Source organism: Cervus canadensis, chromosome 5 (assembly GCF_019320065.1).
Source record: "Cervus canadensis isolate Bull #8, Minnesota chromosome 5, ASM1932006v1, whole genome shotgun sequence".
NCBI lineage: Eukaryota > Metazoa > Chordata > Mammalia > Artiodactyla > Cervidae > Cervus > Cervus canadensis.
In genome coordinates this window covers 66,245,515-66,533,872 of record NC_057390.1, presented here as the reverse complement: position 1 = coordinate 66,533,872, position 288,358 = coordinate 66,245,515, and the positions used below count along the sequence as shown (strand labels likewise).

Here is a 288,358-nt window from a genome sequence, read left to right as displayed (position 1 = left end):
ATTTTTCAGTTTCTCTTTGCATTTTTAATATTTTTCCTTTTAATAGTTTGGTTCATAGACCAATAGTTTCTTTTTTAAAAAAATATGTATTTGATCCTATTCATAGTTGCAAAAAAATTTTTGATAAACTTAAGGCATTCATAATAAAAATTAGAACAAAATAGAAGTTATTTAAATGTAGTACTGTGTTGCGAAAACTCAACAGTATCTCATATGCTAAAGCATTTAAACCCACATTTTAGTTAAAGTCAGAACTGTGCTTATTATTAAGCAAACACTATTGAAAGCACTGGAGAAGTCAGCGGCACCCCACTCCAGCACTCTTGTCTGGAAAATCCCGTGGACAGAGGAGCCTGGTAGGCTGCAGTCCATGGGGTCGCGAAGAGTCGGACACGACTGAGCGACTTCACTTTCACTTTCATGTATTGGAGAAGGAAATGGCAACCCACTCCATTGTTCTTGCCTGGAGAATCCCAAGGACAGCTGAGCCTGGTGGGCTGCCATCTATGGGGTCACATAGAGTCGGACATGACTGAAGTGACTTAGCAGCAGCAGCAGCAGCAGTAAAAACACTGAGAAAAGACCATAAAGATGAGAAAATTGAACATGGGAATACCAGACCATCTCACCTGCCTCCTGAGGAACCTGTATGCAGGTCAAGAAGCAACAGTTAGAACCAGACATGGAAACAAAAAACTGGTTCAAAATTGGAAAAGGAGTATGACAAGGCTGTTTGTTGTCACCCTGCTTATTTAACTTCTATGGAGAGTACATCATGTGACATGTCCGGCTGGATGTATCACAGGCTGGAGTCAAGATTGCCAGGAGAAATACTCAGATATGCAGATGATACCACTCTGATAGCAGAAAGTGAAGAGGAACTTAAGAGCCTCTTGATGAGGGTTAAAGAGGAGAGTGAAAAAGCTGGCTTAAAACTCAGCATTCAGAAAACTTAAGATCATGGCATCCGGTCCCACCACATAGAAGGAGAAAAAGTGGAAACAGTGACAGATTTTATTTTCTTGAGCTCTAAAACCATTGCAGACTGTGACTACAGCCATGAAATTAAAAGATGCTTGTTCCTTGGAAAGTAAGGTATAACAAACCTAGACAACATATTAAAAAGCAGAGACATCACTTTGCTGACAAGGTCCATATAGTCAGAGCTATGATTTTTCCAGTAGTCATGTATGGATGTGAGAGTTGGACTGTAAAGAAAGCTGAGCACCGAAGAATTGATGCTTTTGAACTGTGGTGCTGGAAAAGACTCTTGAGAGTCCCCTGGACTGCAAGGAGATCCAACCAGTCAATCCTACAGGAAGTCAACCCTGAATATTCTTTGGAAGGACTGATGCTGAAGCTGAAGCTCCAATACTTTGGCCACCTGATGTGAAGAGCCAACTCATTGGAAAAGACCCTGATTCTGGGAAAGACTGAAGGCAGGAGAGGGGGGCGGTAGAGGATGAGATGGTTAGAGAGAGTCACCAACTCAATGGTCATGAGTTTGAGCAAACTCTGGGAGATGGTGAAGGACACAGAAGCTCAGGGTGCTACAGTCCTTGGCGTCACAAAGAGTCGGACAGGACTTGACGACTGAACAGCAAGCAGTGATTGCCTAAAAGCATTAAGTAGGAACATGTATCCCATCCACAATAGTCCAAAGAGTTATGAAATTATTTAGGAATAAATTTTAAAGAAAATCACAAAAGTTTTGTGAAGAAACGTGAAGTCTTTTTGGAGGATAAACTAAGATTTGAGAAACACATTTTTCTTGAAAAAACAATATAAAAGTGTCAGTTCTTTCAAAGTTCAGTTCAGTTGCTCAGTCATGTCCGACTCTTTGCAACCCCATGGACTGCAGCACGCCAGGCTTCCCTGTCCTTCACCATCTCCCAGAGCCTGTTCAAACTCATGTCCATTGAGTTGGTGATACTATCCAATCATCCCATCCTCTGTCATCCCCTTCTCCTCCTGCCTTCAATCTTTCTCAGCATCAGGGTCTTTTTCAGTGAGTCAGTTCTCCACATCAGGTGGCCAAAGTACTGGGGTTTCAGTTTCAGCATCGGTCCTTCCCATGAATATTCAGGACTGATTTCCTTTAGGATTCACTGGTTGGATCTCCTTGCAGTCCAAGGGACTCTCAAGAGTCTTCTCCAACACCACAGCTCAAAAGCATCAGTTCTTCAGCACTCAGCTTTCTTTATAGTCCAACTCTCACTTTTGAAAGAAAGACCAGTTCTTTCAAAAGTATAATGTAAATATAATGCAAATGCAATTTCAGGATAAGTTGAGATGGGGGTGGTTTTTTGTGTTAGAATTGTGCATGTTAATTCGATTCAGTTGTGTCCAACCCTTTGACACCCTATGGACTGTAGCCCGCCAGGCTCCTCTGTCCATGGGGATTCTCCAGGCAAGGATACTGGAGTTGGTTGTCATGCCCTCCTCCAGGGGATCTCCCCAACCCAGGGATTGCACTCCTGTCTCTTCAGTCCCCTTAATTGGCAGGGTTATTTACCTGGTTGATCTTAAATTTATATTGCAGAATAGGTGCCAGCAGGAGCCCAGTACAGTGTGAAAAAGAAAACAGATTTGCTTTATTAGATATTAAGTAACTAAGGAAAGAATAAACACAGCTCAGTGGAGAAGAGAGAAAGGAGACTGGATAGCTGTATATCTGAGAATCTAATATATGACCAAGTGGTATTTCAAAATAGTAGAAAAAAAGAGTTATTTAATAAAGGATGCTAGAAAAACAAATGTCTTGAAAGAAAGTAAAGGTGGGTTATAAAATTAAATGAAAAAATTTTTTCATCTTGTAGAAAAATACAAAGTATACAAACAGTCTAGGGGCCAGAAAGACAAGATAGGAATCTAAAAGCTATAACAGAAAAAATAATGGACTTGTATAGACACAGACACCCACACATATTGGAAGTATGCCATAAATAATGGCAACAGATAACGGAGTTATGAAACTATTTGCAACAAAGAATACAGAGTATTAATAATCCATGGTAAAGAACAAGTTTTGCAAATTGACTAGAAAGAAACAAACAGTCCATAGAAACTGGATAAAAGACTATTGGATAAAGCTACATTTCATAGAGCAGCAACAAAATAAACCCATCCGTGACCAGGGAAACACTAGTGTCAGATGACCAAAATTGGTATAAAAGATTTAAAGCATGTATAAAGAGGTCTTACAAATCCATAAGATGACAAATCACTGAATCCCAAAACCTAAGGGATAACCCTAGTGTATATACCCAGTGATAATGTTGTTTTATCTAACCAAAGATACACAAATTAAAACAAAAATGACATATTTTGGCAGCTTTCTAAAAGTAGCAATTGCACGCATTAGTGAAAGTGTGAAAAAGAAAGCACCATCATGCATTTCTTGTGTGTTTTCATTAAACTGACCTTATTGGGGGTCAGTTTCCCATGTGCAGCAAAAGCCTATTCATATTCTTTGATCCAGCAATTTAACTTACTGGAATTTACCCTATAAAACCCTTATTATTAGTTACAAAGATACCTATTTAGAAATTGATAGATATTTAATATTATGTGAAGACAAATATCTGATAAAGTAATTTTCAATGTTGTATACACATCTATAAAATGATATTTTTGAAAATTATAATGGCATGAATGGGAAGTACATGTAACCGTTATAACAGTGTATACAGTACGAATCTCATTTTTGAAAGTTTATGTATCTTTTTCTGAGGCACATGTTTTATACTCATGTGTGCATATGAGTGTCTTTATGTCTGTCTGTCCTTAGCAAGTGCTATATTGTTATTCACATCTCGCCTTGATGATCTTCTAATGCACCAGTATTGTTGAATTATGGAAGATGTCAAAAGGTTTCCATTGTACCTAGAATATAAAACTTGTTTTGAAGATCCATCAGAAGAGAGAGATTTGTAATTGAAAAGATTCATGCATTTACACAGAAAACAAAAAGTTCAACAGATTTAGGATAGGAAAGTGAAAATATGTCTCCCTAAAACTGTAGGTAAGAGCTGAATTCCTGGATAAGCATAATTGTTCACAGGGATACCATTTTTAGTGTCACTTTTCAGCTGAAGGTTGCTTTTTAAGTGCAGAATGGTTCTTTCTTAGAAAAAGAGTAGAAACTCACTTCAACTTATTAAAAACAATAACAGCAACATGGGACAAGAGACCAGTGATCCTAGAGCATAAGTCATCAGCTTCTAATTCTAAATGCCATCAGAGGATTCAGTATCTATGCTGAGCTTAAAATGTCCAAGAGATGAGTTATTAGGGTTGAAAAAGAAAATGCATCAGGAGATAAATTGAGACCTTGATGCACTGGCTTGATATGCTTGGACTTACCTGGAGAGCCAAGGTCAGCCCCTAAATGACTTGACTTCTCTACTGGGGAGAGGAGTAGACAGAATATTAGACAGTAGACGTCAGTGTCACTACAAGAGACTTGTCTGTGTCCCAAAGAAAGAGGAAATCTAGAGGAAAATGGAAGGTAAAAGATAGCAGCCTAAACCAAACAGGGTAGGTGATCGTCCCTCGTGGAGGAATAACAGAGTTTGGGCACGCACCTCCTGCCAAGCCCTTCTGTAGCCATCCTGCAGTCTTGTTCCCAACTGATCTTCACAAAACTTTATGAGGGTCGCTACTGTTTTCATCTGCATTTACAGATGAGGCTTCTTGTGAACTTGCCAAGTCATAGAGCTGATAAGAAGCGAGGCTGGAAGCCTCCTGACACGACCTTTTGTTCCATATGCATCCAATTTTTACAGAAGGAAAAATGAATAATGTTCCTAGGAGGGAACAGTAATGTTTTCTCTAACAAAGAAAATGGTACTGTTTGAGTCGCAATACTAGTTTTGTGGTTTTAAGTGATTCATGCATGCCCCATTATTTTGAAGATGAAAGATTTCTTCTTTATTGGTATTTTTTGTGTAAATATATCCAAATCTGTCCATTCAAAGCTGTTCTTTAAAGTGTACTGACCAGTGTCAGTCTGTCATGCTTATTTTTAGCCATGTAGTATTCAGTATCAAAGTGGAACAGTGAATGACTGCTTAGTTACTAACTCCCACTTTTATCCTGTTTTTTTTTATCTGATAAAGTAGTGCACAAAACCAGTGACCTCAGCATTTTAACACAAACACATCTTAGATGATAAGCTGCTTTGTTGAAAACTCTCCAATATATATAGGTAGATTTATGGATCTAGATCTAATAGAAAGTATAATTTTTTAAAAGCAGGCATTAAAATGAAATCCTAAATTTTTGTGTATGTTTTGCCTATATTTGATTATGGTATAGGGAAAGAAAAAACACTTCAGTTGTTATCAACTTCATTAAAGTTGTCCGACTCTTTGCGACCCCATGACTATACAGTCCATGGAATTCTCCAGGCCAGAATACTGGAATAGGTAGCCTTTCCCTTCTCCAGGGGATCTTCACAACCCACGGATCAAACCCAGGTCTCCCACATTGCTGGCAGATTCTTTCCCATCTGAGCCACCAGGGAAGCCCAAGAATACTGGAGTGGGTAGCCTATCCCTTATCCAGCGGATCTTCCTGACCCAGGAATTGAACCTGGGTCATCTGCATTGCAGGCAGATTCTTTACCAGCTGAGCTAAGGAGAAGCCCCATCAAAGATCACTTTGGATTAAAAAACAAAGAAAAATAACATTTCTGTTATTCTGCCACTGAACTATATAATTGAATCTGGGCAAACTGGGATTTCTTCTCTTGGTTCTTTCATTTTAAACATACAGATGTGTCAAGACTTGGCCTTCCCCCATTCCTGGTGAGTAGAGCTCTGCTGATAATCATTGGCCCCCTTGCTATTCAGGGAGAAGCGCTCTTCTGCATAGGACGACATTCATGAAGTCCAGTCATGCCTTTTAAACTTCTATTGGTTAAACACAACTGAAGTATTAAGAATTCCCCCAGTCTTGGTCTGAGACTAAAAATTAAGACTTGAAATATTAAGTAAGTGCTTTTTCTCTCCTAGAGAACAAACATCTCTGGACCCAGCTGAGTGTTGTTCTTCTAACAGAATGATTGCTTTTCAAAATAACACTCAAGTATGAAACTGTCCAGTAGACACAGTATCAGAAACAGAGCAGATCCATTTTCTAAGCCCCATGTAGGCAGACAGCATCTAGACCAGATGGAGCTTTGAGATTTTTAATTTAAACTATCTAAAAAGCAATACAGTCTTCTAAAAATGGCTTTTACTGATGGCAACCATCATGATTCACATACTAAAAAGTCTCTTGTTCTCATACCAGAAAATTTAAAGGTAGTGTAACTTCTTTGTCATTGCAGGAACTTACCTTAATCTATTATGCATTGTTTTAGCTATTATAAATTGGTAAATGAAATAAAGGCACATCTCAACTTTTGACTATCCATTTCATTATTGTCACTTACATATGAACCAAGCTCTGCCAGCCTGCCCACCCCTGCGAAGAAGATACCTTGTCTGGTAGTAAGGACTCCCCTGGGCTAGAGGCCCTAGGGCAGGAGGTCTTGAAGAGATGGTGTGAAAAGTAATCTCTTTTCTTAGCAGTTTTATGTTGATAGAACTCAACATAATTAAAATATCTTATATACTATTAAATATAAATAGCACTTAAATACTATTATGATACTATTTTAATTATGTTGAGTTCTATCATTCCACAGCTCTAAATTTCCAAACAAGCAACTTATAGAAACTTTTGGAATATTGCCTTTTTGTGAGATGATCTCCCAACACCCTCACCCAAGATTGTTGTAATTCTTTCAGAACCAAGAATACACAGAACCAAGTTGCTTAAAGATCCAGTGGAGCAAGCCAGTCTCATTAACTGAATATAGAAGTTGTAGTGGATGCTAACATTTAAGAACTTCCCTTGTGCCCGTCCTATGCAAAGAGCCTTGTGTATAAAAGTTTAGTGAATTGTCATAACAGCCTCATGCAGAAGGCATTATCATTCCCTCCTGTATCTTTAGATGAGAAGATAGACTATAGATATTGGTAAAATATGTGTTTTAGGTGCAGGGCAGTATGTTAGTTACTAAGGTTCTAAGGAGTCAAAGACATGGTCCTGCCCTTAAGATTCTTATGTTTTCCTGGGACACTGGGTTCTCGTGAGCTTCTCCTACTGTCCTGCAGGATGGTGGGTGAATGCCCAAATGAGCACATCGAAACATATGCCTCAGGCACTCACTGCAGGCAAGACCACTCGGCCTGAATACGTAAGGAAGCTCTTCTTAGAACCCTTAGAATGTGAGCTGGTCATTGAATAAAGCTGAGATAAAATATTTCAGGGAGGGAGTCTGAAATATTTGAGGCAGAGCAGTGTCCTTGGCCACTTTGTGAAATAATAGTTTGAACATTTGTCTTATGTGGAAGACATGTGGTCTGTAATTGGTGTCTTCAGGGCCCAGAAGAGCAGTGCCCTGGACAGTGGTTTAAAGATGTTTGAATGCAGTATTTTCCCCACTATCCATGCTGGCATCTGTGGACTCAGTTCAGTTCAGTCGCTCAGTCGTGTCCGACTCTTTGCAACCCCATGAACCGCAGCATGCCAGGCCTCCCTGTCCATCACCAACTCCCAGAGCTTGCTCAAACTCATGTCCATTGAGTCGGTGATGCCATCCAACCATCTCATCCTCTGTCTTCCCCTTCTCCTCCTGCCTTCAATCTTTCCCAGCATCAGGGTCTTTTCAAATGAGTCAGCTCTTTGCATCAGGCGGCCAAAGTATTGGAGTTTCAGCTTCAACATCAGTCCTTCCAGTGAACACCCAGGACTGATCTCCTCACAGTCCAAGGGACTCTCAAGAGTCTTCTCCAACACTACAGTTCAAAAGCATCAATTCTTCAGTGCTCAACTTTCTTTACAGTCCAACTCTCACATCCATACATGACTACTGGAAAAACCATAGCCTTGACTAGACAGACCTTTGTTGACAAAGTAATGTCTCTGCTTTTTACTCAAAGCTAAATTCATGTTAGAGCCCAACATGCTAACATTATGATTCAGTAACAGCCACAGCAGCTAACATTTGTTGAGCACTTACTACATATCAGATCCTGTTTTGTGTTTTTACTTATCTCATTTATTCCTCACAACAACTCTATGAGGTAATTTATAGATATAGGAACTAATAAATAAGCCACAGAGATTAATTCATTCACTTACTAAGAAGCAGAGCTAGGATTTGAACCTAGGCAGTCTGCCTCCACAGCTCTCATGCTCTGCACTACAATAAATCTAGAAATTTTTTTCACAGAACATTTCTGTAAGTGGTACCATCTCTGTCCCCAGACTCGCTGAATGTATTTTGAGCAGACACTTGTCTGCGTGTACACACACACCTCCTACCCTACAGGTTGTTAAGAGGAATGCAGAAAGGGGCATCTTCAGTTTTTTACTACTATATAGTATGTATTCTATATACTTTGCTACCAATTTGTGATAATACAAGGATTATGGTTCTGGTTGGTGGGCATCGATGAACAGGCTCTGAGGTCTACAGGTAGAGGGGGCACTAAAACATCAAATTCACTTGTCAAGGAAAAGTTTGATCAATACAGAGCAGGGTAGTCATGATTAATGTTGAATTGACACAAGGTTGATCAGTTTTTAGTGCAGGTGAGGTTAACAGGTAGGACATATTATTATATTACCATCTTAGTGGATGTATCGTGCTCAGTGTTCCAGTGACAATTGGTCTTGGGTGCTTGACCAGACAGCCTTCCTTCCTGTGGGTAGGTTCCTGCTACAGTCCCCCAGGTGGGAGTCAGCCAGCCTTTTCTCACACAGTGGGCACATCACCTCTCGACAGCTGTTAAAAAGTATTTTCCTGTGGCTTCTCACCACAGGACCCATTTCCCTCCTCTGAAGCCGAACAGGTCGGGCCTCGTCTTTCCCTCAGACCATCAGGTACAAGTGCACTGGAGTTGCCTGGACCAACCTTTCATTGCTTCCTCTGCTCCGAGGTACACAGTGCCCAGCGTCCCAAAAGGACTTCCCTCCAGTTCTGAGTCTAAACCTTGTCGATATGGGCATTCTTATTTCTTATGACATAGCTCTTAAGGGCTGGAGTATTTTATAAGACAGTTCTGAAACCAGATTGAAACCTAGTCCTTTCCCTAAAGTAAATCACAGAGGAGAGGAGACTGCCTGCCAACATTTACAGAGAAGTTGAGCACAACCTAATGGTTCAGGAGGAAGGGGAAACATGGTGATAGCAGGTGGGGAAGTTGCTTCGTATCTTTGTTGTTCTTAAGATTGAGGTAAAATTGGGATAGAGTGAAACTGCACAGGTCTTAAATAAATGTACCATTTAATGGAATCCAAACTCTTAATCAAGATACAGAATGTCTCTGCCCCCCCCCCCCCCGAAAATTTCCTCATGCTCCCTTCCCACCAGTCCCCACCCCCACAGGCAACTACTGTTCTGATTTCCACCACAAGTTAATTTTGCCTACATCATAGAGTTCTGTGATGAATCAAACGTTCACATCAAAAGTCTCTTACTGAAGATTACTTGGTATGGAAGAAAGCAACATTGAGAGATTATGCATCAACACACTGTGTGTCCTTGGGCCAAAAACTTAACCTTCCTGGGCCTCTTACAGGATTCCATGGGTGATCCTTTTGATTCCTTAAAGATGGCACTCTAGTCACATTTCTAATCTCAGAGATCCCTTCCCCCAGTCCGTTCAAGAACCCCAAACAGAAATAAACCTGGGCTCATTTCACCCCCTCCAGTTGAGCACTCTGTCAGGTCAGTCCTCCCTTGTGATTTTTTTTGAACACGTCACTTCCTTTAGTCCCTACCTCCTCTTCATTTCTTGCCTTGTATGACCAAACTACTCTTCCAACCTCTTTGCCCCTGGTCCTCTCCAAACTATTCTTGTTACTGCTCTCAAGCTAACCCCCGCTCAGATGAAACAAATTCTGGTTCCTTGTCTATTTAAAATCCTTAAGAGGTTCTCTACCACTTAAGGTGCTTCTCTATCACCTACAGACTTGCGTTCCCGTTCTCAAATGTGACAGTGAGGGTCTTCAGTGAACGCCTCCAGCCTAGTTTAGTGCCTTCAGCCCTCCATGCTCTCTGCTGGGAGGTTCACCCACCACGGCTCCCCATTAGGAGACTTGCTGTCTCCCTGGTTCTGCTGTGAGCTCTGGAGTGAAGTTAGGGATTGGTGTTTTTTGGTTCACTTCTCCATCTCCAGCACCTGGCATATGACTTTGCTGAAAACACTTAACCCCACAGTAACCAACAATGAAATTTCTTATGATGACAGCAGTACTAAGTTAGGGTCTCATTCAGTCTCTGAATTCAACTTCACACTGACATTTCTAGAAATTAAAAAGTCATATGGAAGTTTTCAGGCAATTCTGAGCACTGTATCAACTCTGACACAGAGTTTTTCTTTCCAGTAGCCTTTGTAGTGCTATTGGGTCAAAAGTAAGAACGTTTTTTATTTGGAGAGAGGGTATCTTGTTGATAGGAGATCTCTATAAACAGTGAATCCTGTTGGTGGAGAAGAGCTGTGTTCTTTAATTCCTATCTCAAATCTAATTTAAGGTGCTTATTTATTTAATTCTTGAATGGCAGATTCCTATTTCTAGAAACAAAGATGATTTCTTTCTAAAGGTCTTTGTGGTAATTAGCAAGCAGATAAAAAACTAAAAGTGACTGGTAAATATTGACGCAAGAGCCCGGGAACACAGGTATTTATAGCCCTTGTTTGTTCATCTTGGTTCACTCTGTCCTGATTTTTCTTCCCCTGCCTTCAGTGTGAATCAGCATTGCTGTCCAGATGGATCTTTACTCCGTCTGTATTTTTATCTTTTCCAAAATCTAGGTAAGAACCTTGATGCTGTCCATGACATCACGGTGGCGTACCCTCACAACATTCCCCAGACGGAGAAGCACCTCCTCCTCGGGGACTTCCCCAAGGAGATCCACTTCCACGTCCACCGGTACCCCGTGAACACCCTCCCCGAGTCCAAGGAGGACCTCCAGCTCTGGTGCCACAAGCGGTGGGAGGAGAAAGAAGAGAGGCTGCGCTCCTTCTATCAAGGGGAGAAGAATTTTTCCTTCACGGGGCAGACAGTCGTTCCTCCTTGCAAGTCAGAGCTCAGGGTGCTGGTGGTCAAATTCCTCTCCATCCTCTACTGGACCCTGTTCAGTCCCACAATGTGCCTGTTCATCTACCTGTACAGTCTTGTCCGGTGGTATTTCATCATCGTCATCGTCATCTTCGTGCTGCAGGAGAGAATATTTGGTGGACTGGAGATCCTCGAACTTGCATGTTACCGCCTCTTACACAAACAGCCACATTTAAACGCAAAGAAAAATGAGTAAGATCATTAAGGTTCACGGTGGAAAAGCCTAGGGCGTGTTTCGGAAATGTTCTAAGCCTTTGTAAATGGAGATGCATTTTTGCATGACTATGTCAAATATTTCTTACGACCGTCATTATTTGTTAAAAGATATTTTGCACTTAGTTTTGTGGAACAATATTGCTACACACACAATTTTTTTTTCTTTTTAAATCTCTGAATGTAATTTCAACACTGTGTAGCAGGGAGCGATGGCGGCAACATTAACGCGGGCCGGAGTCTTAGTAAACAATCATCAGGCTGTTAGCAGTCAAGGTACACACAGACCTTACAGGTTCAGCCCTGCTTCCTGACAAATTCCCCAGACGGGAGGCAGAGCTGAAGCTCCTGAGCACCAGCCCAGATCAAGTGCTGGCACTTGACTGTGAAGGTGAGGGACCTTCCTCCCAGCTCCCTCCCGGCACTGTCCCTGCACCCCTTTCTATGCCAATCAAACCCTTGCATCCTTCCTTAAGACCAGAAGACAGAAACCCTTTCTCCTTAAGCCGAACAAACATTTTGATAGGAAGCCCTTCATTATTCATGAAACCTTGGCATTTAGCCTTGCACTGACCGCGACATCAGAAAACCACCGGTGCCCTTTTCTCACGCAGAAAATAAGACCTAGACGAGTCTCAGGGAGCAACCACAGGCTCTCCACTCAGAAACCTTAGTGTAAATTTTTAAAGCTCGGACTTCAAACAGTAGTTCTTCACTTCTGTGTACCTTTGCATATTTAGCACTTGTTTCTTTACAGCTTGTTGGCAGGTGTCGCTTTTCTGCATTAACAATGGTATACATCAAAGTCACTTACCTTTTTGAGAACATTCTGGTATTGCCGTCAGAAACTCACTTTTGAAGTTCTGTCTTGGTTGAAATATTTCTTTAAAACTTTCCACAAAAAGGAAGGTTATTGTATTTTCTACATGTGCATGTGTGTCTAACTTCTGTCGCTAAATCAACAACAAAAACACTTGCAGACAGGGCCGTAATGGTTTAACCTAAATTATTCAACCCTTGTAGCCTTGACAAATTTTATTAAAATCAAAATGGTCACAAAAATGAATCCTTTCTTAATGATAGGGATCTCTCTCTTTTTTAGTCTCAGGCTTCCTCTTTCACTAGTAAAATTTAAACCCACTTTTGACCAATTGTTCTCCTAAGTATTCTTGTCGTTTGGAGTCAATGGAAAATCCAGCAAGCCAACAGTACCAATCTCCTTCTGAGGCATAAAAAAAAAGAAATATGTGGTCGAGGTTTCCACTCCACTGGAGCCTTGCAATTACTTTTTAAATTTTATTTATTTATTTTATCCTAATGGGAATGCTGGTCAGAATAGCAGAAAAGATGGGGCAATTAAAAGTCTTGTGCTGTAAAGCAAACCTGCCTGCTTATTCTTGCCTTGAACCAGCCCCAAACACTTTTTCTAGCTTGGTATACTCTTGGCGCAAGTGCTTTCTCCTTAATGACGTCTTATTTTTGCTGGACGGTGATTTCCATCCAGTGAACAGTGGACACAAGCATCGCCAGGGAAGGCAAGCACGCTGTGAGCTGGACTTACCGGGCAGACTCTTCCGGAAGGTCCTGGTCACAGCAGCCCTCTGTCAGCACACCACCTTCACTGGGAGAGTTCTAACTAGGGCCTCTACTGAAGGCCCAGCCTGTTTAACTCCTCCCCCAAGGCTGTTTTCAGTACTGCTGGGGCTTCTGATTCGTTACTACCCACATCTGCTCCAGACCCAGGTCTTCAGTGGTTTTTAAGGTGGTTATTTTGTTTTTAAACCTTCTCCCCACCCCCAACCTCCAATAAAAGATGTTTTTAATTTAGGTCTTTCTCAGACTCCTGGTTATATTTGGAAACAAGAAAATAGTTTAGCAAGCAGGATTGCCTTTGTCCTGGGTAAGAGATAGGCCGCACTTTCTACCCTTCAGGTGTTTGTAATGTAGGCTGTTCCCCCTTCCTCCAAGCTTCTCTTGGCTCCTCTGGCTTTAATGGCAGGTCCTCTTTAACCTTCTGAAACCTGTAAAGGGGGAACTCTTACTTTTTAAAACACAATTTCTTTTGGTCTTAAAAAAAACAAACAAACATGTTTTATGATAAAACGCAAGCTCTTTTTTTATGCCCAGAACTCATAAGCCCAGAAACTGAGACATTGTACTTGCTCTAAGACTTAGAAATGGTAACTTTAAAAAGAAAAAAGTTACCTCTTTGGGGTTTTTTTTTTGGGGGGGGGGGAGGGGTGTTTTGTTTGTGGGTTTTTTTGGGGGGGGACGGGGAGGGGTTGCAATAAGGCTTCTTTTAAAATTGTAATTATTTGCGTTTTCCTACCCAACTTTTTCTTCTCTTCTTTAAAGAAATATATGGTCCATGATTTAGACTCTAAAACTGATAGCAAGTAGAGATTAGTAGTAATGTCAAGTAGAGGTTAATGCAGCTTCAGTCCTGCTTGGCCCCAGGAAGGAGCCCCTCCCCACCTCCAACCCTCACTCTGGACTCAGCAGCCCCTTGTCTGGCTGCATATGGGCCCTCGCCTCCATCTAAAGCCCTTTCAATCCATCAAAAGTAAACTCAGTGGAGTTTGAAATGTTTACAGCGCTATGTGTCCACTTACTTGTCACATCTTTCCCATTTGGAAACGTTTTAAATAAAGCGAGTGTGGTTTATAGGGGACGTGAAAGATTACACTTAAAATAGGAACCTACAACTGAAGGGCACTGATGAGGCCATAAGGCTTCCCACCAGGCCTCTTTGATGAAACAAGCCAAAGTACTTGTGAAATCCAGTAGAAGAACATGGTGGAAGACTGAAAGAAAAATAAATGTCAGAGCCCATAATTTAAAGCTGTTAGTAAAATCCTCTCCTTGTTTGTCATGCTACTAAAACACAGCTTCCTCTTGAGTCACTTTGAAATGAGTTACGTCCACAGCCCTAAGTCAGACGCTGTCGACTGTCGGCAGCTGAGACTCCAGGGAGACGTTCCCATCTCACCCGGACTTCAAGCGCCTGACCATGCTGCCCTTGTGCACTTTTATAATAGAGACTAATGGAGGGAGCCTGTTGGTATTAAATTGTTTACATTTCTTTATATAAATAATGTGCTTTCAGTGCCTTAGTTACAGGTCCCTTTCTTTTTCTTGCTCCAAGAATCCTGCAGTGTGTCTCTTAGGTAAAAGTCTCTTTGCTATTCACTGGGAGAAATACGGTTTATAGAACACTGGTCACTGTGGTCAATACTACTTTATGATGCCATCTGGAAAAGAGAACTTGATGCTGAGGGTAGCGGTTGCCTCAGGGCTATGATTTATGTTGTAGAAAACAAAGATGCTCTTGTCACATGATGAACTTCAAATTAGATATGGCCCTAAAGTTGTCTTGTGCCGACCTTATATTCTTACTTCAGAAGAGAAATCTTGGTTTTGGTAATTCATTTTTTTAAAAAGATCATTATGTGCAAAACACTAGGTTTTAAAAATAACTCACAGAATGGCCTTAGTTTTCAATGTCCACTGGTATGTTTGTGAGTTGTGGTCTCTAGTATCCATCCCAAAATAAAGTGGAATGAATTCAATAGAGTTGACATGTGTGTTGGGCTTCTGTTTGTGCAAGGATGACTGACTGGGTGCTGTGTTGTTACAGTCTCACCGTGTGTCCTGTTGGGGAAGAGCTGATCAGTTAGGACTCTCTTTCACAGATATTTGAAACAAAATGCCAGAGCAAAAAGGGGATATAATGCCTTCATCCTTGAAAAAGTCCAGGGGCCACAGCCAAATTCAGGGCTCAGTGAATGTCCTCAGAACATTCTCTTCCTCCGTCTCTCAATTCAGCCTGAAGGGAATGTGGTCATTCCACAAGAATGGGGGTCAATGGGAAATACCCACATCACCAGCTGTAAGAGGCAAGTGGGACTCTCATCACTGCTCCTCTGCTGTCTGGGAAGCTGGAACTAGGAAGGCAAACCTTTTACCAAAGCCTGACAAGTGCATACAAACATACTTAGCCAACAGACGAAAAAGTCATGGGACTTAAGGGTAGCAGAATATGCCACCCCAATATATGCATATAGGAGCTCAGGGCATGTCACCCCAATTAGACCATGTTGGTATGCTGATTATTTTCAGTTGTAGGAACTTGAAAAATAGCAAATACAGGGAAGGGCTGTCTCTGAACTCCCTTTTTCTACCTAAAGAGATTCTCCAAAAGGAGCTCAGTCACCATAAATCCCCTCCGTGGGGGTTTCATCAAACTGACTGACTCTTGTCACAGGAAGGGACAGTACACACCCACACATTTTATCACAAAAGGCCATACTTCCCTCTCCCCCATCTATTCCAAGGGCCCATTCATCTTTCCTGATCACCATTCACTCTCCCCTAAGAAGGCTACTTTCTCTCTCCCCTTTCCATTAAGTAGTATTTCAGCCTGGATTCTAAGCCACCTTGGGGAGTTCCTCAGTTTTCCCTGGGTATCTCCATGAATACAGGAGGGATAATACATGCTAATCAATTTTTGATTGTTCTTCTCTTGTTAATCTGTCTGATATTTCAAGAACCCAGAAGGGTAGAAGGAAAATGATTTTATTTCTCTGCAGAACCTGAGCTCTGCAGCACCCCACACTGTCTTCGGATCCTCCAATGAGCATCTGCTTGAAAGATTCACTCTAAGGGGAGCTCCCATCACCACTCTCTGGGAAAAGGGTGTGCAGGACCAGAAGAGCCAGGTTGCCAGGACGGGGGTCATCAGGCTGGTGGGATATCTATAATCTGATTGGACAGAGGGGAGAGGAGAGCAGGGTCTTTCTGGTCCCCCATGTGCTTCCACATACTCATTTCACTGATAAATTATATAAAGGGCTTCAGCAACCCCCTGTGAAGGGTGGGTTTCTGATGAGGTACTTCAAATGCCAGCTAGTAGGCCATAGGATGTCACAGAATCTAACCTGCACTCAGGCAGTGCACTCTTCATGCCAAAACATTTTTAAAGTAAATACTTAAAAGACAACCTGTGCTCTCTTGGTGTTGACTTGATTCCCAGGAGCCACATGGTGACTTGATGCCTGCAGTCACCTCAGCCTTACATCCCCTCAGGTTCAAATCTAGTGGGAAACAGCCAGAGAGACCCCTTCCCCAGTGACTCAACACAAATTCTAAATTGGGTGGCAATGGTCATTCCTGAACCATGCACTTGCCTGAAAATATTAGGTGGGTTGTATCCCTGGATTACTCACCACCCCCCTAGAACCAGGTCTGGAGGGTGTCCCCTTGGACCACAGGGACAAGGTTTTGGGGAGGGATGAACTTTAACAGGATTGCTATTGAGAACAGGATAAAAATGATGCTGGACGGCCAGATGTCCACCTTGACTCTGCAACTTCGAAAACCTCCCAGTGGAGTCAGGAGGAAATTGACACGGCTTCCAGAGAAAGTCCCAAACCCTGCACCACGAGAGACACAGAAGAGCTCGGCCATCTTCTCCCTCAACCCCAGGGGACATCTAGGTCCCCGGGAGCCCACGGGTTCTCCAGAGTTGCACACAGACAACCTCATCAACAACTAGCCCCTCTGAGGACCTCACGTCATGACCTCCACCCAGATTGCCCAGACTTAAGACAGGATGGACAGCATTTCCATGGGAAGTCGGTGGAAGTATAGATCTCTCCCTACTGGCCAATACAGTCCTCGTTCCCCAAGCACTGCAGGCACAGAACCTCACCATGTCACTCATCCCTTGCTCACCTACCCTGACAGTCAAGTCATCACCCCCACGTGTGCCTTCCTCCTCGGGGGCAGCTCTTCATTCCTGTTGCATTAGATCTGGCAAGTCTGCACCATCTGGCAGCTCTCCCTGCTCCAGGAGATGATGCCTTTGTCTGTCCACAGGACCCAGCTGATCTCCCCACAGTGCTAGTTTAATCATGGAACCCCACTTCTCATTGCCCTCAGTGGCTTCCTAATGATGTCAGGCAGCCCAGACTCAACCTCTCTCTCCCTGTTCTTCCCAACCCAGCCTAACCTTGGGCCCAGGATTTTCCCCAGATGTGGACCATCGCCTAAAACTCACGTGCCCCCTGCCTTTTCCTACCTTCACTCATAAAGGTGCTTCCTTCACAGCCCAAATTCAGTCAAATCCCACTTTTTCTCTGAACCGTTTCCTGATCAAGCTAGCTTGAAATGTCCTCCTCTCGTGGTGATATTTCTCTGCAAATCTTGCTTAGCTGTATTACATACTATCTTATGTTATAGTTATTTTTCAGTCCTATTACCTCAGCTGGATTATAAGATTCTGGAAAGCCAAGATAAGAATGTCTCATATTTCTCTTATCATGAACAGCATTTAGCCCAGCATCTCACCAATTCCTTTTGCACAGTAAATTCTAAACAATGATTCCTTGGAAGTCATTCAGAAAAGATCCTGAACTAAACTCAAGCTGGGTGCAAAATTTTATAAATTTAACATAACAAAAACAAAAGTTTGAAATGCAAACCCATCTACTTCTGGGAAATTATTAGCTTTTCTTTTTTACATGAATCAAATAATTTTTGATTGATGGTATGATTTACCAAAATATATTAGCATCCAAATTCTTGAAAGCAGAAACTTGACTCAAAATGTGCATCCTGCAGACATCCCTGCTGGCTCAGTGGATAGGAACCTCCTGCCAATACAGGAGACTTGAGTTCAATCCCTGGTCCAAGAAGATCCCACATGCCACGGAGCAGCTAAGCCCATGCACCACAACTGTTGAGCCAGTGCTTTAGAGCCTGGGAGCCCCGACTACTGAGCCCATGTGCTACAACTACGGAAGCCCAAGTGCCCTAGGGCGCATGAGAAGCCACCGCAATAAGAAGCCCAAGCATTGCAACAAAGAGTAGCACCTGCTTGCCTCAACTAGTGAAAAGTCCACACAGCAACAAAGATACAGTACAGCCAAAAATAAATAAATTATTTTTTTTAAATGGGCATCCTTAAGAATCTTATCCAACTAATCTCACCTCCCCCCAGCTACACCTGTAGAGGAGAATTTTCCAATCAGTTCAGTTCAGTCGCTCAGTCATCTCTGACTCTTAACAACACCATGGACTGCAGCACACCAGGCTTCCCTGTCCATCACCAATTCCCAGAGCTTGCTCAAGCTCATGTCCATCGAATTGGTGATGCCATCCAACCATCTAATATTCTGTTGTACCCTTCTCCTCCTGCCTTCAATCTTTTCCAGCATCAGGGTCTTTTCCAGTGAGTCAGTTCCTCACATCAGGTGGCCAAAGTATTGGAGCTTCAGCTTCAGCATCAGTCCTTACATTGAATATTCAGGACTCATTTCCTTTAGGATAGACTGGTTTGATCTCCTTGCAGTCCAGGGGACTCTTGAGTCTTCTCCAACACCAAAGTTCAAAAGCATCAATTCTTTGGCACTCAGCCTTCTTTAAGGTCCGACTCTTACATCCATACATGACTACTGGAAAAACCATAGCTTTGACTAGACAGACCTTTGTCAGCAAAGTAATGTCTCTGCTTTTTAATATGCTGTCTAGGTTTGTCATAGCTTTTTTTCCAAGGAGCAAGCGTCTTTTAATTTCATGGCTGCAGTCACCATCCTCAGTGATTTTGGAGCCCAAGAAAATAAAGAATTTTCCAATACCTAACATAATTCTTATGCATTGATCTATCCCCAAAAATGCACTGACTAAAAAAATAAGTAAGATGCATGCACAAATCTCTCCACTGTAGCTCTATTAGTAAGAATAAAATACTACCAACAATCTAAATGTCCATGGCAGGGAATGATTGAATACACCATGGTAAAACTATATGATTGAGTTCTGTACAGAGGCGTGATGCACAGCTCCATACACTGACATGAAACATTTCTCCAAAATACTGTTAAGTGAAAAAAGAAAGATGGAGAACAAGGTATATAGTTATGCTTTTATCAGAAAAGGTGAGGCCATATAGATACACACACATACATGCTTAATCTCAAAGCTAATTCATTCAAAATAATTTTAACATAGAAATTATAAAAGTAAAATGGTAACATTGGGGGAGGGAAGGAGTTTGATGGATGGGACTAGGATAGGAAATAGATTTCTTTTATGTACCTTATTTTATGCTATATGCTTGACTTTGGAACCAAGTTAATGTTTTACATAGTTATAAAACTAAATGAGAGTTTTATAAAACTAACCCCTGGCTGTCCAGTGGTTAGGACTCAGCACTTTCACTGTGGTGGCCCAGGTTTAATCTTTGTCTGGAGAACTATGATCCTGCACACCGTGTATTGTGGCCAAAATAATTTTTTTAATGTTTTTAAATAAAATTAAATGAAAAATGTAAAAAGCAAATTCTAAAAATAAAAAGGAAAATGAAACAAATGACCCTAACATATGAAATTTGTGGAATAACTACACACAGAAGAATGGTTTCATTAATTATAATATATATCCTTAACAGTATATATTTTAAGGCAAAAAGAATTTTTTAAAAAGTTGTTTTTATCGTCATTTTGATAGTAATGATACCAGCTTATTTTCTGAAATTATTACATTTATTGTTAAATTTAGGCATGTAAGTGATTATGATAATGTTGCTAGAACCAAGATCTTCAGTGTGAAAGATATATAAGTATAGAATTTTAAAAGTTCAATAAAATCCCCATAATCCTAAATTTGAACTGAAAATAATCAGTATACATTTATGACGTATTTGGTCTACTTGGTTGTCCTGTCCATTGAAAATGCCATAAATACTGGCCAACTATCAAGTAGCCTAGTTTCCAGATAGTGGAAAACCATTTTCCATTCAAACAAACCAGATATTCTTGGACAAATGGTCCAGGACTGTAGAAGGTAAACCTGGACATCTTGAGATACTATTTCAAAAGCGAGGAAGTTTTCAAAGACTTTTGAGGTCAGTGATTAGGGCTTAATCTCCAAAATACACAAACAATTCATATAACTCAAAAACAAACAACCCAATAGCAAAATGAGTAGAAGACCTAAATAGACATTTCTCCAAAGAGGATATGCAGATGACCAACAGGCACATAAGAAAGTACTCATCATCACTAATTATTAGAGAAATTCAAATCAAAACTAAAATGAGGTACCATCTCACACCAGTCAAAATGGCCATTATCAAAAAGTCTAGGACTTTCCTGGTGGCCCAGTGGTTAGAAGCCTTCCTGCTAATGCAGGGGACACAGGTTTGACCCCTGATCTAGGAAGATTTCATATACCATGGGCAGCTAAGCCCATGCACCACAACAGCTGAATCTGTATGGTCTCCAGAGCCCCTGAGCTGCAATTACTAAAGCCCGTGCACCCTAGAGCTTGTGTTCTGCAACAACCAAGGCCCCCGCAACAAGAAACCCACACATCACTAGAGAGTAGTCCGCATGTAGCAACAAAGACCCAGTGCAGCCAAAAATAAACAACAAAATAAAATTTTAAGAGTCTATAAGTAACATGCTGGAGAGGTTGTGGAGAAAAGGGAACCCTCCTACATTGTTGATGGTACTATAAATTGCTTACAGCCACTGCAGAAAACAGTATGGAGATTCCTCATAAAAACTAAAAGTAGAGCTACCATATGATCCAGCAATTCTACTCCTGGGCATATATCCTGAGAAAATCATAATTCTAAAAGATACATACACCCAGTGTTTACGGCAGCATTATTTAAAATAGCCAAGACAAGGAAGCAACCGAAATGTCCATTGACAGATGAATGGATAAAAAAGAATGAAATAATGCCATTTGAAGCAATGCGGATTGACCTAGAGATTATCATACTAAGCAAAGTAAGTCAGAAAGAGAAAGACAAATATCATATGATATCAAATAATATATGTGGAATCTAAAATATGGCACAAATGACCATATCTATGAGACAGAAACACTCACAGATACTATATAGAGAACAGATTTGTGGTTGCCAAAGGGGTGAGGGGAGAGGAAAGGATTGGGAGGTTGGAATTAGCAGATGCAAACTACTCTGTATACGATGGATGAACAGCAAGTTCCTGCTGTGTAATACAGGGAACTATATTCAATATTCTATGATAAACCATAATAGAAAAGAATATGAAAAGGAATATATATACGTATAACTGAATCACTTTGTTGTACAGCAGAAATTAACACAACATTGTAAATCAACTGTATTTCTTTTTTTTTTTTTTTTGCGGTTGATTTTTATTTATTTTTTCCATTTATTTTTATTAGTTGGAGGCTAATTACTTTACAATATTGTAGTGGTTTTTGTCATACATTGACATGAATCAGCCATGGATTTACATGTATTCCCCATCCCGATCCCCCCTCCCACCTCCCTCTCCACCCGATTCCTCTGGGTCTTCCCAGTGCACCAGGCCCGAGCACTTGTCTCATACATCCAGCCTGGGCTGGTGATCTGTTTCACCCTAGATAATATACATGTTTCGATGCTGTTCTCTCGAAACATCCCACCCTCGCCTTCTCCCACAGAGTCCAAAAGTCTGTTCTGTACATCAGTGTCTCTTTTTCTGTTTTGCATATAGGGTTATCATTACCATCTTTCTAAATTCCATATATATGCGTTAGTATACTGTATTGGTCTTTATCTTTCTGGCTTACTTCACTCTGTATAATGGGCTCCAGTTTCATCCATCTCATTAGAACTGATTCAAATGAATTCTTTTTAAAGGCTGAGTAATATTCCATGGTGTATATGTACCACAGCTTCCTCATCCATTCGTCTGCTGATGGGCATCTAGGTTGCTTCCATGTCCTGGCTATTATAAACAGTGCTGCGATGAACATTGGGGTGCACGTGTCTCTTTCAGATCTGGTTTCCTCAGTGTGTATGCCCAGAAGTGGTATTGCTGGGTCATATGGCAGTTCTATTTCAAGTTTTTTAAGAAATCTCCACACTGTTCTCCATAGCGGCTGTACTAGTTTGCATTCCCACCAACAGTGTAAGAGGTTTCCCTTTTCTCCACACCCTCTCCAGCATTTATTGCTTGTAGACCTTTGGATAGCAGCCATCCTGACTGGTGTGTAATGGTACCTCACCGTGGTTTTGATTTGCATTTCTCTGATAATGAGTGATGTTGAGCATCTTTTCATGTGTTTGTTAGCCATCTGTATGTCTTCTTTGGAGAAATGTCTGTTTAGTTCTTTGGCCCATTTTTTGATTGGGTCATTTATTTTTCTGGAATTGGGCTGCAGGAGTTGCTTGTATATTTTTGAGATTAATCCTTTGTCTGTTGCTTCGTTTGCTATTATTTTCTCCCAGTCTGAGGGCTGTCTTTTCACCTTGCTTATAGTTTCCTTTGTCATGCAAAAGCTTTTAAGTTTCATTAGGTCCCATTTGTTTATTTTTGCTTTTATTTCCAATATTCTGGGAGGTGGGTCATAGAGGATCCTGCTGTGATTTATGTCGGAGAGTGTTTTGCCTATGTTCTCCTCTAGGAGTTTTATAGTTTCTGGTCTTACATTTAGATCTTTAATCCATTTTGAGTTTATTTTTGTGTATGGTGTTAGAAAGTGTTCTAGTTTCGGACTATACTACAAAGCCACAGTCATCAAGACAGTATGGTACTGGGACAAAGACAGAAATATAGATCAATGGAACAGAATAGAAAGCCCAGAGATAAATCCACGAACCTATGGACACCTTATCTTCGACAAAGGAGGCAACAATATACAATGGAAAAAAGACAACCTCTTCAACAAGTGGTGCTGGGAAAATTGGTCAACCACTTGTAAAAGAATGAAACTAGAACACTTTCTAACACCATACATGTAAATCAACTATATTTCAATAAAATTAAAACAACAACAAAACCCAAAAAATCTTTGACATCAGGATTGAAAGATTTAGGAGCCAACTTAACAAGTTCCCACCACTCAAACAGGGACAGTTTGAATATCAGTAAGAAAAATAATTGAAATACTAAGATGTCAAGTGTGGTAAAAGCCCAGAGTTAATGATGCTCAAAATAAATAAATAAAAACACACATTGATGCATTTGGAGGATGCTGGATAACTAATTCTTTACTCTGATAACTGGTATCTAGAGGAAAAGAATTTAGCATTTAACCTTCCTTTCCTACAAAATGATATCTCAAGCTAAGTATTTAATGAAGGAAAGTTTCTCTTAATGGGAGTAATTCAGCTTATAATTGATAAAACCTATAGACTAAAAATGATTTCAGAGTCACATTAATCAAATGCAGTGGGTAAATCTTATTGGGTCCTCTTTTGAGGAAATAAAGCATAAAAATAAACTATGAGATAGTCAGTTACACTAACTGGATATTTAATGATATGAAGGAATTATTTTTTAGGTGTGAAATGGTGTGTGATTATGATTTTTAAGAAGTCTTATCCTTTGCAGAACTCGATGCAGTGCTGTGCTGTCTGGGGCAGAGAAGAACTGAGCAGACCCTGAGCAGGTGGCCCTGTGTCTCCTGATGGTAGGCGAGCCTGCATCGTTCTGGTCTCTAAAGTGTGCCCTTGGAGTAAGAAAATGTTAAATGAGATTGCTGCCTCGAGAGATTTTAGGACCCATACTTGTTTCAGCTCTTTCACTAATGACAAGAAGGCACAGGCGTCTGGAGAAAGCTGGGCGTGGAGGGCTGGGGTCCTGTCTCTTCCCTCAGGACAGTGGGACTCTGATCTTGGCCCTTTCTCTCTAGTCTGGGCTCGGGACTACCTTGGGACGCCTTGCTGGCCCTTAGCCTATCCTAGGTCATCCAACCACAGTGCAGGTTTCTCGGCACGGCCAGGAGACACAAGATGCACACGTGTTGAAATGCCCAGTGCTCTCTCCATCCACTCAGCTCACCAAAGATACCCCTCCTTGATGGGGGTCGGCAGGGGCACGGACAGCACCCTCTCTGGTCTGGTCTCCACATATAGGCTCTGCCTTCACCTCCCCGAGGCCAGGGCCCGCCAACCAGATCACCTGTTCACCTGCAGAGCTTTCACACCTCCACCTCGTCCCACCCCCGGATTCTGACTTAATCGGTCAGGATGCCGGCTGAGCATTAGGTGCCATCAAGGTTCCCAGACAATACTAACAAGCGTCCAGTCTGTCCACCCTTCTCAGGCCCCACACAGAGGGCGTCCACTCCCCGGGTCCCCACACCCTCATTTGTAAAATGAGCCCTTGGTCTGAGATGCTCTGGATGAAGTTTGAGCTGATTTAATTCAGTAAATATTTATTATCTACTCACTGCCTGTGGGGCCCTGCACAAAGGAGGGAGCCAAGATGAGGGGGCTTTACTCTTTGTCCCTCCTGCCCACACACAAGCTTTCCTTCTCTGCAAAACAAAAACCACTGTTTACGAGGTGTAAAGCCAACCAGACAGAAATGAAGAGGGTCAACTAGAGAGGGCATCTTGCCCAAAGCACAAACTGTTCCTGGTGCCAAAGTCCGGGTGCAGGCGGGCCTGGAGGGGCCCCACACATGGTATGTGAGCAGGGGCACCCACCCTCTGTCCACTGCCCGGGGAAAGAGGTGATGCAGATGGTAGCTAGCACTGCTATGTCAGAAACTGTCATAAGATGACAAAGGGCCATAGCCCACAAGGGGTATTTTCCATCCCACAGGCAGGCTGAAAGGAGGGTCCGTCTTTCTTCACCTCTTTATTCTGCAAGATCTCTGTTGGAACCGGGAGATTACCATGAGTGACCCACACTTGCAGGGGACCGAGTGGCAGATGCACTTTCCCCTTTGGGCCCTGTCAGAGCAGCAAGTGGATGAGGAAGGAGACGGGCTGCCTGGAGGGTGCGCGCACAGTGATAGGTGAGTGTGGGCCTGCAGTCAGATGCCAGCCACACCGGGCTTTGAGGAGCCAGGAGGTCATTCCGAGGAGAGAGGCCTGCAGAGGCCAGCTCCACTCTGCCTGCCCCTGCTGTGGAGATGCCCTCACTGGTCCCGAGGAGCCATGGGACTGGCTGCCTTGAGGCCACCCATGACTCTACTCATGGCGCTAAATACAGACAGAGGCCCCAGACTGGATCCTGGCAGATCTGCCTGTGCTTTGTAAGTTAGTCAGTATTCCTGTAGGAATGTTCAGTTCCTGGGTTGGATGACCATCCTCTGGCTAGGTAAGGGTGTCAGCTCTGGGGAGCTGGAGGAACTATGCTCATCAAAATTATTTCCCTGTGGTCCCTGCTGCCAAGATGCTGTTTCCCAGATAACACGTGGTTTGTTCCTTCAGTCCCTTCCTGGCTTTATTCAGACACCTTGAGGCCTGAGGAGTCATCAACTTTTCCACTGCAGGCATCTGTCATTCAACCAAGCCACGTGCTCCCCATTCACTTTTTGGGAAACATCCCCATAGTCTTCCTATTGAGATGAGAAGACAAATATCAAATGTGGGAGCAGCCGGGCCAGTTCATCACCTTTTCTGGCTGGATGAAAAGAAGGTCAGGGGGTAGGAGTGGGAGGGGGGTTGCGAACATCCAAATGAGGGTGCTGTCAGGCAGAACAAAGGGCAGCTTCTGCTCACCACTTCTCTCTCGCAGGCCGGGGGCCAGAAGCAGGCTGGTCAGCGATGAGGCCCGTGGCACCCTTTCCCCAATCAGCGGTGGGGCAGAGGTTCCCGGACACCACGTGCTCTGAGGCCAGGGCGTGCAGGCCTACTGTGTGCCCCTCATCATCTGGTGCAGGGCGCATGCCCACTTTGGGCATGGGAAGAGGCCAGACCCTGTCACAGATTACTGCAGAAAACTGCCAAAAACCCATCCCCCTGTTCCACACACACTTTGCTTTGAATCTCACAGCATTCCCTGCTGGAAGCCAGGCCCCAGGCACTGCGTCCACTTCTGAGATGGGGATCCTAAGACTTGCTCTAAGTGTCCTGCTTCTAATCACACTGAGGATGGGATCCTAAGACAGCTTTTTGTAGGGAAGTGTTACGTCTGTTGCATTTCTTCCCAAGACCAGTTAGCGCTGTATGTGAACAAGTGTTTGGGGTTATGTGGCATGATGCTTGGGCTATGGATATTGTGAGTCTGGGTCCAGCCCAGCCATGTAGGCCCTGAGTCATCGTGGGCATGGCCCTTAATCCTTTTGGGGTTTCTATTGCCTTAATGTAAGCACAGGAAAGCCCTTTGCAAACTTCTTGTTCCTTGTTAGTGTCTGTGTGTGGATAGTGATAGGGCTAATATTCTATGGCTGTGTGAGTGTGTGTGAGAGTGTGTGTGTGTGTAAGTTGCTCAGTCATGTTCAACTGTTTTCAACTCCATGAACTGTAGCCCACCAGGTTCATTTGTCCATGGAATTCTCCAGATAAGAATACTGGAGTGGGTTGCTATTCCTTTCTCCAAGGGATCTTCCTGACCCAGAGGTCGAACCCAGGTCTCCTGCATTGCAGGCGGATTCTTTACCGTATGAGCCACCATGGCTGGTGGATGATAAATGGCCACAGTACAGTCACTACATTTACGGAGTGCTTGCTTCTCACCAGGCACTGTGCTGCACATCTGATGTGGATTATCCTTTCAAATCTTCCCTGGAATTTCAGGGGACCATGCTTGGGTTTTCTATTGCTGGGTAACAAACCTCCGAAGCCCTAGAGACTTACTGTAACAACCATGTACTCTCTCTCATGATTCTGTGCATTGCCCAGGCATTTCTTCTGCTTCACATGGTGCTGACCGGGACTCTGGACCCACTGGACGGTCCACAATGGCCTCAGTCACATGGCTGGCAGGTGGTGCTGCTGCTGGCTGGTGGGAGCTCAGTGGGGCTCTTGGCCAGGCCTCGTTCTCCTCTACGTGCCTGCCTGGGCTTCCTCAGTGTGGTAGTTGGGTTCTAAGAAGAGATGTCCTAAAAGGACCAGCTCCAGTGTGCAAGTGCTCACCAGACCCCCGCTAGCTTCACCCGTGCACATGTCCCTTTGGCCACAGCCCGTCACAGAGCCACGCCCAGAGTCAGGATGGAAGGGGACTTCAGCAGGGCAGTAGCACGCTGCACTGAGGGCCTCTGAGTAGGAGTCTACTGCAGAGCAGTACCTACTGCTCTCCCCGCTTTACAGACGAGGAAACTGAGGTTTAGAGAGTTAAGTGACTTAGCCGAGGTCCTAGAGTCAGAGCTGAGATCGGAAAACTCAGCAGGTTTGGCTCTGGGGCCCCTGCATTCATCCCTCCTGTGTGGACTGTAAAAAGCGATGCTACCTGCACGCTTTTGCTACATTTCTGCACCTCCTTTCCTCACCCCGGGTCCCTCCTTCCATTAACTGTGAAATCTTCCTTCTGGGAGCATTTTCCTCTCCCACCTCACAGTGAACTTGGACGCCTCCTCTCTCTTCCTCCTTGGCTTCCCTCTTGCTCTTAGAACAGTGAGGCCATCCTCCTTGGGGCTGACTCAAGATGTTCTCAGAGGTCCTGGAGGCAGCAGGAGCTCAGGTTCAGCCAAGAGGCTGTTGTGGAGTGACCAGGGCACGCAGATGCTGGACTGCATCCCATCCTGGGTCACAGCCTATTGGGGTCCAAAGGAATCCTGAGGCCACTGGCTCCATCTGAGGGTCCTCCATGACGGCTGCGAGTCCCGGAGTTTCCTTCCTGACTTTGGAGCCCAGGCCCTGCCCCGCCTCTCCCTAACCTCGGCCCAGTCACTTCCCCTCTGCAGGGCTCCCACGATCACTGCATCAGGATGTATGTTTGGCTGAACAAATCCCTTTAAGAACTTCTTCTATTAATAGATGCTGGGAGGAGTGAGTGGGAATTTGGTCAAATCTAGTCAGAGGAAAGTAGAAAACTGACTTTCTCCAAAGTGAGGTCCTTACGCTCAGAAGAAGGGGATTGGAAAAGATAAAGGGGCTTCTGCACAGCAAAAGAAACAATCAGCAAAATAAAAGGACAACCTACAGAATGGGAGGAAATAGATGAAAATCATCTGCCTGGTGAGTTAATATATAAAATACATAAGGAACTCATATAATAGCAAAAAAAAATCCAATTAAAAAATGAGCAAAGGATTTAAATGGACATATTTCTAGAGAAGACATACAAATAGCCAACAGGTACATGAAAAGATGCTCAACATCATTGATCACTAGGAGAAAGGCAAATTAAAACCATGAGATATCACCTCATATCTGTTAGAATGGTCACCATGGAGAAAATAAGTGTGGGCGAGGATGTAGAGAAGGGGAAACCATGTATATTGTTGGTGGGAATATAAATTGGTACAGCCATTATGGAAAACAGTATGGAAGTTCTTCTAAAAAAATATGACTACCATATGATCCAGCAATTTCATTCCTGGGTATTTATCTAAAGGAAATGAAAACACTATCTTAAATATCTGCATTCCATATTCATTGAAAAATTATTTACAACAGCCAAGACATGGAAACAACCTAAGTGTTCCTCAATGACCTGAATGAATAAAGAAAATGTGATGTACATACAACAGAATATTATTCAACAGTAACAAAGAAGGAAGTCTTGCCATTTGCAACAATATGGATTGACTCGGTGGGCATTCCCTGGTGGCTCAGACAGTAAATAATCTACCTTCAGTGCAGGAGACCAGGGTTTGATCCCTGGGTTGGGAAGATCCCCTGGAGAAGAGAATGGCTACCCACGCCACTATTCTTGCCTGGAGAATTCCATGAACAGAGGAGCCTGGTGGGCTACAGTCCATGATGTCATAGAGAGTCAGACACGGCTGAGTGACTAACACTAACACTTTGAGGGCATTATGCTAAGTAAAATAAGTTGAACAGAGAAAGACAAATACTGTATGTTCTTACATGCAGAACCTAAAAGAGCTGAACTCATGGAAAGTAGAATGATGGTTGCCAGGGGCTGGGTAGAAATAGGGAGATGTTGGTTCAAAGGGCACAAACTTCCAGCTGTATGCAAATAAGATCTGGGGTCTACTGCAAAGCATGCTGACTGTAATTAACAACTGTATTCTATATTAGAAAGTTTTTAAGAGAGTAGATTTTAAATGCTATCACCACACACATAAAATCATAATTATGTGAATAGATAGAGGTATTAAGTAAACTTACTGTGGTAGTAATTTTGTAGCATGATATACACCTAAAACTTAAGTATGTTGCAAGTCAAAAATATCTCAGTAAAGCTGGAAAAAAAAGATCAAGGGGCAGACACAATTTGATCAGTAGCTCAGGTCTGCTTGCCCATTTACTACTAAGTCATTCAGCACTTATTGAGTCTACATGGGCTGAGGTATGCATGGGGAGAATTTGCTCAGTTTCTATAGCAAATAAACTGAGGTGCAGAGTGGTAGGAGGTGGGTGGAACCTGGGCCTTGTGGGCCACAGCGTAAGATGTACATTGCATATTGCTTGTCTACTGGAGAACTGTCACATTGTCTGAGTTACATGGTGAATAGAGATCACAGTAGGATTGTGTGAAGGATGGACCTTGGGGTTAAGAGCAGAACCAGAGTGATGAGCTTGTCAGGTCAGGGCAGGCCACTGGATGAAGGCATCTGTTTGCCCTACAAAAGGGAGCACCAGTATCTCACATTCCCCTGTCTTCTGCCAAACCTGCTCTGGAATCTTTCCTAGATTTTCCTGCAGCCTAGTGACTTTGCCCACCCTCCTAGCCACTCGTCCTGCTGTCAAATATCTACTTAGTGCAGATCCAGGCAAAAACATGTACTCTCGGGCCCCAGATCCTGTCCTAGCTCCTACATCTGGTTTAGGCCCACCCACTGTTGGCAGATACCTTGGAGACACACACTATGGCTAGTATCTCTGAAATTCTGGGCAGCCTTAGAGAATTAAAGGGGGGAAAATGCCCGCATTTGCAAAACTTCCCATGATAAAGCAAAGCCTTCATGGGGTACCACAGGTTCAGTTTCAATGCTGGCTTTTTTCCCCCCCTCTCCTTCCTCGAACTAAAGATAGAAGGCTAAGAACCCTCTGCTTCGCTCAGAGCCCTAATACTGCTGTTCACAAATTAGCTAACACCATATGATGAGTGAAGCCTGGCTCGGCATCCCTGCCCTCATTTATACCCTTGACATTCACCATGACTTGACCTCTGGTGCCAACAGCTCTTTTTCCTGCCTGCCTGGTCAGTAAAGCTCAGCTTGAGTTGCCTGTCTTCAGCAGAGACTGAAAGTCATTCCATTCTGAGGGTGGAACTTTGAACTTTCCCAAAGGGAAGTTTGTGCTGTGAAATGAGCACAGGCTCTGAGAATAAGCCAGTTTGGGTTCAACCTCAAAGTCATCACGGAGCCTGGGCAGAGCTCAGGGCTGCTCAACCTTTCTGAGCTTGTTTCTTCAACTGGAAATTAGGGATGATAACACCTGGGTCAGGGTCACCATAAGGATGATAAAATGATGAGTCTCAAACACATGATACACTGTAAGTGATGAAAACACATCACTTCCTGCCCCCCACACTGGTAGCTAATATGGGCTGGCTCTGCATCTACCACCATGCATTTCAGATTTATCCCCATAATTATAATTTGGAATGCATGCATTATAGAGGTTAGTGTGAGTTGCACATATGAGGTGGTCTCATTTTCACTGTGAGGTGGAATAGTTGACCCTTTTAGAGTGGCCTGCAGTTTTCTGAACTGAATGTCACCTCCATTCAGCGGTCCCTGTGGAAGGAAAGCACAGAAAGACCCTCTGATCATCTGGTCCAGCTGTTTCATGCGCAGATGGGAAGACAGAGCCCAACAGCAGATGAAGGGTTTACCTAAGTATATAGAGAAAACAGTGGCAGAGTTGGACTAGGACTCGGGATTTCTGATACATGGACATCCTGGTCTCCAGGGCAGCCTTTATCTGGGCTTGGAAGAGCTGAATTGATGGGTTGATATGAAATGGGACTGAACTCACAGTACTGGTTTCTTGATTCTTAATGCCAGTTGGCGCAGATGATGTCTAACAGACGTTTTCCAGATTTATTCTGGCCTCAAGCATCCCACAAGAGGTCCACAGTCTTCCAGCTTGGCCCTGAACTTCTAAGGCATGACTTATTTCCTGCCCCCTTTATGCCTTGCCAAAGAGTTTCAATTCATTCATCCAACAAACATGAATGGGCTTCTTCTAATACAAAGAACACAGCTAGCACGCGTTGAGAATTTAGAATATGACAACTATGCATGTATTTCTCATTGAATATTTCCAGTAATCTGAGTTTGGTAACTATTACTATCTTTATTTTACTGATGAGGAACCAAGGCTCAGAGAAAACTAATTTGCTACAGGCCAAAAGTGCTGCATGGTGCTGTCAATCCAGCTTAGATGGGAGCTACACTTCCCAGATTCCCTTCCCCATCTGGCTATGGGTTATTGGAGATTTGGAAGGTGAAAGTAGAGCAGTGGCCATTATTCTCTGAAGGTTACCATGATTGCATATGGTGTTGGGCGGATGCAAAGGCATCTAGCAGGTCACAGCTTGTCCTCATTCTCCTCTGTTTCATATCTAGCTTGTCACTCTGATTGCTGATCCTCTAAAACAATAGAAGCCCCCCACTCCCAACCAGAAGGTTGACAGTGAGCCCACAGAGGCAGTAGGTAGACAGAGGGGGCAGTTTTCACTGGACCTTGCTATGCATCCCCCGTCCATCTACTCTAGGGGCTGGGCATGTTTGGTATCATCATTACCCAGAAAGCTCTGACTTGTCCACTTCAGACAGACAGAGTAGACACTCTGAACCTCTGACTCCCCTTCTAGACCTCCATCCTCCCAGCTCTTGCCATATTTTCTTAAGGTCCAATTCCTGGAATAAGTCTCTTAGGCTTGTAATACTCTTAGTAGCTCTACTGCCCTAACTGAACCTTGACTGATATGGCCACACAACTGGTGTGGAGCAGAGATCAACTGCAGGCCCCTTGAAAACAGATTCTGAGTTCTTAGTCACTGAGCCAGACCACTGCACTAGGTGATGGGCACATAAATATGACCAAGACCCTGGCACCTGTCCTCCAGGACTTTACAGTCTGGCAGGACATACAAACAAATTGTTTCAGTTTTCCATCACTTATAACAAATCACCCAACACTTAGTGACTGCAAGTAACCCTTTTTATTATCTCTCATGATTGTGTTGGTTGCCTGGGTTCAGCATAGTGGTTCTTCTGTTCCACATGATGTCGGCCAGGGATGCATTCCTCTGGAGGCCCAGATATCCAAGGTGACTTCCTCACATGGCGGCAGCAGAGAGTGGAACAGAGGCTGTCAACTAGAGGGACTGCATGTGGCCTAGCTCTGCAGCATGGGCTTCTCAATGCATTATGGCTGGATTCCAAGGAGCACCCCAAGAAAAGTGTCCCAAGAGGAAAGGAGCAGAAGGTGCCAGTTCTGGCACAGGTCATTTCCTCAAAGCAGCCACAGGCCCAGCCAAAATTCAAGCAGAGAAGACACAGTCTCTGATTCTGGATGGAGCAGAAGAAAGCACACACAGGAAGAGGCAGAACTGTTTGGGGGTCATCTTTTGAGCTCAGCTCCCCCAAGTCCATTGATGTGGACTCAGAGAAGGTAGGCACTAGCTGGATGGGATCACAGAAAGACAGACATGGCTTGTGCCCACAGTGGTTCTAGAGGTGAAAGGAGACATGGCGACAGGTTCTAGCTGTGTCCTAATTGAGGAAGCGTTCTCCAGGTAAAGATGTAGCTTGCCAGAGGTAAAGTAGAAGAGGGTGGAGACAAGATTCAGGCAGAAGGAAGAGCAAGTCTTTAGAAAGAAACTTTGGCTTCATAAAGACCTTAATTTTGTGTGTGGGGAGAGGGAGGCTTAAGAGTCTTGGCACTTGGGAGCCACAGCTCCAGGGTCTTCAAGTCACATAGCCGCTGGCATCTCCATACTAGATGAGGAAGCCCCTCTGCTGAAGCCCAGACCTCTGGGCACCCAATTTAAAAGCCCCTGGGCCAACAGGGAAATGGATTTCCCTAGGCCGGAGTAGGGCAGAGGCTGGATGGAAGTCAGGCACACTAAGTGCTAACTGAGCTCACATGGATTCCCAAAATTCACAGCCTTGGACACGTCCTGCTGCCCCAAGGTCAGACTAGTGTGAACATGGAGCTCTGGGTTCCTCCACAACCCTCCAGGCAGGAATAAGGCCCAGATCCAGAAGAAAGCAGCCAATGTCTCCTCAGAGCTGGAGGATTTCTAGGAACCTAGGAAGAATCAGTTAGGCCTTGAAGACAGGAAGGCATCGATTTCACCATGCCATAGAAACAAGACCTAATTTAGCCACTTGGAGCTCAGCAGGCCCTGGAGGCTGCCAAGTTGGTCACGGAGAAGTGGTAAGCTATGTGCTAAGGAGGCAAGACGGGAAGACCTGTGCAGGCAGAATTTAAGACTTGAGCAAACCACTCAGTCCCACTGAGTTCTGATGTTCTTGCCTGCAAAATGGGGTGAATCTCATTTTTTCCACTTCCCAGGGTGGATCAGTGAAAATGGTAAATGTGGGCACAGCTTGGAAGCCCTCTCCAAATGGAACAGATGATCACATCATGTCCTTCAGGGACAGAACGGATGTAGAGACCAGTTCCTGAGTGTATCTCCACATACCTTTCATTTGAGGTCCTCAAGTTTGACAATCATCCTTTGGTATCATTCCAGAAAAAGGTCCTTTCCAGGTTTGCAGTTTTAATTTTTAGCCTAGGTTGCATGGAATTATAGTGCAGCTCCAGACCTGAAAAGAGGCACCTGGCAAAGAATGTGGCTGGCAGGAATGTGGGGAGGGCTGGCTGATGATATCCACAGCTCCTTTGGCTCATGCAATGATCACAGCGGCATGCTAATTCTCCCCAAATCTCCATCACACACAACTCTACTGGGGAACAGACCCCAGCATCACTCACTTCTCTGAGGGTACTGGGGGCTTGTTCTGAAAAGCATACGGTCTCCCTCTGATGTGAATGTTCCACGAGGTTAATCATTCCAACTGAGGGGTTGTGCAAAAGTATGTGGTTGATCACTGAAGCAGCTAATAAGATCTAGATCATTCTTAGCTAAAAATAAGAAATCTGTGTAGAACATAGGCCTCCTGTGGCCTGACAGCTGTTGTGCTGGGTGAGTGAGCTCAGGACACACGCGGCTTCTCTTTGAGCAGAGCTTTTATTAGCAGAGCTGGGAGGCTTATTAAGTAGAAGAACATGGATGCTGTTTGAATTATGAAGATGTTCCTCATTAGCTGTGTGACCCTGGGTCAAAGTCCTGCCTGCAGGTTTTGCCAACCTGCCCAAGTACTCTGGTACAGGTGAGGGGTGGGGAAGTGGAGGAGAGCTAAATCTGCATAAACCTCCTAGGCCTTGTGGGAACTCTTGGGAAGGAGTCTTTGAAGCAAAAATTAAGCCCTCCAATACCAAGATGAAGGGTCCCTTCCCACCTCCAACAAAAGTCAGCCCTTTAACTTGTGGAGAAAGAGTACTCTGGAGGAGACAGGAATTCATCACAAGATGAGAGGGGAAGGGAAGACTTGTGCCTCACTTTGTTCAAGGTAGTAATTCCAAATACGAAGGAGGAATTGTAGAAGTTCTTGTTGTGTAGCAAGAGTGTTGACCTTGAGTAGAGGGATATTGTGTGTGGCTGTGCATAGTTGATCAGTTGTGTCTGATTTGTTGAGATCCCATGGACTATAGCCCGCCAGACCCCTCTGTCCATGGGATTTTCCAGCCAAGAATACTGGAGTGGGTTGCCATTTCCTTCTCCAGGGGATCTTCCCGACCCAGGGATCGAACCCATGATTTCTGCATCTACTGCACTGGCAAGCAGGTTCTTTACCATTGCACCAGCTGGGAAGCCCCAGAGGGATATTATACTAAAACATTCCAGGCAGATGCTTGGCTCCATACAGAAATGGTGTGATTTTTGGCAAGGCTGTGGAGGCTCTGAGGAGACCAGATGGTTATTTACTTGGAGGGAAAGAGAGCAGAGGAACTGGCAATGTCAAGGCAAGAGTCATGGAGGAGGAGCCTGGCAGCTAACCATCCCCTGAAAGAGGAAGCTGCAGGGCCTTGCCTTGACCTTGGGGTCAGTACCCTATCCCAAGGGGCTGGCAGTGCTGGATTTCCCAAAGCAGGTGCTGCAGATGAGATCTGAGTCCTTCATTAGTCCATGTCTGGTAGTGAGTCCATATCTGGTAGTGAGTCCATGTCAGCACTGAAACAGCCTCTTGACTCAAACGGAGGAGACCCCATTTGCATCAGCCAACTCCTCTGTTCACCACCAGCTCCTGTCTGTGACTATTGAGGGAATCCCTAAAGCAAAAGGCCTTCACCAAAGCAAGACTTCCTTCCACCAACTCCCAAAGACTGAAAAGCCATCAGCGAGTGTGCTTGATGAGGTGACCTCCTCTCACCTTTCTCATGTGCCCAAATTCTGCTATTTTCCTCACTGCCACCACCCCCCACCCCACCGCACACCCCCACTCCCCCCACACCCCTGCCATTTGCACCCAGCTTGTGTATGCCCTTCCCCATATCTGCACAAACGTAGGTGCTGCCCTCCTGGGGGTTCCCCCCCTCCCCTCCCCTCCCCCCTTTCTTATGGTCAGTAGCACTTAAAGCTATGTGTATGTTTTACTTCCCCTAATGGATTGTGAAGCCTTCTGAAAAGGACTTCTGGCTTCTGCCTTGTCTCCTGCAGTGCTTAGTAACACGCTCTGCAAACAGGAGGAGCTTAAAAGGAGCTTGTTGAACGAGAGATCTGAACACAGACTAAGGAGCCCTTGCCAGTGGGGTTTGTCTCTTAGCAGCTTGCAAGTCTCCCTCGGCCTACAGATACGATCACCAAGCATAAACAGCGCCCTCCAGTGACAACAACTCTCATCTAAATGTGAACCCAACGCCGGGGTACCAGGGGCGCCTGCAGGGGAGCTGACCCCGTCGGGGAACTGGAACGTGTTGGGCCGAGGGGCTGCACACGTGGGAGAGACCACGCGGCCAGGCCTGTGAGCAGGGAGGCAGACCAAGTCGCCTCTTGTCCAGGGCGCTCTGCTTCCCCACAGCGCTGCTTCAAACTTTTGGGGCCTCTGGGCCCCACATCTGGAGGCCACTTGACCTCCCCCCGCCCCACTCACCCCTCCCGGCCAAGCAGCCGGCAGTTTACGGCGCTCTCGGTCCTCCCGGGAGGTTCTCCGGCCCAGGTTCCCCGCTCGCTCCTCGGGGTCAGAATGGGAACCAGGCCCGGGGGCTCCATCGTGAACTGTGCTCTTCCCACTAGCTCCCTCGGGGCTGCTCCGCAAGCCGTTTCCACAGCAAACAGTCGTAAATGGGCGGAAGGGGACAGGATTTCAGGTGTCGGAGGAAGGGTGGGCTGCGGCTGCGCACGCTCTGGCGGGGCCCATTTTCCTCCAGATGTTTTTAGCCATAAACTGAGGGGAACGGGAAACAAGAAGCGGGCCAGATTACTAAGGACGAGGCCTGCGGAGCCCATTAGGCTGCAGCTCAGATGGTGACTCAGAGCATCCTCAGGTGCGGCTCTCCACGCATGACCACCTGGGCTGGGTGCAAAGGGGTTGGGACACAGAACTCCCCCAACTCCCCAGTACACAATGAAGGGGGGGTGGTCCACTTTCTTCAGTTCTAATCAGCATGATTTCTGAAACATCTCTGAGGTGTCTACTATATGCAGGTTCTGTGAAGAAGACAATATCTGCATCTAAGGGTCTCCAGTCCCGCAAGGATGATGGGAGTGCACACAGCTGGTGACACAGGTTGGACTGTGTCTGGTACCAGGACAGAGGGACAGCGTGCAGGGGAAGCACGGAAGTGGAGGGAGACAGAGTAGTCAGACTTGGGGCCAAGGGCTGGCAGCAAGGTGACCCTTTGTAGGTGGGTGGGGTTTGGAGAGATGTGGGAAGGAAAGCACAGGGCAATAGGGGACCAGCGTCCATGCGATGGGCAAAAACATGTCCTGGGAATGGTGAATAGCCAAGTGTCAAAGCATGGGCTTCCCTTGGCTCAGTTGGTGCAATGTGGGAGACCTGGGTTGGATCCCTGGGTTGGGAAGATCCCCTGGAGAAAGAAACGGCTACCTACTCTGGGATTCTTGCCTGGAGAATCCCATGGACTGAGGAGCCTAGCAGGCTACAGTCCATGGGGTCGAAAAGAGCTGGACACGACTGAGTGACTAAGCACACAGCACTGGTACAGCTCTGGCCATGGGCAGGGCGGTCAGCTGTCAGGAGAGATGGCGCTGGAATCACATGTGAGATCCAGACCAAGAATGGACCACAATGCAGGAACAAGGACTTTAGTCAGTGTTTCATTTGTGGATTAGTTACCAACGTCTATAAATTAAGAGATTTTTGTAAGCAAAGCTGGGTTCTCATGAAAGCCTGGAAAATCTGGCATGTTGGGACCTTGGCTCCCTTAAGCCGCACCTGGCTCTTGCTGAGTGATAGCGGCCCCTAACAGGACAAGCATTGCCCATCCAGCCCTAGTTCTTACCCCTCTGTACTGTGGCCCTTCATCAGGTCCCCTCAGCCTTATTGTTGTACAGTCGCTAAGCCGTGTCCAACTCTTTGCAACCCCATGAACTGCAGCACACCAAGCTTCCCTGACCTTCACTATCTCCCTCAGCCTGCTTCCTTCCTGTTTGTCATCTGTTTGTCCTCCTTGGGCCTGTGAGTTCATGGCTTTGCTGTAGACCCCAAGGAGATGACAGTGGGGGGCAGGGAGCTGCCACCAAGACGGTTTAGGAAAATACACCACCTGGAGGGTGGGGAGAAGTCTGCAGCCTGGAGTCAGCAAGACCAGGGAGGGGTGTCCTGAAAGAGCTCTTATGGAAGAAAGGGCACAAAAGGAGGCAGAAGCAGGAGGATGGGAGGAAGGGGCAGACCTGCTGGGTCAGATGATGGGGGTGATGGAAAGGGAGGAGCTGATGTGAACTCTGGGATTTCAGGACCAACCAGGATTCAGGGCGAAAGTGGAGTCAATCAAGGAGGCAGATGTGAGAGGCAGAGCTGGGCTTCAGCAAAGGATGGTGAGCTTTGCCAGGGTGTTTGGGGCAGGGCAGCCCTGTGCAAACACGTGGGTATGCCAGCCTGGACTTGGCATGCCAGAGGACCTGAGACCCCAATTTGGGAGTCTCTGCAGATAGGTATGCGCAGGGAGGGCCCTGCAGAGGCAGGAGGTAGAATTGAGCCACGCCTCCTCACTCTCTTCTGATGAGCTCAGCTCCTGCTCTGAGAACTTAATCACAACCTGTGCTCTGAGGACCCCTGCCCCGAGGGGACCATCGCTCCATTAGCACATCCCTGAAAAGATGTGTCACTCAGAGGCCAGGGTAGCGCCTACCCCTGTCTCTCAGGCAGGAGGGGAGCAGTGGGCATGAACGGGCCAGGCTGTGTTTCTCTCTGCCTGAGTCACATGAAATAATTTTGTCTGTAGTTCCTCAGAAGCACTCCTGGGGGCCGGCGAGGGGCAGGGGCCCTGAGTCATGTGAGTCCTGTGCGGCAGATGGTGAGTCATAGTCTTAATCGGAAGCATACTGATGACTCAGAATGTATCCATGCCAGGGTGCCCAGCTTGCTAGTGACTGTCCCTCAAACGTTGACAGACGGGACTGTCACCTGAGAGACTTAGTTCAGGTGTTCACACCTATTTTCTCCCTGAATCTGTTTCTAAACATGCTTCATTTGTGTGGGTTTTTTGGTGACTATCTGTACCCCACGCTGGACTCTGAGAACAAGGACCAGGTCCTTAACATTGAGCCCATTTAAAATGAACAATTGAATGAACAAATGAATGAATGGTTCCAACTGGTAATAAAATTTAATGTAATATACAAGTGTGTCTGTGTAACCTACTACATACGTATATACGCTATTTTATGTATAGAAAATTTTTGGAAGAGTTCGATCTCACAGACAGTAATAACAGAGCTTGCTTCCTGGACACAGAGGCTGGGGATAGGAGTGTGGAATTTTATTTTCACTTGACATTTTTACTTTTCTTTTCTCGCTTTCTCCACTCTGCTGTTACAACAAGCAAAAAGACTTTACAAAGGGCAGTAGCCTCACATTGTTCCACACTGCTCTCTTCTGCTGTGTGAACATAGCAGACATCTTTTGTGAGTGTCTGCATGGGTTTTGCACCCCTGGGAGCTGCCTGCCACATCCCAGCCCTCTTGGAGCCTGCTGTCTACTGGGTGGACTCCACACTTGGGCTCAGGAGTGCTGGTGTGACCCCTTGTCTCTAGGGTGCTGCGTCAGATTCTTGAGAAAACAAAGGGCCTGCCTAGTGACGGGCTGAGATCTCGCTCTTGGATGTGGAAGCACAGGGAAGGAGCACAGAGAAGGAGCAGAAGCCAGCATTATGCCTCACTGAGGACCCCGGGCAGAGGAGGATGCAGTCAGGGCTGAGAGAGGGTTCAGGTTTCATGCCAACTGCCACATGTGTAAGGCCTTCTGCCTTCTCTCAGTCTTTCTTGAAAGCATGTGGTGGAGGATCATGGTAAAGAGGGTTTGAGTGCTTCAAGATTCAGCAAGAGAAGCTGTCTGACATTAAATAGGTGAGAGAAAGGACTCTACTTTTCAAATGTGCTGGAATCATTGAATATCCATATGCAGAAAACAAACACACAAAATTCAGTGTATATCTTGCGCATATCCACAAATGAACTCAAAACATATGATAGACCTAAATGTAAAACCTAACACTGTAATGTTTCTAAAAGAAAACTTAGAAAATCTTTGTAAATTTGGATTAGGTAAAGACTGCTAAAAATGCAACAATAAAAAAACAACCCATGAAAAAATGAATTGATGAACTTGACTTTATCAAAATCAAAAATCTCTGTTCTTGGGCTTCCCTGGTGCCACAGTGGTAAAGAATCTGCCAGCCAATGATGCAGGAGGCAGGGGTTTGATCCCTGGTGTGGGAGAATCCCACATGCCTTGGAGCAACTAAGCCCATGGGCCACAACTACGGAGCCTGTGCTCTAGAGCCCAGAAGCCACAACACTGGGCCCACCTGTTGCAACTACTGAAGCCCAAAAGCTTGAGAGCCTGTGCTCCGCAACAAGGGAGTAGCCCCTACTGGCCACAACTAGAGAAAAGCCCGTGCAGCGGTGAAGACCCAGCACAGTCAAATAAACAAATAAATAAATAAACCTGGACTCCTTAAAAAAAATCTGCTCTTCAAAAGATTTTGTTAAGAGACTAAAGATAAACCACAGGCTGGAAGAAAATTTGCAAAGCATAGATCCAATAAGGGATTGGATGCAGAATATATAAAGAACACTAAAAGCCAATAATAAGAAATCAAAAGACCTAATTTAAAAAAATGGGCCAAAGTCTTGAAGAAATGTGTTACCAAAGAAGATACATGGATAGTAAATAAGCATGTGAAAAAGTGATTAGCAACATAAATCACTAAGTAAATGCAAATTAAAACAACTACACTGAGATACCACAATGCATTTAATAGAATGGCTAAAATTAAAAAGACTGACCATATCAACTTTTGGTGAAGTATGGGAAACATATACTACTGATGGGAATATAAAATAGTACAACCATTTTGGAAAACAGTTTGACAATTTCTTAAAATGTTAAACATGTATCCTCTACATGATTCAACCATTTCACTCTTGGGTGTTTTCCAAGAGAAGTGAAAACATATGTTCATAACGAAGACTTCCACAGCAGCTTTTTGTAACAAATATCCATCAATAGGTAAAAGAATAAACAAATTAAAGTATATCCAAACAATGGAATACTATTGTGCAGCAGAAAATAATGAACATGGATGAATCTCAAAATAATTATGTTGAATGAAGGAAACTAAACAATATGGAATATATAACTTGCGATATAAGTGGAGAGGAAAAAAACATGCTCATAAATGCGAAAAGCCAATATCCTAACAAGGTTAATTATCTCCAAGTTAATTTATGTTTTCAATACAATCTTAATAAAAATCCACTTGTCTTTTTTTAATGGAACCTGATAACCAACTGTAGAATCTAAATGAATGAATCAAACATTGCAAAAGTACTTGGAAGCAGAAGGGGTGAATTCTTCTGGCCAGGGATCAAGACATAAAATTATAGTAATTACAACAGCATGGTATTACCAGTCAGATAGACCCATAGTCAGGTGGGAACCTGAGATATTTCAGAAGAATCATTACAAATACATGGCAAAAGGATGAAAACATTTGGTTTTCTGAATGGAAAAAAAAAATAGTATTTTTGCTACACCAAATATTTCTGCTACACCAAAAAATATTTTCCAGATGGATTAAAAATCCAAATGTGAAAAGCAGAACTAAAAAAGTGTTATAAATTTATATCAAATTAAACAAGATAGCACAAACTTTAGAGAAAAGTTGAGAATTTTGATTACATTAAAATCAGACATTTCTCTTGTTCAAAAAACACCAAAACCAAAGCAAACATGTTACATATTGGTAGAGGATAACTGCCACCCATAAAACTAAGAAATAATTAATATCCAGAATATATAAAGAACATCCACAAATCAATAAGAAAAATATTCCCACCAAGTGAGCAGAAGAGGAAACCCAAATTGCCATAAACATATAAAAATCACACAGCCTCTGTGTATCTAGACAAAGGCAAATTAGAACCAGGTGATACTCTTTCTCATCATCAGATTAGCAAAAATTAAAAATTCCACCAACACCAAGCATGGGAAAGGATGTGAAGGAAGATAACTCAAAAACACAACTGTGGAGGCATAAAATGACACATGTTTAGAGAGTGATTTGTCACTATTTTATAAAAATTGAAGCCACAAACATGTCCTGATGGACTTCCCATGCAGACCCCTGGGTCAGGAAGATCTCCTGGAGGAGGAAATGGCAACCTACTCCTATATTCTTGCCTGGGAAATTCCATGGACAGAGGAGCCTGGTGGGCTACAGTCCCTGGGGTCGCAAAGAGTCAGACACAACTGAGTGACTATGCACGCATGGACGCCAATGCAGGAGACATGGGTTCAATTCCTGGGTCAGGAAGATCCCCTGGAGAAGGAAATGGCAACCCACTCCTGTATTCTTGCCTGAGAAATCCCAAGGACAGAGGAGCCTGGTGGGCTACAGTCCATGGGGTTGTGAAAGAGTCAGACGTGACTTAGCAAATCAACAACAACGTGTCCTGACCCAGCAAGTCTGAGCATAGATCCCAAAGAAACTTTGCACATGGACACAAGGAGACATGAACATCTCCAGAAGCAGAATAGCAAAAACCTGGAAGCAACCTACATGCTCATCACTAAGAGAACAGATGAACTAACTGCAATGATGAGTTTACTGCACCAAAAATGAATCACTACTCCACTCTTTAACATGGATGAGGCTTAAAACCACAATGTTGAATGAAAGAAGCAAATGACAGAAAGATTCATATAGAATTTAAAATATGAAAGTTTTACTTTTTTAAATAGCTGCACTCCCCTCCCCAGTTAAGTTGCAAATAGGGTCAGCAAACCTTTTCTTTAAAAGGCAGATGTAAATATTAGTGGTGCAGACCACATACAGTCTATATCTCCCCTTCTGCCTGCAATCCTTTAAAATGTCAAAACCATCCGTAAGCCAAGGGCTCTAGTTTGCCAACCCCTGGGCCACATCAACCGCGCCCCCCCTTTCATGGTTGGGTAGCTGGTGTCTTTTGGTGATAACTTGGTCAGATGTCATTTTTTTTTCTGGCTGATGGACCAGAGCAATTTTATTTCAGTATTTTAGACTCAACTGGATTTATTTTACAGCTTCAAATCAGGTTTAACTCAGACTCAGCCCTGCACTGCTGTGTTGGGCGACGGTGTCTGCAGCTTCACTGGTTGGAGAGTAGGAAAGGGTCTGCTCCTTACACACTCTGCCTTCTGTTCTCCCTTTGAACATCCCTCTCTGTATCCCCCTTCAGACTCTAAACCCCCCATTTCTTACTCTCTAGCCCCAGCTTGTTCATCTGGGCTCTCCCAGGGGCAGAAGACCTGGATGGGGTGGACTGCCCCATCTTCCCTGCACACACAGCCTCTGTTGCCCAGAGCCCTCCTGGCAAGGCTTCTGCCTTTGGAGATCTCTAGAGCAAAGCTAGACACTGATCTTGGGGTCAGAGGAACCTGCCAGACACCCTCTTCTTCCCACCATTGGGGGCGGGGGGACTTGCATCAGACACTTGTTGCCAGGGTGCCCCAGGGCTTCTCTTGTTGTACCTCCAGCAGCAGCAGCAGCCCCAGGGCTGGCTTTGGGTCTGTGGCTCTGAATATCCGCCCAGCCTGGGCCAGGCCACCAGCCTCCCGGAGCTGTAGACAGTCCCCTGCCCAGGCTGCAGGAGAGGAGACCCCCCCCCCCCCACTGCCCTGGCCTCTGGCACCTTCCGGCACCACCAGTGGGTAGGGGGACAGGGCACCCGGCATTTGGTGGGAGGCAGTCCCTTCCTGAGTCTGTGAGTAGGGGCTGGACCCTCAGGTAGATTTCTGAGCTCAGACCAGAGGCCCTCGGTACTTGGTATCCTCAGCTTTGGTCCCTGGCTGCGATTCTGGGACAGCAGGAAAAATCGCTGCCAGCCCCTCTTTCAACAGTCCATCCTTCGGCCCTCACTCCTGTGTGCCTGCCCCCCACCTTCCTGAGGGGTTCTCCCCAGCGTGAAAGCAGAGTCAGGTGTGAAGTAGGAAGGGCACTCCAGGCCTCAGTGCTGGCTCCGCCACGTATTAACTGATGGATAATGATACCCTCTCAGAGATGCAGTTTGAGGATGAAATGAATTAGTACTCGTGAAGAGCTTAAAACGACGCCTGGCATAAAGTAAGGAATTCTGGAAGTTTGTTGTTCATCTCATCACATGGAATAAGCTACCTCACCTCTCTGAACCACAGTTCCCGGCCTGTACAGTGAGGCTGTAAGACGGGATTCAAAGGTTAGCTGAGACAGTGTGATGTCGGGCACAGAGCCAGGACCCAATAACTGCTAATTCCCTTCCACCCCACTCCGCTTCTGCTCTTGTCATTTCAGAAAGCCAGGCCTCAGAGCAACAAGGTTTGTTCGGGTGAGCGGGAGCCGCTGGCCCTGGAATGCACTGTGCTAGGTGGGCCAAAGCAAGGCAGGGAGCACAAGGACCAAGATCCATCTCTGCTTGACTGGAAGCAACAGGAGGAGACCATTGAAAAAGTGGAAGTGTGAGTCGCTCAGTCGCTTCTATCCATGGAATTCTTCAGGAAGAATACTGGAGTGGGTTGCCATTCGCTTCTCCAGGGGATCTTCCTGACCCAGGGATCAAACCCAGGTCTCCCACATTGCAAGCAGATTCATTACTGTCTGAGCCACTAGGGCTCAGAAAAGCATTATTGTGCCTTAGTGCCTTCCTTCCCCTGGGATGAGTCCTGGGAAAGGGGCACTAGGCTTGGGTTCCGTGGGCTGCTGGACAATAGTTGGTAGGAGTCTGAGGCCTTTCTGGGCTGCCCTGTGTATCAAGAGAGGCAGATGATGTGCACTTCCATCTGATTCTGTCCAGTCACTCCCTCAGGCCCCACCCAGTGGCCATTCTCCCTTTGTCTCATTCTAATGCCCTCTCTCATCAATCTTTCACCTTGATTATAGTTTTATTTTGCTCACAGCACCAGATTTTGTTATTCTCTGGCACAGGCCAGCATATTCATTCCTCCCAGATGCACTTCTCTGCTCTGCCTGGAGAATGGTGATGAAGTGACGTCTCCATGGAAACAGATGTTGATCTCACAGTTGCTTAGCGGGTGTGCTGCAGGATGATGTAAGCCATGCTCTGGCTTCTTGAGGGGCTTGGTATCCTTTGATGTATCTGTACTACTGGGGCTGGGGTGAGTAGGAGGTTTCTTCCCTTGATTCTACCTTTTTATGTAAAAGTAAAAAAGCAAAAGGAATGGGAAATGTACCTTCTTTGGGAGGAATGCTTTTGTAAGAAGAGGAAAGTGTTGGGAGTCAGAACTGGATCTGAATCAGAGGTAAGATGGTGAAGGTGACATGTTCCTCTGGAGAAATAAGCTGGGGGAACCTTGGAAACTGTCCAGAGGGGGCTGCTGCTGGCCAGGGAATACTCAACAACCCCACTCACTACAAGGCTGCAGATCCTTCACCTGGGACAATCACTGCTCCCACCAGCGCAGCCCTGATATTTGCAGGCTGGGGCAAGAGCACAGAGGCCACACACCATGCTTCAAATACATAAAATTATAAACCAAATCAAGTGTTAAATAAAATATATTCTATCCTCTGACTTTGGCAACTGTAGTAGGCAGAATAAAAACCCCCCTCCCTCAATGACTATATCCTAGTCCCTGAAACCTATATTTATGTAATGTGGCATTAAGGTTATAAATGGGATTAAAGTTGCCAGTCAACTGGCTTTATGATTATACATTATACTCTAGATTATCTGTAGGGGCCCAATGCAATCCCCAGAGTCCTTAAAAGTGAAAAAAGGAGGGACTTCCCTGGTGGTCCAGTGGTTAAAGCTCCATGTTCCCAATGCAGGGGGGTGCAGACTCGATTCCTGGTCAGGGAACTAGATCCTGCATTCTGCAATTGCAGAGTCTACATGCGGAAACAAAAAGCCCACGTTTCACGACTAAGACCCAGTGCAGTCAAACATACATATATAGTTTAAAAAGTGAAAGAGAAGCAGGAGAGAAGGTCAGAATGGTGAGGTGCGAGAAATACTGGATCAGTCATTATTGGCTTTGGAAATGGAAGAGGCCACAAGTCCAGGAATGCTGGAGGCCTCTAGAAGCTGGAAAAGTCAAGAAGAGAGATCCTTCCCTTAGAGCCTCCAGAAAGGAATACAGCCCTGTTGATACTCAGTGAGACTTCTGACCGACAAACTCTAAGATAATAAACCTATGTGGATTCAAACCTCGAAGATTGTGGTAACTTGCTACATCAGAAGTAGGAAACTAACAGTCATGGCGTGATGGCCATGAAGGGTGCAGACAGAGGAGGGTCAAAAGGGTCCTGCTAACTGCTGTGGCCCAGAGAGGGGCCTTCTTGCCTGCCTGCATCTAAGGGCAGAACTGGTACTATCACAAGAGAAAAAAGATCATTTCCTCCCCTTTCCCTTCTTCAATAGCCGTTTCGAAACAAGACAAAACAAAGAAAAAGCCACGCAACCAAGCCAAACCAGCCAAAACCTCCACCATAAAGCCAAAGCCTGCTTTGCAACTGGCAGAAGGGAGGAGGGCAAACTGTCTGGTGTCAGAAAAGACGATGGAGCCTTGGCCCTATCGGATGTCCTCACTCATCTGACTTTGCCATGAACTAGCTCCAGCCTGGTCGTGCCTCGGGGTTCCCCCCACTGTGAGCTGGACTTCCAAGACTACACCAGGCAAGGATGACTTCTCCATTCCTTCCCTCACCTGTCCTGCAGTTTAGCAAACCGTCTTGCTTAGCTCTGAGGGGTATGTTCTGAGCAGTCAGGAATCACAAAGCAATCGGCGGTAAATGTTCTCCCCTCTCTCTTCTGATGTCCTATATCCTGCAGGTCCAGGGTGCCTCCCCCTCCTCCAGGAAGCCCTCCCTGACCTCTGCCACCCGGGCAGCACTTTCTGGCTGTAGCTCTTTCACATCTGTGTTTTCTTCTCTGTGAATAGTGACAAGTTATGCATGTGTAGTATAAACACATCTGTTTAATGACTGTTTCATGCCTCTAACTCCTAACAGGTGATGCACAATGCTAGGCACATTGCAGGCCTCACAGAATCATTGTCAGCCAGTTGATTATCATGAACACCTGGTTGCAAAATTCCAACCAAAGCCTGAAATAATGTGTAACACATAGGCTTACCTCCTCTGCTGACAGCCATGGCCTGTGTGACTTCATGCTTTTATAGCCACTTAGACACCTTCCCTGAGTCTCCTTGAATATCTTCATGTAGGCTCCTCTCTTCTGCAGTCTCTGGGTAGACCCTTTCCTAAGATGGGGAAAATTTAAGTTCGGAGGCTTGGGGGATTTGTCCCTGAGCCAAGCTGGCTAGTCCTTCTCTGACCTTGATCTCAGTTCTACTAACAGGCTCTATTTGGTGGCCACGTCCTGCCTTCAGCTCCTGTTCTAGTGGCCTCTGGACTCCCTGGGCCTTGACACCTGCTAGGTCCAAGTTCCATTTCCTCTACAACTCAACCTGGATGGAATCTGGGCTCCTGCTCCTGAGGCCTGTGCCCCCTGCATGAGCTTCATGCGTCTCCTGCTCTCGGGACACCTATTGATCTGTCTGCCAGGATAGCCACTCTACACCTTTAGCCAGGCTGCCCTCGCACAGCTCCATGTCTGTGCAATCTTCTCTGTATACACTGTGGATTCCCACCAGGATGGGTCCTTCTCTGACCTTGATCTCAGGCCTACGAACAGGCTTTATTCGGTGGCCACGTCCTGCCTTCAGCTTCTGTTCTAGTGGCTTCTGGACTCCCTGGGCCTTGACACCTGCCCGCTCCAGGTCCATCCCCTCAAACCTCATCTTACCTAGTACTGGTAGAGCCTTGAGGTGCCATCTCTTTCTAGCTTGACTCTGACTTAAATCTTTGTTCATTGATTCATCCACTTAGCCACTCACTCATCCAGCAGATACTTGTTAAAACCCTGCTCCGTGGCAGGCAGTGTGCTGGAGTGGTTCTTGGAGCTCTGTGCCCCAAGAACTCACCGAACTTTGAGCCCAAGGCTTCACCCAAGGCCCCGCCCTGAGGCTTCACGTGGAGGAGGTACCTTGAATGCTGGCTCTGATTGTGGCCACCTGTAGTGCTGTTTGTAACAATTACATGGACACCACAAGGCAGAACAAGACAGACTAGATTACAGTTCTAATCCTGATAGAATTCTTTGGTATAATAAGCACTCATAAAAATAAACAAATTAAACCATATGAGCTACATTTAATTTTTAGTTATTTAACACATGACATGAGTCTTTGAAGAAGTCCTGGTTGAGACTTCTTACAGCCAGGAGTCCAAGAGGAGTTGTCTGTAGTCAGTTATAGTTCAAGATAGCTCGGCGACATCACCATTATGAGCAGCTTGTACTGGCAGAAGAATGTGTGACCAGTGAGTACTTACTGTCCGTGTGAGGGACGGTGAGGTGGCTGGAGCCATTCCACAGTGGACAGTGCTAAGACATTGTTGTCCCTCCTCTATATGGTCAAACTAGAAATCTGAACATTAAACATTTTACTAACAAAAGTGTAGCACAAATTCCATTCTTAAAGTCTTATATTTCTGATTGTATCCTGCTCTATAATAGCAATATTTGGCTTCAGATCAATGTTTAACATTTGGCCATTTTTCCACTTTGGATGAGTGTTCACTAAAGCTCTAAAAGGACCCCACTGAGCCTTCTGTGTTTCTTTCCTGCACAGATACCTCAGTTAAAAGCAGCACCTCCACCAGAGCTGAAAACAGGTTTCTTCTCTCATCTCTTCCTCCTGCTGATTCTCAACCTTCTCCTGGATCATGGTTGTGGAGCCAGTTCAGAGATCTCGTGGAGATGCAAGCTGAGAACCCCCACACTTCCTCTGGGGAAACTGTGTCAGCTGGCGCCCATCCCACTGGTGTTGAGCCAGCCCAAGTCGGGTGCCATTAACCCAGATGGTGCTGCCTCTTTCAGAATACCCACTCCTGGTCTTCCTCCAGCAAAGAGGAAGGACCCCGGTTTTTGTCCAGGTTGCAGCTGCTCTCTGGTCTCTAGCCATGCCTGTTAACACCTATTAACACAGAACAGATCAGAGCCTCCACCTACTCCATGCTCTGGGTGGAGTTCTGAAAGTGAAAGTCGCTCAGTCATGTCCGACTCTTTGCGACCCCATGGACTATACAGTCCATGGAATTCTCCAGGCCAGAATACTGGAGTGGGTAGCCTTTCCCTTCTCCAGGGCATCTCCCAATCCAGGGATTGAACCCAGGTCTCTCTCATTGCAGGTGGATTCTTTACCAGCTGAGTCACAAGGGAAGTGGGAGTTCTGAATTGTCACAGAGTGGTCCACCTGGTGTGCAAAAGGAGGAAAAGAAGCGGGCAGCAATAACACCCCACACTGATGGCAAATGCCTGCAGCTGGAAGAGTCCAGCATCCCCACAGAATCACAGTGGACGGTGGTTCACATTTTCAAGTCAGCCTGCATTTCAAACATCATGTCACTTGCCTGATAAATTCATGGCATTCACGTGAGCCAGACCCCTTCTCCACCTGGGGATCAGAAAAAGTCACAACAGCCAGCAGAGTCACCTCGGTGAGTAAGGACACAGGTTGCCGAGCTAGATGGAACTGCAGTGCCACTGATGCATTCTTGTCACTCTGGGAACCTCCTACAGGAACTTGTAAGTGTGCACACGCACACACACACACACACACACACCAGCCACACACACACTCCCTGCCTTCACTATAACTTCCATCTTGTCATATTTTAGGGAGCAGTTTGCTGTGTTACTCTGCTCAATGGGCTGCGTAGGTTATAGCTTATAAATTCTTTCCAGAATTTCAAACCTTCCTTTTTTCCTTTAGGGTTACATTTTGTATTTTCCATGCAGTTTGCCTTTCTGGAAGAATGTTCTTGGGGATGAGTAACTTTGGTTTGCCCAGATGGCCTTCCTTTCAACCAATTTCCATATTTTTAAGGATTCTTTATTCTTCTATCTTTTCAAAGTGGTATGTTTGATTTGAGATTTTAGGCTGAGACACTGCTTTTTACTGCAAATTCCTGCCCATATGCCATTGTTCAATCTTTTGAGGAAGACTGGGTGAACTCTGTTAGCTGAGATCATCAGGGCACTGTTTCTCAAAGGAAGATCTCTGTCCACAATCAGCATGCTCCCTAAAAATGCAGACTGCTGGGTCTGGTTGCAAACACATTGACTTAAAATGTGGGTGGGGCAGGAGAAGGCCCTGGAATCTGCATTGCTTACAATTGCAGCAGGTGGTACTTGCATACTGTGGAGTGTGAGAACAACCATTCCACATGAAGGAGCAGGAGGAGTGAGCTTCCCGGGTGCCCTTGGGGGCTGCTCTCCTTTGCATATCTCCTCAATCCATGGCACCCAAGCTGGAAGAAGGACCCCTGTACTGGCTCTCCTTGCCTGTCCTTGTAGGTTTCAGCAACTTTCCCATCTTGCAGAATCCTGATGGCCATTCTGAAGGCAAGCTGCGCTGAGTTGGACTCCTTGGAGATGAACCTGGCCACAGTGCCTGGGTATGGGGCCGTGTGGACAGAAGAGTACAGCTGAGAGATGGGTGCTTCCCCACACTTCCCACATGGAAGCAACGTAAAAAATGAAGATATTTGAATTCACACTGAGATCAGATGCGACTTCTTGAGGCTGGCCTAGAGGCTCCAGCCTCCACAAGCCTGGTCTGACCGCACAGAGGGCTAAACGCGCAGCACACCTGTTGCCTGTTTGTCTGCAGGGCTGCATAGATGTCTGCTGCTCTTGTCCAGATGAGAAATGGATGCTGGCCTGCAGGAATAGAGAGGCGAGGCTGAAGCAGCAGATGCTGAGGGTGGGAATGTTAGCCGTAACAACCGAGTAGATGAGGGGAAGACGGAAGGGAAGGTATCAGAGGGCCGTGGGATCTGAGTCCAGCTGGGATGTGGGACCACGAACAGAGCAATGACAGAGACTGGTCTTCTTGCTGCGGGAGATGTTTCTTTACTTCTTACCTCTCTCCTCCGTGTCCTGGCTAAAACCACATGCTTTTCCCTGGTCATCTGTTCCAGGGGCTTCTAAGAGAAACTGGAAGACAGCGATGCTCCAGGTGTTGGAGCAGATGATTGCTTTCTCCTCCCCAGCCCCTTTGCTCCCACTAATGATGGGTGGGGAGTGTTTTCATTTCCCATTTTATTTCTTAGTCAAGGCTCATACAGCTATGTACCTTGTTCCATGACTTGGCAGGGGCTAAGACAGGGATTTTATCTCTGGCCTTTTCCATCCCTAAATCAATGTTTTCTGTGCTTTTTCAATCACCACTGACACCTCCATCTCTGTCACCACATTGACAGATGACCCTTTGGCTCTTTGTATCAGTCTCAAAAACGAAAGTGAAGTTGTTCAGTCGTGTCCGACTCTTTGCGACCCCATGGAACTGTAGCCTACCAGGCTCCTCCATCCATGGAATTTTCCAGGCAAGAGTACTGGAGTGGGTTGTCATTTCCTTCTCCAATCTCAAGCTGTGGGCAGTTTGGGCTCCGAGGCTCCTAGGCTGCACCCAAGGTGCCCGGCCTGTAGGTGGCAAGCAGAGCTCTCTGACTCCCCGAAGACCAAAGTCCCAGGGTCCTTTGTGCTCCAGCGAGTCACTCAGTGTAACCCCTTCTTAACCTGTACTTCCTAATCTGCTTGCTGGCCCTTCATGACAATGAGATGCAGGGTCAGTTTCCAGACAGGGCAGACCCAAGAGACAACTTTGCTTTAAACCCAGGGGTGGATTACATTTTGTTGAGTCTGAAGTTTATACAATTTTGGAGAGTGTCTTCAGGAAAAAAGAAGAAACGTATATACTACTTATGCAAAATTCACAGAAAATACAGAACTGTGCAGTTGAGGGGCCCTGAAGATTATACTCTGTTACCTCCCCAGCTATCTATCTGCCTCTGCTCAGGGCTGTTGAGGGCAGGCAAAACCTTGATCACTTTTCCCTTCTGCTCCCCTCTTGCCCTGCACAAGTGCAAAATCACAGTATCCTTGCATCTGAAAAAGGCAGTGTCATCCCAAGGCCCTGGAGGCCCCTTTATAAATGTCAAGCTAATTATTAGATGATTAGATAATAGCTACAGTGTGTGCCGTCTGGGTCAGCTGCTGCTAACACAGTACCCCGAGGATACCAAGGGATGTGTTTGCAAAGATGAGAAGGACTAAGTGCTTTAGGGCTTGATGGTGAAACAAGCTCCCAGGGACCCTCTGTCAGGGAGACACCTCCAAGGCAGAGGATGTGGGGGTGCGGGGGGAAGAGGCTGGGCCAGGTGCAGGTCTCTTCCCTACGGAAAGAGTTCTCATGCTCAGTCGTGTCCGACTCTGTGCGACCCCACGGACTGTAGCCCGCCAGGCTCCTCTGTCCATGGGATTCTCCAGGCAAGAATACTGGAGTGGGTTGCCACACCCTCCTCCAGGGGCTTTTCCTGACCCAGGGATCTTACTCTTCTGTCTCCTGCATTGGCGGGCCAATTCTTTACCGCTGAGCCTGCAGGGAAGCCATCTGGGAAGCCAAGGGTAGCAGCAGAGTTTCCTGGGCCAGCTAAGCTCTTTACAGGCATTATTTCTTTTAACCCCTTAATCAGCCGTTTAAGGTGGAAGCTGTTATTACTACTAATTAACAGATGAACTGAGGCCACACCAGTAAGTGGTGGAACCAGTATTTCAACCCAGAACAGGTGAAGAGCACCCTGGGCTAAGCTCCCTCTCTCTCCATTTTTTTCCTAGATACACAGGACACTTGGATTGCAAATGACACCTCCCTTCCCAGTCCCCTCAGACCTGCCCACATTCAGGACTTCCCACAAGCAGGACAGTTGAAGAACTTAGGCAACGAACAATGTGAGGCCGTAGCATGGCTTCTCTGGTTCCCAGAGAGGGGTTAACTGGGTTGATGATTTGTAGGTGTGCTCGGTGGAAACGTGGGCACTCCCCAGAGATTGCTGGAAGTGGGGAGGGGAGGAGGGCATCTGATGGGAAGGGGTGGGTGGAGGGGTCAGGCAGCTGCAAGAAACCCCCACTTCTGAATCCAACCAGAGCAGCACCACCTTCACCTCATAAGCTGGGCCGGGCTTCCTGATAAATTTCATGTTTAAGCAAAGGGATCTGCATCCCCAACATGTTACAGAACCACACGAGTCCCCCAGCCCCACACCCCCCACACTGGCTGGCTGCGTGGGAGAATTACACCAGGATCTGCAGGGAAAACAGATCCTGACCTTCCCTGTTAAGGTGATTTGGTGAAGCATATGAAACTCTCTGAGCAGTATTTTCAAATGCATTAGACAGAATACATAAGATTATAAAGGAAACCAATTACATTGAACTACAGTTATCAAAATATTTTCTAAAACCTCAAATTTGCAATCTAGTACCACATGCGCTTCTTTGTTCACTCATTCAACAAGATCTAGTGACAGGCCTAACAACCCCCATAATTCTCAAGCTGTGAGGAGCTTAAGCAGTAATTTAAGATATCTGCAACCAGTCCAGTCTGGTAGGAAGAGTCTGTGTGATTTCTGTTGGTGGCAAATCACAGACACAGCTAAAACACCTGAGTTCCTTTTGCCTACACTCCTAACAGCAAGAAATGCTAAATTTTGGCCAAAATATAAAGGTATAAAAGATTTTTCCCATCCAAGTGTCCGAACCCTTTGAATTCTGTCCGTGGGCCCCACAGCCCCTAATGGAAATCTATCAGCACAGTGTATTGTCAGCCATCTAAGTTCTTATCCCTAATCATCAGTGTTGGTACGTTTTGCTGGAGCAGTTGGCACAATGCCCTGGCTTGGTGCTCATTCTCTGCTCTAAGTCCTGGTGACTGTGGGGGCAGTGGTGGTGGGGTGTCTACACATCTTTTCTCCTGGATTGTGATCAGGTGCCTCTGGCCCCAAGATGAGCTTTAACTGTTCCCTCCACCAAGGAAAACTGCAAATGGAGGCCTGCAGCATCCCACCCTGGGTCTGAGGGCATTATCCATCACCCCAAAACCAGAACACTCACTCCTGCCCCAGCCTGTCCTCATGTGTGTGCTGCAAACCCACTCCAAAGAGGGAGAGTCCAGAAGGACCCATCAGGTAACTCACTCAGCCTGGTCAAAATAACAGACCAGCTCTGCTGCAAAGGCATGGGATTAGGCAGCCTTCAGAGAGCTATTTTGGGATGGGTGGTTTCTTTTTTCTCCCTCTGATGGTTTGTTTTCAGACTCATTCACAGAATGCCACAGAGGTCACGGGAGCCGAGGAGAGGGTGGCACTTTCTCCCCAATGCCTCTGGTGGGGTGGGGAGGGGGGTACAGGGTTCAGCATGCCTCCACCACTTCTCAGGAAAGAACTGCTGTTGTTTGCAACTTCTCAGAAACCCCATAATGTGCCCAGTCACCTCTCTGGTGGCCCAGTGCTTGGGAGACTCAGGCTGGAAGATGGAAAAGGCCAGGGTGGGGCCTGGATGAGCCTGGACAGAGTCAAGAAGCTGGAAGGGAACTCCAGAGGGTGTGCAGCCACCCTATTGCCCAGATAAGGAACCCAGTGCTGGGTCCCAGGGGTCAGTTAGTTCAGTTCAGTTGCTCAGTCGTGTCCGACTCTTTGCGACCCCATGGACTTCAGCACGCCAGGCCTCCCTGTCCATCACCAACTCCCGAAGCTTACTCAAACTCATGTCCATCGTGTCAGTCATGCCATCCAACCATCTCATCCTCTGTCGTCCCCTTCTCCTCCCACCTTCAATCTTTCCCAGCATCAGGGTCTTTTCCAATGAGTCAGCTCTTCCCATCAAGTGGCCAAAGTATTGGAGTTTCAGCTTCAGCATCAGTCCTTCCAATGAATATTCGGGACTGATTTCCTTTAGGATTGACAGATTGGATCTCCTTGCAGTCCAAGGGACTCTCAAGAGTCTTCTCCAACACCACAGTTCAAAAGCATCAATTCTTCGGTGCTCAGCTTTCTTTACAGTCCAACTCTCACATCCATACATGACTACTGGAAAAACCATAGCTTTGACTAGATGAACCTTTGTTGGCAAAGTAATGTCTCTACCTTTTAATATGCTGTCTAGGTTTGTCATAGCTTTTCTTCCAAGGAGCAAGTATCTTTTGATTTCATGGCTGCAGTCACTATGTGCAGTAATTTTGGAGCCCAGGAGTCAGGGGCTGAGACAACAAGAGCAGCTCTCATCCTCTTTCCTTGGGCCCGACCTGGTCTGAGCCTCATGTGGATCTTGCCCTTGAGGTCTCAGCGACCCCAGCTGTGCAGTAGCTCCTGCCACAGAGTCTCTAAACATTGGGGCCAGAGACCTCCCACCTGCAGGCTCCCCTGCCGAGTTAGAGTGATGCTGCTTCCTGCCTTGGTGCTGGAGGTGCGCCCCATCCCTGCCCCAGCACCACCCAGAGCTGGTGGCACTTCCAGTGGTGACTTTGCCCTGGGGCTCCATGGGTTGGCATGTGCTGAATGGACCAGCACAGGCCCCTCCAGCTTTGTTTTCCATACCTGAACAGATCATACAGATCCTTGCTTCAATCTCTCGTATGAGATGACCCCTTCAACCCTCTGCTGTGGGCCACCTGCAGATGTCTGCATATCTGCTCTCTGCTTCTTCCTTGAGTGAGTGAGTGAGTGAGTGAGTGAGTGAAAGTCACTCAGTTGTGTCTTGACACTTTGCGACCCCATGGACTATATAGTCCATGGAATTCTCCAGGCCAGAATACTGGAGTGGGTAGCCTTTCCCTTCTCCAGAGGATCCTCCCAACCCAGGGATCGAACCCAGGTTTCCCACATTGCAGGTGGATTCTTTACCAGCTGAGCCACAGGAGAAGCCCACTTTTTCCTTGAAGACACAAACTGCTCATCCTGACCCAGCCTGGTAGGTACCTCCTTCTCCCCAGCCCTTTCCAGGCTTCTTCAGATTCTGCATGTTCTTGTTGACCTGGGATAAACAGTAAGGAAAATTTCTCTCAATTTCCCCCAGCCTCTAGGACAAGGCCAACTTTGATGACCAATGCCAGCGCACACCCTCCCACAGTGAGGCCTAAAACCTCCAGCCTGGACCACGCACACAAGTTCTGCAGGCCCACGGCCACGTGGTGCACAAGGGGGGATGGTGTGGGGGTTCTTGACTCCCTGTCTGTGGCAGCCCCAAACCCCACCTCCAGGGCTTTGGAGGCTTCACACCTTTCCTCCCCTGGCCTGTGAGATTCTTTCCCATGAAAGGATCGAAGCTCCTTCATCCTTCACCCAAGGCAGACTTGACCAGCTCAGCTGGAGCCCTCACTGCTCTGGAAGATGCCCAGGGATCTGAACCTGAAGCTGGAAGAGCCCAGCCCCCACCTCAAGGAGTGGGGAGGAAGTTCAGAGCCACAGACTCACTGGATGGTGCGGGAGGGGTGCTGGCCCCCAAAGTAAGGCCTCCCACGCTGAGCCATGAGGGCAGCTGGTTGGTGCCCCATACTCAAGCCTTGTGTAGCCCCTTGTTCAAACCAGGAAGCCCAGTGGCTTCACAGGGCAGTTAGTGAAGGCTTTGTGGGGTGGTGGGACAACGGGTGAATGAATCCTGGATGATCAGACCCTCTGACTGTGGCATGTGCCTACTGCTTCCTTCCCCCTGGAGAGGTGGAGGCCCAAGAGAGCCCCTCTGTTTTTATGCAGTTTGGGGTGCCTCCTTCCCAGCCCTCTGGTCCCTTTTGTCCCCTTGTGCTGAAGATGCAGGGAGCAAAGAGCACTCCAAGTGGGCCTGAGATGGGAGAGCCACACAGGCACGGCTGTCCACACACTCTCCCCACCTGGAATCTTCATCACCCACCTCTTGCCCAGCGCCCACCTTCTCTCTCACCATTCCCTCTCATCCCCTCCTGAGTTCCAGCCAGAACCGCCCAGTGACCACATCTGAACATGCCAGGCTCCTGCAGGCCTCACGGATGTGGCCTAGCCACCCCAGGCCCAGGTGAGACACCTGGTCTACAGAGCTCCCTCTGTGAGGGCGGGACCACATCTTGCTCTTTGAACCCCCTCAGTGCCGGCCACAAAGTTCTGGGTTCAGAGTACATGTTCACAAAATACTGAACAACTTTATTAGCACCAGCTGTGTAACCCGCAGTCTGCACCGTCCAAGGCACAATGCTCTTAGTCTTTGGCAACTTAACAAGCCAGGAGGAGAAACTCAGAGACCAACCCCACCGGACAAGAGAGGAGCTCACTGAATTGGACACACAAATAAACAAGATTTAAGAAAACAGAAGAGTAACAAAATGCAACTAGAGTTTCTACTACCTCCAGAGTGAGGCATGCCCACCGATTTATTTGTCTGAATGCAGGATAAAAATGTTCTGTTTATATATATTTTTAGCTTTTAACTATGCTATGCTTATATTTCTGAAAGTTCTAATGAGCATGATATATTTGGGTAGCAATTCATGCCACATAATTTAAAATATGTATTTATTGGAGGGCGTGCTGAAAGACATTTTACTAATCAGAATATTGGATTAAAATGGGCTTAAACTGTGTTGGGTGAGAGCCTGCTGGTGGAGGGAGGATCAGGAGGGCTTTCTAGGGGTCTGGACCCCCCATCCCCTGCCCTCCATAAAGTACACAACCCCCTAGGGTTCTCATTCCTTCCCAGAAGGTGTGGCCTGCCTGCTGCTGCTCCAGCTCCTGTGATCCAGAGCCGTGAGCCCCCAGGCCTAGGCAGTGAGCATGGACCTGGCTCTCAGAGTGTCCTGCCCCCTTTGCTGAGGGCTTCACCCCTAACTCTAGGAAGATGTGCTCCATTACTGGAAGGGGCCTCAGCCCCGCCCGCCTGGGAGAGTAGTTCCAATGTGGGGAATGCAGATGGAATGGTTTTCTGTTCTGCTTTCCTAACAAAAACCCCTTGGAATTTATGTCCCTGCACATACCGTTCCACGTTTCTGCTCACATTCTTCCTCCTGCTGCCTAGAAACCTTTAAATTTGCAAACAGCCCTGCCTCGGCATTTGGGAGGTCAGAGCCATTCATCACCCCCATGTTTTATTTCCACAGGGATTCTTAAAGTCCCCACAGAGAGTCAGCCTGGGGACAGGCACCTTAGATTCCAGAGAAAGATGATGGGGTGGGGGCAAAGAGTGCTTTTTCAGGACCTCATTTTAAACTTTGTGCCAGGTACAAGGCAGAGTATTTTGTAATGTAACTGGTGCTCCCAGCAGACTTGGGAGGTGCAGATTAGCATCCTCAGTTTACAGATGAGGAAAGTGAGGTGTGGTAGGCTGAGTAATGTTCCCCATCCCTGCCTGAGATGGCCATGCCCCAATCCACAAAACCTGTGGCTAGGTTCCCATAAATGGCAAAGGGGCTTGGCATGTGATTAAGGATTCGGGGATGGGGAGACTGCCCTGGATTATCTAGAGGGACACTACGTTATCACAAGGATCCTTATAAGAGTGAAGGAGGAGGGTTAGAGTCAGAGAACGATGTAGTGATGGACACAGTGGTCCAAGTGATGCAGGGCCACGAGCCAAGGAATGCAGGAAATTTCTAGAAGCTGGAAAAGGCAAGGAATTGGATTCTCCCTCAGAGCCAGAAGGAGAACAGCCCGGCAGACACCTTGATTTTAACCCAATAAGACTGATTTTGGCACCTTTCCTCAGAACTGTAAGATTGTTTAAGGCACTAAGTTTGTGGACTTTTGTTTCGGCAGCAATAAGAAACTAATAAATAAGGCATTACTTTTCCCAAGGCCACAGAGCTGGGGAGAGGCAGAGGGGGGATTTCAATCCAGGTTGGTCTGACTCCACAGGTCCAAAAGATGTTAAGAAACTTTTTTACTGGAGCTCAGAGCTGGCCTAAGGTGCTGTTGGTTGGCCAGGTAAGAGAGGTGTCCCAGGCCTACGGCAGAGGTGGACCGACAGATACTTGAGGCACTGGACAGTGAGGGGTCCAGGCTGAGGAGGAGGTGAGGGGAGTGTTAGGTAGTGAGAAGCTCACAACTGCAAAACGGCTCTATCCTTCCTCCTCGAAGACCCACGACAACCCTCTGTTCCCACAGGGCTTAGGATGCTGGTGCAGCCCCTTCAGTGACCCAACTGCTGAGGCTTCTGCTGATGGGCCAGACTGGACTGGGGGCCAGTAGAGCTTCTACCCTTCAGTACATGGTGGCAGGGTGGCCTCCCTGACACTCTCAGAAGAGATGGTGCCCAGCTGTGCCATGACCTGGCACAGGACCCTGGATCAATCACTGAATCACTCCTGTCCTCAGTCTCCCCATCTGAAAAATGGGATGATGATGCCTCCTTCATAGGGCTGCTGGAAGGACTGATTCCCTGTGCCCCTAAGAGGGGCTGAGTCTCAGCTGGCATGCAGTGCTAGGATGACTGTACCTCCCCTCTGGCGATGTCCATTCTGGCCGGTAGGTGTCTCTGCTTTGCTGGTGGCCAAATGGTTTTAATGGTGCCCTTGAGTCCAAGTCACAGGTCCTTAGTTTCAGCCACCATGCTTGGTAAATACGTCTTTGTGGGGCTGCCCTCCTATTCGGTCACGGGGAGAAGTGGTCTCTCAAACTCTTCCCCATGGTGGTAAGGAGACATCTGGTGACCGAACCCCTCTGACCAGCAACCCCTGAAGGAGCATCATTGCTCCTGCTACCCCTCCCCGTGGCCAGAATGCTGGGGGAAACCAGGCACAGACCTCCCTCCTCGCTCTCCCTCCTGATTGCTGTGGGGAGTGTGGGGTCGGGAGATGGGGGACAGAGGAACCGCAGGACAGAGCCAGCAGTGGCAGCCTCTTCAAGTGATTCTTCCCGGATTTGTTTTGAGAGTTTTATTCGGTGACACATCTACCCATGTCGCTATATTTATCTGTGAGAGAGGCAGGATATTTTTGAACGGACGTAATTTCTGGTTCTTTCCCTCCAGGGGAAAAAAAAAGAGTTTCTCATTCCTATTCATTTCTTCCTGCCTCTTCCACACTTCTGTATAAACACACCCATGCACACACACACACGCACACACACAGAAACATCCACACATATGCACGCACACACAGAAAGGCAGACTCTTGGTTCAACAACTACAATTCTGAGACTGTGGTTAACTCAGGCCTAGTTAACATGATGGATAAATAGGCAGACAGACAGAGGGAATAAACAGAAACTGAATAAATGACCAAACCCACAGTGAAGAAATTGTGGGTATGGGCGTTTATTTTTTTTTCTCTTCCAACTTCACTGAGCACATACTGAGTAGGAAGAAAATTGACTGAGGGCAGGAGAAAAGGCCCAAGGGACACCTGCTAGGGTGGGGGGCTGGAATGAGCAGTTTGCTCTCTGGCTTCAGTGGAGTTGGCGAACCAGGCTCACAGCTGACCCAAGCTGAGTGGGTGGTGAGAAAGCTGAAGCCAGGTTCAGGATGGCAGGGCAAGTTAGAGAATGGTGAGATGAACTGTTCCAAGGATGAACACCCACCTTTAGTTCTGCATTTACTTGGAAATAACCAACAACCTGCAAACGTCTCTAGGAAGTGAATGTCGCCAGGAAAATCAGGAAGGTAGGAGATGGGGAACCACAACTTAGGCCTCTGCAGCTGTGTCATGCACAGGTTCCAGGTGTAAGGTCCAGGTGGCTGAAGTCACAGAGTTTTCCTTCTACGTTCCTTCCAGAAGTTTTACAATCTTAGGTACTACGTTTACGTACATTTAGATCCACTTTGAGGACTTCCCAGGTGGTGCAGTGGTAAAGAATCCACCTGCCAATATAGGAGACAAGAGATGTGGATTCGATCCCTGGGTCAGGAAGATCCCCTGGAGGAGGAAATGGCAACCCATCCCAGTATTCTCGCCTGGGAAATTCCATGGACACAGGAGCCTGGTGGGCTGCAGTCCTTGGGGTCGCCAAGAGTCCAGCATGACTGAGCACATGCACAGATTCACCTTGAGGTAATTTTCATATAGGGTGGGACATGCGGCTTAAAGTTTGTTTCTTAATTTTTTGTATGTTTTGGACATTTAATTCTTTTCTAATCATTCATTAAAAAGAGCATCCTTTCTCCAGTGAATTGCCTTTGTACTTTTGCAAAAAATCAGTTGACTAAATATGTGAATCTATTTTTGGGTTATTTCTTCTGTACCATTGATGGATATATATATAAAACATATAAAATATATTTTCATATTACATAAATATACATTACATAAAATACATTTCTACAGAAGTAAACATATATATAAAATATATACCATATATTTATTTGCATATATTATATATACACTTATATACATTAATATAAATATATTGTTATTATATAGTAGTATTATTAATACGTATTTGTTTATATTTCCCTCTAAAACCATACCACCCTCATGACTGTAGCTTTATAGAAAGTCTAGTAAGTCTTGAAGTCAGATAATGTGGTTCCTCCAATTTCGCTCTTCTTTGAAATTGGTTTGGCTCTTCAAGGTCCTTTGCCTTTGCATATAAATGTTGGCTTTAGTGTATCAATTTCTATTAACAACTTTTGCCTAGAGTTTTGTTGGAATGGTACTATGGAATGATACAGATCAACATGGGGTGAATTGTTAAGCCCTCCCTTTAAGGCTTCCCTTTGCATCTATCTCTTAGGGAAAATTTCCCTTCACCCTCTTGATCCTCCCCCAGCAATGTATTGCTGTTGTTACTCAATATTTGTTAGGATAGGGTGGGGGTCGGGGGGCAGCCTCTGCTGTTCTCCTTTGGTTTCAGCTTGGGCAGGTGCTGTGTCTGGGAGGGGGGACAGTTCAGTGATTCTGTCCCTCCCCCATCGGTAGGGGACTTCTGGTCTGCATGTAGTTTTACCCCTCTCCCCCAGGATTGAGCGCTTTACTCTTCTTCCAACTGCCATGGATCCTGTGCCTTAAGGACCATGTGGTTTGCTCTCCTTTCCCCAATGGTTATATATGTATTTTTCCATAAAGGATATACGGAGAAGGATCTGCATGGAACTTTGTGCTTCTCTGAAAGCACTGTTCCCTTTCCCCAGACCTGAAGCAAGAGATAGGTCTGCCCAGGTCACTCATCCTCTCCCCATCTTTCTTGCAAGCATCCAGTGTTTCCCATGGAGAAGGGCCTGTAAGCGGGTGTGGATTTCCCTGAAGCCTGCAGCTCTCAAGGGGGCTATACATCCACACAGGCCCCACATGTAGCTTTTAACATCTCACTAAAAAGTTTGGTTGGATTCTTCCTTCCAGCTTATATGGTGTACAATTCCATAACAGGTAATTGAGGACCTGTGTCCCATCTCTCCTTGGTGGTGCCTGCTTTTCCTTAGATTTCAGCTTAGTTTATTGCCTTCCATCACAGTTCTCTAATGAGTTCATGAAAATGTGTCATTTTGTAAATTATTTGGCACTTTTTTGGGGTAAGGGTTAGAGCAATGCACTTTGCAGAGCTCTGCACTCTAAGTGGGAACCAGAAATCTGACCGATCTTTTACATTTAAAAGTCCAGATGCTTACTTTATTGAGCAATGTTAGAAAAATCTTTATAAATAGAATTTGTATTTTCACTTTGGAATCTTTGAGAGTATGAATCACTCGATGCAAAGCTAAAGGAAGAGACTAATATGTCTTTGTTTCTGCCTCCTGCAACTGGTTTCTTTTTGTTCTTTTTCTTATGTGTATTTTTAAATTTAAGTTTTGCTACAGAGAGGTACCACCACACACCAGTCAGAATGGCCATCATTAAAAACTCTACAAGTAACAAATGCCGGAGAGGGTGTGGAGAAAAGGGAACCCTCCTACACTGTTGGTGGGAGTGTAAATTGGTACAACCACTACAGAGAACAGTAGGGAGTTTCCTTAGAAAACTAAAATTAGAATCACCATATGATCCAGCAATCCCACTCCTGGGAATATATCCAGACAAAACTAATCCAAAAAGATACTTGCACCCCTATGTTCATAGCAGCAATAGTCACAATAGCCAAGACATGGAAACCCATAAATGTCCCTTGACAGATGAACGGATAAAGAAGATATGGTATTTATACACAATGGATTACTACTCAGCAATAAAAAGAATGAAATAATGCCATTTGCAGCAAGATGGATGCAACTAGAGGTTATCATACTAAGTGAAGTAAGTCAGAAAGAGAAAGACAAATACCATATGATATCACTTATATGTGGAATTTAAAATATGACAGAAAGGATCCTATCTATGAACCAGAAACAGACTCACGGATGTAGAGAACAGACTTAATGGTTGCCAAGGGGGAAGGAGATAGGGGAGGGATGGAGTGGGAGGTTGAGGTTTGCAGATGTAAGCTATTATATATAGAATGGATAAGCACCAAGATCCTACTGTATAGCACAGGAAACTATATTCAGTATCCTATGATAAACCACAATTGAAAGGAATATAGGAAGAGAGGATGTATATACGTGTATAACTGAGTCACTTTGCAGTACAGCAGAAGTTAGCACAAAGTAGTAACTCAACTATACTTCAATTAAAACCATTTTAAGTTTTGGCTAGGATATATTTCACATGGTTCAAAATTCAAAAGACTCTACAATAAAAAAATCTGCCTCTCCTTTTTATTTCCCTACCACCTTGTTCTGTCTACAGAAAGCCAGTGAGACAAGTTTCTTGTTATCTTATTAGAAATATTTTATGCAATTATAAGGAAATACTTCTATTCTTTTTCCACTTCTTTTTACACAAATGGTAATATACTTTATGGGGCTTTCCCGGTGGCTCAGTGGTAGAGGGTCCACCTGCAATGCAGGAGACAAGGCAGGAGTTGCCAGTTTGACCCCTGGGTTGGGAAGATCCCCTGGAGCAGGAAAAGGCAACTCACTCCAGTATTCTTGCCTGGGAAATCCCGTGGACAGAGGAGCCTGGCAGGCTATGGTCCATGGGGTTGCAAAGAGTCAGGCACGACTGAGCACACACACAGTCACAGTCATTGTATTCCTTGCCTTCTTATGTGCCAGGCTCCTTGGAGGAACTCAAGTGAACAGAGGTGAGGACTTCTAGGCTGAGACACTGTCAGTAAGACACATTCCCTGGGAACACGTATCTAACACATGGAAGCTAACATTGCAAGTAGCTGGACTAGAGTGGGCAGGAGTCTCTCTGGCAGGAGGTAGCTCCTGGCTGGGCCAAGGGCAAGCTTCTGTGCTTTGGGTTAAGCAGGCAGGACCCCAGGAAAGGTCTGGAACTCTCTATCCTGAGGAGTGTGAGAGAGCTTAGTTTTTATTTTTCAGTAGAGTATGGACAGAGGGAAGGGAAACAAGATTACATGATGAGGCCCATACCTGGGAGAGACAAGGACATAACTGTGAGCCCAGAGTGGTGGTGGAACGTGCAGAGATGGGGGTCAGGACAGAGCTAACATCTCTGGGATGGAGCTAAACCCCCACAGAGAGTCTGAGCCAATCTTATCTCCTTCTTAGGGGCAGATCCACCTGCTGACTTGCTGGTTACGAAGTATTGCAACTGCATCTCAAAGATTCAGTCATTTAGGGACTTCCCTGGAAGTCCAGTGATGAAGACTTTGCCTTCCAATGAGGAGGGAGTGCAGGTTCCACCTCTAGTTGGAGAGTTAAGTTCTCACATGCTATGTGACCAAAAATAAAACCCAGAAACAATGTCATAACAAATTGAATAAAGACTTTTAAAAAATGAATCACATTTTTTTTAAAAAATCTAAAAAAAAAAAGATGAATTTATTCAGTTCATGGAACTGTCCCTGAAGCATCCCTCTGTAACTCCCCCTGCCTGGGCAGTGTCTGGAACCATCCTGTCTGTCCAGTGGGCTAGACCACCCCTGTCAGGGATGCAGGGATGCCCCACTGCAGCCTGCCGGCCTCCCCGGCCCTGGGCTCCTTCACCCCGCAAGAGCTGGAGTCCCCGAGCCTGGCCGTGGCTGCACCGGGCAACTCTCCTGCGCTGGGTGCACCTTCTCAGAGCTGCAGGTCCTTGGTCTCCCCCAGGACCGAAACTGTGGCCATTTCTGGAGCCCCCAGGCCCCACATAGCCCACAGTGGCTCTCCCACCACTGCCCTGCTAAACCTGTGTGAGAGCTGATGTTCTGGGGTCCACGTCTCTAGAGGTGGGAGACAGGAGAGCCGTGGCTGTCGCTGAGGGGTGGGGGTGGCAGGGAGACTCTGTAGGTTAACTACAGCTAGCCAGATCTGATGGCGTATTCGTTTCCAGGCTCTGCCTTAAGGTTGTTAAACATGTTACCTTCATAAATCCTCATCCCTATGAGGCAAGACTAATTTTACCCCCATTTAGGAGAGGAAGAAACTGAGGCCCTGACTTCAGACAAGAACATCCCTCTGAGAATCACTCAGTGTGGAGACCGAGGACCCAGCTCCTCGGCTGCCAGCCAGCTGCCCTGTCCAGGTACCGCTGCACGCAGACCCGGACTTTCCCCTGACCTGCTGCCCAGTGAGACTCGAAGGAGGGAGAAACAGAGGCTGACTCAGGGACAAGCTGGTGGTCCCAGGTGTGCCCAGCTCAGATCCGCTGGGCCCCAGCAGGACACAGGGCTGCCCATGTGCCTTCCCAGGAATATTTGGTGCCCAAGGGATTAGAGGCCACCGGCCGCAAATGCAATCACTAAAGGGTTCAGTCAAGGGAGGATTAGCCAAGGGAGATTTGGAGGAAGTTATCCACAAATCACTGTGGCTCCTGGAGGCAAAGATTACTTGGGGATCAGAAGAGGTCCTGTTGGATGAGCAGAAGCCGACAGCAGGACGTCGGGTGCTTGCTTTCCCAGCACCCCCTCAGAGAGCCCAGGCTGAGTCTCAGGGTGGTGGGGGCCCTGGCCAATGGGACGCTCCCTGGAGACTGAGCCCTGCAGGAATGGGTGCCTGCCTGGGGTCAGGCCTCTGGCTTTGGGTCACTCCCTCCCTCCTGGGGCCCCACTGTTCTCATCCACCACGTGAGCCTCCTGCAACCCACCAGGAGGCCACCAACCACAGTGGGCAAGTGCCCCAGCTGCCAGCAGGGGATTATTTGATTCTAGGCTCTGCACCCTTATGGATCCTGCCTGCCAGAGTCCATCATCCCTCCCCCGTACAAGGCAGTAACTGAACCTCCCCCCCATATGAACCTACACGGGTTAAAGGAAGGGTTTGTGACATGCGCCCGGCATGGTAAGAGCGCCGTAAACAATCTGTGGTTATTGTCAACCAAGGGGCCTTGCCAGCACTCCCATTCTGCGAGTGAGAAAGAGGGCTCCATATACGGCCCCATGCTGCCACCTGGCAGTCACAGGGAGGGAAATGAAACTGAAGAGTGTGAGGAAAAGAAGGGCCTGAGTTCTCACCAAGCAAAAAACGCTTTACATGAATTATCTCATGCAAGGACAAGATACCTAATAACTCATATTATATAGAGTGGCATTGCTATTTCTGTGGCCAGAAACATTACTTGTGTCATTTGACTTAATCTTACAACACCCATTCAGGTGGAGATTTATTTTCTCCATTAAATAGATAGAGGGCAGCAAGGTTCAGAGAAGTTAAGTAACTTCCCAAGGTCACACAGCAAGCAAACTCAGAGCGAGAATTGGAACCTGATCCGTTTGGAAGCTGAGCTCCTAATCATCTGAGCATCATGTGCCTCCCCCAGAGAAGCTCTGGATCCTCTCACAGGGCACGGGGTTTGGCAGGGAGGACAGGTGTGAACATGGAGGGGGGACTCAAAGAGAATCAAGCACTTTGGTCAGGAAGCATCCACTTTCATTTTGGATCAGATACTGAGGGCAAGGTCACAGCCCAGCAGTCTTCAAAGTTATCAAAGCACTTTGCAAACATGTGTTCCATTCCCTCAAATGTGGGCACAGAAATGGAGATTCAGAAGGCAGAGCCTGGGAAGAAATACCGTAAGTAAGGGAACCTCTTCATTTTCACCTTTATCCTTTGCGTGTTTTATATTTCTCCCGGTGCATTTGAACCACTTTGAGTAAAACATAACATCACAACAGGGAGGACCTTAGAGATTGTCACGCTCATAGTGGGCACTCAATAGTGTATTCAGTGAAAGAAAGAAGAAAGGAATCCAGTCTGGGGAAACTGAAGCACAGAGCCAGGGAGAGATGTCCAAAGGGCACACAGCTACCATAGATTTGGGCCTAACTTTGGGTCTCTAGTCACCACCTGTTTTCTCTCTACTCCACTAACAGTTCCCAGAGTGGCTGCACCGCAGAGGCAGCGGACGGAAGGCCCACCTGCCAGGTGAAGGTTCTGGGGAGCAAGTGAGAGCTTCAGAGCAGGGGAGTGGCCTGCCAGATCCATGATGTTTTCCAAATAACTAGTCTCTTCTGGTTCCTTCCACTGGCTATGAGAAGGTTCTTCTGGAGAGAGGGAGGGACCGATCTTGCAAATCCTAGACCTGGGCCCGTTATCATATCCAGTCCTGGGCCAAAACAGCTGTTCTGTCTTCTGACTGATTAACACTTGGCCCAGACTGGTCCTTAATTCTTACATCTCCAGTCCCCCCACCCCCACCCCCGAGGGCTCCTTGAGGGAGATGAGCATCACCTTTCCTCTACCGTCAGGCTCCTCCTGGACCTGCACTGAGCTTACGGGGTGATATCTCCCCTCATTCAGCTACCAGGGACCCTGAAGCACGCCAAAGCCTGGATTAGGCCCTTTCACAACATTATTTTACTTAATAATTCTCACAACCACATTAAGAGGCAGTAATTTTTTCTCTTTTCACTAGACCTGTTTTTAGGTTCAGAGAAAAACTGAGCAGAAAGTATAGAGAGTTCCCGCATACCCACTGCCCCACCACCTTCCCCACCATCAACATCCCCCGCCAGAGCGCTACACGCTACAGTCAATGAACCTATGCTGACATGACATGTCCTTATCAGAGCCCACAGTTTATCCTAGGGGTCACTCTTGGTGCTATAGTTCTATGGGTTTGTGGAACAGAGCAGAGCCCTATGAGGCCTTCCCAGGGCAGACTCCTCCCCCATACCCTCTGCTTTAGCTCCTCTATGAAGGACCAAGATAAGAGCAAGTGATGCCCGTTTCCTGAGTTGTATTATAGATGCTAAAAGCCCCCACCAAATGAAAGACATTAACTTCTTGATGACCATGAGCACATAACCCCCAGCCTACTAGGGTTTGGCTGCCCCCCAAGCAGGGGCTCTGAGGCAGGAGCCAGTTCCTCTCCCAAGCCATGCACACAGCTTTGGAGTAAGTTTCATGTGTGCCTGAATTTCAGCTCTGTCCCATGAGGCTTTGGGCAGACCCCTAGTTTCCTTGTTGTGGACTTAATCCTTGCCAGCAGGTTCCAGGGTTGGAGACAAAGGGGCACACCTCCTAGCACCTGGTGGCTGGCTCTTATTCTTGACCCAGGTGGGATTGCCTGGCTAGCTCTAGCTTGGAAATACCTCCTGTCCAAAAAATGTGTCTAAAGGGGGCCAGGGGTCCTGGAGCCCACCTTCCAATTTTCTGGCTGGCAAATAGAAATTAATTAGGCCTCCATTAGAGCCATTACAACTTTATCACCCATGAAGCAGATCCATGTGCCCCATCTGATTTTCATTTCCGAAGTCAGGTAGCAGCACTGACCTTTCTGCGGGGTGCTGGGGCTGAGAGGAGCTTGTTAGTGTGAAGTCCCTTCCCTCCCAGCAAAGGCCAGGCAGCTTCTCACTTGCTCTTCTAGCCCAGTGGAGCAGTTGGCGCTCCTTTATGGGCACATCAGGATTTCTGGGGAGTTTGTTAAATGCAGACTCCAGCCCTACTCCTGTTCCCAGCTATTAAATTGGGGTCTGCAGAGAAGGCCAGGAGCCTCTGTTTGCACCAAGCTGTTCCCGGTGATTTTGGTTTAGAAACCACTGCCTTAGGGCACCCCAAGGCATCTGCCTCACCACTGGCCCCTCCAAGGAGGAGAGCCCAAGAAGCAATGCTGGGAAGGTTCCTGTGAGTTCATAGAGGAGGAAGGATCTCACTGTCCTTCATCCTTCACAGAGAGAGGCACTGTTAGCTTGGGGTAGGAACCCAGGCTCTAGAATCACAAACACAGCACTTTAAACACCAGCTCAGCCACGAATATTAGCTGTGTATCCTTCTCGGATTACTTCTAACTTTCAGAATCTACTCAACATTAAAATGAGGATTCTAGTAACTATTTCAAAGAATTGTGCTTCTTGAGATTATATGAGATTCATTAGGGAAATGCATAACACCAGGCCTGGTAGGTGGACCTATTATCAATTTGTTGCCTTTCAACTCCAAATTCACCTTTCTTTGCTCTGCTTTGTAATACTCAATTGGACCCTTGTTTCTTCTCTACCAGCTGGTGTTCAGTTCAGTTCAGTTGCTCAGTCGTGTTGAACTCTTTGTGACCCCATGGACTGCAGTACGCCAAGCTTCCTGTCCATCACCAACTCCTGGGCTTACTCAAACTCATGTCCATCGAGTCAATAATGCCATCCAACAATTTTTTCCTCTTTCGTCCCCTTCTCCTCTTGCTTTCAATTTTTCCCAGCATCAGGGTCTTTTCAAATGAGTCAGTTCTTCCCATCAGGTGACCAAAGTATTGGAGTTTCAGCTTCAGCATCAGTCTTTCCAATGAATATTCAGGATTGATTTCCTTTAGGATGAACTGGTTGGATCTCCTTGCTGTCCAAGGGACTCGCAAGAGTCTTCTCCAACACTACAGTTCAAAAGCATCAATTCTTTGGCATTCAGCTTTCTTTATAATCCAACTCTCACATCCACACATGACTACTGGAAAAACCACAGCTTTGACTAGATGGACCTTTGTCGGCAAAGTAATGTCTCTGAGTTTTAATATGCTGTCTTGGTTTGTCATAGCTTTTCTTCCAAGGAGCAAGTGTCTTTTGATTTCATGGCTGCAGTCACCATCTACAGTGATTTTGGAGCCCAAGAAAGTGAAGCCAGCTGGTGTAATGTTAGGCTTTGTCAGTGGAGGGTGCTAGAGGGACACTGTAAGGCACACAGAGGCAGAGTGCCCCTGCTGGCTGCAGGGTGCCTTTTTTCTTCCTACAAGGTGACTGCCAGCAGCATCTGGGCCCTCTCACCCAGCAAGGCCCCCCTGCAGGTGTCCTCCAGTCAGCAGGAGCCCTGTGAACATCTTCACCATCCAGCGGGCGGCAGGCACACTCTTTCCAAAGTGGCCTGGATCTCACCCAAGTTATTTCTTTCATTGTTGGGTAATCTCCTTCATCCTTAGAGGCATCAGCTGCTTCCTGCATTTTCTATTCCTCTATTCCCTAGAGTCTTCTATTGCCCTTTTTAATGGTTAATTACATTTCACTAGTTAATAATTCTTTGTATTAAAATTTCCCTATTCAAACAGCTGGTATGATTTTTTCTCCTGAATGGACCCTGGCAAATATAGAATAGGTATTTTAATGATGTGTGCTCTCTATGTATGTGAAAGTATTTTTACATACACTATTTAACAGGCAGGGGAAAATGACCACATACCACCAGAAGCTGTGATGATTCTGGAAATCGTATCCCTAAGCTGAACGACTCAATTCCTTCTTCAAGGAGTTCTTGGGTGTTACTACTATATGCTTCTCAGGGACAGTCTAGGGGAAGCTGTAGGGAGTGATGGTGACATGAACACAGCCATGAAGAAAAGTACCACAGTCCTCTGCAGAAATCATGTAGCACTCAAAGATTACACTAGGAGAGACTGATAAAAAAGGACCAGAAACTAGTGATGAGGGACATGCTCAAGAAGAAGGGAGCACAGCTCTTTGAGGGTAAGAAGAATGTGTGACGCAGGAAAGACTCAAAGCTCAGCCTGTGTGTCCTCGGCCATGCCGAAATACTGTGAGTGACTGCAGGGAGGTTGGGAAGCTTCAGTACACAGCCCTCTTTCTCCTCTTTGCAGCGTATGCAGGTGTCAGTAAAGGGAGGAATGTGTTAAAAAAGAATCCATTTACATTGTTCTTTAGGTATACGTGAACCCCACAGATCCCATCAATAGGGCAAGATTCTGGTACCCAAGTTGGGGAAGAGCAGGTGAAGTTCCCCTCCCCACCCAACCCATAGGAAGCTGGCTCAATGAGGCTTCCTTCTGACTGGTTCTGTTACTTTTTCCCACCTCAGCAGCTGGTAGCCAGGATGGAGGCAAGCCTTGGATGGAATATCTGTGGTCAATGGTCCGGCCATGTGCTCTTGTCTCAAGGCTATGTTGGAGGCGGGTGTGGCAGGACCATGCATGATCATGTTGGTGGGACCCCAGGGTCCCAGTGGTGAGCTCTGGGCAGTGTCTTCCCAGTAGGGACATTCTGCCCCCTGCATGGACCTAAGATCCCCAACTACATGCCCTAAGCCGTGGCGGTCCAGACAGCAAGGCAGTTGGAAGGGAAGCATGTAAGGACCAAAATCCCATTTGAAGAAACTGAAGGTGGCCAGACAGAGAGGTATTTGCAAGACTGAGATTACAACCCAGGGCCCTACATTACGTGCATTCACTGAGAGTTAATGCAGCCCTTTCAGCCATGGAAAGGATGGGACTTTCTCAAGTACAGAGAAGCTGAGCTGGGCTGTAATTAGTGGAAGTGGCCACTAGGTGTCACTGCACCACCACCAGCCCTGGCTGCACTGTGGCCAGGATTCCACCTTTCCAGAGCAAGGTCAAAGCTAAAGACCAACTCTGGCTGAATGGAGAAGCACTGTTTTTTTCATCCCATGCATACAGTTTAAAAAACTTTTTAAAAATTGAAATATAGTTGATGTTCAATATTTTATTATTTTCAGGCGAGTTACAAATGATTTGACATTTGCATACATTATGAAATGATCACAGTAAGTCTAGTAACCATCTGTCCCCATACAAAATTATTACAATATTATTGACCATATTCCTTATGCTATAATATACAGTGAAGGGGATTGAACTTCTTTCATTGAAAACATCGTAAAAGGAACAGCAACTCCCAGGTCAAAGGAAAAGAGTCCTGTTTATTTCCCTAGAGAGTGGGTCTCTCTCTACAGACAGGACAGCTTAGATGGCAGCAACGGCCAGGCTGGCTGGAGACTCCCACTGAACCCACACTGGAGAGCTGTTGCTGCCACATTGCTAGGGGCTTGTTTTTCCTGACTAATTGCTTCCCCTTAATGATGACTGTGACTTAGAATCCTTAGGCTTTGGCTCCCCAAGTGTGTGCCATGGAAAGGACCTTAGACAGCTCCAAGTTCAGCCCCTTCGTTCTAAAGAATGAAGTCCAGAGAGGGAAGTCCAGCACCAAGACTTGAACCTGAGACTCCAGAGGACTTGCCCAGTGCTCTGTCCACTCAACCAGGCTTCCTGTATTCATACTATACAAGCTCAGCCATTCATTCTTTTAACACTACTGGCACTCACTCTATGCTATTTTCTCTTCTTTGTGCCTGAACAGAATTGGAAACATCTAAAGACAAAGGATGACACGGCATGTCAGTGATCCCATCAGAGCTGCACAGCAGGGGGGTGGGGGGATCAGTTCCCTTCCCCTTGGTCAAGAGTATTTACCAATGTCATCCAATCTTTATGCAAAAAGGGGAGGGGGAAGAAATGAGATGGAGTCGGGTAGGTGATAGGGCAATTGTGCACACAGGGCAGCCTAGATGGCAGCAATGGCCAGGCTGGCTGGGGACTGCCACTGAGCCCACACTGGAGACTTGAGTTCGAAGGAACCTTTGGGAGGCGGATGCTTTGAAGCTGGAACAACTGTGAGCTCCAGGGGGCAGTGTTCTGCCACATCCTGCTCGGTCCAAGGCACTTCCAACGCACAGAAGAAAGCAAATCTTTTAAGGGAACAGAGGGGGTGTTTAAAACAAGAGTCTAACTGTGGGGAAAAAAAGAAAGACATAACAGTCTGGACTTGAAATTGATCTCAGGAAGGCAGTCATTTTATCATTTTGCCTGTCTCTTCTCTTACTCAGGCAATTAGATAGTTGCAGATCTGTAAGTTTGGGGAATTATGTCTCTGTGTCCAGCCCCTTTCAAGTGGTTCTTCTCCTGTCCGTTGTCCAGAGTTGTTCATATCTTTATATACCCTCTGGGGGCATGCAGTGGTCTCGGAAAGAATGGCCTAGAATCTGGCTAGAAGGGTCTAGAACCTGCTGCAGCCTGGGCACCCTGGAGACTGTCCACCTTCCTCTCCACTGACCTCCACCAGGCTGCAAAGTTGGCCCAACTGCCCATCTCGCATCCATCTGCTCAGAACCAGGCCAGCGCTGCTGCTCGACTCATTACTGACCACTCCGCTGGGATATTAAGCACTTTAGACTCGGCTGGGGGATGGTTAATCAACAACCTTGTCAGAGTGATGGATTCTTCTAGGATTATTGCTTAATGAGCTTGTTTAGAGGTAAAAATCAACGAGGACATCAGTTCTAGGGGAGCAGGAAGGAGAGCAGTGAGCTGGGAGGTGGAGGGGAGGGATCTCAGATATTCTAGGCAGTAGTGAGGAGCTGGGGGTGGGGAAACATGACGAGAGGCCGCTGACCAGAACAGAACTTAAGCTTGGATTCATCAGGCATTTCATAGCTGCCCTGGTTGCTGCAGCCCAGAGCACCTCACCACTCAGTGGAGCTGCAAAAGCGGTGATTCCTAGGTGATTCCTTAGTGATTCCTAAGTCATCCAAGGACCACGGGCATCATTTGCTGCGCTTAGTCACTCAGTTGTCTCCAACTCTTTGTGACCCCGTGGACTGTAGCCCACCAGGCTCCTGTGTCCATGGGGATTCTCCAGGCAAGAATACTAGAGTGGGTTGCCTTGCCCTCCTCCAGGGAATCTTTCCAATCCAGGGACTGAACCCAGGTCTCCCATGTTGCAGGTGGATTCTTTACCATCTGAGCCACAAGGGAAGCTCTTGAGCTTTAAAAAAAAAAGAAAAGAAAAAAGAAAGCAGATTCCCAGCTCTAGCATCAGACTTTCTGGATCAGAATTTCTAAAGCTTGTTATAAAAGTTATTCCAGGTGACTTTAATGCCCAGTGAAGTCTGAGAGCCACAACCTGATTGGCATCGTAAGTCAGCATTTCCACTGGCAACAGATTTTGAATGATTAGGCTCTATGGCCTCCACTCCCATCAACACCCATAGACCTCAGCCTTCCTCCTTCTGTTTTAATCTCTTGTCACTGTCTCTCCCATCTTATTTGTCTGTATTGCTCCCTGCCATGCCTCATCTGTCCTCCCTGTCTGTCTGAATCATCCTCCCCACCACCGCCCCAGTTCTCCATCCCCATCTGCTGTCGTTCCCTCTCCCCACATTTTTCTCTTTCCTCTGCACTTATGATTTGGAAGGCAGAAAAGAGGCAGAAGCCTTATTCTACCTCTGGGCAGGGTGGGCAGACACATGGGCTTCAAAAGTTGTGAAATTTTGTCCAGAAATTCACCCGCTTAGGGCTACAGGCAGCCATGACCATTTCTGGCCACTCCCTATAATGTCTGGTGAGGGTGGCAGCAACAGCTTCATCGTTCTTTCTTGGTGGTGACCTGGGACTGGGTGGCGATCTTCTCTGGCCTAGGGCTTCCCTGGTGGCTCAGATGGTAAAGCATCTGCCTGCAATGTGGGATACCCAGGTTTGATCCCTGGGTCAGGAAGATCCCCTGGAGAAGGAAATGGCAACACACTCCGGTACTCTTGCCTGGAAAATTCCCTGGATAGAGGAGTCTGGGGGACTGTAGTCCGTGGGGTCGCAAAGAGTCGGCGACTTCACTTTCTTTCTCTGGCCTGTGCTCCTCCAGCTAATCCAACAGCTTTGGAGCAACTCGCTTCCTGTGTTAAATTCCTCCTTCTTAAAATACCTTGAGCGGTTCCTGTTTTACACTTGCTTGGTGCTGCCTGCTACACTCTGTTCCTCCCTCCCACCTAACCTTTATTTCTATTCCACAGTCTCTCCCCTTTCCCTGTTCCCAGCCCCTCCTCCTAATTGGCTATTATATGAAACTTAAGGCTTTAAATGTTTAGATTGGATAAGTTATAGTATCTCTGTTCTTAATTTAAAACACAAGTGAATTGAATGTGAGGTTCATGTTTTTGAGATTGGAAAACCCATCACTGGACTGAGTTGGTTATCATCTAAGGTCCTTGTGGACTCTGTCCTGGGGGTCAGGGCCCTGATGGAGCACAGGGGTTAGGGCGGGAAGGGGCATACACATGCTGTGCTGCTCCACTGCAATCCTGCCTCTGCCTGGAGGTGGTGAGAAGCAAGTTGTTCAAAGGGAACTATTTCTGTTCTAGAGAGAAGCAAGACTGATGTCATCCCTGATCAGTGGGCTTGCATGTGGAACTGTTCTCTGGGGCTGGGCTTCCCTGGTATGTGTGTGTACATGCACTTTCAGATGTCCACCCTCACTAGGGTCACCCCCAGCTCTGGGGAAGCAAGACTGTTCTTTCTGCTCCTCCACTTGAGGGCTCCCCAGGCCAAGTTGGGTTTCAGTCCAGGTGTTTGGATCAGCAAAGTGTGCAGGTGTGTTGGACTTTCTACTTGAAAGTACAGGTAGGTGAAGGTCATCTGAGTCCTGCCAAAGCAGCTATTCATTTTTTTGAACTTTCTCCTTTTATTTTAAAACAGTCTATCTTGATCGGTCAGGACTCACTGTTTTGCGTAACAGCCTAGGACTTGGGGTCTTCAGGCATTTGCTCTGTCTACCTCTGAAGCCCACGCTGATAACCATGGCCAGCTATCCTGGCTAGCCAAGCACAGGGCAAGGACGCATAATGATGTGGCCCAGGCTATGCCGTGTCTCACCCTGCTGTGCTACTGAAATGATTGCAAACCCTTAGCAGCAGCCCCTGTGAGAGGCAGTTAGTTGGCTGTGTGTTTGTTCCTTGTACCAGGACACATCCGCCTCCAAATGCTAACCTAGTTCCTGAGTGTGGGTATTTGCATGATGGCATACCCTTGCCCATACCACCGACATTTTGATTTTTTCTTCTTAGAAAAGTCACACTCTGGAAGGTTCCTGCCCTCCTATTCTTGACACATACATTTGCAAGTATTCCCTCACTGGAGAAATGAATCCAGGAATGAGTTCTCAAATGCCAGTTCTCCTGAGTGAGGTCTGGCCTGGTCACTCTGGAATCTCTTCTGTACTGTAGTGGGTCATGATCTTTTGGAACTATGTTATGACTTTACAGATTAGGAGGGAGGGAGGTGCTTGCCTTGCTGGTTGGATTTCCCCTTCCCCAAAGGTATTTTTCATCCAGAACTAAGATCTTACTTGTCATGAAATTGAAGACCTTTGTGGAAACCATGTTTTATTTTGCCATCTGGTTGTGAAACAGTCAGGATTCAGATATCGGAGAGTATGATTAATTCTACAAACACCCAGTGAACCACTCCCATGTCACGCACAGCATCCTGTGGGTGGTCAGACTGAGAAATGACTGGGTTGGTGGGAGGGGACTGAGATGCGCCTTCTCCCCTGCTTTCCCACAAGGGAATATCTTCTGCTTCTTTCTCCTGGGATTCCAGGCTGGTGTCCCGAGATACTCAGATAACCTGTTTTATGACCTTGGGTGAACCAGAACTTGACCCAGCTGAGGACCTGGCCCACGCTCCTTGAAGGCAGCTTTGACTACATCCGGGCAGGGCAGGCTTTGATGTATATCACCCGTGGGGGCAGCACAGCCCAATGGAACAAGAGCCAGATTCTTGAGTGATCACTGAGAACTCATCCTAGGAAAAGACACAGACACTCAAACACAGAAGGCCCAGGGAGAGTAAAGAAGCTTTTCCTTTCTTTGAGTGACTGCAGAGGCAGGCCCCTTCCCACAGATGCTACTCTCAGGACCACAGGCAACAGAGTGTACCACGTGCTGGCGAGGCTGGCCGAGCTCCATCACACCCGTGGCTCCAGTGGATGGCAGTGACTCTACTTCATTCTTCAAAATTCTCCAGACCCACCCTACCACCCCTACTCTGCCCTGTCTGAGTGCAAACCACTGCCCCTTTAGCTCCAGAGTACCTGCAGCAGAGTGGAAGGAAAGTTGGGGAACAGATGTTCCTGTGACTCCACGGACAGGACCAAAAGGCTGAGAACACGGGCAGCTCTGTCCTCTGTCCAGAGGACTCCCAGGGAAGAGTGGCTTTTCTCAAGGGCTTATCTCCTGGATTCAAGTGATGTTCTTGCATGGACATTTTTTCTACAACTCTAACAACCTACTTTCCTGTCCATGTGGTAAAGAAATAGTCTCAACTCTGCTCTCCATCTCCCTCCTCTTCTCTTGAGTCTTAAACTCCATTTCTCAGATTATTTGCTAGTTTTCTTATTTACTTTCATAAAAGTCCAGCCCAAGATACATTTAAAAATTCAAAAAAATAAAAAAATAAAAAAAAATTAAAATTCAAGACATTCATACAAAGCATGAAGAAAGAACTGCAGTCCCCTGCCCCACTCCTATATGGAATTCCTCTCTCCTACCTCTTTCTTCTGAACTCCTTACTTCTAAATAATATTTTATATGGTTATCCCCTTGACTTACCAATTTTAAATGCCTACTGATATCTTGTGAGGGAAGATGAAGCTGGGGTGTTCTTAACCCACTTTTGTGCCTGTATCTTCTCTCCTTCCTTTCTCTAATATATTTGTGTCACATATTTTATTAAATCAATACTCCACTTTTATTTTATTACAATTATGTATGTACAGTTCTCTGCTGAGTGAAGAAAAACTCCATTTGCTTTCTTCTAGAAGTCTTTGTTCTTCTAGGAATTAATAATTACCTCATTTTTAAAATCTGCTTGGTCTATGTCATTATCCTAATAATTCTTCCAAAACCCTCCAGCAGAAATTCAAAATCCTTCTGAACACTATTTTACCCATGATTAAGTGATTAGACTGGGGCTTCCCTGGTGTCTCAGATGGTAAAGAATCCGCCTGCAATGTGGGAGACCTAGGTTTGATCCCTGGGTTGGGAAGATCCCCTGAAGAGGGGCATGGCAACCCACTCCAGTATTCTTGCCTGGAGAATCCTCATGGACAGAAGAGCCTGGCAGGCTACACTCCATGAGGTTGCAAAGAGTCGGACTAGATAAAACTTTCCTTCTCTAGGCTGAAAACTTCCTTTTTCAATCCTGACTCAGGGATTGATCCTGGGTCTCCTGCATTGCAGGTGGATCCTTTTTCCCCAAAGATCGCTCTTCCTGATTTCCACTGGGCTTCTGGCTCTCCCATTTAGCTGTACAGCCCTGGACTCTGCAGTTCCCTAGCCAGTGATGGATCTAGTGTTGAGCCTCCTGTTTCCTGAATTCCAGCTTTCTCCTGCTTGGTTTATGCCCTTGGAGTGTTCATGTTATCATCCCAGTTTGATACATTTCTCTTTAAAGGTCAGCTCTGGAAAGGTGGACACCCTAGGTGTGAAAGGTGCCTGGTAATCACCGGGTGCATGTTTGCTAAAGGAGGTGGGGAGATTTCTTATCAGTGGAGGCAAATGCAGATTCCTGCCTCTCAAAAAGAATTTCTCTGGTCTGAAGGCTGGAGAGATGGGATTTATTAGGATGGAAGTAGACCCACTCTTGTGAAAACGGCTGTTGGTAAATCAGCAGGACCTGGGCCTCTGCTGCTCATATTTCACCCTCATGCAGAGTAAGAGGAGGTGGCCCATCCCTCGAGACACATTATTTATGTGTAGTGGGAAGTTATTCTAAATACTAACTTTGTTAGAGTAAGGCACTTTACTGCCATATTGACTGTAGATCAACATGAATGTAGATGACATCAGTTAGACAAACTGTTAGCGGGTGTGACTAGCATGTACGAAACCTCTAGACTCTGCAATCAGTTAAGATCAACATAGCCTCAGATATCCAAGGACCATATACCAAAGCATGAATATTTAAAACATTATTTAAAGTAAGAATCCAATATTTTGGGGGCCTTCTCTGGTGGTCCAGTGGCAGACTTCATGCTTCCAAAGTAGGGGGCCCAGGTACTATCCCTGGTCAGGGAACTAGATTCTACATGCTACAACTAAGACCCAGCAGAGCCAAATATTTAACATTAAAAAAAGAATTCAATATTTCAGACAACTTTAAACCTTGCCCCCAGTGTGACAATGGAAGTGTGTGCTTTGTTCAAAAGAAACAGATGTGACAGGAGGGAGGAAAGAGGAGTTGTCTGGTTTTAATATTGCAGTTTACTAAGTCAGAGGAGGGCAGATGGGTTGAAGACAAGTGAGAGGAACAGAAGTATTGTCACAATGGGAGCACATCCAGGCTTGCTTGGTGAAGCTTCTGGCAGGAAAGGAATGAAGATGGACCCACTACATCACACCGTACACAAAAATTACCTCAAAATGGGTCAAAGACCAAAATGTAAGAGCTAAACTATAAAACTCTTAGGGGAAAAACACAGGAGTAAATATTCATGATCTTAAGTTAGGCAATGATTTCTTAGACACAATACCAAAAGTATAAATGGCAAAAGAAAAACAGGTAAGTCAGACTTGATCAAATTCTGAAAATGATACCTTCAGGAAACTTAAAAGACAACCTACAGCATGGCAGAAAATTTTGCAAATCACATATATGATAAGGGACTGGTAACGAGAATATATGTATGTATATATGTGTGTGTGTGTGTGTGTATCTTACAACTCAGCACCAAAATGATAAATAACCAAATATTAAACAAAGGATTTGAATAGACATTTCTCAAAAGAAGATATACAAATGGCCAGTAGACAACAAAAAAATACTGAATACCACAAGCTATCAGGAAACTGTAAGTCAAAACCTTAATGAGATATCACTTCATACCCTCCAGGATGGCTAAAGCAAAAAAGATAGACAATGAAAAATGTTGGTGAGATGAAGGAAATTGAAAATGATTCAAAGAAATAGAAAGATAGTCCATGCTCTTGTATTAAAATAATTTACATTATTAAAATAACCATACCACCCAAAACAATCTACAGATTTAATGCAATTCCTATCAAACTACCAAGAACATTTTTCACAGAAGCATAACAAATAATCCTAAAACTTATATGGAACCATGAAAGACTCTAAATTGCTAAAGCAATGCTGAGGAAAAAGAACAAAGCTAGAAGTATAACCTTTCCAGATTTTAGACAATAATACAAAGCTACAATAATCAAAACAGCATAGTACTGGCATGAGAACAGACACATAGATAACGGAATAGAACAGAGGGTCCAGAAATAAATACACATAACTATAGTTAATTAACCGATAACAAAGGAGGCTAGAATATACAATGGAAAGAAGACAGACTCTTCAACAGGTAGCACTGGGAAAACTGGATAGTCACATGTAAAACAATGAGATTTGAACATTCCCTCATGTTAAACTCCAAGAAGAGAACATAGGCAGAATGCTCTTTGAATATAAGTCATAGAAGTATTTTCTTGGATCAGTCTCCTAAGGCAAAGGAAATAAAAACAATAATAAGTGCTTTTGCACAGCAAAGGAAACCATCAACAAAATGAAAAGACAACCTGTGAATTGGGGAAAATGTTTGTAAATGCTGTGATTGACAAGCAGTTAATATCCAAAGTGAATAAACAGTTCATACAACTCTATATAAAGAACTCAGTCCCATCAAAAAAATAGGCAGAAGACTTGAACAGACATTTTTCCAAATAAGGCATACAGATGGCTAATAGGCACATGAACAGATGCTCAACATTTCTAATTATTAGAGAAATGCAAATCAAAACCATAATGAGATATCACTTCACATCTGGTAGAATGACCACCTCACAACTACTATCAAAAAGACAAGTGTTGATGAGGACGTGGAGAAAAGGAACCCTTGTGCACTGTTGGTGGGATGTAAATTGGTACAGCCACTCTGGAAAACAGTATGGAGATTCCTTAAAAAGTGAGTAATAGGCTCTGGGTGTCTGCTCTCCACAGGACACTGAACTGACTCCTAGGACCATCAAAAAAACACCCATCACTTGAGTGGGGACCACATGCCACCTTTTACTTGTGTCAAGGTAGACTGTAAACTGTGTGTTTTGCCCTCAGAAGAGAACCTCCCATGACCAGCTGCCTGCATATCATCTACTGGCTCCCCATCTGGTAATGTCTTTGTGCCTTGAAGCTTTGCTCAGTCTATCCAAAGAATTCCATGTGAACGCTGACCTCAACAACTATCCACAACACTGGATAACAACTCTGAATCATTCAAGACTCAGCTCCTGGGCTGTCTCCTAGAAAGACATCACAACTTGCAGGCCAAGTTAGTTGTATTGTCATCTTTGCGTGAACCTCTGTGTTAGCCTTCTCTACAGAGTATTGTAATTGATCTATTATATTTACATTTCTGTCTCTTTCATTTCACAGCAAGACCCTCCAAGGCAAGGATCAAGTTTGATTTCCCTAGAGACCTGTGTGTTCAGCTGTCCATGGGAGATCTCCATATGGGCATCCCACAAACATATCACCTTGTCCAAAGCAGAAATCATCTGAAGCATCTGCTCTTAGTATCCACATAGCACCCAAGCCTCATTCACTGAATCTTGTATATTATAGCATAGTTTCCTATTTACAAGACTATCTCTCCCACTAGATAGTGAGCAACTGAGGGTGGAAACCATGTGAATTTTCTTAATCTTTATCCCTGGAGTCCAGCACATAGCCATATAGGAGCTGTTCTATAAACAGTCACTAAACTGAAAAAAATTAATAATAGAACTACCAGAACTAGCACAGAATCCAGTGATTCCACTTCTAGGCATTTATCCAAAGAAAACAAAAACACTAACTTGAAAAGATATAGGCACCCTCATATTCACTGCAGCATTATTTACAATAGCCAAGACACAGAAACAATCTAAGTGTCCATCAGTGAATGAATGGATAAAGAAAATATGGTATACATATTTATGTATATATACAACACAATATTATTCAGCCCGTTGTGGTGTCTCTGCCATTTGTGACAACATGGATGAACCTTGAGGGTTATTGTGCTAAGTGAAGTAAGTCAGAGAGAGACACACATTGTATAACTTCATTTGCATGTGGAAACTAATAAAAAACCCAAACTGAATAGATACAGGCAACAGAGTGGTGGTTACCACAGGCGGAAGGTGAGGGCATGGTCAAAATGGGTGAAGGTGTCACAAGGTGCAGACTTCCAGTTATAAGTTTTGGGGATGTAACATACAGCATGGTGACTATCATTAGTAATACTATGTTGTATATTTGAAAGTTGTTAAGACAGTAAATTGTAAAAGTTTTTATCATAAGAAAAAATGTAACTATGTGAGGTGATAGATATTAACTGAACTTTTCGTGGTAATCATTTCACCATACATACATATATCAAATGATTATGTTGTATGCCTAAAATGAACACAGTGTTAAACATCAACTATATCTCAATAAAAATAAATGAAAAAAAATCTAAATTCCTCACTCATAACTTCCAGGCCACACCCTTTATGAATGTACATAAGACTTGGATGAAATCTGCAGTATTGGCTTGGAAACTCACAGGCCAAGCAGCTTGTAAGCCTTGACTCACAAAGATGAGGGCTCTGTAATCTCTGGGGAGGCTGCCCCCAGGGAGAGAGTCTTGTGTGTAGATCCTGGAGGGGAAAACACATTGTGCCCTTGGGAGGAAATGATTCCAAAGCTGCCATGTCTTACCTGGGCTCTGGTGCCTGTTCTCCTCCTGGCTTCAGTTGTACATCACCAGGTTCATCCACTGAAAAATAAACATCCCTATTACAACCAAACTTTAAACTTGTTAGCTTAACACAGAGTGGGGCAAATGGTTCCCTCTTCCTTTGAAAGATCTCAGTCTAGTTTCATCAGCTCTTTCCAGTTAATTCCCACCCAAGCAGCAGGTCTCAGCCCCTTGTTGCAACATTGTCGTCTGCTACTCCCTGAAGAGCCCGGCAATGAGAGGGACAGCTGAGGTCGACCAGCTGGCTGGGCCAGGAGGCTCTCTCTAAAACTCACTGGGAGTCAGTCTAATGTACAGGGAGCCCAGCAGGTGTTCTTTAGTTCCCTCTTGGATTTATGACTCCCACATAATCCTCTGCTTTATTAAGCTATTGGAAAAAAATAAAATCTGTCTGCCAAGATCCTAAAGCAGCCTTGGCAGCTAGCGATATATAAAGGCAGTAATTGGAGGCACGGGGGCCGGCAGCTTGGCTGGCCTTTGACAGACTGTTCAATAGCTTCAGGGAGGGAGATGCCCCCGAATCAGGTGAGGAGAGGTGGCCGGGGTTGTGTCCTGTCTCTGGGAGGGGAAGGCACCTCACCTCCATTTCTGTCAGGTAGAGTCCTTTTCCATCCTTGGAGAGGTTCTGGAAAGCTTCTAGGGTAGAGAGGAGGGGAGGGATCAGGACGGGCCTGGGCCCACATGAGAGGAAGCCCAGCGTTTTGATCCCGTGAGAAGCCACAGGCTGTGCTTGGCCTCTCCGCTTCTCTTCCCAGTTAAACTCCGCACCCATGAGACAGCTCAGGGCTCAGCTCTCAAAACAGCTCCCTGACTGCTCTGCCCACCTCGCCCCTCCCTTCTCTAGCTTCCCTGCACTTTAGACCCTCTATTCTTGGCCGTGGAGATGCAGAGGTCTTGTCTTAGGCGGTATTTCAAGGGCAGCGCTCTTGTCCAACTGCGAATTCTCTGGAGCAAGATTAGACCTTTGGCTTCTCGTTTACCCTCCCAGGGCCCTGTTCTCTCTGTCCTGTTAACTGCCTAGTTCAGAGGTGTGGGGCTAGAGCTGTGGGGTTTAAGGACCACACGGTGGGGTGAGGAGGTTAGGGGGGAGGGGGTGGAATGATGTGAGTGGAGGCCAGACCCCACTTCAACTCAGCCACCATAGCTCCGTTTGCAGCTCTATTGTGGTTTGGGGTTTCATGTGAAATTTCATTTCAAACAAAGGGGTATGCTGCTAAAAAGTGTCAAAAACTCTGGCCTACATAGCTGGATTTCTGAGGCCTTGGGGGGACCTCCTGCCCCCACCAAGACACCATTTGTGAAATCCTTCAGCAGAGATCAAACCATTCACTGCATGACTAAAGAGTAGGTTTGAACCGTAAACAATCTGGAGCGGGGCCATGGTGACTTAACCTTGTTCTTGAGTGAGAGGTGCTGAGAAGGGTGAAGAGGAAATAAACCATCTGGGATGTGGAATGTCCTGGGGAGAAAAGGATGCAGAAGGGAGCCTGGGGTCTCAGGCCAGCACCACGGTCACCTAGGCTGATGTTGGCTCTGCCCCTCAGGATAAGGGCTCCTCTGCAGGACTCCAGCCCATCCCACTACTGAGCCCTTGCCCAGGCCTGGAGCCAGAGTGCATTCCTGGTACTCTGCTGTATTCTCTAGTCAGCGTGATGGTCTCCGGGTGACACTTACTTGCCATGGCTTCCAGCCGCATCAGTAAGCAGACCAGGCTGGGGAAGCTGACTCTCCCAGTGCTGTCGCTGTACCGGAGTTTCATGAGGTCCAGCAGCTCACTGGTGATGGAGATCCCTGCGAGGAAGTCTGGGACACAGTGGGGGAGCTGGTGAACAGGGAGGAACGGGTATGGTCCTCCACATCGGGAGATCAGAAACACCTGTGTGGAGACCTCGTGGCCTTTCACCACCATCCCCTCCTCCACCTGGCTCAGCAGCCAGTCCACTCCTCTTCTGTGTACTTGTGAGTCTTTAGTATGTTAGCTTCCAGGCCCCAACAATACTGTTTTAGAGTTTGGCCAACTCAAAACACTGCTGACTCTTCACAATCATCTGATAATTCCTGTGGGGATGGGAGCTGTCAGGACACCTGAAAAGTTTACTCCCAGCCCCACCTTGTCAGGCCTCCCTCTGCAGGTGACCCTCTCCAACAGCCCTCCTTGCCTAGTCCTGGACCATGTGTGGTCTCATGTGCAGTTCCTGGAGAAGGGGCTCAGTCCTAGGCTGGTCATCCAGGGATGAGGCTGGTCCTCAGAGCAGAGACCTCAGGTGGGCAGGACAGAGCTGCCTTGCCCTCTTTGTGATCTTATGTGTCTAGCTATAAGCTCCAGGGAGGCACTGACCACAGAACCGACAAGGGCAGGCTGAAAATCAGGGGGGTCTATGCACCCCAGTGAGCTAGCAGAACCCTGTAAACTGGACCATCCATCATGGGGACAAGGCTGGTGGCCTTCGGGCCCCACATAGTCTGAGACATGTTGGTTTCTACTGCAGAATTAGTAAAACATGAATTCGAACGCTTTTAAATAGGACATGCCTGCAGCTTGTACATTCTCAAACTGCCCCTCAAATCACATCAGTTCCATTGCCCTCTTCAGTTACCTGCTGGCCCCTGCCAGCTTTTCAGTTGAATTCCAGCTATTTTCTTTCTCCCTTTTATTAGTCTGGAGTCATGGGTTGAGGGCTCCTTTAAAGGTTTCAACTTCCACTGGCCATTCAGTGGTTCTCAAAGTGTGATCCCCAGACCAGGAGCTTTGGCCTCACTTGGGAACTTGTCAGAGACACCGGTTCTCAAGTCCCACCCCTGTCCTCCAGAGTCAGTACCTTGGGGTGGGCGGTGAGGCTCAACAATCCTTGCTTCCATGAGCCCCCAGGGGCTTCTTCCTCAACCTCAAGTGTGAGAACCACAACCCTCTTCTGTGAAGACTTAAGGGAGGGGAGGGACTTCCCTGGTGGGCCAGTGGTTAAGAATCCCCCTTCCAATGCAGGGGATGTGGGTTTGATCCCTGGTCGAGGAACTAGGATCCCACATGCTGTGGGGCAACTAAGCCCATTTCCTGCAACTAAGGCTCGATGCAGCTAAATAAACAAATATTTTTATAAGCGGGAGAGGGAGGATAGAGGCGGAAGTGGGGGTAGGGGCGGGGAGCAAGAGCTCAGGTTTCTACCTGCTCTCCAGGCCAGGAGCCCCAGGAGGGAGACCCATTGAGGCTGCCCTTTCAGCAGTGACCTGCGGGAGTCTGATTTTACATTTCATTAGGGAAGGTGGCAATTTCCTGACTTCACCTTTCTGTGGGCCATTTCCCTGCAGGGACAGTGGGGACAATGATTCCTGCCCTGCCCAGTTCAAGAGCTGTTTAGACAATCAAAGGAGGTGATGTGCATGCAAGTTGTGGCTGAACTCTGACGCATCCTCGCCCTCCGGTATTAGGTATTATTATCATTCTCCCAGGACTGAAAGCTCTTGCCTCCTTGAAGCAAACAGATACCATGTGATTTCACTTAACCCCAGAACCTCTGCGAAGAGAGGGCACCAGCTGGCCTGTGAGTATTTAACCCTGATGGACTGGATGCTGGAGGTGGATATGTCTTCAAGCAAGCTAGGTTTCTGGTAGGGTATCAACCATTCAGGGTCATTTTTCATGGTTAGCGCTGTGCTGGGGAGAGAAGGCAATTAGGAGAGCTGACTGGCAGGTGAGAACTCAGGTGGGTGAGGGTGGAGTCAGAGTCTGCAGTCAGGAGGTCCACAGAGGGCGGGGGCGCACACACACACACACACACACACACACGCCATTGCCACTCCCAGTCATCAAAGCTCAAAGGGTTGTCTGCTTTACCTGTGTCCTTTATGGCCTTCCACAAATCCGAGCTGAGAAAACCATCAGCATTCTTTGGGGAGTTCTGGAAAACACTCTGATATGGAGGAAGAAGCAAGAAACCCATATGAGCCCCAGTGCCCATGTGGAAGAGGGTGTCCTGGAAGATCTTGTACCCGTCCCTGGAGGCTGCTTCACTAAAACATGATGGGCTCAGCTCAGAGGTCAAAGGGTCACAGCTGAGGATGGTGATGGGGGCAGGAGGGAGAGGGGGAAGGGGAGGCAGTACGGGTTCCATTTGTTAAAGCCCACCGACCTTCTGGCTGCCAACTACAGGGCTGCGGGCCCCTCTCTCAGGCCTGCACCTCCCCACTACCAACCTGCTCTCCTTGAGCCTCTACACCCCATAGACCGGGCTCCATCCACCCAGGGCTTGTCACTTTCCAGGGACATGAAGAGTTTGCTAAAGAGCTTGCCCAGGATGAGCATTAAGAGCACAGACTTCACAACCAAACTGCTAGGTATAAATCCCAGCCTAACTATTTACAGCAGTGTCACCTTGGGCAAGTGACCTAATCTTTCTGGGCCTCAGTCTACCCCATCTGTAGCACAAGGCCAATGTACTACCCACCTCGTAGGTTTGCTACGAGGAAGAAATGAGCACATCTTATAAAGAGCTTAGAAGCGCACCTTGCACGCTAGTGAGAACTGCCTCTGGGACTGGGCGATGACTCAGGGTGGAGTACCCCGAACACCTCAATTTTTTACAGGGTAGTTCTCCATTTGCTGGGGACTTTTCTACCTCCCTCTAATTCTCACTCTAACCCTCAGCCTCCTCCTGTTTCCCACGTGAGAACACGGGCTGGTGAGTCATGTGCCTTGATGAAACAGACAAGCACCAGAGGACTGAACCAGGGATGTTTCAAAGCAAAATACCCCCAGCAGGTGCTCAGTCCTGGCTTTTTGTAAGAGCCAATTACGGTGAAAGAGCAGCTTGAGAACTGTTTCCTGGCCTTATTTGGCTGGTGTGAGTTCAGAGTCCTAGATGTTCTCAGGTAGGTAGGGACTCGGTGTCATGCACTCGTTCAGTCATTTGTTCAGCACTTTTTAGCATCTGCTGTGTGCTGGACACTGTGAAAGACACTGGGGGAAAGGATGAACATGAGGGCTCCCTGCCCAGGAGGACGGGCCATCAGTCATTGCTGTGTCCAATGGGAAACCCAATCACTCCAATCAAAGGTAGGTGATATAAATAAATAGTATTAAACAGGAAGCATTTGCATCTTATTGTTGTGAGTTCAAGTGTTGGGAGCTGAGTGGGAACGAACCCGATCTGGAGAGGGGAGGCAAGGCCCCCACGGAGCTTTGGGGTCTGGACTCTCAGGCTGGGTGGGCACCAGGCAGGCTCCCATTGCAGGGAGGGGAAAGTGAGGAGTCTCACATTAGGGTCCAAAGGAGCAGGTGGGATGAATGAAAGGGCTTCTCCTAGACCCCAAAGTGGAGTCTTAACCCAGAGGGTCTTGGGTACAGCTGGTGGGTTTCGACTCTGTCCTGGGAATAATGGTGAGGCCACACTGAGGCCACAGACCACAACTGTGACTCTGATCTGTTTTCTGGCAGAGGTAGGGGAAGGGAACGAGGTGAACTAGCAGCTTGGGGGACGCTGCAGTGGGCCCACAGAGAAATGGGGAGGGCGGTGGCCGCTGGCAGTTTCAGCTAGAGTCCACTGTGACCCTTTCTCCTCTGGCCTCCTAGAGAGGTCCTCAGCCTGCCACCTGACTGAGCATTGCCTTGAGCCGTCCAGTGGTGCAAACACATCTCCCCAACCAAAATGGGGGGCTCTCCTTGAGGGTGAGGTGAGGTTCCCCTTCTTTTACAGCCCTCAATCCTGAGGTAGAATCAGGCACCCAGTAAATCTGTGCTAACCCAGCTGGAATGAACACTAGTCAAAAGAGAACATGCTGGTACCTGGCAGTGGACAAGACGGCTCCACAGCCTTGAAAACTCCTCTTGGTCAAGTCGCCCGTTCACCTTCAGCTGGTGGGGAGTTAAGAGTCAAGCAGTCTTGTGTGCAGTGAGCAGAGGGGCCTCAGGCCTGGAGAGGCTCCATCCATCAACCAGTAACACAGGTGGTCCAGAGTCACCTGGATGTGGCCCCACGCCAGCTGGCTCTGATGAGTCTAAAAGGGACCTGGGCACTCATTTCACAGGAGAAAACAGGCAATTGGAAGAAGGCAGCCCTGAGAAAGGGGTGCCAATGTCATTTGCACCCATGCAAAGAGGGTGAACCCCAAACACAGCCTTCACCAGTTGGGGTGGGGCCCCCTTGTAGAGGGGAGTGGGGAGCAGCAGTGGGAGGAGGTCACTGCAACTCCTGAGGCGGGTTGAGAAATGAGCACATGTGCTAAGTGTGCGGCCATGGATGGACCACATTCTGGGTACTAAGGCCAGCCCTGGTCCCTCCATGCTGTGTGCTGTGCTTAGTCGCTCAGTCATGTCTGACTTTTTGCAACCCGATGAACTGTAGCCCACCAGACTCCTCTGTCCATGGGGATTCTCCAGGCAAGAATACTGGAGTGTGTTGCCATACCCTTCTCCAGGGGATCTTCCCAACCCGGGGATCAAACCAAGGCCTCCCACATTACAGGTGGATTCTTTACCGTCTGAGCCACCAGGGAAACCTGGTCCTTCCATACAAAGAGTTTAATGAGAACTAATGGAAAAAATGGATCTCTGTGGCACTGGAAGGAACTGACAGGTGAGCAGGAGGAAGGGTAGAAAAGATTGGTCTTCTGTCCAGCAGACATGACCTCCCCTGGGGTTACCTGCCCTAGGCTGTGGGGCTCTTGAGTGTCATTCTGATTTATCTGCAGGGATGAGCAGTGTCTCCGAGTGATTCTAAACAACAGTCAAGAGACAGGGCCTGACTGATGAGTTCATCAAGATGGCTCTTATTCGACAATGCCCAGCTTCATGTCCCCAGTAGAGCCTTGTTAAGAGTGAAAGAGCTGGGAGATCTGTGTCCCCTCAGGGAGACAGTTCACACCAAGGGGAGAGTTGCAAGGTGACCCCTGGGGATATGTCCACCAGTGGGGAGATGGGGTGGCAGGGAAGAAATGGCTCCCAAGAGAGTGGAAGTCAGGACAGAGGGCAGGAGATACTGGGTTTAGGTCCCAGTCCAGCCACTTGTGGCCACGGAACTAGGGCAAGTCACTGCACGGCCCAGCCCAGCCTCATCTGTCAATGCAACAGAATAGTAATAACAGGGTGTAACTGCCGTGCAGACCTAGGATTTCCTACATTAGTTGGATGGACTGCATAGTCCACGGGGTCACAAAGAGCTGGACATGACTGAGCGACTTTCAGTTTGGTGATTGTTACCTTTGTTGAACTGGGGGTTTGTTGAGCAAGGGATTTAAATAGTGGTAAGGAGAGGGGTAGAAGGAAAGAAGTTAGGATACTATCCTTCACCAAGCAGTGAAGAATACTATTAGAACATGGGCTTCCAAGGCTGAAAACTTCAAGTTCAAATCCAGGCACAAATCCTGACTAGCTGTGCGATCTGGGTGAATGACTAAACCTCTCTGAACCCGTTTCTTCCATTGTACCATGGGAAAATACTTCTTTTTTTTTTTTTTCAAATTATATAGTAGTATTTTATGGTAGTGCTATTCTTTTTTTTTTTTTTTTTGTGGGTTTTGTCATACATTGATATGAATCAGCCATAGATTTACGGGAAAATACTTCTTATATCACAGAGATTCTTGCAAGAACTACAAGGGAAAAAATATCTATCAGTACCATTCTGGGTAAGCAGTAGACACTTGATAGATAGTGAGTGTTGTTGTTGCATTGGTGGTTCTAGGGAGTTAGTGAGTTAGTGCAGAGTCCCCAGAAGCCCAGGCTCTTTGGCGAGCCCTTAGAACCAAGGAAGAAGAAAACGGTGACAGTGAAAAAAGATTCCCTACTGTCCCAGTTAGACCCCTGGGGAAGCTGATGGAGCAGACAGGCTCTCAGTGCTGGGGAGGCAGTGGGGGGGCGGGTGACTGCAAAGGATACATCCATCAGAGCCACGATGCTGCGGCACTCATCCAAGGAGAACGCGTCCCCTGGAGGTCCTGAGCGGGAGAGCAGAAAGGACTGAGAGATCAGAGAGGGTGGCGTCGGCCTGGCGTGGCCGTGGGGATGGGGCCAGGCCAGCAGGTCCTTACCACTTAGGAATTCCCGGTTGAGAAGGCTCTGAAGCTGCGTAGCATCAATGTCCAGCCCCTGCTCCAAACGAGGAAGGGATGTAGGAATCACATCAGTGCCCAGGAACTGAGGGGCAATGCCTGCCTGACTGTGAAAACACTGGGATTTCTGAGCACTGAAGTTCCCATCTCACCTTTGTCATGAAGCCTCTCCTTTTTCTTTTTGGCCACGCAGTGCAACTTGTGAGATCTCAGTTACCTCACCAGGGATTGAACCTGTGCCCTCAGCAACGAAAGCGTGGAATCCTAACCACCAGGGCTCCAGGGAATTCCCATGAAGCCTTTCCTGATTGCTCCAGACCATAACTCCCTCCCTGAACATCTGCAGGGCTGATTACTCCTGACACTTGATACCCGGTGAGGGTCACCTTGCATTTCCCTCTGTATTCATTATTGGGCTGAAAGCAGTGTTGGCTTCCTCCCCATCATACCAGGCACTTGGGAGCCCCTCAGGAGAAGTATTATTGAATGAATCAATTCAGCCCTGCAGGTGTGTGTCCCCATCTGCTTCCAGAAAGATGGGAGTGAGGGAAAACATGGCTACTGTGTGTTGTGTGTGTGTGTGTGTGTGTGTGCGCGCGTGTGTGTGTGGTGAGGAGAGATACACATGCCAGGAATCCAGGCTAAGAGAAGCTGCTCTAATTGAGCACATGACTTAGCATCATCTTCCCAGCCACAGAAGCCAGAAAGGGAGACATCATGGTTTCCCTTGGATAAAAACCAGGAAGCAACAGAGGTTGAGGGGAGAGAAGCTCCTCCTGGCTTAAACTTCTGAAGGTGTTAACTGCCTTCCCTTTTCTGTTGGGGACCCTGACCAGCTTTAAGGGCAGCAGCTTCCATGATGATTTTATGGAGAAGCAGAGCTGTTCCCCAGGCAGCCGTTTCTCACACCCAACCTGGTAAAAGCGAGGGCATAATGAGATATCACCACCCTGGGAAAGCTTGTCCATGGGAGAAGGAGCTGGCGTGAGGGCTCTAGCAGTGGCTCTGCAGAGCACCACGAGGTCAGGGGGAAGGAAATGCCTCCTCGGGGGTCTTCTGGGAACCCACATTTCTGGGAAAGGAGGCCACCTGTCTGATACAGCGAGGGCCCAAGAACTGCCCACCTGTCTTCCCGAGGCCAGCTCAGTACGTATGGTCATCTGCATGGCTTTCTGTTTCCCACACCGACATGATGACTAATGGTAAGAGGCCCATCGTGTGGAGCCCTTGGCAGCTGTTTTTCTCCGACAAGTCAAGGATCTTTATAACGGCTTATTAAACCATTAAGAAAATCCCTTGTGCACATAGGTGGCTTGGCAGGAAGAAGGCTGGTGGTGCTTTCTGAAAGCTGGCCAGCTCCCAGGAGGAAGGGTGCCAACGCCAGTGGGAGGCGGCAGAGCGGGAGAAGGGAAGATTTCCAGGGGCATTGCTGACGGCTTGTTTAAAGATTTATCCATCTCACCCTCCTATAAGGAGCCCCTCCCTTTCAAAACTCTACACTTCACTCCAGATGTCACCCAGTGGGGGTGTCCTGTCTCCCCGGATCAGTTCTAGAGGCCTCCAGGGAGAGAAGCCAGTCATCTTCCTGTCTAGCCTGGTAAGGACCTGGGAGAGGCTTTCTTTCCTCTCACCTCTCCATCCCTGTCCTAGGCAGGGCCCCTCACCACCACGTTGCTAAGTACAGTACCTGCTGAGCGTACTTGTAGAAAATACTCTTCTGGGAGCCATTTCCTGGAAGACTTGCCTGGATGTAAGGAAGAAGAGCCAACATCAAATTTCTGGGGAAGGGAGTGTCCTGTCTGATACAGGGAGGGTCCCAGAACCTCCCACTTGAAAATCAGAGGCTTTATCCAGCAATTGGATCAAACCTTAGCGGGGAATAGGAAAATGGAAGTTTGTGGAAGGAAGATGGTTGGGTCCAGCCTGGCCTCTGAGGCCTGGGCTTCTCCCCTCTTCTCTGCCCCCTTGGAGCAGTCACCAGCCCCTTGTGGTGTCTCTGCATTCACTGGTCAGTGGTGAGGCAGAAGGAAGGAGATAGAAGCTCTTGGGGATGGGCCGTGACCCGTTGAAGGCTGCCAACCCAGCCTTGCGGCACACCTACCTGCAGGGCTCTCAGGTTGAGGCTGCCGTCCAGGTGCCTAGAAAACCAGGGGACAGTGTGACAAGGATGACCAGCTCACTATTCAAAGGAGGCTCATGCTTACATATGGTGGGCACCTCTGGAGGCATTGGGCACCTATGCCAAGGACACGTGTGGAGAGCCCTCAGCATAGCGGGCTGTGAAGTGGGCAGTCAGGAGAGAGATGAACATCGTGACCTCATGTCCAGTCTTCAGGGCGGGCCTCCCCTGGCCTTCAAATCATTTAGTAAACTGTTCCTTTCACACCCAAATATAGGTGTGTGGTGACCCTCATTGCCAGGATGGCAAATAAGATTTGTCTTAGGTTCCAACTCTGAGTGGTGGCACAGTGACTGCATGGTGTGCTGGACTGAGAAAGCCTCGTCTGCACTCAACTGTGAAGACTGCCATGGCAGCAGTGATACCTGCCTCGGTGCCCCAGCAGAGGGTGTGCTGTTGGTCCCAGTCTTGACTGCCGACTTGGCAGTGACCCCACATTCTGGCCACATATCAGACAACTACCATGTATGCCATGTACCACCTTCCTGCGCATTACAGACAACATTGCTTATTCTTCAAAGAGCCCCATCCTCACCCACTTCCCTGTTTCTGCGCAAGCTTTTTTCCTCCACCAGAGTCCCTAGGACTACAAGATCAAACCAGTCAGTCCTAAAGGAAATTAACCCTGAATATTCATTGGAAGGACTGATGCTGAACCTGAAGCTCCAATACTTTGGCCACCTGATGCAAAGAGCCAACTCATCAGAAAAGACTCTGATGCTGGGAAAGATTGAAGGCAGGAGAAGGAGATAAGAGAGGATGAGATGGTTGGATGGCATCACCAACTCAATGGACATGAGTCTGGACAAGCTTTGGAAGATGGGGAAGGACAGGGAAGCCTGGTGTGCTGCAGCCCGTGGGGTCACAAAGAGTCAGACATGATTGGGTAACTGAACAACAGCAGCACTGCCTTCCCCTTTGAAACACTGAGTTATGTTTTTTCTCAAGGACTAGCTTACATGCCATGCTCCCAAGAAGCCTTCCTCCAGCTCTCTTGCCAGAGATGGGTCCCTCCCTTCGGTCTCCCATGTGACCCTGCCTTCCATCAAGCAACATCCCCACCCTCTTTTTTGTCTTGGCATTGGGCTTGGCATTGAGTTTCTCCAGAGTGAGGGCCAAGCTGTGTCCCCCACTGACACAGTGTATTGCTGCACAGAATGATGTGATGTGTTTTTATAAAATTAAGTAGGATAAAAACATTTAGAATCCCAGAAGTTCTGTACCTGTCACTGTCTGGCATCTTCAGGAAGATTCGGAGCAAGAACTCAATAGCTTCTCTGCCCTCGGAGACGACCACCACGTAGGTCCCAGGGCTCAGACTGAAGCACTCTGTGAGGTTGCATGTGGTTTCAGACACAATGCCCTTCTCAGCAATTCTGAATTTGGAGAAGAAGGTGGATGGCAATCTCTCTTGGAAGTGCTGGAACTGGAGAAGATGGGATGTTGGTGAGAAACCCCCCATGTTTATGGGCCCCAGCCACTGGGAGAGACCCCCAACCTCTCAGACCCCCACCATCCCTCAGAACAGCCCTACAGGCCCTGAAAAGGGAGAGACAGTTGCTTACCTGAAGTCTCAAGATGCAATAGAGTTCAGACTGTTATTTAATATAGATGCTAACACTGCAGTGAATGCGAGGAAATATGACACGTGGTTTTACCTCATTAAATCTCACAGCACCCTGGGCTTCTGGGTTCATTGCTCTACTTATATATAAAGATGAATCCCATGAAAACCAGTGAGATTCTTCCAGTACTAGATTACCTTTGGAGCCCCTAAAGTCCCTTCTCCCTGGGCTCTTTTGCAAAGTGCTCTTGGACCCCTATAGCACTGTGCAGCTGGGGCCTTTCACTTCCTCTGTCTGGTCCTTCCAGTGAAGTCCTGAAATGCCTTCTCACTGGAGAATAATAGGCCCTGATCATTTTCCTTTTATTTCAATATTTGCTTAGCGACAAAACAATAAATATAATGCAGTTCCTATTACCGGATGTCACATACATATTACATAATAAAAACCCCTTACTAAATAAATTTTCTCCAATACGGTTGAGATTGAGATTCCATTTAGAATGATCACGCAGCGTGAAATGACTGCTTGTGAGCTCTGCCTTGGGGGGAAACAGGGAGACGGGAGAGGTTCTCTGCAGGGGCTGGGGACCAGGCTGGGCTGCACAAGGAGACCGTGGTGGCTGTTGAGCCGCAGGGAGCTGGGCTGAGTCTCCATAGTGGTTCTGCTGACAGCAGCAGCAGCCCCAGTAGGTTTAGAGCCTACCTCGCTTGGGCCTTTCTGGCAAAAGCAATGATGAGATCAGTTCTCCAGAGTCAGCACTGTTCTGCATGTATGTGTGTGTGTGTGTGTGTGTATGTGTGTGTATGTGCGCAAGTGCACATGGGGAGGCAGTGTGTAAAGAGATGTATGGGCTTTGAGCCTCATACAATCACAAGACCTGACCCTGTAATTCCAGGGAAGGGTCTCATGCCTTTTCTTCAATCAAGTCCTCATCTCATTCTCCAGCTCTGAGAACTAGAACCCTGACCCATTTCTTGCACTTGAGTGCTACCCTTGAAGTCCTTCCAGAAGTTCGAATTTCATGACTGGTATGCTGAGAACCAGAGTCAGACCCTAAATGCAGCTCTGTGGCTGTGCCGCCACTGTGACAGACAGGCCTCCTTGCTGTCTGCAGTCTGCCTGGGCTTCTGTGTGTCCTCTGCTCAGAGACCCTTGTCCCAGCCACTGTCTCCCGGTTGGGGTATCTCTGGGAGGTCTGGAGGAGGGTCCCTGGACCTGCCAGCAGGCTGCAGTCACTACTCATTGACTGTGGCTCCATCCTGCTCCATCCCTTCTCCCTTCCATCCTCGGTCCGGTCACATGCACCTCCCTTTGGCAATAACAGCACCACAGAGCTCACATCTATTTAAGTGGTCTGAGTGCCTGTGAGGTTAGGTTTCCCAAACCCTGTCTTTCCTTCTCCATTCTTACCCATATTTTGGTCACCTTTCACCAATGCCAAGCCAGAATATTTACTGGGGTGGTGGGTGGCGGGTAGGGGTAGTAGTGGCGGCAGCAGCTAGCAGGAGGGTGGTGGCAGTGATGTGGTTGTAAGAAGGGTTGGAGGACATGCCTTGAGCTTGCATTTGCATTGCATGCATCCTAGTTTGTGGTGGGTTTGGGGGTTGAAAAAGAATACAGGAGGCTAAAGATACCCATTAGTCCTGTCTCTCGTCTTAGAAAGAATCAGCAACATCAACCTTATCTAGCAGGGGCCAAATGTTGAGGATGGTTTCATGGTTGCAGCCTCTCTGGGACATCAAGCCAGAGAACAACCCAAGGAATCCAGCTTTAGACGAGCACAGCTGAAATATTTGCTGTGTTGTTGACCTGTTTGGAAGTTCTAAGCTTGTGTCTGTTGCAGGACATAGCAAGACTGAACTGGCAGCCACCGAACAGTGAGAGACACATGGAGGTCAAGGGTGTTGGAAGAGGCATAGCAATGACGACAGATGGCAGTAGGGCGGTGGCCATACCTGATAGTCGACCTGTGGGAAGAGAAGAAAGGCAGGTTCAGGAACCCAAACAAAAACCCAAATGAGAGTAGATCCGAGCAGCCTACCCCAGGGCCCTGTGTTCCTTTTTCTTGCAATTTCAGCCTGTTCCCTGGAACACCCGGGGGGTGAACGGGGACCATCACTCATTCCCCAAGTGAAGCTGCAAGAAAGGAAAGCCAGCTGCTGTAGAGACCTGAAGGGGAAGGAAATCAAGGGTGGGGAAGGTGTTTGAGGAGAGGAGAGTCTACCTTTATCATCTCAGCTTGGTTACTCTTCATAGCAATGATGATAAAATTGAGAGGAAAAGGTAAATGGTGATGGGGACTGGAGGGAAGACAGAACCTGGATCAAGTGTAAATTCTCCAGCTCTGGAGCTCCAATGAGAAGGAAACTTGTTCTGTCAGATTGCTGGACAGCATGATGGGAGTTTGTTCTCATGTCCCCCACCCCACTGTACCCCAGTGTTTGAAGGGATGTATGCGTGTGTCTGAATGGGGAAATGTCTATGTTCCAGTCTGCCCATGTTGTAGAAGGAAGCACTGAAGATGGAGTCCCATTTAGCCACTTCAGGGTTTACAAAGTACTTCCAGGTAATGTATTGGATTGTCACAGTAACCCCAAGCAGATGGTAGGCTCCTTATTCTATGAGTGTGGAAACTGAGGCTTTGCAGTCTCAGTAGCAGAGGTAAAAATAGAGAAAGCTGTGTTGCTTACTTTTCAGTTAATACCCACCACCTACAGGCACTGTATTTCATGTTGGCATGGGTTTTAGTTCTATTCTACTGCTGATCCTCAGCTCCACTTAGGTGTACAGACCATTTGACTTGCCTTCTTCAGATGTCTCTGGAGCTCAGGGGTAAGCTGGAAGGGAGGTGGAAACTCCCAGCCTCGGGGAGGATGAAGCTTGTCCACCCTTCCCTTTTTCCTTTCGCTCTTCTCCCTGCCTATTTGCATATCACCCATGTTTGGTTTGATACAAGGCAGAGCCATATTCCCATAGCACTTGGAGGGTCACAAGCCCATGCCAAGGTGGCAGCCCTGTACCTACAATACCACTGGAGCCCTGGAGACTTCAAGGCCTCGTTGCTGCCATTAACATAGCCTATTTCTCAGCAGAACCATGGAAGGACCCCACAAGTGTCTCTTGAGTTGTCAAGGTCTGAACAGCTCTTTGGTGTTTAGAACCCTCTCAGTCAGGATCCTACAAGATCCAATGGGATCTCCAGGGAGCCTGAGGAGCTCATGGGTCTGCACATTGTTGTTGTTTAGTCGCCAAGTCGTGTCTCTTTTTCGACCCCATGGACTGTAGCCCACCAGGCTCCTCTGTCCATGGGATTTCCCAGCCAAGAATACTGGAGTCGGTTGCCATTTCCTTCTCCAGGGGATCTTCCCAACCCAGGTATCAAACACATGTCTCCTGCAATGGCAGGCAGATTCTTTACCACTGAGCCAGCTGGGAAGCTGAGGTCTGCATGACCCTTCAGCAAGGTGGGCAGATGAAAAATAAGGCAGTTCTAGTTGAAAAGTAGACAAACGGGCTTGGCAACATTTAGAAAACAGATATGATTACAATCTTGCTCCTGAACCATAAAGACTTTGGGCAAATCAGCAAACACAAGGCTGCTCCATTGTCTGGCACTGGGGCAACCTAGAATCAGAGATGACAATACAAAGAGCACACACAACTTCTGTGCACTGGGGGCAGCCCCCATATCCTCTCTGGACTTCTCGCATCAGGAAATGGGAGAGTAGGCTGAAATACTTGTAGTAGCTCTGTCTGGTCCTGAACCGTAAAATTCTGACTGGGTATACCAGATGCCTCATTCCTTCCCAGCCTTTCCCAACTCCTTTTGTTTTGTTTTTCTCAGAGGTGGGGAACTGGGGGACTTTGAGGTTGAGGGTCCTCTTAGGAGGCACCTGAATCAGCTGGGATCCTTTGCCAAACACAATGGAAACCAATCTAGGGTGAGCAAAAACTCATTTATAGAAAGGAAAGTCACAGAGTCAATGGGAAATCTAAAGAATGCAGCTTGGACGGTGGGCAGGAATGAAAAGAGGCGGCTACACAGCTGGACATCACCACCAAATCTGACTGCATTGCTGCTCGTGGGCCCAAAGATTTGCTGCAAAGAATCCTTAAGCTGACCCCACATCCTTTAGTTACTTTCTCAATACTCGAGACCTAGAGTGACCAAGAACATCTGATTGGACAAGCCTGGCCCAACAATCTACTCCTTTGTATCCAAGGGCTGGGAGAGGCAATATTTGACCTCTTTGCTGCAGTGGGAGACCAGGCCCTGCCTAGTCCCCACCCACATGGAAAGGGTTCACATGTACCCAGCAGTGATGAAAAGGACAACTGTCCATGACAGCATCCTTAGATATTCTTTTGATAGTCTCTGCTGGTTTGAGGCACCTCAAAAGTATGGTCTTTTTCATTGATTTCATGCAACTAGAAGTGGAAATGTGCTCAGAGAGAGCATGATCCAAAGGGTTCTCCTCTTTCTAGAACCAGAAGCATTGTTTCTCTTTGAGCCATGAGCATCACCAGAAAGGCACATGCCTATGTCCTGCTGAGGGCTTTGGTCCTGGGGCCACAAGTTCTGGTCTCAGGCACACCCCTGTCAGCATCTTGCTGCACCTTGGGCAGGACATTCATTCTCCCTGACCTGTGACTTCCACATCTATAAAAGCAGGTGTACTAGGGTTTTTGAGACAATGAATGTGAACACGCTTAGAACTCTGAAGTTCTCTATCAGTAAGGCCTTCCTATTAGAGTGAACCACAGCCAGTGCACAAGACTGTTTCAGGACCCAGGAGTTCTGCCTGTCCATGAGGGGGCGGAGGCCCAAGATATGAATATTACCTTAGTCTCAGGTAACATTCCGGGCTCCTTCCCAAAGATGCCATAATCAGAGCTCCAGCCACACAGATGATGGGTATACTGAAGGCCTGAGAAACATCTGGTACCCAGTTCCCAGCTCTGCCATTAACTGTGACCATGTCACTTCACCTCTAACATGGGGACAGAGGATCCCAGCATTGGATGTTTGCGCACTTAGTTATCCATGTTTGTGCAGAGAGGCTGCAGGGTGTATGCTTTGAGGACCCTTCACTTGATCTTTGGGATACATTAAATTATTTGGGAAAGGAGAAGGGATCAAGGGTGTCAGATTTTCTTTTGTAACTCCTTTATTTTACATAGTAGTTAAAAAAAAAAAGAATCCCCTGATCATCTACTCACAGTTAGGGTGTGTGCAGGTGAGTATGAGTAGGCGATGGGAGGAGATGGCCCCTTCAGAACTGAAGGGCTGGCTGGGAGAGCCATGAGAGGGGAGGGGAGGGAAGGTGGGTAGAGACGAAGACCTGACCTTGGATGAGTGGCCAAGCAGATGCTTGTAAGTCAATCATGGAACTTTCACCAGACTTTAGTTTCAGCATGAGAGAAAACTATACCTACCGGATGTATACCCAGGACTGTTTTTTTTCCTTAAACTCCTCCCAGAGTGTAACCAATGATCCTCAAACATTCCTGGGTATATGCAGTCTCCAAAGAGCTCATTATAATTGAAACTTTCAGGCTCTGTCCAGGGGGATTAACTGGGACTCAGCAGGTTGGAGGGTGGTCCTGGGAATATGTACTGTTGCAACAGCTGGCCTTGGACCAGATTACTTTTTGAGGAACAAGCGTTAGAGCCACCAGCATACCAGGAAACTGTGACAAGTGACAAGGACAGGAGGTGTGTCCCATTGTACTCTTCTCTCTGTCTCAGGTTTTCCTGCAGATTTATAGACTTGAACTAGGTGAACTCAATTGCCTTTTTGGTTTTATCTCTGAGTCTGTTTCCAAGTGAAATTTCCCAGGCTAGTCAGTTGCTTTCTCCACCCAAGGGGTATGGAAATTTCCCCAAAGGGCAAGCCCTGAAACATACTGCCTTACCTTGAACACCTTGTACTTCAGTGGAAATGTCTTGTCTTTTTCTTTTAAATTTTGTGGCCCAATGTTGAAGGACATGATGACATTGTTGTTTTCCACGCTGTCTGGCACAGAGAAGATGTATTGCATGTCCCTCTGGTATCCTGCATGAAAAACAGCAGTGATTGGACCTCAGCTTGTTCCTGGGTTTCTGGGATGGGACCATGACCACTTCAGAGAGCCAAGCCCAGTTCAGTGGGTTGTGGAAGAAACTCTGGATTTGAAGACCTAAGACCAGGGTTCCAGTCCCCAAAGTTACTAGTTGTGGCACAAGCTGCTTTATTTTGTGAGCCTTAGTCTCTTCTTATAAACAAGGAGGGAAAGTATAGTTCCTATGTGGTGAAAATGTTTCTTACACTGTAAAATGGAGGGCTATTTTTATAAAGGGCTTCCCTGGTGGCTCCATGGTAAAGAATTCGCCTGCCAATGCAGGAAATGTGGGTTTGATCCTTGGGTTTGAGAAGATCCCCTGGAGAAGAAAATGGCAATCTACTCCAGTATTCTTGGCTGGGAAATTTCATGGACAGAGAAGCCAGGTGGGCTATAGTCCATGGGGTCGCAAAGAGTCAGACATGACTTAGTGACTAAACATAAACAATTTTTGTAATAAGTAGAATTCCAGAGGCCTCAGGTATACATGAGCTTATGCACTGGTGACAACCATGGAGCCATGAAATGATGTCAAACCCCCAAGCACACATGGAGAAAGAGGAAGAGAGGCTGAGAGATGTCAGTTCATAGAACTCTGCCACCCTAGTGTCCTCACCAAAGCCAGAGAGAGACCACTAATGTGAAAACTGTTAGATCCAAATGCATGGGAGATAACATATGAAAAATAAATGAAGATAAATCAAGATAGAGATGAACTAGTAAACATCAGAAGGTTAAGGCACAATTGGGAAGCTCTGAAAGGGAAGCAGGGAGACATACATGACCATCACAGTTGTCAGGTTTTTTGTGAGGATCAAAGAAGATGATACACTCAAGTGCACTTAGCAGTGCATAGCAGGTGCTGTTGGCTGCCTCCCTGCCCTCTCTCCCTTGTAAGGAATTACTAAAGATGGCACCAATGTATAATTCTGGCTAGTTCCTCGACCCGCATTATATCTAGGGAAGAGGGCTTTAGCCCCAGTCGGGTAGGCGGAGCTCAGGAAGATTAAATCAGTCAACCTGCTGCCCAAGAGTGACTCAGCGACTTCTCAGAATCTGCCCATGCCCTCCTGATGACTAGCTTCTGTGACCAGCATAGTGAAAAGTCTGGGGGAGGGTGGGTGGTGAGATCATTCAAACACACCATTCTGGGCAGGCTGGTGCCAAGGAGAGGGAATGCGCATGTCGAGGTGCAAACACACACACACACACACACACAAATACATTGTTTGCATAGCCTTTCCTATCCAGGGTGTGTAAGCACACTCAGGTTCATCTTCAGAGGGTGATATTTCACTCATCCATGTCACAAACGGGGAGCCGAGGAGCAGTGAGAATATGTCACTCACTCCCTTAAAATCTCATCAATAAAATTAATCTTCTAGGAGCCCAAAGACAGGCTCTGAGGCGCCCACCTCTGGGCCCTCAGTATGGTGCTACGGGCTGCAGGTACCAATCAACATCAACCAGCAGGAGCAGGAGTATGCTCCCTGGGGCCTGGATGGGGCTTTGTGGCTTCCAAGGGCAGACAGAGATGACTAATTCCACTGGGAACAGTTAGGGAGACCGAGGACAGACAGACCAGAGCCACAAAGCCAAAATGTGGCAAAGACAGTGGTTGAACCCAGACCCTGACACATGTCCAGTGCTCTTCTCACAGCCCTCCCAAAGTCCCGGGCAATCACTGAAGTGCAGTTGGCCCTTGCTAGTCCTGGGAGGGTAGAGGTTAGCAGAAGGGCTGTGGGAAAGCAAGAAGCCAGGGGAGGCACGTCTGAGAGCCTCCCACCCACCCCCTCCAGCAATCATTCTCCTGGAGAAACAGTTGTCCCTTTGGGCTGACGAAGTCCTCCCTTTCTCTAGGCTGATGGTCTAGAATCAAGGGCCACTGAGAGCTTAAGCCAGGATAGGGCAAGAGCTGGCAGCTTCTCACCTGGTAGAATAATTACTGTCATAGCTACCTTCAGTGTTTCCTGGAATTAAGTGGTCCTTGAACATCATTTGGGACCATCTTTCATGGAGCGTGCTTCCATGGTCCAAGCTGATTGGAACTTGGTTACATATAAACAGGCCGAAGAAGTTATCTCGGAAATCTTGACATGACATCCTGTTTATAAACAGAGACACATTGCTTTAGTGACCACTGGTTTGTCCTTTGGGTGGAGGTTCCCATCACTTTACTGTCCCTTTGCCTGTCAACTACAGTACCCATTGACTTACCACTGTCCTACCCAAAGACCAGAGCCCCATTCTGGTTCATTTGTGGGCAAATACCCTTCTGATTTCTCCAGTGGCTGGGACAACAAGTGAAAGTGAAAGTTGCTCAGTCATGTCCGACTCTTTGTGACCCCATGGAATAGCCCATGGAATTCTCCAGGTCAGAATACTGGAGTAGGTAGCTGTTCCCTTCTCCAGGGGATCTTCCCAACCTAGGGATCCAATCCAGGTCTCCAGCAGATTCTTTATCAGCTGAGCCACCAGGGAAACCCAAGGACACAGTCAAATTATGGGGATGACAAGGGCACAGTCAAATTATGGGTTCTGCAGGTCCCTTTCCTGGCCAGCAAGATGACTGTCAGTCTCTTTCTGTCCTGGGTCCTACACACTGCTAATAAAATCACCTTTCCATAGGCCGTTTGCCAAATATACTATTGAAGTCTTGTGTATGTGTGTGCTCAATCTCTCCACTGTGTCCAACTCTTTGTGACCCCATGGACTGTAGCTTGCCAGGCTCCTCTGCCCATGGGATTTTCCAGGCAAGAATACCAGAATGGTTGTCATATCCTTCAGGGGATCTTCCTGACGCAGGGATGGAACCCACATCTCCTGTCTCCTGCATCACAGGTGGATTCTTTACCACTGAGCCATTTGGGAAGCCCTTATCAGAATACAATGGATTCAACACCTAAAATCATGCCTGTGACTAAAGTTGCAAGACTGGAAAAATTTTTCCTCCTAATTTATATTTGTCCCTCTGATTCTCAACTACCTAGACCTAGTCTCTTTTTCACACATGCTAAATTTTATTTAAATATGTCACTGAATAAACAAGACAACTCATCAGGGCAATGTCTGTCTTATCCTTTAAAATGTGAGTGTAGGGCTGAGGATGTTTTTTAAATTTTTTAAAATAAAAAAAATTTTAAATGTTGTATTAAGGTATAACTTATTAACGATTTTTCAATAGTTTCAGGTGGACAGCAAAGGGACTCAACCATATATATATACATGTATGTATCCATTCTCCCCCAACTCCCTTCCAACACCCAGCCTGCCACATAACTCTGAGCAGAGTTCCATGTGCTATACAGTAGGTCTTTGTTAGTTGTCCATTTTGAATACAGCAGTGTGTACATGACCTTCTCAAACTTCCTAACTATCCCTTGCCCCTGGCAACTGTAAAGTTCATTCTCTAAGTCTGTTTCTGTTTTGTAAGTTCACTGTATCAATTCTTTTTAGATTCCACATATAAGGGATGTCATATATTTCTCCTTCTCTGTCTGACTTAACTTCACTCAGTATGACACTCTCCAGGTCCATCCATGTTTCTGCAAATGGCATTATTTCATTCTTTTTAATGGCTGAGTCATATTCCATTGTATATATGTACCACATCTTCTTTATCTGACAATATGTTTTAAAGCATCTAGTCTTACATAGCTGCTGAGTGATGACACTGACATCTTACTCAGAACGCTAGAGAGAGGGCTGGGAGGTTAACCTCAAGTTGCTCTTTTACAATTCATGCCAGGAAAGACTGGCACTCCAGGGTTCCAAAAAGACAGCAAAGAATTTACATGCCTGATAACCATGCATCCTGGTTGCCAGGAAACTGCTGATTTCAAAGCTTTAGTGTCAATATTCCTTTTCACCATTAACACCTGCTGCAAGTTCTAATATTTCAGAGCTGAAAGGCCTTTCATGCAAAGAGAGAACACACAATATCTTTTTCAAAGCTTTGGTGTCTTGGTGGAGAAAATAAACTCCTTCTGCAAAGCTAATCCTCATTCTCACAAAAGTTTAGGGAAAGGGTGGGGACTGAGGGTTTGGGCAACAGTTAAAGATTTAAAATATAATAATAATTTTAAAAGTACCAAATAATAAAATAAAGTACCAAAACTCGCCATTGTCCTTATCCTCATAGAGCTGGTTTTTCCGCAGGTCGTGGGTTTCCTGCCACTCCGGGGACCTGGGCATGGAGAGACAGACCACGGGATGAGATCTCCTAGGATGTTTCATTTCAACTACACGTGCCCTGATAGGGGCCCTTTGCACAGGCCTCCAGAAGTTTCCAGGTGCGAGTGGACAGTGTCACTCTACCTGACGATTCTTTCTATGCTGATAGCTTCTACACTGTCCCCAGCCTTATCCTCTTTTCTGAGCTTTAGAAGGATACATACTATGCTTCATCCCTTGTCTCCACCAGAGCCCCACCATGACCTTGAAATCAACCTATTCCAAACTGTACTCACCCGCTGCCTTCTCCTATTGCTCAAATGAGAACATGAAGAGTTATTCTCTCTTGTACCCTCCACATCCAAGCCATCACCAAATATTAATGATGCATTGATTCTACCTTCTAAACCCCTCTCAAAACCATCCAACTATTTCCATCCTTATTGCTGTGTTCAAGTTCAAGAACCCTCATCTCCCTCGTGGACTGGCCTTCCAGAACTCAGCCCTGCCCACTTTCCTATTCATTCTCCACACCTCCAATCAAAATGATCTTTCTAAAGCAGAAGTCTAATTATGGCAGTTCCATAAACACTGAAGCACTGCCCCACTACTCTCAGGACGAAGATCAAACTCTGAAACAGAACTTGACCTCTGTGCACCTCTCCAGCTTTACCTGAGCAGTGACCTGTTCTCCCTGCCCTTGAACTATACACTCCAACAATAAAGAATATCTTTGTTTCTTAAAAATGCTGGTCTGTTTGGTGGCCGTGGCAGCACCCAACCTCCACCCCACCTTGGCCTTCACCATGATGCTCCCTCTGCCTGGAATACTCCTCCTCTTTTCAGTCCTGAAGCCCAGTAACTTCTATTCATTTTTCCTCCTAAAAGGTACTTCTGCTGGGAAACCTTCCTTGTCCCCACTGTGGAGTCCCTCCTTTGAGCCCGCTGGACAGGAGTACCACTCCTGTCCCAGTACTTAGCACCCTCTGATACCAGTGCCTGTATATTTCTTGTTGTCCCTCATTAGCCTCCAAGGTCCATGAGATCAGTGACATTGCTCAGCATTGCATAATATCATCTGACATGCCTTGGCATATAGTAGAATGCCATAGTTTTTTGCTGGCTTAATAAACAATTAAAGCTGTCTGCTTCATTGGGATGATGTGTTCCAGAAGCTAGTCCTAGGGTCTACAGTGAAGGATACTCTTATAGGCAGAAGGGAGTAGCTGTCCCTTCCTTTCCAGCCTGCTCCTCAAAGCAAAGGCATGCTCATAGGCGCTGGGCCCCATAGGCACAAAAGTGTAATGAGACCTTTCTCTGGGAGTAACTTGCAGGGTGGGGCTGGGTCACCTCTGAGCCAGGAGAGCAAGGTAGGGACCACTCAGGCTTCTGGCTGCAGGCTGAGCCAGTTAGATGTGTTATTGTAAAATGGTAATTTTATAATTAAGTGATAATTACATTTTCTGCAGTGTGTAAGGGAAAATAAATGTAGTGTAAATCAATACACTATTGATTCATGCAAGTTTGCCTTTAAGTGTGTGTGACTGAAATTTCCATTATGTGTGAGATTAGACTATCAGCTCTCCCAATCTGTCTCCAGTTCTTAAAAACTAGGGAGGGAATTAACCAGCGCACAGGGAAAGTGAGGATGCAGCTATGCCACTTCCTTCCAGCCTGGTCATTGTTGGGGGATTGTGAACCTCAGCCCTCAGTCCTGTGATCCACCAGAGAAGGTGTGGTGGGGGTCCACCCCCCATCCCTGCTCTGCACACTTCTCTGCCCTGTTCAAAGGCCTTCATGAACCCCAGGACTCTAGGGCACAAATCTAAACTTCTCAGCTGGCACAGGCTCCCTGGCTCCAGGTTGTGACACGTCTTTCTCTCTTGTTCCACTGCCCCAGGCCAGCTTCCTGGCCCTTAACACACTACAAATAAATGTGGCTAGGCACAGCAGCCGGCACTTCCCTCCTACCTAGGGATTGCTTCCAAAGTGAGTTATATACCTTTTTATTTTTCGGTTGAACTCCATTCAACCCCATCCACACACCCCTGAACAGACCTGCTGGTGGGAAGCTTCTCTTTCCTCACCTCTGGGGTCCCTAGTTGCCTTCACTGGCCATTTGCTCTCTAGCACAGGGACAGTGGCCAGAACATCAGCTCATGTGAATTTCTTGCCTCTTTTACTCCAGGAGGATGTACTGCAGACACCTTCCCTTCCTCTACTCCTGCTGTTGTGGCCAGCCCCGATCAGGGATTCTGGTTAATCTGATCACTCTGGCCACAGTGGGCAGCTTGGAGTGATGATTGGGAAGGTAGGGGGAGGGACTTGGTAGCACCATGGATACCCCTGGGGAAGAAGAAAAGAACAGAGGTACAGTAAAAGGAGGGAGGGTGTCAGGGAGCAAAAATACTGTCCAGTGGTTTGTGGTTTTGCAAGTTCATTTCCCTTCTGTCGGGGGAGAAGGGATTAGCTGCCCTTTTTTTAGAGGGTATCTGAGATCACAACAGGTTTACTCTAAATCAGGCTACCTATTTCCTCTCTCAACCTTTCTCATGTTACTACCCTCCAGCCCCACTTATGTAGGCACCTACGCTGTTGGGGCTCACACAGCATCCCGGGACCCACACAGGATCACACACCACTCAGCCTGGGGCACAGGGGTCAGGACAGGGAGAGGAGCAACGCTGGCCTTTGCCTCCAGAACACACTTCTCCCTGCACTGATGCTCACTGCTTGTTGGGGGCCTGTTCTCTTGTGTGCCTGAATGCTTTGCATTTCCTTTTGGATCATCTCTTCCTTGCGCTAAGCTGCCTTGGCCTCTGGACTCTTTCCATGGACTAACACAGGTCCTCAGCGGCCTGTGGATGCGCTGGGCCTCACTGGAGGAGAGGAGCCGAGAGGAGCCAGTCTGCTGTGGCTGGCCCTCCATCCCCGCTCAGGACTGCCATGTCATTCTTAGTCAGCAAAGGGGTGGGGACCAGGAATCAGTCCTCCTGGCAGCTGGGAAAGGCCAGCCCAGCTCCCCAGGAACCACAGACCACACAGCGGGGGCCACATAGGTCATCTGGGCCAGTGAGCAGCTGCCTGGAACAAGGCCACAACTAAGACCCACTTCCCCTCATCACTCCCACCACCAGCAAGGTGAGTCTGGACCGATAGGGCAGGAGAGACAACACAGGTGGACTGAGTCAAAAACTCAGCCAGATCTTTGCCTCAGTTTGCCAACTCCCCCTCTAGAAGAAGGCTTTTCCATCCTGATGACATAGCAGCATCAGGACCCGAATCCCATGGGATGCTTTTATGGGCTGAGGCTCCTGCTTTCCATCTCTGTCTGCCAAGTAGAACCCAGCATCTGCCTTGCTCCACCCCCTTTTAATTTTTTTACTTAATCTAGGTAGTATATGAGTTCACTACTCTGGTGTACCCACTGGAGGACAGACACTGTCTCTTGTCCCACAGCTCCCATCCCGCACAGTGTACTTAGTACAGAGTACACAGTAGGTGTCTAAACGATGCCTGGTGAATGGCATCATGGGAGTGTGTGATGGACAGACAGTCCCACACAGGTGTGAGCTGGATAGGCCTGCAGTGAGGTCCACCTGCTGCCCTCGTGGGCCAGGGTGCTCTTGGAACACCAAGTCTCCATGAAGGAGACAGAGAGAGGTTTTCAAGCCATACCGGTCGCTCCAGCGCCCACTCCATTCGATCTTGCCCCAGGGGTTCCACAGGCGGATAAGATATTCCCATCTCCTCCTGTACTCAATCTGCAAAGAACAGAAAAGGAAAACTGTCAGCGTTCTCCAGCAAAATTTGGCAGAAGGGATATGAATGCAGCTGCTTTTCACCTCCAAGGACTAATTTAACTTCTGACCTCATTTGGCTGCAGCCAGAAGAAAAAAATGAAAAGGGAAAAAATCAATGCTTCTGCCCGTGTGGAGTTGGAATGAGATCGAGAAGAAAATGGTCCTTTTTTTTTCTGCGCAGCACCTTGAAGGCAGGTGCAGCTTCCTCATTCCGTTAGACTGCATCCTAAAACCTGTGCCAGCTGAGACTGCATGGCAGATAAACACTGAGGCTGGTGCTGCCACGGCTACAGAGGGGAGATCTTTATGGGTCCCCAGCCTTCTCCACGTCCTGTTGCAGCCGGCATCTCTAGTCCACCGAAATAGCCGCTTCCTGGCTGGCGGCCCTTTGGGAGCTGTGCTGGGGTCTCCACAGCACTGTCCTGAGCAAGGCCAGGAGAGGAGGCTGATCTGAGCAGGAAGAGAACTGCCTAGGGGTTGAGCCCTCCCCCAGTCTGCAGTCGGGGGACGGGGGGCAGGGTGGTGGCCGCACCTGGCTCTGGCAGCCTGTCTCTGTAGGGGCATCTCCTGAGTGCCCTGAAATCTCCTTCCTTCCTGGGGGCGGGGGAGGTGGGGTGGGGAAGGAGGGGTCACATCATCACCCCTCCCAGATACGGAGGCCAGCACACCTATTCCTTCAGACCACTGAGGCCAGAGGGCAGGACTGTTTGTTGCAAAGTTAAAACAATCACAACCCTTTGAACTTATGTTCCTGGATCCAGGAGGCCTCTGCCTGGGGAGAGGAATTAAAAGCATGATTGAATTGCAGCTACGATATTGATCAGTGTTAATGTTGTCGGAAGAGACAGAGGGGTGAGGAAGGGGCAGATTTGTTCACTGATTCCAGGTCAGAGGAGAAAGTTCTGAGTGTAATATTCCCACGTGGAAAAGAAACCTGTGTGTGGAGGCAGGCCCAGAGCCATGCCTGACCGAGCGTATGATGCGCGCTATAGCCTTCAATCCTCCCAGGTAGATGTTCATGTAACCCCTGTCTTGCAGAGGTGGAGAATGAGCATCGGAGAAGTTAAGCAGCTTTCCCAAGGCCAGAGAGTGAGTGGCAGAGGAGGAATTCTGATTCTCACCATGGTCAGTTTCCAAAGCCCAGGCTCTTAATTTTGGAATTGGGAGTGGATAAAGGATACAGCTGCTCCAGGGCCCAGCTCATTCTTGAATGTTGCTGAGACTTTGATCTTGCATGGAAACCCTGGGCTAGCATGTGATTACCAAAAGGGTGGTGTCATGAAGGAGCAAAGGGGCTTCCCTGGTGGCTCAGATGGTAAAGAATCTGACTGCAAGGCAGGAGGCCCAAGTTCGATCCCTGAGTAGGGAAGAGCCCCTGGAGAAGGGTATGGCAACCCGCTCCAGTATTTTTGCCTGGAGAATTCCATGGACAGAGGAGCCTGGTGGGCTACAGTCTGCAGGACTGCAAAGAGTTGGACACGACTGAGCAGCTAACACATATACATGAGAGGGCAATGGGGTCAGACAAGGGCACACGAACCTAGCTTGGGTACAGTTCTTTTCTGTCTACTTCTGTGGCTGACACTGCAGTGGAAGGTACTCTGACTTTTAATGCCACATGAGATGGGGGTTCCCCTTCTATGCCCCATCCCCTGGGACCCCAGGCTTTGTATTAATAACCACCAGCATATGATGGAGCCCATGGAACAGGGATGTGAGAAACAGTCTTCCAGTGGTCCAAAAAGTTTAATAAGCCACCCTCGGTGCCCAAGGGACAGTCAGGGGCTCGGGCAGGCATGGGAGAAGAGCAGCCAGTGACTGGAAGGGGCTAAGGAAGCGCTAAATGATGCGTGCAGAGAAACACACATCCCTTTCCCCAGGGAGTCACCGACCCAGCTAGGTGCATAGTAAAAAATGCCAATTTCATTTATCTTCCTGTCTGTGTCCCGCCCAGAGGGAGGATGAACAGATTAAAAAGCATGCTGCATTTATGGGCTGGTTTAATCTTAGCACTTGTGGTCAGAGTTATAAGCCCCTCTTTCTGGAGGAAGAATCTTTAATCAAGTCCTTGGGTCCTTGTCTGACTGTGTTACTTCTTTCTGACTGGGTTCTGTCATCACATGGGCCTTAGCCAAGTGGCTCAGGGGTCACCTTCAAGGCCAAGGTCACAGCTGCATTTGAGAATGGGTGAGCTTTCTTGCATCACTCTCCTGGCTACTGACTGTACCCTGACCCTGGTCAGATCTCTCAGAAAGGGGGCCAGTGGGAAGAGGTGATCCAGGTCATCTCTCCTAGGATAATAATTCCTTGAAAGTATCCTCTTGAATGTGAGTTCCATAGGTGGTTAATAGCGACTCCTAGAGAAAATTGTTTCATGGCTAATGGTAGATTAAAACCAAGCTGCACTTATGTTGTTAATACAGGCCTTCTCAGAGCCTTTAAAATGCTAACATCCAAATACTGCTTTCACAGAGCATCTCACCAGGTTGGCACTACTGAGAGCACACGTTGGGAAGTGTCAGTAGCCACTGAATGGCAGGAATGGCGGGAATGGACCGTGCAGAACACACGGTCTTCATCACCTACTGTCACAGGAGAATGTCCTGTTCAGACTGCTCAATGCATTGTAGGAACAACTCAAAGCATGTGCTGTGGGGGAAAAACATCGGGGCTATGAGCAGCATCATCAGGAGCCCAAACCCCAGCTAAATCCACACTTGGACTCCCCCAGTTCTCCTCCCTGACCTTGCCCTGGAAGTTTACTTGGCTACTCTGTCACTGCCATCCCCAGGCCCACCCTTGGCAGGACTCACATTCCACAGCCGTCTGGACCTCTGGACACACAAAGTGCCTTCTCCCCTGGGTTCAGAGGAGAAACAGAGGCCATCTCAATGTGTGAAAAGGGCCTTGCCGGGAATGGCCGGCACATCACACTGGTACCATGGCTCTTTCCTTTCAGGTCCAGCACAGATGTCACTCATTGATCACAGCTCTCTTTTCCAAGTTTGGAAGCAGAGCCAAAGTCTTGTCAACACAGTTATCTAGGCAGCAGTGCCAGGATCAAGGCTGGCACATGAGAAAGCCAATTTGTTCTCCCTAGCCTAGACTTGTCGACATCTGGGATAGGGAGTTTTGGGGGAACAGAGCATCCATCAGTGGTCAGATGTGATGATGGTACTGACTGTCTCCATTGAGAATTCAGAGAAGGGCATGGCCAGTTCCAGATGAAGTGCATTGAAGCCACTGGGACTGGGATCTCCTGTGGCCTGGGTTTGTCAGGGCCTCTTCCTTGCTTCTGAGAAATATTTGAGCTCCTCACATACGTTCTATGATGGAGGATCCGTGAGGTCATTTTCACAGCCCAAGGACAAATGTGTTGATTCACTCAGGCAAGTGCCCACATCCATTGATCCAAGAGCATCTATTAGGTGCCTACTCTCCTCCAGGTGCTGTGCAGAGGAAGCATTTTGGTACTGATTTCCTTAGGGAGGCAGACAGCGGGACAGGAGACAGAAGATATTGCCTCTGTTTTGCAGATTGGAACATTCACCCAAACACAAAACAGTGGAGCAACTGGCCTTTGGTCAATGAACAAGAGAGACAGATTGGCACAGGGAAGGGAGATACGAGAAACAAGCCAGAAATAGAAGCTGATGCTTTGCATTCCTTGCTCCATAAATACATGTGAAAAATGGACCCTGGGGTTTGTAACTCTGTCTCTTAGGGCCTAGAAAACATTATCAGACCTCAAGAGCTGTGAGAAATACAGGGATCATGGTGGGGGAGGCATTTGTGGGAAATTATCACAAGGCCAGGAAGGATGGTCCCTGCATGTCTGCATGATGAGCATAGATGGGAAATGAGGAGACGTGGTGTCTGAGCCCGGCCACTGCAAGCAGCTATGCAACCCTGACCTTCCCCTCTCAGGCCTCGGCTTCTCATTTGTGAATGGAGGAGGCTGGACTTAAGTCATGTTTTCCAGAATAAACGCTACTGCACACACTGGTGACATGCATTTTTGTCCACCCCAAGTTGGTTGCTGCACTGGGGAGAAAGACTGTCCCCCAAGAGGCACCCTCCACTCTTTTGTGGGAATAAAGTTCTAGCTGGGCATATGGCAGCCCTACCAGGTATGTTTTCCAGATACCCTTGGGCCTTGGGGTGGCCTGATTAGGTCCAGACTCATGGGATCTGAGAGGACACGGTGTGTGCCTGATTGACATGTGGCTTCCAAATGGGTGTGTAAGTGTCCGTGGCCTCTTTCTCCTCCCCAGGCTGGGAAATGAGACCAGAGGCAGCTGCCCTGGGCTTACAGTTAGAAGCCCCATGTTACAGATGGCAGGGCCACCTACTAGCTCTGGAATCGCCTGCTCACCTGAGACATGAACTTGATCTTGTTTGAGCCCCTATATTTTGGAGAGTCTTTGTCATAGTTAAGTTGGTATGTAGCAAATAAAACCCTTTTGGGGCAAACTCTCCTCCAAAGTCAATTGGGTAGCTATTCTGCTTTCTTTTGGGGCTAATCCCCCAACCTGGCTAAACACTCAGCCTCTCTGAGGTCATTTAAGGAGAGTAAGATCTCTGGTTGGGGTTGGGGGGGGGTGTCCCTGAGGGATGGGGATACCAGACACCAGAACTTTCGGATGAATAGAGGGAATGAGGTTGTCCATGATGGGCCTGGACAAAGTGGAGGCAAGAGTGATCAGTACCTGTTCAGCTTTGCTGGGCTCAACTCAACATGTGATTTTGATTCCTGCTTAGGGGAGCAAGAACCCTGGGGCACTGTGTCCACAGGGAGCCTTACCTGCTCAGCGCCAGTCACCGTGTAGGCATGCAGGCTCACCAGTCCATTTGCCATCCTCATGGACTCGCTTGTGGGCTTCAAAGGAGGGAAGCAGACCAGGCATTAAACACTCATACGTTCTTCAAAAAAACCCCAGAAAAGCACAATTCACTCAGCAGCTGAGCTGGGGCTAGATGACAAGCCTCCCACTGACTCATGCTGGAACGCCATGTGTTCCTGGATCTCTTTCCTAGAGAGGCAGAGTTTGAAGGCTGTAGGGTGTCTGAGGCCCCAGCATTTCATACCTCAGGAGACCACCCTATGACAGACAGAAGCCCACTGGGTCCCGAGGACCTGGGCTGCTTGCTTGTCTCTAACGGCTTGTTATCAACGAGACATACCCCAACACGTATCTTCTGGGCATTTTGTGGGAGTCGGGAAGACCTGCCACTTCCAGGCTGTGAGGAATTGGGATTGAAAGTGCATTTTGGTTTCAGGTGGTGCTTCAGACCAGGGGTGTGTGACTCAAAAGCCCACGTGGTTAAAGAATGAAGGAAGGATCCACAGGGATAGGGCACTGGCTGCCTTGGAACAGAAACAGATAATTTGGAGGGTAGCCAAGCTTTTCAGAATGGGGCATGCTGCCTTTGGGGTGCTGCCTTTAGAGCCAGTGAGAATCAAAGGGCCTCCCCTGATCACTCTGAACCCCACTGCTCCTGATCACAGGAAGCAGTAGGCAAAGGCTTCAGCATCAGACAACAGCACTTGAAGCTCTGCTCAGCCACTTACTGGCTGCGTGATGGTGGGCATTTCACCTAGCCTCTCTGAGCCCATTTTTTCTTCTGTAAGTGAATTCTGTGATCCCTGTTTCAGATGGAGGGCCCTTGCGAGGATTAAGTGAGGCAGTGTCAATAAAGCACAGCATCAGTGCTCCATGGTAGTCACTTAGCCATTCCCCTTACTAACTCAATGGGCCAGTGGCTGAACACTCTGGGGTGAGGAAAGGCTTGAACCAGTACAACAAGATCCCCGATCCACTCACCCCGGCCAGGGTGCCGCAGGTCATCAGAGAGCCTGCCTCTGCTGCCATCTTCACCATCGTCATCAGGTCAGACGAGGACAAGTGCAGGCTGATGTTGGTGACCACCCCTCCCGTGAGGTCCACCAGGGCATCGGGGAGGTAGCCATAGTGCAAGTTGGCATAGGACCCATGAAACCTGGGAAAGAGGAAGGCAGATCAACCCCAGTGGTGCCTCCAGGAAGGGAGATAGCACACTAGACCTCTGTGTAGGGGAAGGATTTACCAACCACCCCCTGGCTGTGGCCATCTGCCCAGCTTCTGTTCTCCTGGATAAAGATTCTAGCAATGTGCCACCCTTATCGCTTCCTTCTCCTGGTCCCCTGGGCAGTCTCACAGGTGGCAGCATTATATAGAGGTTAGGAATGCAGGTGCTGGGGCCACAGGCCAAGGGTCAAACCCCAATCTCCCCAGATATTTAACTGCTTGACCTTAGATAAGTTACTTAATCTCCTAAAGCTGGGCTTCACATAGTGCCTGGCACATGGAAACCCTTTAACAAAGACCGGCTATTAATACAATGAGGATCCACTGTTTCCTGTTTAACAACAGTGGTAAGTACTGGCTGTGTGCAGGGTACCTTGTATTCAAAGATGGGTGAGACCTCTGCTCTCCAAGAGACCACAGTCAACAACTCTGATGACCTCTGTGACCATAAGCAGCCTTAGTACTTACTCTTATGTGAAGCTTGATGCAGAATTCCCCTTTCCATCCTCAGAACTAGCCCTCCTCCCACTCCAAGAATCATCAGGGAGGTGATGTCACTGGAAGTAACACAGGTGAGGACGAGGCTTCCATACACATCCCCAAAGCAAACCACCTAAACTCTCAGACCTGTGCTCCAAAATGCCTCTTCTCACCTTCCCATGGGGTTTCCGCTTCAGGACCCACACCCCAAGAAAAGCCCAGGTTTATTGCCCCTATCTTGCCTTCCTCCCAATTTTCTCCCAACTGTGGCAACCCCAGTCACCTACTGGTGAGGCAGACATTCTCCAGACTCAAGAGCCAATCTGCTTGGGCCAACTCCTGGCCTCCCCTGTCATGATGTCTCAGGCTCGGGCAGGAGGCTGAGCTTCTCAAGGCCCCCTCTGCTCATCCAGGGCATGGGTTCTTGCAGCGGTGCTGCCAGTGAAGCACACACAGCACGTGGAGAGGGTCTGGCTCACGGAGGTGTGCTTCCTGTGGGCACAATCGGGACAGCAAATCCCTGCTTCCCTGCTTCTACTGTCCCCCCTGAATAGCAGCACTCACCACCGAGGTGCTCTCTGCTTCAAAGGACACGTTAGGTTGCTTGACCTTCCTCGGGTGTCTGTTAACTATGAGAGTGCATGGATCAACTTGAAACAGAGAGGAAGTGACTGGGGGTTCTGGGATAGTTTCTGAGAAGGGGCACAACTCTGAACTAAGTTTTATCCAAGTAAGGCTCTGGTGTTTCCAGTAGTCATGTCTGGATGTGAGAGTTGGACCATAAAGAAGGCTGAGCACTGAAGAATTGACGCCTTCAAATTGTGGTGTTGGAGAAGATTCTTGAGAGTCCCTTGGGCTACAGGAGATCAAACCAGTCAATTCTAGAGGAAATCAACCTTGAATATTCATTGGAAGACCTGATATCAAAGCTCCAATACTCTGACCACCTGAAGCAAAGAGCTGACTCATTGAGAAAGACCCTGACGCTGGGAAAGATTGAGAGTAAGAGAAGGGGGCAGCAGAGGATGAGATGGTTGGATGGCATCACTGACTCAATGGACATGAGTTTGAGCAAGCTACAGGAGTTGGTGATGGACAGGGAAGCCTGGCGTGCTGCAGTCCATGGGGTCACAAAGAGTTGGACACGACTGAGTGACTGAACAACAAGGACAGTGGGACAGATACTCTGGGGAGGAAGACCAAATCAGGAGGCTCTGGAGCCGGAAGAGCATGGTGGGCCAATGATGGACTGACTGGTGCTCCTGGGAGAGGCAAGACTGACAGATTACAGGGAAAGCCTACAGCAGGGGCCGGGCAGATGAGGTCACATTTGATTTGAGAACTCAAGTTTCTGTCAATGGGGTGGCCTGGAAAAGTTACTGTGGGGTCCTAAAACACAGGCAGGGCAAACACACAACAACATGGAGGTGAGCCGGGCCGGGTGGGAGACCCTGCCTCCCGTCGTCAAAGCTGTCTGGTGGGCATGTTTCCCACCACTGCCTGGTCACTTGGGCTCTGGCCAGGGACTTCAGCTCTCCTGTCCCTGATGGGCAAGCAGTGGCTAAGCCCCTCCCAGGGAAAGCCCTGGCCTTGGCTTGCTTTCTGGTGATGACCACGTGGAGGTCAGGCATGGGTCCATTCTGCTGCCGCCTCTACTGGGGCCCATGGCCTCAGATAAGACCCCTTCCAGTCCTCAGCCTTTCACCCGGATCTGCTCTGGGGCCCCTCATACATCCTTCTCTCATCATACTTCCAACTCTGCCATTCTCTTCCCCTGAGACCCCCAAAATTCACATAAATCCACTCCAGCAAACACAGATCAAGCAGCTGCTCTCAGCAGGCCAGTGTCCCAGGTACAAACACCATGCATGCTGAGAAAGCCTTGTATTAATGAAAGTGAAGGACCCACAGAACCCAAGGGCCATTCTACAGGAACCAGATGACAGACAGATCTCGACCTGTTATTAAACTGGTTCTAAATCTTATCTCCCTCTCTCTGACCGGGGTTATGTTTGGTATTAGACTCTTATCTCTGTGATGTTTGCTGAGTCAACTGCAAAGCTTCCCTTTGGTCATGATTGTGCCCAGGTGGGTCTCAGCATATCTGACTCACTTGATTTTCCACATGTTTTCAGGCTCTGGGTCATAGATTAAGAGGGTGCTGAGAGTGCCAGATGGTCACCAAGATCAGTGAACCAGTGAAGTTGCTCAGTTGTGTCCGACTCCTAGCAATCCCATGGACTGTAGCCTACCAGTCTTCTCCATCCATGGAATTTTCCAGACAAGAGTACTGGAGTGGGTTGCCCTTTCCTTCTCCAGGGAATCTTCCCGATCCAGGGATCGAACCCAGGTATCCCACATTGCAGGCAGATGGTTTACCGTCTGAGCTACCGGGGAAGCCCAAGACCAGGGTTCTAGAATCTATTCCAGAGCCCACCAGCATGACCCATCTCCCTTGCTGCCACACTCCCTTCTGGCTTCAAATAGAACTGCACCAGAGCCACACCAGGAAGGCCCTGCTGGCTCTGTCCCGCCACTCCAGGGCCACAGCCTCAGTGTCTACAGGCCTCGTCTTGTTTTCTGGGCTTCATTCTCAAATGCTAACGTCCAGCTCTTCCTGACAGAGCAACAGCGTCAGTTAGGTACAAGGTGACTCAAAAGAAACAATGTACAAAAACAGTACTTGTGATGCACCCTCCAGAAGGACAGGGACTGGTGGTGGTCTGTAGGGCTGTAACCATTTCTCAGAACCCAAGACTGGATGGTCCGGGGTCTTCAGCCTTGCCAAATAATGTCACCAGATCACATGATCAAAGACCTCAGTAGACTCAGGTTAATCACTTGTACCTGCCATCACATCACTATTTGGAGTCTTGGCTTCCCCATTCATCATGTGAAGCGTTGGTTAGGAAGATCTTTGGGGAACTTGATTCCAGACCACTCTCCACTACTCATTTTCTCCTGAAATGTGTGGTCCCCTGGCCTTCTGTCTCCTAGTATTGATTTCTAGCTGTGATGAGTCCCTCACCTGTGTGGGTCTTGATGCTAGCAACCTCTTACACACACATGACTCTTGTATCTGTTGTCAGCACCCTACCCTCTGCAGCCACCACAGAGACACCAGATGAAAGGGGAAGGACCCGCGGCCAGCAGCCCCCTCTCTTGGGGTCGTCCACAGCCTCCTCTCGTTGTGTCTACCTGATGCCGATGGAGCCTGTCCCAGCAGTGGCTGGGTGTTTAGACAAAGCGCTGTCTCTCTGCTTTACAGACACGAGCTCATGGATCCTGCTTGTGTTTCAGGGACATGGCAGCTCTTCTCAGCCTCCTTGGCTGACAGGAAATAGAAAGGGAGGGAAAGACAGAGAGCGCTGCATTTGCCACACCTGTCACTACGCCTGTCACCTGGACCCAGGAATTCTGAGAGAGTCTTGTTCTCACCCCCTCAGCTTCAGCCTCATTTTGGGAAAACGTCTCTCTGCCTGACAATGATAGGAGACAGGGAAGAATTCAGATGTCAAATCGGATCCAGGAAATATGCTGAAAGGCTATAATTCTGAGTCGCAGAGATCCCAGAAAGGATGCTAGGCAGCCTACCAGATTTTGTCTCCCACTCTCCTGTTTTGTGACCTCTGAGGAAAAAAGCCAGGCAAATATATATTTTTCCCTCTCCACATCTGACTCACTTGACCAGTTAATTTCCAGACTCCCCAGCTGCAACAGTGTTTCAAAGTCTGGAATTCAAGTGTTCATTCAGTATTGTCTACACCCTGGGAGGGAAAGAAGACCATCTCCACTCAGACATGTGGGTTCTCCGTGCTTATTCTGCGATTCCTGTGGGCCAGACACTGAAGCAAAAGACAAATCCTTTTCCTCTAGGACTGGCAGTGTCAAGGGATGATGGACAGGCATGTGACTGGGGAGGACATATCTGATCCCAGCTTGGCCTCAAGCACTGTGTGACCCTGGGCAAGTCATTTCATCCCCACACCAGCCTTGGTTTCCTCATCTTTCAGAGAAGGTAGGGTTTGATGCTGACAAAGGCTCTGTCTAGCTCTGATGTACTCTATTTGATTTCCTCTACATTCTACAACCCCCTTCTTTGGATGGAGGGAAAAGCTTTTAAATAGCTTTGGAATTTGCAACATTTTCTCCTGCTCTAGATTTCTTCAGGCAGTGCAGTGTGGATTCCGAGTCCAGTTTCCCATTTCTTTTCAAGCTGAACAACTGCTTTAGGTCAGTTGTTGACAAAATGGGGTCAAAGTCACCACATCATTTGCGAGCTCTCTAATTCTCCAAGTGAACCGCCTTGCTCCCCACTTTCAATAAAGAAATTAAAAAAAAAAAAAAAAGAAGCCCTGGAGTGGTGAGCGCTGAATCCACCCAAGAAAGATAATGGCAGCATTTGCATAAGAAGCTTAGAAGTGAATTAACCTCCCAAAACATATGTATTGTTTCAACCACCTGGGTTGTTTTCTGGGTATCATTCTCAAATGTTAATGTCCAGCTCTTCCTGACACTGGAAATGAGCAACAGCTTTAGTTTTGAACAAGTTGACTCAAAAGAAATGATGTATAAAAAGAGTGCTAGCTATGTGCCCTTCAGAAGGACAGGGACTGGTGGTGGTCTGTAGGGTTGTAACCATTCCTCAGAACCCAAGACTGGACAAGGTGGGGTCTTCAGTCTTGCCAAATAATGTCACCTGATCAAATGACCAAAGACCTCAGTAGACTCAGGTTAATCACTTGCACCTGCCGTCACATCACTATTCGGAGTCTTGGCTTCCCCATTCATCATATGAAGGACTGGTTAGGAAGATCTTTGGGGAACTAGATTCCAGAACACTCTCCACTACTCATTTTCTCCCGAGATGTGTGGTCCCCTGGCCTTCTGTCTCCTAGTATTGATTCCTAGTTGTAATGTGTCCCTCATCTGGGTGGGTCTTGATGCTAGCAACCTCTTACACACACGTGACACTTGCATACCCCACCTGGGCCAGCCTGAGCATCTCTATTACAGCATGCAGTGCAGTGCCTAGACTATGACTAAAGGCACAATAAACATCTGTTCAATAAAATCAACCCAAACTGTGCAAGTGAAGCACACGACTTGTGGAGTTTATAGGTCCTTCAGCTTGTGAACCCCAGAAAATAGTCCTTGACACAGGGTGTTCAGACCATATAATAATAAGCAGCTCCTGCCCTGTTCCCCACACATAAATCCAATTTCACGGTATCCACACCAGGCCCCAGACTGTCCTGCCGGGGTTGCTGCTCATATCATTCACATTGTTGGGGATGTCCATGCCCCCATATCCCCTCTCCCCCTTCTGAAATCTCACCTATCCTTTAAGACCTCGCTCACCGCCACCTCCACTGTGCAGCCTCAGCTGACTCTCTGTGAGTCAGAAAGTCAGAACTACTGTCTCTCTTCTTTGCCCTCTCAGCAGACTTTGACCATAATATTGTATTTTATTTGGGCCTGAACACCAGCCCCTAAAATAATACCACTGTCCGTCCCTATCTCTGTCCAGCTTTGCCCTGCCCATCCCTCGCTATGTGCCTCTGGGTCCCTCCCAATGGTTTGTGTCTAACACAGCCTTGCACATGTGGTTATTTATATAGGATGTCCCATGAGGTGGCAAAGGCTCTGAGGCTCCCAGGGGCATTGCTTGAATTGAGCAAAGCTGCCAAAAGTCTCAGGACCGACTGGTGGGGAGCAGCTGTCAGGGCTAGTGGCTAGGCGGGCAGGGCCAGTATCCAGGCCCCAGGCATAGGGACAGGCCCATCCTTACTTGGCGTAGGCCTTCTCCAGCAGGCACGGCCAAAACTCTCGCTTGTTGCGAGGTTTGACGAAGAGGTACTCGTTGTTCAGGACAGGTAGGCGATCGTCAATGACCACTTCCACCCACTGGCCACACCGCCAGAACTGGAGGAGAGAAAGCAAAATATATGCCTTAGTAGAGCTGGGGCAGGAGGGAGGTGCTGACCCCCCAGCCCAGGCCAAAAGATTACCACCATTGCCACATTGCACCACAGTGCAATAAGAAGTCTATACAGATCAAAATTGCAGCCCAGGCTGGCAAATAGGGGACGTGCCTGTCATTTCCACTGACAGGTGAGTCACAGGTCAAGTTAATCAAGGAAAACACAGGCAGGGAGGAAGGCGTCTCGGGTCTAGCTGGACTTTGCTACTAATTCCTGCCTCACTTTGGCACGTCCTTTGTGAGCTTCAGACACGCTAGATGCTCCGGGTACATCTTGTGTACAAAATGGGAGCAGATGCTGATAGCAGAGGAGAATGGGTGACGGGGAGTGTCCTGACGGGGAAGGAGAGCCTTCGGGGAGCTGGAGGCTCGAGGGAAGACGGGCAGGGTTCCTGCAGGTGGCGAGGAGATGGGAAAGCATCCCAGATGGTAGCCACGGAGTGGGCAGGGCCCGGAGGCCGCCACGCACGAGGCTGCTGGGGAGGACTGAGCAGTTTCAGCCTCGCCCTGGCCCTCCTCTCCTCATGTCCAGCTGGCCCTGCCATCAGAGCAGCAGCAATGAAGCGGGCTGGCACTGCTGCCGCCAAGAGCGCAAACGAACCAGATGTTCCTCTCCAAAACAGACTGGTTTAATCTTCAGCATTCATCTCTTAATGGTTCACCCAGGGACACTGCCAAATGACAAAAATGCATAACAAAAGCCAGCTTTTTGGAGTTTGTTTGCTGGTCTCTGGATCAGCAACAGGGTGAAGGTCTTAGGCCTGAGTCTTAAGGCAGGCAGGCCTCCGACAGCGGGGCTCAGGGTAAGGCCGGGTGGATGTGATTCATCACCTGCTCATGGTAAGGGGGAGCCATCCACATGGCCTTGTCCACAGCTGAATGTCCCCAGTGTTGGACTGTTGTACCCACGTGAGGATGCATTATCGAAGCCGAGATGGAGACCAAGACAGGAATGTCAGGGGAGACAAAACAAAGAAAGTGTTCTTGCAGTCTTTAATGAACCAGTCCACTGGAGCTGGTGTTCTCACAGCTGTGGGTCTGCGTCCCCACTGCAGTCAGACGCACAGGCGGGTGAAGTGGGGAGCCAACAGAGATGCTATTATAGTGAGATCATTGAACATGTCTGAAGCTCCAAGGAAGCTAACCCTAGCTCCTGGATGGAGGGTATCAGAAGGACAGACCCATTTGAGTTTAACTGCACAGCAAAGTGTAGGAGCCAGTGTCCAGTCAGTGGAACCATGCTCCAGGCCTAGTTGTGTCCTGAGCAATAGCTATTGGATAAGATACTTGATTCTCTGTGACTCAGTTTCCTCATCTGTCAAATGGTGGTAAGAGTAACAACTACCTCATACCATGACTGGGATCAGATGAGACTGTGAGAGTGGGATCACAGTTTTGACAGAAGGAACTGTTCTTTCAAGAGCTTTTTTGTTCAGCACCTAGGATAGTGCCCAGCACACAGTAGGCCATCAAGAATGAGTGAGTCCTGGCTTGAATGAGTCCCTCTGGTTGATTCCACCCTCACTCGCACCTTCCCTTGCCAGTAGAGCTGACCAGACTTGCTCTCCCTATACAAAGGGAACCTCAGATAAGATCATTGTTCCCAGAAAGGATGCAAATGGCCTGATGAAAATGTGGTGGTCAAGAATGAGGTCAGTGATCTGTGTTTCCTAGTTCCCTTCTCTGGATGAGGAGGGCTGGCCCCTAGATAATGTCTGCACCCTTTAACAAGCAGCCTGGGCCATCTGACCAGCACCCAAGTATCTGCAGGAAACCAGAAGGGTTTTGGGCAAAGAATCCGAGTTGCCCAGATACAGGGCTCTTTCCTGAGAACTGTGCCCAGACTCAGAAAGAACAGATGTACAGAGGTCAGCACTGCAGCTATTTCTGGAGAACCGCGGGGCTTTCTTCACCTTCCAGAAGGGCAGAGCATACCCTGCCTAGACCTCAATTTGTCCTAAGCACCTGTCTCTCCACCACTTGTAGCTTTGAGGTGAGCCTGGACACAGCTAAACCCCGCCCCCTCTGGCTAACTTCTCAGTGTGATCCTTGGACCAGTAATATCAGCATCATCTGTTAGAAGACCTAGCATGCAAATAATTGGACATCAGGAAGAGAAAACAGGATAAAGGAGGATGCCAAGAAAAAAACTGGAAGGAAACAGCTGAGCAGAAAAAGGAGGCAGGTCTTCAGAAGGAAAGTGCTCACTGAATTCCAGGCAAGATTATTCTTCACAAGGACACAGACATAGAGAACAGACTTATGGCCACAGGGGGTGGGGGAGGAAGGAGAAGGTGGGATGTATGGAAAGAGTAACACAGAAACATATACATTATTACATGTAAAATAGATAGCCAATGGGAATTTGCTGTAGACTCAGGGAACTTAAACCAGGGTTCTGTAACAACCTAGAGGAGTGAGATGGGGAGGGAGGTGGGAGGGAGGTTCAAGAGGGAGGAGACATAAGTATACCTATGGCTGATTCATGTTGATGTTCAGCAGAAACCAACAGAATACTGTAATTATCCTTCAATTAAAAATAAATACATTTAATTATAAAAAAGGCATACATATGGTCATATTCTAAAGAAACTTCTGAACCAAGGAGAGAGCGTGCCTCATAGAAATTTGCAATTTGAAAGAATGTATTGCATACAAGGTCAAGAAAATAGATTGGATATTTCTTCTGCAACATTGGAGGAGCTATAAGACAATGGAAAAATGTTTACAGATTTTTGTGAAAAAGGAATGTAATCCAAAAATCCTAAACCCAACTGAAATGCTGTTTTTAAGAAAGAGCAAGTGAAAAAATACTCAATCTGAGGAAACTATTCAAGGAATTACTCCTACCAAATGATAATGAAGTTAGAACAAAAATCTTAAGGGGAAATGAAGGCTGAAGGAAACAATGGTGAATAATGAGTTTTGAATATGCTTTGGACAAGAAACATACTTGTAACAGTGAAAGTAAAATTGATAGCGAAAGGATGAGCAAAAATATAACAAGGAAATGTAAGTAACAGGAATCTAGAATAGCAATGTGAAAATCAGGTGAGGAGGAAGTCAAGGTTAGAAGCTTCATACATAACAAAGAGGGATATTGTGTAAGTTTTATTCTAACAACTGAAGAGCAAAAACATAATTATTTGGGTACAAAGGAATAGAGCAAGAAAACTATAAAGTCAAAACATAAAAGGAACCCTCCAAACTATAACTTTGGGAAAGAACTTTAATTCACTTCTTTTAGAATATGACAAATCAAACAGACAAAAAATAAGCCAAGACAAAAGAGATAATTGCAGATTATATAATCTATAAATCAGAGAACTTGATTGCATATATCAAACTTATGACCATTGGATAATAAAATATATATATAGAAAAGAGATTGATAAAGTAGTCTTAACCACAAATTAGAGGAAATTAAATAAATTTCCAGAGACTTAAATAAGCAATTTTGGGGCAATGCACTTAGAACTATAGAAAAAATAGTTGATTCTCTCAGCAAAATATAAATTTCAAGAATTAACTCCAGAAGAAATAAGAGGCCCACACAGATCCATAGCTATTGAACACATTGGAAGAGTTAAAGAAATCATATTTTAAAAGGAGATAGGTCCAGACAATTTAACAATTGTCTATTTCACTTGCAAAGAACAGATAATTAATGATTAACAACCATTATACAAATTATTTCAGATCAAAGTAAATCTCAATGTGCTCATATTAAAAAGCTAGTATAACTCCAAAGAAAAACAACAAAAATCTGGAATCCAATTGTACATGTGATATAGATGCAAAAATTCTAATAAATTTTTAGCACATTGAATCCAACAGTGGATTAAAAAAATGGCATACCAAGAAAGTATGCCACTAAAATCAAAAGAAGGCAGAATTTTGCTCTTGTCACCTCATTCAAAATTACAGTCTTCTAATTAATACAGCAAAACAAAATAACTCTATAAATATTAAGAGACAAAATTATCTTTATTTGTGGATAATATTAGATAACTAAAAAATATCCAGACATTAATAAAGAAGAAATTAGAATTTGATAAGGTGGCTAGATACAAATTAATATAAAAAAAGGACTAGCATTCTCTTTTCATCAACATATAGTTAGAAAAATCATTCATGTTAATTACAAAATTGTAAAATATCTGAGAATACATTTATCAAGAAGGGTATAGAAGGAATATCAAAACATAACTATAACATTTTATTGAAGGACATAAAACTGGTTCTAGATAAATGGAAAGATATACTGTGCTTTTGGAAAGGAATAATTACAATAATAAAAATGTGATTTTTCCAAATTAATACATAAATTTAATGCTGCTCTATTCTGCTTCATGGTGGCTTTTCTTTTTAATTAGATGCAATGATTTAAAAATTCTCACAGAAGAATAAATGTGCAAGAATCAACAAGATAAAATATTTTTGAGGGAAAGATACTGAATAATGAAGGAGAACTTATGTCACCAGCTGTTACAACTCACTCTGATGCTACTGTAATCAAAACAACAGCGTGTGGCACAGGGACAGACAGACAAAATCTTAATGATGTACAGGGTCTTTGATCAATAATTCTTTTCTTTGGCTGATTGTTTCTGCCATACTTTTTATTGGGTTGCCCAAAATGTTCATTCAGATCTTCCCATAAGATGCTATGGAAAAACCCAAATGAACTTTTTGGCCAACCCAATATTTACACGAAAACATTTTAATTCTTATCTTCCCTATGTGTTGTCAGATCCTGAGTTCAAATCCTTTTGAGGAGCTAACACACATTAACTAACACTTAAGTGTCTCTCCCACATCTCAGGCTGCTAAACCAAGAGAACATTAAAGACAGTTGCCTCCCTAGGCTCACAGAGAATCCCATTTAAGGAGCATCCCAGCAGCATACTTACCCGAAAACGGAAAATCCCTGCATACTGGTATGAAAAACTTTGGTCTATTAGGATCTTCTGCAGATACTGTGGACTCTGTGTCAAGGACCCCAGTGCTGCCAGGAACCAGCAGTCTCCTGGAGGGGAGGGGGACATAAGTCGTGAGATGCTGTTTGGACCCACCTGGAAGCCCCACCCCTTGCACTGCTCAGAGTTGGCGTGCCTCCTTCTGAATAATGCTTTTTTTTTTTTTCCTGTCTGAGAGAGGAGAACTGGGGGAAAGATTCACCGGGGTCAGTTCCAAGCAAGATAGAGGTGATGGTGGCAGTTATGGAGATAGTGGTGGGGACAGGGGTGGAGTAGTGATAGGGATGGTGATGTTGGTGCTGCTATGATGCTGATGGTAGTGCAGTCAGGAGAGCCCCAGCCAAGCTGATGGGCCAACTTGCCTTCTGATTCTCGTTTGGCCCAAGGTGCCCAGAACCAAAGTTACAGCAGATTTTGTTGCCAGCATCGGTGGCAATGGTGCGCTCTAAAATTGGGGAGAACAGATTTCGGTTTTTCTTTACTAATATTTACTCAGTCCCTCTTGGTGTTGGGGCCTTTCCAGCCCAAATTGTTTCTCCCCTCTTCCCTCTTGAGGGAACATGGCTTTAAGTTTCTCCTTTAAGGTCGCTGTGAGCCCTTTTGAGCAAGCTCACCCCCTTCTCCTGAGTCTTCTCTCCACCTTCACACAATGGCCTGAATGCCCTTTCAAGTCAGGCATGCTGCTGGCTGCAGAAGCCACAGGGATGCCCTGGGAGAGATCCCTTCTCCCGTCAGGAGGCTACTGGCTGGAGGGGACTTTCTCCAACACAGACAGCAAGCCAGGCAGGCTTCTATCAAATTCACCAGGTGAAGTCCAAGTGCCAGGGCACTAACTTGAAAGTGACATTCTAAGGACATAGAGCCTGCTCTCAGAAAGGTTGTGTCTTATTTATTTATTTGGCTGCACTGGGTCTTAAATCTGGCTTGTGGGATGTAGTTCGCTGTCCAGGAATTGAACCTGGGCCCCCTGCATGGAAACAAAGAGCCCTAGCCACTGAACCACCAGGGGAGTCCCAAGGGTTGTATCTTATTTTGCGATGTCTCTGGGCTCCATGCCTACTTGCCCACCCCAAGGAGTCTCGCCCCCCACTCCTAGGGTTCTTGCTCAGGGGTGTTGCGTGGCCACACCTGCTATTGCCCATGGGCCTCCCTTCTCCTGCCACACTCCTCAGGTCTCAGCAACAACTCCAGTTGGGTCCAGTGGGTTGGAGGGAGTCACACAGCCCTAGATTCAAACTCGACTCTGTCATGTATTGCTTTTATGACATGAAAGACATTATTGTGTCCCTTGGGCCCCTAGCTTCCGCATATATAAAATGAGGATGTTGCAGGGTTAATGAACTATTTCATGCAAAGTATCTAGCAAAGCCTTGCAGAAGTTCAGTAAACATTTACTTCCCTCTACTCAGGGCTCAGACTGAACTCTGTGTATATTTTCTCCTTTTCTTTGACAATTCCTCTCCCTAAAGGGCTCTGCACACCCACTGCTAAGCTGATTTGCAGGCTGAAGGTCTGAGCATGAGTAGTCCAACCACAGCAACACTGAGGGTGCCGGCCTCTGTGGGACTGGGTGGGGGCACTTCTCTCCACCCACTGCTGCTCAGAGGTGGACTTTGGGCAGCCTGCCTCCATCCAGGGCCAAGAAGAAAGAGGTTGAATTCTTACCTGCCTCTCCTTGTTGGATATCGAATCTGCTCGCACCTTCCAGGATGAAGAGAGGCTCTGATTTACCCTTCAATAAATCCTTAGAAAAGAGCAGGGGAAAGTCATAAGCATCTTTTATCCCTCTGCCCAGTGCGGTACCCAAGACATCACTCTCCTCATCTTTGAGGAGTAGAGGTTACTTTGTAAAGAGGTCTTTAGGATCTGAGTTAGGAAAGTTCTCCTCATCCTTCAGGTTTTATCGCTGACAGGGAGGCAGATGTCAGAGGGGCGTATGTGTAACTGCCCAGATAGGCAATAAATGCATGGGCAGATTGCACGAGGAGATAAGGACTAGGATCCTTACATCGACTGATCAGCCATCCTGGTCCCAAAAGCAGTGTTTCATTAAGAGTCTATAAACAACCAAGAAAGAAAAGGATGCATTTGCTAGAGAAAACTTTCACAAGTATAATCACACTTTCCTTGTGAAATGTCATCTCTCAGAAGTCAGTATAGGCATTCAAAGCTCCACGTCCAAGTCCAGCTACGTGCTGTACAGAATGCAGGCTGTGTATTACTCAGGTCTTTGCCCACTCCCTGGCTAACACCCAGACTGATTCTGGAAGACCCCAGGCAGCTTCTAGGTTTTCCTGCAACCAGGAGCCCGCAGGATTTCCTCAGCATCCTCTCTGTGTCCTGGATCTCCATTGCATGGATTTGCATGATTTGGTATAATTGTTCCTGTGTCATTTCTTTTCACATTGACAAAACAGTTCCCAGAGAGCGGGGCTGCAAAGTGGAAATGGATTCATCTGCTCAACAGCCATGAACATGTAGAGTCCTGTATCTTGTGAGACCTGTTAGCCCTTTGTACACTGCCCTCCAGTTTCCTGGTGGAGTCTCCGAGGGGCAAACAAAGGTGTGCATGCCTGCAAATAAGTCAGCCAGCCCACCACACCAGGCCTCCTCCCACCATCTTCTCTGCATACAACTGGCCCTCTCTAATGACCACGAGGGGGCCCTCAGGCCCAGGTCCTTGCAGTAGAGGCCCGGAGCTGACCCTCTGCCCTACCGTTGGCTGCATAGAACTCAGGGTCTCTCTTAACACCAACAGGAAGGGCAGAGCTGTCACAGGGCCCTGGAGGGAGCAACTCTCCCAGTGTCAAAGCAACTTGGGGTGCTTCCGTGGCTCTAGTTGTCCACTCCCTTTCTACTGGAAGAGGAAACTAGAGGTCTTAGAGGCTGGCTGGAGATCCTCCACTCAAGGGAGTTAAAGAAGAGGGTGAAAGCGTTTGGGTTTTGGCTCAGCTTCTTTGTCATTTACTCCTGGTTTACCACCCAGCTGGGCAGAGCAGGGGTGGGTGTGCTGAGGGTCAGAAGAGCAGAACCTGGTGTGGAATCCTGTCTGCATTGTTCCTGCGGTGACCTTGAGCAACTTCTTTTACTTTGCCGAGTCTCGGTTTCTTCATGTGAAAGAAAATGGGCATCAAATGAGAAAGTCATGATGTCCCAGCTGCTGTGACCAAACTCTCGTGGAGGACGAGATGCTTCATTCACAGTGATCTCCTGATGGACTTGCCAAACAGGAGTCTTCATTATTTTACAAATGAGGAAGGATGTGCAATATTAGCGTAGCATCAGACAAGGGGCCTGTTCAATAAATATTGATTCCCTGCTTCTGTAATATTTGCAAAATTAAAAAGACCACACTCATGGATAAACCTAGTGTCTCCAATGCATTCATTATTAAACAAGAGAGAATAAAAACAGGAATTACACAGTTGAATTATAGATTAAAAAAAAGAAGAAAAATAGAGCCTCACAAATATAGGTGGAAGGAAATGATAAAGAGAACAATTGCTGAATTATAAAATAGAAACACAGCAAGATCAGCAAATACATTGTATTTGGGGAGAAGGTTTACTTAGACCCAACCTTTGGCTAATATGGTAGAGAATCTTATTTCAAATAAAATTAGAAATCTTGTTTTAACAATATGAAAACATGATGTAAAATTCTATACTAATTGGTTTAAAACATACTGAAGATTGTTGAACAAAAACTAGCATGGCCAAAAGTGATCCAAGTTGGTAAATCACCTGAAAATCAATAACCTTGATATAGTATTTTTTAATGATTAAAGAATATCTCCCTAATATCTCTGTCAAGGCTTCTACACACAAATTTGCTGCTGAGTTCTCTCAAATTTTCAGGGAATAAACAATTCCTGTGTCGCTTGTAGTTTCAGCATTAGGGGAAAAAAAAAAAAAAGAATCCTGTCACTGTTTTATTTTAAGAAGCCAGCACAGCCTGGATGCCCAACCTGAGACACACACGCACACACAGCCCCCCCACAGATTGATTTCACTTATGGAAAAACACTGAAATAAATACCTGGCAAGGGAATCAACAATAAATTATACAACTAACCCACCAGCATCAAGTAGGGTTTGCCACAGAAACGTAGGATGCCAGGATGAATTCCTATCAGGATATCTGATATCAAATGACATTTACATAGGCCAAAAGAGAAATAATTGCTCTCTTTTCAGTAAATGCCATGAAGGCATTTCATGAATGCACAACTTTTTCTGATTTACCAGAATAGTAAAATTAAAAAACTGAAATTTTTGCCAAGTAGGAACAGAAGGATACTTTAATGTTCTGAAGATTAAATGGCAATTATTTCAAACCAAAAATCAGTCATCAACATCAAGTTCATGGACAAACACTAGAAGTGTGTGCATCAAAGTTGGGCACAAAACTAGCATTTTTTGTCTCTTTTCCTGAGCTACCCATTTCTTCCTCACCCTGGCTTAAGAAGGGTCCTGGGCAATCCCAAAAGAGCAAAAGTAGGAGGAGACAGAATATCCAGAAGCATTTCAGTCTGCCGGGCGGCCTTCTGAGACCAGGCCCTCAGAGAAAACAGGTCAGTATGCTTGGAAGATAAAAACCCCCTGGCTCTGGGCAGGTGCCCTGTCACCAGGCAGGCCGGGAGCACCATGATGGCGAGGGAGTGTGACAGGACTGGTGATGGGCAGCCTCCAGCCTGGGAGTGACTCAGAATCACCCAGAAGTTTTGCAGACATGCAGGCTGCTGGATGCTGCCTTCCCACAACCTGTATTCTGTAGGTCAGTGGAGGCAGAGTTCAGGATCTACATAGCTCCTTCAGTGATTCGGAGGCTCAGCAGGGCAAGAAGCAGGTTCAGAGAGGTTGAGTGATTTATTCTAGGTCACACAGGAGGCAGGTTGTGCATTAGACACTCCACCCACATAGTGCCTTTGCCATGGACCACACCAGCAGGCAGGGTCTTCAGTGTTTTCTGATTCTGTGACATGGACTGGCCCTTTGAGGCCTCTGCAACATCATCCGTACAGAAGGAAGTTGTGATGGTTCATTTTACGTATCAATTTGACTGGCTCATGGGGTACCTAGATATTTGGATATACATTATTTCAAAGGAGTGCTTCCAGATGAAATTAGCATCTGAATCAGGCGACGCAGTAAAGAAGATGGCCCTCCCCAACGTGGATGGGCGCCATCCAATCTATGGAGGGCCTGAACAGAACAAAAGATAGAGGAAGGGAGAATTACCCCTTCTCTGCCTGACTGCTGCCCGGGGACTGGGGATGACATCATCAGCCCCCTTGGTTCTCAGGCCTTCCCTCGTGGGCTACACTATACCATCAGATCTCCCAGGTCTGCAGTTTGCAGATAGCAGACTGTGGGACGTCCTGCCTCCATAACTACGTGTGCCAATTCCTCATAATAGATGAAGCAACATGCTATATCTCTACAGTTACTATTGGCTATGTCCTATTGGAGATCTCAACCTCTCCCCTCTCCATCTCCCTCTTCCCCTCTGCTTCCACACCCACACCCATATCTGAAGTGGTATGACATCAGGCACTCCCCTGCAGTCATCCTTGGAGGTGTCTTTCTAATGTGGCATCACTTTCTGTGTTCTGGACAGTGATTCCTGTGTTCTTTTCAAGAGCTCCTCATGCCCTACCCCAGACGATGTGCTGCTCTGGGATGGGGAAACACCAGGTTTAGCGTGCTGGCCTTCAGACACAGCCCCTTTCAGCCAGTGGCCAGAGTTCAGGCAGGACCAGGTGGCAGCGTCACTCCCTTTTCTATGTTTGGCTAGAGAACTTTGCTTTATTGGAATCAAAGTTCTTTGGCGCTGTGCTAATTGTCTGTTGCCCGTGTTCTCTCTCTGTTGCCTTCTGTTACTTTGTTAACCCCTTCCTTTCTGGGACAACTTATGTTGGAACCAAGGTGAGTCATTTCTAGCAAATGGTCCTTTTGGAAACTCTGCTCTGGTTACTTGGAAGATGAATGTTGTCATCTGGGTAAGTGACATTCTGGGCTTACCACAGGCCAGAATCCACAGTGGGGCTGGGTGCTGAACCCTGAACCTGTTTTGGGCCCACAGCCCATTCTTCAGTTGTGTGATGAACATGTTTTTCACTAAAGAATGAAGACAAAGATGAAATTTCAATCTCTTACTCCGACATATTGGTGACTCTGCTGTAAAGATCTATATCTACAATTCTTTGCTTTCTAATATGGTAGCAACAAGCCATATTGGCTACTTACATTCAAATTAAATTAAATCCAGTTCAGCTGGTAAAGAACTCGCTTGCCGGTGCAAAAGACATGAGACATGAGTTCAATCCCTGGATCAGGGAGATCCTCTGGAGAAGGAAATGGCAACCCACTCCAGTATTCTTGCCTGGAAAATTCCATGGACAGAGGAGCCTGGGGGCTACAGTCCATGGAGTCACAAAGAGTCAGACATGACTGAACATGCATACACAGCCTGATGTATTGGCAACTCTGCTGTGAAGATCTACATCTACAATTCTGTGCTTTCCAATATGGTAGCCACAAGCTATATTAGCTACTTACATTTAAATGAAATTTAATCTTCAACATCTCAGTCACACTGGCCACATTTCAATTGTCTGATATCAACATGTGACTAGTGGCTCCTGTATTGGCAGAAAGGACATTTCTATCCTTGCAGAAAGTTCTTTTGGATGGTGCTGATCTATTGAATGAGGATAATATCATCTGGGCTTCCCAGCAACTCAGATGGTAAAGAATCTACCTGCAATGCATGAGACCGGGGTTCGATCCATGGGTTGGAAAGATCCCCTGGAAAAGGAAATGGCTACCCACTCCAGTATTCTTTCCTAGAGAATCCCATGGACAGAGCCTGGTGGGCTACAGTCCATGGCATTGTAAAGAGTCAGACATGACTAGCAACTAACATACACACACACAATATCATCTACCTCAGCGGCCTGTTATGGCAGCTAAATGAAATGTTGTATGTAAGGTGCTTAGATTAATACTCAGCTTAGAGACATGCTTGATAAATGGAATTTGATATTATTCATGAGATAAAATTTTTAGAAGAAAGTGACTCTACCAAATTTAGTTTGAGGAAATCTCATGTAGAGTCTCTGAGTACAGGTGTAATTCCCAGCATCATCTCTTCCTGAGGCTGGGGTTGCAGGAAGCATTGAGGAGGATGAGGAGTTGGGTCCTTTCAGGGCCTTTTGCTCTGGGCACAGTCACAGGCATTTATGGAACCTGACTACCTGCTGGTTGGGGGAAGGGAGGGTCTGGGGAGCAGGTTACTGATTCCTTAAACCCAGAATAGCTGAAGGAAGCAATGGGAGGAGCTTCTACCATAGCAAAATGGATCAGGTTTAATTGTTAGAGGAGATAAGAAGAAGGAAGAGGAAGACAAAAGGAGAGAGAGAGAACATGAACTACGTGAGAAACAACTTTGCTTCTTGGTGTAGAAAGCCAAGCCTAGTTTCATGTCCCTGACTCTTGCCCTGTTGCTGAACCTACCAAGCCTGGATGAGTACTTGAGGTAGAAGGATATCCATGCTGGTTTAGCGGCTGCCTAGAGTATGATGCTTTTCCATTGTCTAGAAAACACAGAATGCAGAAATGGCCTAAGGAGCTTTGGTGCCACCTCAGCTGCTATATAACTGAAGTTTAGGGGATGCCAGTCAGGTCTCTGGTCAGGCACTGAGCAAGCTTTAGATTGGGAGCCACCCTTCTAATAGAGATAGACAGCAGAATGTGAGAGAAAAAGCACCCTGCACACTCCCTGCCAGCCTCCTCTGGGCTCCCCAGATGGTTTCCTCTGACCCACATTTCTCCTTAAAAGTGTCTGCTGAAATTGCCTGAAGACTGAAGCTGAGATGACTGGACAGTGAAAGCCCAAGGAATCCTAGGGGATGGCCTCTGTGGCTGCTACTCTATGCCATCCCTCTCAAATTAATCAGAGTAACAATAACTAGTGCTTAGTAAGTTCTTACAATGTGCTAGACAATGTTCTACGTATTGTCTTCATTTATTCCTTAAAATAATCTTGTTAGGCACTGGTTCCATTTTTATCCTCACTGTTTTCACCTAAAAAAATGAAAAGAAGGGCAGAACATAGACAGAGATTGATTCCTGGTTACTCAGACAAAGCAGGAGATTCTATTGATGTACCAGATATTAGTAGCAAACAGGAGCCTAAAATACAATATGAGGAAAAGTGCAGTGTGTGGGGGGGCTTCCCGGTTGGCTCAGTGGTAAAAAATCCACTTGCCAATGCAGGAGATGCAGGAGATGCAGTTTCGATCCCTGGGAAGATCTCCTGGAGAAGGAAACAGCAATCCACTTCAGTATTCTTGCCTGGAGAATCCCATGGACAGAGGAGCCTGGTGGGCTACATACAGTACATGGGGTCACAAGGAGTAGGACATGACAGCAACTGAAGATGCATGCACATAGTATGTGAAGTCAGAAATTCTAGTTTAAATCCTGCTCTTTCCCTAACTATGTCACATTGTGCAAGTCACATCACCTGTCTGAACCTGTTCCCTCATAAAACTGGGAAACAACAAAAGACAGAGAAAGAGAAGACATATGGAAACCTCTGAAAAATACAACTGTTAAGAGCTGCCAGTTGCGACAAGGGATACAAAGAAATATCCACATGTACATTTTAAAAGAAATGTGGGAATGAAAAATGATCCCCTGGTAGAGTTTTTGGATGGATAAACTTTTGGGTGAGAAGAATGGGAGTAAAATGTACTTGGCCCCTGGGTGCCTCTACTTTGGGTTCCTGGAATGATGCTGTGCGAGTCATTTCATTTCTGTTTGCCTCAGTTTCTCCTTGACCCCAAAAGACATCAGAAGTTGAGATGTTGCTGGAATTAGATAATAACAAACTCAATCCTTTCTAAATAAAAATGTTATAAATTCTTCAACACTATAAATATAGCCTCACATCTATTGCTCAGTACCTTGTGAAAAAAAAAAAACATTCTAAATGAATCTCATCTGAAAATAACAAAGGGAGGAAAAATATAATCCTTCCAAGCTTTAAATAGAGTTCTCTGCTAAGTTCTCCTTAGGAGTGAAGTCCAGAAGGGAGTCATTGTTGGGGACTTACTGCTTCTGGCTGGTAAGATGGATCCTAGAAGTTTGAAGCACCCTCATCTTAACTAAGCAGCATCCTAAACCCCATCAGATCCCCACTCACCCTCGCCTTCCCCAAAGCTACAAATTGGTCCTGAATTAGGACAAGGGGTGGTTACTCCAGGGTTTACGTCTTGTTCTGTCATCAGAAAACACCTATTCTGTATAACCTAACCTGGCTTCATTGAGTGTGTTCCACAGAGTGCGTGGTGTTTCATTCACGTTCAGTAACCCTGGTGATATTATAATCATTAGCTTACTAGACATTATACTCTGTCTTCTTGTTCTAGGTTCTGCTGTCTACTATTGGAAGCATGAACAGGATGTTTGAGCATCAGTGCCCTCAGAGTGGCCCTTAGCTAGGTCCTTTGTATCATTGAAAATGACAGCATGCGAATGTTTAGTGGACTGAGAAATCTCCCTTGGCGCTTCATGTCCTGAAACTGAAATAGTTCTAGAAAAACCAAGAGGGCTCACTTGGCTGCAAGGTGGAGTTAGTGGTCATCTATTGGGGTGGGGGAGTCAGGGGGTTTCAACATTGCCACAAAATATCTCTTTAATTTTACAACTGATGTCTAAAACTCTTTTATAGGTGATCAGCCTTTACAAGACTAAAAATACAAATACATGTGAGAGAGGCAAGGCAATTATTGAAATTCATCCTATTGTACAAGTGATTGACATGTTATCTTCCCTTTGAGTAAATTCTAACAAGGGAAGAAAAAAGAAAAAGACAGTGATACCTGAACAGAATAAAGAGTGATGAACACCGACAGAGGGGTTCGTTTATGGAGATGGAAGAGACCCTACAGCTGCTACTACAATCCTCATACCCTTGCTTCCCCATTTTTTATGCGGGAATCCTGAGGCATGTAACCTTGTGACATGCTGTGTTAGAACTGTGTTAAAACCCAGGGGTCCTGTTTCCTGGTATAGAGTCTTTCCATCCCACTCTGGATGCAACACTGTAGCTGAGGGGATCAGATGAATTTCAGTCTCCTTCCAGTTTGGTTTGGGCAAGCCCTGAAAACCACGTTTCAAGCCCATCCTTTCAATGGGAAGTACCATGGGAGATAGTCAGAGGGCCCAGGAGCTGGGCATGTCCCTGGTGGGGAGTTTCACTCACCTTTGGCCGCATCCAGCTTAGGTTGGAGAGGTCTTTTCCCTTGAGGAGCTGCAGACCTATGGAATAAGTCTCGGCAGGAAACGTCTCATCCTCAAACAGCAGCCCTCTGTTTAGGCAATGATCCCGCAAAGAGTAAAAGTCCTGCTCCTTGAATTTGATGATGGGGGTCTTGGCTGGAAACTGCTGGTTGTGTGCCATGATTCTTCCTAGAAGAGGTATCAGATCTTTCCTTTTGGGTGAGAAAAAGAGGTATTTTTAGGGATAAGCTGTCAAGTACTTTGCATCACTGGATGTGAGCCCTGGAAGGCATTCAGATGTCTGCAACCTTCACAGGTGAGACTGGAACCACGTAAGTTCTGTTCCTGTGAACCCAGCCAGTTGGTGGGAGGCAAGCCCAGACTAGAATCCAAGAAAATTTCCTTCCAGGTCAGTTTTCAATCTGTTTACCGAACAGCTTCTCAGGATGCTCTTACATGCATGAGAGACTATGTGTACCTTAATGAACATTTATTGAGTACTGACCTTGTGCCAGGCACTTTTCTGAATGTTGGTAATTCAAAGATAAATATGACATGATCTTTATCCCCTAGAGGCTCATTATCAAGTGGGAAAATATATTAGACATTTCAACAACTAGCTATTGTTCAACAGAAATGGTCTACTTAAAAATGTGTAAAAAGTCCTGTGGACATAAAGAAGAGGAGCTAGGAACTGCCAAGGGATGTTTCTCCCACGAGTTCTCACCTTGCAATTGGCCTTGAGGGAAAAGAATTTTCCAGGTGGAGAACTGGTAGGTAGATTTTTTTAAAAAGTCCTAGGACTTCCCTGGTGGTCCAATGGCTGAGACTTTGTGTTCCCAATGCAGGGGACACGGGTTTGATCCCTGAGGAGAACTAGATCCCCATGCCACAACTAAGACCCAGGACAACAAAATAAATAAACATTTTTTTAAAAGTCTCTCCAGAAGATGGCGGAGGAATAGGACGGGGAGACCACTTTCTCCCCTACAAATTCATCGAAAGAACATTTGAATGCTGAGCAAACTTCACAAAACAACTTCTGACTGCTAGCAGAAGACATCAGGCACCCAGAAAAGCAGCCCATCATCTTCGAAAGGAGGTAGGACAAAATATAAAAGATAAAAAGAGACAAAAGAGCTAGGAATGGAGACCTGTCCCGGGAAGGGAGTCGTAATAGAGGAAGTTTCCAAACACCAGGAAACCCTCTCACAGGCGGGTCTGGGGGAACTTTTTGAATATCGGAGGGCAACCTAACTGGGAGGAAAAATAAATAAAACTCACAGATTACATGCCTAAAAGCAACTCCCAGCAGAAAAGTACCCCAGACGCCCACATCCGCCACCAGCAAGTTGGGGTGGAACGGAGAGGAGCAGGCGGGCGGCATTGCTTAGGGGAAGGACCGGGCCCAAGTGCCCTGAGGGCAATCGGAGGGAACTAAAGTGAGATAGCAACTTAAACTGTGGGATAGCAAGAGAGAGAGAAAATTAACCGGCCCGAACACACTGCCGGCCGTTTGTAGAACAAAGGGACTGAGCAATTCCAGAGAAGAGCTAGCCGGTGGCGGACTGGCCCATCCCCGGAGGCAGGAGGCAGGGGAGAGGGGAAAGGGGCAAACTCGGCCCCAGAGAAGGCATCCCCTACCAAACTGCAAACAGGCCTCCAGTTTCTAACCAAAGACTTCCTGAGATTCTGGATGGTCCACATCCGCTGGGAGGGTCACGGCTAGAGGCCAACTCCCAAGAATAGACACAAGCCGCATGCATCTGACTGGCGCGCGCGGAAACTGAGGTTGGGACCGCGGAGGGGAGAAGGCGCACCACACCCGGGGAGAGTGCGCCCGTCAAGCTTCTGGTGGCCTGAGCTGCTCGGGCGGGGAAGGCACAAAACGCAGGCCCAACCGAGTCCGCACTTTTGTGGAACACCCGAAAACTGGAACCGCACGCAACGCAGGGCCCGCTCCATATAGAGTAGCTGGGAGCCTAAGCAGTGTAGACAGGGAAAGCACACACCCGTGAGTGGGGGCAAACCCAGTGTGGCCGGAACACTGCGAGTGCTCCCCACACACAGCGATCTCTGTCTGCAGCGCCCCTCCCTCCCTGCAGCGCGACTGAACAAGTGAACCTAAACAAGCGACCACCTCCGCCCGCCTGTGTCAGGGCAGAAATTAGACACTGAAGAGACGGGCAAACAGAAGCCAAATAAACAAAGGGAACCGCTTCAGAAGGGACCAGTGCAACAGATTAAAATCCCTGTAGATAACACCGACTATACCGGAAGGGGCCTATAGATATCAAGAAGTGTAAGCTGGAACAAGGAGCTTCTGAAACTGAACCGAACCCACACTGACCGCAACAGCTCCAGAGAAATTCCTAGATATATTTTTACTTTTTTTTTTTTAATTAAAAAAAATTTTTTTTCTTTTCTTTTTTTTAAATTTTTTCTCTTTTATTTTCTTTTAAAATTCCCTATTACTCCCCCATTACTCAGAGGGAGGTGGGAGAGGGGATCAGGATGGGGAATACATGTAAATCCATGGCTGATTCATGTCAATGTATGACAAAAACCACTACAATATTGTAAAGTAATTAGCCTCCAACTAATAAAAATAAATGAAAAAATAAAAAATAAAAAAATTAAAGTCCCTCCAGTGTCCCAAGTAGCAAGTACATGGAGGACCAGGAGTTGGATTGGAAAGGTCATGGGTATTAGAGGGAATGGGAGGGGCTGGAGGGTCAGTGGAGTGGGGGGTTGGGGATAAAGAGTATTGCCAGACAAGGCCAGGAAGGCAGGTTGGAAAGCTGGATTGTTTTGCTTTATACCCTTCAAGCTGCAGGGCCATTGAAGACCCATGTGTGGGATTACAGAGCAAGTTGGAGGCCACGTGGTGGAATGGAGAGGGTCTGAGACAGGATGGAGGTTGGGAGGCTGCTGCTTTTGTCCTTGGGAGGGTCAGTGTTATGGCAGTGGTCGTGAAGATGGTGGAGAGATGTATTCCAGAGTCATTTTATAAGTAGAATATATAGGGCTTGATGATGAATATGGGGATGTGGGGTAGGAAAAAGAAAAGGCGGTGTGATGAACAATCAAATAAGTTTTGAAGTTTGCTTTCTGCTCTCACCACCTACATATCCAGTTCTGCAATTGTGAGTTAGTATTCAACCCTGTGAACCTATTTCTCCACCTGTACAGATTAATGATACCAATCTTGGAATGTTTATTGCTGTATTAAATGAGTTTGGACCTAACAGACTGAATAATGCTCAGTCACTTCAGTCGTGCCCAACTCTTTGCAACCCTATGGACTGTAACCTCTGTCCATGGGATTCTCCAGGCAAGAATACTGGAGTGGGTTGCCATGCCCTCCTCCAGAGGATCTTCCCTACCAGGGAATCAAACTCACGTCCGCCTGCATCTCTTGCATTGCAGATGGATTCTTTACCCACTGAGCCACCTGGCAACAGTAGGCAGACAATAAATGTCAGTGTCCTAATTTCTCTAAAGAGAAGTCAAGGAAGTCTGGGTTTTCTTGTTCAGGAAGCTACAGGGGTGTAACTGATGCCATTTAACAAAATATGTATCACATCCTCCATCTGCTAGACAAGCTGGCTTGGATCTGAATCCACACTCACTAGCTGCGGGACTTGAAAAGTCTATTTAGCACTTTAACTAGTACTTTTCAAGCTTCTTTGACCAGAGTCTGTTAAGATGACACAAAAGACCCCAAGGTTCATATGTCCTATTCATACCTACTTCACAGTGAAAAAGCAATCAAATGGTGACAGAACTAGAGAGGAACATGAATGAACAACTCATAAAGAAAGAATATGAGCTTACAATCAAGATTTTGGATCACATAAAAATAATTTATAATTTTCTTACAGTTAATATATAATAGTATATTGCAAATTATTTAGATAACATAAATAAATCCACAGAATAGCACCACTGAAGTATCACTGCACACACACACATTTAGAGAGAATTATATATACAATTGCCTAATAAATGAAGTAAGAATAATTTATATGTGAACTACTAGGTTGGACCATATAAAAGTAAATATGGGCAATTTTATTTGGTTTAGTCCTCTATGATATACACATTTCTTCATTCTAGTTCTTGGAAAATAACAGGTGAAAATATGTCAGTGTACCTCACCACTCACTATAGGGTTAAGAGGAAAACCTACAACAAATTATGTAAGAGAGATAAAGCTGAAATAACAGTCAGGTACAATTCAAGAACAAGAAAACAATAATAGAATTTGGTTGCCAAGTAAAGACAAGGCAATGACACCTGATAAGGGGGAGTTGTGTAAATTGTGGGTCTGCCAACTCTGCACATGCTTAGGGATAGTGCAACCAATACAGCACCGCCAAGCCACTGACCTATGATTATGGGACTGTTCTTAAGCAGCTCCTAATTACAGCTAAAAAATGAGTCAGAAGAGTTTGGCTTGACTTCTCCACAAGAATCTTAAAAAAAGGCCTTATGTTTGGGGATCAGATCCAGGCTCATCTCCAGGGCCCTTACTGCCCACTACTAGGCAGTGGACTGGGTAGCTTTAGGAATCCCCCTTCTAAGACTCTCTTTCCTCTTCTGTGAAATGGAGATGATACTAATACACAAGCTATAGAGTTGTGGTGAGACTCAGATGAAACCATGCTTGCTGAATGTTTAGCACGGACTGATCAACAGAAACTGGTCACTGAACAGTGGTTATTAGCATAATTAACATTATTATCATTTTGGCCATGAAAGGACATGCAGAAGTCCTACACCCTCTAAAAGGAGGACTTGCTCTTATGAATGATGGGCCGGGCCCAGAAGGGTCAGCATGGGAAAGGGTCAGGAGTGGTACATCAGACCCATGTCCTGGGCTTTGCCCCTGCTCTGTATCCACTAACCAAGAATGCAATGATGAAGGAGAAGGCTCTGGGGGCCAGGCGGCAGGCCTGGTTCTGTTGCTGGAGGAGGTGGTCTGCTGCTCTGGGAGGGAGGAGAATACTGATGGGAAAAGAGAGTAGGCTGGAAGGGAGCCTCCACAGGCACAGATATCACACCTACTGGGTTCACCTTCTTGCTCTCTGAACTGGTAATGGCTTTGCCAGGGAACAGCCTGTAGACTCGCTTTCTTGGGCATAAAGGGTTTACAGAACTTGACAACATCTCCCTTTTGCATGCAGCAGAAAAGGCCAAACAATATTCCCACTTTGGCAAGGACTCTTTGGCTTATTCCTTTTCTTCTATATCATGCTTGCCTCACTTTGCAAAATAAACAAAGGAAGGAGAAGACTCAGCTATCTTAGAAAGAGAAAGAAAAAAAGAAAGATGGAAGGCCTATCCGATAGTCAGAATCATACCTAGTCTTGCTGCTGCGGTTGGATCTAAAAATGAAAATGGCACAGGAGAAGCTAGGAAAATGGCAAAAAGAGTTGAAATCGAGTTCTTTTTTAAAACTGAAGTATAGTTGATTTACAATATTGTGTTAGATTCAGGTATACGGCAAAGTTTTTTTTCAGATATATATGTGTATGTATATATATATACACATATATGTATCAGGTTATTTTCCAATATAGGTTATTATAAGATATTCAATATAGTTCCCTGTGCTCTACAGTAAATCCTTGGCATTTATCTATTTTACATATAGTAGTTTGTATCTGTTAATCCCATAATCTTAATTTATCCTTCCCCCTCTGGTAATCATAGGTTTGTTTTCCATGTCTGTGAATCTTTTATGTTTTGTAAGTATTCACTTGTATTAATTTTTAGATTCCACATATAAGTGTTACCATATTTTTCTTTGTTGGACTTACTTTATTTAGTATGATATTCTCTAGGTCCATCCATATTGCTGCAAATGGCAATATTTTGCTGGCTGAGCAATATTCTATTGTATATTTATATATCTTCTTACACCATCTGTTGATGGGCACTTGGGTTGTTTCCGTTTCTTGGTTATTATAAACAGCACTGCTATGAACAGTAGAGTACATGTATATTTTTGAATTAGAACTTTCATCTTTTCCAGATATAAGCTCAAGAGTGGGATTGCTGGATCATATGGTAGCTTTATTTTTAGTTTTTTACTGGTTTTCATAGTGACTGTACCAATTTACATTGCTACCAACAGTTTACAAGGATTTCCTTTTCTCTGCACCCTATCTAGCATTTATTATTTGTAGACTTTTTAATGATAGCCATTCTAACATAAAGAGAAGATAGACAAAAATTAAAAGACTTCAGAAGAAAAAAAAAGTCCCAAAGTTAAATGACTACAGAAGATTCCAACTCAGGTTTTTATTCTGCCCCTTATTAGTCATATGAGCCTGAAGACGTTTTCTAAGCACTTAGAACTTCAGTTTTCTTTTCTGTCATAGGGGTACAATGATACTTTGTTGAATAATATAATGAAAAAATAGGTGGGATGAGATATAAATCATGAAGCATTACACAAAGATATTAATTTCTTATTTCTCTGACTCCAATAATCTTGTCCTAAACTTTCATGCATTTCTACCACTCAGAGATGGATAGCTGTAAGAATACATGGGCTTCTCTAGTGGTTCAGACAGTGAAGCATCTGCCTGCAATGCAGGAGACATGGGTTCGATCCCTGGGTTGGGAAGATCCCCTGGAGGAAGGCACAGCAACCCACTCCAGTATTCCTTCCTGGAGAATCCCATGGATGGAGGAGCCTACAATCCATGTAGCCCATGGACAGTGGGCTTCAGTTCATGGAGTAGCAGAGTCAGACCCGACTGAACAAAAAAGCACAACACAGCACAGCCAAAGTCTTTAAACTTTACAAACAATTGCATTTGTTAGTTTTAAAATTAGGCCACTTTGACATATATAAGAGAATGTATAAGCTATGTCAGTTCAGTTCAGTCACTCAGTCATGTCCGACTCTTTGCAATCCCATGGACTGCAGCACACCAGTCTTCCCTGTCCATCACCAATTCCCGCAGCTTACTCAAACTCATGTCCATTGAGTCGGTGATGCCATCCAACCATCTCATCCTCTGCCATCCCCTTCTCCCACTTTCAATCTTTCCCAGCAACAGGGTCTTTTCAAGTGAGTCAGTTCTTCGCATCAGGTGGCCAAAGTATTGGAGTTTCAGCTTCAGCATCAATCCTTCCAATGAATATTTCAGGACTGATTTCCTTTAGGATTGACTGACTGGATCTCCTTGCTGTCCAAGGGACTCTCAAGAGTCTTCTCCAACACCACAGTTCAAAAGCATCAATTTTTCTCTGCTCAGCTTCCTTCATAGTCCAACTCTCACATACATGACTACTGGAAAAACCATAGCTTTGACTAGATGGACCTTTGTTGACAAAGTAATGTCTCTGCTTTTTTTAATATGCTGTCTAGGTCATAGCTTTTATTCCAAGGAGCAAGCGTCTTTTGCTTTCATGGCTGAAGTCACCATCTGCAGTGATTTTGGAGCCCCCAAAGATAAAGTCTCTGACTGTTTCCATTGTTTCCCCATCTATTTGTCATGAAGTGATGGGACCAGATGCCATGATCTGAATATTTTCTGAATGTTGAGTTTTAAGACAACTTTTTCACTCTTACTTTCATCAAGAGGCTCTTTAGTTCTTCACTTTCTGCCATAAGGATGGTGTCATTTGCATATCTGAGGTTATTGATATTTCTCCCAGCAATTTTGACTCCAGCTTGTGCTTCATCCACCCTGGCATTTCTCATGATGTACTCTGCATATAAGTTAAATTAGCAGGGTAATGATATACAGCCTTGATGTACTCCTTTCCCGATTTGGAACCAGTCTGTTGTTCCGTGTCCAGTTTTAACTGTTGCTTCTTGACCTGCATACAGATTTCTCAAGAGGCAGGTCAGATGGTCTGGTATTCCCATCTCTTGAAGAATTTTCGAAAGTTTCTTGTGATCCACACAGTCAAAGGCTTTGGCGTAGCCAATACAGCATAAGTAGATGTTCTTCTGGAACTCTCTTGCTTTTTTGATGATCCAGTGGATGTTGGCAATTTGACCTCTGGTTCCTCTGCCTTTTCTAAATCCAACTTGAATATCTGGAAGTTCTCGGTTCACATGTTATTGATGCCTGGCTGGGAGAATTTTGAGCATTATTTTGCTAGCATGTGAGATGAGTATAATTGTGCAGTAGTTTGAGCATTCTTTGTCATTGTCTTTCTTTGGGATTGGAATGAAAACTGACCTTTTCCAGTCTTGTGGTACTGCTGAGTTTTCAAATTTGCTGTTATATTGAATACTGCACTTTCACAGCATCATCTTTTAGGATTTGAAATAGCTCAACTGGAATTCCATCACCTCCACTAGCTTTGTTTATAGTGATGCTTCCTAAGGCCCACTTGACTTCACATTCCAGGATGTCTGGCTCTAGGTGAGTGATCACACCATCATGGTTATCTGGGTCAGGAAGATCTTATTTTTATAGTTCTTCTGTGTATTCTTGCCACCTCGTCTTACTATCTTCTTCTTCTGTTAGGTCCATACCATTTTTGTTTTTTATTGTGCCCATCTTTGCGTGAAATGTTCCCTTGGTTTCTCTAATTTTCTTGACGAGATCTCTATTCTTTCCCATTCTATTGTTTTCTTCTATTTCTTTGCATTGATCACTGAGGAAGGCTTTCTTATCTCTCCTTGCTATTCTTTGAAACTCTGCATTCAAATGGGTATATATTTCCTTTTCTCCTTTGCCTTTAGCATCTCTTCTTTCTTCAGCTATTTGTAAGGCCTCCTCAGACAACCATTTTGCCTTTTTGCATTTCTTTTTCTCGGTCATGGTTTTGATCACAGCCTCCTGTACAATGTTATGAAGCTCCATCCATAGTTCTTTAGGCTCTAGTCTATCAGATCTAATTCCTTGAATCTAGGTCACTTCTACTGTATAACAGTAAGGGATTTGATTTAGGTCATACCTAAACGGTTTTCCCTACTTCCTTCAATTTAAGTCTGAATTTGGCTATAAGGAGTTCATGATCTGAGCCACAGTCAGCTCCTGGTCTTATTTTTTCTGACTGTGTAGAGCTTCTCCATCTTTGGCTGCAAAGAATATAATCAATCGGATTTCGGTATGGACATCTGGTGATGTCCATGTGTAGAATGTTCTCTTGTGCTATTGGAAGAGAGTGTTTGCTATGACCAGCACATTCTCTTGGCAAAACTGTTAGCCTTTGACCTATATAAGCTATGTAGACTATGAAATATCATAATTTCACAAACACTCATGAACCTACCACTAAGGTTATGAACACACCAATACTTGTGCTTTCCTCCCCCAGAGGAAGCCAAAACCAGAATGTTGTATTTATCATTCTCTTGCTTTTATTGAAAAACAGGTTTATCACATACTTATGCATTTCTATATTGAATTATTTTACTTTTCCTTGTTGTTCAGTTTTTAAAAATTATAGAGAGAAGTTCCAGTTCCTTTATGGCAATGTAAGAAGCCCCCTATGGTATCCACCTGTCCTCCTGATTATAACTATAACCTCTGGAAACAATAAAAATTGGGAATCTGAAAACAAAAGCTGGCAAATTGTACAGGGGAGTCAAAACTTGGAGAAGAAACAAGCAGGAGGGTGAATTTCCAGGTCTTTAATTTTTCCCTCTCATACTTTTGCCATGAAGATGGGGCTCAGTCATCAAGTGTCCCAGTGCAGATAACTGAAGCTTTGATGGACACCCTGCTGTTTTTCTGAGAAAGAAATTCCTACAGACCTGGGGGAAGACACTAGGGGAAAGAAGCCGAGAAGAGAGGGCGCCAGAGAATGAGAGTGTCTAATTATGTTAGCAAGCTTGCACTTGTTTTAGCTTAACCTATTTGCATTATAAATGTGTGGTCCAGAGCCGAATCAGTACAGCAGAGGTTTAAAGAAATAAATTGAGGGGGGAGGAGCCAAGATGGCGGAGGAGTAGGACAGGGAGACCACTTTCTCTCCTACAAATTCATCAAAAGAATAACTGAACGCAGAGCAAACTTCACAAAACAACTTCTGATCACTAGCTGAGGTCATCAGGCGCCCAGAAAAGCCGCCCATTGTCTTCGAAAGGAGGTAGGACAAAATATAAAAGATAAAAAGTGAGACAAAAGAGCTAAGGACGGAGATCCGTCCTGGGAAGGGAGTCTTAATAGAGGACGTTTCCAGACACCGGGAAACCCTCGCACTGGCGGGCCTGGGGGAAGTGTTTGAATCTCGGAGGGCAACCTGACTGGGAGGGAAACAATAAATAAAACCCACAGATCACGAGCCTAAAAGCAACTCCCAGCAGAAAAGTACCCAAGACACCTGCATCCGCCACCAGCAAGTGGGGGCAGAACGGAGAGGAGCGAGCGGCATTGCTTGGGGTAGGGTCCGGGCCTGAGTGCCCTGAGGACAATCGGAGGGAGCTTTTGTGAGTTGCCAACTTGAACTGTGGGAGAGCAAAAGAGAGAGAGAAAATTAACCGGCCCGAGCACACTGCCTGCCGTTCACAGAACAAAGGGACCGAGAAAGGCTGCGGACCGGCCCAGCCCCACCAGAGGCAGGAGGCAGGGGGGAGGAGAAGGGGGCAGGCTCAGCCCCAAGGACCTCATCCCCTGCCACACTGCCAACAGGCCCCCAGTTTCTAATCAAAGACCTCCTGAGATTCTGGATGGTCGACATCCGCAGGGAGGGTCGCGGCGAGACAAAGGGCGCGGGCAGAAACTGAGACTGGGACCACGGAAGGGAGTGGGCGTGCCACACCCGGGGAGAGTGAGCCCGTCAAGCCCCTGGCTGCCTGGACCGCTCTGACGGGGAAGGCACAAAGAGCACGCGCAGCTTTTTCTTCCGTGCTTTTGTGGAACACCCGAGGGCTGGAACCGCGCATAGCGCGGGGCGCACTCCATATAGAGCAGCTGGGAGCCTGAGCAGCGCAGACGGAGAAAGCAGCGCCAGCCCCTCCCGGCAGCATCAGCCCCTCCCCGCAGCGCAACGGAACTAGCTACCTGAATAAGAGTCCACCTCCGCCCGCCTGTGTCAGGGCGGAAATCAGACACTGAAGAGACCAGCAAACAGAAGCCAAATAAACAAAGGGAACCGTTTCAGAAGGGACCAGTGCAACAGATTAAAATCCCTGTAGAAAACACTGACTACACCGGAAGAGGCCTGTAGATATCGAGAAGTGTAAGCTGGAACGAGGAGCTATCTGAAACTGAGCCGAACCCACACTGACCGCAACAGCTCCAGAGAAACTCCTAGATATAATTTTACTTTTTTCTCTTTTTTTTTTTAATTTTTTTAATTTTTTTATCTTTTTCTTCTTTTTTCTTTCTTCTCTTTTATTTTCCTTTAAAATCCCCTATTACTCCCCATTACTCCTTAACTTTCATTTCCACAGACTTTTACGATTTTTTAATTAGGGGGAAAAAAATTTTTTTTTTTCTTTTTCTTTCTTTTTTTTTCTTTTTTTTCTTTCCTTTTTCTCTTCTATTTTCTATTTTTCTTTTTCTCTTATTTCTTTTAAAGTCCTCTAGTACTCCTCTACTACTCCTTAATTTTCATTTTCAATACACTATAACCTTACAAAAAAAAAAGAAGAGAAGCCCTATTTTTAAACCAAACTTCATATATATTTCTAAAATTTTTTTTGTGTGTTTTGGTTTTTGTTTTTAATATAGTATTTTTAAGAGTCTAACCTCTACTCTAGATTTTTAATTTTTGTTTTTCAGTATATGATATAAATTGTGAACATTTAAGAACCCAATATTCAGTTCCCATTTTTATTCAGTAGTGTGTTGATTATTCTCTCCCAATCTTGACTCTCTGTTTTCTACCTCAGAACACCTCTATTTCCTCCTTTCCCCTTCTCTTCCCAATCCAATTCTGTGAATCTTTGTGGGTGACTGGGCTACGGAGAACACTCTGGGAACAGACAACTGCATAGATCTGTCTCTCTCCTCTTGAGTCCCCCTTTTTCTCCTCCTGCTCATCTCTATCTCCCTCCTCCCTCTCCTCTTCTTCATGTAACTCTGTGAACCTCTCTGGGTGTCCCTAATGGGGGAGAATCTTTTTGCCATTAACCTAGAAGTTTTATTATCAGTGCTGTATAGTTGGAGAAGTCCTGAGACTACAGGAAGAATAAAACTGAAATCCAGAGGCAGGAGACTTAAGCCCAAAACCTGAGAACACCAGAAAACTCCTGACTACATGGAACTTTAAGTAATAAGTGACCGTCCAAAAGCCTCCATACCTACGCTGAAACCAACCACCACCCAAGAGCCAATAAGTTTTAGAGCAAGACATACCACGCAAATTCTCAAGCAACGCAGAAACATAGCCCTGAACGTCAACATACAGGCTGCCCAAGGTCACACCTAACACACCTAACATAGACCCATCTCAAAACTCATTACTGGGCACTCCATTGCTCTCCAAAGAGAAGAAATCAAGTTCCACGCACCCGAACACCGACACAAGCTTCCCTAACCAGGAAACCTTGACAAGCCAATCGTCTAACCCCACCCACTGGGTAAAACCTCCACAATAAAAAGGAACCACAGACCTCCAGAATACAGAAAGCCCACTCCAGACACAGCAATCTAAACAAGATGAAAAGGCAAAGAAATACCCAACAGGTAAAGGAACATGAAAAATGCTCACCAAGTCAAACAAAAGAGGAGGAGATAGGGAATCTACCTGAAAAAGAATTTAGAATAATGATAATAAAATTGATCCAAAATTTTGAAAACAAAATGGAGTTACAGATAAATAGCCTGGAGACAAAGATTGAAAAGATGCAAGAAATGTTTAATAAAGACCTAGAAGAAATAAAAAAGTCAATTAAAAATGAATAATGCAATGAATGAGATCAAAAACACTTTGGAGGGAACCAAGAGTAGAATAACGGAGACAGAAGATAGGATAAGTGAGGTAGAAGATCAAATGGTGGAAATAAATGAAGCAGAGAGGAAAAAAGAAAAAAGGATCAAAAGAAATGAGGACAACCTCAGGGACCTCTGGGACAATGTGAAATGCCCCAACATTCGAATCATAGGAGTCCCAGAAGACGAAGACAAAAAGAAAGGCCATGAGAAAATACTTGAGGAGATAATAGCTGAAAACTTCCCTAAAATGGGGAAGGAAATAGCCACCCAAGTCCAAGAAACCCAGAGAGTCCCAAACAGGATAAACCCAAGGTGAAACACCCCAAGACACATATTAATCAAATTAACAAAGATCAAACACAAAGAACAAATACTAAAAGCAGCAAGGGAGAAACAACAAATAACACACAAAGGGATTCCAATAAGGATAACAGCTGATCTATCAATAGAGACCCTCCAGAAGGCCAGAAGGGAATGGCAGGACATACTGAAAGTAATGAAAGAGAATAAACTACAACCTAGATTACTGTACCCAGCAAGGATCTCATTCAGATATGAAGGAGAATTCAAAAGCTTTACAGACAAGCAAAAGCTGAGAGAATTCAGCACCACCAAACCAGCTCTTCAACAAATGCTAAAGGATCTTCTCTAGACAGGAAATGCAGAAAGGTTGTATAAACGTGAACCCAAAACAACAAAGTAAATGGCAACAGGACCACACCTATGAATAATTACCTTAAATGTAAATGGGTTGAATGCCCCAACCAAAAGACAAAGATTGGCTGAATGGATACAAAAACAAGACCCCTATATATGCTGTCTACAAGAGACCCACCTCAAAACAAGAGACACATACAGACTAAAAGTGAAGGGCTGGAAAAAAATATTTCATGCAAATGGAGACCAAAAGAAAGCAGGAGTCGCAATACTCATATCAGATAAAATAGACTTTCAAATAAAGGATGTGAAAAGAGACAAAGAAGGAAGATCAATCAATCAATTATATATATATGCACCTAACATAGGAGCACCGCAATAAGTATGGCAAACGCTAACGAGTATGAAAGAGGAAATTAATAGTAACACAATAATAGTGGGAGACTTTAATACCCCACTCACAACTATGGATAGATCAACTAAACAGAAAATTAACAAGGAAACACAAACCTTAAATGACACAATGGACCAGCTAGACCTAATTGATATCTATAGGACATTTCACCCCAAAACAATCAACTTCACCTTTTTCTCAAGTGCACACGGAACCTTCTCCAGAATAGACCACATCCTGGGCCATAAATCTGGTCTTGGAAAATTCAAAAAAATTGAAATCATTCCAGTCATCTTTTCTGACCACAGTGCAGTAAGATTAGATCTCAATTACAGGAAAAAAATTGTTAAAAATTCAAACATATGGAGGCTAAATAACACGCTTCTGAATAACCAACAAATCATAGAAGAAATCAAAAAAAGAAATCAAAACATGCATAGAAGTGAATGAAAATGAAAACACAACAACCCAAAACCTATGGGACACTGTAAAAGCAGTGCTAAGGGGAAGGTTCATAGCATTACAGGCTTACATCAAGAAACAAGAAAAAAGCCAAATAAATAACCTAACTCTACACCTAAAGCAATTAGAGAAGGAAGAAATGAAGAACCCCAGGGTTAGCAGAAGGAAAGAAATCTTAAAAATAGGGCAGAAATAAATGAAAAAGAAACTAAAGAGACCATAGCAAAAATCAACAAAGCTAAAAGCTGGTTTTTTGAAAAAATAAACAAAATTGACAAACCATTAGCAAGACTCATTAAGAAACAAAGAGAGAAGAACCAAATTAACAAAATTAGAAATGAAAATGGAGAGATCACAACAGACAACACTGAAATACAAAGGATCATAAGAGACTACTACCAGCAGCTCTATGCCAATAAAATGGACAACTTGGATGAAATGGACAAATTCTTAGAAAAGTATAACTTTCCAAAACTGAACCAGGAAGAAATAGAAGATCTTAACAGACCCATCACAAGCAAGGAAATCGAAACTGTCAATCAAAAATCTTCCAGCAAACAAAAGCCAGGACCAGATGGCTTCACAGCTGAATTCTACCAAAAATTTAGAGAAGAGCTAACACCTACCTTACTCAAACTCTTCCAGAAAATTGCAGAGAAGGTAAACTTCCAAACTCATTCTATGAGGCCACCATCACCCTAATTCCAAAACCAGACAAAGATGCCACAAAAAAAGAAAACTACAGGCCAATATCACTGATGAACATAGATGCAAAAATCCTTAACAAAATTCTAGCAAACAGAATCCAACAACATATTAAAAAAAATCATACACCATGACCAAGTGGGCTTTATCCCAGGAATGCAAGGATTCTTTAATATCCACAAATCAATCAATGTAATACACCACATTAACAAATTGAAAGATAAAAACCATATGATTATCTCAATAGATGCAGAGAAAGCCTTTGACAAAATTCAACACTCATTTATGATTAAAACTCTCCAGAAAGCAGGAATAGAAGGAACATACCTCAACATAATAAAAGCTATATATGACAAACCCACAGCAAGCATCACCCTCAATGGTGAAAAATTGAAGCATTTCCCCTGAAATCAGGAACAAGACAAGGGTGCCCACTCTCACCACTACTATTCAACATAGTGTTGGAGGAAGTTTTTGGCCACAGCAATCAGAGCAGAAAAAGAAGTAAAAGGAATCCAGATAGGAAAAGAAGAAGTGAAACTCTCACTGTTTGCAGATGACATGATCCTCTACATAGAAAACCCTAAAGACTCTACCAGAAAATTACTAGAGCTAATCAATGAATATAGTAAAGTTGCAGGATATAAAATTAACACACAGAAATCCCTTGCATTCCTATATACTAACAATGAAAAAACAGAAAGAGAAATTAAGGAAACAATACCATTCACCATTGCAACAAAAAGAATAAAATACTTAGGAGTATATCTACCTAAAGAAACAAAAGACCTATACATAGAAAACTATAAAACACTGATGAAAGAAATCAAAGAGGACACAGATGGAGAAACATACCGTGTTCATGGATTGGAAGAATCAATATTGTCAAAATGGCTATTCTACCCAAAGCAATCTATAGATTCAATGCAATCCCTATCAAGCTACCAACGGTATTTTTCACAGAACGAGAACAAATAATTTCACAATTTGTATGGAAATACAAAAACCTTGAATAGCCAAAGCAATCTTGAGAAAGAAGACTGGAACTGGAGGAATCAACCTGCCTGACTTCAGACTCTACTACAAAGCCACAGTCATCAAGACAGTATGGTACTGGCACAAAGACAGAAATATAGATCAATGGAACAGAATAGAAAGCCCAGAGATAAATCCACGAACCGATGGACACCTTATCTTTGACAAAGAGGCAAGGATATACAATGGAAAAAAGATAACCTCTTTAACAAGTGGTGCTGGGAAAACTGGTCAACCACTTGTAAAAGAATGAAACTAGAACACTTTCTAACACCATACACAAAAATAAACTCAAAATGGATTAAAGATCTAAATGTAAGACCAGAAACTATAAAACTCCTAGAGGAGAACATAGGCAAAACACTCTCCGACATAAATCACAGCAAGATCCTCTATGACCCACCTCCCAGAATATTGGAAATAAAAGCAAAACTAAACAAATGGGACCTAATGAAACTTAAAAGCTTTTGCACTACAAAGGAAACTATAAGTAAGGTGAAAAGACAGCCCTCAGATTGGGAGAAAATAATAGCAAATGAAGAAACAGACAAAGGATTAATCTCAAAAATATACAAGCAACTCCTGAAGCTCAATTCCAGAAAAATAAATGACCCAATCAAAAAATGGGCCAAAGAACTAAACAGACATTTCTCCAAAGAAGACATACAGATGGCTAACAAAACACATGAAAAGATGCTCAACATCACTCATTATCAGAGAAATGCAAATCAAAACCACAATGAGGTACCATTACACGCCAGTCAGGATGGCTGCTATCCAAAAGTCTACAAGCAATAAATGCTGGAGAGGGTGTGGAGAAAAGGGAACCCTCTTACACTGTTGGTGGGAATGCAAACTAGTACAGCCACTATGGAGAACAGTGTGGAGATTTCTTAAAAAACTGGAAATAGAACTGCCATATGACCCAGCAATCCCACTTCTGGGCATACACACCGAGGAAACCAGATCTGAAAGAGACACGTGCACCCCAATGTTCATCGCAGCACTGTTTAAATAGCCAGAACATGGAAGCAACCTAGATGCCCACAGCAGATGAATGGATAAGGAAGCTGTGGTACATATACACCATGGAATATTACTCAGCCATTAAAAAGAATTCATTGGAATCAGTTCCAATGAGATGGATGAAACTGGAGCCCACTATACAGAGTGAACTAAGCCAGAAAGATAAAGAACATTACAGCATACTAACACATATATATGGAATTTAGAAAGATGGTAGCGATAACCCTATATGCAAAACAGAAAAAGAGACACAGAAATACAGAACAGACTTTTGAACTCTGTGGGAGAAGGTGAGGGTTGGATGTTTCAAAAGAATAGCATGTATATTATCTGTGGTGAAACAGATCACCAGCCCAGGTGGGATGCATGAGACAAGTGCTCGGGCCTGGTGCACTGGGAAGACCCAGAGGAATCGGGTGGAGAGGGAGGTGGGAGGGGGGATTGGGATGGGGAATATGTGTAAATCTATGGCTGATTCATATCAATGTATGACAAACCCCCCCCCCAAAAAAAAGCATAATAAAAAAAAAAGTAAAAAAAAAGTAAAGAAATAAATTGAGATTTGAATCACTTTCCACAGAAGGTGAGCTAGAATGTATACTCTGAACTTAATCAAGTTGAATCCTGCTTCTAAAAATAATCAACATTCCCCAGAAGATTATAACAGAACACAAAATCTACCCAACATAACTTCTACTTTGTCTAGAATATAATCTCAAACTTCTCAAAATAAAAGAACTAAGAAAATGTGACTCATTTTCAAGAGAAAACACAACTGACAAATGAGAATGCTGCAATGATCTAGATGTGGAAATTACAAAGAAAAGGTTTTAAAGCAGCTACTAAACTATGCTCCATGAAATAAAGGAAAACACACTAGAAATGAATGATAAGGTAGGCAATCTCAATAGAGAAACAGAAGTTATATTTTAAAAAAAAGGGAAACAAATAGAAGCTAAATTTTGAGTTGAAAAATATAAAATTTGAAATAAAAAATTAACTGGATGGGCTGAAGAACAGAATGAAGGTTACCAAGGAAAGAATAAGTGGAATGAGGGAAAAGATCAATAAAAAGTATTCATCTCAAGAACAGACTGAATAAAACATTGAAAATAAAGTAGAATATAACCACAGGGAGACACACGATGTAATATCAAAATGTCTGATTTATATGTAGTTGAAAATCCAGAGGGAGAGGATCAAGATAGGGCAGAAAAAGTACCTGAAGAAACAATGACCTCAAACTCCCCAAATTTGATGATAAATTTATGAACTAGAGGAGCATGCAAAGTCAAGAAAACCATAACTAGACACATCATAATCAAGCTGTTGAAAACCAAAGATAAAGAAAGAAGTTAGAGAAAAGAAAGAAAACTTCTTGAAAGAAGTTAGAGAAAAATAACACATTAAGCAGAAAGGAAAAATGGAGACAATACTGACAAATTTCCTATCCAAAGCCATGGAAGACAGAAACCAGTGGAATAACTTTAAAAGGCTGAAAGAAAGAAATGTCAACCTAGAATTTCATATCCAGTGAAAATTTCAAGATTAAAAATAAAGACATTTCAGATAAACAAAAATTAAGAGACATCATGCAGAGATATGTCTCAGAAGAAATAATAAAGAAAGTAATGAATAAATAATAAAGAACAGTAACAAATCATAAAAGGGAGTAAAAATAGGGAAAACTGAATTTTCAGAAGTGGTATATAGTAAATATCTTAATAAATACATAAGACTATTTTTCTCTTAAATTCTTTAAAGTACATATGTGTTTAAAGCAAAAAGTATAACATTATCAGGAGAGATTTCAAATATATGCAGGTATAATTCATATGATAACTATAACATAAGGAATAGTGGAAGGGAATTAAAGGGATGCATATGATTGCAAATATTCTGCATTTTAGAATGTGGTGGTACAATAGAATGAGAAAGGTTAAGTATGTACACTCTAATTCCCAGACAACCACTAACAAAAAGAGATATACCCAAAATCCAATAGGTAGGTTAAAATGGAATACAAACACATATTCAAGTAATCAACAGAAATCAATTAAAATGGAACAAATAAAACAGACCTAAATCCAACCATATTAATAATTAAATGTTAATTTAATTCCAGTAAAAGTCAGAGATTGACAGTAAGACTAAACTATTTTCTGCCTATTAAAGACATACTTTAAATGCAAAGCCACAAATAATTTGAAAAAAACAGTGGACAAAAAGAAATAAACCATGCAAACAGTAATCATAAGAAGGCTGGTGTGAATGTTTTTAGTAGATTGATTAGTCAGACTTCATAACAAAGAATGTTACCAGGGATAAAATTACCAGGGACATTTAATATTGGTAAAAATACATCAGGAAGAAATAAAATCATAAATGTGACCTAATAATAGAAACCAAAAATATGTAAATCAAAACTTAACAGAAGTAAAGGAAGACAGGAACAATACCACAATTATAGTGAAATTTCGGCATGCATTTTTCATCATCTAGTAGACAAACTAGACAAAAATGTTAGTGAAACAGAAATCTGAATAACACAATCCATCACCTCAGTCTAACTGACATATATACTACTTTATACATATAAACTGTAGTATATACTTTCTTTGCAAACATGTGATACATAATCACCAAAATAGACAACATGCTGAGCCATAAAACAGTATTATTTCCAAGGATCGAATCTCATAGAGTATTCTCTAACCACAACAGAATTAAAATTAGAAATTAATAACAATGTTCAAGAAGACCCCAAATATCCAGAATTAAACACATTTCTAAATAATCATGAGTCAAAGGTGATATCATAAGGGAATTAAGAAAACCCAAAAGAAGTAGAAGGTAGTAAATAAAGACAAGAGCAGAAATGAATGAAGGAGAAAAACAGTAGAGAAAAATGAACAAAGCAAAAGCTGCTTCTTTGAAAATATCAACAGAATTGACAAACCCAAAGTCAAATGAGGAAGGAACAAAAGAGTGAGAACACAAATCACCAATATCATCACTGATAAGAGTTCTTCCTCATCACAGATCTTATAAACATTAGAGATCTAATATGAGACACTATGAGCAAGTTAATGCCAACAAATTTATAAGTTATATGACATGGATAAATTTCTTGAAAAATATAAATATAAAATAAAAATATAAATTTACCAAAGTTGACAGGAGAAGAACCTAAATAACCTTATATCTAATCAAGAAACCGAATATGTTATCAAAAGCTTTTCCCCAAAGAAACTCCCAGACTTAGGTGGGTTCACCAGTGAATTCTATTATACCATCAATGGAAAAATAGCACTAAGATTATAGACTTCTTCAGAAATGAGAAGGGAAACAGTGCTGAATGTATTTTATCAGGACAGCATAACACTGACAACTAAGCCTTATAAGGAATCCACCCCTACCCTGCCCCTCATCAAATTATGAATCAGCATCCCTCATGACCAGAGATGGCAAAGATCCTTAAAAAATTTTAGCAAACCAAATCCAACAATGTAAAAAAGAAAAAAGCGTAACACATCAAGACTAAATTGAATTTATTTCAGGAATGTAAGGCTGGATTAGCACTTTAAAAAATCAGTGTAATTAACCATATTAAAAGGCTAAAAAGAAAACCAATAATTGCATTAGAATTATTTCACAAAATTCAACATATACCTACGATAGAAACTTTCAAAGGAAAGTTACCTAGAAAAAGTAGGTAACATCCTCAAACTGATGAAGGACATCTATGAAAAACCTACAGCTAAAATAATACTTAATGATGGAAGAGTGTATTTTTCCCTTTTGATCACAATTAAGGCAAAGATGCCTGCTGTCACCACTTTTAGTTAACATTGTACCAGAGGTCCTTACCAGTTCAATAAGAAAATAAAAAGCAAAAAGATTGGAAAGAAAAAAAAAAAAGATCAGAAAGAAGAAAAAAATGATCCCTATTTGATATTTGGATTTCAAAAACAAAATCTATAAAATAACTAGTAGAATTAATAATTGAATTTGAGGTCACAAGATACAAGCTGAAAACAATAAGAAGATAGTAGCATTTTATTATATATGCTTGGGGAAAAATTTAACTAAAAACATCCAAGCTCTCCATATCAAAACTACAAAACATCGTGACAAGAAATTAAATAAGACCTAAATAAACAGAAAGGAGGATCAGGTTCACTGATTACATGGCTAAGTATTACAGTTCTTCCAAAAGACTGAATAAAATCTCAACCAAATTCTAGCATTCTCTTTTTTTAGATGTTAATAAGCCTATTCTAAACTTTGTATCTAAACACAAAAGGCCTAGAATAACCAAAGAATTTTTTAAAAGGAAAACATTGGAGGATTTAGCCAACCTAACTTCAAAACTTGTTATAAAGATACAGTATTGGCAGAAAGACAGATGAATAGATCAGTGTGGCAGAGTAGAGAATCCAGAAATAGACCAAAACATATGTGGTCAATTAATTTTTGTCCAGGTTCCAAAGCAATTCAACAGGGACAGAAATGTATTTCAAAAACTGATGCTGGAGCAACAAGATATTCACTTGGAAAAAAAAGTAAACACAAACCCTTCCTTCATACAATACACACAAAATCCAATCAAAAGGATCACAAACCTAAAGATAAAACTTAAAATTACAGCATTTTGGAAGAAAATATAGAAAATATTTGCAACCTTGGGGTCTTTTATACACAAAAATATGAGCCTTACAAGAAAAAAAATAGATAAATAAAACTTCATCAGAAGTGTAAAAGACACCATTAGCAAAAATGCAAACCATGACCAGGAGAAAAATATTCATATGAAGCACATATGTTAGGCAAAGGACTTGTATTAGTTCAGTTCAGTCGCTCAGTCGTGTCCGACTCTTTGCGACCCCGTGAACCACAGCGCGCCAGGCCTCCCTGTCCATCACCAACTCCTAGAGTTTGCCCAAACTCATGTCCAGAGTCGGTGATCCCATCTAATCATCTCATCCTCTGTCATTCCCTTCTCCTCCTGCCTTCAATCTTTCCCAGCATCAGGGTCTTCTCAAATGAGTCAGCTCTTCGCATCAGGTGGCCAAAGTATTGGAATTTCAGCTTCAGCATCAGTCTTTCCAATGAACACCCAAGACTGATTTCCTTTAGGATGGACTGGTTGGATCTCCTTGCAGTCCAAGAGACTCTCAAGAGTCTTCTCCAACACCACAGTTCAAAAGCATCAATTCTTCAGAATTCAGCTTTCTTTATAGTCCAACTCTCACATCCATACATGACTACTGGAAAAACCATAGCCTTGACTAGACGGACCTTTGTTGACAAAGTAATGTCTCTGCTTTTTAATATGCTGTCTAGGTTGGTCATAACTTTCCTTCCAAGGAGTAAGCGTCTTTTAATTTCATGGCTGCAATCACCATCTGCAGTGATTTTGGAGCCCCCCAAAATAAAGTCAGCCACTGTTTCCACTGTTTCCCCATCTGTTTGCCATGAAATGATGGAACCAGATTCCATGATCTTAGTTTTCTGAATGTTGAGCTTTAAGCCAACTTTTTCACTCTCCTCTTTCACTTTCATCAAGAGGCTCTTTAGTTCTTCTTCACTTTCTGCCATAAGGGTGGTGTCATCTGCATATCTGAGGTTATTGATATTTCTCCCAGCAATCTTGATTCCAGCTTGTGTTTCATCCAACCCAGCGTTTCTCATGATGTACTCTGCATATAAGTTAACTAAGTAGGGTGACAAGATACAGCCTTGATGTACTCCTTTTCCTATTTGGAACCAGTCTGTTGTTCCATGTCCACTTCTAACTGTTTCTTCCTGACCTGCATACAAGAGGCAGGTCAGGTAGTCTGGTATTCTCATCTCTTTCAGAATTTTCCACAGTTTATTGTGATCCACACAGTCAAAGGCTTTGGCATAGTCAAAAAAGCAGAAATAGATGTTTTTCTGGAACTCTCTTGCTTTTTCGATGATCCAGCGGATGTTGGCGATTTGATCTCTGGTTCCTCTGCCTTTTTAAAAACCAGCTTAAACATCTGGAAGTTCACGGTTCATGTACTGTTGAAGCCTGGGTTGGAGAATTTTAAGCATTACTTTACTAGCGTGTGAGATGAGTGCACTTGTGCGATAGTTTGAGCATTCTTTGGCATTGCCTTTCTTTGGGATTGGAATGAAAACGGACCTTTTCCAGTCCTGTGGCCACTGCTGAGTTTTCCAAATTTGCTGGCATATAGAGTGCAGCACTTTCACAGCATCATCTTTTAGAATTTGAAATAGCTCAACTGGAATTCCATCACCTCCACTAGCTTTGTTCGTAGTGATACTTCCTAAGGCCCACTTGACTTCACATTCCAGGATGTCTGGCTCTAGGTGAGTGATCACACCGTGACTATCTGGGTCGTGAAGATCTTTTTTGTATAGTTCTTCTGTGTATTCTTGCCACCTCTTCTTAATATTTTCTGCTTCTGTTAGGTCCATACCATTTCTGTCCTTTATTGAGCCCATCTATGCATGAAATGTTCCCTTGGTATCTCAAATTTTCTTGAAGAGATTTCTAGTCTTTCCCATTCTATTGTTTTCCTCTATTTCTTTGCATTGATCACTGAGGAAGGCTTTCTTATCTCTCCTTGCTATTCTTTGGAACTCTGCATTCAAATGGGTATATCTTTTCTTTTCTCCTTTGCTTTTTGCTTCTCTTATTTTCACAATTATTTGTAAGACCTCCTCAGACAGCCATTTTGCTTTTTTGCATTTCTTTTTCTTGGGGATGGTCTTGACCCCTGTCTCCTATACCATGTCATGAACCTCTGTCCATAGTTCATCAGGCACTCTGAATATATAAAGAACTGATAAATCAAACAATAAGAGGAAGATAATCCATTCAAAATGATCCAAAGATTTGATCAGACATTTTACCAAGAAGTATACAAAAACAGTCAATAACCAATATGAAAAATGTCCCACATCTTAAGTTGTCAGTTAAATGAACATTAACACCACAATGAGGTACCACCATACATGCAGTAGAAAGACTAAAATTAAAAATATTGACTATACTAAGTATTGGTGAGGCAAAATGGAATGGCTGGAACTTTAACACACTATTGGTGCATATGTGAAATGATATATCTACTGAGTGGGATTTCTGGGTTTCACTTGTGCATATATTCAACTTCACTACATATGCCTCAGTATTTTCCAAGGTTGTTAACAATTTATAATCTCACCAGTGATGTAAAAGAGTTCCTGTTGCTCTATCTCCTCATTAATGCTGCATATTGGCAGGATTCTTATTTGTATCCATCTGGTGGAAGTAAAATGGCAACACTCTGCAGTCTTAATTTATGTCTCCTTGAAATTACTGGTAAGACTGAGCATCTTTCAATATTTTTATTCTTGTATTCTCTCTTGTATGAGATGAATATTCACATCTATGCCTATTTGTCTGTAAGTTATATTTTTCTTATGGACTTGGAGGAATTCTTTATTTACTCTGGATATTTCTATTTTGTTGACCACATGTGTTGTAAACCTCTTCTCCCAGTTGGCAGTTTATTTTTTTACCTCCTTTAAAATGTCTTTGGATGAACAGAGATATTCATTGTATACAAATATAAACATGTTATGAATCTTTGCTTAGAAGTTTAATTTTTATAAATTGAGCCATATGTTAATTCTTATGGGAACTTAATTTAAGAAATTTTGTGAGAGTTTCTCTCTTTAAAAACAGGAAGTTCATTTGTAATTTACACATTCATTCCCAAAAGTATTGATTAAAATTTTTTATGGCCCTATAATAATGTTTTTAAGAAGTATGATATTCACAGCAAAATTCTGAAATGAACTTGTAAAGAAACACTTTTGAGTACTTAGGAAATGGTGCATGTTTTTCTAGAGGCAAATAGCACCTTACCAAAATCAATCATTTAACTTTCTCGCTCTTTTTCTTCTTTTTCTTTTTTTCTATTCTAACAATAGACTTCCAACTTTAGGATAATAGGAGAATGCCATACATATGGTCATATGTATATGACTGATTTATATACATATAGATAGATAAAATATATGATTTTTTAAAATTGTTCAATAAAAATCACCCTTTATTCCTTATATATAAAATGGTAAAATCAAGCTAGACTGAGTAGGTTGTATGTATCCTGTAGTATTATATAGAAGTACAGTGTAGTATAGCACAGTAAAGTAAAATATAATAAATATAATCCACAGTTTGAACCAGAAATCACAGACGAATGATTTCAGATTATCTTGAACTCATCATACTGTAATAGTCACAAAATTCTGTCCCTTGCACTAACATTTTTATCTTGGTCCTGGATGAAGATGTTGAAGTGAAAAGGAAAATACTTTCCAACACTTTCATCATTTGTAATGATAGAAAGAAAACATTACAATTAACTAAGCAGATGGCAGAAACAAAATTCTAAAGGACCTCAAAATCGAGAAGATGGAATTTAACCAATGAAACTACAAAGCTGTCTTCACATTTTAAAGTTCAGTTCAGTCGCTCAGTCGTGTCCGACTCTTTGCGACCCCATGAACCACAACATGCCAGGCCTCCCTGTCCATCACAAACTCCTAGAGTTTACTCAAACTCATGTCCCCCCCTCGCCTCCGCGCTTCCAAGATGACCGAGAAAAGAAGGAACAACAGTCGTGCCAAAAAGGGCTGCAGCCACGTGCAGCCTATTCACTGCACCAACTGTGCCCAATGTGTGCCCAAGGATAAGGCCATTAAGAAGTTCGTCATTCGGAACATCATAGAGGCTGCAGCCATCAGGGACATTTCTGAAGCGAGTGTTTTCGACACCTATGTGCTTCCCAAGCTGTGTGTGAAACTACATTACTGCGTGAGTTGTGCCATTCACAGCAAGGTAGTCAGGAATCGCTCTTGGGAAGCCTGGAAGGACTGAACACCTCTACCCCCATTTAGACCTGCGGGTGCTGCCCCATGTCCTCCACCAAAGCCCATGTAAGGATCCAAGTCCTTAAAGACTGAAGAAATATTGGTTTCTCTGAAAAGACAATAAAATGGAAATTATATTTAAAAAAAAAAAAAACAACTCATGTCCATTGAGTTGGTGATGCCATCCAGCCATCTCATCCTCTTCCGTCCCCTCCTCCTCTTGCCCTCAATCCCTCCCAGCATCAGGGTCTTTTCAAATGAGTCAACTCTTCGCATGACATGGCCAAAGTACTGGAGTTTCAGCTTCAGCATCAGTCCTTCCAATGAACACCCAGGACTGATCTCCTCTAGGATGGATTGGTTGGATCTCCCTGCAGTCCAAGGGACTCTCAAGAGTCTTCTCCAATACCACAGTTCAAAAGCATCAATCCTTTGGTGCTCAGCTTTCTTTATAGTCCAACTCTCATATCCATACATGAGCACTGGAAGTAAATAGTGAGTGGGCTCTGCCTTGGTTAAATTTCATTGCGGAATTATTTTGTGTGCCTTGCTTGACTTCCTGTTTTAAATGAGGCAATGTGGTGAAAGACTGGACACAGTCTGAACTGCTGTCACCGTAGTAAGGGGTTGCTTTGGAAGGGACACCTCCAGCCCCCTAATCAAAGCTGCTCTTGACCCCACGTGGCCATCTAACCCACTGTGTTCAGTTCTGGGGGCCACACATTAAGAGAACCATCAACATATTCAATGGTATCCAAAGAGAGCAGCAGAGGGTACCTGGCCAGGGAGGAAGCAGTCTGCTTGCAAGGATGGTTTCCTAGTATGCAGTTATATCCACTTAGAAATGGTGATGACTTTTTCTAGTTGGCACAAACTTGCCATCAGCTAAGTACACAAGGAATCTAGAGATTAATTCCTGGGAAGTTAGAAATCTAGGAATATCTATTGGGAGAAAGACTGAAGGAGTTACAGTGACTGTCAGATCCAGCCCTGTACTCCTAATACCCAGCCCTCTAGAATAATCCTGGTCTTAGAGAGCTCAGATTTAACAGTCTCTGGTCCCACAGGTAGGATCCCCTTTGCTGCTTCTCTAACTCCCAAGATAATACTCCCTTTCAGAAAACTGGGCTTTGCCCTATCTCTTTAAAAAAAAAAAAAAAGACATCGTGGAATAGTGGTCAAGAGCATGTGAAATCAGATCGAAACTTTGGTTTGAATCCAGATATTGCTTAGTGACTAAGCAGTGCCCTTAATATCGCTGAGCCTCCTTTTCTTACATATAAAATGGACTGGAGGTGGTGGCAATAAAACCAGCCTTTTAACAGTAGGCGGGTATTAAATGAGAAGTTTCTTGTAAAGGGCTTGGCATAGAACATAACAACTAGGTAAGTAGATCTTGTGACCATCACTGCCAGGATCTCCTCGTACCCACTGCCCTGCCCTGTGACAGGAAGGGGCACCCCAGACATTGGCCAGTTACTCCTGGACTTCCAACAGTAGGCCCTCCCAACTCCACAGAGTTGAGTCCAACAGAGTAGCCACTAGATACGTGTGGCTTTTGAACACTTAACATATGGCAAATGCAACTAAGGAACTGAATTTTGTTTAATTTAATTTAATTAATTAAAGGAAATCAGTCCTAAATATTCATTGGAAGGACTGATGCTAAAGCTGAAGCTCCAATACTTTGGCCACCTGATGCAAAGAACTGACTCATTACAGAAGACCCTGATGCTGGGAAAGACTGAAGGCAGGAGGAAAAGGGGATGACATGGTTGGATGGCATCACTGACTTGATGGACATGAGTTTGAGCAAGTTCCGGGAGTTGGTGATGGACAGGGAAGCCTGGTGTGCCACGGTCCATGGGGTTGCAAAGAATCCGACACGACTGAGCGACTGAACTGAACTGATTTTATATTTAAATACCCACACACGTGGCTAGCAGCCGTCTTATTGGACAGAGTCAAGGCTAAGAGGCTAATGGCAGCGATGACCACAGAACCAGGAGGGCCTGAGCACCCCTAAGTGGAGACAGTCAAGATGAGGTTGGGTGATTATAAAAGAGGGGTGCAGAAGTAGCCCTGAATTGGGCAGATCCTTTCACTTTGACCTGCAGAGGTTCTCTGCACTCAACTGCTTGTCTTCAACATTGTATTTTTGCCACTAAACCACCCAGTTCCCTTCTGTCAGTGATAGGACAGGACAGACCTCATAGTGACAGGTGCAGGGCTGGCCCTGGTGCCCCGGCCTCTGGGCGGAGCTTAGCACATCCCAGCTACCAAGAGGGATGCTGTTTGCTTTTTGTTCTCAATCTGCTAAGAAACCGGAAGCAGCATTCAGCTGTTCCCTGCCGGGAGGGCTACACATAGCTCTCTCCTAGCTCATGTTTTTTTCCAGAACAGTGGAAATATATCTGATGTAATGTAGCAGAACACGACAAGGGACGGTTTTTCCCTTAACAAATACTCATTTGAAATAGTGCCCACACCCCGCACGAGAGGCGATCTATTTCCCACAACAGTGTTCCGGCAAAACCCATTACTAATTCCACAACTCAAATTAAAACTAACAGAGCTTGAAGGCTGGGGCTGACTGTGCTCTCTGCTGACAAGGAGCAAGGAAGGGTGGGGGGAGGGGCCCAGCGCACTCGCGTGTGTATGTGTTTAATTACACTGTTTAACACATCGAGAATAATTTAGCCACCCGAGTGGGGAAAATAAGGCACTTAACTGCTCTCCGGTGGAAAAGAGCTCCGTGCAAACCACTCTCAGCTACGTGCCCCGTCGTACACCTCAGGGCTTTGCAGGGAGAGAGGGTGGGGAGAAGGGGTGGAGACAAAGAACAAAGACGGGGGAGAGAGAAGGAGCGAGAGTGGCTTTGGGGCAGACGCAAATCCACTGTGAGTGAGTGGGGAGGGCACGTGACTATTTCTCAAGGAGAGTGGATATGAGACGGTGTGAAGGTGGGAACGAACATAAATTTCGAGCTTTAAAATGGAACTTAACACCTAGACCAGGGCTTTCCCTGGGTGTTTCCCCGGCTTCAGAATCGTCTCAGCAGCGTTCCCTGCCTTGGAGGCCTGGAAGCTATGAATGGAGGCTTGTAGACCGTGGGAAGGCAAGCCTCAGAGGAAGACTACCCAGGGCTCTCTCTGCAGAAGGGAAAACTGAGGCTTAAGATCAGACAAGAGGTGTCTGGGCAGCACGGGGAGTAGATGGCTGTCCGTCTCCCAGCTTCAAGACTGGTGCTCTGGCCTGGAAGCAAAGCTTGTCATGGGCCCTGCTGAGGGGTATCTTACTTTGTTTTGTTGGGGCTGAGAGGGGTCTGAGATAATCTCTAATCCAAGGACCTCGGGAGAGGAAGTGATGAGAGAAGTCTTTTACATGGCTTCAGATTTACAGAGCACTGCAGCGCCCCAGATGGGAACCGGGTGCCAGAGAAGTGAGTACTCAGAATAGAACTATCCATTGTCTGCCAGTGACTCTGGGTTCAATGCCAGGCCGACTGCCAAGGAGATGAACAGCCTGGCACAAGAGTGGCAGAAAGCAGAAGCCATTTGGGGTGGCCCATGGATGAGGCAACCCCACTGTGCTCTCCAGTAGGTGGCCTCTCCATGTGGACCCAGCCTCTTTGGGGACTCGTGGCTGATGGGTCCCTCTCAGGGCACCCTGTGGGGTAACAAGGAGAGCCCTTGCCAGGCAGCGAGGAGTCTGAGCCACTCCATTAAGTCCATGAGCCGCGCCTCTTCTCTGGCCTCTGTTTCACCGTTTGGAGCACTGAGCAAGTTGGACTTACTCTCTGAAGCGCTTTTCAGCTGTAACGTTCTGTGTTTCTGGAACTGAGAATATTCTATGCACACTCCATGATACTGTTGGGCAGGCAGTGAAACTGGAATACAGTATTCCTTTCAGTTAAGCTCATCACGTGCAAACACAGAAAATCCAAACATCTTTGCATGAAACGCTTCTCCTTCCCATCTCCCAAATGCTTTGGCATGTTACTCCATACAGAAAAGGGTTAGAGAGTTCCCAAGTAGCTTGTCGATGTATTCTGAGGACATGGCAGAGCATTCTTCCTGGGTTCTATAATTACATGTGTCCCAGAAACACTGTGTAATATTCAGTATGATCACGGATTTCTGGGCACGGCTCTTCCCCCATCTATAAAGAGAGGATAAACTTCCCGCTTACTAATTTAAACTTCTTCTAAAGCACATTAGGGGGATTTAGGAAGTTGGGCCCCATCGTGTATCAAATGATAATCTGATTTTAAGAGTTACTGTCTCCAACCCATCCTCCCCAGGTCACTCCAGATAGCTCGCTTCCCAGTGGGCAGGAACCTTATGTGTAGTTTCAGGTCCTCTTGGTCTTACCTATCTCTGGGACTCTTATCTTTCTTTTGAGGGTTTTCTTTGACTCTGGGTAAAGAAGAGGCTCTTCTCACTTCTTCCGGACTGAGGAGAGGTGCCAAACCTCAAGGAGTAGGATCTGGATTTCCCAGTGACTGCCAAGGGGCCAGATGCACAAGCCAGAGGTTCAGAAGCATTAATTCCCCATGGGGCAAACTTTGAGCAATGAAAAATGGAAGACAGAAGGGAGCCCACATGTAAATTTCCTCTCCAACATCTCTCTTGCAGATTATTCCAAGACCCAGCATTTCTGCAAAGCTAGTTGTAGGTGTTCTGCGTTAGCCAAGTAGCTGACTATTTCTCTTTGTGAAGAGACGTGGGTGACACATCCCCTTGTATTGCTTCCCAACCTGCTCTCCTCATTTCTTATTTCCCTCACTTTTGCTGCCCTGGGATTGCACCTCCCAGTGAGGCATTAGCATTCAAGCTTTGCCTCAAGCTTTGTTTTGTAGAGCATCCAGGATAGAATAATATCAACTGTAATAACTAGAATACTTTGAGCACTTATCATGTGCCAGGCACTTTACATATTTTATCTGCTAAGTACTTTACATATATTATCTCATTTAATCTTTTCAATAATTATGTGAAGCATACACTACTGTTACATGTTAGTGATGAGGAAACTGGGACCCAGAGAGGTTATATAACATGCCCAAATGATGGCATTAGAGATCACACATGGGAGGATCAAGTGCAGAGCTAGACACAGAGTACACCCTTAGGGTCAGTAGGTGGATCATTAATCTATATATTTCTCACTAGCACCTTTTCTTCTAAAGCATTCTTTCCAGTGAATCACTCACTGAATACTACCAATGAAGACATCAAAGAGGAAATCAGAAAATACCTCCAGACAAAATGAAAATGAAAGTACAACTCTTCAAAAAATCTACAGGATGTAGCAAAAGCACTTCTAAGAGGAAAGTTCATAGTGATACAGGCCTCCTCACGAAACAAGAACATCTGAAACAACCTAACTTACCACCTAAAAGAATTAGGCAAAGCACAAACAAAACCAAAGTCAGCAGAGGGAAGGAAATGATTGGAGAGGAAATTAAATAAAACAGATCAAAAAGATAATAGAAGGCATCAATGAAACCAATAGCTATTTTTTTTTTTAAAAGATAAAGTAATTTTGCTTATCCTGTATGTCAGAAAGGATGCAATGGTAAACAAAGACATGGTTCCTGCCATCAGGGTATCCCTGACGATAATGTGGCCCTCCTCCAGGTTGTCACTGAATGAGCAGAAAGCAAAGGTGACTCGCTGATTAAGAGAACCTCTCACTGTATGAAACGGGCAAAGTTGAGGTTATCTTCGTTTAGGGAGTCAACTCACCCTTTGCCCTAGTTTTTCTTAAAACTTGTACTTGGACCCTTTGCATCACTGACACCTGCTTTTTTGAGCTACTAAATCCATATCTCTGGGGGTGGAGATTTCGAAGCTACAGAATTAAGACAGTCTCTGAGACATTTATACGCTTACTAAAGTTTGGAGCGCTTTCTTGGTCCAAAGCCCTGAGAGGTCACCCCTCACACCCTACCTGTTTCGAAGACAGGTGTATTGATGCAGCCTGGTCAGCAGGACCCCCCGACAGGGAGCCGAGCTGGGACTAGGCGGTCCCACAGGCTCGGCTGCAGCTGCTCTGCGGGATGGAGGGTAATGGAGGGTACTGGTGGTGGAGCACAGTGAAAGTTCCTTTGCAGAAATGGCTGGCTGACAGCCGGCTGCCCTGCTGTCTGCTTGCTTCTGCCCCTTGGGCTCGTCCTTATATGGGCACGGCAGATACCGCCCCACCTTAGTTAAACAATGACTCCATCCTGGGGCCTGGAGAGAGGATATTGGATTTAACTGCAGATCTTCTCTCAAGCCGGTCTCCACCTGATGCCAATTCACTTCCTGGAGTCATGAGCTTTCGATTTCTTGCCTGCCCGATTTGTGGTCATCGGTGGTTTCCAGATAATTCAGTTGCTTTGTTTTAACTTCAGGGACTTTTCCTTCAGAGGAAGGGGTGAGAGAAGAGGGAAGTGCCTTTCCTTAGTGTCTCCTTCTCACATCCCAAGTGCCTTCGCCAGGTGTCGCACATCAAGAGCAGATATTCAAAGTAAGTCACACCACATGGGCTTTGTGCCGGAAGAGCATTTCCTTTTGGCAAATATAAATGGCAGACCCGATGAACCCCTGGGCGTGGAGAGACCCGGGGAAGGTCTCTGCATCATTCATGCTTAATGGATGGTGGAGAAAGGGATGAAGTGTGTAAGGCAGGCACTTCCTGACTCCAGACCCTGATAGCATGGTCCACTCGTGTTGTAGGTCTTGACTGAAAAAAAATGCACAGCCTAGAAGTTGAGAATTCTTAGGGCTTCAGGCCTGAGAGGCAGCCTCTCAGATAGCTCTGAGGGACTACTCCAAAGAGGTAAGGGAGGAACCAGGATTTATAGGAGTTTTTGTAACAAAGACCAGGTCATTGGAACATCAAAAGGTTACCATTAATGAAAGAAAATCAGTTATCTCAAGTTAAGGAATTTAGCACTTTTTGTTTATGGAAAGAGGCAAGAGTCCAGGCTCATTGGAATCACTCCTTTGATATGCACCTCGGCTATCTATGGCCAGTATCCTGTTCTTTCTCAGCCTGAGTCCCCTCAGGGTGCACTGTTGGGGGTGGCCGCAGTGTCTGAGGTACTTGGCAGTGAGCAGTCCTGTTCCTGTCCATCCATCCAGGGCTTTTGTAATGGCTGATGACTGCAACACCCTTTGTCTACTGACATGGCTGGCAGTATTTTTCACTCACAACATAAAAGAGGGAAAACTCGTCTCTACTGATGAGACATGGGAGGCCCTGCTAAGGAGTGAGTGATGGGTAGTGGAGCATTTGCCTAGAGAAGAAGGTGGTGAAGTGGTCCAGGCAGCGGTGAGCATGTTGAGAAAGTACAAATCCCAAGTGGACAGCTTGAGGAACTTGCATGAAGTGAAACCCAAATCACCCAAAGACATGTTAAAGGCAAACATTACCAGCACCCCAAAGCTCCCTTGGGGATCCCTTTCCCATCATTATCCTCCAGGACAGCCTCAAGGTAAACTATTCCCAGTCCTGTGCATTTTGACAAGCTTTATCCTCTTCCTCTTTTAAGAAAACAAATTCAATGTTGATTTAGGGGACTAAATCAAAAGCCCCTACAAAATATGACAAAGGAGACTATTGTGGTAGGGCAAACAGGTATACAGAGTATTTGCCATGTAATCAAATGGCTCATCTAACAGATTTCATGGATTTTTACATTCCTCTGTGGGTGGAAAAAGTCAACAAAGTGAGGTGATTTTTCTTAGTTCTGAGAAGTGTAAAGTGCAAGCTCACCCAGCTTTAGTGCTGTGCTGTGGGCTGCCCTCTGTATCAATCAGGCAAGTCATGTTCTTAGACTCAGAGCAATAGGTGACAAATCTAACAATATCTTCAAGAGAAGCATTATAAATGAAACTGGTTGGTTGGTATCTCCTGGGGAGGGGGGGTTCTGAAGAGCTCTGGTACCATAGTTCTTTATGTTTCAGTGCAGAAAAGAATTCAGCAAGAGGAAAAGTGATGGGTAAGAAGTGATTTATTAGAATAGGATGCTTGTGAGTTTTACAAATGGGCAGGTGAGAGATGCCACATCCTGGGAACTTACTGGGCTATAGTTTTGTAATCAAAGGAAAAGTGGAGAGGGCAGGAAGAACTTCCTTGTCTTTCTTGAGTAGACGTCATGCTTCCATCATCAGCTCCTCCTCCAAGTTGAGCAGGGGAGTTTTCTTGTCCCTTCATGGTCAAGTGTGTGTGTGTACTCAGTCATGTCTGACTCTTGGCAACCTCATGGACTGTAGCCCACCAGGCTCATGTGTTTATGGAATTTTCCAGGCAAGAATACTGGAGTGGGTTGTCATTTCCTCCTCCAGGGGATCTTCCTGACCCAGGGATAGAACCCATGTCTCTTGTGTCTCCTGCACTGGCAGTGGGTCCTTTACCACTGTACCACCTGGGACATGGTCAAGCTAGGTCCATAAATTATTGTTTTTTATGTGTGCAGAGAGTATGTCCTAGGGATCATTAACTTATTTATCTCACTGGGCAGGATATCGGTCTCCTGCCACCATTGTTTTATTGTTTGGGGGCATGTCTCATGCTTCTGTCACATGGTTTTGTTGCTAAGCAAGCGTGCTTGGCTTTGTGGTTAAGCCATCCTACTTTCTTAAGTAATCATTAACTTAAAGGGGCTTCCCATATTTTTTGTACTTACAATCCCCTAGTGGGATAAACTATTTAATCACCTATTTCGTCCCTTTACTCTGTCCCTATAATAAACACTCAAGTTTTCAAACCAAAATGTCCTGGCGCAATCACTTACTTATCGTGGAATTTTGGACAAGCTACTTAATGCTAGGAGAGGGAAATGGCAGCCTACTCCAGTATTCTTGCCTGGAGAATCCCATGGACAGAAGACCCTGGCAGGCTACAGTCCATGGGGTTGCAGAGAATCAGACATGAATGACCTGCATACACACACACACACTTAATGCTAACCTTGTTTCTTTAACTCCAAAATGGAGATGATAATAGAATTTAACTCATCAGCCATCATGAGAATAAAAAAAAAAAAAAAGCAAAGGCAGGTGAATTGCTTACTACCATGCCTGACACACAGTAACTGTGCAACGATGATAGGCTATTATAGTGGCTATCTGGTGAGGCCAGACATAGTACCTGGCTGGTGGGAGTTCAGAGAACTACTGTTAGGAGAGAGGCTGGGACCTCCAAGGGGGAAACCATGGACTTCTTGGGGAAGGATAAAGATGATGCCTCAGGCTAGGGAAGGAGAGCTTGACACTGATGAAGAGAAAGTCCAGAAAGGGAAAGGAAACTTGTCTTCATTCATTTCATAAAATTCTGTTTCCATAACAAGTAAGTCTACATAAGTATTGCCTGAAGAAACCAGCTGAGACCAGCATAGTGTGCTTCTATCTGGTGTTGCCACATGTTGCTGACCTGAGACAGACAGAGGCATCTGGCTAAGCAGAAAGGAGCTGAGCTACCAGTGTGGAAACCTTCATAATGAGGGGGCCGAAAGGAGATGGACCCCTTTCCTGCCTTCTGATGTGGTGGCCATGGTGGAGAGGGAGGGTTAACCCATGTCCTGCTTGTGCTAACGAAGCAGGAAGCCAGCACCCTGAGAGACGTGTGTATGTGTAAGGGCAGGGTTCCTGGGCACTGCTCTGGCCCTCAACACTCCAACAGCCTTCAGGGTAAGCTCCATCATTGAACACCCAAGTCCATGAAAGCACAGTCCAAGAGTGGTCACTGTCATTGCAGACCGAGAAGGATGTGGGGACCAGCACTGTCCTGAGGCTACAATGTGGGTGAGATGACAGGATATAGGACTGTGATTGCTGTTTCCTTCTTGGGTTGCATCCTCAGGATAGAAGTTCTCAGAAACTGGAGGCAAGAAGGCTTAAGTCAGCCCACACACACGAGGGTGGCTTGGGGAGGATTAGAGTCAGGTTACTTCCCAAACTTTCATTTTTGAGGTCCCTCAGGGGATTATGGAAAATTCTCCCTTCTTTCTGAAAGGTGACAAACAGGGTGGGGTAGGGACGAATACAGATTAGAAGGATTCAAAGATGGTTCAGAGTGGCCTGCAGAGAGAGGAAGGGCATTTGGTAATCAGGTGGGGAAAGCCTGTGCTTGCCCAGAAAAGTCAGTGATTGTCCTTGGAGGTGAGCAGACCTTGGGGAGGAAGAGGCAGTGTGCCCAGGACAAAGGATGACAAGCAAGTTCTTGCAGGGACCTGGAATCCACCAAGCCTCATGGGAGTGTGATGACCCAAAGATGAAAGAGCAGATAAAACCAAGAGGGGTCTTGGAATTCAGGAACAGAAAAACCAGACCCTTGTCGTCCTTCCCTCCCCCATGTTGTAACAATTAATGGACTTCAGATCCTCCTGAGTAGTATAACCTGTCTCCCCTCCTACCCCATAGGGAGAAGATATTTGCCTTACTCTCCCCCACCCTGCCACCCCGTATATGTGCCTCATCCAATCAACAAATGACCTGCAAGACCCCTATCCCACTCCTTGAACCCTGGGTATAAAAGTGGACTAAGGACCCTTGTTCAATGTCAGTTTTCCCTTGAGCTGGCCCACTGTTCTAACAGTGTCTCCCCCTCTAATAAACTTTCCCTCTCTCTCATTCTGTCTCACGTCTGGAAAATCTTTTCCAAACTGCGCCCGGACCATGACAGGCAGCACCAACCCAAATTCATGTGGGGCTATGGCAGGATTGCCTAATTTTGAGTGATTCACCTGGAAAGAGGCTGGTCCAGGGACCCAGGGACCCTCTCAGAACACAATTTCGGACAGCCCCGTTAGGCCAGTGCAGCTTCTGCCTGGGGATCTGTGTGCTCCCCCATCTGTCCCCTAAGGTAATGAGCAAGAAAACTAATTAAAAATGACACCTATGCTCATTTGGCTTCCCTGGTGGCTCAGAGGTTAAAGCGTCTGCCTGCAATGCAGGAGACCTGGGTTCGATCCCTGGGTCGGGAAGATCCCCTGGCGAAGGAAATGGCAACCCACTCCAGTATTCCTGCCTGGAGAATCCCATGGACGGGGGAGCCTGGTGGGCTATAGTCCACGGGGTTGCAAAGAGTCGGACACAACTGAGCGACTTCACTTTCACTTTCACTTCATGCTCATTTGGGGTAGAGAAAGAAAGGGATGTTCTGAAGAGGTTAACAGAGCAGGTAAATTAATCCCCAGGAAAACAAAAGGGAGAGAAGGTGGAGAGATTTGGAGATAAAAGGGGAAAACCTAAGTATAAACTGGTAGAAAATCTGCACTGTGTTCCTTACAGCGCTGCTAACTGCCCACGGACACACTACGGAAGATATTCAAAATAATTTCATTGTTATGGATGCTGGCACCCTCACAAAGTAACTAAATGAGGATGTTAAGACTGCCCAATAGGCACTTCCCCGGTGGTCCAGTGGTAAAGAATCTGCCTAGCAGGGATGGACATGAGTTTGATCCCTGGTCCGGGAAGATTCCACAAGCGGTGAGGCAGCTAAGCCCATGAGCCACAGTTACTGAGCCTGTGAACCCTAGAGCCTGTGCTCTGCAACAAGAGACGCCACTGCAGTAAGAAGCCCGCACACTGCAATGAGAGAGTAGCCCCTGCTTGCCGGGACTAGAGAAAGCCTGCCCCCTGGCAGCAATGAAGACCCAGCACAGTCAAACAAACTGCCATTTGTTTACCGTGTCCAAGGAATACACAGAGGTGCCTCATAAAGATTAGATTTCAGTCCAGCTCAGATATGCCAGTTATGATTCTCAAAAGCCAATATGGGAGGTCAAAGAAATAGTCGTGCCTCCTTGATGAGATGATGCTGCTGGGAGGGGTACGCATCCAAACCTGTGAATATTTTTGTCCACCTCAGAGCCACACTTAATCTGGAGAGGGCAATCATTAGACAATGGGCAGAGTCTGGAGAGAAGTACAGAGTGCTCAGTGGCCAATCTTAATCTGAACAATCAAGCTTTATTCATTCATGATGAGCACTCATCATGTTAACCTTTTATTATGCAAAACTGTTGATTCAATTGCACAATGTAAAAAAAAAAAAGAGTATTTGGGACAATTCACAAGCCATATTTACGAGAGCAGCTAAAAAGAAAAAAAAAAAAGAACCGGAAAGAATTTGCTGAAGACGATTCTCAGGCTGTGCTCAGATCCTCGTGGAAAGCTGAGCTGGTCATCCAGGAAACTGACTGCCTACTCCAGTATGCGTTAGAAAACTAGGAGCAGGCCAGGACTCCCCTGCTGCAGAGAAAGCAAAGCTTTCCTATCAGCAAACTGGGGCATAAAAGGGTTTCCTGGAAGTGAACTCTCCCTTGCTGTTGTTCAGTCGCTAAGATGTGTCCGACTCTTTGCGACCCCATGGACTGCAGCATGCCAGGCTTCCCTGTTCTTCACTATCTCCTGGAGTTTGCTCAGACTCACGTCCACTGAGTCGGTGATGCCATCAGAGATTCTGTCAGTAGCAGTTCTCAAACTTAGGTGCACAAGATTCATTGGAGCGGGTAGGGGTGTGTTGAAAATGAGGATTTTCAGGCCTCACCCCAGAAATTCGTATTCAGTAGGTCTGGGGTGGGGCCAGAGAATCCACAGGTTTGATAAGCATCTCAGGAAATCGGGCATTGAGATTGAATATCTGGAGTAGCCTGGTTGGGGCTGGTCCACTACTTAGAAAAGCCACCCCCCTCATCACACGCACGCATGGTCCCTGCTGAGACACTGGTGCTTAAGAGGGGTCCTCTAGCCTTCACAGGGTCAAGAGGTGGGGTTGCCCTCCCTGAGTTCAGCCTGGGGCCCAATGAGTAGTAAAGTCAGGATCGGTCCAGCAGGGGGCAGAGTAAACTTGTAGAGGGCATTTCAGGGAAAGTCATCAGCCTTTCCTGTCTGCGCACCTCTGTTAGCCAAATGATTCTCCACTCTTCCTAAGCACTAGAATTACCTGGGAACATTTTTCAAATGTTTGTTCCTGGGCCCCACCCCTGATCAGTCAAGTCAGAATCTTGATCGAGTAAGGGTGCTCCTGGCAGTAATGTATTTGAAATGATTCTCAGGCGATTCTAGTGTGACTGAGAACCGCAGGTGTCTTTCTCACCTCCTGGGTCCCTTCTCTCCTATCTTCCTCCTGGGTGGGGACACTTCCAGTGTAGTGCTCAGACCACACGCTCTGGCTGCCTGGAGGCCCCCCTCTGCCGCCCCATCCAGGCCTGCTCTTTCTTGGAGCCCCCATGCCTCTCCTACACATACTCCTCTCTTTGATCTGGGTGGTGCCAGGGGCAGATGCCAGCCTTCAGGAGTCCTAGAGGGAAGTTGTGCAGTTCTGTATCCCCTTTGTTCGCAGTGTGTGGATGACTAATGGTCTAATGGTCTTAGGGCAAGTTCCAGAGAGACAGACTCTGAGATTTACGTGCACAAGTTTTATTGAGGAGTGTTGTTGGGATCAGTGCTTTCAAGGTGAGGGGATGAAGGAAAAAGGACAGGATAGAGGGAGGTTATGGACAGAAGTAAGTGGATAGAGGCCATCACAGAAAAGGTCTCAGCAGACCTCATAGAAGGCAGGTCTAGACTCTGGGTGGCCTAGGAGGGCAAGCCTTTTATATATACCCTATATGGACCAGTGATGCTGCCCTTGAGGAGGGAGCATGACCTTGGATAAGGTGTTTCTTTTCAGCCAAGGGCAATTCAGGGAAATGCCTGGAGAGGGACTCAACTGAGAGTCATTAATTGTTAACACGTCCAGCAGAAGGGGAAAGCCATTCAGGACCAAATGTCTCAGGCCTGAACCAGGATCTACCTGCTATACCACATCATCCACCACACCAACTGTGTTTGTGTATATGTGCACTCAGTCATGTCTCACTCTTTGTGACCCCATGGACTGTAGTCCCCCAGGCTCCTGTGCCCATAGGATTTCCCAGGGAAGAATACTGGAGTGAGTTACCACAATTTAAAACATAAGAGCTTCTCTGACTGATTTGTTAAATCTGTTTTTATGCATCTGGGCTTCCAAATAACATTCCCCTGCCTTGTCTCCCACCCTTGATTCAAGGTCCCTGAAGTGCCTCATGGGAATTGGACAGGACTCAGGAGCACAGCCTAGAAACCCTTGGATCCAGGATCCAGAAGTTCATTCCAACACTCACCTCACGGGAGTTGAAAATGCTCAGTAGAGCTTTCTCCTCCTGGGGTATTTTGCCCTCTAGGAGTGTCATCAAAACTGGAACCAAAACCTTCCCTTCTCCACCTTGTTCTCCTCTTCCTTCTTTTTCCAGCTAATAAACACAAAGTATTATCTTTCAATCTGTAAATCAATATAAAGGACTACAGAGAGATAATAGCCTCACTCTTGAGAAATTTACTAAAGGGAAAAGTTCACCACTAGACAACCCTTACTATGCCAAGGCTATTTGGTTCAGATGGTAAAGAGACTATTTTCAATGCAGGAGACCTGGTCCAATCCCTGAGTTGGGAAGATCCACTGAGAAGGAAATGGCAACCCACTCTGTATTCCTGCCTGGAGAATTCCATGGACAGAGGAGACTGGCGGGCTACAGTCCGTGGGGTCGCAAAGAGTCAGACATGACTGAGCAACTAACACTTTCATTTTCATGCAAAGGCTTAAGATTTTAAAGCAGAGACACCCTATTCCTAAGAAATACTTATGTATTAGCAGATATAGAAAATAATGAGTCTGGTTCACTGTTTAGATAAATGTTCCCTCCTCAGATAACCATACTGATCACAGTAGCGCCTGCCAGCAGTTTAATCTTGACCCTGCAGGGACTTGTATAATTTGAAGGTGTGCTTTTTCCTGGCTGAACCTGAGATACAATTGGCTATGACATGGGCCCAAGAGAATTTCTCTTAGTTTCAAATTTTTATGTGAGACTATACCTTCTAGGGGCTTCTCTGGTAGCTCAGTGATAAAGAATCTGCCTGCAATGCAGGAGCCCCAGGAGACATAGTTTTGATTCCTGGATCAGGAAGATCCTCCGGGAACCCACTCCAGTATTCTTGCCTGGAGAACACCATGGACAGAGGAGCCAGATGGGCTATAATTCAAGAGTTGCAAAGAGTTGGACATGACTGAAGTGACTTATCATGCACACACATACCTTTTAGAAAATTTCATATCAAGGATTTTTTAAAGAGTTGTTGTCTAAACCCTTCTGAAGGACCGAAGGAAACATTTTATTTTACTTTGTTATTTTATTTTATTTGAAAGAATTAAGTAAGATTTTGCTAGACTGAATTTGGATGTGGTTTGGAATCCTGCCTGTTATGATAGGGATACAGTAGGTAGATTTCCCAACAGGCAACATTTCATTTCTGAAACTTGTTTTGAAATGTGTTTTTAATCCAGTTGTTTCCTCGGGAGAATAATATGCAGATAGTAAGAATAGCCCTGGTTAACTTGCAGACAATCTCCTTCTAAATGTCAGACTATCTGTTTTCATGATCATCCCATGTTTTTGGAATTGTCCGCTTGTCTAACCCCTTACACAGACAGTCAAAGCACACTTTGTTTTGGAGAACACTAATTTGAAGGGAGTTTGTAATTCAGAAGAGTAGACTCAGTATTATTTGTAAAATATATCCAGAAATTTCTTTCTCTCAGTTTGTCATTGGCTCTCAGTGTTTGTATGTATATTGAAGTGCTAAGTGGATCAGAAAGTCTTTAGGCAAGTCGTGTCAAATGGGGTCAGTCAGGGAAAGCTCACAGAACATATGGGCTGTAATTTTAGGAGCAGAGTCACATGTTTCAGCAGGGAAGAAAAAGGAAAACTTTCTAGAGAAGACAGAAAGTTCATGGGTGGTGAATAGAAAGTTGGTTTGTCTGAATCGAACAGAGTCCAAATGCAGCAGGAATGAAGGGCCTTGTCTAAAATCATGAACACCGGGAGTTGAACCAAGATGGTAATATAGCACTTCTTAGACTCACCTCCTCCTATTGCCACACTGAATGTACTGCCACACACAGAGCCATTACCTCTGAAAGAAATCTAGAAACTAGCTGAGCAACTTCTACACATAAGGAAAAAGAGAGAATACCTATACTGAGATGAATAGGAAAGGCTGAGACACATGCTTGTCATAAACCCTACACCTGGAATAACATCATACAATTGAGAGGGAACTCCTCACCCCCAGCTTTTCCGTGACGTGTGCAGGTTTGGGACCCCACAGTTACTGTTCCAATTCTTAAACCTTCCACCTGAGCAATAGGCTCTCAAAACATCTGGCTCTGAAAGTTAAGGAGGCAGTAGCCAGGAGACCCATAAGACTATCACAGAGGAGCAGATGTTAATGGGTATGCAAGCACTCACCAGGACCAGTTTCCCAGGGTCAGTTCAGAGGGAGCTGAGAAAATCACCCACATCCCAGTCTTTCCTTGAAAGTTTTCCATCTGAAAACTTTCAAAGCTGCTGCCTGAGGGTCAGGTTGCTAATTTAGAACACATCTAGGGGCTGTTATGATCTTCCCCAGGGGCTGGGTAGCTGGCAGACACCTCCTCTACTGTCTCTCATAACTTGCTCCAAATCACCCGTTTCTCTCAGAAAGGAGCTTGTGTACACATCTGCACCCACGCTTTTGTAGCTGTTGCTCAAGATACATATCCCCAGATTTCCTGGGTCTGATAGCCAATGGGGCTTCCATTCATGAATACCTCAAGACTATACCAATCAAAGGAATTTTTAACTGACTGTCCCCTCAGCGCTCGGCCTGGAGGAGACAGACAAAACGTTCATTTCCCAGTCTTCTCCTGAAAAGACCTCATCTCACGAGTTGCTGCCAAAGTGTCAGCCTTCTGATTTATCACATATCTAGGGGCTGGCTTTGATCCTCTCAAAGGATCAGGGAAGCTGGTGGACATCTCTGCTGTCTTCCTGTGGTCTGACCCATATTGCCAGTATCTCCCTGAAAAGAGTGTGTACATATCTCCAGGCTCTACTTTTTGCAGCTGCTACCCAATGGATGGGTTCCTGCATTGCATGACTCTAATAGCCAAAGAGGCTTTCATTCAGGAGCCCCATAGAGCTGTAGCAATCCAGAAGCAGTGGTGAATGGAGCACCTGCACCACAGCTACACACATGGGCCCAGTACAGAGGGAGCAGACAAAACTGCCTGTCTTCCAGTTTCTCCCTGGAAGGGACTTAAGTTCATACTCTCCCAGCTGCCGCCTGAGAATCTAACTTCTCACCAGCCTGCATCGAGGCATTAAATGCAGTCCTCTCCTTTGGGACACAGACAGGTCTTGGCACAGCCAGTCTACTACTGGGAGAACAAAGATGGTGGCCTGGACAATCACAGAGGTCTGAGAGACAAGCATGAACTCAGCCCAGGCTGACTGATGGAATTATCTCCTATAGGAGACCACTCTTTCAAGACTGGGAGAGGTGGCTGTTTTATCCTATGTGCAGAAACCAATACAGAGAGGCAAAGAAAATGAAGAATACAGGATATGTTCCAAACAAAATAAGACAAATCAGAAATAGATCTTAATGAAATGGAGATAAGAGCTTTTATCCTATGTGCAGAAACCAATACAGAGAGGCAAAGAAGATGAAGAATACAGGATATGTTCCAAACAAAATAAGACAAATCTCCAGAAATAGATCTTAATGAAATGGAGATAAGAGATAAGAACCTGATAGTTCAAAATAGTGGTCATAAAGATGTTCACTGTGGTCAGAAAAGCAAAGTGGGAATTAAAAAAAAGTGTGAAAATGAAAGTCATTCAGTTGTGTTCAACACTTTGTGACCCCATGGACTATACAGTCCATGGAATTCTCTGGGCCAGAATGCTGGAGTGGGTAGCCGTTCCCTTCTCCAGGGGAATCTTCCTAACCCAGGGATTGAATTCAGGTCTCCCTCATTGCAGGCAGATTCTTACCAGCTGAACCACCACGGAAGCCCAAGAGAGTATAAAAAAGTATAGAGCATACATCACACAGCTGAAGAAAATAATATCCAAATGAAAAATTCAATAGAGGTGGTTCAACAGCAGACTAGATCAAGTGGAAAAAAAGATCAATGGAATTTATCCCATCAGAGGAGCAAAGAGGAAGAATGAAAAGAGTGATAATAGCTTAAAGAACTTGTAAGACACATCATCAAGTGGACCAATTTATATATTATAGAGGTCCCAGAAGAAGAGAGAGAGAAAGGGGCAGAAAGCTTACTAAAAGAAATAATGACTGCAAGCTTCTCTCATCTGGGGAAAGAGACATTAAGACTCAGGAATACCATAAAGTATGAAAAAAGATGAATCCAAGGAGACTCACACCACATTTAATTATCACTATATAATCAAAAGTTAAAGACAAGAAGAGAATCTTATAAGCAACAAGAGAAAAGCAACTTGTTATGTACTAGGGAATCCTCATCAGCGGATTTTTAGAGAAACTTTGTAGGACAGAAGATAATGGGAAAATATAATCAAGGTGCTGATAGGAAAAAAAAAAAAAAAAAACACCCTGGTAACCAAGAATATTCTATCTGGCAAAACTGTCCTTCAAAATTGAAGGCAAGATAGAGTTTTCCACACAGTCAAAAGCTATTATTCACAACCAGACCAATTTTGCAAGAAATGCTAAGCTGAAATAAAAGGGCACTAGCTACTAACATGAAAGCATATGAAAGTATAAAACTCACTAATAAGAGAAAACATATAGTTAAATTTAGAATATTCTAATGTTGCTGTTCAGTTGCTAAGTCATGTCCAACTCTTTGCGACCCCATGGACTGCAGCACGCCAAGCTTCCCTGTCCTTCACTACCTTCCAGAGTTTGCTCAAACTCATGTCCATTGAGTAAATGATGCTAGTGTTGTAATGGGGTGGGTAAATCATACTAACTCTAATGTGAAGACTAAAATGCAAAAGTGTTAAATAACTATTACTACAATAATTTGTTATAATATACAATAAAAAGATGCAATTGTGACATCAAAAACACAGAATGGGAGAGGGTTAAAAATGTAGAGCTTTTATACGTTAAGTTGTTATCAGCTTAAAATAGACTTTATAAATACAAGATGTTTTATGTAAACCTCTGTGTAATTACAAAGCAAAAACTCGTATTGGATACACAAAAATATAAAGAAAAAGGAATCAAAGCATACTACAGCAGCAAATCATCAATTCACAAAAGAAGAGAAAGAAAAGAGAAAAAAAGGAACAAAGGAATTACAAAACACCAGAAAGCAATGAACAATTTGGCAATAGTAAGTCAATGTATATCAATAAACAATTTAAATGTATATAGTCTAAATTCTCCTATCAAAAGACACAGAGTGGCCAAGCAGAGAAAATAATAAGACCAAATCACACGCTGCTTACAAGACACTCATTTTAGCTTACGAGACACAGTGGACTGAACATGACAACAATATTCCACGCAAATGGAGACCAAAAGAAAGCAGAATTAGCTATACTTATATTGGACAAAACAGACTTTAAACCAAAGACAGTAAAAAGAAATAAAGAAGTCCATTATATAATAATAAAGGGGTTAATTCACCAAGAAGATATAACATTAGTAAATATTTATGCACTCAACAGAGAAGCACTTACATATATAAATATTAAACGATCCAAAAAAAGAAATAGAAATAGAATAATAATAGGAAACTTCAATACCTCACTTTCATCAATAAGTAGATCATCTGACAGAAAATTAATAAGGAAATATTGGACTTAAACAACATGTTAGATCAGATGAACTTAAGAAACATTTACGGGACATCCCATCCAAATGCAACAGAATGCACATTTGTCTCATGCACACACAGAACATTCTCCAGGATAAATCACATATTAGAGCACAAAAAGGCTTAATAAATTTAAGAAGATTGAAATCATATCAAGCATCTTTTCTGACCACAATGGTATGAAACTAGAAACCAATTATAAGAACAAAACTGAAAAATTCACAAGTATGTGGAGATTAAACAACATGCTCCTTAATACCCAATGCATTAAAGATGAAAGCAAAAGAGAAGTGAAAAATCTTGGTGTTAGCTGAAACTATTGTGATAATCATTTCATGATACATATAAAGCAAATCACCAAGCTGTATGCCTTAAACAAATAGAGCGGTATATGTTAATTACTCTTTAAGAAAACTGGAAAAAAAGAAAAGCTACTGTAAAACAAATTAAAATGGAAACACAACATACCAAAAGTAGTGAGATACAGCAAGAGCAGTTCTAAGAGGGAAGTATATAGTGACAAATATCTACATTAAGAAGGAAGAAAGATCTCAAATAAGCAAACTAAGTTTGTACCTCAAGGAACTAGAAACGGAAGAACAAACTAAGCCTAAAGTTAGGAGAAGGAAGAAAAGAAAAAAAGACCAGAGTGGAAATAAACGAAAAAGAGAGTAAAAAGACAATAGAAAAGATCATTGAAACTAAAATCTATTGTTTTGAAAAGATAAACAAAATTGACAAAACTTCAAGTGGACTTACCAAGAAATAAAAGACAACTAGAATAAAATTTTAAATGAAAGAGGAGATATTACAACTGATACCACAGAAATACAAAGGAGTATAAGAGACAACTATGAATAATTATATGCCAACAAATTGAAAAACCTAGGAGAAATTGATAAATTCCAGAAGCATAAACCTTTCTAAGGCTTAATCATGAATAAATAGGATATATGAAAAGAAAAATTACAAGTAAGGAGATTGAATCGGTAATCAAAACCTCCCAACAAACAAAAGTCCAGGGCCAAATGGCTTCACCAGTGAATTCTACCATTTAAAGAATACCAATCCTTCCCATAATCTTTCAAAAAACAGAAGAGAAGGGAATATTTTCCAAACTCATTTTACAAGACCAGCATTAAAATGTAAACATAGGTTATCTAGGAATGGTGATGTTATGAATAACTTTCATTTTCTTTTACAGTCATTTCCAAATCATTCATAAAGCATGTATATTAGTCTTAAAATTAAGGAAGATATTTTAAAACCTTTTTTGCCACTATAAAAAACAATATGGTAGACCCTCGAAAATTTAAATATAAAATTACCATACGATCCAGTAATTTCATTCTAGGTACCTGCCCAAAAGAATTGAAAGCAAGGCCTCAAGTAGAAGTTAGCACACCCATATTCACAGCATTATTTGACAACAGTCAAAAGTGGAAGAAACCTAAGTATCTATTGATGGAAGAATGGATAAACAGAATGTAGTATAAACATGCAACTGAATAGTATTCATCCTTCTTTTTAAGAAGGAAATCTGTCACTTGTTACAACATGAATGAACCTTGAGGACATTGTGCTAAGTGAAATAAGCCAGTCACAGAAGGACAAATACTGTACATTTCCACTGAAATGAGGAAACTCAACTAGTGAAATTCATAGAAACAGAAAACAAAATGCTGGTTACCTGAAACTAGGGCAGAGGGCTATGGGGAATTGCTCTTTAATGGGTGCAGAGTTGCAGTTTTGCAAGATGAAAAGAGTTCTGGAGTTAGATGGTGGTGATGATTGCACAGTCGTGTGAATGTATGTAACATCAGTGAATCGCATACTTAAAGTTAAAATGGTAAATTTCATGTTATATTTTGTTGGTTAGTCGCTAAGTCGTGTCTGACTCTTTTGCAACCCCATGGGTTGCAACCCCATGGGTTGCTCTTCTGTCCGTGGGATTTCCCCGGTAAGAATACTGGAGAGGATTGCCATTTCCATCTCCAGGGCATCTTCTCAACCCAGGGATCTAACCTGTGTCTTTTACATTGGCAGGCAGATTCTTTACTACTGAGCCACCAGGGAAGCCCCCATATTTTATATATATATATATATTTTAACCACAATTTTTAAAAGTTTATTTTCATCTGACTTGAATTAAAATCCAGATAATGCCAGGTCCTAGATAAAGTGATAAAGTTGGTGATAAAGTTGGAAGGCAGTGGGCCACATGGGCCTCGATATCCCAGCTGAGCTGTGATGTCAGAGGAGTCATGGAAAAGAGACATGGAGAGGATGGGACTGCAGGAGAGCCAGTCTGGCAGTCACGCTCAGGATGAGCTAAGCGGGAGGAGGAGGAGGAGAGAAGTAAGCCAAAAGTCATCCAAAGCTTCATGTTCTGGATGCTCTGCATATGCCTCCGCATTGATCTAAGGAGAGAAAGGCTAAGAGAGACTCACCCAGGATCCCAAAGGCAGCAGGTGGCAGATCTTTGCCTTGAGCTCTGATGTCATGGATTCTACATCTCAACTTTTTTCTTTACACCATGCTACTTCTTACATATATTATAAGTGAAAGAAACAATAAGGAATGGTGGGAGAGGAGAAGAGGACATGGGGAATAAGAAGAAAGTAGGAAAAAAGAGAGAAAAGAAATGCCAGGAGAAAGGAAGAGGAACGTCAAAGCTGCAAACAAGAACAAACTTTTAAATAAGGCCCTGAGTCTGCATTGAACTTTTGACAATTATGGTTTGTCAGCGTGGTGACTGATTCGTAATTATTTTATGGGATTTTAGCAACTCTCTGTGTAACTGTCTCAGAGCAGTTGCAGAGCTGTTAATCCCGAATGTTTATTACCCACCATTCAATAAATAGCTTAATAAATCTAAAGAAGTCCAATTTATGGGGATGGTTATAGCAAGCTATTCAAATTCCAAGCAGTTACAATAAAACCATATCTATTGATGGTAATGCACTTTTTAAAATTTGATATTGGAGGATGCTGGAGCTTGACATCCCTTTAAGCTATTCCTTGCTCTGTGTTTGAGCCATGAGGGTCAGAGCAGCACGGAGGTCAGAGGCTGTCTCTGGGTTGCTGTCTGCCAAGGTGATGGAGTGAGATGGGTCATAGGCTTATCAATGTCCATAATGTCTAGGGATCTGGGTTCTGAGTTACAGTGATATGTCCAGGCTGTGTGGCTATGTGAGTCATTCAGGGCTCACCTCTGATCCTGCTGTGATAGAGAGTACCAGAGCCCAGGTTGGGTGGGCTTTGGGTATCTTCTAGAAGGTGAGTGATTTGGGAAGAGCCAGGAGTGATGATTTCTCTCCTCACAGATCCTGTCAAGATCAGAGCCTTCTCCGCTCATTTCCAGGAGCCCAGTGCAGCCACACAGAGGGCTGTACATAGAGAAGAAAGGAGGGAAACACTTGCGTGCACACACACGCACTCACACACACACACACGATGGGCCCCTTGGCCTGTGGGTTTCCTTTCACTCCCTGACACTTTCCCTTAAACGCTCCCATTAGGGAGGCATCTGAAAGAAGGTGGTATAAAGAGGGAGCAGACAGAGAGAGTCAAGTGGGAAAGATACTGTCCTTAAGAAAGTGGATCTAGCCCTGACCTTGGCTCTTTGCCATATGGCCTTAGACAAGTCACTTCAACTGTGGGGCCTCAGTTTCCCCTTCCAGTTTGGACATTCTGTGGCTCTGTACTTCAATAAAAGGGAATGGCAGGTGAACTAAAGAGACAGAAGACGTGCTCCACAGAGGAGGAGCCCTGTGTGAATGGGGACAAGATTTTATATCATTTATAACCTCAAGCCTGTTAGAATAGCTATCATCAAGGAAGACAAGGGATAACAGATGTTGGCAAGGACGTGGAGAAAAGGAAACTCTTGTGCGCCGTGGGTGGGATTGTAAACTGGTACAACCACTGTGGAAAACAGCATGGATGAGCCTCAAAAAATTTCCCATCTGTCCCTGTAGGAATGCATGAAGCCATTCAGAAAAGAATGAAGATGACGACTAACCTACACAGATGAAGCTTGTTTAGAAGCAGCTAAGTGAAGCAATTTAAAATATATGCTTGGGGGGAATGCTGCCCTACAATCAAAGGAGGGAAGCAAAATGATGAAGGGGTTTTACAGAAGAAATATTACTTGAAGGCCAAACAAAACCTGGGGAAATGGAGGGTCACTGAATAATTCAGTAGTAAGAAGGCTGTTGGAGATTTTGGGTTAAGCCATTTTATTGAAATGATGGGAGCAGAATGTATTATGTAAAAGATTATGAGGAATCAAACATACAGAAAGTAGAAAAAGCATATATATAAAACACTGTGATAGAGTCCAGCAAACAAGGACTTTGAATGATTGGATATTACAGTCATTGCTTTCATTGACTCATTCAATAAATAGTTTTCAAGCTGATAATACATTCCAGGTACTGAACTGGGAGTCATTAGAGAAACCAGTAAAATATAATTACTGCCTTCAAGGTGCTCATAGTCTTATAAGAGTGGCAGATGCAAACACTGCACAAAATTAACAGTGAAGATATATACAGGTAGAGGTGTAGCTCAGAAGAAGAAAAACTTTTTTTCTGTCTGGTGGAGAAGCTGGGGATACTTCCTACCGAGATGCCAGAAAGCTGGATTTTGAAAGATTAAAAGGAGCTTGCCAGGTAGAAGAAGATGGGAAGTTCATTCCACAGAACTGGGATAAAACGCAATAAAATAAAGGCAAGAAAGAGAATGTATCTTGGGAATTCAAGCAACTAGGCATTGTTGAAGCATGAATTGTGTTGGAGAGTGCCAACTGATGGGGCTAAGAGGTAAATAGGTACTAGATGATAAGTGACTTTAGGTGTCATGCTTTGTGCTAAGAAGCTGGTCTTATCTCTTACCCCTTGTAGGTAGAGATAAAACATATAAGCAAGGAAGAACCAGAATTGAAAAATCTCTTTGATTTTTAACTTTTCTCTTTGTTGATTCTTTTTTCCCTGATTGCTTGGTTTATTTCACTGTTATAGTTTAAAGTGAGCCCTTGGTTCCTTTATTTTCCAGTGTTCTTTAATAACTAAGTACTGCTTTTATAGGGTCTTCTATTATTTTGTATGAAGTGTTATATTTTTCACTGGTATATAGCTAGGAAGTGATTTCTTTTTAAATTTCCTCTTTGAAATCAGTGAAATTGAAATTTTAAAATAGAAAGGTTAAATAAATCCAAAATCTGATTTTTTTTAAGAAAAACAATAAAACAGATATACCTCTTGTAAGTCTCATTAACGGGGAAAAAAGGAAGCATAAACATAGACAAAATTGGAAATAAAAAGGAGACATGGCACTGCTACATCCTTGAACTTTATACCAGCAATATTTAAGACAGAGTAAATGTATTCTAGGTAAAACATTCGCTATTAGAATTGATTTAAGAGCAAGTGAAAATCTTGATTTGATCAATTACTAGAGAAGAAATAGACAAACTGATTAGTGAATTATATTTTAAAAAATCACTAGGCCTATACACTGAGATTTTATGTAACTCAAGAAAGGTAATTTCCATTTAACTGTTTCAGATGATAAAAAGAAACTTGAGAAAGACAACAGGGAATACAAACTATATCCCAATATCGCTTATAAGTATAGGTACAAAATTCAAATTGAAATATTAGCAAAGAGAATCTGGCAATGATCTAAAGAAAAATATATCATGATTAAGCAGATTTTATACTAAAGGTAGTCCAATATGCGAGTATCTATTAAAAGAATCCAATATTAATATATACAATTATATAAATAAATTGAACATGTATGTGGTTTGCACACAACCATGATGCATATCTTTGAATGTATTATGTACATGCATAATATATACACATTTATATTATATATGGTATTTATCTATCTACAGGTCTCCTGGCTTGCAGGCAGATTCTTTACCATCTGAGCCACCAGGGAAGCCCCATATATTAACCTAGAAGACTACAGTCTAAGGTTGAGGAGACTTTGCTAATGAACAGTGGATACCTAGAATAAATAAAATAAAGTATAGACATTTAACTGCATACAAATTAAAAAAGCAAATCTTTACAGAAAATACAAATTAAAATGACTTTTTATGGGGAAAAAAAGATATTACAAAGACATCAGTGAAAAATGACAGAGTAAGAACCTTCAAAAATTCACTCCTCCATAAAGGCAATAATAACACTAGCAAAAATGTTTGGAATCAACTTTTTCAGAACTCTGAAAATTAACCAAAGGGTTGAAGAAATCCAAGGGGCATTTATACAAGAAAAGTGGCTGAATTTTGATAAGAACAGTGGACATATGACTTTTTAGTTTGTCCTATTTTCATTTCCCTCTCACCAGCTCTGCAGTAGCCCTGAAGATCAATAGCTCACAGTCTCTGTGAAAACCAGCAGCCTGAAAGCCACTAGGGCAGCTACTTTCAAAATAACTAAAAAATATAGATAGTAAAAGAAGTTACAAGGACTTAATTAAGGTATACTACTAGGAAATATTTAACACAAATGACACAGTAATGGAGGACTGGAGTAACAAAAAAGATATAAGATATGTAAAAACAAATAGCATAAAGGCAAATGTAAATAATACCTCTTTAGTAATTGCATTAAATGCAAACAGATTTAGTATTAAATATAATTATTAAAGTCCAATCAAAAGGCAGAGATTGGCAGAATCCATAAAATATAATCCCACCATATGCTGCCTACAACAGACTCACTTTAGATTCAAAGACATACATAGCTTGAAAGTGTAAGGATGGAAAAGATATATCATCACACAAACAGTAATCAAAAGAGAGCTGGAGTAGCTATACAGATATACCTGTCTTATTGTGCTTCACTTTATTGCACTTTGCAGATGCTGCATTTTTTACAAATCAAAGGTTAGTGGCAACCTTGCATTGAGTATGTCTATTGGCATCATTTTTCCAATAGCATTTGCTCACTTTGTGTATGTTTTACATTTTGGTAATTCTTGCAGCACTTCAAATTTCTATTGTTATATTTGTTATGGTGACCTGTGATCAGTGATCTTTGATGTTACCATTGTAATTGTTTTCGGGTGCCATGAACTGTTCCCATATAAGATGGCAAACTTAATCGATTGCTGAAATGACAGCAAAGGATGTAGAATATTACCTAAACTTAGTTGATAAAGCAGCGGCAGGGTTTCAGAGGATTGACTCCAATTTTGAAAGAAGTCCTACAGTAAGTAAAATGCTGTTAAACAGCATTGCATGCTACAGAGAAATCATTCATGAAAGGAGAAGGCATTCATGAAAGCAAAAGTCAATCAATACAGCAAACCTTACTGTTGTCTTAGTATTTTAAGAAATTGCCACAGTCACCCAACCTTTAGCAACCACCACCCTGATCAGCCAGTAGCCTTCAACACTGAAGCAAAACCTTCCATCAGCAAAAAGATTATGATTTACTGAAGGCTCAGATGATGTTTAGCATTTTTTAGTAATAAAGTATTTTTAAATTAAGATATGTACATTTTTAGACATAAATCTGTCACACAATAGACTACAGTATATTATAAAAATAACTTTTATATGCAGTGGAAAACCAAAAAAAATGTGTGACTCATGTTACTGGGATATTTGCTTTATTGTGGTAGTCTGGGACCAATCCTGAAATATCTCTGAGATGTACCTATACATCTTATTTTTTTAAAACTTCAGTCAGTCAGTTCAGTTGCTCAGTCATGTCCGACTCTTTGCAACTTGAAGGACCACAGCATGCCAGGCTTCCCTTAAAACTTTATTTTATTTTATTCTTTTTGGCCACACCACACAGCTTGTGGCATCTTTCCTGACCAGGGATTGAACCCGGACCACCACAGTGAAAGCCCCAAATTCTAACCACTATGCCCCAAGGGAAGTCTGAGGTATGTCTGTACCAATATCAGAAAATAGACTTTTAAAAAAAAATTGTTACAAGAGACAATGAAGGACATTGACGTATAAACACATATGCACCTAACAACAGAGTTCCCAAATGCATGAAGCAAAATATATGACAAATTGAAGGGAAAAATAGACACTTTAACAATAACAGTTGGAGTCTTCAAAATCCTACTTCTAATAATGGATAGAACAACTAGACAGGAAATTAATTAAAAAATAGAATACTTCCCTACATAGAACAGTACTACAAGCTAACTAGATCCAACGGACATCTACAGAACTTTCTACCCAACAAGAGTTGAATAGACATTCTCAAGTACATACAGACATTCTCCAGGATAGACCATATGTTAGGCCACAATACAAGCCTTAATAAATTTAAAAGGATTAACATCACACAGAGTTTGTTCTTCATCCTTGTAGAATGAAATTAGAAATCAATACAGAAGGAAATTTGATAAATTAACAAATGCATGAAAATTAAACAATGAACTCCTAAATAACCAATGAGTCTAAGAAGAGGTCATGAGGAAAATTAGAAAACTGGGAAGAATGAAAATGAAGATATAATTTTCTAAAGCCTATGTGATACAGCAAAAGTGATGCTTAATAGAAAATTTATAGCTGTAAATTACTATATGAAAAAATAAGAAAGATTTCAAAACAAAATCCTGTCTACCCTAATTAAGAAACTAGACAAGTAAGAGTAAACTAAACTTCAAGAAAGGAGAAGGTAGGAAATAATATTAGAATGGAAACAAATAAAATATAGAATAGAAAATACTGAAGTCAATACAATAAAAATTTTTTTCTTTGAAAAAAATCAACAAATTGATTAATTTTTAACCAGACTGGTAAAAAAGAAAGAAGACTCAAATTACTAATATTAGGAGGCATTGCTATTGATCTTATAATAAAGTGAATTATAAGAGAATACTATGAATAAGTGTGGGCCAACAAACTAAAAGACAGAAAAAATGAACATGTTTCTAGAAAGATACACATTAATTAAGGAGAAACAGAAAATCTGAATGACTTATAACGAGTAAACAGACTGAGTTAGTAACAAAAATTTCCCACAAAGAAAAGCGTAGAACCAAGTGGTTTCACTTTTGAATTCTAAAAATTTTGAGAGAAGAATTAGCACTAATCCTTTTATAAGTTCTTCCACATAATAAGGGGGGAAATTGGAAGCTTCATACATTACTGGTGGAAATGTAAAATGATGCTGCTTCTTTGGAAAATAACTAGTCTGGCAGTTTCTCAGAGGTTAAACATTGTGTCATCATGTGACTCAGTAGTTATACTCTTAACTATAGACTGAAGAGAAATGAAAACATCTTTGCACAAAAACTCGTATACGAATGCTCACACCGTTCTCAATAGGCCACAGGTAGAAGCAACCCAAATGTCCATCAGCCAATGAATGGTTAAACAAAATATGGTGTATCCATATGAAGAATATTGAGCCATGACAGGGAATGAAGTTCTGACGCATACTACAACGTGGACGGACCTTGAGAACATTATGCTAAGAGAATGAAGCAGACCCAAAAGACCACATGTTGCATGATTCCATGCAATTTATAGAAAATGTCAAGAATAGGCAAATTCATAAAGACAGAAATCAGATTTGTGGTTGTCAGGGACTTGGGAAAGAGGGAAATGAGGAGTGACTGCTAACGGGTACAGGGCCTCTTCAGGGTGATGAATATGTCCCAGAATTAGATAAGACTAATGGTTGTACAACCTGTGAATACACTGAAAACCAATGAATTGTACACTTTAAAAGGTATATTTTATGATATGTAAATTTTACCTCAATAAAAAATTTAGTTTATGCATTCTGACAAAAAAAAAAGACAGAACAAAGATAATACACAGACAATACAGTTTTTGTAATTCAGATGGTAAAGTGTCAATTCTTCTCCCACACAAAGAGAAATTAAAAACTGACAAATAACTAAATCACAATAAACAGAAAAATTATATCAAAATACAATTCATAGAAGGGCAATATGCAGAGGGCACAAAATGTACTCAGGTCACTGATAGTCATAAATTAACATAACAATGAAGTATCTTTTTGTACCCGCCAGACTGGTGAAAATTAAAAAGAACTATCATATCTATTGCTGGCAGGGGTGCAGAGAATAAAGAGTGTCCTCAGACATTGCTGGTTAGGATAGTGATATACTTACAGCTTTTTGGAAGCTAGAAAGCAACAATCATTAGTATACAAAGTACATATATTCTTTGACCTAGCAGTCTAACTTCTGTGAACCTAGCTTATATAAATAAAAAGAAAAGTTTCTAAGGATACAGACACAGGAGGAATACATGTATATACATGTATTCACAGAATTGGTTATTGATGTTTACAGTGGTCTCAAGCTGAATAGGCTGGTACATCTATACTGTGGATTATTATGTAACCACAAAAATTATGAATTGCAGAACTACTAGAAAACTTAGAGGAAATTCCATGTGTTTGGCTGAATGAGAAAGGAAAGATTCAGAAGGATGTGCATAATATAATCAATCCCCTTTTAATAAAATAATTACAGAGAACAATATATGTACATATGCATATATTAAATACATAAATCTATATATGATTATACTTTTAACATACCTATAATGCAGAGCGGAAGAGATCACTTTGGTGGTACCAGTGGGGAACATAACTTGAAGTGGATGTTACAGAGACTCATTAGGAGGCTCCCCTCAATAGTCCAGGAGCCACATGATGAAGTAGTTTAGTAGTTTAGTCGCTAAGTTGTGTCCAACTCTTGCGACCCCACAGACTGTAGCCTATGGGGTTCCTCTGTCCATGGGATTCTCCAGGCAAGAATACTGGAGTGGGAAGGCCTTGACTAAATCAAGGTCAGAGCCCAGAGTTACAGAGCACATCTCAAAAGCTCTACTGGGACATCATCTCTGGGGCTGTCTTTTGGATGTTATGGCCCCTGCTTGCCTTTCTCCTGAAGACCAGGTAGCAAGCCTTTTTGGTTCCTGCTCCACAGCCACCACCTACTCCATCTTAGATTTTCTTTTTTCCACAAGGCCAGTGGGAATGAAAGCATCTTCCTAGCTTCTTGCTCCCCCACATCCTGCACCCTCATGGTCCTGAGCATGCCCTCACATACTCCTAATGCACTCCATGAATTTGGACCATGGAATTCCCCCAAAACACACAGGGTCAACAATAAGACACCCAAGATAATAGCCTCGGACTTCTCTCTACATTTATCCTCAGTCTATGTGGATAATAAAACATCCAACGGTGACTTTCCTTTACCTCTTCCCTGCCCTCTGCATGTTTTCTGTCTTCATTCTCCTGGGAGTCAGCCTCACTCCTTTTTAAAAAAATTATCTAGAACTTCTGAGTTCTCCCGGAACACCATATACTCCTCCATTCCAACTCAATCCTCTTGTGTTCAGACCTAGACTAGAGAGCCTCATGTTGGGGGTGGGTGAGAATATCAGAATCTCATGGATTTTCAAGACATGCTTACCAATCACAACTCTGCTTCCCTCCTCCATGTGTCATAGGTTCTTGAAAAATGAGCTTTTCTTTTTTTTGTTGTTAAGTGATAGTATTAAGATGCTACCATCTGCTGTTTTCATTTTGCAGATTAGGAAACTAAAGGCCTATGAGAGTAAGTGATCTTCCTAACACCTTACTTAGTAGTAATAGCACATACTATTTCTATCGCACTCCTAGCTTTATAGGGGAATTCGTCAAAGGCTCTGAGGAGGTACCTTTACTTCTCAGAGGAACTCTTGGGAATCTAATGCCCAATAGCTTTTTTGGGTTTTCACTTTTTTGCAAACAATTGTTGAGTTTCTAATATATGTCAGGCATCATAGAAGGTGCCTGCTGTTGGAGGTGAGGGAGTTCCAGGAGAGATACAGAAATAGAAAGATGAACAAAACAGGGCAGTTGCCTTTGATGAGCTTTCAGCAAGTGGAAGAGTAGATCAGAGCTTAAGAGAGGCAGTTAAAATCAGTGTGATTAGTGTCTTTACAGGCTAGAGGAATTTGTAATTTATCCCACCTATGAGTGCCTGAGAAGGTGCCCAGTGAGCAGGTGTCAATTCACTTTATGAAAATGGACCCGTTTAGATTTAGCTGTTTGTGAAAGGCAGAAATCCTCTCCTCCCTCAGGTAAGGGTTACCTCCTTGGGACCCATCATGTTTCACCCCCGACTAGGGAGCAAGACAAGGTAGAACGAAGTTTGCCATTTCCCATGACTTCTGAGGGCTCTTCATGAACCAGGCTGCCATGAGGTTTTGACAACAAGGTCCTAGGATGCTTCCCAGGCTTGGGCAGACAGAATCAGTGCATGAACACACAAATAGAGTGAGTGGGTCTTTAAAGTATTTATGAAGTGAGTGTGATCTTATACGAAAGAATAGAGGTTCACCAGGTGAAGGAAAAGAAGAGATGGGAATTCTGAACAGAGGAGGAGTGTGAGCAGAGGCAAAAGCTCAGAATGCTTTCAGAGTCACAGATAACAGACTCTGGAGCTAGCCTGCCTGACTTTGAACCCCACCTCTGCCACTCCTTAGCTGTGTGGTCTTGGGCCACTTATCCAGGAAGAGAAGGATGTTTCTGATTCTGAAACAGAGAGGCATTTGTGGGGAGGGTGTGGAGGAAGTAGTGATGCTCAAACTGTAGGTTGGTCCAGACTATAAGGGATCTTACATCAGTCTGGGCCTTAGCTGGGAGCTAGAGTAGATTTTTAAAGTGAGCACCGCAAGGTCAAAAAAATTATTCTTGATCATTTCTTCATAACTCCCCGGTGATTTCCCTACCTGGCAGGGATTTGTGTGAAGCGTTCGAAGAATGCCTGTGCGTGAATCGGCCACAGAGAGATGGCAAGAGAAACACACATCTGACATGGGCTGAATCACATATCTCTCCAAAGCCGAGTGGAACCCAGAGAAGGAGAGAGGTATTCCAGGTTGTGGGGGTGGGGGGTGGGTACGGTGGTCCACAAAGCCAATGCTTGCACAGTTTCTGCCTTTTGGGCCCAAGAATTTCTGAAACCTCTGCTCTCCTTCTGCATTTTCAACCTATAAAAACTGTCCCTTTGATCTAAAAGGAAAAAATGGATTCAGCCTCTAGGTTAACGCTGTTGGCTAAGTACTTTAGGGAGGCTGTATGACTTAAGCACGAACAGAGAACCAGGCATCAGAAGAAGCAGCTGTGGAATAAAGGCAATCCACTTAAACTCTATGAATCACAGCATTCTCATCTATCAAATGGGAGCTATAACCCCTGTCCCACACTCCTTCCCAAAGAGGGGACACAGAAGGTCATACAAGGCAAGTCTCTCCATCACTTCTCTGTTGCCACATTAGCGATGTTGAACAAAACCCTCAGAAACCACAGCGGCATACAACAGTAAACACTAAATTAGCTCAGGAGCCTGTGGAGTTCAGCTGATCTGGGCTTGGCTACTCCCACTGTGCTTGCTCATGTGACTGTGGTCACCTTCAGGTCACAGCTAAATGACTCTGCTGATATGAATGGGCTGGGCTCATTTATATTCCTGGGAATTGGCTAGCCTGTGCTGACCTCTGATGGTCTTGGAACAACTTGGCTCTGTTCCACAGGCATATTCTTCTAAAGGCGATGGCAGAGGGTAGGGCCAGATGAATGGAAACGAGCCTCTGCTTTATGTCACGTCTTCTGACAACCCATTAGCCAAAGCAAATCACATGGTTAAGTCCAACATGCAAAGTACAAAGGCATAAGGTGAAGATTCAGGAAGTGGTGAAGAATTGTGGCCATTTCTTGCCATCTACTATGGCCTCTATAAACCATAAGCTATGCAAATAAATGTAAGGTAATATTACTATCCAAACACAATTTAATCAGTGTGTGCTTGTTGAATTGATTTATATGGCCATTGGCCTGTCTCAGACCTGATTACTTCCACAAGTTTTTCCAATTGCCTCATAGTTTTTGTAGCTAGAATAAAACTCCATTTAAAAACTATCTGTAAATTTTTCTTGGACAGCTGAAGCTCTCTGCTTTCTCTCTGTCTGATATTACAGTGCGGGTATGTGTATGTGCGGGGGTGGTGGGTGTTAGTGGTGATTTTCTGTTTCCATTTAGCTTAAGTCATCAGCGATAACTTTAACTTGGCAGTTTCATCAGGGCTCTTTCTAAATGTGCTGACATTTCAATTAAATGTCAGTGGCATCATTCTGTTTACCAGCTGGAAAGATTTGTAATGGGGACTATTGGTAGTGCCAGAGACTAGAGATTTCCATTTGGTGAAATGCCAGCCAATGTCTTTGCCTCTGCTGTACCCTGAGGGTCTTCTCCACATGTGTTTGACAGACTGATTGCTCCTTCAATACGTCCCTGGTGCTCTGGGTCAGGAATTTCAAACTATTCCCCAAATCCTAATGGGAGTGCTTTAGGGGCTTGGTTATTTATTATTTTTTGTTAGAACAGGGAAGAAGACTTCTCTGCCCTCCCAGTTTAAGGAATAGCCCAAGTTTGCAGAGAAGGCAATTAAAATTTATTCTCTATAACTACATATATATATATATATATATATGTATATATATATATATATATATGGCTTTTCATTGGGAGCTGCAGAAGAAACTAGTTATTCCAATCCTGGATTATGGATCTAGATTGTCCGTGACTCAAAACCCAGCTCTGGCCACTCCCCAGCTATGTGATCTTGGGCCACTTAACCAAGTCTCTGAGTCTTGATTTCCTCCCCTGGGAATGATAATATGATCTGTTAAGAGTTCCGAGGCTTAAATGAGTTAAAATGTTTGAAGTACTCACGGCCGTGCTGAAGTATTAGTTGTTATGCATTATTAATACAACTCGAATAAAATACAGATATTAATCAGATACTGAAGTTGATATAAAAATGCAACTGTCATCTGTGGTTCCTGATTTAATCTTATTTGTTAATCAAAACAATCTCAGTGTTGTCACTGATTGACTTTGAAAAAAAGTATTATTAATTAGAAACTATAAAGTAAACACATACGGTCCAGACGTGATTTCATTTGGGGGAAAAAAATCCTCTGCTGCTGAGAAATTTTGAAAGCCCTGTTCTTCACCATCTCACATGATTCTGAGTTACAGGCTTAAAAAGCAAATCAGATAAGAAGTCAGCTTTCAACCTATGTGGCCTTGGAGGACAGATTCCAGGTCAGTGCTGAAGTATAACAGTACAGGGCTGAAGTCATTCTACTACGGCTTCTACTAGCACACCCAGTTGAACCAAACAATTTGTAAGAACATTTGGTGACAATAATCTTCTATGGAAATACATAGTAGTAATTACCTTGTGCACTGACCAGGGTCTGGAAATAGTCCTCTAAATGGTTGCTAAAGCATGAGAAGCCCCGAAGGTATGTGCAGCTATTACCATCATTGCTAGGCCCAGTTTTAATATTCTGGTTCAGCAGAAACCACAAATACAACAGGACTCCAGGGGGAGCCATGGCGGGTTCCTGCCTCCCGATGCCTGCCACCTTGTGGACAAACTGCCGCATAACAACTTGATTCCTCAGGTATAGCCGAACCTGGTGGGTGGGCAAATCCAAGCGGTAGTGGTTGGCCCCCTTTTCTGCCTGGGAGCCATGTGGAAGCTGCCCTAACTCTCCCTGTGCTTGGAGAAAGCCCTGAACACTGGAACAGCAGGGAGATACACTCCCGGGAATGCTAATAGCTACCGTTTTGCTCAAGGCAGCTCCTCAGTAGATGGAATCCCCCCATTTAACAGATGGGCAACCTGAAGTCTCAGTGACCCAGCTGGGCCTTGAACTAATGGTTTCTGACTCTAAGCCCATGGTGGTTTTTTATCCTCCCAGCTACCCTGAGGGACCGCTTCAAGGAGAAGCTGGCAAGTACTGGAAACTTTAACTTAAAAATGAATGCAAAGCTTGATTAGCTCACATTTTCACTGCTTTTGTTGTTATTATTATCCTGGGGTCCATTTCAGCCATTTCTGGTTATGCTCAATGCTGTATATGCCCACGATGCCTCAGGGAAATAGACTCTTTCCTCTTTTAGCTGTGCCCATTGTGGGAAGCCACATGCTCCCCTGTCATGGGCTCTTATTTGCCTTTCAGTGGCTTTATATTAATCTACAGAATAGAAACACCTTATTCTTAACATTTCTGTTATGGTGACCATGTATGTTGGTTTTACTTTTTACTGTAAAGCATATTGCTGTAATAAGCATCTTTGTGTTTAATGCCAAAACACCTTTGTCAGTATACAGGTATGTAATTTTTTTGTGTGTATGCATATGTATATATTCACTGTGGCAAGAAAAACAGCTCAATTCTGAGAGTACAGAAGGAATGCAAGCACTGAACTTGCTCAGACACCTCCTTTGACTGAGTGGGGATGAGGGATGGTGCATGGAAGGTTGGTACCAAACTGGGTCAGTGGGGCTTGGATGGCAGATGAAGGTATTGTTACTCTTTATGGGAGAAGGGGTGACACGTGCAAGCTGAGTGTGGGTGGGACTGTAAATCTGAGGCCAGACGGTGGAGCTGAGTGGAGCACAAGAATAAAGCGTCAGGCCCTCACTGCTGGAGTTCTTACAACTCTCTGGGACTCCGTGTCCTTGTCCAAGAAATGATTGGAAAGGTTTAGGTACAGAGGAAGAGTCCCAGTCTCAGAGACAGGTAGACCTTGATAGAAATGCTAGCTCAGCTCCTTACCCATCTGTAAAATGGGGAGAATTTTATGTATCCGTACAATTATGGTGGAGAGAACACAGTCCAGCAGTTGCATTAACCTGGATAAGTAGTAACTCTTTCATCCTGTCAATTTTATGGACTGGAGGTTGCCTAAGCTGTTTTCTAGGTCAGATGTGCCTTGGTTCTATTATGTGATGAGAAAATAATTTAAAAGAATAAGGGCTTAGAAATTAAATTACTGGTTAATGGATTCATGGTTTAATCTATTTTTAAAAAAAATCCTCTCCTGGCAAGAACTCAAAGAAAAAGAGTAGTTAGTAAAGGTCCAAACATTTCACTGAGGAAAAACTAATGTTGACTAGACAGGTTTTCTTTAAAGTGTGTTTAATTCATATCACTTGCCATCCAGGCCTTACAGGTCAGTTCTGTTTCCAGGAGAGGAATGCCACGACATGAGGAATACACCTTGAACTTGTTAGATGATAAAAAAAAAAAAAAAAAGGATTAAAAATCAATAGGCTTTCTGCTTCAAGTCTTCCAATTTTGTTTTCATCTCCCTTCTGTAGAAAGAAGCATAGCCACTGAAGAATAACTGGTGCATCTGGGGGTACCTGGTGTGTTTTGCCAAGATTATAAGAAAGTTTCTCTGAGCATCACCAACAGCATCCCTATTTGGCAGAGGCTGTGATGCTGTACCCTGGGGAAGAGAACGTGCCAGAGCTGTGCTGTCTGACATGGTTGCCACTAGCCACGTGAATTAAAATCTCTGCTCCTCAGTCACACTAGCACATAGCCACATGTGGCTAGTGGCTATTGTATATTACAGAGCGGGTATAGAGCATTTCCACTATTGCAGAATGTCCTGCTGCCCCATAGACTAATTTGCTGGTCCAGAATCCAAGTGTCCAGCTACTGGGGAGCCCAGAGGGCTGGTAGAGATGGTCCAGCCCTGCCCCAGACCAGAGCAGGAGGCAGAAGACCGAGTTCCGGTCCCAGCTGTGCTGTTAACTCATAGGTAGTCTTGGTCTTCAATTAGGGATCACCTAGCCTGGTTTACTCATCTATAAAATGGGTTTAAGCACTCATTGAGTCTGTCAGTGAATTACTTTTAGCATCTACTAAGATGAGGCCCTGTGATACCTATCTGTTGGATTTCTCGCAGCGCCCCTCAGAGCTGATTGAAACACTGATGTGTTACAGCTCTGTGAGTGAGAACCGCCCAGATAAAGTGCGTGAAGTGCCTTCCCCTGGCCTACCACAGAAGAGGGCTCAGGGTCCTGGCTGTGCTGCCAGAAACCACTGAAATCAAGTGGTCTTTTCAGAGAGAACTTTTCAGTCCCCCCTTCACGTTGTGCTGGTCTTCTCACCTATTTCACAAGCTAAAAAAGGCTTAAGAGAAGAGACAGCAGGGCTACAGAAGCTGTGTGTCTGGTCAAGGTATGGCTTTCATCTCAGACTACCTCCCCACCTTCCCACCCCCATCTAGCCAAGTTACAGGCTCCAGGAGCCCATGGTAAGAAGCAGTCATTCAGGCTCCCACTCAGCTCAGATGAACCTGGAGGATCTGATGTAGAGGGAGAAGCTGGAGGAAGTGTCTTCACTTTTCATCTTGGCCCAACAGCATCCTAGTCATTCCAGCATCTCCTGTTTGTAGGCTGTAGGAGGTGGATGGAAGAAGTGAAACCCAGGCAGGAGAGATGACCCACAACACTCAGAGTCCTTGGAATCGCTGGCACTCAAGCCTCCTATGGTACCCAGCATGACAATGCTTCAGGTGTCTGACCCTCATGCCCATCTCAGTACGTCTGTCTCCATCACATGTATGCCCAGATGAGGACACCTGAGCCCCACAGCCCTGTGCTTCCAGAGGAACATTCTCGGCTACAAGACAGGAGATCCAAGGTCCCATCTCCGTCCTACCATCACCCTAACTGTGTGATCTTGGGTAAGTCAACCAACCTCTCAGGTATGTGTATCAGTAAAATGATGATGCCCGTCTCACTTGTGTGTTTTAATGAGAACCAGAGTTTGGAAGCTAAAAGAAAAGACTGTGCACAAATTAAAGCCACAGGCAAAGGTATAGATACTTCGTGTGTAGGATGGGTACACTGGAGAAGGACTCGGGATGCCTGCAGTAAGATCCCAAGTACGGAATCTGCAGCTTCAGGGCCATAGAGTGAAAGCCAAGAGCTAGGATAAGGCTCTCAAACCTTTCCCCTATTGCTAATCTGCAGCTTGCGTGAGTGCCCCAGCTTTCTTCCCAAGCCCTCTCAGGGACAGTTGGATCCCAACCTTCACCTGTAGTCGAATATCCAGGATAGCATCTCTGCAGGTCACATAGCCTGTGCTTGGATACCACCAGTGACTGAGAGCTCACTACCTTACACATCTGCCCATTTCAACTCTGGGCAGTCCTAGCTGATAAAACAGCAGGTCAAAAGGGGTTCTTTTTGAGAGCTGTCTCTAATTTATTGTTAATGACTTCCTGGACAGTCAAGTTAAGGAGGATGCTGAGGCTGTCCAGGTTTGGGGGTGGTGTGATTAATTAACATTGTCTGCCATGGGTATCAAAGAGGGCAGCTATGGAATGGATGCAACACATCTGCCCCCAGTCCTAAAAGCTCTTCTTTCTATGAGTCATTTCTGCCTCTACTTATTGGTCCTTGTTTTTCTCTACAGCAAACAGTGACTGTGGTCTTGAGTTTTGTTGTTGTTTGGTTGCTAAGTCATGTCCAACTCTTTTGAGACCCTATGGACTATAGCCCTCCAGGCTCCTCTGTCCACGGGATTCTCCAGGCAAGAATACTGGAGTGGCTTGCCATTTCCTTCTCCAGGGGATCTTCCTGACCATGGGATTGAACCTGAGTCTCCTGCATTGGCAGGTGAATTCCTTACTGTCTGTGGCCTTGCCAAATGTCAATCCTCTTCCTTCCTTCCCTGTCCTGCCATGAATTTCTCCCCAATATCTCAGAAGAAGCTGACCTCTCAGCAGCTCCAGGTGGACCATGATTCGCTTTAACTAACCAGAGTAATCCCACCCTCCCTACACAATGAGTAGTTTACAAATGAGCACGTGGCCCCATTCCAGTCAATGAGATCAGAGATATTTGCTGAAGGCTTCTAAGAGCTTTCCTCATTTTCATGAGAGTTACAGAAAGTCAGCTCTTGCTTTCCTACTGGAAGAGAATAAGAGAGCATTCAGCCCATAATGCTGCTGGCATCCGTCATAAACATTCTGGAGTCACCAATTTAGGGCAAGGCTGCTAAAGAGTGGAGCAAAGCAATGGAAAGAACCTGAGGCCTAGATTATATCACTGAGCCCATGAATCAACCACCCTCGAAGGCCATCTATCTCTGCACCTCCAGTGATGCAAACTACTATATGCCCTAGCTATGGAAACCTGTTAGAGTTGGGTGTTCTGTTGCCTGCACCAAACTCATCTCCCTTGGACCATGGAGATGTAACACATCGAATTCATCTTGGAATGTCCAGCAATGGCCACTCTGCTCCCATCTTTAGTTCCTTCATCCACTCCTCACATGGAATGAATGAGAGAGTGACAGTTGCTCAGTCACGTCTGACTCTATGAACCCATAGACTGTAGCCTGCCAGGCTCCTTTGTCTCCAGGCAAGAACACTGGAGTGGGTTGCCATTTCATATGGAATGGCTGAGAGTATTTCAGCATTTTGGAGACTCTCTTCTGAGTATATTCATATTATTTTAAGTAATTCTTCTCTGGTGGTGCCAGTGGTAAAGAATCTGCCTGCAATGTAGGAGATGAGGCAGGAGACTGGGATTCGACCCCTGGGTAGGGAAGTTCCACTGGAGAAGGGAATGGCAACCCACTCCAGTATTCTTGCCTGAGAAATCCCATGGACAGAGGAGCCTGGAGGGCTACAGCCCATGGGGTCGCAAAGAGTCAGACACGACTGAGCACACAGCACACATTAATGTACACTTGATACTAGTTTCTGTTTTCCATACCTAGGCATCTGTGAGGCCAGTAGAAAAGTGAGCACCAGCTGTATACTCTGCCACTCTGCCTCCTGCCACAGTCCCAGGAACCTGTGCGCTGCTAGTTGTCACATGGGGTTTCTCTTTGCTTGGCTTGGCTGAGGCAGCCAAGTTCTTCCCGGCTTCTGGGTAAATAACTCATGTTCTCGTCACTGCGCATCATAGATAGAGAGTTTTCAGTGGGGTTCAATGTAATTGCTACCATCTATCACTTTAATAGCCTAATGAAGGTGAGATGTAATTAGAAAGGGTGTCAGCGGAATATGGAGTTTGTTTTACAATTATCTATACAGCCAGGGGGACCATCGGCACAGAACATTGCCTTTTAAAAGCCCAAGAAACATGTGGCATAAATGTTCATTGTTGAGTGACTTAAAGGGACCTGTGGTTTTTCTTGTAGCTCCTCTGAATACTGATGCAGGTTTGTTTGCTTTGGACAATAGATGGGCTCAGAAGAAAGTTGCATAAAAAGTGAAAGTGAGTTTTACTGAATCAAATCTTCATTTCCTATTGAGTTACATTAACACTGCAAAGTTGTTTCACTTGCTCTGTCGTCTCTTGAGTGTCTTGGCTGCCCCTTCTTTGATGAGCAGTTAATGATTTCTAAACAAACATGCTGACAAACCTAGACAACATATTAAAAAGCAGAGACATTACTTTGCCAACAAAGGTCCATCTAGTCAAAGCTATGGTTTTTCCAGTAGGCGTGTATGAATGTGAGAGTTATAAAGAAAGCTGAGCACCAAAGAATTGATGCTTTTGAATTGTGGGGTTGGAGAAGACTCTTGAGAGTCCCTTGGACAGCAAAGAGATCAAACCAGTCAATCCTAAAGGAAATCAGTCCTGAATATTCATTGGAAGGACTCATGCTGAAGCTGAAGTTCCAGTACTTTGGCCACTTGATGTGCAGAACTGACTCATTGGGAACGATCCTGATGCTGGGAAAGACTGAAGGCAGGAGAAGTGGATGACAGAGGATGAGATGGTTGGATGGCATCACTGACACAATGTACATGAGTTTGAGCGAGCTCCAGGAGTTAGGATGGATAGGGAAGCCTGGCATGCTGTGGTCCATGGGGTCATAAAGAATTGGACATGACTGAGCAACTGAACTGAAACAATTATTATTATCGCCTGGACTCACAAGTGAAAGGAACTCTGGTAGCATAAATTCCTTTTCTTCAAGTGAAGCATTTCTCCCTGAGGGCTTTTTTTAAATTGTCATTAAAATATACATTTTATTATTATACATTTATAGTAGTAAATATAGATTTACTACTATAGGGAGGCCTGGTGTGCTGCAGTCCATGGGGTCGCAGAGTTGGACGCGACTGAGTGACTGAACTGAAAATATATATAACAAAGGATTTACCATTTTAACCATTTTAAGCGTACAATTCAAAGGCATTAAGTATATTCACAGTGTTGTGGAAAGTGGCACTATGATCAACTCCAGAAATTTTTTATCATCCCAATCAGAAACTCTATCCATAAAACAGTAATTCCCATTTTGCCTCCCTTAGTCCTTGGTGACCTGCATTCTACTTCCTGTCCTGATGAATTTGATGCTCTAGGTACATCATGGAAGTGGAATCTGGAGTATTTGTCCCTTTGTGTCTGGCTTCTTTCACTTAGCATAATGTCATTTATTTATGTTGAAGCATTTATTTATTCATGTTGAAGCATGTATTCTGATTTCCTTCCTTTTCAAGGCTGCATAATATTCCACTGTAGGTATACACCAGCTTTTGTTTATCCATTCATCCATCAATGGACACTGGAGTTGCTTCTACTTTTTTGGCTATTGTGAATAATACTACTATGAACATGGTATACAAATGTGTTTTAGTCCCTGCTTTTAATTTTGGGGGGTATGTATCCAGAAGGAGGATTGCTGGATCATATGATTCTATGTTTAACTTTCTGAGAAACTGCCATATGGTTTTCCACAGTCACTACACCATTTTACATTCCTATCAGCAATGCACAAGAGCTCTAATTTGTCCACATTCTCACTGACACATTTTATTTCCCGTTTTTAAAAACAATAATCATCCTAGTGGGTATGGAGTAGTAATCTCATGTGGTTTTGATTTGCATTTCTCCTCCAGGTTTTCAATCTACAAGTCCCTCAAAAGGAGCTTACAGGTGATAGTACCCAATGGTAGCAAGGCCTCAGAATTGGAAACAACCAGAATCAATGCATAGGAGCCTTGCCTGGGATGCAAGCCAGGGATTTTGACTTCTCTGTAAGAGACAGGTTAAAGCACCACACTATACTCTAATTGGAATAGGGGAGAGAGCCCCAGATTTGAGAATAAACAGACATGGCCCTTACCACTGTCCTGTCATCAGGGTGGTCTTGGGTTGGTCATTCAACCTCTCCAAACAGCAGTTTTTCATCTGTAAAATGTGGATGCCTTCCTCTCAGATTGGTTATACAGTGTTAAACAACATAATGATATGGAAGCACCTGGCACCATTTAGCACATGTAAGGCCCTCAATAAATAGAATCCACCTACAGAGTGGTTCATGATTGTACCTTGACTTCTACTGGGCTCAATCTGTCCAAAAGTGAACCTTAGTAAATCCCATGAGGGCACAGACTGACTCACACATTCCTCTCAAATCCCCGCAGGCTAGTACAGCCTCAGCTATGTAGGACTCTCGGTTGGTTGCCAAGACTCGTTACTTGGACCACAGCTTTCAATCTAAGACCAAAAGAGGCAAAGTAATAGAAAGAAGGAGCTTCCCTGGTGGCTCAGAGGTAAAGAACCCATCTGCCAATGCAGGAGACGTGAATTTGATCCCTGAGTCAAGAAGATCCTCTGGAGAAGGAAATGGCAACCCACTCCAGTCTTCTTGCCTGGGGAATTTCAAGGACAGAGGAGCCTAATGGGCTACAGTCTATGGGGTCGCAAAGAGTCGGACACGAGAGAGACTAAAAAATGGCAACAACAATAGGAAGAAGGCTAGCCTCTAAGTCAACAGGACGGGTATAGGGGACAGTACAGGGCAAACAACTTGACATCAACCAAACCCTAGACCTGAAGAGGAACAACAGTAACTCCCATGTGAAGAGCACTGCATGGTCGCCAGGGCATTTCTAAAATACAGTATTATTATTTCCCCTAAGCCTCACAGCAACCCCTGAGAAAGGGGTCATTCCCATTCTCATTAGGCAGATGAACCAATCAAAGTTCAGAGAAGTTTAGAGACTTTCCTGAGGTCCAGGATCCTGGAGTCAGTGGGGTCTTCTGGTGCAGGGGGCCAGGACCAGCTGATGATAGTTCATTCTGAGCTCCTCAATCAAAACCCATTTCAGCTTCCAGTCTGATGACAGGAAGGCAAGCAACAGAGATCAAGAGGCTTTCACCTTCCTCACACCCAGGACTTCATTATCCAGAGAATTTCCTGGATGGTCTGTTCCATTTATGTATAGAAGTTTGCTAAAGTGGCAATGAGAGTTCTGTATTCTCCCAAACAGTTGTCAGAATCAAAGCTCAGGGCAGTTTCTCTGGCTCAGCTGTGAGAATGACCTCCTCCTTAATCACCTTCTCTCTCCCCGCCCCACCCAGCGCCCCGGATGCCTTGGGTTTGATTGTGGTTCAATCCACAGAAAGAAATCAGCAGCAGACAGACCCCTGGATAGCTGACCCTCATTTAAAAGATACTGTCAGAGGGAAGAACATCGCCACCAGATAACGATCGCCATGGCTAGATAAATGCCAGGGCTTGTCTCCTGATGAATACTGTGTGAGGAAATAACAATCACTCACCCTAGCTTTGTCGGATTGCCGCAGGCTCACCCTTGCCATGGGGCATAGGCACGCTACGGCGACCGAGCCCCTGGGGACCAAGAACAGCCTGTTTGACACCCAGTAGCCCAGACCAGGAGGCTGGAGATGCTCAGTGGGCAACGGGGAGGGAAAGAGGCTCCAGCTCCAAACTGCTGTGTGACTGTGGGGTGCTGTACTGATCTGACAGTGCCTCAGTTTCTCCAGCCTGGACTACCATGCTTGTCACTTGCCACCCCAGGCTGTTTCAGGTATTCGAGAAACACTTGAAAGCAACGTTAGGATGTCAAATGGCATCTCCAGCACTGGTGAGGCACCTATATCAGCTCCATTTTCACAGCTGGCAGGCAGCAGGGGCTGGAGGGTTGGAAGGAGAGATGATGGAGTGAGAAAGAGGCTTGAAACGGGGTTGGGAGGTGATACCCCGCCCCCAAGTGTGAGGATACTGGCAATAAAGTAACTTCCAGGACAACACAAAGCCCAGTTTTCCTTTCTGGATAAAAGAATACTAGATTTGGAGTCAGATGGCCCTGGATTCCATTCATTAACTGTGTGACTATGAGCCAGACAGTCTTGTTGACTTTCAATATCCTGACTTTAAAATGGGAATACGACCCTGCCCAAGACTGGATTATTGTAGTAGCCTCCTAACCAATGTCCTGGTTTCTGCTGCACCTGTCTTCAGTCAGTTTTTGAAAACTCTGATCAGATCCTACACCCATGTACTTCACCCTCCCTGTGGTTACAGCTTCTGTTCCATAGAGAGGAGAGGGAGGTGGGAGGGGGGATCAGGATGGGGAATACATGTAAATCCATGGCTGATTCATGTCAGTGTATGACAAAAACCACTACAATATTGTAAAGTAATTAGCCTCCAACTAATAAAAATAAATGGAAAAAAAAACTCAGTCTTCACGCTGACCTAAAAGGCCTCCTGGGATCGGGTCCCATGTTCCCTCTCTGACCTTACCTCCTTTTACTCACTCCGTGAAGCTTCCATAGCCCCTCACTGCAGCTCAACACCTTTGCACTGGTTGTTCCCATTACCCAGAAAACCCTTGCCCAGATATTTGTCTGACTCACTCCCTCATCTTCCTCAAGTGTTTGCTCAAAAGTTTCCTTTATAAGAACACCCACTCTCATCAACCTTTTGCGCTCAATTCCCTGCATCCTGCAAGCTCACCCCCTTCTGACTTTCCCATTTCACCTTATCTCACTGTACTTTTCTTCAGTATGTACTACCTTCAACCACTCTAGATACTTACTGTTAACTCCTTAAATTACAGATATTCATTAGGTTTATTGCCTGTCTCTTCTAAGAACGTTTTACTATAGAAAGTGCTGGGATTTTTGTCATTTTTATTTAATGCTGTATCCCCAGCATCTAGAAAAGTGCCTGGCATGTAGTAGATGATCAGTGAATATGTATTAAATAAAGTGAGTATTGAATTATGGATGTTTTTCTGGGCTTTGTAGAGGATCAGAAATAACAGATATAAAGCATGCAGCACAGGACTATCCCCAGGCTATGTTCTATTGTCATTAGTACTAAATGCGCATGCAAGGGGTGTGGATGTGGTGTGTGTGATGTGCTGTGGTGGGTAGTGTGTGTGACGCTTTAAACTCTGCCTGCTTCATGGATCAACACACAAGATTTCCGTCGACTTATATGAGAATATGTATATCAGCACAGAAGGTCTTACAAATGCTCACAATGACTCTTTGCACAATGTATTATTATAATAATTCTCATTGGAGATGAGATAAGAGCCTCGTTTTGTCAAAGTTGCGCAGTTGGGCTTCTAAGAGAACCACTCCCCACTCCCTAGTTCCCAGTAAGGGGAATAATTGTATCTATTTTTCACAATTGGTGGCTCACATTTTAAAAAATGTTTCTTGTTGAAACATTTGAAAATGAATGCAAAGAAAATTAAAATCTCCCAAGCACTACCACCCAAAGCAAGTAGGAACAACATTTTAGTATGCACCCTTCAGGCATTTGTTTTATATATGTATAAATAAAATTAATGTTAATAAAAGTGTGTTCTGTACTATAAATATTATGTATCAACTTGCTCTTAAAAAGCTATATTACAGATATTTTTTCATGTCTTTGCATTCAGATTGACTTCATCCTTTTTACTGACTATGTAGTATTCCACAATCTTAACCAATCTTCTATTGATAGAATTTAGTTTTTCTCCAGTTTTTCCCCATTACAGATAATGCTGCAGTGATCATCCTTGTACATATTACTGTTTTTGTGGGCTAGAAACCTAGAAGAAGATGTTCTGGATTGAAGGACAGGCATATTTTAAATTTTGGTTAAGAGTCTTATTCTCTATTAGGGAACCACTAAAGTACCTGGACCAATGAACAAAGTTTCTGTCCAAACTCACCATTCATGGGGAATTTCTCCGCATACTTCTCTCTTCAGTTTGAACAGGAGGCAAACACTTTAGCCTGAGAATATATGTTTAGAACATTTTCCCTGCAGTCTCAGATTCCTACTAGAAAAGCTCCCTGCAAAGCAGCAGATTCTAATGCTTAATAAGCATCCAACATTCACAACCAAGTGTAATATAAACCATAAAGTTTTTACCCAGTTTTTTTTTTTAATCCAAAATAAGTTCCTTTCCCTGGGTATTATTTCATTTTCTCAAATTCTTTTTCAACATCTGCTGAGATGATCATATTATTTTTCTCCTCTGTTCAGTTAATGTGATGAAATATATTGATTTTCAAATGTTGAAACAACCTTGCATTCCTGGGACAAATTCCACTTAGTCAAGATGGATTATCTTTTTTTCTGGATGCGACTTGCTATATTTTGTTTATGATTTTTGTACCTGTGTTCAGGAGGGCTATCACCTGTAATTTTTGTAGAGACTTTGTCAGATTTTTGTACAAGGCTTATGGTGACCTCTCATAAAAAACAGTGGGGCATGTTCCTCCTCTATTTTCTGAAAGCATTTATATAAGTTTGGTGATAAAATGAACAATAAAACCACTTGGATTTAGGGAGTTTATTGTGATTTTAGATTTAAAATTTTAGACAAATCTAATGACTTTAATACAGGGCTATTCAGATTCTCTAATTTGTGTCAGTTTTAGCAAACTTTCATCTTTTAAGGAATTCATTCATTTCATCTAAGTTATCAAGTTTGTAGGCATAAACTTGTTTATATCTTTATTATAATTTTTATATTTGTGGGATCTGTAGTGATAACAGACCCCTAATATAGTTTGTGTTTCTCTTTTTTTTTAATCAATATAGCTAAAGGTTTTATTGATTGTATTAATCTTTTAAAAAGACTACATTTATCGCTGTGGTTAGTTTTCTTTATTGTCTGTTTTATATTTCATTAATTTCTGCTCAAATCTTTATTATTTTCTTTCTTATATCTACATAGGGTTTAATTTGCTCATTTTTAAGTGATAGAAATGTAGATAATTAATTTTAAACCTTTCTTCCTTTCCAATGTGGGTATTATATCAATGAATTTCCCTCTAAGTACTGCTTTAGCTGTATCACACAATTTTGATATATTGTATTATTATTATTTAGTATGAAATATTTTCTAATTTTCCTAGTGATTTCTTCATTGACTCATGACTGATTTAGAAATGTATTGTTTAATTTCTAATTATTTAAGCCTGTATATATATCTTATATTAGATTTCTAATTTAATTCTGTTAATACTCTAAAAGTGTTCAATCTTTTGAAATGTATGGAAATTTATTTTGTGGCCCAGGATATGTTTTGGGCCACTGATTTAGAAATGTAGTGTTTAATTTCCAATTATTTAAGCCTTTATATATATCTTATCTTAGATTTCTAATTTAATTCTGTTAATTCTTTAAAAGAGTTCAATCTTTTTTTTAATTTATTTTTTATTGAAGGATAATTGCTTTACAGAATTTTGTTGTTTTCTGCCAGAAGAATTTAATCTTTTGAAATGTACTGAGATTAATTTTGTGACCCAATGTATGTTTTACCTTGCTGACTGTTCTGTGTGCACTTGAAAAGAATCTGTATGTTGTTGTTGTTGAGTATATTATTCTATAAATGTCAATTCAATCAAATGGTTTGTAGCGTAGTTCAGATCTTCTGTGTCTTTGCAGATTTTTGTCTCCATTTTTGCCAGTTACTGAGAGGATGATATTGAATTTGTTTAGGTCTTCCTTTAATTTTGATATGCTGTATTTTTTATCCATATACATTGAAGGTCTGCAATCACAAAAAAGTTCTGTATCTGTGCATATGTATTTATTATTGTTATGTTTCCTTGAAGAATTAATTCTTTTATCATTATGAAACATAATATTGTTTTACTGTGAACTCACTTTGTATGATATTAGTAGAACAACTTCAAAGTTCTTTGATTAATAGTTTCATGCTGTTCTGGACTTTTACTTTCAACCTGTTTCTTAATATTTAAAATATGTCCCTTGTCCCCTAAAATCAGGAACAAGACAAGGGTGCCCACTCTCACCACTACTGTTCAACATAATTTTGGAAGTTTTGGCCACAGCAATCAGAGCAGAAAAAGAAGTAAAAGGCATCCAGATAGGAAAAGAAGAAGTGAAACTCTCACTGTTTGTAGATGACATGATCCTCTACATAGAAAACCCTAAAGACTCTACCAGAAAATTACTAGAGCTAATCAATGAATATAGTAAAGTTGCAGGATATAAAATTAACACACAGAAATCCCTTGCATTCCTATATACTAACAATGAAACAGAAAGAGAAATTAAGGAAACAATACCATTCACCATTGCAACAAAAAGAATAAAATACTTAGGAGTATATCTACCTAAAGAAACAAAAGACCTATACATAGAAAACTACAAAACACTGATGAAAGAAATCAAAGAGGACACAAACAGATGGAGAAACATACTGTGTTCATGGATTGGAAGAATCAATAATGTCAAAATGATTATACTACCCAAAGCAATCTATAGATTCAATGCAATCCCTATCAAGCTACCAACGGTATTTTTCACAGAACGAGAACAAATAATTTCACAATTTGTATGGAAATACAAAAAACCTCGAATAGCCAAAGCAATCTTGAGAAAGAAGAATGGAACTGGAGCTCCTGCCTGACTTCAGACTATACTACAAAGCCACAGTCATCAAGACAGTATGGTACTGGCACAAAGACAGAAATATAGATCAATGGAACAGAATAGAAAGCCCAGAGATAAATCCACGAACCTATGGACACCTTATCTTTGACAAAGGAGGCAAGGATATACAATGGAAAAAAGACAACCTCTTTAACAAGTGGTGCTGGGAAAACTGGTCAACCACTTGTAAAAGAATGAAACTAGAACACTTTCTAACACCATACACAAAAATAAACTCAAAATGGATTAAAGATCTAAATGTAAGACCAGAAACTATAAAACTCCTAGAGGAGAACATAGGCAAAACACTCTCCGACATAAATCACAGCAGATCCTCTATGACCCACCTCCCAGAATATTGGAAATAAAAGCAAAAATAAACAAATGGGACCTAATGAAACTTAAAAGCTTTTGCACTACAAAGGAAACTATAAGCAAGGTGAAAAGACAGCCCTCAGATTGGGAGAAAATAATAGCAAATGAAGAAACAGACAAAGGATTAATCTCAAAAATATACAAGCAACTCCTGCAGCTCAATTCCAGAAAAATAAATGACCCAATCAAAAAATGGGCCAAAGAACTAAACAGACATTTCTCCAAAGAAGACATACAGATGGCTAACAAACACATGAAAAGATGCTCAACATCACTCATTATCAGAGAAATGCAAATCAAAACCACGGTGAGGTACCATTACACGCCAGTCAGGGTGGCTGCTATCCAAAAGTCTACAAGCAATAAATGCTGGAGAGGGTGTGGAGAAAAGGGAACCCTCTTACACTGTTGGTAGGAATGCAAACTAGTACAGCCGCTATGGAAAACAGTGTGGAGATTTCTTAAAAAACTGGAAATAGAACTGCCATATGACCCAGCAATCCCACTTCTCGGCATACACACTGAGGAAACCAGACCTGAAAGAGACACGTGCACCCCAATGTTCATCGCAGCACTCTTTATAATAGCCAGGACATGGAAGCAACCTAGATGCCCATCAGCAGATGAATGGATAAGGAAGCTGTGGTACATATACACCATGGAATATTACTCAGCCATTAAAAAGAATTCATTTGAATCAGTTCTAATGAGATGGATGAAACTGGAGCCCATTATACAGAGTGAAGTAAGCCAGAAAGATAAAGACCAATACAGTATACTAACGCATATATATGGAATTTAGAAAGATGGTAACAATAATCCTATATGCAAAACAGAAAAAGAGACACAGAAGTACAGAACAGACTTTTGGACTCTGTGGGAGAAGGCGAGGGTGGGATGTTCTGAGAGAACAGCATCGAAACTTGTATATTATCAAGGGTGAAACAGATCACCAGTCCAAGGCTGGATGCATGAGACAAGTGCTCAGGGCTGGTGCACTGGGAAGACCCAGAGGGATGGGGTGGGGAGGGAGGTGGGAGGGGGGATCGGGATGGGGAACACATGTAAATCCATGGCTGATTCATGTCAATGTATGGCAAAAACCACTACAACATTGTAAAGTAATTAGCCTCCAACTAATAAAAATAAATGGACAAAAAATAATAAAATAAAATTTTTTTTAAAAAAAAGGAAAAAAAAATGTCCCTTGGTGGATGATATATAATTGGGTGTTGATTTTTATCCATTCTTACAACCTCTTCCTTTTATGTTAAACCATATAACTTTAACTTATGTTAAAATTGATATCATTGAATAAGACTACCATTTTGATATTTTATTTTCTGTTGGTTTGATCAATTTTTTGTTTTTCTGTTTTTTCTTTCCTATCTACTTTCAGTTAATTGAATATTTCTTATTATTTCATTTTAATGTCTCTACTGATTTTTTACCAGTACCTTTTGGTGCTAATTTTCTAGAGATTATAACAGAGTCTTTAACTGCTCACAGAGATTAAATATTGCACACTGAATGTAAAGACTTTGCAACAGTGATTTTCTTCAGTATGCTCCTCCCTCTGCCATTCTTTGACTGTATGTGTCATGTAGCATCCTGGCACTGGGTCAGTCAGTTTCAGATGTCATAGGCATTTGGTTTGTTCCAAGATGCCAGCTCTTCCTGGCTGTGTGCATGCTAAGTCACTTCAGTTGTGTCTAACTCTTTGAGACCCTATGGACTGTAGCCCACCAAGCTCCTCTGTCCATGGGATTTTCCAGGCAAGAATACTGGAGTTGGTTGCCATTCCCTTTTCCAGGGCCTCTTCCTGACACAGGGATCAAACCCACATATGCTGCATTACAGGCAGATTCTTTACTGCTGAGCCACTGGGGAAGCTCCTTTTCCTGTCTAGCAGGGATCAAATAAGGCTTCTCATGGAGCAGGGGGTGCCCATAAGCTTGTGTTTCCTCAGGTAAAGAAAAAAACATAGAAGGACCTGAAGATCATCTTGAAGATCCCCCAAAATATACAAATGGAGTAATGACCAGGTTCCTCAGGGTCTAACAATAACCTCTGAAGGGCTGAGGATGCACGACATCTGAAAGTTCTGAAGAATGTGCACAGGCCTAGGACCAACCTGATCGGATTTATGAACATCCAAAATTAAAAACTAAAGGATAAGTAAGGGGGTGATTCTCTCTCTACAGTAGGACTCCCCATAGGGTTCCTTTAAGCAGTGAACTCCTCTACTGCGATTGAAGCATTATTTGGTTTGCAAAATTTTAATTAGACCTTGCTTTTCCAGAACACATTTACTGTGCCCCTGGCTACTTTGATTTGATGTAGATTTCACTTGTATTTATTTGAGCATTTAATATCAGACACTGTGCTGGGCATTGTGCTCAAGAATACTGAGGTTAATAAGACTCAGTCCCTGGCCTCCAGGAGATAGTGCTTCATGGAGGAGCTGGGTGTGTGCACAGCTAGGTAGAATGCAGCAATGGAGATATACTAAAAGGGCTCTGAGGACACAGAGAATGAAGCAGTGACTTCTGTGCTGGTGAGGACATGTATACTGGGAACCTTAACAGAGGAAAAGGAGTTTCAGTCAACTATCAAGGTCACAAATATTTAGTGAGTCCCTTCCTTGTGTCAGGCAGTACGTCAGGGTCTATAGCACCACAAGGAATGACTGTCAGAGTTCCTGCCTTCATGGAGCCTACATTGCAGCTGTGGAGATAATGAACAGGTAAACAAGATAATTACAGACTGTGAAACATGCTAAGGAAGAGGAAAAGAGGCTGGTGATCATCCATATGTAGGAGAGACCTATTTTAAATCCAGTGGGTTGGGAAGTATTCTGGGAGATGGCACTTGAGCTGAGACTTGAAGGATGATAGTAAGTCTCATCCAGGAAGAGCTGGTGGAAGCTCCAGATGGAGCATCAGCCAGTGCAAAGGTCCTGGGGTCGGAAAAAGATCATGTATCCTGGCATCCGGTCCCATCACTTCATGGCAAATAGATGGGGAGACAATGGAAACAGGAACAGACTTTATTTTCTTAGGCTCTAAAATCACTGCAGATGGTGACTGCAGCCATGAAATTAAAAGACGCTTGCTCCTTGGAAGAAAAGCTATGACAAACCTAGCTGCTGCTGCTGCTAAGTCGCTTCAGTCGTGTCCGACTCTGTGCGACCCCATAGACAGCAGCCCACCAGGCTCCCCTGTCCCTGGGATTCTCCAGGCAAGAACACTGGAGTGGGTTGCCATTTCCTCCTCCAATGCATGAAAGTGAAAAGTGAAAGTGAAGTCGCTCAGTCGTGTCTGACTTGTAGCGACCCCATGGACTGCAGCCCACCAGGCTCCTCCGTCCATGGGATTTTCCAGACAAGAGTACTGGAGTGGGGTACCATTGCCTTCTCCGTGACAAACCTAGACACCATATTAAAAAGCAGAGACATTACTTTACCAACAAAGGTCTGTCTAGTCAAAGCTATGGTGTTTCCAGTAGTCATGTATGGATGTGAGAGTTGGACTATAAAGAAAGCTGAGTGCCAAAGAATTGATGCTTTTGAACTGTGGTGTTGGAGAAGACTCTTGAGAGTCCCTTGGACTGCAAGGAGATCAAACAAATCAATCTTAAAGGAAATCAGTCCTGAATATTCATTGGAAGGACTGATGCTGAAGTTGAAGCTCCAATACTTTGGCCACCTGATGCGAAGAACTGACTCACTGGAAAAGATCCTGATGCTGGGAAAGATTGAAGGTAGAAGAAGAAGGGATCGACAGAGGATGAGATGATTGGATGGCATCACTGACTCGATGGACATGAGTTTGAGCAAGCTCCGGGAGTTGGTGATGGACAGGGAAATCTGGCTTGCTGCAGTCCATGGGGTCTCAAAGAGTCAGACATGACTGAGGGACTGAACTGACTGAGGGACTGAACTGACTGAGGGACTGAACTGACTGATCCTGGGAAGAGAAGGAGGTTGCTATGGCTAGAGTATGCTGGGCAATGGGGAAGGCTGCACTCACAGGGTAAAGAGTTATCTTGCTGCTTTGGGGAATTGGGGAGGTTTTTAAGCAGGAGGAGGAAATTCAATTGGCTTTTAGGGTTAGGGTAAAGAATTCTCCTGCAATGCAGGAGACCCCGGTTTGATTCCTGGGTCAGGAAGAACTGCTGGAGAAGCGATAGGCTACCCACTCCAGTATTCTTGGGCTTCCCTTGTGGCTCATCTGGTTAAGAACCCGCCTGCAATGCAGGAGACCTGAGTTCAATCCGTGGGTTGGAAAGATCCCCTGGAGAAGGGAAAAGCTATCCACTCCATTATTCTGGCCTCGAGAATTCCATGGACTGTATAGTTCGTGGGGTTGCAAAGAGTCAGACATGACTGAGCAACTTTCCCTTTTAGGGTTAGCAAGAGGTGCATCTCCTGGGAACAACCTCAGCACTTCCCATCTAGTTTAGGGCAACTCCACTATCTGATGGATCCTATTGATAGTACCTTGACCTAAAGTTTTGACCTTTTATTCCTTGTACATTTTTGCATCAGGTTTGATTTTTTCATAATACTGTTTTAGAATGTGATTTCTCTTTATTACTGAATTCTTGGCATCTCTGGAAATTTTATGCCTGAGGTGAGTGACTCACTCTCATCATCCTAGTTCTAGCTCAGTTTTCTAAGCCCTCACCCTCTTTCTCATAAGCAGCTCAATGAGAAGGAAGTTGGCTCAGCTTTTATTTTCCTGCCAGCAATTTTAACACCTCCCACCCTGCACCTTTCTCTAGCATATTTATCTTGCGAGCACAGAGACATGGCTCTTCTCCACTGTCTAATCTTTCTCGAACGCTGAGAGGCTGGAAAACCATCAGCCATCCTCAGAAACTGGCAACCAAGGAGGGCTTCAAAGCAGACAGACTCTCAGAAACTTGGTGACAAGCCCCACTCTGCAGACCCAAAGAATCTGGCTGAAGTGCCCTTTGTCCTTTGTGGGGACCATCAGTAGTCTTAAAGAGGGGTTTGCTTTCTACCTGGAAGAGATAAAGGAACCGACAGAGGTCTGGCCACGAGCAGAGAAAAATGAAAAATTTTAATGAAGTGCCTTTGGTAAGCTTTTAACTCCAAGCCAGGTAGCCACTGGCATGTGAACCTGGCACAGATTTGAATGCCTTTATCTGGCTTCCTCTGAAGCCCTGGCATACTTTCTGATGCTGAGCTAAGTAAGATGCCCTGTGAAATCAGAGCTTGGATTTGAGAGGCTCAAATCCAGGGAGGAGCCCGGGATAGGGAAGGGGATTGGGGCTCAGTTCTGTGTGACCTACTGGCCACTCCTGTTTCATACCTCTAAGCTCCTCTGATAAAATCTCCTGTTTTTGTCATTCGGTCACTAAATTGTGTCCAACTCTTCTGTGACCCCCTGGACTGTAGCCTGCCAGGTTCCTCTGTCCATGGGATTCTCCTGTTGGGTCTTCCTTATCCCCTATTGGACTCTGAATCCTCAAGGGCTTGGATTTGTCTTAATCAACTTCTAAAAAATCTTATCTGCAGCATGTGGCATGTGCCTGGCACATAGTACACCCTTAATAAATTTGGGGTTGACTGAAATTTTGAATGATGCCTAAGATTTAAAAAGAAAATTAGTAATGGTGACATAAAGTCCTATGCCAAGGAGGGAGGGGCCGAAAGTACCCTGGGGCCCCTTTAAATTGTACTTAACTCATCAATCCTTGTCTTCTACTCTCTGCCTTCTCAACTGGATTTATTCTTACTAATGAACTCTTCCTACCATCAGAGTCTAAATTGGAAAATTCTTCATTGTTCTTGAAGAACTTTGAATAATGTCTCAAGTACATTTATTATACTGGAGGGAAGGTTGGATTTAGGGAAGAATATGCATTTCATGCATTTCAGACCTAGTCTTGGAAATTGCTTTTATTTTAAAAAATGACTTCTTAAGTATGATGTGAATTTTGAGTGCAAGAGATATGCATTTACACAAATTCCTCAAACTCTTGCCACAGTCAATGTTGACCTCTTTGTGGGAAATCCAGTGGGTAAGATTTTGTGTGAAATATTTTTGTGCCACTGATTTTACAAGTCCTCTCTGAGTCTGTGGCATTATTAACTGCTCTTCCTGACACCTTCTCCGCTCCTGGCTTCCGTGACTGCATCTCCTTTCTCTTCCCCTCTCAGTCAGTCTTTGCTGTCTCTGTCTCCGTTCCCTCCTCCTGCCCCTTAAACACTGGAATTCCCTGGATCCTCTCCCAGGAGGATCTCACTGCCTTCATGCACTGTGTCAATTCCATGCCTATGGCTTCCACGTCTTTCCTTTCAGCTCCCATCTCATCCTGGGGCTCCGGGTTCAAATACCCAACCTCCTTAGATCACACCACTTGGGTTCTTATTGTGCCTGAAATTAAATTTGCCTGAGAGAAAACCATTTGCCTTTCCTCTCATCTCGCCTATGGAGAAGGCGATGGTACCCCACTCCAGTACTCTTGCCTGGAAAATTCTGTGGATGGAGGAGCCTGGTAGGCTGCAGTCCATGGGGTTGCAAAGTCAGGCACAATTGAGCGACTTCACTTTCACTTTTCACTTTCATGCATTGGAGGAGGAAATGGCAACCCACTCCAGTGTTCTTGCCTGGAGAGTCCCAGGGATGGGGGAGCCTGGTGGGCTGCCATCTATGGGGTCTCACAGAGTCGGACACGACTGAAGCAACTTAGCAGCAGCAGCAGCAGCATCTCCCCTAACCTCCTCCCTGACCTGATTCTTTGTCTCCATTAATGACATCACCACCCGTTTAGACATGCAGAGCAATCTTCGAAGCTTCCTGACCGCTCATCTCACATATAGAAAAATGTAAATGCTATGGGTTGTCCTTGGAAGTGTTTCTTATCTGTGCCTTTGTCTCCACATCCATTATTCATGCTCTAGTCAAACCCTCACATTTTTTTTTCTCTTGCCAAAACACTGCAAACCACCTAACAGGTCTTCCTCCCCTTAGTCTCCTTTACCAACTGTCCTCCACTCCCTTGTCCATTGCACAGCTGTTTCACTGTCTGGAGCCTGCTGCTGGGATCGCTGTCCTTCCCCAGCCCAGTGAGTGAACTTGGGGCCCCACAGGACTGGCAGGTGCCTGTGACAATGCTCCCCCTCCCCATGCCCCTGTGACCCACAGATTGCCTTTCCCTTACCCTGCCTAGGGAGGTGGCATAAGAGTGTAGCCTTCATCCACTCTGGCATGGCAAGAGCTGACAATAAATCCTCCTTTGGTTTTTCTTTTTTTGTATATATTTATTTATTATTTATTTGGCTGTGCCGGGTCTTAGTTGTGGCATGCAAACTCTTAGTTGCGGCATTTGGGATCTAGTTCCCTGACCAGGGGTCGAATCTGCATTGGCAGTGCAGAGTCTCTGTGTTGGGAATGCAGAGTCTTAGCCACTGGATCCACCAGGAAAGTCCTTCCGTTCATTTTACTTATTACCACTGTAAGCTCCCATTCAGTGGGAAACAGAAAGCCAGCTCTTAGGTCCAGCTTCAGAAAGCTAAGATTGACAATTTCCAACATATATGGAAATAGAAAAGTATAATAAATCCCAGTGAACTATCATCCACCTTCAACCATTTTTAGCTCATGGCCAATCCTGTTTTTTCTCTACTCCCTACACCCCACCCCCTTCCCCCTTCTCAGCCTGGGTTGTGTGCTCAGTCGTATCTGACTATCTGTGACCCCATGAACTGCAGTCCTCCAGTCTCCTCTGTCCAGCCTGGGTTATTTGGATGCAAATCCAGAAGTTGTGTTTTAACAGAGGTAGCACCCGGGGTAGGAGTCCTTTGTGAGTCACAGCCTCGGTGCCCACGTGGCAGCTCTTGGGGTAAGGGCTCTACCAGGGACTCTGGGAAGCAGTCACGGCTAATCAAGGCTCATGACACTTGTTCCACTCTCATCCGTGGCTGATACCTCCCAGTCTATGTGGAAGCTGAGAGAAGTCCTTGGGGCCTCATGCCAGGACTCCCAGCACTATGGGTTCCGGCCAAGGCCTCCAAGCACTGCCCTCTGCTGGTGGGATCTGGAAAGAATGTGAAAGAGAAAGTCGCTCTGCTTCTGCTGCTGCTGCTGTCGCTTCAGTCATGTCCAACTCTTTGCAACCCCATGGACTATACAGTCCGTGGAATTCTCCAGGCCAGAATACTGGAGTGGGTAGCTTTCCCCTTCTCCAGGGGATCTTCCCAACCCAGGGATTGAACCCAGGTCTCCCGCATTGCAGGTGATTTCTTTACCAGCTGAGCCACAAGGGAAGCCCGAGAATACTGAAGTGGGTAGCCTATCCCTTCTCCAGGGGATCTTCCTGACCCAGGAATCAAACTGGGGTCTCCTGTATTGCAGGCAGATTCTTTACCAACTGAACTATCAGGGAAGCCCAGTGGGATCTGGAGCAGCCAGCAAAGCACTGCTCTCCACCTCCCCATGCGGAAGGCCTCAGCAGCAGTACAGGCTTCTCAGCTGACTTCTCAGAATAAGTTAGAATCCATTCCTGAGCTTAATGAAGGGCTGAGTGAGAAGGAGCAGCAGCTTAACAAAGGGAAGGAACTCAGATTCTGGGGAGTTAAAGTAGAAAAGATGCTATTCAGCTTCCTAGGGATCCCTCAGAGGGACCCATAAATATAGTTTGGGGCAGAAACAAGGGTGACCAGGTCACTGGTAACAAAGCAAGGCCATTGGAAGAGAGGAGTGTCAGGCCAGAAACTGCAGTGGTGTGTTTCCCTGGGGCCTCAGCATAGCTTTTTTTTTTTTTTGTAATCAAAAACATTTGCAGGGCTCTGGGCTCAAGATACAAATTTGCATATTGCTTTACATAAGTCAGCATATGGAGTTCGCTCACCCCTAACACCAAGAAAGGGAAATTAAATTCAATTAGATTAATTAGTGCAACTGATTGCAAATTGTTTTCAGACCTAATATTAAGGGTGCTGCACATAGGAAATACAGAATAGATTTTTTAATTGGGAGAGGGGGGAGGGTGGGAGGGAGCCAACTTGGGCAGCCCAGCCAGGTCTGCTAGAGAGGAGTGAGGGAAACAGCCAGGGTGGGGAGATAGCGTGTGCCTCTGCTTCTATGGGACATTTTAGCCTTCTATATCCCTGCTCCTTTCTGCCCTCCCCCTTGTACACAACAGCTCCAGACTAGGGCAGAGATTAACTCCCCTGGGAGATGAAATTTCCAATACCCAATGTTGCATTTTCATGTTTTGAGAGAGCCCCCCTCGCCAAACTGAGTTTTAGGTCCCTGAAAACCTGTACCTGTCCCTGGTGAAAGTGAAAGTCGCTCAGTCGTGTCCAACTCTTTGCAACCCCATGGACTATACAGTCCATGGAATTCTCCATGCCAGAATACTGGAGTGGGTAGCTTTTCCCTTCTCCAGGGGATCTTCCCAACCCAGGGATTGAACCCAGGTCTCCCGCATTGCAGGTGATTTCTTTACCAGCTGAGACACAAGGGAAGCCCTCTGTCCCTGGTACTTTCCTGTTATTCCCTCCCTCCTACCTTTGTTGGTTTGCTTCTCTTTTTTCCAGCCTTGTTTCTTGGAATTCAGAGTGGGAGAAAGGGGCTCAAGGGAAGAGAGGTCTTGGGGGTGGGTGTTAGGGATGCTCCTAACCCATGAGCCAGTCCTGATTTCTAGCCAGGCACACACCGGTCTCCAGCCCCCCAGGATTAGGAGTTAACCAACCCACCCTTATCAGATATCTGCCTGGGCTCAGGGCCAATCCCATGCCTGGGACCTGTCTTTTGGGGGCCTGCCCCACCACCAAACACCTCCCTCTCCCCTCCAAACCCCCCTCCTGCCTCAGGCCTGCTGGGATTGCCCAGTATACAAGGGAGTTGAGCAGCTGCTTTATGTTCTGGACTGAGAGGGAGTCCCCGACAAGAGGCCCAGCTCACCTGGCTGGGCCCTGCCACCCTGTAAGCCCCCTGAACTAACGGTTCTGCCTGGCCTTCTGCTCAACTGGCAGAAGATGGAGCCTCCCCTTCCCTAGTGGCTGATGTTGCTGAGGTCCCAGCATACCTAGGACAAAACTGAGTCAGGTTCAGTTTTGATAAAAAGAGACTTCCCTTATTTTTGCTTTCCAGGCCTGGCCCCCTTTGATGAAAGAGCAGAAGGCCAGGTATCATATTTCCCAGAGCCTCTGCCCTGCTGCCTTTTCATACACTTTCTTAACAAGATGCAATAGATGGGCTTTCTGTGCAATTAAGTCACAGCTGGTGCACAGGGGTTCCTGGCTGGCAGAGTCCTAGATGCTCTTCCACATGACTCAGGTTAGAAAAGTTCATTCATTCATTCAATAAACATATAATCATTTTGCATGTACAAACACCCTGAGCTGGTGTGAAATGGTTCAGTGGTGAGCCCGTACGGCCTAGTAAGGGAGGTCAAGACAAGTCCAGAAATAACCATGATTTGAGGCAGAATAAGTTAAGCCATCAAGAAAGGCATAAAAAGGTCCTAGTCTGTTTAGGTAGGGAGGCATATCTGGGAGGACAATCAGGAAAGACCCTGAAATGGAGACCATATTAACTGGCCTCCTGGGGGCCACAGGTGGGACTGGAGGGTAGGGCCCAACATGAATGGAGCAGAAGCCACCGTAAGAAGAGATGACAAGAGTCTTGCCTCTGGAATGGCAGCCATTCAGCTCAGCCTTAGAGTTTGGGCAGGGAGGACACAGAAAGTTTGGAGAGCTTTGTGGGCAAAAGGCAACCTAAGAGGGGTGAGGAGAAAGAGAAGCCCAGGACGGAAGAAGGGGAGGAGAGGGTGGGCACTGAGTGGCGCAGTCATCAGAGGCCTCTTGTTTCTTTTTACAAATTCCTTTCCTTTCCAGCTACTCCCAGACGATGGCTAAGAGGGAGGTTGGAAGATCTCAGCTCAAGGCACCCAAAGCTTCACTCTGCTCGATGTGGGCTGAGGCCTCCGTACATGTTTCACGCCAGCAGCAGGGGGTTCCCGGAAGAGCCCCAAAGGTCCTTCACTGGGCTTTGGACTCTCTGAGCCCACTGCCTTGGGCATCTGAGCAAGGGCAGTGGCTCTCCACTCAGGCCACAACCTGTTCTGCATAATGATGCACCTGCCACGACCCTGCTCACGGCTGGCTTCTAATAAACCCCATGCTGGTGGGTACAGCGCTCGAGGTAATAATCGCTCTTCCTGGCTCCCTCAAGCCATAGTCAGAATTATAAAGACGCATGAATCAGAGATGGCAGCCTGTAACAAAAGCTTTACCTCCAGCTGTTTTGTTCATTTTCTGAACAACAGAACATTCCCTCCATCTCTACCCCTCCCGCCTGTTCCTTGGTGTTTGGGATCCATTATCAGCCAAATGCATTCGTCTAAAGCTCCAGGCTCATGCAAGTGGAGGGAGGGAGGCAGACCAGGAACGGCTGAATCACAGGGGCTGACCTGTGTGCCATGGCTTCTTGCTTTTGCCTCTCCTCACTAAAAACTGCCCACCTGGAAAGAGGACCCCAGGTTCCTTTGTGCCCCGTTAAACACAGTCCATCTCCTCTGCTGGCTCTGCCCTTGACCCTTTCCTGGGGCTACACCTGCTTGAGGAGCCCTGCATTATATGCCAAGGCTTCACACCAGACCCCCTGGCTAATAACTTGGCTACTGCCTTATACCAAAGACATGGCCCACATCATTGATAACCCTGTTCAAGTACCTGAGAACCTGCCTTGGTCTCTGCCTGGCACCACGGTTGTCCTAATTTTGTTGTTAGTCGCTCAGTCGTGTCTGACTCTTTGAGACTCCATGGACTGCGGCACGCCAGGCTTCCCTGTCCATCACCAACTCTCAGAGCTTTCTCAAACTCATGTCCATCAAGTCAGTGATGCCATCCAATCATCTCATCCTCTGTTACCCCCTGCTCCTCCTACCTTCAATCTTTTCCAGCATCAGGGTCTTTTTCAAGGAGTCGGCTCTTCACATCAGGTGGCCAAAGTATTGGAGCTTCAGCTTCAGCATCAATCCTTCCAATGAATATTCAGGGTTGATTTCCTTTAGGATGGACTGGTTTGATCTCCTTGCAGTCCAAGGGACTCTCAAGATCCTTACTTACTCTTTTTTATTTGAGCTTAAATTCATATGACATAAAATTCACCATTTCAAAGTGAGCTATCCCGCAGCACTGTTCATCCATGCATTCATAATGTTGTGCAACCACTATTCTGTTGTTCCAAAACATTTTCATCACTCCAGAAAAACAAAAACAAAATCCCATACCCATGAAGCAGTTACATTTCATTTCCTTCTCCCCGCAGTCCCTGGAAACCACCAAATGTCTGTCTCTATGGATTTACCTATTCTTGATATTTCACATAAATGGAATCACACAATATGGGACCTTCTGTTTCTGGCTTCTTTCACTTAGCACAATATTTTCGAGGTTCATCCACACTGTAGCATGCATCAGTACTTCATTCTTTTTTATGTTGAAATAATACCCCATTGTATGTATACACCACAATTTGTTTATCCATTTGACAGTTGGTGAACATTTGTATTGTTTCCACTTTGGGCTATGGTGAATAGGGCTGCTATGAATATGCAGATGCATGTATTTGTTTGAGTAGCTGTTTTCATTTCTTTTGGGTGTATATTTAGGAGTAAAATGGCTGGTTCATGTGATTAAACTCTATGCTTAACTTTTTCAGGAACCACCAACCTGTTTTTCATGGTGGCTGAGCCATTTACATTCCCCGCGTGTTATATAACACAATGTACAAGTGCTCAATTTCTCCACATCCTTGTCAACTCTTGTTTACTGGGTGTTTTTTCTTTGGTATTATTCTTCTTATTATAGCCTTCCTAGTGGGTATTAAGTGGTATCTCATTGTGGCTTTGATTTGCATTTTTCTAATGACTAATGACTAATGGGTGTTCATTGGAAGGACTGATGCTGAAGCTGAAACTCCAATACTTTGGCCACCTCATGCGAAGAGTTGACTCATTGGAAAAGACTCTGATGCTGGAAGGGACTGGGGGCAGGAGGAGAAGGGGACGACAGAGGATGAGATGGCTGGATGGCATCACCGACTCGATGGGCATGAGTTTGAGTAAACTCCGGGAGTTGGTGATGGACAGGGAGGCCTGGTGTGCTGCGATTCACGGGATCGCAAAGAGTCGGACACAACTGAGTGACTGAACTGAACTGAATGACTAATGATGTTGAGTGTCTTTTCATGTGCTATTGGCCATTTGTGTTTCCTTTGGAGAAATGTCTACTTTATTTCTTCACCTATTTTTTAGTTAGGCTGTTTGTCCTTTTATTGTTGAGTTGGAAGAGTTCTTTATATATTCTGGATGTGTGTGAGCTCACTCACTTCAGTCGTGTCCCACTCTGTGATCCCATGGACTGTAGCTTACCAGGCTCCTCTGTCCATGGGATTCTCTGGGCAATACTGGAGTGGGTTGTCATGCCCTCCTCCAGGTTGATCTTTCTGACCCATACTACACCCTCATTAGATATATGATTTTCAAATATTTTCTCCCATTCTATAGGCTATCTTTTCACTTGCTTGATAATGTCCTTTGATCCACAAAACTTTTAAATTCTGGTGAATTATTATTTATCTACTTTTTTCTTGTGCTGCCTGTGCTTTTGGAGTCACAGTCAAGAAATCATTGTCAAATTTGAGGTCATGAACGTTTACCCCTGTGGCTCCTTCTAAGAGTTTTATTATGGTTTCAGCTCTTATATTTAGGTCATCATTTCATTTTCAGTTACTTTTTGTATATTATGTGGGATAGGTATTCCTAACTGTTAACCCCAGCGCCTGAGCCCACTTCATCTTGGGATGCAATCTGGGTCCCCTAGCCTGCTGGCAGCTACCCTTGATGCCTGCCCTGCTACATGTTTCTTGCCCTGAATTATCTGTTGGTCTGGGACACTCCTTCAGCCTATGTCAGCTTCCATGACAAGCATTGCTTGTCTGGACTGTTACTTCTTGGATTGGATTCCATAAGATAGGACCTCCTCTCAGCCAACAGCTAGGTTTGTTCCTGCAGGCCATCCCTGTCATAGGTCTAACCCAGGCCCTCTCTCATCCGTAAGGCTGAGCTATCCTGAGATGCATCATGCCACTCTAACAGTCTTTTGCAACAAAGTCAAGTTCATCAATAAGGTGCAACTGCTAAGAGCATGGACTCTGGAACTAGAGATCAAATCCAAGCCCTGCCACTTACTATATGGGTGATTACAGAGAGTTATTTACCCTTTTGTGTGCCTCAGTTTCATCATCTGCAAAATGAGGGAAATTATTACATCTATCTCACAGGGCTGATGTGGCAGTTAAGTGAGTTAATACATAAGAAGTGTTAAAAAGAGTGCCCAAGAATGGATAAAGAGTGCCCAGGAATGGATAAAATATACATTGTATTCCATGTATGCAATGGAATATTGCTCAACCATAAAAAGGAACAAATGAGGGCCATTTGTGGAGATGTGGATGGACATAGAGACTGTCATACAGAGGGAAATAAGTCAAAAAGAGAAAAGCAAATATGATATATTAACGCATATATGTGGAACCTAGAAAAATGGTTTAGATGATCTTATTTGCAAAGCAGAAACAGAGACAGATGTAGAGAACACAGATACCAAGGGGAAAACAAAGGATGGGATGAATTGGGACATTGAGATTGACACATATATGCTATTGATGCTCTGTGTAAAATAGATGGGGCTTCCCAGGTGGTGCTAGTGAACCCACCTGCCAATGCTAGTAGACATAAGAGACTTGGGCTCGATCCCTGGGTGGGGATAATCCCCTGGAGGAGGGCATGGCAACCACTCCAGTATTTTTGCCTGGTGAATTCCATGGACAGAGGAGCCTGGCAGGCTATAGTCCAGAGGGTCGCAAAGAGTCAGATACAGCTGAAGCGACTTAGCACACACACATGCATAAAATTGGGAACTAAGGAGAACCTACTGTGTAACACAGATAAAGGTGGTGACCTAAATGGGAAGGAAACCTTAAAAAGAGGAGATATTCGTTTACACGTAGCTGACTCACTTTGCTGCAGTAGTAGAAACAACACTGTAAAGCAACTATATGCCAATAAAAATTAATTTTAAAAAAGAGTGCCCAGTGCATGGTAAATCCTCCATGAGTGTCTGCTCTTCTTAAGAATGTCTGAAAAGGCCACTGGTCACCGGGAAGGGTCTTACAACTGATCAGAACAACATTTTAGTTTGAACGAGCTCATCCTTTTCCTAGGTCTAAGGTTAGGAGGGGTTACCTACCAGACCAAGGAGGACAATAAACCTACTCATGCCAAAGGCCAGGATGAGCAACAGAAACAAGGAGGGAAGGAAAAGAGAAGGAAGTGCAGGGCTCCAAATCAATCTTGCTGGTTGCAAAATTCTGTCGGTATCTCCAGGTTAGATAAAACCACAGCATATTCAATGCAGGATACCTGTGATCTAATAAAAGTGGCAGGAACTGATTCTGCTAAGTTGTCCTAGGTTGTTCTATTTTTTTTTTTTTTTTCTTTTTTCCTCCTCCCTGATTTGCCTGCTATTGAGCTCTGGGGTAATCTTGTTACATCCGATGTAATCACCACAGGCAGGTTTGTGTCCCGGGGCCAGAGTCACGAAGTTCCCCCAGAGTCACTTGTAAACAGCCTGAGAGGAGGCCCCCTCCCTGCCACCCCCGTGGCCGTGTCCTTTGCAGAGTTTTGGATGATTCATCCTCAGGAGGGAGGTTAGCCACCAGATTTATTGTCTGTCTGAACAGGCTATGTGCAGCGTGACCAAAATGAAAGGGGAAAAAAGAGCATTGTCTCAGCAAAATCTGCTGAATCAGAATTAACAAGAAAATCTTGTAACTAATGATCAGAGATTAAAATGTACTCAGGAGCTGCGGTGTTTAAGTGAATAGCAGGGCTGCAGGGTGAGAATGTACAGGATAATGGGACTTGGAATGGCTCCTGTTCTGCGGCGGGAGTCTGTTCACAAGCTAATCAAACTAGGGAGGGGGGCTGGTTCCCCAACAACCTGGGGTACCATCCCTGGACAGGATGGCCTTCTCCCCTCGCCCCAGCCCTCTCCTTCTATCAAAGGGGCCTCCCCTTTCTAAATATGCCTTGGTTTACAGTCTATGGCCCAATGGATTCTCATGACAACCTCGAGGGACAGGTGAAATGGCATAATCTGACATCTTGCCATTGTACAGAGAATACTGAGGTGCAGAGAGGTTATGCCAGGAAGTGGCAGGGCCTGACCTAGAATTCAGGTTTTCAAATTACTGCAATTCCTGCACAAAGGCATCCTGGTAAACACATAAATAATCTCCTCTAGTTTAACTTTTCTGCAAATCTAGATTTTCATTGATTGTGCACTTATAGGGCCACGCATGCTGGCAAATATTGGTATCTGAAGTGCAAAAGTGGGATTGTTTTCCATATTTTAAATGATAAAAATTGTTTTCATTAGAACAAAAGTCAAATCTTTTCTTGCTTGCCTAACTCTCAAAGCACTTAGCAAGTTTCACAAAGTCATTCAGATCTGGGGCTGCATCGAACCATGAATGTTTTTAGTCTCCGAGTAAATGTCTCAGAAAGCTATGGGGAATGAAAAAGGGTGTAGAGTGAACCGGGCTTTCAGACAACTCTCAGGGCCGTCGAATTACCAAGATCACCATTAGCCACAGTTCACCCACCAGAATAATGGACGCCCGCGAGGGAGGAGCCTGCCTGCAGGTCTACATGCTGGGGGGGTGGCGGGCAGTGGGAGGCAATGTGATTTGATTTGAGTTTTATTTGCAAATGTCTCCCTGGGAAGACAGAGAGGAGGCTGCTGCTCCCAGAGGGGAGAGCTGCTTTCTTTAATTACAGGGAAGCAGCAGGAGCAAACTGCAAGGAGAAAAGAAATCAGTTGGCAGACTGGGCTGCCAGTCTTCCTCTTAGCACTTGGTATTCTTGGGGTCTGGAAGAACAATTCTCCCCTGGGCCTCTTTTCCTACATTTCTAAAATGGGGATGGGGTCTTCCCGAGTGATCCAGGGGCTAAGACTCCACGTTCCCAATGCAGAGGGGTCAGATTCGATCCCTGGTTGGGAAACTAAATCCCACATGCCACAACTAAGACCCAGCACAGTCCAGCCAAATAAATAAATAAATGAAAACAATAAAAATAAATAAGTAAAATAGGGACAACCATGCCTCCCTTGTAGGGTTGTCAAAAGTCTCAAATAATATATATAAATTATACATACATATACACATACACACATATGCAGTGCTTATTGTAGAGATTCATTGATAATATATATGATTATCAGCAGGAATAATGGTAGTAGTAGTAGTACTTATAATAGCAGGAGGCATTTGACAAGAATTTCCTAGACTTGACTTCACCCTCCTCTACAAATATGCAAAAATATTCTTCCACTAAAGGTCCAGCTAAAATCCCATTTCAGTGTGACACCTCCCTGAGATGCCAGCCTAAGGTCATCACTTCCTCTTCAGGGGTCTTTGTCTGCAGTGTTCATTAGACCAAATGGCATAATACCCAGTAGGATCCTTTCTAGTCACAGGACGCAGAGCTCAGGCAGATCCAGGTTGGCCAAGCAGAGTGAGCAAGATATCGGACTTGGGTGTACAGAGAATGGTGGTGGATATCAGGGAAGGGAGGAAATGAGTTCTGGAAAGGGCAAAGCAGCCCTCCTGAGTCCAGGAGGCCAGTGTGAGGATGGAGAACAGCCAGGTGGGAGGACCATAGCTGAGGGGGGATGCAGAGTTTAAGGTCTGGGGTTTAGGCCCTGGCCAGTCAGGGCAGTGGGTTGGTAGAGGTTGGAATGGGCAGGCAGTTTGACTTAGGGACATGTGGCCCAGGGACCTCACAGCTTCAAATTCAGGCATTCCTCGCATAGGGCAAGGGTGTGCAGACCCCATCAACTAGGAGGACCCCAGAATCACTTTGGGGGTTTCCTCAGATTTTCAGGCTCCAGAGCTGGGGAGATTCTGATGGAGTAAATCAGATACACTGTCGGAAGAGATGATGGGCCCTCCCGCTCTGTGAGTGCATGAGCTTACCCGGTGATGACTAAATAAGCCCTCCTCACAGCAATGACCTTGAAACTCAAATGCTTGGTGAAGGTTTACCATGAGGCAGGAGGACTTCAAGGCATGTGGACCAGATGCTCAGAAAGTGAGCGTGATGAGCTTACAAATACTTAGTGAAGAAAATTTTTAAAAAAGAAGGGTTCCAAGAAACCAGGGTAAAATAACATAAAGAGAAAAAGGAAAACAGTCATTTCCTGAAGAAAGCTCTATGAGGAAATATCACTACCAGATCCCAGGTTCTCTCTTCAGGACAGTACATCAGACATTCCCCTTCAAACAGACCCATAAAGAATGACAATGTTTGTATGAGAGCACAGTATGAATCAGGAAGTACTGAATCATATATCCTGTTGGTTGGATCCATTTCCAGGCATTATAATTTCCTTCATGTGAGAAGAGGAGTCTCAGGCTCTAAGCTAAGGCCTGGCCCCTCAGAGGCTGGGGATGAGGGCAGGACCACCGTGAGGACAATAGGGTCAAGAAGCATCAGTTAACCAAAAGTATTTATTTCTTCTCCTTCATAAACATGCTTTCTGAAATGTGGCAGCTATACTCCCTTGTCTTACTTCCAGAAAGCCAAGCCTAGCATAAATCTCCCAGGTAGGAAACCAATAGACTATTTTCTAGAGAAACTATTAAGAGCCAAGAGCAAACACCTACTGATTTTGACAACTGGGAACCCCGCCCCCCAATGAAAAGGCCAAATCACCCTTGATTACCCTGTGGTTCAGCCTAGCAGGTGGCATGCCCTAGCCATAGATATAGAATTACCAGCTGTTTTAGTCTCTCATTCTTAAATATACTGTTACATCTATAGACCATTGGAGACTTGAGGAAAATCCTCCAACCTGAATCACAGGGCAAATAAATCCGAAGAAAAATAGAGAATTCCATGCGGGGTTACAAAGGAGGAGACTATCTAATAATCAAAGGGATAGTATAGAGAAATCTCTAGAAACATAGGATATAACAGTCTCCAAGCTGATGTTTGAAATTTTAGAAGATGATCCAAAGGCTTTCAAGGGTGAAACAAACTACAGACAATGGTTGCGTGGATGTCAGTGGATGCTCAGGAGCAGTGGGGGAAGCTGGGAGGCAAGGAGACACTTTGCCATGTTTCTCTTGCCTTTCCGAGTGTCTGATGAGAGAGGCCCCAGCTGCCCTCTGTTTTAGATGCACTACCTTTCCAAGCATATTTGAAGAGTGAACAGCTTTGGAAGATATAGTGTTTCTGTCCAGAGCAAAAGGCAGGCACACCCATTATAAAAGATTTGGATTCCCTAAGCTCAGGGTTCCTCTCTTGTAACACAACCATTGCCTGTGTGTGCAGGTATCTTTCGGTCCTCTTTGTGCCCTCTATGAGAAATGGGGTTAGGAGAATAGGTGCAAAAATTGCTGATATTCTGGCTTCTCCCACTGCTGTAAGTAATTTGCTGTCCTGGTGAAATTGACAGCCAGCTGCTACCTTGCAAGGAGTGTAAAACTTGACCCTTCACACTTCTGGACAGCGATGCCTTCAAAATTCGGAAGGAAAATAACTTTCATCTTACATTTGCATATAAAACCAAAGTAGAAAACAATTGTGAAGTAGAATAAAGACTCTTTACAACTAAAAAAGTATGCCTGTACAAATTCAAAATAAAAAAATACAATGTGCCCATTCTTAGGAATGTACTCTATGATGCTATCCAGTTAAAAAAAAATAAAACGGAGGAAATTAAGAAATAAGAAGATATATGACTCAGGAAAGAGGGGAACCAAAATTAGAGGCTGGAGAAAAAAGTTCCCAGCATGTCTGCTAAGCAGCATGCAATGAAATCAGTGTTGGAACATTTGAATAGAGGGCTTCTAAGTGAAGACTCTTAAGGAAAACAAAGCAAAAGAAAACAAACAAAAAAGAAAACAAGGAAATGAGGATTTTTTTTGAAATTATGGAAAGTATTATTACGACATATAGAAAAAATTGAGGAAAGGGTGAAAGATTCACAGAAAACCAGGTAAACTGACAATAAATGAGGCAATTATTAACTCTAGGCAAATGAGAGATTGCATGAGAAAGAAGCTTGGTTGCATTTCACCGCTTGGCTCAGTGCGTCAAGGCTGATTATTGATCTTTGCCAAAAATTATTTTATAAAATATGTCACAGGGATAAAAGGAGAGAAATGTGGGCAGTGGTGTGGAAAAATGAAATCCTTATCTACCATGGCCCAAAGTCAATAGATAATGTCTAAAACTGGTATCTCAAGAAGTAGCAGGATAATTTCAAATGACAGCGGTAAATGCCAGGGGGAAGCCCTGGAAATGTGAGGGATGGTCTCTCTGAGGGGAGGGAGTGTGTGTAGAATGGGGGGTTTCTGTATGTAAACATTACTTGAAGTATTACTTTGATAAAAATTAATATAAATATAAATTTGAGTTTTACAAAATGACATAGACAGCTGGCCCAGCCTTTCAGTGGGCTGAATCTTTTTTCAGCCAAACTAGTCATCACATCTCAGCTTTCCTCATCATGAACAAAACAGACAATTTTTAAAATGTGCTATATTTTGAACTCCTTAGTTACGCTATATACAATATCATGTTGTGTCCAACTCTTTGTGACTCCATGGACTGTACAGTCCATGGAATTCTCCAGGGCAGAATGCTGGAGTGGGTAGCCTTTCCCTTCTCCAGGGGATCTTCCCTACCCAGGGATCGAACCCAAGTCTCCTGCGTTGCAGGCAGATTCTTTACCAGCTGAGCCACAAGGGAAGCCCATATACAATATCAGTTTCATGTTTTTCATGATTAGATTTTTAAAGTCAGACTTTCTTGAGAAAAAAGGAAAGAGAACAGGGGCCTGGGATCTGGAGTTGAAAGAGGTGTGTCCAGCCTTGCCTGTCCCTCCCCACCCTCCTTACTTGCTGTGTGTTCTTGGAGAACGTACTGCACTGCTCTGAAACATAGCTTCCTGCTCGGCAAACACCATCCTCCTCACAAAGTGGTTACAGGCGTGCCTACGTAAGTGCTAAGTCGCTTCAGTTGTGTCTGACTCTGTGCAACCCTAGGTACCGTAGCCCCCCAGGCTACCCTGTCCATGGGGATTCTTCAGGCAAGAATACTGCAGTGGGTTGCCATGCTCTCCTCCAGGGGATCTTCCCGACCCAGGGATAGAACCCGCGTCTCATGTCTCCTGCACTGGTAGGTGGGTTCTTTACCACTAACGCCACCTGGGAAGCCTGGGTACAGGTGGGGAAGGGCATTTCACTTCACTATAGCCTCAGCAAACCCTGACTTCTTGCACAAAGTACGCACCACTGAGTATTGATTTGATTTGAGCAAATTAAGAGTGATTTCTGAAGGCATTTAAAAATAGAAGCAAATGGCTGCTATGATTTGGGGACAGGCCTGCCAAGAAGCTGGAGTTGGATTAGAAATGCTCTTTCAAAGTTCTTTTGTGCTCACTATGCTAGGTTTTTCTTCCCTTCTGCCATGAGAATACACAAACCAAGCCAATGCAGTTGGGCTGTTGCAATTAGACTGGGTAGAGAAGAGGCACCAGTAATCACACCTATTTCCCCAGGAGTGACTTTGTTTCACACTGGAGAATTCAGGTTCAGCCTTGTCAATTCCCAGCCGATGCTTCCACACGGGAGCTTCTGTTCTAGAATCTGAACTATGTCCTGCGGTTGGAACACAACTGCTGGTGCCCACCTTGGCCTTCCTACAGGTTCCCCTTCCCAGGCATCACTTCACAGTCAGCCATTACCCTGAAGCTGAGTCAGTCTGGATGTCCCAAAGCCACCTGCAGGGGAGAGGGCGGTCAGTAGTCACCCCTCTGGGCTCTTGGCCTACTGCCCTGCCATTCTAGAAGGGCCAGTTCTGCTCAAGGTGGCTGAATAGTCCTCGAAGACCTCGGAGCTCCTCGAGGCAGTTCTGAGTGTTCCAAAGCCCCTGCTGAGTCCGTATTGTCAGTCCCCAGGGCCTCAGGGCAGAGGCCCCTGACTATCCCTCAGAGGTTTTCATCTGCCTCATGATCCAACTACATCCTGTCGGTACTGCTGACATTGCAAGGGCCTGTTCTGGATGGAGAACCTGTCTATGATGCTGGCCTGGCTGGTGGGATACGGGACTAAACCAGGGAGCAGCTTCACCTGGAAGGTCTGGTTTGGTCCATGCAGGTGGTTCAATTCAACAGGTACCTTGGGAGGAGCATCCAAACAAATAGGGGTGAGGGTCCAGGTACCCGTGCAGGCCACAGAGCAAGTGCTACATCAGCTGTGCAGAGGAGGCTGTTCCCACAGGAGGACCTGGAGACACACAGCCTTCCATGGGGACAAAAGGTATCATGGGGATGCAGAGGGGATACCTAGTCTCCCCGAGTCCTTCCTGCTGGAGGGCCCAGAAAGCGGTTCCTTTGAGATGCCTCAGCCTTCCTTCCATCCCTTGTTTTCTTCCAACTTCTCAATGAAGTTCATAAGGATAATGCCCCCCCTTCCATGACTGCTAGGGCTGAGCCAGGGGCTCCGAGACAGTGTGGAGATGCAAACTTGGGTTCCTGGGTTTGTAATCCCACCTTCTCTTCCTCTAGTCCCACTGGCCTCACAACTCAGCCATCCCAGCCTCTGAGGAGTCTTCCCATCCCTTCCTCTGTGCCCCTTGCCTTAAAGGGATCTCTTACAGTCATGGTCACACTGAGTCGTACACCCTCCCCCACCCCTCCCCCACTCTCTACCCCTGCATCTGCCACTGTCTCTGAAATAAAACTCTGTTCTATCCTTCACTTGTTGTCCTTGAGGGCAAGGTCAGTGGCCCGCTCCTGGCATAGCGCCTGTCTTATGATAGGTGCCCAGTAAATATTTATTGCTTAGTGATTATCATATGCATTTGGGGGCTGAATCACTGTGCTTTGAAGGCAGCATGGTCACTGAGAAGAGGCAGACAGCTTTGCCACGTAACAGTGGGGCAACCTTGACTGGTTATTTCATTTCTGAGACTCAAGTTCCCCATCTGTAAAATCGAAGAATAACCTACTTCATGGGATGCTGTCAACATTCCACAAAAAGTAACTACAGAGCCCATAAGCATATAGTTGGCACATAACTATAGCTTCTTAAGGACTTCCCTGGTAGTCAGTAGCTAAGACTCTGTGCTTTCAATTCTGGGGGCCTGGGTTTGATTCTTGGTCAGGGAGCTAGCTGGAGAAGGCAATGGCACCCACTCCAGTACTCTTGCCTGGAAAATCCCATGGACGGAGGAGCCTGGTGGGCTGCAATCCATGGGGTCGCGAAGAGTCGGACACAACTGAGCGACTTCGCTTTCACTTTTCACTTTCATGCATTGGAGAAGGAAATGGCAACCCACTCCAGTGTTCTTGCCTGGAGAATCCCAGGGACAGGGGAGCCTGGTGGGCTGCCGTCTATGGGGTTGCACAGAGTCGGACACGACTGAAGTGACTTAGCAGCAGCAGCAGCAGCAGGGAGCTAGCTCCCACATGCCACAACTAAAAAAAGATCACACATCCCACAACAAAGATAAAGAATCCTGCATGCTGTAACTAAGACCCGGGGTAGTCAAATAAATAAATAAAAATAATTATAACTCCCTTAACACTAATTTCCTTCACCCATCCTACCCCACGGAGGATGACTGATAGATGCATGATCCGAGGGTCAACATGACTCACCAGGTGTTAAGGATGTAGGACTACTTAGTTTGGAAAAAAGTGAGCCCACTAGAGAGTTGTGCACAAGGGACTTCCCTGCATTTGTAGCCCATTCTTCTGGTGAGGGCATGAATGTCTGCTATTCTGTCCCTCTAGTGAGAAGCAGCATAGTCCCGTGGTTGGAAACCCAAAACCCTGGAGTGGATTTCTTGGACTTGAATCTCACTTCCACTGCTTATTAACCTTCTTGGCTCTCAAGTCACTCACTTGTAAGATGGAGATAGTAATAACTGTTATTATATTATGTCACTATTATTATCAGGAGGATTAACTAAGTTAAATTCTTTAAAGCTCTTAGAACAATGCCAAGCACAGAGGAATCACTGTGTAAGCAGTTGCTATGCTACCAGTCTTCTTTTGTATCTGCAATGTTTTATAATTAAATAATTAAGCCTGGTTATCAGATACTCGATTAAACGTGGGCCCACGAAGGCACTTGCTCAGCAGGCCGAGCAGAATCCATCTGACATGAAGGGCCTTCTCCCACCTTGCTCCATCTCTTCTTCCTCCTTCTCCTCCCCTCCCCTGCCAGAATCTCCCATAACTGCGGTCTAGGCTACTTCTGGAATCTCCATCAGGCCCCTCTTCACAGAATCTCATCCCCAAACCATCTTACCCCAGCTCTGCCATCCGGCTTCCTCCTCTTCCACCCTGGCCATTGTTACTTCCTTGCTCCAACACCTTCAGTAGCTCACAAATACTTACCCAGTTAAGTTTAGCATCTTCTGTCTGGCATTGGAAGCCCCCTCTCTGGTCTTAACTGATGCCCCCCTCCCCCGGCTCTCTGCTCTCTTCCATGTCTTCTATACCAGCACCTAGCTGACCTGCTCCCTATTCTCTGAAAAAGTCCCATCCTTTCTGCTTCTGGGCTTTGTTCAGGCTTTTCTTACCACCCAGCACACATCCCTGGGTCCACTATTTTGAAGTCTCAGGTATGTTTCAAGTTCATATCACAGGGGCTCTTTTCTTCCTTTGAACCTCATAGCTCTTTACTGGAACCTTTTTTCAGATGCGACGTTCTGTCTGAATTGCTTTGGGCCCTTAACATCCTACCCTCTTGCTCAGAACTGAGTGGCCCAGGAAGCCGGTGTGGTGAGATAGATCAGACCCCACTCCTGGAGCAGGGGACCCCCCCAGAAGCCAGGCGGAAGCCTGGGGGACTGAGAGCTGGCAGCCACGCTGGACATAGTGTCCAACAGCATCTGGGGTAACACTAAAACCTAAGCGCACTCCAGGGCCAGGCTGACAAGGGAGCAGGGGCGGAGTTCAGGCATGAGAGGTGACTTCTTAGGTTAGAATGAAGATTCAAACAGTGGGTTCGAAGCCAAGCTGGAGACTTTCCTGGGAGTTGGGGGTGTGGCATGACCACCCCTCGGGGATGGAGGGGGCTTCAGGGGGTGTGGGGCCAGGCTGGACTTCTTTACCACGCCTGACTCACATGCCTGTCCCCTGTCCTTGTCTGTGACACTGTGGGCGCCATGCACAACTGTGCACAACCATGGAAGCCATGGTACACACAGGGCCTGGCACACAGGTGACAGAGCCATCAGTGTGCATGCGTGAGCAGTGGACACGCGGGGTGAGGCAGCACCAGGAAAGGCACATGGTGAGCTACAGGCAATGAAGGACCGAGACCAGAGAAGGTAGGGAAGGGGGGGGACTGCCATTCCCTCACTGTCCTGGCCGCTCCTCTTGGCTTCCTCCCCTCCTGGCCCCATCACCAATTCGGAACCAAAGAGCAAGGTTGTCAAAGGGTTCTCCTGAGAACCGCATAGCAGGTCTCAGGCCCCAGTTTGAATTCTAAGCGACCTCTCGAGGATTGAGGGTCAGCCCTCCCCACTCCCAGGCCCTGCTCTGGAAACTGGTTCTCAAAATTAGACCTATGACAACAACCGACACTTTTCGATATAACACGTGCCTGACACATGCTGAGAGCATCACACGAGTCACTTCATTTAATCTCACAATAAACATGTACAACAGACCCAACTATTAGCCTGATGTAGAGAGGAGAAAATCGAGTTCAGAGAAGTTAAGTCATTTGCCCCTGGTCACACAGCTGGGAACTGGAAGAACCAGGATCTGAACCCCAGTCCATGGAACCAGCTACTGTGTTTTAGAGGAGCATGTTGGGCAAAGAAAAAGGGGAGACCAGGCTCAAGGGAAGGCATTTTTCTTTATGTCAGGGTGGGAGAAACCAGGACACGATTCAGTGAATGGGGAGGGGGTGGCAGAGGTGAAGTCTTCATTGTAGGAGCGAGAAGAGAGGAGGGTCAGGGCACAAGGAGGGGTGGACAAAGACGAGGGGGAGGAGAAGCAAGGGGAGGCGGCTAGTCCTGGGAGAAAGAGGGGGACCTCAAACCCCTCCCCTAACCGAGGAGAAATTTACGGAAAATAACCGAAAAGTACAAGGCAGGGCAGGAACTTGGCCCTGGATGGATGGCATTCAGTCTCTTGGCTGTGGGGACAGGCACTGCCTCAAGCCCAGGGCAGGTCTGCAGGATGGAATAAAAGGCCCAGCTGAGCCCGCTGCCTCCCCTTCTCTTACACCTCAAGTGTGGTCAACGAGAACAGCTTTGGCAAGAGCTTGGTCTCTCACTGCTGCCTGTTTAGCCCCTGGCTTTCAGCTCATACAGGCAAGGGAGGGGCCTATTCTTTCCTCCATACTGGGGACGAATGAAGCCCCGTCAGTGCTGCCACGTTCTCTTCCAGAGGGAAGGCAGGTGCACGGCCTGCCGACACCTCAACACCTTGCCTGGCCATTACCAGCAGCAGCCCTTCACCCCAGCACTGTGGCTGGCCTGGGAGGGCTGCGCTCTTGGAGGCTGGAATTTCTCAGGCCATTGAGTGAGCCATTTGTAGGTGTGCTCCAGGCTCCTCGCTGCGCTGGGAAGTGACTTATTGCAGCCTGTTATCTTCAGCAGCAGGTGGAACACCCTGGGCTGCACTCCTTCCCGTGAGCGAAGCCAGGTAATATCTACTGCCTCCAATGAATAAGGTAACCAGCCCTTTCACAGCACAAAGGATGCAGCTCTCACCCAAGGTTTTTTTTTTTTTTTTCTTTCTTCTTTCTTTCTTCATTATGTTTGTAATTTTGTTTTATTATTTCCCATTGGAAAGCTGTGAAATGAAAATGATGCAATCTACTGCTGTGAAATAATGTCGTGCTCGAGTCCTTTTCCAATAAGCCCTGAGGTTTGCTCTGTGACGGCTTCATTAAATTAGTCGGCTCCATGGCAAATGGAAAAAGTGCTCGGAGCTGGGGATTTTGCTAATCTGAGCTGGGCTGCCTGAGACCTTAGACCACCGGGGAGCTCAGGAGGTTGGCTCTGCATGCTCGGGGGTGGAGGCTCCCGCCCACCGCGGGGGACGTCCCAGAGGCCACCACGTGTGCGAGGCTGCCAGACCTCTCATGCAACACTTCGCTGTGCTCCTCTATGTGCCAGATGCTGCCCAGGTACCATCACATGCCAAGGGAACAGATAAGTCATGGCACTGTCTCCAGGAGCAATGTAGCGGGTGGGGAAAGGGAGGAGGCTTATCTTCCACGCAGGAAGACGAGGGTGGAGGGCAGGTAAAAGGTGAGCCTCTCCTTGAAGGCCAGCAGGACCCAGGTTACCAGATGCCAGGTGAATATACCTGAGATGCTTGCAGGGGAGACGCAAGTGCACCCCACTTACCCTCCCACCACCATCCCCCAGAGTTTATGAGAACAGAGTCTCTCATGCCAGGCTCCGCTGCAGTATTAAAGATTTCCATTACTGATAGTTCTTTCCAGTTAGGACTTTCAGTATTAAACCCTGTCATTATGAAGTAAAATATGCACGATCTCTAAATCTATGTGTATTATAACGAGATTTCATTGTTATAAATTTGTCTTCTCAGCCCTCCGTTTCTGCCTTTGCTGTCTTTTTAAAACTCTAATGTCTGGTAGCTATAGCCAGGAGGTAATTAGGAAGTGGTACTAAAGAATCACTGGCTTATTCTTTCACTCACTCACAGAAATTTATGGAGTGTCTACACTAAGATATGGTCCCCGAGCCAGTGGGAAAGACAGTGTTGACGGCTAATTACAGCACTAAGGAATTTTGGTCTGAGCTGACACAGGAAGCTCCCTGCCACAAACACATATAAATATTGGATAAAATACAATAAAACAATTTGAAATCACAGCTGCATTTGAGAGGAAGAAAGGAGAGAGAAATTCCAGATTCTGAAAATGAGTGGGAATTCAAAGTCAGTGTGGTGAATGAGAGCTAAAAGGGAATTGAAGCCAGACACCTATTATAACCAGGGCTGGTGTTTCAACACCCAACTGGAAGCACATACGAAGCTTCATGAGTGGCTGGGACCAGAGATGAGACTCTACACTTAGGTGTGTGCTTTAGAAAGTAAAAGTGTTAGTTACTTAGTCATGTCTGACTCTTTGCGACCCCACGGACTATAGCCTGCCAGGCTCCTGGGTCCATGGGATTTCCCAGGCAAGAAAGCTGGAGTGGGTTGCCATTTCCTTCTGCAAGGGATCTTCCTGACCCAGGGATCGAAGCCAGGTCTCCTGCATTGCAGGCAGATTCTTTACCATCTGAGCCACCAGGGAAACTTTAGAAGAGCTAAACAAACCCCACCTACCTACCAGTTGGCAGGGCAGCAGGACAACAATTTAGATAAAGAAAAGATAATCTGCAAAGGATCAAAATCCAAGCTTGTGCCAAGCTTAGATGTGCAGTTCCACATCTTTCAGTGGAAACCACAACAGGAAAAATCAGTGTACAAACTGGTTTGAATTCAATGGAAACCAACAGAGGCAAACTTGACCCTTCCCCGAGGCATACTTCCACAGCCCAGAGGAAATGACGCCGGCTGAGATGAGCTTACATAGAGAAGTCACACAGCACATAAGAAAAGAAACTGCCAAGAGAGTGAGCCTCAGATTCAATATGGCACCCAGCTTGGCCACCTATGCTGACCCCAGTACTACTGAAAAACTCCCATTTCTGCCCATCTACTACACCATTATCCCTCCAACTCTAATCCAGGTACTAGAGAGTGCCTGAAGCCCCTGCTTCTCTCAAGTTCATAAATGTATAAAATGTATGCATGAATTTCCTTTCATCTAATTCACACACCATACCATTTACTTAGGAGCCCATATTGCTCACATCTGTCTGCATTAGCCAGATGTGATCCCTGGTGAGGGGTTTCTGCCACACCCAGTCACCTCCTCACCTGGCAGCGTAACGAGACTGTTCCAGAGCGGTGACTCTTCAAGCTCAGTTTCAGGTCTCAATCTTGCAAGCCTGGAAAATGTGAAGAGTAGGGGTCTCTTCTGTTTTCATACACTTATATCATTAACAAATGTTCACCCACAACCACCAGTGACCCACAAAGTGAGCTCTCCAGGTTCCTGAATTCTGACATTCAAGCTCAATAATCAGATTGACTGAGGCCTCTAACTCAGCACCTACCCAAAGACCTGGCCTCTGGGCAAAGTTGGGCCACACATGCTCTGCTGTATAATTGCAGGATGCAGGTATCTCAGACTGGGGCAGGTTGCTGTCCTATCCGGGTTTCATCAGCTTTGTTTTGATTGATGGAGCTTTGGAACTGCTGCTATTCTTGCTTGTAAACCACAAATTACTCTTACTTTGGCTTCATCAGTATCAACTTAGTGAAGAGAGGCTGTTTGGATAACCCTACACAGTCACAGTGATATAGCTATTTATAAGAAGCTATTTGCATCAGGTTTTAAATTCTGCTTTCCATTAAGGAGGCCTTATGATGCACACCCTGCAGCTCAAATGTGAACCTTTGGTATCTCCATTAGCAGATTACCCCCTAGATCCTCCAGAGTCTTTGTTATCATCCTGGAGTCTTTCACTAGGAAGAGGAAGGTAACCCAGAGACTAAGCTTTTCTGCTACATCAGAGCAGCTGAGATTTTTTTTAAAATGTTTGCTCCTCTGGAATTCAGTTCAGTTCAGTTCAGTTGCTCAGTCGTGTCTGACTCTTTGCGACCTCATGGACTGCACCACACCAGGCTTCCCTGTCCATCACCAATTCCCGGAGCTTACTCAAACTCATGTCCATTGAGTCGGTGATGCCATCCAACCATCTCATCCTCTGTCATCCCCGTCTCCTTCCACCTTCAATCTTTTCCAGCATCAGGATCTTTTCCAATGAGTCAGCTCTTTGCATCAGGTGGCCAAAGTATTGGAGCTGCAGCTTCAGCATCAGTTCTTCCAATGAATATTCAGGACTGATTTCCTTTAGGATGGACTGGTTGGATCTCCTTGCAGTTCAAGCGACTCTCAAGAGTCTTCTCCAACACCACAGTTCAAAGCATCAATTCTTCGGCGCTTAGCTTTCTTCATAGTCCAACTCTCACATCCGTACATGACTACTGGAAAAACCATAGCTTTGACTAGACGGACCTTTGTCGGCAAAGTAATATCTCTGCTTTTTAATATGCTGTCTAGGTTGGTCAAAACTTTTCTTCCAAGGAGCAAGCACCTTTTAATTTCATGGCTGCAGTCACCATCTGCAGTGATTTTGGAGCCCCCCAAAATAGAAGTCTGTCCCTGTTTCCATTGTTTCCCCATCTGTTTGCCATGAAGTGATGGGACCAGATGCCATAATCTTAGTTTACTGAATGTTGAGTTTTAAGCCAACTTTTTCACTCTCCTCTTTCACTTTCATCAAGAGGCTCTTTAGTTCTTCTTCGTTTTCTGCCATAAGTGTGCTGTCATCTGCATATCTGAGGTTATTGATATTTCTCCCAGCAATCTTGATTCCAGATTGTGCTTCATCCAGCCCAGCATTTCTCATGATGTACTCTGCATATAAGTTAAATAAGCAGGGTGACAATATACAGCCTTAACGTACCCCTTTCCCAATTTGGAACCAGTCTGTTGTTCCGTGTCCAGTCCTAACTGTTGCTTCTTGACCTGCAAACAGATTTCTCAGGAGGCAGGTCAGGTGGTCTGGTATTCCCACCTCTTGAAGAATTTTTCACAGTTTTTTGTGATCTACACAGTCAAAGGCTTTGGCGTAGTCAATAAAGCAGATGTTTTTCCGGAACTCTCTCGCTTTTTTGATGATCCAATGGATGTTGGCAATCCTCTGGGATAGAGGCCTCCATTTCTGTTTCCCTATGTCCTTGGGTGTCTGAGAGAGACCTATCACCTACACTGTGACTTCACAGGGTGAATAAAAAAGTAATGTCACTGGATCTTGGACAGAAATAACGTTTCCAATCACCATTTAGGAAGACATTCACAGAGAGCATGATGTGTCTGGCCCAGTGCTGGAGCTGAAGCAAGGCATGAGTCAGCTTTCCTGCCACCAGGGAAGTCCCAGATATGTACAGATATGGAGGGAGACAAGGACTCAGATGAGGACAACACCAGCTCCCTTAGCTATTCTAGTGCAGAATCTGCTCCGCTGACTTAAGGGAGAGGACACTGGTGAAACTATCTGTTCTTTCTTCTCTGCAAGCCTAGTTTAAACCCCATGGACACGTAGCTTAAGGAGCCAACAGAACACCTTCTTCTATAAATGTCTTTACTGTGGCCTCATCTCCTTTCCACAGTGGGAAGTGACACAGCCCTATAAAAGAGCCAAATTGTAACTAAACATGCTAATAGGTGACAAAGCATAAACAAATCCAGTCACCAGCAGAGATGCTGGGTGTGTATTTTCAGCCCTTCACTTTCCACAGTAACAGATTTTATAATGAGGAGCTTGAACAGCATTGCCAAAGGCTTTCTGGATGAAGGGGAGACAGACACCTGTTTAGTGTATAAGATGGGAGATGGATTCTAAAATAGATCCCAGTGACCCCCACCTCCTGGCACCAGCTCTTTTGTGAAATCCTCTCCCCTTGAGTGTGGCTGGGGCTATGACTTGCTTCTCTCAAACAGAATGTGGCACAAGTGATGGAAGGTAACTTGTGAGATGAGGCTGGAAAGGGCTGTCACTTCCGTCTTGCCAGCATCCTTGCCTTCCTGGCTTGCTTGACTCTGTTGCTGGGCTGGAGAGGCCTATATGGCAGGGAACTGAGGGCAGTTTTGGGCCAACAGTGAGGAACCAACCACCACTGCAACACCTTGACTGCAACCTTTGAAGTCAGCCTGAAGCAGGGGACCCAGTGAGGCCAGGCCCATAGAAACTGTCCGATCAGAGATGTGCTTTGCTTTAAACTGCTAAGTTTTGGGGTCATTTGTTACTTGGTGATATACAGCTAAGACTGTTACTAATTGGCATGCAGTGAACTTACCTTGGCTGAGAATGTACAGGCATATTCTGGGAACTTTTAAACAATATGGGTCTGTTCTTTTCTTAAACCCTAGTTACTAAGAATGGACAACCACAGAACCAATTCCCAGACCACACTGGGGATTTGTTAGCAGAAGAAACTCCTGAACCAATGGCCACAGACTATAAAGTCATAAGGGCCCACAGAGATGCCTAGGGCAGTGATTCCAGCCAGGGAAGAGCCTGGATCCTGCCCTGGATCCACTGCAGCAGGGTCTCCCCAGGTAGAGCCTGGGGTTCCTAAATAGATGCAGCATCCCTGGGTGAGAGAGACCATGCCTCCCCTGGGAGGAAATGCTGCAACTCCCCTACTTGACGTCATAGGAAACGAAGGATCAGAGAAGTTATATCTCTTCTCAAGGTTGCACAGCCTGTCGGTGGTGCAGGTTTCCATCTCCCTGTCCTCCTCTTCATCCATGAGTCCCCATCAGCCCCACGCCCCAAGGTGAAGGAGAGCTTAACCTAGCTCCAAGCTAACGTAAGTGAAAACAAAGTAAGAGACACACAGACAAAACTTCTAAGGTTCTTTTATTTGTTTTGAAAACAACCTCCACTCTTCATCTTTCACTGGAGTCCTGGCCTAGTGACAAGGAAGGCTGTTCTTCTCTGGCCTCTTTTGTAAGACAGGGGACAAACATCAATACTTTCCATCAGATCTCTGCCTCCAGACACCACTCCGGGGCACACCCGGCCAGGACTGGAGAGTAAAGGCATTGAGAACACGGGGCTCTGTCTCCGAGTTCCTCCTGGCTTGCATCTTTTCCTACGTCCTCCCTGAGACAACCGCTCCCATCCTGGGGGTGGTTGGGAGCTCTGCGTCCATCTCCCCATCCAGGGCTTCTGCTAAGCATACGGCCACATGCAGCCTGGTTTCCAGTCTGCGTCTCACCCAGGGAAGCGCCGCCCCATGGCCCCTGCTCGTTCCGAGTGCTTCCTCAAGAGCTCACCAGGTCCCAGTGCTGGCTCATGAGTGAGGACTCACATGGATTGACGACGACTTCCCTGCTAGTCTCAGTGCCGTCGCCAAACATGTCTGTGTCCAGGCAGAGGTGGGACGCCATGTGCTCGATGCGGGAGCCAGTCTTGGTCCATTGCTGGAGAGACGGAGAGGGGAGAGGACTAAGCGGGATTCTCCGACTAAGGCCCTGGGTCCTAGCAACAGTATCAGGAGTTCCAGTGTTAATCAGAAATGTTGACACCACAGGGCTAGGGTCACCCAGAGACTTGACTTCATGGTCTCAAGGAGGAAGAAAGCTGCAACTAATTGCCTTACCAGGTATTGTTGCTGGCTTTTTTTTTAAATCGGATTAGAAAAAGTAAAAGCAAAATCAATATGTTTGCTAGGAAAACTCATTAGAAGGCAATAACTTTCCAAGCACTGGGCCAGAAAATGTGAAGCAAGTTAGTCACAGAAGCAACGAAAGAAATGATCCACACTCGGTATCCACACTATCATGAAGTAGTAGGCGAGAGTGGCCGAGGAGAGGGAGGCGGGTGGTGAAGCAGGAGGGGTGGAAGGGCAGCTCCCTGGGCCTGAATCTCTGCTCCTCCAAAGAGCTTCAGCACGCGAGGGACCAAGCAGAGAGCGGGTCTTGCATGGCTGCATCCCACACCTCACCACACACGACAAGGAAGAAGGGGATGGACAGGTACGGGGGAACTACCGCCGACCAGGTGTCATGGATGGATGACCCAGTGGACTGCTTTAAACAGCGACCCTGTATGATGTACATCACCAGCCTCATTGCACAGAGGAGGAAACTGAGGCTCAGAGAGGTCCACTAACCTGCCAAGGGTCACACAGCTGGTGAGCCATAAAAATGGGCATTCCCACCAAACAAGACCCAGGTGGTGGGAAACTGGGTGAAGCCAACAACTTTGCCCCCACAGGAACCAGGCATGTCATGCATCCAGAGTGCTATGAACTTCGTGGGACGTCCTGCAAGAGCCCAAGCAAGGCCCCCGAAGGCAGAGGTTCGAGTCTTGCTTATCCGAGTGGCCCTGCAGCCTCTGTCCCAGCATGCTCTGGGATCCCGGTGGGCATCTGAGCAAGACTGGGCAGTACAGGACACACGTGCAAGCAGGGGTCCGAAGCGGTCAACAGGCTTTCACATGGCAGCTGATGGCTGCCTGGGCATCACGGATGGCACCAGAGTTCCGCTCCTCTCTCCTAGCCGGAAGGATGTCTTCTTTATCAACTCTCCCTCCTCTCTAGCCTCTCTCTTTCCTGCATACAGACTCAGACCTACACAGGCGGCCACCTCCCAGGGCGGACGCACTGAGCACTTACCTGTCTTTTATCTCCATTCTTGCAAAGGACAAGAACCACCGGGGCGCCAGGGAACAAGGTGATAACTGACAGGCACAGCTCCTCCTGCAGGATCTGCTGGGTGTAGGTGAAGGCCCAGATCTGGAGAGAAGAGGCCAGGCAGGGTCACCTCAGGGTGCTTGGAAGCCACCCTGGAGGGACACCACTGTGCCCACATGTGACAATTAGCACAGCTTGTTGTGAAGCACTGGGGCAGGGGTCCTAGAAGGACCCCACTGTCAACAGGTCACCTGGGAAGATGCCACTCAAGAGTCAGAGATGCTCAGGTCACACCTCCATGGAAGTCCTTGCCCCCAGTGAAGGGGACCAGCCTGGGGCAGGCAGGTCACCTCTGGGAGGCAAGGAACAATTCTGGGCTTGGGCAGGAGACTGAACGACACCCCAGCTAAGTGTCACGGCCTCCAGTTTTTCTGTTTCGATGCATGTCTCTTCCCCACACTTGACATTTAAAGCAGCCACCTGGCAGATGACCAGGGATCCCCCCACCCCCGGCAGTTGTCTTTAGAACATCTCTTCTTTGAAAAGACATCCACATTGGTGCCCTGAGAACATGAGAGCTCTGACAACAGGCAGACAGAGGGATGAAGTGAACGGGGAGGTGTTCTGATGGAGGGGTAGAAGAAGAGCAGGATGGAAAGAAGGAAGTCACAAGAAATGAAACTGTTCCAAGAAAGCGCATGCACACCGGTGCTCCAGGAGAAGCCAGCACTCGGCCCTGGGGCTCCTGCAGCTGGAGGAGCTGAGGAACTGGAAGGACAAGCAGAGATCTGGTGGCAGAGGGAAAGGGGCACTCAGTGAGGCTCACTATGAGAAATGAGCTCCAAGTGCTCAGACCAGAGAGCAACCAACAGCTGAAGCAGCCTGGGCCACTGCCTAGCTCTTAGATCAGGAGCAGGAATACTGGCACAAAAGCTGTCAAACTTGAACCTTCAGGAGGTTTATCCCCAGGTTGTAAACCAGGGATAGAATCTGCCCTTTGCCTTCATCACAGGATACAGAAGATTTGCGAATTGGATGCCCCGAGGGGAGCTGCAGAGTGGATCCCAGTAAGCGCTGTACCCCTCCTCTTCCATGACACCCCCACTGTCCAGCTGATGCTCTGTTGCCATAGCAGGCCACCGGTGCCAGGAAAAGACCTAGACCAGAAAGGATTCCTGGGGAGTAGGATGGACATAGAGACGAACAAAGACTGGCTGTGAACTGAAAATCTCTGAAGCCTGGGATGGGTCCATGGGGGTTCTTCATACTCCTCCAATGAGTTCTGTATCTATTCAAAGCTGTTTTATAATAAAAACATTAGGAAATGCATAATACTCCTCTGGCCTAGTGAACATCACCATCTTATGCGTACCATTTGCCTTCCTCCAGGGTCAGCTGAAAGGGGAAAACACCCACATGCACAGAGGTGACACCAGAACCACGACGATACAGCTACACCAGCTCACATTTCTTGAGCACTTACTGTGTACCAGGTGCTGTTCTGGGAGCTTTACACACGTTAACTTAATCATGCGACTCCAATCAGGTAGGTACTGTTATCATCCCCCTCTTATAGATGAGGAAGATAAAGTCAGAGAGGTCACCCTAAGTCAGTTACAGGAAGTGGCCCCTGCACCCACTCTCCCCAACATCTCTGCTGTTGCTGCTGCTGCTGGAATCATGTCTGGTTCCAGGGCTCTTTTATTCAACTTAATCTCTGGAGAAGATGTCTGTCTCTGAGAGTCCCTCTTCCAGGTTGTAAATATTAAAACTATAGATCAATTCCTCCTTGACAGCAGACAGCTGGCAGCAGATTCTTCCTCTTGGCCAGCTTCCAACAGCGGCCCCTCTGAGAAGGGAAACCAAGGTCACACCCCATGTCGGGGGCTGGGGAGGGGGGAGACCTGACATTGATGGGAACCGAGTGAGAAAATGAGTGGAGGCCTCCTCTCCGCAGACCCCACAACAGACCAGGGAACCTATGCGGCTCTGGCTCCCAGCCTGGGCTGCCCACTTTTACTTCCCACCTTGCCTCTGTCCCCACCGTGAACTCACAGCCTGCACCTCCCCACACGGTCACTCCCCTCTAAGGGGTCCCCTCGGGCCTGGGTGTGGGTACTAAGGCACAGTCCATCCTCTGCAACGGACCCAGGGAGAGAGATCCACGTGGGTCCTGAATCAGGTTCAGCAGTGGGTTCTAGGGTCCAAAACATTTGGGGAGAGTAATGAAGAAAGTGGACACAGGTCCTGGGTGTGAGCCCAGACAGCCCCTTGGCCAGTGGAGCGGGGAGAGAAGTGCCAGTGTTCGTGGACAGGGCTGCCCGGGGGCCATTTGCCTCGGCCCACGGTACAACTGGCCTCAGTGTTAGACTTCCGCATTGTCGGGCAATGAGGCTAAACACACAGTTAGCGATGTGGAAAGAAGACGAGGCTCGTCGCTCTGTCCTGTTACCTGACCACACAGCTTGCAGTGAACCATGAATTAGTGTTTTAAAAATAAACCCTGTAATTATCTTATGATCACTATAATACACCGGCTTTGTGTTTTTTTATGTTAAAAAAGTTAACTGATTAAACACAAAAACTTAACATATACCACAATTTCTGGAAACCCATTTTGGCATTTCTTTTTAAGTATCTTAGGGGCTTCAAAACCCAGAAATGCTGGGGATGGCAGGTGGGAGGGTGGGGAGAGGTGGTCCTTGTGCCCCAAGACAACCCCCATCCACAAATGCCTTTCGGGAAGGAACGCACATGATATACTGGGGGGCTGGGGGCTGAGCCAACCACCCCCCAGGGAGGTCAGACAGGGATCGAAGCCCTCACACCACACAGACTTTCCATTAGCTGGTGCTTTACTGGCAATCAGAATAATCCAGTCTTGCATTTCCCCAGAGGAGCGCAGCCGAGAGGAGAGAGGAGAGAACTTAACGGGAAGCCCAACACAGGAGCAGGCAGGACAGGAAGTGAAGAGAGGATGTCTGATTCCCATTCTGTGGCCTGTCTGGCTTCCCAGAATGGCCGGTGATGAATGGGCTTATTAAATGAATCTCAGAGTCAGAAATGAATTGGAGAAGGCAGTACTGGTGGCTCAGGCCAGCCTGGCCTTGATCGCCAAGCACTGACAGCTCCATCTGGGAGACTGGAGAAGTCCCAGCCCCCACCCCAGTGCACACAGACAGCTGTATCCATGGGAAGGCCCCAGAGGCCATCCTGGAGGCAGTGTGGGCCACCTTGCCCTGCTCCAGGACAGATGATGAGGGACTGAGGAGGAGGGCATCTCCTGGCCCTTGAACCGCTTTGCTCCTGCCCTGAAAGATGGGGACTGATAATGGGAAGGGTATGGTCCAAGCTGGACCATCTGCAGGCCTTCCATGCTCAGAGGAAGTCTCTGGAGCTGCCAGTGTGAGTGAAGATGGTAGTGCCTGTCAGTGGGGAGCAGACCTCTAATAAATGCCCATCTGGCCACAGTGTCCAGGCTGGGCTCACCATCCTGCATTGGATGGAGAAGCAGAGAGGAAAGAAGTTCTCATGAGGAGATACCTGAAGAAGCAAAGTGCTGAAGGAAGCAGGCAGGAAGCTAAGTCAGAGGCTCAGCCCAGGGTTTGACCCTAGAATGGTCCAGAGTCACCTCTAGCAGGTAAGAAGCAATAAGTCTAGGGTAGCATTTCTCAGCTCAGGTGCTTTCGCCCCCAGCCACCTACCCAGGAAACATTGCGCAGTGTCTGAAGGCATTTTTTGACTACTATGACTAGGTTGGGGACATTACTGGCTAGTAGGTGGGGACAGGGATGCTGTTAAACATTCTACAATGCACAGACAGTCCCTACAATGACGAATCGTCTAATACCAATGCCAATAGTGCTGTGGTTGAGAAACCCTAGCCTAGTCTAAGAGCTTGGTCTCTGGAGGCAGGTGGCCCGTGTCTGAACCCTGCTTTGGCATGACTCTCATATGACCTGGGTAGCCTTGGTCAATGTGTCTAAGCCTTGTTTACACCATCTGTGAAATGGGGGTACTGACATGGTTCTTGTGATTGTTCTGCAGGTGAAATAAGAAGATGCACGTGGAACACCGAGCCACGGGCCTGGTCCCTGGAGCAGAGTCTCTGTGAACAATGTTTTCGTGACACGTGGGAAGGAGGAGTGGTTGGGTGAAGACAGAGGAACATTCCCAAGTTGACAGAAGTTAGGAGGCTGTGTTTTCCTTTAGGCTGAGGTGCACCTCATTTTCTGCTGGTGGTATGTTTCCATTTCAAAAATTCCAAAGAATAAACAACAGGGAAGAAACAGAGGATGGGAGTCAGCCCTGCTGGCTGTTCTGTGATTAGGCAGCCACAATTAAGTCAATGCCGAGGGGTGCTCCTGTCCTAGATCGTCCACTTTCATTGTCTACGTGACCCTCACAGCCACTCTGGGAGGTAGATACGATTTGATGGGAGGGGGACTGAGGTCAATGGGTGCTCTGGGTAATGCCAGGAGCAGAGCCCAGGGTTGACTGTGAACGTGGGGTCCCCTCGGTGAGATGGGATCCGAACCTAGCACACCCAGGGCCATGGGTTGGCCTTGAACCTTAGGCCACACTGGGCATCACACTGGTCCATCAAACATGCCCTGGAAGCCCACTTCAGACAAGATGTTGGGCATGAACGGGTGGATTCAAGTGAACATTCAGTTTAGCTGACCTCTTGGTGCACCTGTATAGCTGTGGGATCCCCCGGATGCACTGATCGGCCGTGCTGGGTGGGGGAGATTCACCGCCCTCAAGGACAGAGCTCAGCCACGCCCAGGTTGGGGCCCTCTGACCACGGGAGGCTCTGGCACATGCCCGCTCCTTTAGTTGGCATCTTCACTAGACTCACTCTGGAGGCTTCATTTCCAGTCCATCCTGTCCTTTCCTCCCATGCTGTGAGAATACACCCAGTACATTCTGTGTTGGGCCCTGGAGTGACTGCCAGGGCAGGAATCCTGGCTCGCCTGTTTATGAACCCCCAAACCTGGATGAGTTACTTAACTCTGTGCCTTAGTCTCCTCGTCTGTGAAATGAAGGTAACAGCAGCCGCTTCCATGGAGGGTGATAATGTGCAGACATGTCCAGACGGTGCTGGCCAAGGACCAAGAGCTCAGTTACTGCCTGTTGGTTGCGATGGTGCAGGATGCCAACAGGAGAGATGGCCCTGGAGGTCTCCCTTTGGAAAACTGCCTTTGCTTTACCTCCCAGGAGACACATTTGAGAGGCAGTGGTACAGGGGCCACGCCCAAGGGTGTGCTGAGATAGCTGGGGAGGAAGGATGGTGTCAGGTCGGGAAGTGACTGCTGGCAGCCTGTCCCATGTGTAAACTCATGGAGAGGTACCAATGCAAGTGTGGGTTTGGGGGGAAGGGCTTTGATCTTCATCTCCAGGCCACCCAGCTGCCTGCTTGAATCCTTCACAAGCCAGTAGCCTGGACTGCTGGGCTTCCAGGTAGGAGGACACATTGAAAAGTTTTATGTTTTTTCCCATTTCTTTAAATTGGGATATGGTTAGATTGGTACATCTGTCTTCTTTCCATCCTTCACAAATATTTTTCTAGGGAATCCAATAAAATTGACAGGAAATTGATTACCCAGGAGGCTCCTGGGGGCTTCACATATTTACAAACTGATGGTGTATTTCTCTCACTTTCTACCCAAGGTACCAGGCTGCCACCATCTTGAATACACAGTCGGGTTAGCTATTTTGTTCCCAAGGTTGACAAATAAGCAAAGGAAGGTAAGGCAGGGTGAGAGGTGGATGGGGTTGGGGGTAGAGGAGTGTGGTAAGCCAGTGTTAGAGCCAGAGAATAGCCACGGTCTCCTCTCAACATCGTGGACACCCATGTGCCCAGGGACATGCCACCTGGGGAGTGAGTGACCAGCTGGAAGCAGAGTTCAAGGCCCCAGACCCCCATGCTCTGCTCACAAGTCAAGGACCCCAGGACCCACCACCCAAATGACCCGAGCCCAATTCAGGACCTGCATGGATCTCTCTCCCTGGGTCCATTCCAGAGGATAGACTGAGCCCCTAGTACCCACACCCAGGCCCTAAGGGGACTGTTTGGAGGGGAGTGACCACATGGTGAGATGCAGGCTGGGAGTTCACAGTGGGGACAGAGGTGAGGCGGGAAGAAAAGGGGGCAGCCCAGGCTGGAAGGCAGAGCCGTGTGTGTCCCCTGAGCTGGTGTGGAGTCTGCGGACAGTGGGCCTCCATTCACATTCCTGCTCAGCTCCCATCAACATCAGGTCTGCCCCCTCCCAGGTCCCTGACGTGGGGTGTGACCTTGGTTTCCTTCTCATAGGGGCTGCCACTGGAAACTAGCCAAGAGGAAGAACCTCATGCAAGCTATCTCCTGTCAAGGAGGAGCTGATCTCTAGTTTTAATATTTACAACCTGGAGGAGGGGCCTCAGAGACGGACATCTTCTCCTGAGATTCAATGGAATAAAAGGGCCTTGGAACCAGTTATGACTTGAGCCGTGGCAGCAGCAACATCACACACAGTGTGGAGGCCAGATTTTCAAATCCTGCCTTCCTCACTTCCTAGCATCTGACCTAGGGTCATCTCTCCAGACCTCAGTCTCATGATCCATAAAGTAAGGATAATATCTACTTAATTGGGTTTTTATGTCACGTTCTTGACATGGCCTCTCAGAGACAGAGAGGTGGGGGCAGGAGAGAAGGTGAGAGAGTCCAGGGTCTGAGGGGCAACACGACATCTCTGAATGGCCAAGGGGTAGGAGAAGCCAGAGATGTGGGAAGGGAGAGGAGGAAAGGAGGGTGAGTGCATTAGCAGGAGGGGTCGGGAAACAGGAAGACAGGTCAGGTGGTTTATGCAGGAAGGAAGAGCAGACACTGAAAGGAAGAGAAAGGTAACCTAAGTCAATCCCACAAGGGTGTACACTCCATGCACACACGGGCTTGAACACGCATACACCCAGAAACACACACATGCACCCCCAGGCACACACTTGGGGGACCAGTCTGGCTGAAATAACTATGTGGATTTCTCTTCATGGGTTCAACACCTTCAGAATACTTGGACAGGCACCCCAGGCCTGCTGTTGGCTGTGGGCCCCGCTAGGAGAGCTGTGTCTAACCCGGCTTAGTCCCACCCTGTACCCCAGCACGCAGCCTGGTGCCCAGGCCACCTTGCACACTTAGTAGGTGTCATCTGTTGATGAAAACTGAATATCTTCCTCACTCATGTGTTCTTTCCATATTCCAAATTCGAACTGCTGCCACACACACCCAACTGTTCTCTCCAAGGCAGAGAGGAGTGACAGCTTGGCAAGATGTTCTAGAAAAGAACTCTTTGCTCACTTGAAGACGGTTTCCGTGATAAGCCATAGTTTCCAACAGTGACAGCTCTTTCCTCTCCCCTTCCTCCCTCCACCGGAACGTCAGCCAGAAGAGGGACCCTTCCCTTCCAGTCAAATGAAGGCCTGGCAGCATCTTCTTTGGCCAGGTTATAGGGGTGGGGGGGCTCCCTCCTGAGACCCAGAGAGCCTGTGGCTACCCACTGCCACTTCTTATGCGACCAAAGACAGTAAGTGCCAGAAGAACCCCTACTCTGCTACAAACGGACAAAGCAAACTTCTGTTCCAGGGGAAGGGGGACAATGACATTCTGGCTGTTTGCAATCCCCCACGTGCAGGGCCCACACACAGAATCAGAAGAGAGCGATGTGCATTATCCCTCACACATTTTATAAAGTGCCACTGACAAGTGCTGTCATTCTCAGCCATGCTGCCACACTTCAAGCAGAGTTGACACCTCTGTCTCCGTCCCCCTTTCCTGTCTGACTCAGGCAGCCCCCTCCTGTGTCCTGCTGGAGCAGAGATGATTTTTGGAAAAATCTCAGCAATCTGGAGGCTGGGGGTGTGACACCTCAAGTGCCAGGCAGAGGCTGTGGGTTTTTGTGGCAGACACTGGGGAGCCACTGAAGGCTGCATGGAGATGGGGAACTATGGTCTGGTGACCACATGTTACTTGAGGCAGTGGCCATAATCTAACACGGCGGTTCCCAAGCAGAGTGGTCTTGTCCCCCAGGGGCCTTTGGTAAAGCCTGGGGACAGCTTTGATTGGCATGACTGGTGTGTGGGGGGGATGCTACTGACATCCAAGGCGCAGGGACCAGGGGAGCCGCTAGACAGCCTACAGCACACAGGATGGTTGCCATCACAGAGTGACCCAGCCCCAACTGTAAATAGTGCCTGAGGGCTGCTGATCGGGCATGAAGAAGTGAATACCTGGGCCAAGAACAGCTATTCTGAGGGGAGGAGGGCTGGGTCTTGCAGGAATAGGGGATGTGGGAGAAACAGGAGCCACGGGAGATGATGGACAGGACTGGAAACTCAGAGCCTGGGAAAGGTGACCACTCAGAGAGAATTAGCGGGATGGTGCAATGGCTGGGGAGCCTGATAGGTGCTTGGAGCCACCTGTTGGCTTGAGTTTCAGAGGGGTTTGTCATGGCCATGGACTGACTCGATCGCCCAGTGTTTGAGAGGGAGAGTCCAGGAGGGTCAGCTAAGCGTAAACCCTTCAGCCTCCATCCATCTCCTGGGCTTGCACAGCTCCTACTCCTGAGGATAAAACTCAACCTCTTCAGCTGGGAAAAGAGGCTGTGAGGTGTTTCTTCCTTATTCTCTGGCCTCACCTTCACAGCTCCCTCACATTCCACCCCTCTGACTATGTCTTGAAAGGCATCCTGCCTCCCAGGCCCAGGGCGTGGTACACGCTGGACTTCCCCGCCTGCCCTTTCTCCCCTTCCTGACCCCCGTGTTTCTACTCATCTCTGAGGACACCACTCCTGCTCAGGTCCTCTGGGAAGACTTCCTAACCCTCATGCAGAGGTTGGACACCCTCGCTCTGCAGTTCTACAGCATCATGGACCAAACTCTCTCCAGGGCAGAAACTAGATCGCAGTGGCTGCTGACTTGTTCCTTTCTGCATTAGATACCTTGAGGGGCCACCGATGCCCGCAATGTGGCCTTTCATCTGTGCATCTCCACAGTCAGCAGAGAATGTACATGTTTGTTGAGTGAATGAATGAATGAGTGAATTCACGGATGGGTGAAGGCACTGAATTTGTGAATCAATAAAACAGAGGAGGTTACTAAAGCTGAAAGCATGAATAAAATTTCCAAGAAACCACTCACAGAGAAAAGAACAGTGAATTGAGAACCTTGGTGAATATTCACCATAAGGGTATGAGAGCTGGGGAGAGGAGCTGGCAGTAAAAACAAGCGGCGGAAAGAACAGAAATGCAGGACAATTGGGATCATGCAGTGTCCCCAGAGCCAGGAGGCAAGTCACGAGATGGACAAGCTCTAATGCATCCAGCAGGCCAAGTGTTACAGAGGTTGAGACAGGCTGTGAATGTGCCAGTGACTTTTAAAAGAGCTCGATCCTCAGAGGGCAGATCACTGACCCACAGAGTATTGATGAATCAGCTAAGGCACAAGGAAACCTTTCTGAGAAGGGGCGCCTGAGGTCCCTCTGGACCTGGGGGAAGCAGGAGAGGCAGAAGTGGAGCCATGGCCTGCAGAGGGCAGAAGAGCGATGATCAAGGGACCTGCCCAGAGACCAGAATGGTAGATGACGGGGAAGGCCATACCACCGCTGATGTGACTGCCTGGAAGGCAGGGTTAGATCAGCAGGGAGACGCATAGAGCAGGTATTTCATCCTGGAGGCAGTGGCTTTTCAGTTTGCATCTCATACCTTTGAGGTGGCCGTGCTGCCCACTCTGCCTGATCCAGCTCACATTTACCACCAGCAGCTTGGGCATCCTCATTCAACTCCTGCTAATTTAATGGTTAATTCCTAGAGGTGGTAAGTTGCCTGGGGAGGCCTCTTTAAGAGAAAGTCCATGCATTTGGAAACCTAGCGGAGTGAACCCAGTCCCAGAGTGAGGGGCATTGTGCTTCTCGTGTTCTGCTGTAGAGCTCCAGGTACAACTAGACACCTGGTTCATGCAAAAGCAGGAAGCAGAGGCCAAGCACATTCATATGTTCAAGTATCCCCAGCCATTCAAGTAGTCCCAGGTTACCTTACCTGGGACTTGGCATCCTTGCCTTCGGTCTTGACACAGGGGCTTAACTTGAGGTTGGAGATCTCCTGGTCTTTCCGCTTCTGAGCCTCCAGGCACTTCTGCCTCTGTCGGATACTGCCCTTCTGGATGGAAGAGTCCTTGGGCACCCTAGAGGAAGGCCACAGGAGGGATGAGAATCCGCGGTTCTTAGGATTAACAGTAACACCAGCTGTCGGAGAGGTCGGGCAGTGTCTGGAAAATGGCAGGGGCACGTCGCCCTGGCTGTGTTACGATGACTTGTACTACTCAGGGCCTGAGGATGTGAGAGGTACCACTAGGAATGAGGCAGCAAGGAATGACTCAGGAGTCTGGAGCCTGGAATCAGTGAGTCCATGCCCTAAGGTCACACTCCAGAGCTCAAACCCCAGCAGCTGAGAAATACTGCTAGAAGCCAACCTCAATCCCTCATGCCACCAATGAATAAAATTCTCTCTCAGGTTTCTGGGATAAGTGGAGCCAACTGGTCTTTTCAGACCTCCATCTAGTTAAAAACCCTCATAGAGATGGCCACGGGAAGTCCCTTCTCCAAACCAAGTTAGCAGAGGATCTCTCTGAAGGCAGCAAAGGCTCAAAGCACAGGGCAGATACCTGAGTTCTGGGTAGACATTCTCCAGGTACCACTTGAAGCTCTGGCATTGCAGGTTCTTCCTCAGGTTCCGTCTGCTCTCGATGCTGGGGGCGGAAGAGGCGGGGAGACATGGAGACAAAACACAGCTGGTTGGAGGCAGGTACCAGCCACAGGGGCCCAGGGGCACCCACCCTCCAGGCTGGGAGGTGCCCCATGCAGCCCATGCCCACTCTCTGCACCCACAGCTCTCTGGAGGGTGCTGGAGAAATTAACAGAGAGATTTTGAGAGCCCCAGAGAGAGCTATGGAAACACTTGGCAATACCTCATAGTGGAGCGGTGATGTCACCAAAGATTTGTGCTTTTACTTGGAAATAGAATTTGGGGGTGTTTTTACTTTTCATTAAAAACAAAGCTACAAGAACATTTGGTGTATTGTTAATAATTCACTGCCAGGGCTCTGGGTCTACTTCCTCACAAATCCCTCTTCGGATTCTGCTCTTAAAATACCACCCTTACTTCCCCCACCCGCTACCCCCAATTCTGGCCAAGCCAGCCTCAAAGAATTCTCTTCTTTAGCTGGTTCTGGGCTTTGGCCATCACATATTTACCGAGTACCTAGTATGTGCTGGGCATTGTGCCCAAGAGGGACCTGATGGTGAGTTTTCAAGCAAGAGAGACAGGTAAAGAACCAGGTGCCCACAGCCCAGGGTGGATATGGGGTAGGTGTGCAGGGGCTGTGGGAGCATCTCAGGGGTGGCCCCTTGCTTGTTGGGTTGGTGGTGGTCGGGTGGTGATGTGGAAGCTGGAAGGAAAGTGAACATTGTCTAGACAAACCAGAAAGAGGGTAAAGTGGGGGCCCCTGGTAGTGGCAAGGGAACAGCAAAGAGAGATCAGTGCATGTGAAGAGGGAAGGGGTCTATTGGCGGTAGCAGTGGTGCAGGTTAGAATGTGTTGGGGCGGGGGGCATGGGAGAGGGGAGGTGAGTCAGAGGAGAGGTGAACGTGCAGTCAAAAAGGTCCTGTGAAATACCAAGGAGGAGCTTGGCCTTTATTTTCAGGGCAATGGGCTGCCATGGATGGGTTTGAAACAGAGTACAATGTGGCAGTATTATTCCTTTAAGAGCATCTACTGATGGTGCCAAAGAATTGATGTTTTTGAACTGTAGTGCTGAAAAAGACTCTTGAGAGTCCCTTAGAATACAAGGAGATCAAACCAGCCAATCCTAAAGGAAATCAGCCCTGAATATTCATTGGAAGGCCTGATGCTGAAGCTGAAGCTCTAATACTTTGGCCACCTGATGCAAAGAAATGACTCACAGAAAAGACCCTGGTGCTGGGAAAGATTGAGGGCAGGAGGAGAAGGGGACGACAGGATGAGATGGTTGGATGGTATCACCAACTCAACAGACATGAGTTTGAGTGAACTCTGGGAGATAATGAAGGACAGGGAATCTGGGTGTGCTATAGTCCGTGGGGTCTCAAAGAGCTGGACACGACTGAGCAACTGAACAACAATAGCAACTGAAGGTAAATGAGTTTGGTGCCCAAAGCTGGAAGAGCAGTTAGGCACCAGGTCAAAACCTGGTGCCGACCATGCTTTCTGGCAGGGGAGTAGGGTGGGATGGGAGAGAGGGACAGGTTTCATTCTCTCTCCTTTTCCACCAGTACACCTGATTTCCACATACGCCCTGTTCTTCCTGGGCAACCACACAGAACCAGCCCTGCTTTCTCAAGCCTCGCCTCCTTCCACCCCAAAGACTGGACTGGGCACCCTCATCATACTGGAACTTCTTATACAGCATTTACTGCATCTCCTCACCAGACGCTAAGCAACATGAGGACAGGAATGACATCACTTGAAAAAGCCTAAATGTTCAGTATTTGCAAGAATCCAGATGATCAGTGTATGAGTGAGGCAGGACCTCTGGGACTTGGTGATAGTTTAGGTGTGGGAGGATGGGGAGGGAGAAATCAAGGTTGACACTCAAGATTTCTGGTTTGACAACAGGATGCATGGAAGAGCTAAGGTGGGGAATATGGTGGAAAGGAACAAGTTTAGGAGCAAACAGGAAGAGTTCAGTTAGAATTTGTTGAGTCAGAGGAGCCTGGGAGGCATCCAGGCAGAGATGTCCAGCTGCTATTCGGACATAAGGACTGGAGCTCAGGAGAGGTGCAAGATGTGTTTAATCATTCAGTTGTGCCCAACTCTGCAACCTCATAGACTGTAGCCCACCAGGCTCCTCTGTCCATGGGATTCTTTTAGGCAAGAATAAATGGTTGGTTGGGTTGTCATTTCCCTCTCTAAGGACTTGAGTTCAGAGGCGAGGTGGTGCAGGAAAGGATGGAAACGTGCTTATCGGCAGCACAGAGGTGGCTGATGTAAGACAAGGGTTTATGACAGGTCCTCTGGGAAGACCAACATACAAGGGTGGGCAGAGGAACCTAAGCCTGCAGAGTGGGCAGAGAGGGTGCAGCTTGCATCTCCGGATGAGAGCCAAGACTTCAGTTCTAGAAACCGAGATCAGAGGGGTGCCTAAAGGGGTTTGGGTGGGAGAAGACTCATATCAATAGAGTAATCGAGGAAGGTAAGGGCCCTAGGGGGCCATGGGTGGGCCAGGTGGGAGTGATTGTAGGGGATGGAGGCCATGGCCTCAGCTCACAGTCAGAAGAAGGGAAATGGGGAGCCACAAACAGCGATGTAGGCAGCTCTTTCATGAAGCTTGGCTCTGAAGGAACAGAAGAGAGGTTGTAGGTGATGAGCAACGTTGGCTTGAGGGAGAGTTCTTATAGTTTGTTTTCTTTCCTTCTCTTTTTTATTTTTTAAAACATATGTAAGATACAGAATAAATTTAAATACTAAGGGGAACCATGCAATAGAGAAGAGAGTTGGGTGATCAGGGAGCGTGAAGGCACAGGGCAGGCCAAGTCCCCTGGAACAGGGGCTCCCACACTGTCTGCAGGTTAGAGTCACCTAGTTGGGGGGGCAGGGCATCTTTTACAAATTCTACAGCCCAGGACACAGCCCAGACTTAATCCACTCTCTGGGGCTGGAATAGAGGCAGCAGCAGTTTTTGAAGCTCCTCAGGTGACTGAGACGTGCAGAGAGTCTGGAAACCATCACCCTGGAATTCTGCTCCTTGAGTTGAGGTCCTCAGACCAGCACCACCAGCACCACCTGGGGCTCGTAGAAATGCACACCTACTGAACCAACATCCACACTGTAACAAGATCCCCCGGAGATCTGTGTGCACATTAAAGTTTGAGAAGCTGAGAGGCAGGCGGAGATGAATCCAGGCAGTGGGAACCCGATCAGTGCTGATTTATGAATGAATGCAGGAGAGTAGAGCGCATCTGGGGAACAGGTAGAGGGCTGGCCTGCCACAGCGGGAGGCACCCCTTATCCTTCCAGATAAAAGAGACAGGGGGATAGTGCAGGTACAGGGTGGTCGGGCTCAGGAAGCTGGTGCTGTCTATTTCATCTATAAAACAGAGGTGTCATGTGCTGTGAGTGAAAGCAGGGCGGACTCCGCAGCTGGAGAAAATGGAAAAGGTACAAATGAAGATTGAAGGAAAATGCCGGCCAGGCAAGGGGGCAGGATTAAGAGGCCCACTGAGGGCCTCCCTGAGCCGGATGGCCACAGAGGCTTAGCAGCACCAGCTGATACTCCCAGAGCGGTTCAGCAGCCTGCCCACAGGGAGGAAAAGGCACAAAGTCAGGTTCACCCAAGGTCAAGAGGGAGGCCTGGGAGGGCGGGTAGATGCCCAACATGGCAAGAGATTCAAGGACAACATCTTTTAAGCACTCTGCTTACGCAAGAAAGTCAAACCCAAGCTGGAGAAAGGAAGGCAGTGAAGAAAGGAGGGGTGGACAGACATGGCCAATGAACCGGAAGTTAGCTGAGGACTCAGAATAAACACTGTGGGAGGCTCTGAGGAGAAGCGGAGACCAGCGTGGGTTTTCAGTTTCAGAAATGCAAACACTTTGGCAGGCTCGTGATTTAATCCACCTGGGAGTGACGGGCTCGATCGATGGAGTGTAGGCCGCAAACATGCCATCTGCTCCACAGCCTTAGTGCGACTGAGGGACATCAGATGACAAAAGCCACCAGTTGCCCCCTCTCAAAAAAGATGAATATGACATCAATCAAGTTGCATTTTTCTCTACTCAAACCAGCCCTGAGTCAGGGAATGCAACATCACAAAGTTTGGGGATCAGACAGGTGTGATTTGAGCTTCTCCTCCTATAATGGTGTGATCCATGGCAAGTACCTGAAGATGTAGAAGCCTCAGGCTTCTTATCTGTAAAACAGGGGTAATTATACCCATTTCTCAGTTTGCAGAGGACTAATGAGGCATCTCATGAAATGGCATCTGGCCCTTAACTCCTCTCCCTGTGCTCTTCTACCCCCATGAAGCTGGAGCCCTGCTCTAGAGGAGGTCTACACAGTACTGTTCTTCATAAAAAGAGGAGGATTTAGGCTTCAGCAGCTGAGGAGGAGGAGGAGGGAACTCTAATCTAGAGGGAGCAGCACTGCTTAGCCCAGCATGCCACCTTTCTGTAAAAAGCTGGAAACACCAGTCCACTGCACAGGGCATGGCTCTATCCACTGAGTGGATGGTCCAGGCTGCCAGGGTCTCCCACAGGCGTGGGCCGGGGCCCTGTACCCAGGACTAGGCAGGAGCAAGAAGGCACAGGAAGGCAGAACAGGCCCAGCCCCGGCCCCGGCCCTGGTGGCCGGTGAGCTGTGGCTCTGGGCTGTCTGCACAAACCAACCAGGGGAGACACTCACTTGCCAAAGGGCCTCTCCAGGGCGAATGGCCGGGAAGCATAATAGTACTGCTTGTACTCATCCATCCACACTTCAGCTGTCCGCTTGGTGTTCCTGGAAAGACAAGGGGTGTCACGGATGGGCTGTCTGAGAGGACTGGGGATGTACCCAGCTAAAATACACACATGTGATAAGTGGGCAGTGTCGCCCGCACGGGGGCCACCACGGTTCAGTAACTTTATTCTCCCCAGGGTGCTGAGCCCACCAATCTCCAAAGGGGCCTCTCCCCCAAGACACAGGATTTTAGTAGTCACGACATACTCTCTTCCCAAAAGGCACAGACCAGAGAAATTATACCAGAAATTGAACTTCCCATGGCTCTCAGAAAAAGAGAAAAAAGCCAAGAGAATCTGGTGTGTCCCTTTGGTGCCAGTACAAGAGGGGAGAGTGTTGATCATCTCATCTCTGGCCATCCATGGGCTCCTGTTCTAGAACTCTCCCCATCAGCAAAGGGCGTGGCTCTCCAAGGGGGAAGCCAGTCACGCATGAGATTTGCACAGGCCATGTGATTAGCTTGGCGCAGGTATAAAGAATGAAGTAACCAAGCCATCTTGGTCAAATGTTTGCCAGGATTCTGAAGTTTTTTTAAAAAAAATTAGCTATCTGCTGTGAGTCTGACCCCAAAGGTCACAGAAAAAGAGACAGACGTGGAGGATGTTGTCACTCAGCTGTCTGGGACACCAGGGTACCAGGAAGAGAAGACACGGGAGAAAAATCAGAAGCCTAAGCAGCACCTCCCAAGGCCTGAGTACATGGACTCGGGGGTGTCACCAAGAGGGCATGGCCTGCCCTTCAAGCCCGTGGACCTGAAGGAGTTTTGCACATGCAGTCAGCTCTTGGTGCACTGAAGACAGCTCCTTGCCGGCTCCCTCCATTGGCCCAATCATAGCACACTGGACGCTGCCAAGACCACACTGCCCCGTTCCCCCTTAACTCCATTGGTGGCATGCAGGGCCCAGTCCCAAATGCAAGGAGCTTTCTAGAGCCCACGGCTCTGCCCCCCACTCCCCAGCTGGCCCCCGCTCCACATCATAGCCCCTTGACTTTCCTGCACCAGGCATCCCAGCTCACCTTTCCCTGTCAAGACCCCGAGCCCAGGCAGCCCTGCCTTTGTTCCAGTCCCTGCTAAGGGGGTTCTCATGACCCTACCCTGCCCAGCATGAGATCAGCTTCCTCACTGGTCAAGCCTACAGCTCCCCTACACCTGTCCACACCCACACCTGTCCACACGTGTGAGTAACCAAGGATGAGAGAACCCAGAAGAAAACACTGCAGGGGAAGAAAAACACTCAAAGAGGTGCTCTGTTCCTCCCTCCCCAAAATGGACCAAATGAGAGGGCAAAAAAAAGGCAAAGGAGGAATAAATGGGGAGTGAAGTTGTCAAGTGACAAGAGGATTAGACAGAAGGGGAGAAGAAGCTGGAGGAAAAGATGAGCAGAAGGAGAAAAGGAGGTACAGAATTCTTTTTAAAGGAGAGGAAAAAGGTTGAAGGAGAAGAAATCATGAAAAGGAGACAGGTGTATGGAGGGAGCAAGAATAAGCAAGTGGGCATCGCTGGGTCACTGAGATCTCCTGATCTCTGTCCTGTCCCTGGGCAGGAAGTGACGAGCCCCAGGAAGGGAACCCAGGGCCTACGGCAGCCTGGCCGTTTCTGTGCACCCACGAGGCCCTGGAGCAGTCACCTAGGCTGTATCTACTTGTGCCTCCATTCCCGAATCTTCCCCAAGGGCCTTTCCCCTGGTGACCCAGCCTGAAGGTGATCCCTGCAGATCCCTGCAGGGGATCTTCTAGAACTCAGCAGCAAAAATGGCTGCCCTCCCCCTGCCCCAAACAACACAAAATACCCAGAGCCCTGAGCCCTGCGGGAGGGTGCTGCCTAGTGACTCAAAGGCCCCAAGGCCACAGGCAGGGCCTTGCCAAGCCTGGGAGAAGTCAAGGGTGGAAAACGACCTCAAGGCCTCCAGCCTGGACCTGGATGGGCAGGCCTGACCTCTCTTGCCCAGGCTGTGGCCCAGCAAGCATAACACGCAGCCCCTGTCCATTCACGACACTCAGGCAGCCGAACCTACCAGAGAACCCAGGACAGCCACAGCCCATCACCAGAAAAGCCCGTGTCCACCGCCACCCCCGGGGAACCCGAACCCCCACAACACATGCTTACTTTATATACGTGTTGGCGTTGCCATCTGGGAAAATATACGGGTGCTTCTTCCGGAAGACATGGCCCACTCGGCTGCAGGGAACGATCTCCAGGCTGCCCCCACACATCCATACCCTGAAGGAGATTTCTGCAAGACAGCGAGGCCCCCATCACTGCTCTGCCTCCTAGACTGAGCCCTGAGACACCAGGCGCCAGGGAATCCCAGGTCCCAAGGCGAGGGGAGGGCGGCCAGCAGCCTGCCTAGGGCACCGACTCCACAGCCAGACTCCACGGGCCTGCTACCTCGGTTGCCCTGCCCACAACGAGAATGCTAAACAACTCACACCTGGGAGGGTGGTTTGCCTTAACAAGGAAACTGGCGGACACAGAACATATGGAGGGCTGTGCTTATGCCTTTGGAACACTCTCTGGGGCCAGCAGGGTGGGGGCTTCTGTGTGAGGCTTTGGCCTGGAACAGAGGAGCCCAGGGAATATGAGAGACCTGCTTTTGAGCATATGGAAGGTTTCCGGGTGGAAGATGGATTAGACTAGCTCCTATGACCCTAGAAGGTCAGAACCAGGACCAAGGAGAAAGACTTTTCCATTAGAGACTATGGGAGAATTTTCTGCTGGTCAAGGTCCAGATAGAAGGGGTTGTCATGGAGTTAGTGCATTTCCCACTCTGACAGGCTGGCAAGCCACCTGGCCAGGATGGGACAGATAAGACCAGTTCCCAGGAGGCGCCTGGACAAGGTGTCAATGCTGAGAGTCCATTCTATCTCCTGCAAGGGCATCTGAATCACAGCTCAGAGAAGGAAGTCTGAGCCATAGCCAAGAGCTGCGAACAACCATAGAAAGTGCTGGAAGCCTCAAAGCTGTTGCTGGGGTGCTCGCCTGGGTAGGGATTTGCAAACAAACCCATTTTCCCCAGTTGGCTGCTGTAGCAGGGACCTCAGGGAGTGGGATGAGGTAGAGTCAGGAGAGGTGGGTGGGCTGAGACCATGCTGGCCGATGCTCTTCTCCCTCGAAGCTGCTTCCCACAGGCTTGGAGCAGTGGTCCTGCCCGAGAAGAGAGTGGTGCTATACCAGGGTGAGGGGCGGGGAGGATGCCATCACTGCCATCATTTGGAACCGCTGAATGCTGTGAGGGCATTTCATTACTGCTTTTAACTTTTCTACAGATGGTGCACCCCTTTACTGACTGCTCCCAGTGCAATTGCCCCCCTGTATCCCGCTCGATATGCCACCAATGGGAAGAGCCAGTTTCGCACCTGGAATGCCTGCCTGGGCTTCTATAGTCAAGCTGAAGAAAGAGGAGTTTGCTTCAGGAAACACCCAGGCTGGTGGGCGACAACCTCTGGAAGCAGACTGGTGTCCACGAGCAGAGACCAAAGAGGTGGGTATTCTACTACTGCCCACCACATCTGATGTGCCCCACCCCTCCGCACCTTGGGCCCCACCTTCCTGGGTTTCCTTACCATGGGGTCCTCTCCCTCAGCCTCTGTCCCTTCCATGTCCTGCTGTCTTTCTCCCTTCTTTTCAACCCTGCAAGCAAGTGCTTGGACACAAGTTCTTCATCCTGATCCTCACCTGTTCTCTCACCCTCTCCCTGTCCCCTCCTGTCTACTGCCCTGTGTCCCTGGGAAATTTGCAGGCCAAGCTTCCTCGATACCCATCTCAACCTGCCCAGGTGCTCTCCCCGACAGGATAGAGCTCATTCCCAGCTTGCTCAGATTTCCCTCAGAGCGGGGGCAACATGGACACTAGGGTGAGGAAGGGACTTCTCAAGATTGCTGCCAAATGATGGCAAGAACATATGGTGGGGAGAGACTAGAAGAACTTGGCTTTGGGGTCAGCGGCTCTGAGTCTGCAGAAATCCACTAGCCCCGTTGCTGGGGAAACCTACTTGACCTAGTTGAGGCTGGGCTTCTTCACCTGTCAAATGAAGATCATAAAAGTACACCACAGGATTGCTGTTGGCATCATTGAAGTGGAACTTCGAGAGTAAATGTGAAAACTCTTAAGTGCGATGGAAAGCTCAGTGACACAAAACACTCCTCTAAAGCCAGTCTCTTTAAGACATGGATGCCAATGACATCACCCCCCCGTGCCCACTTTCAACTTCCGAGACGGTTTACAGCTTCCTGCTTCTTCCACAGGAGGCACTTGAAATCTGTGGACCTAACACTGGAGATTTTGATTCCCCACAAAAGTCAATGATATATGATAACCTGGTGTTTGGCTGGGGCACTGGTGGAATCGTGGGCCCCAACCTAGTGTTTGTGGGAGATGATGAGTGAGCTTAGCTGATGGCTAACATCCAGCTCTCCATCTTGTAGTGATGCTCAGAGGGGCGGGAGGGCTCAGTGCAGGGAAATGTGATGGTATGTGTGTGAATTTAGTCCCCATGGCTAAGATCTACTGGACTCCAATCAACTCCTCTCCAGGATCTCAAAACAGGGTTCACTCTAGCTCCCAGAAAGGAAAACCCTCACACCCCTCAAAAATTGAGATGGAGGCCTTGCTTACTGGATATAACCTGTGAATTTTGTGCAAGTATTCTTCCAAAAATATGCATACGTTTCTGTGGTCTCTTCCTTACATGCATTCAAATGAGACATATGTCCCTCATTTGCAAAATGAATCCCTCCAACCTGTGCAGTCTCCACACCCCCAGCTCCCACTAAACCTGTTTCCCTGTGCTTCCTTCACCCACCATTTTGCTTTGCTCTGAATCTACTGCCCCCCACTCCTCTGCCACCATCATGCAGAGATCCCCATCTCAGAAAGTACTGACCCCTGGCCCTGGTCCTTCTCTACCTTCCATCTGGGCTCCTGGCATTCTCCACCCCAAGACTCTGGGTCTGAGTGCCTTGCTGTCCCTGCTTCTTCATCTGGCCCAACCTTCACTTGATGCTGAGGATTCATTCCCATTCTGCCAGCCCAGCTCTCCTCTGGCCTCCAGGACCAACTCCCATGGCTGCCTGCGGCTCTGTCCAGGTACACTGGATGCCCTCAGATGCAGTACATCTTCTACCCATCATCTTCCTCTCATAGCCCCCTACAACCTGTCTCCTCTCCTCTGCCTCTAAAACCATCGTCCCTGCTTGTTTTCCTGTGTCTGTGCTTGAAAACGTCTCAGTTCTGCAGACACAAGCCACGGGAGGAAAGGACCCCTCCATTTACTTTTGGGCTGGGCTTTGCTGGGTCCTCTCTCAGGTAGTAACTTAAGAGTTGTCCCAACAAGCCCACTCGTGGTTGTGGATGTTATTTTTCAAAGCAGAATCAGTCCTGATGGGACTGCGGGTGGCTAGCATTCAAAGTGCATCTCCCCAGGTCCAAAACTCCTGCCCCTGCCCTGATCCCACCTCCCTCAGTGTGAATACCCACCATCAGCCAATACTGCTGCGGGCACAAAGATACTGACTTCAGGGCACTCACAGACGGACAAGAGAGGCCAATCTATAACCAGCTGTCCCATTTCTACCTCATCAACTCCTTCATCCACTCCTGACAGCTGCCTGTCTCACCTCTCCTTCTGGTTAACTGATGCCCCCAGAGTCTGCAGCCCGAGATGCAGTAAGAGCACCTCTGCTCTGGAGTCCAGAATGTCGTAACCAAGATGACCTGAGCAGCATGCCTTGCTGTCCTGCGGCCAGAGTCAAGGCAGTCTGAGTGAGGAAGCTTGAAGTGTTCAGAGTGGTGTAAGGATGTTTGGGTACCACAATGAGGAGTATTTAAGACCTAGGACATCCCTCTAGTTATCCTACGTATATCTACACCACGACTGCAGGATAGCGCTGTGCATCCACCCAGGACTGGGAGCCAGGCCCAGTGACTCACAGGTTTATGCTGAAGCCTCTGGGAAAGACTTGTGATCCCAAAGCCCCAGGCAGTAGGGGCCACAGACCGAGGCATAAAGCAGCGGGTTCTCCAGGTGCAGCCCTGATCCTCTACTTGTCAGCAGCTCCTGCAAAGTCATCACTTTCTCGTGTGAAGGAGCAAAAAGACAATGTAGGGAGTTTGGGGGAGGGGGTGGTTCTTGCTGAGTCAGCACCCACATACTCCCCAGTGACAAATGTCATGCAGACCTAAATCCGCTCTGAATTCCAGGCAGGGAGATATGTAATTATTCCATCCACACTGGGGGTGCTGTTACCTTATTTTCTTTAAACTTCAGATTAATATTTGGGAAGAAACTGCCCTCCTCACCCTCTGTTCTCAGCTCTTCCCTTCTATCTCCACATCAACCCATCAGTAGCATTACCAGTGCTCATAAAACCACAACACTTCGCCAGAACCAGCGTCCACCTGACAAGCTGTGATGGTGGACAGGAGTTCAGGTGAGAGGAGACAGCTTCCTCCCCCAGAATCACACCAATTCCTCTGCCACTTCTCAGCCATATAGGTCAAGGCTGGAATTTCCTTTGATAGCCTAGTTTCTGGACAAAGGCAATGGGAGCATTAGACCTGGCTCTACTTAAGGCAGGAAGCCTGTATTAAGTGGAGCCTCACGAACTGTACACAGATATCTTTTATCTAACAGCATCAGCCACTTACCACTGGACAAGGTGAAATCTTGTGAGGACAAAGGGATTGGAGTGGACAATGATGGGCAGAAAGAGACCGTTGCTCATCAGTCCACAGAGACAAATGTGATGACAAAGATTTTCCTTTCAAAAAATCTTTACGTTCTTTGAGCCACTCGGCCAGAAACCTCTGTGTTTTTTTTTTTTAATGAGTCCACAGACTCGAGTAGAAGCAATCTTACTGAGCCACAAAGGACAGGCTTGAACCTGTGAGCAAAACTGTGCTTCACATCACTGGGGACAGTCAGGGCCGCATCCAGGCTCCCGACTTCTGAGGTGTAAGCACAGGCTCATCATGGTCACCACAGGCCGTCCAGCAAATGTCATGGCACACACCCTTTACCTCTCCACCATGCCTCTGGAAATGGGTGGTCTTAAGGGACCACACCTGGGCCTAGGGCTTAACAAGCAGCCCCACCTGGGGGGAAAGATGACTCTTCATCAGACCTGGATGCTCTTCTCAGATGAAGCCACTTCTCTTCTCTTGAGCCCCTGAACCTCGAAAGGATGAGGCCGAAGAGAAAGCGGGAGGGATCTGCTGTCGCTGCGGGTCTGACAGGGTGCTCCTCTGACAAGCCTGCTCATGCAGCCCAGAGAGGAGGCAGGGTCCCTGTGCAAGGCCTCATTCACCTTCACGGAGACCCTGGGAGCTTAATGGGTTTCCACTGCTGACCCTGCTGCCGTAACAAATTACACCAGCTTGGGGGGCGGGGGTTGGTCCGGCCCTCTGCCGAGGGTCTCCCAAGATCAAAATCAGCAGGATTGGGCTTCTGTCTGGGGGCTCTGAGGCTTTCCAGTTTACTCAGCTTGTTTGCAGAAGCCAGTTGCTCTCAGCCGTGTGACTGAGGTCCTCTCTTCCTCGTTGGCTGTAGGTCAGAAGCCCCCTTCCTCCTTCTACACGGTCCCTCCCTGTTCACACCTGGATGATCCTTGCTAGGCTGTGAATCTCTCAACTGCTTCTGCTCCATCTCCTCTCTCTCCAGGCAAAGAAAGTTCTCTGCATTCAACGGCCCACCTGATGAGACTGGGTGCCCCCGGATAATCCAGTTTGCTGTCCTAGCTTAGGACGCAGTAGCCATCTGCAAACTCAGTGAGGGAAAGTAACTTTTCCAGGGACACACAGCCAGGGACGACCACAGGATTCACACGTAGGCCTGTCTGACCCCACAGCCCAGGTTGACACACACGTGACCCTCCAAGCCCGACACCGCCTAACGTCCCTGACTACATTCTGGGGATGGAGGAGGTGGTGCTGGCAGCTCCTCTCTGGGACCCACCTCATCTCTCTTTCCTCAGTATTGTCTGTTGTATCTGCTATGCTTTGGAAGCCACCTGCCTCCATTTTAAATCCAGAAATCCCATATTCTCCCTTCATATATGTACCAAGGTCTCCACTTTGGAAATGTACACCTCTTCCCACCATACACACACACACACACACACACACATACACAGAGACACACATACACACATGCATGTGCACACACACACACACACACACACACTTCTACTGGGCAATAGGTTCCTTTCATCTCTAAATCTCTAAAGACCAAAAGCTAAAGTGAGTAGATGTATTAGATATTTTTCATGTATCCTGTGTTATGCAAATTGGAGTTTAAACATCCAATATTAATGCAAAACAACTTCTGGGGGGAAAAAAGGCTAAAAGCCACACTTCCCTAAAGGCTGCTTCTACGCTGAACTGCAGATGTAATTATCAACACTCTTCAGTTCATCTTAGAAACGCTTTGTGGGAATAATGGCACCAGGGTCGGGCTGCTTGAGTGCTCAGCAGTGTCAGCATTCAAGTGGCTGCTGAGGTCGCTCCCAAAAGATGAAAGTGAGATGGGCGGGTGAGGCAACGTGCCACTGAGGATGGTCCCAGTCACCCTGGCCGGAGCCTTGTCCAGTGATCTCATGGGCTTTTGTGCTGTGAAATCAAATCAATGCAACAAAAGCAACCACATCTGGAACACACAGAAATTTCATGTCTTGGGAGAGAACAGATATCTCTTCCTGCTGTTATTCCCCACAAAAAGAGATACATGGATCAAAGGAACAGAATGGAGAGCCCAGAGATAAACCCACACACTTAATCCTCAACAAAGGAGGCAAGAATAGACAACGGAGAAAAGACAGTTTCCTCAGTAAGTGGTGTTGGGAAAGCTGGATAGCTGCATGCAGATCAATAAAGTTAGAACACATCATATACAAAAATAAACTCAACATGGCTTAAGGACTTAAGTATAAGTCATAGCACCATAAAACTCCTAGAAGAGAACATAGGCAAAACATTCTCTGCTATAAATAGTACCAATGTTTTCTTAGGTCAGTCTCCCAAGGCAAAAGAAATAAAAGCAAATATAAACAAATGGAACCTAAGCAAACTTACAAACTTTTGCATAGCAAAGGAAATCACAAACAAAATGAAAACACAACCTGTGAACTGGGAGAAAGTATTTGCAAACAATGTAACCAACAAGGGCTTAATTTCCAAAATATTCAAAAAGCTCATATAACTTGATATATTTTTTAAAAAACTCAATCAATAAAGGGGCAGAAGACCTAAACAGACATTTCTCCAAAGAAGGCATACAGATGGCCAACAGACACATGAAAAGATGCTCAATATCACTAATAAGTAGAGAAATGCAAATCAAAACTACAATGAAGTACCACCTCACACTGGTCAGAAAGGTTATCATCAAAAAGTCTATAAATAATAAATGCTGAAGAAGGTGTGGGGAAAAGGAAACCCTCCTGCACTGCCGGTAGGATTGTAAGTAGGTGCAGCCACTGTGGAGAACAGTATGGAGACTTCTTTAAAAGCTAATAATAGAGCTACTATATGATCTAGCAATCCCACTTCTGGACATACATCCAGAAAAGACGAAAACTCTAATTGGAAAAGATCCACGCGCTCCGATGTTCACAGTAGCACTATTCACAATATTCAAGACATGAAAACAACCTAAATGTCATCAATAGATAAATGGATAAAGAAGATGTGGTACATATATGTATATATATCTATATATACAGATAGATATGTATATAGATATATATACACACACAACGGAATATTACTAAGCCATAAAAATAAAATGAAATAATGCCATTTGCAGCAGCATGAATGGATCTACCGATTAACACACTAAATGAAATGTCAGACGGCAAAAGACAAATAACATACAATCACATATCATAGATGTGGAATCTAAGAAAATTATACAAATGAACTTATTTACAAAACAGAAACGGATTCACAAACATAGAAAACAAACTCATGGTTAACAAAGGGGAAAGTGGAGGGTGGGGGAAGGATTAATTAGGAATTTGAGATTAATATCTATACATGACCATATATGAAATAGAGAGCCGACAAGGACCTACCATGTAGCACCGGGAACTATATTCAATATCTTATAATAAGCTATAAGGGAAAAGAATCTGAAAAAGAATCTATAGGTATATGTATAGCTGAACCACTTTGCTGTATACCTAAAACTAACACAGTATTGTAAATGAACTATACTTCAATTTTTCTTAAAAAAAAAAAAAAAAAAGCATTGCTTTTTCTGGCATGTAAAATGCTATAAAAAAAAATGTCCAGAAATGACTTTTAAAGTGCTAGGAGCTGGCTATAACGAATGGAATGGTGGAATTGGAGAAAACAGTATTTCCTGTGATAGCTTTCTGCAGGGTTTTTTTTTTTTTTTTTTGTGGTTTAAAACATTTTGTGATGAGTATAAAATGTCTCTCTCACACCTCCCCTGGGGTTTCTCTCTACTTTTCTGTTCCAATCAGCACTTATTAATTCCAGACCACTGGGAAGCCACCTAGAGGGGATCACCCTGGATGTGAGCAGATGTGTGTCAACATTGCTATAAGGAGATGGTACTGGTAGGCTGGGGCTTCCCAGGTGGCACTAGTGGTAAAGAATCTGCCTGCCAGTGCAGGAGACATAAGGGATGCGGGATCGAGCCCTGGGTCAGGAAGATCCCCTGGAGGAGGGCATGGCAATCCACTCCAGTATTCTTGCCTGGAGAACCCCATGGACAGAAGAGTCTGGTGGGCTACAGTCCATAGCATCACACAGGGTCAGACATGGCTGAAGCAACATAGCACAGACGCACTGGTAGGTTGGACCAGAATGTGACGTCATTGAAAATAGCATGCTGCCTGCATCTACACATGGCTGCCGTGGTAAGGAAGGATCACACGCATTTTGTGAGGGTCCACAGGGCAGAACACGGTCCAACAGATGGAAGCTAGGCTTTGGTTTGACTTAGAAGATTTACTAACAATTCAACACAAACATTCTCAGTGACAGAACTTGCCAGATTGTGAAGCAGCAAACATATCATCATAAATAGCATTCAAGCGGACACTGGATGACTGCTATCTATCAAAAGAGCTGTAGAAAGGATTCCATGAATGGAAAGAAAGGCTAGAGCACACCACGAAGAATCATGAGAGGTACTGTGAACACCGGGACATCTGATGGGCTCTGTTCAGAGAGAGAGAGAGATCTTGTCCCCATTGAGAACACCAAGGGCGTACCTGGCTCCAAGTTCTCCTGGGCTGGTGCCGGGAGATCCCACCTCAAACTCCACTCCAAAGACCCTCATGGGATCCCAGGACTGAGTCCCAGGCAGGATATTTGGTTTCTAAGAGTTGGGGTTTTCTGCTTTGTTTGCGGAGTTTCCAATCTGGCCCCCATATGGCAGGAGACGGATTTTTCTGATGGATTTCTGTACACGGCCCGGTTTGGGAGAACAGATGCCGTTGGTCAGGCCAATAGCCATAAATTTCCGGGAAATAACTCTTGGTGACTGAGGAAGAAAGCCATAAAGCAGCCTGGAGGCAGGGACAGGAGAAAACAATGGCAGAGGACAATGTATGGCATTACCACTGAATGCCAGGACGAACCTCATGGATCATTCTCCTGGCTCGCACCATTGCGTGGGGGGTGACTGTGCCAAACACGTTCCCCGGTGTCCAGAGAAGGGGAAGGGGTCCTGACATCCCAGACTCTTACTCTTCCTCTCCTCTGGTTTATTCATCAAATAGTTACTGAAACCTCCTTCGCAGAAGGCACCATACAGAGCTCGCCAAGAACAAACAGACCAAGTCCCTGCCTAGTACAGCTTACATACTGGTCATCTCTTAGGTCTCACCTGCCTGAGGGAAGGAACAGTAACTAACACGGACTGTGTCCATATGGTGCCCGGAGCTTTCACAGACTTACCTGTGTGGGTTTCCACAACAACCCCCAAGCATCCATGTGTTACACTTCTAACACATGAGGAGACTGGAGGGTCAGTCAGTGTCATCAGCAAGATGGAATGGGTCTCTGACTACTTTCTCCTGTATCTGTACATGGCAGCCCTATGTCATGGTGGCCAAAACTGGCCATCTGTTTGCACAGTTCTAGAGCCTGGAACCCAGCCCCTCCATCCCCTTCACTTTGCATCACTTTGCAAGAAAAGGTAAGGGCAAGTTGCCTCCAGAGCTTCTGTAGCAGTCACCCAGCTGTTCTTGTTCAGTCCGACTCTTTGCAACCCCATGGACTGCAACACGTCAGGGTTCCCTGTCCTTCACTATCCCCTGGAGCTTGCTCAAACTCATGTCCATTGAGTAAGTGATGCCAACCATCTCATCCTCTGTCGCCCCCTTCTATCACCCTCAATCTTTCCCAGCACCAGGGTCTTTTCTCTTCACATCAGATGGCCAAAGTACTGGAGCTTCAGCTTTAGCATCAGTCCTTCCAATGAATATTCAGACCCTCCTCATTAACTCAGGCTATACCCCTAGAGCAGCCAACAGATGTGATCTAGATGTTAGTGGCGGTGCTTTCAATCTTCCTCATACTTTTATCCCCAGTCTCCTTCCAACTCTAAATTTCCAAGTTCAGCACTCCTAGCTCAGGTCTGCCCTCAGCCTGCCCTCAGGCTTGGTGCTCTTCCTTGGTCTTTCTGGCTTTTGCATCTCAACTTCTCCCTAAGGGTCCTCTGGGCATGTTTCCCTGGTCCTCAGCATCCACGTGGCCCCATGGAGAAACAATCTCCTTTCCTCCCCGCTTCCAGCAACCACTCCTCTGATGCCCCACATGGTCTTCCCCCAAAGAAGTGACCTGCTGCCCATCTCCCTGGCCCTTATCACAGGCCCAGGTGGTCCAAGGACATGGAGACCTCTGGCCAGGCCCCAAGACGCAGAGCCAGCGACTCACCGAAGTTCTCCCCACCCCAGATGTCCATGTCCGTGTCGTATTTCCCCAGGTAGTCGAACCAGGATTTGTCCATCACGAAGAGCCCTCCAGCTATGATGGGAGTCCTGTGAAGTTGGCAGGAGAAGAGGGAGGGTCAGTCAAGGGAGGGGAACCACTGTCATGTTCTTCTGCCCTTTCAGTCCTGACGTTGAGGCCATATCCTTCCCGATTCTGCTCCTCTTCAGAGAGACCCACACATGGTCCACTTACCCCAAACAGGAACACATTCTGGGACTTTTCCCATTGACTGTAAACCTACTGACCCTGCAGACAGGCTAATTCACTCATCTGCACACCTCCTGTGGGGGGGGTTTCCAAATTTGCTCAGAAGTCCAGCCTTCCCTGCCTCTCTCACAGGCCCTGCCCAGCGGGGCTCTCCTGGGAGCCCCACAACAGAGGGCAGGGACTGTGGGCCACTGACCGGGCACAGAAGAGAGGCTGGGGCAGCACTGTGAACAGCACATCTGTTTCTTGAGACTGGTCTCTCTCCCCTCCCCGCTCCCCCACCGCCACGACAGATTGAATTATATGCCTTGAAAAATGTGCTGGGGTTTTAACCCCCAGTGGGCTTCCCAGGTAGCGAAAGTGGTAAAAAACTGGCCTGCCAATGCAGGAGATGCAGGTTCAATCCCTGGGTCAGGAAGATTCCCCTGGACCCCTGGAGGAAGGCATGGCAACCCACTCCAGTATCCTTGCCTGGAGAATCCCATGGACAGAGGAACCTGGTAGGCTATATAGTCCATGGGGTCGCAAAGAGTTGGACACGACTGGAGCGACTTAGCACAGACGCAACCCCCAATACCTCAGAATGTGACTTTATTTGGAGAAAAGGTCTTCACAGAGGTGAAAAAGCTAAAATGAGGTCATGGGGCTGGTCCCAATCCAATAGGACTGGTGTCCTTATAGCAGGAGATACTCAGTCGCAGAAACAGACATGCACAGAAAGAAGATGAGGTGAGGAGACACAGAGAGAAAGTGGCCCTCTGCAAGCCCAGGATGGGGTCCAGCACGGCCCTCAGGAAGAAGTCACCCTGCTGACACCTCGAACTTGGACTTCTGGTCTCCAGAACTCAAGACAGCACATTGCTATGGTTTAAGCCATGCAGCCTGTGGTGCTCTGCTGCAGCAGCCTTCATCTTCATTCTCTTTCCTTGGGGCCCCTCCCCAACTCCCCTCTCCTTGGCTGCTGAGAGAGATTCCAAAGAAGCTACTTGGAAAGGAAAGGGCTGCAGAATCCAGTCAAACAACCCAATGATCACAATGATGGGTATCTGGGGTGGGGGTGGAGGGTGAGCCCCTGGGACTAGGCCCCGCATTCAGCAGGTCCAGACAGAGAAGGGAGCTTTATGTCAAACAGTCAGTTGATACGGAGCAGGTCAGAAGCTCGGTCTGCCGATGCCATGACATCCTACTGTCCTCTGACAACTGGCTCAATCCTGGGAAACACTTGTCCTCTGATGAGCAGAGATATCCCACAGGAAGACAACCAGCCCTGAGAACCCCTCCCCTGGGACAGAGAAGGGAAACCAGAGCCACCCTGTCCTTGCCTCGGCCTACTGCTGCTTCAGGTGACTCTGGGAGTGTGGCGAGTAACCGAGGCACTGCTGGGCTGCATGGCCTTCAGGATGATCAGAAGGTTCTGCTCTCCCTTGAGGAACAAGAGCACTATCTGGTGTGCCACGCAGCTCCCATCTCCCTCTCAGCATCACTCCAGATCGTGAAGGCTGGAGGAGGGAGGAGGGGCTGGCTGGTACATGCGACAGAGGTTCCACTGCAGGGTTCTCCCAATCTCCACTGTCTGTCACCACTCAATCCTTCATAGACCTTTAGGTCTCTGTTTGACTAAAGTTAGTTCAGCGAAAAGGCTTCCCCGGTGGCTCAGATGGTAAAGAATCCGCCTGCAATGCGGATGACCCAGGTTTGATCCCTGGGTTGGAAAGATCCCCTGGAGAAGAGAATGACAACCCATCCAGTATTCTTGCCTGGAGAATTCCTTGGGCAGAGAAGCCTAGTAGGCTACAGTCCATGAGGCAGCAAAGAGTCAGACATGACTAAGCAACTTACACACAAACAATTCAATGAGAATGATCAGACATTTACTCTATGCAGGCCCTGAGATGCAGAGGTACCCCAAGGAGCCCAGGGCATCTCTGCATTCCCCAGAAGGAGCAATTCTAGTTCCCTGGTGTTCTCGCCACATCCTCAAGCACTTGCTGGCCTCCTGAGGCTCCACTAGAGGCCGATAAGGTTTGGCTTGGAGGTTCCCAACAGGACTGGGACAGGCGTGCTCTCCAGTCTTAGGAATATCAAGGCCACACACGTGATACTGAGACTATTACTTGGACGGCCAAGCCCTCAGATGGGCCTGACCCCAGGCAGCCATCCGGCCACTGTGCTGTGGGTCACAGTGGGGGCTGGAGGTGAGAATGTAGATCAGGACAAGGCCATCTACAGCACCACACAAGCAGCCCAGAGCTGACACACCAGTCATGCGTGTGAGCACGTAGCAGTGGCCACGCCTTGATAGCAGCCTCCACCTATAGCAATGGCTGACGACCCTCCTGGGCTGAATACTGACATCCAGGACCTGGAGGCCAAGGAACCTTCTTTCCCCTTGTCAGAGGCTCAAATGGGACCATGTTGAACCCTCCAACATTTAGCAGGAAGTGTAAGTACATCGAGGCTTCCCAGATGGCACTAGTGGTAAAGAACCCACCTTAGGAGTTCATAAGAGACATAAGAAACACAGGTTTGATCCCTGGGTTGGGAAGATCCCCTGGAGGAGTGCATGGTAACCCACCCCAGTATTCTTGCCTGGAGAATCCCATGGACAGAGGAGTCTGACGGGTTATGGTTCATAGTGTCGCAAAGAGTCGGACACAACTGAAGCAACTTAGCATACATGCACGTAAGTACATCATGGCATATGTGAATGATGCTGAGCCAGTCCTCAGCACAGGTCTCCACCAGCCCCCATCCCTCCAGCAGAAATCTCCCAGAGGACAGAAACCTCCTAAAATAAGGGCAAAAGTGGCCCTGGCCTGGCAAAAGGTCCTCTTGGTTTCTGGCCAATCTTTTGAGCCTCTCCTGTGGACTGCTTCCCTATAGCACGTGACAGAGGGAAGGGCCAAGTGGTAGCGAATCTTCCCACCCCACCCTTGCCCTGACTCACCTAATGGGCTCAGTGGGGTCCAGGCGTCGAGCCTTCTGCTCTGGTGTGAGCTGCTCCCATTGGAAGTGGAGGCTCCAGTCAAACCCTGAAACATAGCATCCAGTCTGACTCAGTCTCTCTGATGTACCTGCAGAGCTTGCTCATTTGGGATCATGAACATATCCAGTTTCCCAGGTGGTCCTGTGATAAGAGGTCTCACCCAGGCTGGTTGGCAACAGAGCTGCCTGATTTCCCTTCCACAGCTTCTTCTCTTTCTCCAGGCCCTCCTGCCTGTCTGAGCCTTCTCTGCTGGGTGGACTTAGGGAAGAAGGGCAGAGGATACAGAGTGGGAGTTGAGAGACCCCAGGAGTGGTACCCAAGGGGGACATGATGGACAATTCCAGAGTGCAGCCCTTGGCCATGAGTCTTGGGGGGTGGGGTGCAAGCAGGAGGTCTGTGAGGGGTTGAATCACCCCCAATCAGTCTTGAGGAGTCAGTGCTCAGCCTGGGCACAACTGTGGTGGGCCTCAAGGAGAGAGAGGTACCCAGTGCTGAGGTGTCAGAACAATGCAGGCCCCACAGGGCGGGGCGGGTGGGGAGTCCTGCTTCCCTCCCATCCTCAGGCCCTGGGGTGACCTGCCCCCTCTCTGATCCTTCCACGCACAGTCCCGTGGTCAGGGCCACCCTGCAGCTACTGACATTACAGGATGCAGGGCCAGAGGTTCCAGAAAAACCATTAGGAGACCTTTCCTCTCTCTCCCTTGGCAGCAATGACTAGGACAAAAAAGTCTTTCTGGGCGAGGGCATTGGCTGGCCCCACTCACCCCCTCTGAGCTCCGAGGCCGACTCAATGTAGTTGAAGGTGTCCAGGTGAATGATATCAATCACGGGGCACACCACCCGCGTGTAGTCCTAGAAAATGGAAGGCCCGCACTCAGATGGTGGCATCAGGGAGGCAGGCCTGGGATTGGGGGGCGGGGTGGGGGAGGGCCGGAGACTGGTTTCAGGGCCTTGACCAAGTACATCCCTCTCTGCATTTCAACATTTCTCATGTATAAAGTGGGCCATCAGACACTGTGTCCTCTCCACAATGCCTACAATGCTAAGAGCCTCTCCTTTACTCCTGGCCTGCTCGTGGCCATCTAGGCGTGGTGGGGACACGGGGAGGCTGGCGGGAGTGTGCTGCTCACTGAGGAAACGGACATCAGGAAGAAGGGGGCCCAGGAAGTCCTTCAGTGTCACAGGGCTCTCAGGAGGCAATGGACACAGTCAGCTGGGAAGGTGACCTCAAGAGCTCCCCTCACAGTGGGAATTTCCCAGTACTTAACCTTCTATGCCTATGGTTCACAGGCAAGTTGAAAATAGCATCTCCAGAGATTCTTAACTTCACTTGTCACCTGTGATACTTGAATCTGTAACTTCAGCCCCAACTTTGCTCCTCACTTCCCGACTCAAGCCAATCTAGTACACCATCCGCCCCTCCATGCGGATTCATAAAGCTCTGCAGTGGGGTCTTCACCAGCCTCCCCGCACACATTCCTTCCCTTGGTTCCCTACTTCTGTCAACGTGTCCCCCTTCCTCTCCAGCACTAACTTAAGAAGCCCCACCTCTGCCCATCAACTGGATCAATCCTGCTGATTGTAACTCTAAAACCGCTCTTCTGAATGGAACCTCTCTCTTATCCCCTCACCCCTGGAGTACAAGGCAATGGCAATGAACTCCTGGCCCTCCCCCTCCCCCTTCTCACCCCTTTCCCTGTCATTCTACAGGTGGCTGACACAGTTGACTTTCAAATCTCACTCTGCAGCTCTACAGCTAAAATCCTGAACTGGCTTGAAAATAAGGTTCAAACTCCTTAGCCCAGCATCCAAAACCATCAATAACAGGCCTGTATCTAGTTTCTGCTGGGTTTCCCAGGTAGCTCAGTGGTAAAGAATCCACCTACCACACTGCAGGAGATGCGGGTTCAATCTCTGGGTCTGGAAGATCCCCTGGAGAAGGAAATGGCAATGCGCTCCAGTATTCTTGCCTGGGAAATCCCATGGACAGAGGAGCCTGGCAGGCTACAGTCCATGGGGTTACAAAAGAGTCGAACACAACTTAGCAACTAAACAACAATCTAGCTTTCCAGCCTCATCACTTGCTCTTTCCCCCAGGCTATCCTGCTGATAAGCATCAAAGTCATCAAGGGGATAGTTTCAAAATCTGCACAACTTCTCAGGGGCCATCAAGGCATTATATGGATTTTTAAAACATTTCTTACTGTTGGGGCTTCCCTGATGGCTTAGACAGTAAAGCATGATGCGGGAGACCCGGGTTCAATCTCTGGGTTGGGAAGATCTCCTGGAGAAGGAAATGGCAACCCACTCCAGTATTCTTGCCTGGAAAATCCTATGGACAGAGGAACCTGGTAGGCTACAGTCCATGGGGTCACAAAGAGTCGGACACGACTGAGCGTCTTCACTTTCACCTTTCAGCTTTTACCGCTGGGTGAACACTCCTATACTGATGTGGAGGAGGGGAAACTGGGCCCCAGGGGCAGGATGATGAGAGTCCAAGAGCTGGGAAGAGCCAACAGGCCTGGACCAGCCAGGCAGTACCAGGCACTTTTCCAGTCCTCTGCCCCTCCCTGTCCTGGTCAGCATGGGCAGGCACTTCTGTTTCTCTTGCAGCGATTTAATTTCCTGGTTCAATCTCTCCCCTAAATGAGGCTGTCTTCTTATTTTAAGCTCAGAATCACTGAGTACCTGCCTTGATGTTCACAGACTTAATCTGGCCTCAGTCTCCATACAGGACTCATTCTGAGTGTAACAAGGTGCCGTTGAAGCCAACTGGCTCCCGTGGAAGAAAATGCTCATTTTCAGTGCGTGGCGTCCCCCTCTGGGATGTGCACAGATGCTTCCAGCACAGTCAATGCCGTATCTGACTGGCTCTGCGGCCACCGCCATCGTGTGTCCAGGTGTGTATACACACCACGTGCACCCACAGCCACCCCCACCCACACCACTATCTACACAGAGACACACCCCACTCCTGACTTGAAATCTGAAATGCTCTCAGAAGTTCAGAGACTGACTTTCTTCTGTGGGTCTGACAGAGTCCTCTTTTTGCCTTTGTCTGCTGAGTTTGGCCTCTGCAGCTTCGCCAAATCCTTAGGTAGGCCCTTGTGCACCAAAGGACTGACCTAAAGATATGCTTAGCCCTTGCCCAACCCCTGAGAGGTATCTTCTAAGCCCTTGATTTGTTCTGCTTATAAGTGTCTCTGTTTACCTGGGAGCCCTGGGCTATATTAGACTCTGCTGACAAGGAGATTTGTGGTGAGAGCCTTGGGCCATGTGGTACCAACTCAACTGAACCTCTGGAGGGGCATGGAGACTGTGGCAGTGATCAGTCACGTCTACATGGCTGACCTCCGATAAAAACCCTGGACGCCAAGGCTGAGGTGGGCTTCCCTGTTTGGCAGTTCTCCATGCATGTTGCCACACGTCCTGACGGCAGGAAGCCAGTGCTGCCCACACGCCAGCTCTAGGATGATTATGCCTGGAACTCTCCCCATGCACTTTTTCCTGCTGCTGATTTTAACCCATATCCTTTTGCGGTAATACACAGTAATCATGGGTATCTAGTGAATTATTGAATATGAGGGTGGTCTTAGAAACCCCAAACTGAAATCCTGTTGGTTTTTTTTTTTAAAAAACTTTCTCCTCAATATTTGGAAAGTGAAATGCAAAATAAAATGCTCGTTGCTCACCCTGGCCACAGACTTCCCCAGAAGCCACCCATGCACACAGCCTCTAGGGCTACGACAGGCTCTTGGGTACTCTCCTATGAGTTCTGAGGGTTTCTGCATGCATGCGTGCTAAGTCACTTCAGTCATGTCCAACTCTTTGTGACCCTATGAACTGTAACCTGTCAGGTTCCACTGTCCACAGGGTTCTCCAGACAAGAAGACTGGGGTTAAGCCGCCAGTCTTACTTCCACCTTCAGGGAATCTTCCCAACCTAGGGATCAAATTTGCATCTTTTACATCTCCTGGATTGGCAGGCAGGTTCTTTACCACTAGCACTACCTGAGAAGCTCTCTCAGAGCATTTCTATCCTTCTATTATTCCCATCACAACTTAGCTGTGGCAACTTCTTGGTTCAGACACAATGGAGGGCCAGTTAGGCAGAGAGGGATGTTTGGGGCTAAGTGATGTGTGGAGCCAAGACCTTAAGAGGGGGCTGCAGGGGATGTTAGACATGACCTCTTAAAGCCAGGACACAAGCTTCTTGAATGACCTTGGGGGTCTCATCTGCTATTTTTGCATTCCTCAGCAGCCCCTGCCCACCCCCTAGTCCAGAGCCTGCTGGGCAGCAGGTGTTCAGTTGGCACTGGGTGAAAGAGGGAAGCTATGAACTCCCTCTGAGGACACTGTCAGTGGCTGGAGACAGAGCAGGTGGGCCAATTATGGCTGAGCAACATGGCCTTGTCTTCTGTAGGCTCAGAGATGGATGTACTCTCCATAAACATGCCCAGATCCCCGCAGGCTCCCACCCATGTGCCCAGGTGGCTGTATCTTCAAGGCTAGGTCCACAGGTAAGCTCTGGTGGAATGTCTGACAGATCCAGAACAAGCCCCTACCCTCCTCCCGACACAAATCCAAGCCCACCCCCCACCCCCACCGAGAGCCGATGGCCATCAATCACCCCTCCAGTTATGTCTCTTCTTTCTCCACCATAATTAAAGCCATGTTGTGAATGGGCAGTCAAGAAACTTCCAGAGATGGCCATTCACTCATTGCATCCACCAGCATTACTGGAGCACCTACTATGGGTTCGGGACTGTGGTTGGCACAAAGATGATTAAGACCTTGCTGTCTGGGGAAGGTGGTGCACAGAAGAGCAGAGGATGACAGTGTGGGGTCTCTGTTAGCCTGGAGGGAGGGATGGGGGAGCAGGAGCAGGGCCAGAGACCTGGGTTCCTATTCTGGTTCTGCCATGCAGCATACATTTGACCTTAAAGCAAAGCAGCATACTCTGAGGAGCTCTGCTTCTTCAGCTGTGAAGCAAAAACAATCTATAATTTGCAAAACTACCCTGCCTTCCTCACAGGACTTTTGGAAGAAACAAGAGAGGAAAGCATGGGAAAGGGCTTTGAAGCTTATGTAAGCCATTATTTATATCAACTTGCCAAGTGCTATTGGGATGGAAATTTCTTAAAATCTTTTTTCTTCCTACTAAAGGAATATGTAGATAAGGAGAAGAGGGAAGAAGACTCTGTTTAAAGAAACCCAACAACGTGGTGCTTGCTTCAAGTATCATCAAGTAATTGAAGGGAAGGACGGGAAATCAAGGAGATTTTCCATGTGGAAAACACCAGCTGAGGACAGCTTCTGACAGCTCAAACCCAGCCTCTTTCTTATCTCTATTTTCAAAAATCCCAAACTCCAATTACAGCTGAAAATTTCCACTTGCACTCACAAGATCAAATCATGTCTTACTCTGAGATAAGACACATCCAAAGACATGGAAACAGAGGCTGACACACACCCACACTCCCCATCTGGAAAGGGATGTCTCAGCAGAACCGTTTCATCATCAAGAGTCAGGGTCTGCAGGGGCAGGGCGGGACCGCAGTCAGGGTTTGTCTGAGCAATCCTCCACTATGAAAGCGTTAGGTCAGACAGAGATGGGGACCGGGAGCTTGGCCTTGGAAGCTGAGCTCACTCTTGGGGCTGTGACTTCTACAAGAGGACTGCCGTGCAGGTGAAGCTGGCCAGGGATGCCCAAGAGGGCATTTTTCAAAGAGGGCTTCTGAGGTGGACTCGGAGCCACAGGGAAGGGAAGGGCCTCCAGGGTCATTAAGGCTGCCTGAGGATGGCATCCTGCAGGGACACATCAGCTTGGAGGTCCCTACAGATCCCAGGCTGAATCACCACACCAACCCAGGAATTCCACTCCTTGGTATGTCCCCCAAAGAACTAAAAGCAGGTACTCAGGGGAAAACTTGCACATGAATGTTTGCAGCAGCATTATTCACAATCGTGAGAGGGCAGAAACAACCCAAATGTCCATTAGTAGAGAAGTGGATAAATAAAATGCAATATACACTGTACTGTGATATAATAAGAAATAAATTGGCCTTTGTTCCTCTTAAAACTTTTGGAAATTGGGGTGACAGGAGGGGCTTCCCTGGTGGCTCAGAAGCTAAAGAATCTGCCTGCAGGAGACCTGGATTTGATCCCTGGGTTGGGAATATCCCCTGGAGAAGGGAATGGCAATCCCCTCAGCATTCTTGCCTGAGGAATTTCAGCAAGCTACAGAAATGCAGACAGAAGTTACAGTTCATGGGGTTGCAAAGAGTCGGACATGACTGAGCAGCTAACACTTTCACTTTCACTTGGGGTGACAGGAACATCTTTTCTTCTCATAATGAGCCTCTTTCGTTATATCTAAGTTTATACTAATGAGGCGACTCTCTGAAGACGGGGGCTGGTTTCTAGAGGAACCAACCCTGTGATTAAAGGGCTGGAAACTTCAGCCCCACCCCCAGCCCTCTCACATTTCTTTCCCCATTGACCTCCCCTCTTTCCACCCCCAAGGAGAGGAGAGACTGAGCTCAACTACATAAAGAAGTCTCCATAACAACCCTAAACAACATGGTTTGAAGAGCTTCTGGATTGGGGAACTTAAGCAGGATATGGATCCCTTTTATGTGGTCCATCCCCAATTGTTCCTCAAAACCCTGCCCAAAACAAGTGTCCAATAAATACCTGTTAGTTAATTTACAGTCAGGAAGCAAGCACATTTTCCTCCTATTTCAAGTGTATCACTTCCCACTGCATCTAGTTTCTTATATTCATTCCAAACACTGAGCACCTTATTCTAGGATCACCAGGAGGTGATTGGTGCCCTCTTTGGCTTTGCAATCTGTTAGAAGAGACAGAGATCTAAACCCAGAAAAGGAGATTGTGGGGCCAAGTGGACAATTCTTTCTGGGAGTGATCCTAGCTGGCCACACAGTCAGAAAAGGCTTCCTGGAGGAGAGGAAACATGGATGAGGCCCTGGAGAGCAAGGGGCTGTGAAGAGGAAAGGAAGGGCATCAGGGACAGGAAGGACTTGGTGGGAGGTGAAGCACTGGGAATGTCAGGGCACAGTCAGCGAGAGAGAAAAGCCCAACTTTGTAAGGGTATTAGACCTGGGAGGCTGGCTGCATTTACAGATGGAGCACAAGGGAGGGAGAGCTCGGAAGGGCCTCCAGTGCCTGGTGAGGCCCCTCAATAGACTGGTCTGCTCATAACCTACCATGTCTCCATCCAGACCTCTTCACCATCACACATGTATCCGAGCCCTCCCAACTTTAGGGAAAGTGGCCATGGGATGGGTTGTAACATCCAGGCTCATGTGTGAGAACTCTGTACATCCAGCTAGGTCCTCTCATCGGATGAAAAAAGTTGGAAAGGATTTCTTAGTATTCTGAGCAGTTCACGCGTCTCAATTCTTCCATTGCCTGACAGTCATTTTGCAGGTAGGAGTCAAGGAGTCACCTCGAAGAGCGAGAAGGGAAATAACCACAGCACAAAGCACAAACGAGATGCTGTTGAGGCGACACTGAAGGTCTCAGGGCTGGTGGTACCAGCTAGGGAACATCAGTCCAAGTTACAGCATTGTCCCTGAAGCCGTACCCTCATCTGTGAAATGGATATGTCAAAAAATACCTGGCCTCCCACTTGACAGAGCAGCTGCAGAGTCAGTAACTCGGGGGAAAATGAGCAGCAGAATGCCAGTCACAGACACTGGCATCTAAATATGCAGGGCCTTCTGTAGATAGGGGTGGAGGGTGGATAGATTTCGGGGGATATAAAATATTGATGGGAGAATTAAAAAAATTTTTTTCACTTTCAAGAGGAATAAGAGACACAGAGAGAGGAAGCAGACAGAATTCTAGAATAACATAAGGGCAGGCAGAGGCAAGGAATTCAGGTCTCTTGGCATCCAGCCCCCTGTGTCTTGGTCTTTGGGTGAAAGTGACATAGCTGGAGGTACAATGGAGGCCTCAGGAACTGGGCGACGAGGTCCTGTTAATTCTTCTGCCTCCTTTTCACAAATGGCACTCATCCCTTTCTGGAACCTTCTAACATCTGGGAAAAATGGATTCGGGCCGTTCTCTTGCCCAGGAAGCTGTGTGCGTCCTGTCCCCGCTGTCGCCCCACCTGCAGGCCTGCTGTAGGTGACACTGTGAGCAGGGAAGACGTCCCGGGCTTTGCTCCACCACTGTCTGCTGCGTGACCCCAGGCAGGCCGCTCTCCCTCAGTCTTTCCATCTATAAAATGGGCGCTGCAATCTGTCCCCCGCTCCACTTCCCAAGGGGTGGAGGGCACACATGAAGTGCTGAGCTGGAGAAAGCGGGGGGCACAGAACGCGCCTCACTCACCTCTCTGACCCTGTGCAGCAGGGGTTGGAGCCAGTCCCTGTTCACCTCACAATGGCTGTCGAGGAAAGTCAGGGTGGTGCCCTGGGCAATGTCAGCACCCCGGATCCGGGACCGCACCAAACCTGCAGGAGGGACAATCGGCCAAGGGAGTGCCCCCGTCGCTCCATCATCCAAGGAGACCACACTGAACACATACCCAAACACATCCCCGCTCCCTGCCCCGGGCCCACTCAACAGCGCAGACCTACCTTGCCGCTCATTATTGCGTAAGCACTTCACCTTGGGCAGCTTGATGAGCTGTTTGCAGTCCTCAGCTACAAAGACAAGAGGTCGTGTGATTGAGCGCCCGGGGCTGGGGGTGAACCGGCAGAGTAGGTGAGGCACCCTGCCTCTCGTCCCCACCCGCAACCACACTGCCCTGTCCTGACTCCAGGGTGCTGTGGACTTTGGAAGGTGCTGACTGACCACGGCTAGCCACATACAGTATGGCCCAGTCTCTGCAAAGTGGCTGTAAGGGGGCCTCTGGAGAAGGCAGTCATGCATTGGCACTTGCGTACTTGCTAGAACACTGCCAGATGGTCACCTGGGGACATTTCTCCTTTTCTATAGCTTATTTAAAGCATGAGGTGGGAGTCTTATTCACTTTGGTAGGGTTCAGGAAAAAGATGCTGAGAGGCCGGAGAATGGATGAGACAAACTATGGCATTTCCTTTCAGCTCACGGACTCAATACAGGAGACCCTATTTATCAGGGTATCTCTCCAGCATATCCCATCACCCTGAGCTGGTTCAACTCTCCACATGGGGGAAATGTGTGGGGCTGAGCAAGAGACCCATCCTAGGCACTCAGCCTGGGTTGTCCTGGCTTGCCTGCCTGCCCCAGAACTCTTTTGGCTCATCAGTTCTTGGCTCTGAACTCCATTATCATAAGTTGTGGTTTTGCTTCACTGGTTTCACCAACCTTTAGCTTCTCTGATTTGGTTCTGGACTCGACGGAGTGACCACAAAAACTTACAGAGGCTTCCTCAGAGCCAGGTACTGCTCTAAGCACTTAAATGTGTCAATACATTTATATCCTTATATAAACCATATATATGTTACTGTTATCTCCATTTTATAAGTAAGGAAACTGATGCATGTAGAGGCTAATAAGTTGCCCAAGGAACATAGCTAGTACGTGAACCAGTGACAGGTCTAGAATTTGAAGCCAGGCAGCTGGTTCCAGAGGTGATGCTCTAACCACTGAAGCTGTTCTGCTTCTAAGTAAATTCAGCAGTGTTCCCAATCTCCAGCCTGAGTACCAGCTACCTCCCGACACGATGAGTGGCTCCCTGCCTCCAACCCCTTCCACACTGGGGAAGGGAGATCAGATCACCGAGTTTCAGAACTCAAGTCCAATCCGATCACCCTGAATCTGGTACACGACCCACTTGTGCATAACTCCCAAGTTTCTAAGGCTATGTTAGGTGTGTGGGTTTCCAGCCTTCCGACAGTAGACCCCTGTGTGGTAGTGGCTCCTACGTCAAGCTTTCAGCATCAGGGCTGGTGCGGAAAGACTCCACCCCCTTGGGACTCAGAGGTGTCCCCAGAGGCCATCACCTGCTTCCCCTGGTTCATCACTAAGAGGTGGTTCTGCCTGGATGTGGCTGACTGCCTACAGCAGCACCCAGGCTGTGACGACAGCTCTTGGACAGGAATCAGCACTGCCTGATTCCTACATACCTGAACACTACATACCTAAAGTGTAACAACACTTCTGCAATGATCGTACCTGTCAAAATGAACCCACAGGTATCTGAAAACTCCCACGTGATTTTCCTGGGGAAAGTGGATTT

At 45.9% G+C, this 288,358-nt stretch overlaps 4 protein-coding genes across 11 annotated transcripts in view; 2 read left to right on the top strand and 2 right to left on the bottom strand.

The window, feature by feature from the left end:
- Positions 1 to 14,967, top strand: part of LCLAT1 (lysocardiolipin acyltransferase 1) — a 203,317-nt gene extending 188,350 nt beyond the window's left edge. For all 3 annotated transcript variants that reach the window (XM_043469021.1, XM_043469019.1, XM_043469020.1), the window contains one exon: positions 10,875 to 14,967. In XM_043469021.1, coding sequence (XP_043324956.1) covers positions 10,875 to 11,377 — 503 coding nt within the window. In that variant the 3' untranslated portion in view covers positions 11,378 to 14,967. The remainder of the gene's footprint in view (positions 1 to 10,874) is intronic.
- A 35,727-nt stretch (positions 14,968 to 50,694) lies between these two features.
- On the bottom strand, positions 50,695 to 168,460 carry CAPN13 (calpain 13). 6 transcript variants are annotated; one of them, XR_006269496.1, is made up of 25 exons: positions 168,283 to 168,460; positions 136,256 to 136,484; positions 127,649 to 127,727; positions 125,918 to 126,033; positions 120,813 to 120,946; positions 114,299 to 114,473; positions 113,278 to 113,352; positions 108,349 to 108,434; positions 104,609 to 104,683; positions 102,456 to 102,601; positions 100,312 to 100,451; positions 96,351 to 96,362; positions 94,051 to 94,253; positions 92,750 to 92,786; positions 92,336 to 92,392; positions 90,628 to 90,685; positions 90,476 to 90,534; positions 88,385 to 88,453; positions 86,438 to 86,513; positions 84,280 to 84,408; positions 83,186 to 83,241; positions 82,566 to 82,623; positions 60,652 to 60,703; positions 55,789 to 55,918; positions 50,741 to 50,770 (listed from the first exon to the last, which is right to left on the bottom strand). XR_006269496.1 is itself a non-coding variant. In XM_043469017.1 (23 exons), exons 2-22 carry the CDS (start codon positions 136,451 to 136,453, stop codon positions 82,597 to 82,599), a joined length of 2,007 nt encoding a protein of 668 aa, XP_043324952.1. In that variant the 5' UTR covers positions 136,454 to 136,484; positions 168,283 to 168,460; the 3' UTR covers positions 50,695 to 50,770; positions 82,566 to 82,596. The 6 variants fall into 6 exon arrangements, 5 of the variants coding, with proteins under 5 accessions (XP_043324952.1, XP_043324950.1, XP_043324949.1 ...); XM_043469017.1 differs by lacking the exons at positions 55,789 to 55,918; positions 60,652 to 60,703 and having other exon boundaries at positions 50,695 to 50,770; XM_043469015.1 differs by lacking the exons at positions 50,741 to 50,770; positions 55,789 to 55,918 and having other exon boundaries at positions 60,289 to 60,703.
- Positions 162,031 to 162,484, top strand: LOC122441901 (40S ribosomal protein S26-like). The gene has a single exon (XM_043469023.1). It carries the CDS (start codon positions 162,050 to 162,052, stop codon positions 162,332 to 162,334), a length of 285 nt encoding a protein of 94 aa, XP_043324958.1. The 5' UTR covers positions 162,031 to 162,049; the 3' UTR covers positions 162,335 to 162,484.
- A 76,195-nt stretch (positions 168,461 to 244,655) lies between the features above and the next one.
- Positions 244,656 to 288,358, bottom strand: part of GALNT14 (polypeptide N-acetylgalactosaminyltransferase 14) — a 222,147-nt gene continuing 178,444 nt past the window's right edge. The window contains exons 5-15 of the mRNA XM_043469013.1: positions 286,773 to 286,838; positions 286,525 to 286,646; positions 278,932 to 279,019; positions 278,129 to 278,213; positions 274,918 to 275,021; positions 264,118 to 264,244; positions 261,918 to 262,010; positions 257,148 to 257,231; positions 256,523 to 256,667; positions 246,435 to 246,554; positions 244,656 to 245,238 (exon numbers count right to left, since the gene is read on the bottom strand). Coding sequence (XP_043324948.1) covers positions 245,080 to 245,238; positions 246,435 to 246,554; positions 256,523 to 256,667; positions 257,148 to 257,231; positions 261,918 to 262,010; positions 264,118 to 264,244; positions 274,918 to 275,021; positions 278,129 to 278,213; positions 278,932 to 279,019; positions 286,525 to 286,646; positions 286,773 to 286,838 — 1,193 coding nt within the window. The 3' untranslated portion in view covers positions 244,656 to 245,079. The remainder of the gene's footprint in view (positions 245,239 to 246,434; positions 246,555 to 256,522; positions 256,668 to 257,147; positions 257,232 to 261,917; positions 262,011 to 264,117; positions 264,245 to 274,917; positions 275,022 to 278,128; positions 278,214 to 278,931; positions 279,020 to 286,524; positions 286,647 to 286,772; positions 286,839 to 288,358) is intronic.

Bases quoted from the DNA above. Each gene is read 5' to 3' on its own strand.
- CAPN13 (XM_043469017.1), bottom strand. From the start codon at position 136,453: ATGGCACACAACCAGCAGTTTCCAGCCAAGACCCCCATCATCAAATTC. The intron at 102,602-104,608 runs GTACTTTATTTT...GTTTATAAACAG, and splicing joins AAGGACAATGGCGAGTTTTG to GATGTCATGTCAAGATTTCC. The intron at 86,514-88,384 runs GTACCAGCATGT...CCTCCATATCAG, and splicing joins GCCGTCTTGTCCACTGCCAG to AGTGTTTTCCAGAACTCCCC.
- LOC122441901 (XM_043469023.1), top strand. From the start codon at position 162,050: ATGACCGAGAAAAGAAGGAACAACAGTCGTGCCAAAAAGGGCTGCAGC.